Source organism: Diceros bicornis, chromosome 17, assembly GCF_020826845.1.
Source record: "Diceros bicornis minor isolate mBicDic1 chromosome 17, mDicBic1.mat.cur, whole genome shotgun sequence".
Taxonomy (NCBI): Eukaryota; Metazoa; Chordata; class Mammalia; order Perissodactyla; family Rhinocerotidae; genus Diceros; species Diceros bicornis.
Genome location: NC_080756.1, coordinates 53,176,264 through 53,464,621, shown reverse-complemented (window position 1 = coordinate 53,464,621; position 288,358 = coordinate 53,176,264). Strand labels below are relative to the sequence as shown.

General features: G+C 39.8%; 4 protein-coding genes and 1 pseudogene across 15 annotated transcripts; 3 read left to right on the top strand and 2 right to left on the bottom strand.

Annotated features, from left to right (window-relative positions):
• Window positions 1-26,738: 26,738 nt before the first annotated feature.
• On the bottom strand, window positions 26,739-36,177 carry AICDA (activation induced cytidine deaminase). The gene is made up of 5 exons (XM_058558869.1): window positions 36,126-36,177; window positions 30,988-31,135; window positions 28,511-28,781; window positions 28,107-28,222; window positions 26,739-27,686 (listed from the first exon to the last, which is right to left on the bottom strand). The coding sequence occupies exons 1-5, from the start codon at window positions 36,131-36,133 to the stop codon at window positions 27,633-27,635; spliced, it is 597 nt and encodes a 198-aa protein (XP_058414852.1). The 5' UTR covers window positions 36,134-36,177; the 3' UTR covers window positions 26,739-27,632.
• Window positions 36,178-47,146: 10,969 nt separating this feature from the next.
• Window positions 47,147-47,714, top strand: LOC131416380 (large ribosomal subunit protein eL18-like; annotated as a pseudogene).
• Window positions 47,715-52,472: 4,758 nt separating this feature from the next.
• On the bottom strand, window positions 52,473-63,235 carry MFAP5 (microfibril associated protein 5). Of its 4 annotated transcripts, XM_058558871.1 has the most exons (10): window positions 63,054-63,233; window positions 62,489-62,548; window positions 61,226-61,261; window positions 58,385-58,429; window positions 58,009-58,041; window positions 57,543-57,578; window positions 55,548-55,577; window positions 54,732-54,819; window positions 54,099-54,172; window positions 52,473-52,812 (listed from the first exon to the last, which is right to left on the bottom strand). In XM_058558871.1, the coding sequence occupies exons 2-10, from the start codon at window positions 62,544-62,546 to the stop codon at window positions 52,700-52,702; spliced, it is 513 nt and encodes a 170-aa protein (XP_058414854.1). In that variant the 5' UTR covers window positions 62,547-62,548; window positions 63,054-63,233; the 3' UTR covers window positions 52,473-52,699. The 4 variants fall into 4 exon arrangements, with proteins under 4 accessions (XP_058414854.1, XP_058414855.1, XP_058414856.1 ...); XM_058558872.1 differs by lacking the exon at window positions 55,548-55,577 and having other exon boundaries at window positions 63,054-63,235; XM_058558873.1 differs by lacking the exon at window positions 57,543-57,578.
• A 47,013-nt stretch (window positions 63,236-110,248) lies between these two features.
• RIMKLB (ribosomal modification protein rimK like family member B) lies at window positions 110,249-189,171 on the top strand. Of its 8 annotated transcripts, none has more exons than XR_009222593.1 (9): window positions 110,346-110,608; window positions 123,612-123,843; window positions 157,936-158,166; window positions 160,367-160,453; window positions 162,097-162,300; window positions 175,734-175,879; window positions 180,067-182,535; window positions 183,006-183,168; window positions 188,009-189,169. XR_009222593.1 is itself a non-coding variant. In XM_058558857.1 (6 exons), the coding sequence occupies exons 2-6, from the start codon at window positions 123,669-123,671 to the stop codon at window positions 176,195-176,197; spliced, it is 1,161 nt and encodes a 386-aa protein (XP_058414840.1). In that variant the 5' UTR covers window positions 110,249-110,313; window positions 123,612-123,668; the 3' UTR covers window positions 176,198-179,696. The 8 variants fall into 8 exon arrangements, 3 of the variants coding, with proteins under 3 accessions (XP_058414840.1, XP_058414837.1, XP_058414839.1); XR_009222594.1 differs by having other exon boundaries at window positions 180,067-180,277; window positions 182,474-183,168; window positions 188,009-189,006; XR_009222595.1 differs by having other exon boundaries at window positions 180,067-180,277; window positions 188,009-188,991.
• A 34,388-nt stretch (window positions 189,172-223,559) lies between these two features.
• A2ML1 (alpha-2-macroglobulin like 1) lies at window positions 223,560-272,713 on the top strand. Of its 2 annotated transcripts, none has more exons than XM_058558843.1 (36): window positions 223,560-223,655; window positions 224,132-224,315; window positions 224,695-224,857; window positions 225,425-225,477; window positions 229,709-229,729; window positions 230,536-230,695; window positions 231,192-231,276; window positions 232,282-232,408; window positions 232,855-232,969; window positions 233,304-233,413; window positions 234,443-234,610; window positions 235,890-236,117; window positions 238,231-238,291; window positions 238,533-238,678; window positions 239,159-239,308; window positions 239,733-239,927; window positions 241,666-241,759; window positions 242,166-242,283; window positions 242,894-243,122; window positions 243,312-243,438; window positions 244,873-244,994; window positions 245,583-245,634; window positions 245,962-246,045; window positions 247,770-247,946; window positions 248,109-248,190; window positions 248,545-248,701; window positions 250,874-250,948; window positions 251,128-251,290; window positions 252,988-253,202; window positions 264,219-264,434; window positions 264,606-264,733; window positions 264,872-264,962; window positions 265,306-265,374; window positions 271,194-271,296; window positions 271,733-271,774; window positions 272,285-272,713. In XM_058558843.1, the coding sequence occupies exons 1-35, from the start codon at window positions 223,591-223,593 to the stop codon at window positions 271,771-271,773; spliced, it is 4,374 nt and encodes a 1,457-aa protein (XP_058414826.1). In that variant the 5' UTR covers window positions 223,560-223,590; the 3' UTR covers window position 271,774; window positions 272,285-272,713. The 2 variants fall into 2 exon arrangements, with proteins under 2 accessions (XP_058414826.1, XP_058414825.1); XM_058558842.1 differs by having other exon boundaries at window positions 272,280-272,713.
• The last annotated feature ends 15,645 nt before the right edge of the window (window positions 272,714-288,358 follow it).

The window sequence follows — 288,358 nt, the reverse complement described above, 5'->3', positions numbered from 1 at the left end:
TTGGCAGGAGGACTCAGTTCCTTGCCATGTAGGCCTCTTCATAGGTTGCCTATGTGTCATCCTAATGTGGAAGCTAATTGCAGTACAGATATCAGATGTTTGCTTATATGTTCATGAAAACTAAAAGAATATACTCATGTTTTTCAAAAACAATGATACACAATATTGGTTTCTTGTGGGAAGGGCAACTGGGTGGCTAGAGAGAGTGCAGACTTAACACTGACTATTTTTTCTTGGTTTCTTTGAGCTTCCTCTTCTTCTGCTTGTCCCTTAAATGATGGTATTCTCTGGATTGTATCTGTGGGCTTTTTCTTAACTCATTATATATATTTTGACTATGAATTCTCATCTACATCTCTATATTTCACGACCATCTTTATGTTGACATCTCTAAATCTACGTCTTTAGTTAGGCCTCTCTCCTGAGACAATTATATCCAATTCCCTGCAAAACTTCTGCACTCATACAGGCACAAGCAACGCAAACTCAATTTCTAAAAAGTAAATATTCCTGATTCTGTAAAATAGCTCCACTATCTACTTGGTCAATCCAAACAAAAAACTGAGATGTCTAGAAATTTCTCTCTTCTCATGTTCTACCTTCCTTCCACTGTAGGACAATTAAGAGATGATAGCAGGCTAAGGTGGTAGATATGGAGAGAAATGGATGGAATCAAAAGTTATTAAGATGTAAATCTAAGGAGGGTGATGGGTTGAACATGCAGGTTGCAGGAGAAGGAGGTATCCAAGACAACTCTTATATTCTGCAATTAAAATATTAGTGCAATCACAGTGTTGTTCACTGACACAAGGCACATGGTGAATATAGGTGAATATTTATTTGATATTCTCATCAAATAAATATCAATATCAAAAAGTAATTTCTAAGCCTGCAATTGCTAAATTGCGTTCTATGGTGCCTAGACTCTCTTAAAGATTCATCCTGGGCATTAGTCTTTTTTTTTTTTTTTTTTTTGAGGAAGATTGGCCCTGAGCTAACATCTGTTGCCAATCTTCCTTTTTCTTTTTTTTCTCTCCGAAGACCCAGTACATAGTTATGTATCATAGTTGTAGAGTTGTAGCTCTTCTATGTGGGACTCTGCCTCAGCATGGCCTGAAGAACAGTGAGCAGGTCCATGCCCAGGATCCAATCCTGGAACCCTGGGCTGCTGAAGGAATGTGCGAACCCAACTGATACGCCACAAGGCCGGCCCCTGCGCATTAGTTTTTAAAACACACATTAAGAACCTTTCAGAGGAGGGCTGGCCCGGTGGCGCAAGCGGTTAAGTGTGCGTGCCCTGCTGCAGCGGCCCGGTGTTCGCTGGTTCAGATCCTGGGTGCGCACTGATGCCCTGCTTGTCCCAGTGTCGCCGGTTCAGATCCCGGGTGCTCACTGACGCCCTGCTTGTTGAGCCATACTGTGGCGGCGTCCCATATAAAGTAGAGGAAGATGGGCACGGATGTTAGGTCAGGGCCAGTCTTCCTCAGAAAAAAGAGGAGGATTGGCATCAGATGTTAGCTCAGGGCTGATCTTCCTCACAAAAAAAAAAAAAGTACTTTTCGGAGATTTTGTGTAGAATTTCTCAACTTCTTAAGAATTAAGGATACTTTAAAAATACACAGATATTAAAAAAGCAAAGAAATAGAGTTCCAAGAAATAGTTTGAGAAATGGAGAACATCTGTAAGAAAATTTAAAAACCTAGGAAGGAAACTCACTTCCTGCAGAAATTATGCAGAATTAAAATATTAACAAAAGCTGCAAATGTTTGACAGATGACAGGTATATTGTAGGTGCCAAAGTTCTGGAGTCAAATCCTGAACTTCAGCCTAAAGCAAACTTTCAAAAATCAGGCTAAGCTAGAGAAGGCTGAACTGGAAATCTTTACTCATTATCCATGTTTTATGAGAATCAGGAAATTAGCCAACCTTTTTATTTATTTATTTTTTTCCCCCAAAGCCCCAGTAGATAGTTGTATGTCATAGTTGCACAGCCTTCTAGTTGCTGTATGTGGGACACAGCCTCAGCATGGCCGGAGAAGCGGTGCGTCGGTGTGCGCCCGGGATCCAAACCCGGGCCACCAGCAGCAGAGCATGCACACTTAACCGCTAAGCCACGGGGCCGGCCCGCCAACCTTTTTAATGGCTAGCATAAACTTTGTTTCTTTAATAGACAACACTCTCATTCTATCATGCTCCCTCTAGTTATGACAGTTATCCATCTGTCATCAACTGGGCTAGGGAAACTTTGAGGCAATTCCAGCACCCAGAAAAGTAAAGTCCCACTGAACGAAATGGAATGCATAGCCACCTGAGATAAGGGGAAAACTGAGATTACAACTGTCCTACGGTAAAAGATACAATTTGTTACCCACCATGACAGTCAAAATCTTAACTCCATTCTTAAAATCTAACTCCAAAATGGTCTTACTTACCTCTTATAGTTTTTTCAGTATCTTGTAGATTTTCTGCTTTATTTTCTTTCATTGACTTTCATAGAATTTAGAACCAAAACATGTGATTTTTACAGAATGAATGTATATGCCTAGTGTCCAGCTCACTAGATGAAAAAAAGACTCACACCGATGCACATCATCTACATGAAATTTCAAACACAGGTTTAAAATAGAATCCTAAAAGCTTCCTGAGAGGAAAAAAAAGGTTACATACCAAAGATCAAAAGATCACTGTCAGACTTCTCAAGATCACCGTTGAAATATAGAAGACATGTGAGGGGCGGCTGGGTGGTGAAGCAGTTGGGTGCTCGCGCTCCACTTTGGCGGCCGGGGTTCACAGGTTCAGATCCTGGGCGTACACCAATGTGCCACTTGTTGGGCCATGCTGTGGCGGCATCCCATGTAAAGCAGAGGAAGATAGGCACAGATGTTGGCCCAGGGCTGGTCTTCCTCAGTAGGAAGAGGAAGATTGGCATTGGACGTTGGCTCAGGGCTAATCTTCCTCACGAAGGGGAAAAGAAAAAAGAGGAAAAAAAATTACATACACATAAAAAAAGAAGACATTTGACCCACGCCTTTAAAATTCTGAAGGTACAATGTTTCTCAGCTGACTTCTATACTCAGCCAAACTATCTAGTGTGAGTGGGGAAGAGACATCTTCAACATGCAAAATATCAAAATAAAAGTATCTCTCATGCTTTCTCTGGAAGCCACTGGAGGGTTTGCTACACTCAAATGAGGGACTAAACCAACAAAGGAGAAATGCTTGGAATTCAGGACACAAGTAATTCAACACAGAAGAGAAGAGGAGAGAAGAGAACCCCCAGGATGACAACAAATGGAGATCCCAGGATAATAGTAGACCCAGTAGGTAATTATCTAGTTCAGGGTGAGAAGGTAAAGAGAATCAGAAAGTATGCATCTAAGAAAAAAAGTAAACTTCGTTTCCTCACATCCTTACCACCATTGGATAGTGCAAAAACACACTCCTATGTGACTCTCTTTTACTCTCACACTGCTCTACCATGCTTCTTCACTTCAGACACCAGATGTGTGGATTTTCCACACATTAAGCAATTCTGCAATTCTCAGGGCACACTGACCAGGCATCTCACAAACATACCTCAATTCTGGCAGTATCTTTTGTCAGATTCCACAGGTTAAGGGCTGAGTCCCACAAGATTGCCCCCACTTCAGACGTCAATAGAAAGTCCAGGGGGATTTTGTCACCCAGAGAAGTCCCTAAAACATTTTCCACGTCTAATGCTTTGTTTTTAAGTTGTGCTTGTGTAAGTGAACATAAGTGAGGCGATCTTGGTACACTAAATGGCCCCAGCCCCTCCTCTGTGTGATTACTCGCTGCTCTGCGTGTACTCTAAAAAATTCACATGCTCTCCTGATTTATGGCCTCCACTTACATATGTACTCCCCGGTAGCTTGATAAATTAAAACTTTGTTCTATGAGTTTCTCTCCAGGAACAGGCTGACCACAGGTGGGAAACACACCTACAAGATATTCATCACAGCTGACAGAAGAATGGAACAATGTGGTGCCTGGAGGCCATCATGCCTGGAGACCAACATCCCTGGACCTCCTTCTTACTGCCCATTTTCCCCTATATAGCTACCTCAAGATTCTGTAATCTTTGAAGATGTTTTTTTTGAGACATTAGTCTACCATCTTTCCGGTTATGCCGGCTAATTGAATTAAAACTTCGTTTCTCTATCTCTAACTCGTTGTTAATTTGCTCTGATTGCAGTGAGCAGAGTAAGCCCATTGCTCAATTACACTTGCCTATAGGAACTAAGGCAGAACATTGCTAGGTGGCTAAACCACAGAACTCATCCAAACCAAAGATGTCCAAGATGACGATAAAGTGCCATGCACAAAGGGAAATGTGTGTAAAAGGTGACATGTGCAAAAGGTGCTGTGTGCAAGGGAAGATCTTCGCATGCCCCAAATGCCCCCACCCCGACTGATGACTTGGAGACCCCTCCCTCTTCATATCCCATAAGCACCCTGCTTACCTTCCCTTTGGGAGAAGGTGTTTTAGAGCATGAACTCTGCCTTCTCCATTCATTGATCAATGAATAAATGTTCTGCTCTGCTGTTTTGAACCTGGTCTCCTTCTACTGGCATGAGCAGCATTGGGCAAAAGGACCCACTTGGGGGTCACTGGTCCCACAGGGCTTGGTAACAGTTTGATTAATTTGCTAGAGCAGCTCACAGAATTCAGGAAACCAATTTACTTACTATCTTATCAGCTTATTAGAAGGGATATTAAAGGACACAGTTGAACAGCCAGTGTTGCAAACACAGGAGCTTCCTTCCTTGTGGAGTTTGGGGTGTGTTACCCTCCTAGGACATGGATGCGTTCTGGTTCGCCAACATGGAAGCTCTCCTAACTCCCTTTTTTTGAGTTTTTATGGAGGCTTCATTACATAGGCATGGTTGATTAAATCGTTGGCCAGTGGTGATGGAACTCAGTCTTCTCCAGCCCATCCCTACACAGGTCAGGGGGCTAGGACTGAAAGTTCCAACCTTCTAAATACGTTGAGTTCCATGGCAACCAGCCTTCATCTTTTTCTACTGACATTCCAAAAGTCACCTCATGAACATGACAAAGGCACCTTTATAGCTCTTTTCACTTAGGAAATTCCAAGGGTTTTAGAAGTTCTGTGCCAGGAACAGGGATGAAGATCCAATACATGTTTTTTAATCAAAGTCACAGTATCACAATGGGTATGATCAATTTCTTAAATCTTTGACAATCTGATGGATAAACAGTGGTACTTTATTTTAATTTCAAATTTTTTAATTTGTGGTATTCAGCATTTTGTGTGTGTGCTCATTGACTATTTACAGCTCTTCTGGGATTATTATTATATTATTATTATTATATAATAATAATATATTCTATTATTATTATTATTTTTTTAATTTTTATTTATTTATTTATTTTTCCCCCAAAGCCCCAGTAGATTCTAGTTGCTGTATGTGGGACGCGGCCTCAGCCTGGCTGGACAAGCGGTGTGTCGGTGCGTGCCCGGGATCCGAACCCGGGCCGCCAGCAGCGGAGCTCTCGCACTTAATCGCTAAGCCAGGGGGCCGGCTCGGAATTGTCTATTATTATCCTTTGTCCATTTTTCTATTGGTTTGTTATCTCTCCTCTACTAATTTGTAAGAAAGTTTTGTATGTTAGAGAAAATACCCATTTCTGTCATATGTATTTTCCCAGTCTCCTGACTTTATGATTTTTTTAAAGAGAAATTTAAATTTTTTTTTTTTTTTAAAGATTTTATTTATTTTTTCCCCCCAAAGCCCCAGTGGATAGTTGTATGTCGTAGCTGCACATCTTTCTAGTTGCTGTATGTGGGACTTGGCCTCAGGATGAACGGAGAAGTGGTGCCTCGATGCGCACCCGAGATCCGAACCCGGGCCACCAGCATCGCAGCGTGCGCACTTAACCACCAAGCCACAGGGCCGGCCCCAAAGCTTTTTTTTTTTTTTTTTTAATAATTTTATTTATTTATTTTTCCCCCAAAGCCCCAGTAGATAGTTGTATGTCATAGTTACACATCCTTCTAGTTGCTGTATGTGGGACGCAGCCTCAGCATGGCCGGAGAAGCAGTGCATCGGTGCGCACCTGGGATCTGAACCTGGGCCGGCAGCAGCGGAGCGCGCCCACTTAACCGCTAAGCCACAGGGCCGGCCCTCCTTTTTAAATTTTTAATGTAGTCTAATATATGATTTCTAGTTTCTGTATCAGTAATTCATATATTGGGATTTTGATATTGTGAATTATAACAAGAAATATATATTTGGTCTTCCTCCTTGTTTCTAGCACAGAGCTTCTAAAACACTTGGAACTTCCTAAGTGGTGAGAGAGATAAAGGTGTCTTTTGTTATGTTAATGAGGTAACTTTTGGAATGCTGCTAGGTTACCTAAGGAGAGGGGGGCTGGTTGCCAGGGAAACCAACCCTGTGATTGGAGGGTTGGAACTTTCATTCCCACCCCTCACCTCCAAGGAAGGGAGAGGGGCTGGAGGTCGAATTGACTGCCAATGGCCAATGATTTTTAATCCATCGTTCCTATGTAATGAAGCCTCCGTAAATGTCCAAAAGGGCAGGGTTCAGAGAGCTTCTGGGTTGGTGAACATGTGGAGATTTGGGGAGAGTGTTACCACACAAAATTGGGGCTCACTTGCCAGATGCACATAAATAAGCCCATTAATTACAGCATCAGCCTTTGGGAAAAGAGATCAGCTTTATTCTGCGAGATCAATCTGCAGGGAGAACAGGGGGCGTTTGCCCTCAGATCTGTTTCCCTGATTCAGGATTTGGCACAAAATTTAAGAGGTTAGATAGAACAGGCTGGCACGAGGAAACACTGGTGGGACAGGTTTTGATTGGTGGGCTACAGCATTTTTGGTAAGGTTTTAAACATTATGACAGGGTTCTAAATATTTATGATGGGGTTCTAAATATTTTTGATGAAGTAGGGAAGGAATTTGAACACTGGATCTCCCTGAATGAGGGACCCTCACTTCTGATAAGAGTCTGATTTTCAAGTTCCAGTTGTGTCCCAGTCCTTGGGTTCTGTGGGAAGGAGGATCTTTGGTTCCGAGGTTGTTTCAGGTCACGATTTCTTCGTTTGCACATGCCCTGGCTACATGACTTTGCAGATTTTCTGAAAGGCAATTCTTAATCACTCTTTGATAAGAGATGGGGTCAGTTGAACTGGTCCTGGAGGGCCTGTGGTTACAAGATCATCGCTCGGAGAGGTCATGGAAGCTCCTCGCCCTTTCCCCACACCTTGCCCTGTGCATGTCTTCCATCTGACTGTTCCTGAGCTATACCCTTTTATAGTAAACTGGCAACCTAGTAAGTAAAATGATTCTGAGTTCTATGAGCCACTCTAGCAAATTAATTGAACCCAAAGAGGGGGTCATGGGAACCTCTTATTTATAGCCAGTCGTCAGATGTATAGGTGACAATCCGGACTTGGAATTGGCATCCTAAGTTGGAGGGGGTCATTTGAACCTCTGGTTCATAGCTAGCCAGTCAGAAGCACAGGTAATAACCTGGGCTTGCAATTGGCGTGGGGGTGGGGGGTAGGTGGGAGACACGGACAACAACGACACAGGACACGATGAGTCAGGATGGGGCTGACAGGGGAAACCTCCTCCCCACAGTGGAATTGGGTCCAGAAACTAATTTAGGGACCCACAAAATGGAGGCTGGCTCACATCACAAAACAAGGCAAAACCTGTCAACCCACACATAGGGGAAATGTCTCACTGCCAAAGAACTTAACATACATCAGTCAAGATCCTTCCACAAAGCTTTAGCTCACCTTACCCTAGAAAACAGGACCTGCTAGCATTGTAAGGAAATCTTTGACCCAGCTAATCAGGCCATGTTTCCGAGTTGTGGCTTGTAACACTCTATAAAACTCGCTCTTGCCCAAACATCCCTTGGGAAAAGCCCCACTGATTGTGAGGCACTGTACTCCCTGATCCATGGATTGTTTTCCCTTGAATAAAGGGCATCAAACTTGTTACTAAATTGTTTTTTAGTCAAATTGTCATTTGACAATGCTTAGAAAGACTTTTCCCTCTACCAGAGTATAAATATATTCACTCATCTCCACCTCCTCACACCCCAGAGTGAGTTGACAAGAGGGGTTGAGTAGACTCATTGTGTTGTACAGTTATACAGGCCCATTTGGGATGGCGGTCATCAGTTTCTAGTCTTTAATCTGCACTATTGTGTGGCATTCTTTAGCTACACTGAGCTGCCGAGGTGCAGGCATGGAGAAGTCTGGATGGTTAGAGTTAGCCAGGTTGAGGGTTTTGGCAGATGAGAGCAATAAAAAGACTGAGGGGCGAAAAAGCTCCAGATGAGTCTAAGTCTCTGAGCTGGATAAGAAAGAAAATAAAGAAAGGAGAGGGCTGATGGGTTGGGAAAGCTTAGAAAGGTCAACGAACTGGAAATCTTGTACCATCATTAAATAGGTGTAGTGGGTGTATTTAAACAATCAAGCTTGAAGAATAGTGTTACAGTCAGAAACAGGATGGATTAGTTATTTTAAAAGCAAAGTAGCTATAATTGATAACATTGCCCAGGGAGCGACCAGGGAAGTCTGTGGCTGAGTTAGAGTAGAAAAGTAGGAAGGAGAAGGTCAATAACTAAGAGGTAAGCCCCATCATTGGTCTTCTTTCTCAGAATTTTCTTGGTGTTCTCACATGTTTCTTCTACTATATGAACTTTAGGATAATTTTGTTGAGTTCTTAAAGATCTATCAGAATTTTCAAAATGTCATTAATGAAACTCTAAGTGCCAGATAAAAAAGGTAACCCTCCCTCTACTCTCCAATTATGTGTTACTCTCCCTGTGTCCATTTCTCCCCAGCCAAGTTTCTGGAAATGATAGTGTAGACTCACTGCTCTATTTCCTTGTCTTCTGCTCCTCAACCCCTTTGGAAAAGCTTTGCTAAGGACGCTGAAGGACTCTCTTCAATCTCTGTCTTCCTTTACCTATTTGCAGTGTTCATGTGTTTGACCTGATTATTCTTTGACATCTATGACATATTGTCTCCTGGATCCCTTCTCAGTTTTCTTCTTAGGCTTTTTTTTACTCTGTCTACCCCTGAAATATCAGTATTTTACAAGATTATCACCTCTCAGTCATTCATTCACTCAATAGATTGACTAAACCAATCTGGGAATATAGCAATGAATAAAACAGACCCCATCTTTGCTTTCATGGTGCTCAAATACTAATTTTCTCAAACTGTATAAACACACTTCCCAAGAGATTTCATCCATTTCCATGGCTTCCACTACCACCTATAATCAGGAGTGATAGTCATAAAATATTAACAACTGATGTCATCTAAGTACTAATTAAATCAAAACAGGGCATCAACCAATCAGACAACCAGTCTGGCCACACTCTGTTGTACTGGCTGAAATTCAGCCCAACCAATAATATATAAATATTACATGGTAATATGATGTCTGGTAGTTAGAAGAACAGACTGGAATCTCCAGACTGCTCAAATTCTAGCTCTGTTACTTCCTGCTGTGTGACCTGGGACAAGTTCCTTCACCTGTCTGTGCTTCAGTTCCCTCCTGTATAAAATGGGGATAATAAAGTACCTATATCATAGGGCTGTTATGAGAATCAAATGAGATAATACATGTAAAGCATCTAGAACAGCTTGGAATATAATAAGCACTCAATAAATGAGATCTATTATTATTCATGATTCCAGAACTATGCCTCTAATCCTGACGTTTTTTCCCTGAACTCTAAAGTTATAGATTAAGTGGCTTTTCCTCCAAGGATACCAAGGGTGCTTGGGAAATCTACAAGGTTCAGAGTAATGAGTAGAGGTAGTCTTGTAAACAAATAGGGGCAATCATGTTTTATATGTACATGATTATACTAGTAGGTTGAATGGGGAGAAATAATAAAAATAGCAAAAATATATATGGTAATTACCACGTCCCCAGTACTGTGCTAAGCGGCTCATACATATGAACTCATCTGATCTTAACAAATGCCCCTCCCCACCCAGGAAGTACTATTATTATCTCCACTTTACAAATGAGAAAACTGAGGCACAGAAAGTTCAAATGATTTGACTAAAGTCATATAGCTACTAAGTTTTAAACCACTCTGCCTCCAGAGTTGACGCTCCCTGGCATGCCACGATACTGCCTCACTAAAGAGGAAGCAGTCATTTGTGACACAAGAGCATTTCTTACAACTTGCTTCACATACCATATCTATTTCCCTCCAGATTTTACAATTCAAAAACATCCCCTGGAGGAAACACCCTATGGCCCCTTGTCCTCCTAGTTACTATAACAACATGTCCTTCCATTATACTCGGAATCAGCACTCTAATGTGACTTGTTTTCTGATCTAATACTTTTAAACATCTGATCCTTCATCACGAAAGATATATTCTTCACTTTAAAGTATAAAAAGAGTTTTCTGAGACAGGGCAGTTTCTGTGTGCCTGGACAGCCCTGCTTCATTGCCTAATTCCTAAAGAAAAGACAAACACCATAGGAGCCAGAGACAAAGCTGGAGACAGAGAAACTGATAAACTCGAGTCATTTCCTGAATACCTACCTCCTTGTCCCAGGATTCAGAGCAAGTCAACACACAGATGTGTGCACCTGTGTACAGACCTGGATGATGAATTTTGACCTGCCCACAGAAAAGTACGTAATGTTTACACAATATGATAAGAAGGATACTATTCATGTTTCTAGTGTTAATGATAGTCACTTAGGTTCACTGAGACCCTATACTTGCTGAGCACTGGCATCCTCTGCAACTGGCCACACAGTGTTTCTCAAACTGAGGTTCTTTAATTATCAGAGATAAATGGCAACCTTTCAATAAGAATACCCTGGATCATCTAGAATAACTGTTTTATAACTGAGAATTGTCCATGTCAAGAGAAGACTGAATGAGAGCATCAGGCACTGTGCCAAAGAAAGAGTCACAGTAACTTGAAATTGAAATTAAAATTATGGGACAGCTGAGCTAGCCTGGAACACACAACGGAATTCCAAGCTCAAGTTTCCATTGCTATATAAGTTATTGCCATATCTATTTTGTAGTACATACTTATGAAAAATCTTCTCTTTCGCATTGTATGAACAAATGCGAAAACATTTCATTAGGAATAAATAGTCAATGAAAACGTTTTAGTCAGGAAAAAGAAGTGTGGGAGTTTTTACTCCAAGTGGATCATCACCACAGGTTCTTTCTAATTTCATCATTCTCTCATTGACTAATTTCATCTTTTTAAGACACAACTTCACCAATCTTTATGAAGGACTTCACAAACTTCCGTAGTTCACTGATTTCAATATACTTTATCCCTCTTAGTTTAATTTTGAATTCAGATCTCATCTATGACAAAGAGGACATGAGGCCCCTGTGGGATTTAAATTAGAAGGAAAAGGAAACCAAATTTCATGAGCCATGACAGTTTTAAAACCCTAGAGGCAGATTTTATTTGATTAACACTCAGTGGTGGTTATTTGTGCTGTGCAGATTTCATGGTCCAAAGATCAGAACAGCTTGTTGTGCGTCAAGCTAGCTAGCCTTCGTGCCCATCTTCCCGAGGGCGTGTGACTTCAGACGCATTCTGTCCTGTCCGGAGGTGGCCCTCACTACGGCTAACCCCTCCAGATCTTGGTAATCGCACCTTCCCCCAGCCTCTCGGCCAAGAGATGGGATAGCTCCTGAGCTGTTACTAGTCCCAGGACACTTCACTGTCTCTTTTTGGCTTCCTCAAACCCTATCCTCACCTTGTAAACAGTCAAAGTGTGCCATCTGCTCCTGTCACCATTCTGTTTTATGAAATCAATAGGAAATATATTCTTGCTTTTCCTAGATTTTGTAGGCATTGCCAATATTTAGTGATTGTCTTTTTTGGAGCAGCACACGGATGCGTGTATTAGTGAATTGTTATGGCTTACAGATCCTGGAATAAAGCAGACATCACCCCTCAACTTAGACACCCGTATGGTCTGGAACCTTGGGAGAACTCTTGTATACCCAACCATGGAGTGCAAGTACCCAGAACCTGTCTTTGGGTCACATGGCCACTGCATCAAGTATTAGAGATGGTCAAGGAGTCAGAGGAAGGCCAGTACTTCCCCTAGCATCTACTTTTTTTTTCATTTTTACTGGGGCTGGATGCTTGTTTGTGAGCTAGAAGATCCAGGGAGGGAGTATCTGAAGAGAGGGATTGTTGGAGATAAGAATCTAAAGGGTTTATTAATTCTATCACCTCAAGTAGCTTTAAAAAAAGGGAGGGCCGTCCCGGTGGCATAGTGGTTAAGTTTGTGCACTCCACTTCAGCCGCCTGGAGTGACCTACACACAGCTCATCAAGCCATGCTGCGGTGGTGTCCCACATACAAAATAGAGGAAGAAAGGGCCAGCCCCGTGGCTTAGCGGTTGGGTGCGTGCACTCTGCTACTGGCGACTCGGGTTCGGATCCTGGGCGCGCACCGATGCACTGCTTCTCTGGCCATGCTGAGGCCGCGTCCCACATGCAGCAACTGGAAGGATGTGCAACTATGACATACGACTATCTACTGGGGCTTTGGGGGAAAAAAATAGGGGAAGATTGGCACAGATGTTAGCTCAGGGCCAATCTTCTTCACTAAAAAAAAGAAAAAAAAACAAAAAAAGAAAAGGGACAGTATTTCAGTTTGGGCGGCAGGTAGGAGAGACACATCAAGAAGCACACCAGGGCCGGCCCCGTGGCTTAGCGGTTAAGTGCGTGCGCTCCGCTGCTGGCGGCCCGGGTTCGGATCCCGGGCGCGCACCGACGCACCGCTTCTCCGGCCATCCTGAGGCTGCGTCCCACATACAGCAACTAGAAGGATGTGCAGCTATGACATATAACTATCTACTGGGGCTTTGGGGGAAAAAAATAAATAAATAAAATTATTAAAAAAAAAAGAAGCAAACCAGTCAGTATGTCTAGCCTGGATTGTCTCTTGGTACTTGATGCTTTCACTTTATGCTACAACTTGTCAAGTGTCTTAGAAAAGCTGGAGGATGATCTACAGCTCTTCCTGGGCCTGTGATAGCACACAGTAGTATGAGCAAGTTGCTAGGATCAAGCCGTAGCTTCTGGAATGCAGTATACCCTTGGTAGAGGAGTGAATTATTCTATGGAATTTCTATGAAAGCAAGGTTGGCGTGCCAGTCAAATTCTCTGACAGATAAATGGCAGAAAGATTCTCCCAGGTTCTGACTGGTCATCAAGTAGAGAACTTGAACAGTGCTTTCTAGAATGATGCTATAAAATGAGAGCTATAGGAGAGATTATACAGCCAGGTAAGCAGTGGAGGTGAGATAATCTAGATTCTCAAAATTGTAAGGAAAATTACCATACATCTTCCTAAATCCCAAATCCCTGAATGTGAAAATGTTTGTACAATTTCCTAGCAGTATCCCAAATCGCATTTCCATGGAGAGTCACATGCTTCCTATGAATATCCTCATCCCACAGCACAATAAACTCTTCAATCTTCAATAAAGTTTTATGTCACTTCAAAACTTTTTTTTTCCACAAAGATACAGAAGTTACCCCCGTATGATGAATAAAGAACAATAAGGCCATGCCGAAATACAGATTCTAGGCTATCAGCTTCCTTTACACCAGCCTAAAAGTTCATGCACAAACAAAATTAAAAAGTATTGCATATCGTGGGCCGGCCCCGTGGCTTAGTGGTTAAGTGCACGCGCTCCGCTGCTGGTGGCCCGGGTTCGGATCCTGCACTGACGCACTGCTTCTCCAGCCATGCTGAGGCCGCGTCCCACATACAGCAACTAGAAGGATGTGCAACTATGACATACAACTATCTACTGGGGCTTTGGGGGAAAAATGAATAAATAAAATTATTAAAAAAAAAAGTATTGCATATTGTAAAAATTTAATCTTTTAAGTAAAGACTAAAACCATGTGGGGGTAAAAAAATTTTTTCTTCTTCCCTTCTAGTTTCTTTGGCTGGTCTAATAATTAAATTGGCATATGACAGATTAACAGGAAAAAAACAAATTTATTTTCTTTGTTTTGTTTTTGTTTTTGTTTTTTGTAAGGATGATCACCCATGAGCTAACATCCATGCCAATCCTCCTCCTTTTGCTGAGGAAGACCGGCCCTGAGCTAACATCCATTGCCAATCCCCCACCTTTTTTTCCCTTTTTCTCCCCAAGACCCCAGCAGATAGTTGTATGTCATAGTTGCACATCCTTCTAGTTGCTGTATGTGGGACGCCGCCTCAGCATGGCTGGACAAGCGGTGCGACTGTGCGCACCCAGAATCCGAACCCGGGCCGCCAGCAGCGGAGCGCGCCCACTCAACCACCAAGCCATGGGGCCGGCCCCAAAACAAATTTAATTTTGTACATATGGGAGCCTCATAAAAATATATGACTCAAAGAAATGACCAAAATAGGAAGCTTTTATACTTTTTAGACAAAGAAACAAGTGTGTGAAGAATTGACAAGACAAAGGGATTTGGGCTTTGGGTAGTAAATTGGTGAAGAAGTAACAAAGTTGGTTTACACAGCCTTCTCAGCACTAAATCCCTATCTCTGGTGATAAGGATGCCTTCTACCCTCCTAGAACCCAGGCCTTCTACTCTCTGAACCCGGGCCACCAGCAGCAGAGCGTACACACTTAACTGCTATGCCTAGGGCCGGCCCTATTATCTATCTTTGATAAAATGAGAGACACTGTCAGAGGTTTAAGAGAATACCCAATGCACTGTATGACCTGGGTGATAGGTGAAGGCACTCTTCACCAACTAGACGCACTCATAGCCTTTGGAAAGAGGCAGGTATAAGATAAAATCATAAGAGATGGATCAAGGAGATGGCTAGGGACTATTTTAAGACCTACAGGCTTGAGGTAGTCCTTCCTGGGGGGATGTTTTATACTCTTTTATGAGATGATCAGTAAATGCAGCCACAAGAGGAGACAGAGACTCAGGAAGTTATTATACTCACAAGTTCTAGAGACGGGAGGCACAGCACACCACACAGGGCCACATGGAAGGACACCAGAGTGGTCATAAGGCAAAAGACAGGTGGGTGCAGAAGATTTAGGCCAGAGCCTTTATTGGGATTTCCAGGGGGAAAGGCCACTCAGGGTAGGGTAAACTGTTTAGGATTGGCTAGTTTGAATAATTTCATTGGGCTCTAACCTATAGGGGTGGTCTCTAATTGGCTGGTACCTGGCCCTGGGATCATTAAGGAAGAGGAATATTGCCTCCTGGGGGTGTCTGGACCACATAGAGGAGCCGTGGCTCTGGAATGATTAGTTTGCATATCAAGGGTATGCTGAGGCCTTGCTATCTCTAAGAATTGGCTAGCCCCAGAAGGGTCAGCCTCTGTCCAGCCAGAAAGGTTTTTTAAGATGTCAAAACAGGGGCTGGCCCGGTGGTGAAAGCCGTTAAGTGCACACGTTCCACTCCGCACTGCCTGGGGTTCGCTGGTTCAGATCCTGAGCGTGCACTGACGCACCGCTTAGTAAGCCATGCTGTGGTGGCATCCCATATAAAGTGGAGGAAGATGGGCATGGATGTTAGCCCAGGGCCAGTCTTCCTCAGCAAAAGGAGGAGGATTGGCAGATGTTAGCTCAGGGCCAATCCTCCTCACACACACACACAAAATAATAAATATTGTTTAAAAAAAAAAAGATGTCAAAATATCATAAGATGGGGTCTGGCCTGGTAGCATAGTGGTTAAGTTCACGTGCTCTGCTTTGGTGGCCCAGGGTTCACAGGTTTGGATCCCGGGCACGGACCTACACACTGCTCATCAAGCCATGCTGTGGCAGCATCCCACATGCAAAATAGAGGAAGGTTGGCACAGACGTTAGCTCAGGGCCAATCTTCCTCACCAAAAAAAAAAAAATCATAATATACAAAAAAATTTTAAAAATATATACAATAAAGGGGATGCTACTACGTGTCAATTGCCTTTTTATGTGTTACATTAAATTCATATAAGAGTTGAGTTACAATTGGCTAATTGACATGTTATGTTCTGTTGACATTAATTAATCATTTATTTACTTTGATTTTGCAGGAATTTGGCAATGGTAACTTGGGTATTTTAGGGGTGTTTGTTTGCTTTTAGGTCTTAAAAAGTTTTTAGATCCTTGAAAAACTCATATGCCCGAGGGTAGCTCAGACTCCAGACCATTGCCTAGTCTGTCAAATTGCCTGATGCCACATTTTTCGGGAGTGATGGGTTGTGGCAAACCTCAACTTTCAATGAGTATCTTATGTGAAAATTGACATATGTGGAGCCATTTTGTTTTATTTTTATTTTATTTTTTGTGAGGAGGATTGACCCTGAGCTGACATCTGTTGCCAGTCTTCTTCTTTTTGCTTGAGGAAGATTGTCCCTGAGGTAACATCTGTGCCAATCTTCCTCTATTTTTTTTTTTCATATGTGGATGGTTTTTTTCATATGTGGATGGCACCACAGCCTGGCTTGATGAGCTGTGTGTGGGTCCACTCCCAGGATCTGAACCCGCAAACCCCAGGCCGCCGAAGTGGAGCGCGTGAACTTAGCCACTATGCCACCAGTCTGGCCCCTGTGGAGCCATTTTAAAATAGAGCTGGAGTAGCCATTCCAGAGGAACTGCCTTGCTCATCTTGTTCCAAACCTTTGCAAGGGGCAAAACTTTTCCACTGGGCCAAATCACAATTGTTTTACAAAGTATCGTTTGAGAAGTCAGCAGGAGAATGGACATCCTGATCACGATGACTGATGATTATGGACTCTATCTGAGGATAGAATCAGTAACCAGTCAGGGAGAGAGCCAAGAGTAATTTAGCCTGTCAGCACCAATGAACTCTCTTAAAAACATCTTGTCTCACCTTCCTCCTTTTTCCCATAAATACCCTGGACCCTGCTCCTATAATAGGGATACTATTTGAATTTCTACATAAATCTGTGCTCCCTGAATCGAAATTCTTTGATCCCAAATTAACGTTTTGCCTATCAAACTGATTTCCATTTTTGAAGGTTGACACTTATCACCTCTCCACTCAGTAAGACCAGATGAATTCTTCCTTGACTATGTCATCCCCTGACCTTCTCTCATATCAGGCATCAACTGATCTGATCCACCCAGAACAGATAAAGCTGCCCTGCCCTCCATGGAACTAGCAGATATTTACTATTTGTGGTCTCCTGGGCAAGAGAAATTATGGCCTGGTTGCAAGCAATCTCAGTAGAATCAATGATTTGTTGATGAGCTTGACCTGTAGCCCAGTTTTTTTTTTGTGAGGAAGATCAGCCCTGAGCTAACATCCATGCTAATCCTCCTCTTTTTGCTGAGGAAGACCGGCTTTGAGCTAACATCTATTGCCAATCCTCCTCCTTTTTCTCCCCAAAGCCCCAGTAGATAGCTGTATGTCATAGTTACACATCCTTCTAGTTGCTGTATCTGGGACCGGCCTCAGCATGGCCGGAGAAGCGGTGCGTCGATGCTCGCCCGGGATCCAAACCCGGGCCGCCAGTAGCGGAGCTCCCGCACTTAACCGCTAAGCCACGGGGCCGGCCCTGTAGCCCAGTTTAAGATGTTCTGATGTTCAATCAATCAATCAGAACAACATACGTATGAAGTGCCTATTATGTTTCAGATAATCTGAAAGACAATAATAGACAAAACAAAGCAGTACAAATCCTATAATTTTCTCCCATACACAGTCAAACTTCATGAAAGAAGAATTTCTGCTTGTTGCTGTTACCAGATACACACCCAGGTCCTTTACCCGCCAGACAAGAGGAACCAAACAAAACTAGAACACCAGGCTTATGGCAAGGAAAGAGTTTTTATTTCGGGTGACGTCAGCCGGGAGACGAGAGCTCTCAAATTTGTCCCGTCTCCCCGAACCATGGGAGGCAAGGGGTTTTAAAGGTTGCGAGGGGGAGCATGTGCTGGGGTTTTAGGTAAGGGAGGTGGGGCATGTGGACATGCTAGCTGGCACCTTCCCACCAGCCTGCATTTGACCTTGCAGACTGAATTTCTTTCCCTGGACTGTCTGGACTTTTCTGGGAAAGTTTTCATCTTTAGCCTGCGTTTGGCCTTGTGAGGCTGAATCTTGATGTCTGGACCTTGACTTCCTGGGAAAGACAGCTCACACATATACTAAGAAGGGACAGACCTGGTTAATTTTAAACAACAGTTGATTATGCTGAATATGCACAGCTGCAGTTAGCAAAGCTTATCTCAAAGTTTTTGCTCTCTTCTTCTAGCCCAGGGAAGATTTTATAACCTCTTCTTGCTGGGTTTCATTGCTATCGATCCTCAATTCTTTACTGCCCATTCATTCTTCAACGCAATGCATTCACCATTCCACAGAAGCCCTTATCACTTACCTCATTGTTAAATCCAGGCAGTACTTACTATCTTATCTCCCTCTGACCACTCCCTCTTTCTGAAAACTCCCAACTTCTTTGTCTCCATTTATGCCACTCCCTTGGTTTCCCTTGTTTCTCTGGATGTCTCTTCTGAGACTCATTGTAGATTCTTCTCCCCCTTCCTGTACATTCCATGCCTATGCTCCACAGCTCTCCATCATTCTCATTCTATACACTTTCCCTCTTGGGTATCTCATATACATGCATGGATTCATTTAATAAAATATAAGGCTGATGAGTATCAAATCTATTTTTTCCAACCCAGACCTCTATATACAACCATTTACCTGCTTTAACATGTCCCAACATAAACTCATTGTCTTTATCATCCTATTCCTTTTTTCACTCTATTTTCTCTCTTGGTGATGGGATCACCATCAAGTCATTCTTCAAAGTGGAAACCTAGGAGTTATCCTACCACCTTTTCCACAACTAATTAGCCAAAGGTACATGCTACTCCCTAGTGTTCACTAGTCCTTCCCTTCTCCATGACTCCAGTCCCGCCTTAAAGCCTTCATTCCTTTTATCCTTTCACATCCTAACTGCGATACTATTTTAAGAAATCTTCCAGTCTCTGGTTGATCCTCTCTAATTCATCCTCCAGCTGCTGCCAGAATGTTTCTAAATGGCAAATTGGATCAAGTTATTCCCCCTTTAAAAACAAATCCTTTCAGAGGCTGGCCCCGCAGCGTAGCCGTAGCGGTTAAGTGCGCTCGATCCGCTGCTGGCGGCCCGGGTTCGGATCCCGGGCACGGATCCAGGGCTCGAACAGATACACTGCTTGTCAGGCCATGCTGTGACGGTGTCCCAAATAAAGTGGAGGAAGATGGGCACGGATGTTAGCTCAGGGCCGGTCTTCCTCAGCAAAAAGAGGAGGATTGGCATGGATGTTAGCTCAGGGTGGATCTTCCTCACACACACACACAAAAAATCCTTTCAGATATTCTCCATAGCCTTCAGTTTAAAAATTAAACTCTTCAACTTCCTACAGGGGTTTTTGTGATCAGGCCCTTGCTGATGGAGATCAGTTTTGTCTCCCACGCCCTTCTCCTCCCCCCACAGTTAGTTACACCTCCGTAAATCTTCTGTCCTACTTTATCCTCTCCATCTACAAACATGCTGTTCCCTCTGCCAAGCGCATCCTTACCACTTTTCACTACTAACTTCTTTTAATTTAAGCAACAGAGCTGGGAGGAGGCAGAGGGGCGGGGAGGGAGCTTCTGGAATGCTAGTAATGTTCTAGTTCTTGATCTTTGTGTTTGTCATACATTTATGAAAATTCTCAAACTGTCACTTATGATTCATACACTTTTCTCTATGTACATTATACTTTAATTAAGAAATTATTTAAAACTTAAAAAAAATTAAGCTCATAGGTATCCTGCTCTGGGAAGCCTTCTTTGAACCTTCAGGCTCATTAAAATGACCTCCTCCATGCACATGTCTGTGTATTTGTGTCAAATTGTGTGTAATTGTGGATTGTTAGTCTCTGACTCCTCTAGGAGCTTTTTAAGGAAAAATGCTGTTTCTCATTGACTTTGTGGCACCGGCACCTACTATAGTGTTTGACAAAACAGTAGATGCTCAAAAGATATGTGATAGAGAAACAAATAACTCCTCTCCCTCTGCTTGAGGGGAAGATGGCCAGCAAGGCCAGTCACAGTCACCAGAAAATGGAATTCGATTCCACAGAGTTTTGACGTGGGGTTCTATTCCTACCAAAATCAACAACTTTTATCAGAAACTGAAGGGCTGAGCTAAGCCTGAGTAGAGGAGAACCAAGAAGCAAATTTCAGGAATAGACATATATATATATATTTTTTAAAGATTTATTTCTCCCCCCCCCCAAAGCCCCAGTAGATAGTTGTATGTCATAGCTGCACATCCTTCTAGTTGCTGTATGTGGGACACGGCCTCAGCATGGCCGGAGAAGCGGTGTGTCTGTGCGCGCCCAGGATCCCAACCCGGGCCGCCAGTAGCAGAGAGCACGCACTTAACCGCTAAGCCACGGGGCCGGCCCCAGGAATAGACATATAGATTCAAAGCCTAGAACCACTAAGACTGGAATTGAGGTAGTTAATTCAATGAGGCTAGAGTTTAGAGCACAGACAGGACAGAGATAAGCCAAAGGGGTCCTGGGTGATGGTGAGAAGCGCAAGCTGGTGTTTGGGCTTTGAGTTTCGAGTTTAAGTGCTGTGAGGTACATGTGTGGGTCACACTGGTTTATGGGACCAGGGATAGGAGATGCAGCCAGCTAGACAAGGGACTGAGTGAGACCAGGGGCTCAGATGCAGTATATTCCTCTCAAACACAACTATCATCAAGGAGCAAAGCTCTAGTCAGTGGAGAAACCAGCGATTTGCTTTTAATTCACTCTCTTTGCAACCTTCATTATCTAGTCATCCACCTATTCAAATTAAGCCTCTACATACTGTTTCATGCCTCTCATTCCTAATTCCCACTTGTACTACCTAAGTAGTAACACATTTTGAATATCCCATGTTAGTTGGGGCACTTAAATTGTCCCTTTTTGAGAAATTTGACAAAATTTGCGAATTAGCCATAAGGGTTAAGCATAAAAAATAGAGAAGATAGAGGCATCCATGATGGGTTGTATGCAAGTTAAGGTATTATGGAGCAGAAACTTTGAGTAAGTAGAGGGAGTCAGACAATAAGGGAGGTGAACTCTTAGGGAGAAAAGGAGATGCTAAGAGGCAGAGGCCACGTGGTCCCTGAAAAAGACACAGGAAAAAGTAGCCAGTCACTAGAACTATCTGTTTTGGACACTTTTCCAGTTAATGTCTACATGTGGCTAATAAAATAAATCCCCTTTTTATGAGTAAATTGAGTTGGTTTCTGTTACCTGCAACTAAATGAGCTACACTAAGATAAATACAGAATTCTGAGTCACAGGGACCTAAGTTTATTTTATTTTTTTTTCTGGGGAAGATCGGACCTGAGCTAACATCTGCCAATCCTCCTCTTTTTGCTGAGGAAGACTGGCCCTGGGCTAACATCCATGCCCATCTTCCTCCACTTTATATGGGACGCTGCCACAGCATGGCTTGCCAAGCGGTACAGCGGTGCGCACCCGGAATCCGAACCAGCGAACCCTGGGCCCCAGAAGTGAAGCACGTGCACTTAACCGCTTTTGCCTCCGGGCCGGCCCCAGGGACCTAAGTTTAAATCCACCCTGGCGAGGCTAACCTTGGGGTTATACTGTAACGATTGGGTGAGGAAAAGTAAGTAAAGCAACCAGCACCACGACAAGCCTACAGTCTGGCTAAAAAATGCTAACTCTCTGTAATATATGTTTTATATGTGAACTTGGCTAGGCCCCAGTTATTCAACCAAACACCAATCTAGGTGTTTCAAGATATTATGTAGATATGTCTAAAGTCCATAATCAGTTGACTATAACTACCTTAGATAATCTGGGTGGGCCTGATTCAATTAGTTTAAAGGATTTAGGAACAGAACTGAGGCTTCCACAGAGACATTTCAGCTAAGGACTGAAGCATCAGCTCTTGCTCTGTAGTTCCAGCCTGCCCTTCCCGACAGCCTGCACTATAGATTTCAGACTTGCTTCACTACAATCATGTAAGCCAATTCCTTAATCTATTTGTCTTACTGGTTCTTTCTCTAGTTGAACCCTGACTGATCGACTCTTTTTCCTGCAGATTGCCTAACCCTCAAAAAGTGTTTTATAAATCATTGGCAGAAGGAGAAAAGTTTTTAGAGACTTAAAAAAAGAACCATGACATCCCCTCTGCTAGATTTATTTTACTGGAATTTTCTCAACTCTTTAAAGTGGTGAAATATTCTATACGTTAGTAAGTAAACAGTAGAGAACATAAAAGAATGAATTCCTATTGCTTAGACTTAAATTTATAGGTAATGAAGAAAATCAAACCATTTCTATTAATACCTTTGGTTTTAGTTCAGGATATAGTATGTAAATGTAATTTAAAGAGTCTGACACATTAGATCTTGGCATTTGAAGCTGAAAAGTTTAAGAGAATTTGATTAAACCTGTAATCAGTATTGAGATGTTTGGAATATTTTTAAAATTTTATTTTGCCATTTTATAGGTTTAATTTGTTAGATTTGCTTGCAAATCTACCCTGTCAAGCTTTTAAGATGATTAAAAAACAGCTATATTAATGTACATACAATAACTGAAAATGTTAAAAGTAGTGTAATCAAATTTGTGAATAGGACACTTTTTAAAAGTTTAATCTCTATTTTCAGTTGCTCTAATATTAAAGAACAAGGGAAAGCAGTTGCTCTTACTTAATACAAAATTAGATTTGTAAATCGTATAACATTTTCAAAGTTTGAAATAAAGACTTAAAAATTAGGTACTGAAATCTATATCTTTAATAAATTAAACATTTATTTAAATTCTAAAATACCTTAAATAAAACTTTCGGTGCTATTTAGGGGATGAAAAGTCCCTCAACTCCCATTTAAAAACTTATATAATATTTTTTTTCCATGTTCATGGATTGTCTTTCCCGCTGGAATGTAAGCTTCTTGAACACAGGGACTTGTGGTGTTTTGTTTTTTTTTTTTAATATCTGTTATGTTGGTCACAATGCTATGCACCTAGCAGTTGACCAGTAAATATTAGGGAGAATGAGTGATAATTAACAGATTCAGCCTTTATTTCTCACGAAATTTTCCTAAAAACAACCATCATCACCACCACTGCACACTAAGTCTCAGAAAAATGTAATAAGAATTAGTGAACACTGAAACTATTGCAGTAGACTAAGCAAGAGATGTTGATAGCTCCAACTAAGGTGTGTCAATGGCCTCCAGCCAAAGACCACGAAGAACATTCCTGTAGTTGAACAAGTTGGATTTGTACTTTGCAGTGAGGGAGAACCCACATCTTGGGGAACCGTGAGCCATGAAGTGTCTCGGAGACACTTCATGGCTCTAAATTCAATTACAGAATTTAAGCTTTGGTTTGGTGATTTTGGGAGAGGTGTCTAAGTAAATGGAGATTTGCTTTAGATTGGATATTGTGAGGGAGTGGCGTCAATTCCGTGATTGGATATGTCAGTAAATCTTTAGGGAGAGCTGACTAGAACAAAGATGAAGCTGTAAGTGATAAGAAAGTAGAGTCATTCCTTTTAGCCAAGAGCCGGGGTGTTTGGTATTTTGTGGGTGGCTCAGACAAATTATGAAGTGGCTTTGCTTTCTCTCATTTTATCATGGTCTCAGAGTAATCTTGTCTGAGGTTGGTGTTCAATGCGATTGTTTATGTCCAGCAGGAAAGTAATATGGCCTGGTTGAGTGGCAGGCCAGTCTTCTACTATCAAGGGCTGTTTTTTTCCCTTGTTTTCTTTCTCAGATGCTGATAGAGGAGACAGAGAAAAGTAAATAAATTCAAGAGATATTTAGCATACAAAGTCTACAGGACTCGATATGCGGGCAGAGGGTAATGTCAGGGGTGAGTTCTAGGTTTCTGCCTTGTAAACAGAGAGGATGGCAATTCTATTCACTAAAACAGTACCAGCTTTGTGTTATCTTCCAATTTAATACCAAAAATATATGAAAAGTTAACATTATCATACACATTTTACAGACAGGAAATTAAGGCTTTACAAGAGGTTAAACACCTTGCCACTGTTGCGTGGAATCAGAACTCAGATTCAGGTTTGCCTGACTCCAAAGACCTACTGACTTTTTAAAAAATTGCAAGGAAATTCACATAACATAAAATTCACATTTATGTGAATTTTAACTATTTTGAGTACACACTCCATTGGTTTTTAGTACATTCACAATGTTTTGCAACTAATACCACTATCGAATTCCAGACCATTTTCATCACCCCAAAAAGAAACCCCATACCCGTTAAGTAGTGACTTTCCATTTCCTTCTTCCTCCAGTCCCTGGTAACCACTAATCTTTCTGTCTCTCTATATTTACCTATTTTAAGCATATCATATAAACAGAATCATATGACATGTGGTGATTTGTGTCTGCCTTCTTTCACTCAGCATAATGTTTTCAAGGTTCATCTATGAGGCAGCATGTGTCAGTACTTCATTCCTTTTTATGAATGAATGAAATACTGTTGCCTGGATATATCAAGTTTGTTCATCCATTTGTCAGTTGATGTACATTTGAGTGTTTCCACTTTTGGGCTATTATGAATAATGCTGCTGTGAACATTCACGTTTAAGTTTCTGTTTGAACATGTTTTTAATTCTATTGGATATATACTTAGGAGTGGAATTACGAGGTCATACAATAATTCTATACTTAACTTTTGAGGACCCACCAAACTGTTTTTATAGCTGCTGCACAATTTTACATTTCCACCAGCCAATATACGAGGGTTCCAATTTCTCCACATCCTCACCAACAATTGTTACTGTTTTTTGTTGTCATTGTTGTTTATAGCAATCCTAGTAAGTATGAGTGGTATCTCATTGTGGTTTTGATTTGCATTTCCCTAACGACTAAAGATGTTGAGCATCTTTTCATATGCTTATTAGCCATCTGTAAATCTTCCTTGCAGAAATGTCTATTTGAGTCGTTAGGTCATTTTTAATTTCGATTATTATTATTATTATTTTTTGTGAGGAAGATCAGCCCTGAGCTAACATCCATGCCAATCCTCCTCTTTTTGCTGAGGAAGACTGGCCCTGGGCTAACATCCGTGCCCATCTTCCTCCACTTTATGTGGGAGGCCGCCTCAGCATGGCCTGACAAGCGGTGCGTCGGTTTGGCCCGGGATCCGAACCCAGGCCGCCAGCAGCGGAGCGCACACACTTAACCACTACGCCAAGGGGCCGGCCCACGATTATTTTTTGTTATGAGTTGTAAGAGTTCTTTATATATTCTAGATCATAGATTCTTATTAGATATTTTATTTGTAAATATTTTCTCCCATTCTGTGAGCTGTCTTTTCACTTTCTTACTACTGTCCTTTGATGCAGAAAAGTTTTTAATTTTGAGGAAGTTCAATTTTTCTTTTTGTTGTTGTTGCTGCTTGCGCTTTTGGTTTCATATTTAAGAGACTGTTGTCGTATCCAAGGTCATGAAGACTTCCACCTATGTTTCCTCCTACGGCTTTCATAGTTTTAGTTCTTACATTCAGGTATTTGATAAAGTTTGTTAATTTTTGTTAATGATATGTGGCAGAGGTCCGAATTCATTCTTTTGCATATGGATATCCAGTTGTCCCAGTACCATTTGTTGAAAAGACTGTTCTTTCTCCCACTGAATGGACCTGGTGCCCTTGTCAGAAATCAGTTGAACAAACATGTATGGGCTGATTTCTGGACTCTCAAGTCTATTCCATCATACTGACTTTTTAATTTAACTTTTTATAAATCACTTTTGGAATTATTTTATGTGGGACTTTATCTCCAAAACTTTCAAAATTATTTACCATTTATTCAGTTGATTGAAATGAGCCAGAATCAAATTTGCGGTAGGAAAAATTTACTAAAAATTAAGAGAATAGTTTCATAGCAAGATTATTACAATGTTAGCCTATGTTACAATTATATAGTTTCCTATTAGAATCATTTCTAAAGGCATAACTTTATGAGACATCAGGAATCCCCTTCAATATATCAGAAAAGGAAATTATGATAAAAATATTAGACGTTATATAGCATAATATAAAATATGAATGAATACATGATGTAGGATTTTCAATACTTAACTCTCACAAACTATGTACCATAAGAGTAACAATTATGCATTCAACTTTTCCTGTGGATTGTTTACCTGCATTGCAAGGGTTGCTGGGTAATAACTGCACAGTGATATGGTTATTCTGAATATTTTTCCCACAGTCAAGGATGATTGTTAGGGACAAATAGGCGCTCTCTGCCATGCTTGCTCCCTACATTTTGCTGGATAAAATACTATTTCCTTGCAATGCTCTGTCATTCCTTCCCTCCCAAATATTATTTTCTTTTGTCACATTCTCTTAGATAGTGAACATTTCTTTGAGAGAAGCAACACATACATACAAAAAATAGAAGACCTTTACCTGGCTGGCATTGCTAAGGTTAAAAGACCCATTGGAAAGAATAGATTTTTCTCTTCTCAACATTCAAGCAACTCCCTTCCAAGCGCTCACCAATTATATGTGAAATTTGTGGTTGTGGTTTCTAAATGATGGACTTCTCTAAAAAGGTCTGTGTTTCCAAATTTGTTACTTGAGGCATCAACTCACTTTTAGAGCGTCTTCTTCACAGTCCTTGTACTCATTTTAAGATCCTTTATTATAAAATAGCCTGAAGGTCACCACGGGTATTCTATACCAAGAAAAAATCCTCTCATGTACAAACATAAAAACACGCCTCAGACGATTACAACATACAGCACATGCTTGGATATTAATGCTTTAAGGAGAGGGTTTGGGGTTACAATCACCAGATTCTTTCATTAGGAGGTTCTACAGATTGTAAATGAATCCCAAAGGAAAAGAGTAGAAAAATCTATCACCAATACCATTGAAAACTCAAAATAAATCAAATAATAAAAGATACTGATTATAAAAACACTTGATTCTGAGAGCCAGCCTTGACGGCCTAGTGGTTAAAGTTTGGCGTTCACCACTTGGGCGGACCGGGTTCAGCTCCAGGTCAACCACACCACCCATCTGTCAGTAGCCATGCTGTGGAGGCTGCTCACATAGAAGAACTAGAATGACTTACAACTAGGATATACAACCGTGCACCAGGGCTTTGGGGAGGAAAAAAAAAAAAACAGGAAGATTGGCAACAGATGTTAGCCCAGGATGACTATTTCCCTGCAAAAAAAAAAAAAAAGAAAAAGAAAAAGAAAAGAAAAACACTTGATCCTTTCACCATGCTTTTAAGGATTTACCTTCCCCTTCTCCCTGCCTAAAAGTCATAGAACATCTGACACTTTAGGGGCTCCCAGGCCCCGCAGTTCTGTCGTTTCACAGTAGGGGGCGTTGTTGCATTAAAAATTGCACCAGTTGCAGCATCACCCTGTGGGCCTGTGTCCTTCCCTATTTTCAAGATGTATATATATATATTTAAAGCCATATATACGAATATTTTTTCTCTAAACTCTAAGAAAGTGAGAGTTGAAGAAAAACAGCATTCTTGAAGGGTTGTTCTTTTACCCACTATCTTCAGAGATATTTCATCGTATGTGACATTCTTGGAGGTTGGTATCAAAGTCCCAAAGTACGAAAGGCATCTCGTAAGTCATCAACCTCATATAGGGGCTGTAGAGAAAGACAGAAATAAACAGAGTGGATGACTTGGTAACATTTTGGAAAAAAGTAAGTTGGGAGGGAGGGGGAAGAGGAAATAGAAAAGGAAAAGAAGGGATTCTACCAGGAAGGAAACACAATCCTGGGAAGAGTCTAACAGAAAGAAGACAAGCGACTGAAAGAGAGGGGAAGGGAAAGGAATCTTAGCAGAGGGCCCTGAATTGTGAAACAACAGAGGAGCAAACTCAATTGTGGGAGAAACAACAAAAAAGACAAAGAAAACAACATTTTCATCAGAGGAAAAATAAGGAGAGAGTGACAAAGACACACACACACATATGAAAATGTAAGAAATATAAGAAAAGAATATAAGTAACTCCAAGAAAAGATGACTTTGGAGAGAGAGAGAATGGGAAGCAAAGAAGCCCTTACCAAAAGGATGCGTCGAAGTTGTCTGGATAGACGAACCGAATTTTCATGCAGCCCCTCCCAAGCTTTGAAAGTTCTTTCTCGATTTTCCACAAAAGTATTCCAGCAATAAAAATAATCTTTAAAAAAGCAGAGGGGAGGGGTAAAAGATAGCTCAGATCCCAAATCAAGAGGAAAGAAAGAAATCCCTAGCCTCTTTAAAATTCTCATTTCCCCCAAAGCCTTGCGTCCTAGCTATTAATTCTTTTCCTCCAATTCTAGTTGATAATTTTCGGCTCCAAAGCTGAACTAGACCCCACGTACAATTCTACCCCCTGAATTTCCTCCCTGACTCTGCTCAATCTGAATTGCAGTCCCAATTGCGAGCTGCTGCTCTGAGCCTGCGCAGAAAAAGGTTCCCTGCGCACCTTTGAAGGTCATGATGGCGATTTGGACCCCAGCGCGGTGCAACCGCCGCAGCCCCTCGGGCTCAGCCTTGCGGTCCTCGCAGAAGTAGAGGCGCGCGGTGAAGATCCTCAGACTGAGGTTGGGGTACCCTCTCAGAAAGTCGGCCACGTGGCGGGCACAGTCGTAGCAGGGGCTCCAAGAGGTGAACCAGGTGACGCGGTAGCACCGGCCAGGGTCCAGGTCCCAGTCGGAGATGTAGCGGAGGAAGAGCAACTCCACGTGGCACCCCGACTGCGGAGAGAGCAGAGCACTCAGCTGCCGTTGACTGACCTTTATTGCGGTGCTGGTAGCTGTACAGTCATTAACTCATCTCCCTCCCACAGTCATCTTTTGTGGAGCGTCTGCAGTTTTGTCATGTTTCAGAAAGGGTACGCAACTGCCCGAAAGAGCACAGTAGTAACTGGTGAGCCAAAACCCTTTGCGCCCTTGGCCTCTCCGGGTGGAGAAAGGCTATGGATTTTCTGTGGAATGGGGAGGATGAAATGAGTTGAGTTTGGATGAAGAAGCATCACAGTATCTCAGCAGAGATTTGATTTGTGTTTGTGAAGTTACTTCTTGCACCTTTGAGTTGAAGTAAAATGGCTTGGAAGTGTCTGTTGATGTAACATTGTGGAAATACACTGGACCACTAGGTGGAGGTAGGAAAATTTATGGTTGGGAGGACTGGGATATGGTGAGACTGACAGGTGGGTGTTGTAGGAGAGGTAATAGGCGCTGGTATGGGCTAAGAGCCATTAAATAATGTGTCTGCTCACTGTATGATCCCTGTGATTGTAATAATAACCACAATACTGAGATATAACAAGTCCTCTTAGCATTCCAGAAAAGTCATTAGTCCCAGAATGTGAGGACCTAGCTTCCATTTCCTGGCATCACCACTCCTGTGACTGAGCCAAGTTACCCAACTCTTGGATCTTCTAATTCCTCATCAGTAAAATGGGCTGGTGTTGTGAGGGTTAAATGAGAGGGAAGTAAAGGGTTGGTAACAGCAAAGCTTTCTATAGTTAGAATGTGTCATATCACCAAATAGGAAAGAGACTAGTGTGTAAAACAATTGCAGTGAGATAATTTGCACAATACAAATGGAGGCAAAGAAAATTGAATAGTAAAATAAGCACTAAACAATGAGCTAGGCGATGTCATTCCACCCATGGATTCTTCCCTGGGCTTCCAAGGCCAGATCTCACTGCATGTTAAGCGAGAGGAAATATTCATTGGCAGAAGCTTATGTAAACCCATCTGGATTTTGGTGAAGTCGTCTCTTAGAAATGTAATTCTCTAATCTTCTAGATACTAAGAGATTGAGTTCATTAATCAACCATTTGAGGCTTCCCTGAGTTTTCTGGGGCTCACCATGCTGAATGTATTCACTGGCCTATGATCTATGTGAGCAGGAGGGAATAGAAATCACTTGGAAAACAGAATTGAGTCATTATTAATTTCCCTAAATTTTTCTTCCTTAATTTTCAAAAATTAGAAAGACAGTTTGTTTTTTGCATTTAAAATTTAGCTTGAATGAGCTGATAGTATTCCTCCAAATCAAAAGGCTCTTACCTTTGATTTCTTTGTTAATCTCAAAGGCAATTCGGATGCTGGGGAAAGGGGAGGAAAGTTCGGGGGCAGTTATTATTGGCTTTGAAGCAAGGTGTGGCATTAATGGCCCCAGCGTGATTGGGGAGGACATTTTTTTTTTAAGCCAATTTTATTTTATTTTATTTATAAAATTTAAAATTTTATTTATTTATTTATTTTTTCCCCCAAAACCCCAGTAGATAGTTGTATGTCATAGCTGCACATCCTTCTAGTTGCTGTATGTGGGACACGGCCTCAGCATGGCCGGAGAAGCGGTGTGTTGGTGCACGCCTGGGATCCGAACCCCGGGCTGCAAGCAGCAGAGCGCACGCACTTAACCGCTAAGCCACGGGGCCGGCCCTATTTTATTTTATTTTATTTTTTTTTGTGAGGAAGATCAGCCCTGAGCTAACATCCGTGCTAATCCTCCTCTTTTTGCTGAGGGAGACCGGCTCTGAGCTAACATCTGTTGCCGATCCTCCTCCTTTTTTTTTTTCCCCAAAGCCCCGGTAGATAGTTGTATGTCATAGCTGCACATCCTTCTAGTTGCTGTATGTGGGACGCGGCCTCAGCGTGGCTGGAGAAGCGGTGCGTCTGTGCGTGCGGGATCCGAATCCGGGCCACCAGTAGCGGAGCGCGTGCACTTAACCGCTAAGCCACAGGGCCGGCCCTGGGGAGGACATTAAATGACATCCTTTGGGGCATTTCTATTATGGTTGCATGGACACGTAAAAAAGAAAAAAAGATCTGAGGAATCTAGTGGAGACAAATGTGAAACAGGTTGAAAGGGGTACCATCAGCAGGTGGCTCAAAAAGTGCCCACAGTTTAGCTTTTAACTGCCTGGGAAGCAAATGTCATTGATACCTTGTTCCGAAGGTGACCGAAGTCCAATGAAAAGGAGGTGGCACTGTCTCGCCGCTTCACTACATAGCACAAGTAGGTCTCGTGGCGACCCTTCGCCCAGCGGACGTTTTTGAAATGGTAAAGAAACTTCCTCTGCTTCATCAGGAGGCTGTGGATGAGAGGAGGGAGAAAAAAGCAGAACAGCTCATTCTCCGGTCACTCCTGGCTTTCCTCCAGCTTTTTAAAAAAAAATCTATAATTATTTGGGCCAAACCCAAGGAGATGCTCTTGCTGCCTTTGCTGGATGCCTGAGACCTACTGAGATTGAAATCCATTATAAATCCCTTTTCATGCTTCTATTTTTTTGTGTGTGTGTGAGGAAGCTCAGCCCTGAGCTAACATCCATGCCAATCCTCTTCTTTTTTTGCTGAGGAAGACTGGCCCTGGGCTAACATCCGAGGCCATCTTCCTCCACTTTATATGGGACACCGCCACAGCATGGCTTGACAAGCGGTGCCTCAGTGCACGCCCGCGATCTGAACCCGGGCCCCCAGCCCCGGAGCGTGCGCACTTAACCGCTGCGCCACAGGGCTGGCCCCCGTGCTTCTATTTAAGACGAATTGAGAGAAAGCAGGAACCCCAAAGCCATTCCGGCTCACAGGACAGTCTCCTTCCACGGCTGTCTTCTCCATGCTGGTAACTTGGAATTACAAACTTGTTCCTCAATCCCATAATTGTATTTTCAGGTTTCCCCTCCAATTTCCACCTAAATGTCCAATGCGTACATCAAACTCAACATGGTCAGAACAGTATTCCTAATCCGTGCTCTGTCCTGACCGTCCTGCCTCTCCCCCTGACTTTTCCATCTCAGGTAACCAGGCTAAGAGCTTGAGATCATCTTTGATTCCTCTTGTTCTTCGTTCCTTGTATTTAATTAATGATCTAAATTTATTGATTTAAACCTCCAAATATTTCTTGAATTTGAACCTGCTCTATTCCCGCTGGTCTCTCTGCCTTCAGTCTCTCCAAAATAACATCCTCCATGTGGTACCAGAGTGTGACCCATGTGTGACCCATGTCATTTCCTTGCTGAGAAACCCCTGACGAGCCTCTTCTGCCCGTAGGATGAACTTAAACTCTTTAATGTGGTATTTAGCCCAGTTTTTCCATTTGGACCTCAATCTACATTTCTAGCCTTATTTCCTACTACATTTTCCCTTCTTTCCCACCACTTTAGGCCCCCTCTGCAGCAGACACCCCCCACCTCCACTCCTTTCCTTCCGCTCTTTCTTTCCAGCGCCTTGCTCATGCACGTTGTCTCTCTGGATGCTTCCCTACCTTTTTCCACTGGGCAAAACCTAGACATCCTTCAAAGTCTAACACAGTTTCAACTCTTCCAGTAACCTTTCTCACCACCATTATCCCCAAATTTTTAGGCAAAAATCAAGTAATCACAGCAACAAAACCCCTCCTGTAGTTTCCCGTCGTTCTCTAGCTTCTCCCTATCAAAGCTCTGGTCCTTTGTTACCAACTGTTTGCTGCTGACGTCTGTCTCCCCAACCAGACTTTCTGTGTTTTGAGGTGGAAAGTGTCACTTTATGAGTAATGGTTTTGTTTTCAAATTATAAGAGCAATACTCGACTGTTGTCTACTTAAATACTACAAAAAAGTAGAAAGTTAGAATATCAGTCAGTGTCTAATGGCAATTAGACCTAGTGTCTAATGACAATTTCTGTTAAAATTCTTCTGTTTTCCCTTCCAGTCTTTTTATAGGCATATATGTACATGGTTTTGATTATACTGATTTCATATGTAATTTTGTATTCTGCTGCTTTTTTTAACTCGGCAATATGATCTAAATATTACCCTATGCTGTTCACACGCGGGGACTGGTGGCTCCTCCTCTTCGCACAGTGTCTTCCACATCAGAAGCGCTAAATTGAATTGAATTTGTGGAAATACTCTCTGCTAACCCAAGTTTCTTTGCAGTTGTGAACATCACACAAGCTATGCGGTGTGGTTGATACCAAAGCACTAATAGTTCTGTCCCTAGTCTTTTCCAAAATTGTATTTATCCATTTGTGGAGATGCTGCTGCCACCTAATGGCATTGCGCAGAAGTGCAAAGAATTTGTAAAAGTAAAGACCTCATCAAGGATTTGAATACGGTTTGCTGGCAAGAGAATTGAAACTTTTTTCATTTTGTTTTTTTCTTTACATTGAGGTATAATTTACATACTTCACCCATTTAAAATGTACAATTCTGTGAACACTGGCAGATGTAAACACCCAATGCAATCAGGATACAGAACATTGCCAGGGCACCCCTCCCCCCAAATTTCCTCATCCGCCTTTTCAGTCAATTCATCCTCTCCCCCCAGGCAACCACGAATCTACTTTCTGTAACTATGTTATTATTCACTCTCTAGAATTTCATATGAATCATACATTATCTCTTCTTTTGTGTCTGACTCTTTCACTTAGCATAATAACTTTGAAATTCATGCATGGTGTTGCATGTATCAGTAGCTCGTCCCTCTTTACTGCAAAGCAATATTCCATTGCAAGGGTATAGCACATTTCATTTATTCATTCACCTATTGGTGGACATACGGGTTGTTTTCACTTTGGGGCTACTGTGAATAAAACTTCTACGGACATTGGTGCACCAGACTTTGTGTGGACATATGTTGAGAACTGACATTTTAGCAATGCCATGCATGTGATAGACCCTGAATTTAAAAGTTAAGTAGCCAAATGTCAACCTTAGAAAGTAGATCAGCAAGCACAGGAGCCTTTCACAGCTGTCTCATTTTAAACGTTTCCCCTCGCACACATGCAGCTTCTTGGAATACACTTTAAATTCGGAGGCAGAGGACTAGATTTATCACCACTATGCACATACGTTTATCAAGCAATGTAAAATGATTTATTCATAGTATTTTAGAATTAAAAGTGCACATTTGGCAGGAATCTGAAATGGATGCTAGCCAAGATCTAATAATAATTGGCTTTATTTTATTTTATTTTTTATTTATTTTTTTGTGAGGAAGATCAGCCCTGAGCTAACATCCGTGCTAATCCTCCTCTTTTTGCTGAGGAAGACCGGCTCTGAGCTAACATCTATTGCCAATCCTCTTCCTTTTTTTTTTACCCCAAAGCCCCAGTAGATAGTTGTATGTCATAGTTGCACATCCTTCTAGTTGCTGTATGTGGGACGTGGCCTCAGCATGGCCGGAGAAGTGGTGCGTAGGTGTGCGCCTGGATCCCAACCCGGGCCGCCAGCAGCGGAGCGCGTGCACTTAACCGCTAAGCCACCGGGCCGGCCCCAATTGGCTTTATTTTAAAATGATAATAATTTACTATGTAATCACCATAGCACCACCGCCGTTACTATTACTATTGTTAAATAATTAGCATATAATAATCCTTAGCACATATAAATTGAATACAAGTGCTTAATAAATACTGAAGAGAAAGAAAAACAAATTTTTTTCTCCTTGAGTCACAGTGAGTTTTAAACAGCTTAAGCATCGTCTCTTTACATTTAACCTACCCTCCTGGGCTATATGGATAAGAAAGATGGGGGAACTGTATCAGGCACTGCAGGCTGTGTGGCGAGAACCTGTTACCAAAGAAAAAGTTCTGGGAGAATAGAGAAGGAAGTGACATAGGTAAAGGGATTCAGACGGACTTTACCTCCTCCTCCACATGAAAATTCAGTAGTCCTTTCCTGTCTCTGTCAGAAGTCACCATAGTGAAGCGAATTGCATGATTGTGACCTGCTAATTAACTTTCTTGGTCCATCACTTCCCTTCAGCTGTAGCTAAGACCCTGTTCCAAGTACCTGTTCTTCTCTTGGTTTCTCTTCTGGGTACAAAGGACTTTGCGGAGGCAGTTTTTCAGGCCTGCAGGTTGACAGCTGCTCTGGACAGCTGTGCTCTCTGAGGCAGAACACTACTGCATCCCCAGCAATGCAAACCAGAGACCAATGGGTTAAAAATATCGTGACGAAGTCCTCTCCTGCCATGGGCCATCACAAATGCGCTCTGCAGATATTATTTTCCTTAATGATAATTATCTATTTCCTTTTTTATCCTATTGAATTTCATCTTTTCTCCTGTTTTGCCTTTCTCTGAATTTCAACTACTGATTTTGTCATTGCTTTGCATTTCATTATATACAAATATCTCCACTGGACCCTTTACCTCTGACTTATACCTTGGATGAGTCTTCAAAATCTCATTGTAAACTGAGCAGACATTTGACATTTTTGCCCTCAAGAAAATTTTCTGAAGAACACTTAATCTACTATTAGAAATCTTAACTCTATAGTGTAAATTCTTTGCAATAGAGTTAAACTGAGATATAGTATATGGATTAGGTGTGATTCTCACACATTTGTATAATCATAAAAGTAGGAATAGAATAAGTTCTGTGATAATAACTTCTTTGTAAAAAAACTGCATGTGAAGACATTGTGAAAATCTTACAGAATACACATTTAAAAAGTAAGTTAAGCCATGTCTGAAGAAATTGAAAGACTAAGTAAATAGTAAGAATGCCATTAACTGCCTGACAATTGGGCCTATAACATTAAATAACTTGCTTGACTGAATTTTTCTCCTTATAATAGACACAATCATAGTGACTTTCAAGCAATTAATTTTCAATATTGGCATTAAAAAAATAATTTCCTTACTATGTAACTAAATTATTCAGTACAGTCTCCCTAGGAAAGTTTATGTTCAAGTGCTTTTGTAGTTGAATATTTACAAAATTATTATTGCAATTACCACTACTGTTTTTAGTATAGTATAGTATTGCTATTGCCTTTTCATGATTTGAGTCTCTAAACATTTGCTGTGTAATATTATTACCATGAACTAGTTCTAACTGCAGTACAATCTCAGAACAAGTCAATACATGGGTGCATAAAAGATCTTTTGAAAATGGAAAAGAGAGAGACAGAAAGAATTAGGTGGAGAGCATGTAAGATCTGAACAGATGAGACAGATCCAGAAAAATAAATGTGCATATTGAGCAAGCAGGTCTTGTGAGTCAGATAGTGACAGGAGAGAAAGGGACAGTTACCAAGCTCATTACTCAGATTTGCTCTGGGAGAAGCCAGTGCAACCAGCCGTGAGGAAACTGCTTTACCTGTCCATGGTGGATTCCAGAGTGTCTTTCTTGCTCCCTGAAAGTCTTAGGCCAAGGAAAGGTTGCCTCAGCACTGCTGCTTCACTGACTGTCTGACAGTGCACTCGCCCCTACATTCAAATCTGAGCTCCTCCCCCAACAGCATCACCACCACCAGGTACCCCAACAGCCTTCCTCCTGTTGGGCCCAGTGAAGATGGGCGGGGCTGTCAAAGGCAGAGTAAGATGGTTGAGGGCCACTCTGCTTAATGTATAGGTGCCTTTAGGGCTGCTTCTCTAAAACTCCAGCCCATGCTCCACAGGTAACAAAGGTCAGGAGTCAGTGGCAGTAGACACTTTGTAATCATGGTAACAAATAATATCTTTAATTTTAAATTTTAAAAGCATAATAATGCTAATAGTAATAGTTATGTAAATAGCATCTTGTGTTCTGTGAGCTGAAAGCATCTATTCCCTCGTTTAATTACACGATATCTCTGAATCTCAACAGAGACGCGCACTAACAGCTTCTGCTTTGTGGCTGAGCAAGTAAACTCAGTCAGTTATGTGGGACTTAGAACATAGAAATTTTCCCTCTCAAACCACTGATTTTTTTTCTTTCTTTCTGATGCATTACAAGAATTGCTAGAAGACCAGATGATTAGAACAAAGAGCAATCTTTGCATAAGCCGTCTTTTCCACAAAAGCCATATATTAATTTGAAGTCAGAAGCAGCAGCATCCCAAACAATAAAAAAAAGTTTATTTCATTAGACAGAATCAGCATCTAAATGACTGCATTGAACTGGAAAACAGCTTGAGTTTTTCAAATAAGAGGCTTTAAGTTCCTGCCCTCATATAACTTGGTCTATTCAAGATTTTGCTTCTCTCTCCTATCTCAGTCCATATGCAATCTGTTTATTCATTCAATAGAAACTTAATACCTACTACATAATAGAAACTGTGCCAGGGGATGGGGGTACAATGGTGAGCAAAGTTGCTAGGGTCCCTGCTCTCTTCCTGCCTTAAGGCTTTAAAGACCATCTATACATTGATGATTCCCAAATCTATAGTTCTAGCTTGGACCTCTTCCTTGAACTCAAGGCAAGTGTGTCCACCTTCTGCCGCCTCATCTCCATTTGGATATTTAAGAAAAATTTTTTTGTGAGGAAGAGTGGCCCTGGGCTAATATCCATGCCCATCTTCCTCTACTTTATATGGGATGCCTGCCACAGCATGGCTTGATAAGTGGTGCATTGGTCTGCGCCCGGGATCAGAACCCACAGACCCTGGGCTGCGGAAGCAGAGCATGCAGACTTAACTGCTACGCCACTGGGCTGGCCCTTCCATTTGGATGTTTGATGGGCATCTCAAACATGCCTAAAACTGAGCACCCAACACATAACCTGCTCCTCTTGCCATCTTCCCTATCTCAATGGCAATGTCATTCTTCCCATTGCTCAAGCCAATCTGGCAGTCTTCTTTGATTACTCTTTTCCTTTTAAATTCCATGCCCGGGGCTGGCCCGGCGACGTGTCAACTAAGTTCTCACGCTCTGCTTCAGCACCCCAGGGTTTGCACTTTCTGATCCCGGGTGTGGGCCTACATACCGCTTGGGAAGCCATGCTGTAGCAGTGTCCCATATAAAGTAGAGGAAGATGGGCACGGAAGTTAGCCCAGAGCCAATCTTTCTTTTTTTTTTTTAATAATTTTATTTATTTATTTATTTTTTCCCCCAAAGCCCCAGTAGATAGTTGTATGTCATAGTTGCACTTCCTTCTAGTTGCTGTATGTGGGACGCAGCCTCAGCATGGCCGGAGAAGTGGTGCATCGGGTCACGTCCGGGATCCGAACCCGGGCCGCCAGCAGCGGAGCGCGCACACTTAACTGCTAAGCCACGGGGCCGGCCCCTAGAGCCAATCTTTCTGAGCAAAAAGAGGTGGATTAGCATTGGATGTTAGCTCAGGGCTAATCTTCCTCAATAAATAAATAAATCCATTAGCAAATCCTGTTAACTCTACTTACAGAATAAATCCAGAAACTGACCACTTCACCACCTCCAGGTCCAAGGAACTTGCATTATTGTGTTTAGCCTCCCAACTGGTCTTCCTCCTTCCATCTTTCTTCAGTGACAGTCTGTTCTCCGCAAAGCAATCAGAGTAATTCTTTCACAAGATTTTAGATCATGTCACTCCTCTGTCAAAACTCTCCATGGCTCCTGGTTCTCTCAGTAATAGCCAGCATCCTTACAATGCCTCACAAGACCCTCTGTCACCTGCCCCTGTCTTCCTCTGATCTCATCACCTTCCACTCTCTCCCTTGTTCGTACACAGAACACACTCCAGCCTCTGCCTTTGCACTGGCTCTTCCTTCTGCCTAGAATGCTCTTTCCCTGTATGTCATTATGGCTTGATCCCTTATTTTATGTCTTTACCCAAATACTCACTTGCACTTGAGCCTTTTCCTAGTCACTATATCTAAAATTTCAACTATATCTCACAATCTTGACATTTCCTCCCCGTAATTTTTTTTTTTTTTGTGAGGAAGATCAGCCCTGAGCTAACATCCATGCTAATCCTCTTCTTTTTGTTGAGGAAGACCGTCTCTGAGCTAACATCTATTGCCAATCCGCCTCCTTTTTTTTTTCCCCAAAGCCCCAGTAGATAGTTGTATGTCATAGTTGCACATCCTTCTAGTTGTTGTATGTGGGATGCGGCCTCAGCATGGCCGGAGAAGCAGTGCGTCGGTGCGCGCCCAGGATCCCAACCTGGGCTGCCAGCAGCGGAGCACGTGCACTTAACCGCTAAGCCGCGGGGCCGGCCCTCCTCCCCCTAATTTGTATTTCTCTTTAGCACTTGCCACTTAAAATACAGTTTATTATCTATGTTCCTCACTGAATCTTAGGTCTATCGGAGGAGGGATTTTTGTCTGTTTATTTTCTTTTCCCACGTTGATACCCGTGGTACCCAGAAAAATACTGGCATATAGTAGACACAGAATGAATGTTGAAAGAATGAATCAATAAGGATCTCATGGGGGGCCAGCCTGATGGCGTAGCAGTTAAGTTCGCGTGTTCTGCTTTGGCGGCCCAGGGTTCCCCAGTTCGGATCCTGGCCACGGACCTACTCGCCGCTCATCAAGCCATGCTGAGGCGGTGTCCCATATAGAAGAGCTACAACTCTACAACTGTGACACACAACTATGTACTGGGGCTTTGGGGAGAAAAAAGAAAAGAAGAGGAAGATTGGCAACAGATGTTAGTGCAGGGCCAAACTTCCTCAAAAAAAAAAAAAAAGGAATCTCATAGAACTTACATTTAGGTGAGAAAGACACATTAATCAAGTAACTGAACATGTAAATATATAATTACAAATGTGATGAAAGAAAAGTACACATCACATAATGAGAGCCTGACTGGCCTAGGGATCAGTGAAAGGACTCTTGGTTGGCAGATGGTAATGGACAACCTCCTAGGTCCCTTCTCAGTCTCAGATTCTTTGATGATTGGGTCACAAAAGAAAGGGAATGTTTGCTGCTTCCTCTTAGCATTCCATGCCCTGACCCAGAAACTTTCTAATCATACCCTCTGTTACACCATAGAAGTTTAGACTTCCCTATTCACCCTACCCCTCCTCTCCTCACCCCATCTATCCCAGGACATTAAGGGGGAATTTCTGAAGTGGGTTAATTCAAATAAAAGCTAATAGTTTTGAGTGGTTATTATGGTTAGGCATTGTGCTAAGCACTTTAAATACAGAGTAAGCATATTTAGGGAAGCTGGTGGTGAGGACAAAGTCCCTTGCATGTTCCTGAGTTGTGCTTATGGTCACTGATTCAATGAATTGCAAATTATTCTTTGCTCCATTGTGGTTACCCAGACAAGGATGATATGATGTTAGTTCATTTTCAAGGACTCGCTAGGAGGGAGTGGTTTTAATGTGGGGCAAGCCTCACTTCCCTTTGCAATGCTATCTCTCAGTTTTCTCCAGTACAACCACACCAAATTGTAAAGGTACAGCAGATTTTACTGAATTGTTGGAGAAACCAAAGGGAACAATACATTTGAGAGAAGTCATATAAATTAATAGATTAATTACGGCTTTTTTATGGTTTAAGAGAAAATTTCCAAAGAATTACACTCTTCGCAGGGGCCCTGCTCATGACCACACCCCATCCCCAGCCTTGCTCCCATCCTTGAGTCCACTCCTCTCTGTCATAAAGCCTCTTTTTCTAACTTCTATAGGGAAACTACCTTGTGTTCTCATGGGTTATTCTTTTTTCTTTTTGTGAGAAAGATCAGCCCTGAGCTAACATCCATGCCAATCCTCCTCTTTTTGCTGAGGAAGACTGGCCCTGGGCTAACATCCATGCCTATCTTCCTCCACTTTATGTGGGATGCCGCCACAGCATGGTCTGACAAGCGGTGCGTAAGTGCACGCCTGGGATCAGAACCCGGGCTGCCAGTAGTGGAGCGCACACACTTAACTGCTGTGCCACAGGGCCAGCCCCTCATGGGTTATTCTCACACAAGGATCCATGCTTCTTCTCTAGATATTCATTTTTCCAAGACTTAATTATTATTTCTGAAAAATTTCCTCAAGGCACCAGAAAGACAGTAGATGGTAGTCACATTTGGCACTCTAAATTCCATGGAACAGATCGGTGGGGGAAGCAGGGAGGAGACTCCAAATTCCTCTGCAGAGGCCACGGTGGGGTATGAGCATGGAAAATCTGATCCCTTTAAGTTGTCTCCTCAGATGTGAGTTGGATCTTTACCATATCTTCATCCAGTTGTCCAGAGAATAACACACACACACGCACACACACACACACACACATATCCTTCCAAAGAATAAATATTAATTCTTAGAGATGGTATCATCACTAAATCCAAAAAATAGAAGAGAAAACATCTTCCAACTGCCCCAGTGAGAGGCGCCCTCACTGATATTGCATTTTGCACTTCACATGATGATGCAAAGCTGTATTAGTTCCTTTTGAATATTCTCTCTTCTCAAATTATGCCCCTTTGTTCTGGCTAGAAATAAGAAAACTGACCCATTTGTTGATCCAAAAAAGCTTCTTTTTTGTTTGGTTTTGGTTCAGTTCATTTTTGTTTCTTATGATTCTAACCATTTTTAAGTGTACAATTCAGTGGCTTTAATTACATTCACGATGTCGTGCAACTATCACCACCATCTGTTTCTAAAACCTTTCATCACCCCCCAAAAAACTCCATGACCATTTCCCCATTATCCTCTCCTACCCTCATCTAAAAAGTCAAAGGCATTATGACATGGAAGATTTCATTGATTTTTATTCTCCCGTGTTTGTAGAGTAAGCCCACATCTGGCAGGCCCACAAGTGTGGTTGCTAATATAGCATCATGTAAATGTTAAAGATAAAACTAAATTCCAGGGAAATTTCAGCCTAACAGGAGTGGTTTGGGATTATACCCTCAGATGCTCAGCATTTCTTATTTTACTCTTCTTTATAGAACAGTTTAACGAGAAAAAAAATTGAGAAACAATGATTCTATAATTCTCTATAGAAGACATGAATCCTCGCTAACGCATCCCAAACAGTGGTCTCCTACTCTCTATAATCCCATAACAGGGCATGCGTCACTCATGTGGTGACATGAGTTCAGAGGAAGAAGAGAATCACCACAGAGGGAAGTCATCTAAAGCTTCATGACAGACATGGTGCGTGACTGAGACCTTAATGAATGGATAAAATTAATAAATAAAGAGAATAAAGCAGAGAACTCCTGGAGGATAGCCTTTGAAGACAGAAAGACTTGGACCCTAGATCTGGCCCTTTTACTTATGAAATGCATAACATTGGGAAAGAATTCTTTCCTCACAAAATCATTCCAAGAATCTACTCAGCTACTGTGCGTACATGTGAAAACATGGTACCTGGAATATGTGGAATATGCTTGATAAAATCCCTCATTCTCTCTCCGGGTGACAGAGACAACATGAGCAAAGGCAGGACTGTGGGGATGTGCTTCATATGTTTAAGCAACGAGTAGCTTAGTGTGGCTTGAGTGATGGCTCATAACAAAACAACGATGACAGATAAAATTGAGATGTTATCCATATTTCATATAAGCTTCTTAAGGAAAAATTTCTAACAAGATTGAGAGTTAAATAACTTTCATAATGGCTGTAAAAAAGTTATTAAAGAGTCATGATTTGTCCAGCATAAGAAATAACTTTATTTTTCAGGAAGCTATATTCATTTCCTGTTCACCTTTCTTCTTTTAAAGGAAGGAAAAGTACGTCTCTTCATTACAATAGCATTTTTCATTCCTGGAGATTTGGAGTTAGATTAAAAAAACAACTTAATTTTTCAGCTATTTTTAAAAGTTATTTTCCTTACTAACTGCCCTCTCCCCTCACCAACTTCTCTTGAAAAACCACAGGACACCCTGGTTAGTTTATTTTTAACCAAAACAATATGACTTGGAAATTGTGCCTCTGGTGGCTAAGTCTTGGACACCTGGACTTCACCACGGTTGCTCTTCATCATGAGAAGCACTAGGTGAGGTTTCATTATGGCCAGTATGTGAGGCCAAAAGGCCCCCTGGGAATTCTCCAGGGTATACATTCCTGTGTCTGCGAGCCAAGATGCTCAGGCATGGACTCCCCAGGCCCCTATTTTTGGAGACCAGGTAGATTGTTCAATATGATACTTTGTTGTTTTTGAAAGAGCCCAAAAAGGGGTCTGTGTGGGTGAAAGTGTGGCTTTTGGAGTGCTTCAACTTCTGCATTTCCCAATTTTTGTTTTTCTCAGTTTACTGCCAGCCATATTACTGAATTTCTCTGGGGTATATAGAAGCTGAGGGACAAACCTTTAAACATATACAGGAATTACTCATTCGGCCTCTGCTGTGCAGCTGCCCAGGACTTATTCAGGGTGAGAGAGCAAATAAACAAGTATTCATCAAAAGTCTAAGGCTGGGCAAAGGGCTAAAGAAAAAGAGTTATTTTTGATGAGAAAATTAAAGAAGCTTCATTGATCATGCATATACAAGAAATAGATATGGGAGTGGAAAAAGTTTGGTTTTGTAATCAATCACATAAAGACTTGAATTCTATCTCCACCATTTTCTAGCAAAATGTCTTTGAGTGTATTGCCTAATGCTATATATTCCATTTTCTCCATGTTTAAAATGTGAACAAATAATAGTAATAATAGCTAATTTTCATTGTGCACTTACTTTATGCCAGGTTCTGTGCTAAGCATGTTGCGTATATTATCTCATTTAAGTCCAAGAGGTAGGGACTATTATCTTCATTTTCAGACATGAACATTGAGGCTTAGAGAATTAGAGCAACTATCATGCAAGATTGTTAAAAATAATGTAAAAAAGTGACTCAGCATGTTGCCTAGTGTGTGGGAGATATTCTATAACGAACAACTGTTTTTATAAAATTATCTTACAGTAGTTGATATATTTAGAAGACCAGACATTTCAAAAATATAAATTGTGAGCATCAACAAGTTATCTGTTCCCATGCTTCAAAGTTTTCTGATTAGTAATAAAATGGGAGTGAGCAGTTTTGAGGTTCTTACACTATATTTCTGTCTAAATAGTCCCTAACAATCATTAGAATCAGATCACCCTCTGCTCTAGGAAGTCCTGGCACCATATTGGCAAATTCTTCCTCCTTGGTTCTCTTTTTATTTAGGGTCTGTGTTGACCCTTGCCTTTCTTCTACAATAATCATTCCATCACAACTAGTTAAATCACAACCCCTGGTTTTTTTTTTTTTTTTGAGGAAGATCAGCCCTGAGCTAACATTCACGCTAATCCTCCTCTTTTTGCTGAGGAAGACTGGCTCTGAGCTAACATCTATTGCCAATCCTCCTTTTTTTTTTTTTTCCCCCCAAAGTCCCAGTAGATAGTTGTATGTCATAGTTGCACATCCTTCTATTTGCTGTATGTGGGACGTGGCCTCAGCATGGCCGGAGAAGCGGTGCATCGGTGCACGCCTGGGAACCCGGGCCGCCAGTAGCGGAGTGCACCCACTTAACCGATAAGCCACAGGGCCGGCCTGACAACCCCTCTTGATTTAATTAAATTCAGTGTCCTTGATGAGATTTGAGAGACAACTACTTGGTATCAGCAGCTCCAAATTCCTTTTTTGGGTTTTTTTTTTGAGGAAGATTGGCCCTGAGCTAACATCTATTGCCAATCTTCCTCTTTTTTCCTTTTTTCCCCCCAAAACCCCAGTAGATAGTTGTATTTCATAGTTGTACATCCTTGCTCTCTGTGGGACGCTGCCTCAGCATGGCTTGATGAGCAGCGCGTAGGTCTGAGCCCAGGCTCCCAACAGGCGAACCTCAGGCCACCAAAGAGGAGCGCGCAAACTTAACCACTGTGCCACTGGGCAGGCCCCTCCAAATTCTTTAGTACACACCTAAGCCTGGTTTCCTCCTTCCCCATGACACCCACATCTTTCTCCCTCCTCCCACCCATCCCCACATTGGCTAAATGTACCAACAAGGATTTCCTTGTTACTAGAGGAGGACAGGAAGAGTCAACTACCTCAGCACAATTAGAAAAAAACGCCACTAACACATTCAGTACACTCAGCCACTTTCGGTTAATTTATTCAACATGGCCCTGCCTCCCACACATCCTGGTTACTTTAGACTTCGTCCACAGGTTCTTTAAAGGAGGTATGAAAAAGAAAAAGTAAGGGGGCCGGCCCCATGGCATAGTGGTTAAGTGTGCATGCTCCGCTGCTGGCGGCCCGGGTTCAGATCCCGGGCACGCACTGAGGCGCTGCTTGTCAGGCCATGCTGTGGCGGCATCCCATATAAAGTGGAGGAAGATAGGCACAGATGTTAGCCCAGGGCCAGTCTTCCTCAGCAAAAAGAGGAGGACTGGCATAGATGTTAGCTCAGGGCTGATCTTCCTCACAAAAAAAAAAAAGAAAAAAGTAAGATCAAAGTTCTATTGAGACAATTATCCTGGATATGCTCTGTAATTAGTAATTTATGCCCCATACAGATAATCTTAGAAATCCTGGTTATGGCAGACACCAAAGTCCACATAGTATATGATTCCATTTATACAAAATATCCAGAATAGGTACATCCAGAAAGGCATAAAGTGGTTTGGTGGTTGCTCAGGGGCTGAGGGGAATAGAGAGTGACTGCTTAATGGATATGAGGTTTTCTTTTGGAGTGACAACAAAGTTTTGTTTTTTTGCTGAGGAAGATTAGCCCTGAGCTAACATCTGTGCCAGTCTTCCTCTATTTTGTATGTGGGTTGCTGCTACAGCATGGCTGATGAGCAGTGTAGGTCCACACCCAGGATCTGAACCCACGAACCTGGGACGCCAAAACAGAGCATGCGGAACTTAACCACTATGCCTTGGGCTGTCCCATAACAAAGTTTTGGAAGTAGATTGAGGTGATATTGGTGATAGTTGTACAACAATGAATGTTCTTTTTTTTTTTTTTGTGAGGAAGATCAGCCCTGAGCTAACATCTGTGCTAATCCTCTGCTTTTTGCTGAGGAAGACCAGCTCTGAGCTAACATCTATTGCCAATCCTCCTCCTATTTTTACCCCAAAGCCCCAGTAGATAGTTGTATGTCATAGTTGCACATCCTTCTAGTTGCTGTATGTGGGACGCGGCCTCAGCATGGCCAGAGAAGAGGTGAGTCAGTGTGCGCCCAGGATCCGAACCCGGCCGCCAGTAGTGGAGCGTGAGCGCTAACCGCTAAGCCACGGGACCAGCCCAACAATGAATGTTCTAATGTCACTGAATTGTATGTGAATTTAACCTCAATTTAAAAAAAAATGCTGATTAATTCAGAGACTTCAAGGGACTGAACAGTCAGGAAAAGGTTGAGAGTGATGACTGGGGTATTCTCTCTTAGATATTAGTATGTACAAGCAGAGGAGAAAGTCCATAAGTAAGGGAAACAAGGGTAATGTGAGCCCTGGGACAGAGGAGAGGGAAGAATAGACATGAAAATGGGAGGAAAGAACCAGACATAAATGGGAAATTCACTTGACCTAAACTTAGGGAGCAGGTGCTTACGGGGAACTGAAGGCTATGGGCAGGGCTGTACAAAATTAAGGGCCACTATGTCCTGAACAGGAGGAAACACAATAAATTTGTGGTATAAATTAAAGTATTACTTTATCTTCAATCAAAAAACAAAACCTGAGGAAAAAGCAAGAAAATATATGCCATTGTAGAAGGCAAAAGGTGTTATTCAAAACAGAAAGAAATAAGCTGAGTGATAAGTGACTCTAATCTCATTGAAGGAAGAGACTGTGTCTTACTCAACTTTGAGTTCCCAGCACTGTGCAAGTCACAGATATTCAAAAGTTGTTGGGGCCAGCCTGTGGTGCAGTGGTTAAGTTTTCATGTTCCGCTTCGGCAGCCTGGGGTTCACCAGTTCGGATCCTGGGCACGGACCTACTCACCGCTCATTAAGCCATGCTGAGGCAGCGTCCCAGATAGAAGAGCTACAACTCTACAACTATGATACACAACTAGGTACCAGGGCTTTGGGAAGGAAAAAAAAAAAAAAGAGGAAATGGGCAACAGATGTTAGCTCATGGCCAATTTTCCTCAAAAAAAAAAAAGTTAAATATAAAAAGAAAAAAAAGACATGTAATTTTTTTCCTTTAAGTACACTATATTTTTTATTCCAGTTTTTCTAAAGTCTAGATTCCCTTACAAACCTTCTTTGGCAAATAAGTAGGCTACTTTTGATTTCTATACACCTTGTAATTGAATGAACATTAGCATAAGTTGTAGAACTCCCGAGTTCAGGCATGGTTCTTTTTTTTTTAGGCATGATTCTGCCATGCTAAACTTGATGAAGTTAGCCAGATCTCTTCACTTCTCTAAACCTGCTCCTTGTCTGAAAAATAGGAACCATAATCCCTCTGCTGCCCCCTTACAAAGTCGCTTCTCAAGTGAAATACGTTTGTAAAAAAACCACCTAGTAAGCAAACTTACAAAGTAAATTTAGTCCAGTCCTGGCCCAGCAGGGGACGCCATCATGGGAGTCGGCATCTGCCACAACAAAGATGGAAAGGTTCAAGCCCGGCCCAAGGATCCCAAGAGCCGGCACACCTACCAAAGGCTATTGGTCGAGCTGTACAAGTTTCTGGCCAGACTCACCAACTCCACCTTCCACCAAGTTGTGCTGAAGAGGTGTTAATTAGTCGCGCCAACCCATCGCTTCTGTCTGTCTCCTGGACGATCTGGAAGACGGAGCTTCCTGGCGGAGAAGACCAAACAACTGTGGTTGTAGGGGCTATAATGGGTGATGTGCATCCTTGAGGTGCCCAAACAAAGTGAGCGTGCTTCGGGTGAGCAGCTGCACCCGGAGCCGCATCCTCAAGGCTGGAGGCGAGAGCCTTACCTTAGACCAGCTTGCCCTGGACTGCCCCCAGAGCTGTGGCACCACCCTCCTCTCCGGTTCTCGGGAGGGCTGAGAGGTGTACAGGCATTTGGGCAAGGCCCTGGGAGCACTGCACAGCCACGCCAAACCCTCCATGCGCTCCAGGGGCTGCAAGTTCGAGTGCGCTGGAGGCCGACGGGCCAGCCATGGCTACAAAAATTAACCCAGATCCTGCCCTGTTATTAAAAAGATTTTTGGGCTGGCCCTGTGGCGTAGCGGTTATGAGCGTGCGCTCCGCTGCTGGCGGCCTGGGTTCGGATCCCAGGTGGCGCTGATGCACTGCTTGTCAGGCCATGCTGTGGCAGCATCCCACGTAAAGTGGAGGAAGATGGGCACAGATATTAGCACAGAGCCAGTCTTCTTCAGCAAAAAGAGGAGGATTGGCATGGATGTTAGCTCAGGATGGATCTTCCTTACCAAAAAAAAAAAAAAAAGATTTTTGTATCCTGGAAAAAAGTTAAATTAACATTAGAAACCTTAAACTGTAGAGACACTAGTATTGGTGGCATTCTAGACCCTTAGCAGACTTGCACACCTCACTACTCGCTGGCTAACCAGCAAGGGTCATCTCTTTGTGTTGACAAGGGAAAGAACAGACGAGTCAATCTACTCAAGAACAGTTAACCAATCAACTTAAATAGAAAAAAAGTGCTATAGCTTTATTAAATATATAATAGTCTTACAGGTGCTAAACTTTTTGAATACATGATCTTGTTAATTCTCAGAACTACTTGAAAGGCAGATGTATTGCCATCAATTTACTTTCTTCAGTTGAGAAGTTATTCGCTTAGGCTCACACAACTAGTGAGAGCTACATCAGGACTGGCCCTGAAACAAATACTAATTCTTTTATATTAAAATGAACAGGATGGTATAAATGTACCTTTTATTATACCTAGAACCATAAATTTAGTAATGTACTCCATAAAGCTACACAGTACAGGTGTGTGGCTAGGTAAACACACAGAAGAAAGGAAAAAGGAGAGGACAGGAAAACACCAGAGAGAGAAAAGAACTGCAGGACCCTTGGGTTAGGAAAAAAACTAGAACCTTACTGAAAGTGATTGGACAAATTGAAAAAAAAATAATAAAAACCACTATCAGCTATTTAAAAAAAATTGAGGGTTTGAGGTGAAGTGAAGCTCAATTTGTCAACAGGAAGCGATGGGCTCTGCACCTCTATTTATATAAACAACATTTGCTTTTTCCATCTTTGGTTCTGCCCAGAAGTAGTCGTCTGACTGCTGCTTTTGCCTCTGCTTGACTGGTTTTTAGAAAAAAAAAGTGTGGCCACCTGTTCCTCCCTCCACCACAGAGGAACTCAACAAGTCACTTTCTCTGTTTGGTTAGTGAAAACGCTAAAAGACACAACAATTTCAATTTTTATTGGAGTGTTGTATTTTTAACCAAATCTTTGCCTCGCTGAGTGGACAAACCTATAAGGATGGTCCCGCCTCCCCTCCACTGTGCTCCTGATGCCCCACCATTCCACACTGTAAGTTTCGAGGTCTCTCAGCTCCTCTTAACCACACTTCCCGAATTCCCTTCTCCCGTACGGATCTCTCTATTCCCACCTTCTAGCCTCCTGGTTCCCCCGCCCTCATGTCAACCTGTTGTTACTCTCCCATCTCCGTGTGCCCCTTGTCTGGTGCTCTTCTCTCTTTTCTGTTTCTTCTCAGATTTATTCCTTCGCTGTACTACAGTTACTTCAGTACAGAAGGAAGGGGCACCTTAGAGGTTGCAAGTTGCTTGCACCGTCTGACCAGGTGTAAAGTATTTGGTTAAACATCCAACTTTTGCCACAAGCACCCTGAAGCGCAGGAGGGAGGAGCTTGTGGCTAGCAACATATATTGCTTGATGTCATCAAAGGTAAGGCCCAGAAGTGGGTAGACCAGCTGGCTTTTGCACCTTCTGCCTGTGAGTCAAAAGAATACTTAGAGAAAGTGTGTGTGGAACTATATTTAGAGAGCAGAGTGCACACTTGAATTTCCAGAACTTGTTCATTCAAGGAGAAAGGAGAATTTTCTTCAATCATGAGCATGAAATATGGAAAAAGTTAGGCTCAGGGCAGGATCAACTCAATTTTGGAAGAGAAAATAAGAGTAAACCGAATGGGTAAGCAAATGAGGCTGCTCTCTCTTCAAGGTAGCAGGAAGGCATTTGATCTCAAAAATTGCCAAATGATACTTTCACCAAATCCTTTAATTGCAACATTAAAGATGCATTGTTTGGGGGGCCGGCCCAGTGGCGTAGCGGTTAAGTTTGTGCACTCCATTTTGCTTGCCCGGGGTTCGCAAGTTTGGATCCCGGGCACCGACCTATGCACCGCTTGTCAAGCCATGCTGTAGTGGCGTCCCATATAAAATAGAAGAAGATGGTCACAGATGTTAGCCCAGGGCCAGTCTTCCTCAGCAAAAAGAGGAGGATGGACATTGGATGTTAGCTCAGGGCTAATCTTCTTCACATACACACACAATAATAATAATAATAATAATAATAATAATAATAATAAAGATCCACTGTTTTGGCTCACATAATTCTTTTTCATCAAAATATATGTTCCTTGCTTAAGAAGGTTGTCATTTGTGTTCACCAGGAAAAGAATGATATTAACACCTTGGGGTAAAATACCTAAAGGGTAAACGGTTTTTAAATCCTTTCATGGGAGGAACAAGGAAAGAAAACTAGAACATCAGGGACCTGCAATGGGGCAAGGGTAAAAAACAACCAAAAGGCCGTGAATGGAATTCTGCCAATGGGGAAGAGAGTGCAAAGGGAAAGAACTGGGACCAAAATAACCTCCTGAATCTTTGACCTGGGACCCTTCTTAGGGGAAGGTTGTGGGGGAAAATAAGACTTTCTGAGGATAAGGAAAGAAAGGATGCAAGGAAAGGAAGTTAGAAATGTTGGTTTACCTATCAAGAAGAGTAGAAAAGGTAGAGAACATAAGAACGATGAGAAATGGCAAAACAGGAATTTGATCACGCAAAAGAACAGTGAGAGTAAAGCATGAAACCTTACCTATTGAGACTGTTGGGCCTGAAGAGGGCAGAAAAGGAAAGGAATTTTCTGGCAAACCAAGGAGGGGCCACATCTGGAGGAGAGTAAATAGATTTGGAATGTTGGAGAACCAATGGTAAAGTTGTGGAGTAAAGAATGATACAACAGAGACTAGTGGAATAGAGGAATTTGAGCAATGTTGGTACTCGGTTTTCAAAGTGGGATAAAAGCGTAAATTCAGGTCTTCTTTCTAAATATAGAAGAGAAAAAGAAATAACCAGACCAAGGAACACTCTTTTCTGAGAAGGACACCGGAAAAAAAAATTTATTTTAAAATGTTTAATTTGCGACATTCACAATATTGGGATTTGAGGTGCTTTCTGGTGGGAATGCCACCTCTCGTTCAATATGCAGTAGGAGGGTCAAGTTCATGAAGAGATTCTTAAATGATTCTTGGAAACTCTGCCAATGAGATCCCTTTACAGTGGCTACAATATCCACTTACTATGTCTTTCTATGTACAAGTACATTTACTTCTAGAGACTGTGGAGCAGAGATGACATGCTTGGGGTTTTTTCTAGCATTGCTCTTTATTCAGTTGTGCAAATCCCATTAAACTAAATTGCTTCTTAACAGCAAGGTCCTGATCCTCATTTAGGTAGTTTTCGCAGCAGTATGAGAGGACTCCAACCCCTACTGAGTGGAATTCTATCATACGTAACTTGTTGTCTCCAAGTCCCCTGGTTCCTTCTTGAATTTCAATGGCTTTTTAGAAAGTTACTGAGTTATTCAGATGAAAGGGCCCATAGTATACAACTTGTCACTTATAATGGGATTTTGTTCTATTACATTGTGGACTGCTGTCCTAGTATAGGATATGTCCCACCTTATAAAGCAGACATGGTTGTTGTGAATTAGACTAATCTAGGTTTCAAGAAACAAGAATAATGCATTTAAATATCAAGAATCATAGAATTAAAAGAAACCTTAGAACTAACAGAAATTTAACCTTCTCATGTTCAAGATGGGGAAATTAAACCAGGGCCTACTGAGGGAACAGGACTTATCTGAGGTTACCTGGTTACTACTAGAGCCGGATAACAATGCGGTTTGTCTGAATATTGTGTTTCTTTTACTTTTTCCTATAAACCATTGGGTAAACTTTATGCCTGCCTATTGAAGTTCAGGTCTGAATGCCCTTAGGCCCCAAATTAGGCTATTCTAGAATCCATTTGCACAATAATCTCCAGACATTTTGGTAAGTGGTGACGATGAAAGAAGTAGCAACAACTCAAGGAAACTCAGACCAATGATACCATTTCACATTAAGTTGTCTAATTAATGTGTGGGGGTGGGCTAACCCCAATACTACCATCAGTGAGTAAGTAAATGAGACGCTTTCCAGCCCCACCTGCCAACTGGACAACTGCATGAAAAACAATACGGGATCACCAGTCCAAGTTCTATACCTAGTGTACTCCTCTCTAGCCTCAGCCTCTGAGCTTAGCAGAAAACATTTTGGGTATTTATGTATTGCTGGTAGGATTGTATAATTCTTGGCTCTGGAGAATTTCCTAGGACTACAGAAATTACCGTGATCCTTCTCATAAGGAGGAACTGCCAGGCAAATGTTAGGACAATCCAGCAAAATAGATAAAATAAGAGTAAAGAGGATCAAGTAGATAAATGGGGAGTTAATCAAGGAAACTCTTGAAAAGAGAATAAACGAAGTTCTATGACTAGTGAAAATAGACAATGATAGCTTCTTCCACCCTAAGATCTATCTCAGACAGATTCAATAGTAAATATTATTAACCTAAAGTTTATGTTCCCTTGAAATTGCATGTAGAATGTTTGTATATGAGTCACATGGTCATCATTTATCTACCATGTCTATGATATTGGGAAGCAGCAAAACCATGCAATAATATAGACTTTGTATTTTATGTACTGAAAAATGACATAAATGTTAATTAGTCTGGGTGAAAAATCAGAGAGTAGGGGCAAAAGCTAGACACTGCCAAGCGATTGGTTTAAGATATACTAATGTCTATGGGTTAGCTGACAATGGATGGACAAGGAGTTCCCTCTTCTTAGAGCATTCCCTTCCTCCCATCCACACATTCTTCTTTCCTCTTCCTTGGTGATCACAGACCGCTAGGTCTCTGCAAATTCACATTTTCACAGGGAGGAAGTCGGAAGTAGTTGGAGCGACGGAGTCGCCTTGGGGGTAGACCAGCCATTTGACGGCAAAGTTCATCTAGAAGAGAAGCAGAGCATGACGGGATGAGAAGGCAGGGAGATAACAAGGGCTCATGTTTTAAGAGAAAGAGAAGACTGCAGTGTGGGGTCGTGAAAAGGTTGGAGAGAAATAGATCTGGGTTATAACCCCAGCTCTGCCGCTTACTGATTATTTGCTACTTGGTAGAAAGTTTCTTAACTTTTCTGAACCTCGCTATCCATTTCTGTAAAATAAGCATTAAAATGCTTGCCTCAACAGTGTAGTTGAGAGTATTGAAAGGAAATAATGTATGCAAAGTATCTAGCACAAGTGGTCAGTAAATTTTAGTTTCCTTTATATACCTAGCACCCAATTCTTCTAATCATGGATTTATTAAATAGCAAAAAAATGAGGTCCAATCACTCAATATATATTTAAGTGTTTACTATGTGCAAAAAGCTAACTTTAGTAACTCCCCTGAGACACTTGAAAGTGCCTAGAGTCCCAAATACTCATCCTCAATCTCTAGGTGCTTCCCTTGCAGGTGGCTTGCACAGAGCCGATGGGGGCAAGCAGCAAGTTTCCTTCTGCGAAGTTCACTACAGGTCTTACTCAGGAACTCAGCTCGAGGCGGGCTGCTGAGTCAGAAGTGGCTGTGTCTGTGGTGCCTTTACCAACCACAGCCATCGTTTGGGGCTGGCCATGGGGAAGGTGAGAAGTATCTTTGTTCCCACTATGCATGGCCTATAACCACACGCTTTGGATGCTTTTAATTGTTTTTAAAGACTTTCTACCTTCCTCTACTTCTGAAATTTCACAATAAGTAATGTAAGTGGTTCCTGGAATTGGTGGACTGTTTATAATGTGACCAGTTTCTAAACGTCCAGTCTATTTTTTATTTATAGGCCCTATCCAAACATGAGTGTCTCCAAATTAGTGGGGTTTTTTTTTTTCTTTTTAGAGTTATGAACATGGCTGCAGACTAGTAGAGTCTATGGTTTGTAATGGCTGACTTGGCCTTTTCATCTAGAACCCCATGAAAGAACTTCAAATCAGCCAGAGCTTCAGAAATAGAGGTTGGGGGTTACAGTCTAGTTGGAAGGATATCTAGGGGTACTTTTCTTAGGGTTATGTTTATATATTTAGCATACTTCTTTACTTAGATTGTTTATTTGGGGTAGCTTGGCGGACCAGGGCCTGATGCAAGTTAAAGGGATGGTCTAAAGCCCTCCTCCAAAGCCGGACCTTTGATCCACGACCTTCGTGTCCCTATTTACCTCTCCCCTAACTGTCTCTCTCCACTACAAACCCAGACAGCATCTTACCTTTCATAACTTCATGTTCTTTACAGACAAGACGGGAGCAGATCTCATTGTTGATGATGTACATCCGTCGTAAACTGCCATGGTCCCAGTGTTGTGGTTAAGGACGGAGACAGAAAAAAACATTGAGAGGGAGGACAAGCCTAGGCCTCTATGATGTGTCTTCAACACCTATATTCCCCACTCTTCCCTAAAAAAGTTCTCCCCTTTTTTTCCCTCCAGAGGAATGTAGGTTATGGAATGGTCTTAATTACTCTTCATAACGACTGTTTGCACACTCCACCTACAGTTAAGCTTAATACTCCTTCCCATTATTTTCTACCTTCAGAGTTGAATCTCTTGCTTCAGCTTTTTTCTATGAGGTAATAAATTCAAGGTACCAATGTTTCCCTCATGACTTTCCTTTTTCCAGCCATCTTATTCATTTGCCTTCTTGGGTCTAGGTCTAGGTCAGTTCTCCATAAACCTCAGTCCCGACTCTAGGTTCTAGCTGACACCTTCAGGAATAGCTTAGGAGGGTTATGTTAAAAACTTCTGCCCCAAGAAAGACTGAAATTTCATAGTGGCTGCTCATTAGTTACTGACACAAAAACACTACCATGGAAGATGCTCTCTGGGTATTCTGGGATTCCTTACCTAGTAAAACATAACTGATGAACGCATTGCTTGACTGGCCGATGCACAGAGTAGAGTCTTGTGCAAGCAAATTTCTCATCCCGGCACTCTGAAGAAGCCCCCAAATAGGGAAAGGCATAACAATAGGAGAGGCACAAACAAAAGATTAAAGGGCTGGAGGAGGAGGGATAAGAGCGGGAAAAAAATACAAAGTAGTCTCTACAGAGGATCATAGTAAGTTGGGGCATGTCCTTCATGCTCACCAAAGCAGAGCAGTAAGAAATTGGCTAAAATGAAATTAAGGTGTTTCCCTACCTGGAAACAGGAGAGCATTAAATAATCTCTGAGGGCTCTTCTAGGAAAAAGTCCTTCTAGGGTTCTCTAGGTGGCAATATGAAATACCAAATTGAAATCCTGATATTCCCATTCTGAAGAATGAGAATTCTTAGATGGGCCACTACTTCTCTGTTCCAGAAGTTTTCTGCACATCAGAATTATCGCTACATTAGAGAAAGCAATTTTAGCCATGACATCTATAGCAATAGTGAGTCCTTGCAGTCACTTCCCAACCCACTAACCACCAAATAAAGTCCAAAGGTAGTTAGGGAGAGGACTGTTTCAGGACCATGCGATAGAGGTCCCATCTTTTCCCCATGACTTTTAGGACAGGAGCTCATTAAAAAAAAGGAGGTGGGGATAAGGGTACTAAAAATATTCTTTGAGGAAGAATTGGAAGTAAACTAGAAGATATACCAAGTACCCTCCAGAGAACAAGGAGGTAGGAATCCTTAGGGAGAAGAAAAGCTTAAGAAAAAGACATGCAAAAGACAATCACACCTGTGGTGGCATTTTTATCCTTGGGCGAGGCTGGAAGGCAGAAATTTTATTCAGTTATTACTAGTTCTAGAAGTCGTTACCTCTGTAACTCACATTGCCTCACTTGAGACTCACGTGGGACACCCATAAATAGGAAACAAATGAGTTAATAACTCTTTTAGCAACTTCTAAAAGAAAACCGATAATGGGCTGTTTTGATCCACAAAATTGAAGAGATTTGGAAGTTTGGATGGGAAATCTGATTTTGCCTTTCTCCTTTCTCTCCTAGAGAGTCGAGAAATTCATTGTATTTTGAGTATCTTTATGTTGTTGACAAGAAGCAAATTTAGCAGGGATACAAGGCAAAGAGCCATATGCCCAGAAGAACTTCATCCTAGAGCTAAGGAGAGAAAAGATTATTATCCTGTAGAAGCTCTTCCTCATTAAAGAAACCTTTTCCCCTATAAATTAGATACATCATCATGGTTCTTTGATAAAAATTTTTGAGTAAAGAATAATGAGGGTCATAGCCATAGCCAAACCTAACCTAGGAGCAAGTTAAATACGGCCTAGTTTGTAGCATGGAGAACAGGTCAAGGAGTAAGATGAGTCTTGAGGGAATAGTCTAACCATGGGACTTATCTGTAAAGATGTCATTGGAAGAGTTGCTAGTAGGATACTATAGGAAGTATGCTAGGTGATTACGTCTATTCTAGGGTTTCAATTGCAGGTTTACATGCTGAGAATTCTCAAACTTATACTTCTATCCCAGATCTCTCTTCTAAGCTCCAGACCTATAAATCCAACTGCCATTTTATGGAAGAGTTCCTGGATTTTTCAAAGATCCCTCAAATCCAAACTGACTTAATTATCTTTCCCTTCACGATTTCAAGTTGTTCTTCAGTGAATGGTACCACCATCCACCCAATAGCCACCATCTACCTAATACAAAACTGGACATCATCTCAATAGTCCCCTCTCCCTTACAGCTCACATTTAATTTTCACTACCTCTACCTTAGTTCAGGCTACCATCTTTTATTGAGACTATTGCAACAGCACCCTGGCTGGTTTTCCAATTCACAAATCTGATTAGAACCCTTCTTTGCATAAACCACTCTCTGATTGGTTTTCATTTCCATTCTAATCTTTTGTCCATTTTGTCTTCTTTCCCTAAAAGCTCTTCCCCCTTCTATTCACTTGATTCACTTCTACTTGTCTTTCAAGAAGCAACTTAGCCAATGTGCCCTCCAGAAAAGCCTTTCCTAACTCCCAACACTGAATAGAGGCAAGGACTCTTTTTGAGTCTTCCATAGCTTCTTTTGCTTATCCTGATTATAGCATTTTGTGAAACTGAATAAAGTTATTTGTTCATTTGTCTATCTTGTCTGTTAGACAAAAGATACCTAGTAGAAGAAAATCAGCTTTGTTCACCTTTATATCTCTGGCATCTAGTAGCAGGTTTTCAGTAACTATTTGTTAAAAATAATCTAGTTTCGATCTCCTTTTCTCACGTCCCACCACTTGTTCCTTGTAGTTTTTGCCCTAATCAATTAAAAAACTCAGTTTCCCCAATGTGTCAAGCTCTACTTTGCTTTTGCATCTTTACACATGCTGTTCCTTCTGACTGGAATGCCCATCCCTACTTGACTGCCTGGCTTACTCCAGTTCTTCCTTCAAGATTCAGTTTAACCATTGCTTCTTCTAGAAAGCTTCCCTTTATCTTTCCCAACATTTATTTGTTTATATATTTGTCTTGCCATTACCTGTCCAGTCTTGGAAACTTTGAGGGAAAGAGCGCATCTTGGTATTTTATATATCAACACCTAGCACAGTTCCTGTTTGTTAAGGCATCAAAAATGTCATTAATTTAAATTGAACTGTTGGAAGAACGTGCTACATAAACTGTAGTCCTGTCTATTTAGGATCCTTCAGCAGCTGTACTGCCTTCCATAATGGGCTCTGCGGAAAGCCCAGAACGGCCCTGGTGGCCCTGGGATCCCACATCTGAACTCACCCAGGTCATCTGTGGAAGGCTCGATATCAGCCAGAACTGAAAAGGCACAAAACAGCAGGTGTGAGGAGGGCTTTGAATCGGTAAGGGGGAAGGCAGAGTAGAAAAGGGGGAGTGGAGATATCAGGGCAAGGTCAAGACTATGGCTGGGTGTATCGTGTCTAAGAGGACAGAGTAACTGAAGTAATGGTGAATATTTTTTGAGTATTTGGCCTATTGACATTGTACTAATTTCTGAAATCCTTCATTATCCACGCCTTATTTTAGCTGTTAATCCACTTTGTTTCCTCTCTTTAGAGGAGTAGGAGACTTCTCTTTGCTTTCATCCCACTGTCACTGAGCAACACACCTACAATACCTAAATCCTTTTCCGAGAGATAAAATATATGCTTAATTCAAGAGCTGGAATAAATATTGTGAATATTAACAAGAATTATTGCCATTTTTAAAGAACTGTAGTAAAACCTACCTGTTTCATCTGTAGAGGGATCGTTCACCAGATCTGCAAAGATAGCAACGCAGAGAATGAAAAATGCAGGTAGGAAAAGTAGCCAAGAAAAGCAGGATAAAGGGATGATGATCTAAAAGGAGGCAAGAAAGATTGAAGTGTAAGGATGTGGACTCAGGCAAATATAAGGGACCATCTCAGAAGGAAATGGAAGAGAGAAAGAGATTGGGCACATTCATAGCATCAGAGGCATCTAAGATAGACAACAGGGCTCTGAATGAGCTCAGAGCCTCCAACAACCTCTTTCCAAGTCTTCATTCTTCTTTGTACAGACATCATCCTCAATCCATCTATCACCAATATGAAAGCAAAGAAATAAACAAAAAGCGTAGCTTACTAGGATCTTCTGTGAATGTTTCTGGAGTTGCTTGAGTCACATTGTCTGAATAAAAAAATCAGAGAATGTTTTCTGAGCATTCTGTCCCCCTCCTGCCCTTGCACTCCCAGTCATTGAAATTGACTAGCACAGCGGCCAACGCATAGTAAGCGTCCCACAATTGTTTTTCTTTGTTTGCTTCTCAACCAAAGTCCTTTCCCCTGTAACCCAAACAAACGTCACACTTTCCTACTTCCATGAATATACCCACACAGTCCTAGCCTAGAATATCCTTTTTCCTTTGTCCGCCTTATCTACAGGAATCAATGAACTGCATGCCCATCAGATAATCTTCCACAGGCATCCTCTTTCTCAATTAGACTTTGATAAGCATTGGACTGCAGGAATAACATATTATTTTATTCTCCTAGCAGATAATAATACATATAGCTAATTTGGGTTTGCTCTGTGCCAGGCACTGCTTACATCTCTATTTTTACAGATGATAAAACTGAGCACCAGGAGAATAAATAATTTACCCAAAGTCATACAGCTTGTTAATAATTACAGTGGATTGATGACTTCTTTGCAATACTTATTTAAAATGAAATTTTCTACGCCAAAGACATTGTGGTTTTTATATTTATAATTTTGATATAATTGGATATGTTTGCTGATATGCTTATATACAATAATTTTCACAAAAGGTGGTGTTGATAGGTTTCTGATGCTCAGGGAGAAGTGAGGTGAAGAAAGGGGAGAGGAAATGCCGATGTTAGTAGAGAATGCCTTACATTGGAAAGAAAAGGCAGGTGGAGAAGAAATAAAAATCGCCAAGGTTTGAAGGTAGAATCTATTAAAATAAACTAAGAAAACTGAATTTGAAACTATAAATAATATCACCTCCTAAAACAAATTGTCTTGACTTTAAAAAGCAAAATAAGAAAGCAGTGTTAACATCTATATATTTAGCCAATATCCCATCTATAATTATCCTTCATTGTAGATGGCTGATAGTCATAATCCATTTTGCCCACTAGGGGTCAGCAAATTCACATAATTTGCTTTGACTTTTTTTTTTGAAAACTTCAAGGTCTAAACGGCAGATTTAAATCTGGTGAGAATAGCATTTTTACAAAGCCTGTCAGTTATTGATCATTGCAGTAGAGGCAAAACACGAATAAAACATTCTGAACGAATTGTCCCTGCTTACTGCTTACTTTATCCTTTTAAAAAAAATTTCAGATAGCAAGTCGTCAGATCTGACAAAAGAGGCTTTTGATCTTGCACACTCAATATAAGCTTTCTTCTTCCAGAACAAATTTTGATAAAAGCAATCCAAGTCTGTTTCAATTCCATAGGATATTTGAAAAACCACTGACACGATTCATTCCAGAGCCTGGAAGAGGGGGGTGGAGCCTCCCCAGGGTGTAGCCCCGGCCTGCCCTGTTTCCCTTCCTCCAGCTGCGTCCAGTCCAGCCAGGCAGAGAAACAGAAGTGAAGCAGTGGGAGAGCAAGAGGGTCAAGTGTATCCTAGCTGTCTCCGCAGGTTTCATGGCAGAGTACTGCTTTTCTGCATATGCCTCAGTTTACCCACTACCCACCTTTCCCATGAGCTACCACTGTATAAGTGCTTATCTGGGATTCATGAATATTCTCTGAAAAGGAATCTTAAGGAGATCTTTTTATCATATCTTATAATATTTCTGCTAGAAAAGCATCATAAAGTCATAAAACAGGACTGGACCTTAACCAGCCCAGAGAAATGAATTTGGAATTTTGCTTTTGCTAGTGCTGAATCTGAAACAGGTTCAGAAACTTAGAGATTCAGATCTCTTTACCCACAACAGAGAAAAAAAACTTTTGTTTCTATATTTTTATCTTCTGTATCAGGACACACAGCAGGAAATTATATTGTGCCCCAGTGTGCACATATAAACTAAAACAAGTTTAATAAGATAATACTTTACTCTTGCAAGGTACTCTGTTTTTATTTTAGTCTGTCCTAATTCATTAAAAAATACCAGTTGTGACCCGCCAATTTGATTTTATGACCCATTAATGGGTTACCTACTGCCGTGCTCTCAAGGGTCGGGAAAAAGCAAGAGATAAATTATAATTATGTTAATTATAAAAAAAAAAATAGGGCTGGCCCCGTGGCTTAGCGGTTAAGTGCGCGCTCCGCTGCTGGTGGCCCAGGTTTGGATCCCGGGCGCGCACCGGCGCACCGCTTCTCCGGCCATGCTGAGGCCGTGTCCCACGTACAGCAACTGGAAGGATGTGCAGCTATGACATACAGCTATCTACTCGGGCTTTGGGGGAAAAAAAAATAAATAAAATTATTAAAAAAAATTATAATTATGTTGACTGTCTGGAGGCGGAGTGGAGATGTTGATCAGAGTTTCCTTCATCAGGCTGAAGGAAGTGGTCTTTGGAAGCCAAAACTGTTGGGTTCTGTCCAGTTGTGCCACAATTTCGCTGTGGTACTGAGATAACTTCTCATCTTGTCTTTGCATTTTAGTTTCTCCACTGTTACATGGATAGGAAACATGTATTCTATCTTTCTGTTAGGGTTAGTGGGCGTATTCTGAGTGAGATAAGAGATGTACCATGAAGAGTGAAAACAAGAAGTGGGCATAGAGGAGGTCTTGGGAAAGACATTTCAGTAGGAAAAAAAAAAAAAAAGACAAGAAGGTTCTATGAATGGGATAACAGGATTGTGGAAACTGATGAATTCAATCCTATTTCCCACACCTTGGCAGTGTATCTCTCTGTTGTGTTACAGATTCTTTAAGTCTCACCATTCAGCTACGTTATGCTAATAAGAAACCCAACAGAGCCCAGATCCAAGGGTTCACTTACCTCCTTGTTGACCATTGACCCCTAGCGGTGTCCAGTCTGTACCAAAAGAAGGAGAAAAGAATGTGAGTGACTCCAGCTCTATACCCCAGAAAGCTTTTATGAGATGAACCAGAAAATGATGGGAAAATGGTTGTACTTTATCTTTCTGAGCTTTATTTCTCTATTGCTCAAAATAAAATTACTCAGACTGTTAGTGCTACACACAAACGTGGAAACACTCAAGAAAGACAACAAGTCTTGGGAACAAAGCCTTGCTCTGCTGCGCCCTGACTCAGGATGACCTTCGTCCTCATTCCCAGAAGGGGTGGGGTCCTGTCGCACAGAGAGGGCCAGCACCTTTCTAATGTGTTCTGTCCTTCTGTCTCATAAGCTACGCTATTGAACAAGGAAAAAAATATTTTTTCACAGTCTGTATCTGGCAGAATGAGAAAAAAATAGAGCAAGATTTCTTTGAAGTCCAAGGTTCTCTTTCATTGGGGTGGCCAATCTTCTAGCTAGATTCTGTGAAATCTGTGCAGATCATTTTTCTTGCATGTATAGATATGGTATGTATTTTTTGTGTGCATGTGAATATACTTATGTGTACGCTGGTGCTGGTGTTTGTTAGGTGTTAGTGTATGTACTCCCACTGTCTTCCTTCAGGATTTAATTTTTTAAAAAATTTATTTTCTTCCCCCAAAGCCCCAGTAGATAGTTGTATGTCATAGCTGCACATCCTTCCAGTCGCCATACGTGGGATGCGGCCTCAGCATGGCTGGAGAAGTGGTGCGTCGGTGTGCGCCCAGGATCCGAACCCGGGCCGCCAGCAGCGGAGCACGCGCACCCAACCGCTAAGCCACGGGGCCAGCCCCCTTCAGGATTTAAATTTGGTCCAGTTTCTTATTAGGTGGTCTCTGTTTGTGTATGCATTTGCATATCAGCTTCTTTTTCCTTTGGTATTTGTTTACTTGTATATCTATGTCTGTGACCCTCTTTTGGTTAATATGCACTTGTGTCTCTTCGGTTAGCCTTAGTTTCGTAACTCTCAGGATACCTTTTCCCAAGTCTGAGGGCATCTCTATCCACTTCCCTGCCCTTTCTTCTTTGACACAAAATTTGTTCTTTTCTTCCCTTTGTTAGCAATTCTAGAACTCAATAGCAAGCATCTCTCCTCCCATTCCCCTGAGCCTCCTTCCATCCCACCCTCTAACACACACCTCCACACACATGTACAGCTGAGGAGCTGACATTTTAGGGAGAAAAGAATAAAAGGTAGGGACTCACCAAAGGGGATGATGAGTGCAGTGAGAAACAGCAGCACCGTGGGTCCCGAGAGCAGCATATCTAACAGGGGTGGTGGGTAGAGGAAAGATTGTAATGCTCAGGGGCACATCAGCATTTCCGTTCCAGGCAAGGATGTCTGGAGGCCCTGTCTCTTTGTCTTCCCAGGAGCTTTCCTGGTCCCCCAAACCCTTTCTGTCTTTTCTTATCTTTTACCCAACGTTTATTTCTCCTTAAAATTCTATTCTTTGATCACCTACCATCATTCTCACTCTCATTACTCTTTTCTACCAAGTCAGAGGAATTTTTATATTCTAAATGGTCCAACTTTGCCCCTGCCCTTGGGCCTCTTTCATCCCTAGTATCTAATCTTCCTTTTTGATATCTGTCTGCTTATCTTGGTGTCTCCCCTCATTTGAATTCCATAGATAATTGGGATGTCTGCTCAATTCTAAGTTCAGTGACATTCCCCATTGCCTCCCTCCAGCCCTTTGATACACACACACACACACACACACACACACACTCCCTCTGCCTATTTAGGGTTTTGTATAATCAAATAACTCACTGTCTCTGGTCCTCTGCTCTTTCCACCGAGTCCTTTGGCTGCTGAATGTGTCTCTCTCCTTCTCACGCTGTTCCTACTTTGGCTGAAGAATAAGATGAACAGGGCCACTCCCTGGGAAGGACTTCAAATTTGGCCTACTCTGAAACAATGAGACGAGGGAAAGCGAAGGAGAGAGAGAGAGAGAAAGCCAGGCTAGAGGAGTACAATGAGGCTGGAACGAGAAGGGGATGGGAATTTGCAGTCACTCACACCCTCATTCCTAAGATTATGACCACATTGGTGAGAGATGCTGCTGCTCCCTAAACGAGCTGGCCCAAGCTCATATGTGCCTTTCTTCTATGAGCCTAGTTTTCCTCTCATGGTCTGGCCCCAGCTCCCTTTTTCCTTGGGTTCCTTCTTACTTAAATAGCCCCCTCTCACCTTGGAGTGTTTACTGCACATCACCAGAACCTGTTTCTATCTCTCTGGCTATCATCCATGTTTGAATCATTCCTCCATCCTCCTTTCTCACTTTCATTCTTTTAAATGTTCGTCTCTTCAACACCAACAAACTCCTTTGTATCCCCGTATTTCTCTTTTTTCTTTGCCTCTTTCTTGACCCACATATTCAGACTCTTGTTTTTTTCCCCTGGGAATCCTATTTATTCCCCAATCCAAGCAAACACAGACACTACATGAATTTCATCCAAGAGAAGGGCTGTCTGTCTTAGGGTTAGGAAAGGTTGAGAAATACAGAACCCTCCAAATTTGTTTTGAAATATGGAGGAGCTCTGTGAAAGGAGATGCCAGACTTATTCCGTCTCTTGGCTTTGTTTAAGCTTATGCTAAGAATCTTGATTTCTAGAATCTTAAGGACAAAATGCCATCAGAAGCCCAAAGGAAATTGGGAGCCAAGGTCATTCTGCTTGCCTTATTTGCCATCGGTACTTTTCCTCAGATCATGTAATATGTAGATAACTTTCTCTGATCCAGGAGTTTTAACGCCTTTGTATTTGCTCTTATTCTTAGAGACACTAGTGGTTGGACCATTAAAACATCTCCATTTTGGAGGGACTAGACTTGAATTATAGAAACTCACATTTGATGACTGGTTGACCTTATGTGCACTAGAAGTGTGTGAGTTTCAAGTTATCTGTTAGCACCTTTAGTCAACATTGTGGGTCTCCTTGATGAGCTAGATTAGAGAAGAGTAGGTAGACGGAGGGAGCAGCTCGTATTACTAGAGTACAGACTAGAAGAAATAAAAGGAGAAGGAAGAGAAGGAAAAGAAGGAAGGAAGGAAGGAAGCTAGCTGTCTAGTTGGAAGGGAGAGCTATAGACATGGTCAGAAACAAGCAAATAGCACCTCTAGTTCCTCCGAGGAAACTATACGTGTTCCATCTCCGAGACACATGGATTCTGGTCAGTTCTCAGAAGAAATCTGAGTCCAAACCCAGCTCTTCTGATCTCCCTGGCCCAGAACTTGATCTTCTCCCTCTGCTCCATAGTGAGAGTGCAGAGGCTGGAAAACAGATGTGACTCTAGTCTGGGGAGAGTCAGGGAAAGAAAAGGCAGGGAGGTGGGGGTGGGGAAAGAAACAAAGAAGCAGATGCAAAGCAGAAGTAAGGCAGGACATATAATAGAGAGCCTAGAGCAACAATCATGTTTTCCATGAAGCTCAGACCCATGGAGAAACTGAACTCAGGCCAATCATTTGGCAGGGAGAGCAATGACCTCAGTGTGCTGGCCTAGCTGGAGACTATAGGAAAGTCTCCCCAGGCAGTAGGAGGGGGCGCTCTCCTGGGGTCATAGGAGGGAGTCTGAAGTTAGAGCAGTGAAAACAGGAACAGAATGTTCAGAGCAAAGCAGAGGGGGAAGACAGGCAGGGAGCAGCAGCTTAGAGGGAAAGGAGAGGGAGCAAGGCAGAAATTGGCAGAGGAGCAGAAAGCCCTATCTGTTCTTCTTGGGCTTAATAGACGTTCAAGAAGGCAGTTTGTTTCATATTAGTCTGGTTACTGTTTTTCTTCATGGCAGCTATGGTGGCCCCTTTCTTCTGGCACAGTTCCCCATTTGCCTTCAGAGCCTAGGCCTGCATCCCAGGTTTGGAGAACCTCAGATTTCCTTTTCTCAAGGTGATGGGGCGAGCCTCTGTTCGATTACACTGTCAGTTTATCATTGAATTACATCACGTCAGAATCAGCACCATTAGTCAAAAATGAGCAACTGCCATCCAGAGCCGTTAGGCTGTAATTTTTTGCGGTTCTCCCTGACGCTGGGGAAGTTCTCCCTGGGCAGCAGCCCATACTCCCGTCTGACACAGGGTGCATCTCCTGTGGGTGGAGAACACATTCTCCAGCAGCAGGCAAGTCCTCCATGGAACTGACTTGCAGATGCAGAAGGCAAGCTAATGTTTGAGCTACCTAGGAAAATTTTAGTTTTCAGAAAAGGTCTCCAATCAATGGAAGATAAGTAAAGTACAAAGAAAGAGAAAGGAGGCAGAGATGCAAGACAGCACGCTGGCTGTATTCATCTGTTTATTGGCCTGTAAAGAATACACCCATTAGCTGAAGGCCTCTGGGCAAATGTACAGAAACGTTATTACTACAGTCCCATCCAACGAAATTAAATCCAGGGCCTAAACACAAAAAAAATTCCCATAAAAGGAAAAAAAGGAAAGAAGGAGGGTTGTATGAGGTGGGGAGGGGGAGGAGGGGGAAAGAGCAGTGTGTGTAGAGGAATGAGGCAATAAAGTAGTGACAGCCAAACTTAAAAGATGGCCTCAGTGGAGGACTTAGGAGCCAGCAGACATATGTCCTCAGAAAACTCTCCGCTTCTTAGTAACCCATGCCTGCTCTAATACACTGTTCTTCATGGCTCTGTGCATTGCACTTTCCGTTCTTTCCTTTTTGAAATATCCTTTTCCCAACTCCAGTAAATAAATGCTTATACATCCATCAAAATCCAGCTTAGATGCTTTCTCTTCCCAGAAACCTTTCCTGGTCCTCTCTGCTTCTGAAGAGTTAACCACTCCCTCTCCTGAGTCATTTCTTTGTTTATTTTTATAATTCTGTCATCAACTATATCATATTCTTTCTTTTACATATCTGTCTTCCCAACTAGACTGAATGTTCCTTGATCGCAAAGGCTAAGTCTCACTCATCTCTGGCTGACATAATGATTAGCACATAACAACTCAAAATTTGGTCATTTGAATTGAGTTTAGATGACGACTTGAAATGGTAACTTTCTATTTCGAGATAGCAACATTCAAAAAATTGAGTCAAATGCAAAGAAATAGAGGATAAAGTTCCAGAGAAGAAAGTACTTTGAGAGAATATAAGGAGCCCAATGTATTGCAGTGACACGAGGGGAAGAGAGTGAAAGGTAATAGGCGGAGGGATTAGGCAACAGTTATTCCAGAAACAAAGGAATTTTGGCACAAAGGCTATAAAATCAGTTCATGTAAAACATGTGTAACATATCTTATGCCAATTAGTGCTTCTGCCGCATTATTTTGCTTTCTATAAATTTTCTGATGGCACTGGTGGTCTTGCAGTGTTACACCCATACTGTCTTGACCATGTAAATGTAAAATGATGTAAAATGCTTGATCCAGGTTCAAGATTCTGTTAAGGTTCCTGAAAGACAACCCACAACAAAAGATTTTAAGTAACTGATAAAACTGGCTATAGACAAACAAAATAGGATAAATACTAGAAATTCATTAATGTGCGGGAAATCTCCATCTTCTCATTCGACCCATCAGCAAACAAACAAAAACAGAGAAAGCCTGAAATTTGCAAATATGGAAAAAACCCAGGGAAGTTCAATGTACATAACTATTAACAAATAGTAATAGCTAATATGATGATTAAATTCAGTACATTTATATGGTTAATATATATGTATATTTTTATAGATTATATGTGCTAAGCAGCCTGCAAGATGGCGCCAAAGATCCCCACCTCCTATTCTTTACCCCCTCATGTAATCCTCCCCGCTTGAGTGTGGGCTGGATTTAGGGACCACTAGCAAATAGAATATAGCAGTGGTGATGTGGTATAGCTTCCCAGATCAGAGGAAGACTCTGGTCTCCTTCCTTCCTTCCTAAGGAGACTCTGGTTTCTAGCTTGGTGCTCCCTCTTGATTTCGTGCTTGCTCGTTTGCTCTGAACACAGCCAGCTGCCATGCTGTGAGCATCCTCTATAGAGATGCTCATGTGGCAAGAACGAATGTCACTGGCCAATAGCCAGCAATCTAAGACCTGCCAAAAGCCATGTGAATAAACTTGGAAGTGGATCTTCTCTGCAGCCCCAGCCAACACCTTGCCTCTAGCCTTGTGAGATAACTCTGAGCCAGAGGTACGAAGTTAAGCTGTGCTTGGATTCCTAAACCACAGAAACTTTGGGAAAATAAATTTATGTTATTTTAAGCTACTAAATAGAAAACTAGCATGTCCATACACACTTATTTTATCTATTATATAAATGTAATAACATTTATACAGTTATAACTATATATTATATAATAATGTGTAATAAAATTGATACAGTTATATTAATATGAAATACTATAAATTAGATTTTCTTATATGTTAGACATTAATATACACTAGTTAGTAATAATAGTTAATGTTTATGGATCATTTACCATATGCTAGGCACTGTGCTAAAAAATAAGTATGATTATGCTTCTTTAGAAATTTGTAGATTCGTAGGAAAGCAAAGACAAAAAGGAGAGAGATGAAAAGAAAGAGATAAAGGAGAAGAGACAGAAGAGAAGGGAGGGACATGGACAGTAAGAAGGAAAAAAAAAGGGCCGGCCCCGTGGCTTAGCGGTTAAGTGTGCGCTCCGCTACTGGCGGCCCAGGTGCGGATCCCGGGCGCGCACCGACGCACCGCTTCTCCAGCCATGCTGAGGCCGCGTCCCACATACAGCAACTAGAAGGATGTGCAGCTATGACATACAACTATCTACTGGGGCTTTGGGGAAAAAATAAATAAATAAATAAAATTATTAAGAAGGAAAATAAAGGAGAGAGAAACACAGAGAGAAGATGGGAGAAGGAGACAACTCATGTGGAAACCACAGAATTATCCTTTAATATTCACTATGAATCAAACCTTTATACAATTTAGTACCACAACTTACTTGAAATGTAGAAAATCTGATAAGGGACCATAGAAAAGAATTAAACAATTAGAAAATCTAGTTTGCAAGAAAAAAAACTAAAGGAATTTAAGTTATTTGGCCTGGAGAAGTAACCTGAAGGAAGAATTTAATAATTTTTAAATATATACTATTTTGAAGTTTTTGGTAAGTTTATATTTACCACTTTCACAAAAATTAGGACAGAATAAAAATTAATTTATTTTAGAATTTAGTTTAAATTCTGTCTTGGAGTGACTTCCTGAATAAATGACGGTGAATAGTTAAAATTCATTTATTTATTCAACAAACATGGAGAACTTTCTATACTGCAGCCATTCTATTATAGGCCATTGGAATATAGCAGGAAAAAACCCAGACATTTTGCCTTTATATTGCTTACATTTTCTAAAGAAAGCTATGGAAATTCTTTCCTTGGAGATAGACTTCTCTCTAGTGACTTTGCATTGATATATTTCTAGAAAGAGAATGATGGACTTGATGACCAGTCAAGGTTAGAACTGAATCTCATCATAGGGAAATTGGAATTTGTTGTTCAGTGGTTGCATTTTCTGGTATAAGAGTGAAGGAGGCTTATTAGAGATGAGAATGCTGATGGGCAGAAGTATAGTGCTTCTCTTTCAAACGCTGTTTACAGATTGGTTATCATGAACCTTTGATATCTTTCTACTTGAAGATGCTTCTCTCCAATTCTCTTAGTGGTGTTGTTTAAAAAACCTTACCAAAACTTAGTGATTTAAAAGAACAACAATTTATTATTCTCCATGATTTTGTATGTTGATCAGGCAATAATTTTTTATATAATTTTTTATATAATTTTTAATAATTCTGCTTTACATGGTGTTGGCCAAAAGATTCAAATAGCTTCTCACTCAAAATGCCAGTTGGTGCTAGCTGCCAGCGGGAATCTGATGGGGCTGCTGGCAAAAGTTTTCTTCCATGTAGTATCTACCTCTGACTCACTTGGGCAGAGGGAGCATGCCAAGAAGCAAAGGCAGAAGCTGCATATCTCTTAAGGCTCAGCCTCAAAAGTTACCCAGCATCACTCCCACCACGTTCTATTGGTCAAAATAAGTCTACAGGGTCAGTTCCAATTTAAGGGAAGGGGAAATAGACTCCGCCTCTTGATGGGAGGAGTGGCAAAAAATGTGTAGGCATCTTTAATCTACCACAGTGCCTCTGAAGTTCAACTGAATCTTTTCAACAGACTAGATAAGTGCTCAACAAGGAACATTTGTATTTTGCATTTCCGTGAAACCTAATTCACATCTCTTCACAATTCTAAGGAAAGGCATAGTAACTCTCTGGTTTAAAACCCCTAAAGACTCCTCATTATCCTTATGATACTGTTGGAACTTCTTAGTATGGCATGCGTAGCTATTTATAGTATTTTTATCTCTCATCAGCATGCTCCAACCCACCACCCTAATACATTTGCACTTTGCCTTCCAGCCATACTGAATTACTTGTAGTTGTGCAAAAGCTCCAAACTGTCTCTTGCTTCTAAAGCATTGTACACGCTACCTTCTATTTGCAATACCTCCACCATAAACCTTACCTTCCCACAATCCTTATGTACGGCAGGCTAATTTCTACTCATCCTTTATAACTTAGCTTGGGTAATATCTCCTTTGGATTGTTTTCCAGAGTGTCTCCACTACACTGAGTGGCTCATTGCCGACAGACGCTTTGTTCACTGATGTATGCCCAAAACCGAGCACAGGGACTCGCACAATCTGCATCGTCAAGACGCGCTGAATGTGGAGGAGAGAGGCTGTAGTTCCCATAACCGGACACAAGAGGGCAACAAATAACTTCTAGACCAGTTTTGCAGTCTCGTTGCTTTGTCCTACATCCCATTTACTATTCCGCCTGACTGTTGATGTAGTTTATGTAGCGCGACTCTGGAGCAATGCCTGACAGGATGGAAGATCCTAATGACCGAAAACTGTGCCTCATTTGTATTCTGGTTGCATTCTCAATGCCAGGCACTTCACTAAGTACTGGTAATTAAAAAAGATGAGTCAGACACAGTTCCTACATTCAAGGAATCAAGAATTTAGTGGGAAAGAGAAGTGACTCTGAACTTTTAAAAATTGCCCCAACATGTGAGGAAATAAGTGATTTAACTCATTTTCATCAGTAGCAATGGCTGCTTAAGATAGTGGAAAGGTTAGCTTTTTGGGGGGCAAGTAAGATAGAAACTTAGAGTCATCTAGATGGCTGACTTGTTTGAAAAGCACGATCACCAACTCAGCTAATTCTACCCCCAAGTAATTCTAGGATGGCTGGAGAAGCATGCCCCATCTTAAGCCCATCACCTTTTATTTTTCTGTTTTAAATAGACTTTATTTTTTAAAGCAGTTTTGGGTTCACAGCAAAATTGAGTGGAAAGTACAGAGAATTCCTATATAACCCCTGCCCCATACACCCACATTCTTCCCCGCTATCAACATCCTGTACCAGAGCGGTACCTTTGTTATAACTGATGAGCCTGCATTGACACAGCATTATTACCCAAAGCCCAGAGTTTACATTAGGGTTCACTCTTGCTGTGGTACATTCTACGGGTTTTGACAAATGTATCACATGTATCTACCATTATAGTATTATACGGAATAGTTTCACTGCCCTAAAAACACTCTGTGCTCTGACTATTCATCACTCCCTCTCCTCTAAGCCCTGACAACTGACCTTTTTACTGTCTCATAGCTTTGTCTTTTTCCAGAATATCCGTGGTTGGAATCATACAGTATATGGTACAGTATTATCATGCAGTGTGTAGACTTTTCAGATTGGCTTCTTTCACTTGGTATATGCGTTTAAGATTCTTCCATGCCTTTTCATGGCTTGATAGCTCATTTCTTTCTAGTGCTAAACAATATTCCATTGTCTGGATGTAAAACAGTTTTATTATCTATTCCCCTACTGGAGGACATCTTGGTTGTATGGGGGATCAGAATTTGCCAACCCAAAATGTGTCTCTTGGCTTGAATATTTTTAAGAACAAAGGACTCAGAGAGAACCTTTGACCTTCCCCCTAACTACCTAAAAGAATTTAAGATAGAGGGCCTGTCCTAGGAAGGAGCTACCACCCTAGATAAACTAGGTGTGGTAGTCAGGGTGGAACCTAGCAAGGCCTATTTAATCAAAGTTCTCCCCATGTCCCATTGTCTCTGCAAGGCGTGGCAAACATTTGTTTACCAAACATTTGCTTTTCCATCTCCAGGTGAATTGCCTTCCTTCCCTTTGAAGTCCCAAACCACTACTCCCAACATCCTCCTTTGTGTTTAACTGAAGATGGTGTTTAAGGTGGTGGCTTCAGCCGTTTTGGCAAGTTACTCAGTTTTCCTGGGTTTCTTCCCTGTATACATGTTATTAAATTTGTTTGATTTTTCTCCTGTTACCCTGTCTCATGTCAATTTAATTCTTAGACCAACTAGAAGAGCCTAGAGTGTAAAGGAATAGTTCTTCCTCCCCTACACTTGCTTCCACATTTGGGCAATTATGAATAAAGCTGCTCTAAGCATCTGTGTGTAGGTTTTTGTGTGACCATAAGTTTTCAATTCCTTTGTGTAAGTACTAAGGAACACAATTGCTGGACCATATAGTAAGAGTATTTTTAATTTTATAAGAAACCACCAAACTGTCTTCCAAAGTGGCTGTACCATTTTGCATTCCCACCAGCAATGAATGAGAATTCCTGATGCTCCACATCCTCACTGTTGTTTCATGTTATCATTGTTCTGGATTTTAGCCATTCTAAAAACAGTGATATCTCATTGTTTTAAATTCATGTTTCTCTAATGACGTGAAGCATGGCATTTTTTCATTTGCTTGTCTGGTATATTATATCTTCATTGGTGAGGTATACATTCAGATCTTTTGCCCATTTTTAAATCAGGTTGTTCATTTTCTTAATGTTGAGTTTTAAGTGTTGTTTTTATATTTTGGATAAAAGTCCCTTATCAGATATGTCTTTTGCAAATATGTCTTTTGCAAATATTTTCTCCCAGTCTGTGGCTTTTTTTCTCATTCTCTTGACATTCTCATTGTTGTGTTTTGTTTTTTTTTATGAGGAAGATTAGCCCTGAGCTAACATCCAATGCCAGTCCTCCTCTTTCTTTTGCTGAGAAAGATTGGGCCAGGGCTAGAATCCATGCCCATCTTCCTCTACTTTACATGGGACGCTGCCACAGCATGGCTTGAGAAGCAGTGCCTCAGTGCACGCCCAGGATCTGAACCTGTGAACCCCGGGCCGCCGAAGCAGAGTGTGCACACTGCGTGCACTTAACCGCTATGCCACTGAGCCAGCCCAGTCATCGTCTTTTGCTAAGCAGAAGTTTGGAACTTTAATGAAGTTCAGCTTATTAATTATTTCTTTCATGGATCATGACTTTGGTGTATCTAAAAAGGCCATTGCCATAGCCAAGGTCATCTATGTTATCTTCCAGGAGTTTTGTAGTTTTTCTTTTTACGTTTAGGTCTATGATACATTTTGAGTTAATTTTTGAGAAAGGTGTAAAGTCTGTGTCTAGATTTATTTTTTGGCATGTGGCTGCCCCGTTGTTCCAGTGCCATTTGTTGAAAAGACTGTTTTTCTCCGTTGTACTGCCTTTGCTCCTTTGTCAAAGATCAGCTGACTGTATTTATGTGGGTCTATTTCTGGGCTCTCTATTCTGTTCCTTTGATCTATCTGTCTATTCTTTTGCCAATACCACACTGTCTTGATTACTGTAGCTTTATAGTATGTCTTGAAGTCAAGTAGTGTCTGTCCTCCAACTTGGTTCTTCTTTCCTTTTGTGTTGACTCTTCTGGATCTTCTTTCTGCCTCTCCATATAAACTTTAAAACTGGTTTGTTGATATCCACAAAATAACTTGCTGGGATTTTGATTGGGATTGCACCGAATCTATAGATCAAATTGGGAAGAACTAACTTCTTGTCAATATTGAGTCTTACTATCTATAAAGATGAAGTATCTTTCCATTTATTTAGATTTTCTTTGATTTCTTTTCTCAGAGTTTTGTAATTTTCCTCATATAGATAATAGCACATATTTTCTTAGATTTATACATAAATATTTCATTTTGTTGTGTGCTGTGACGTAATAAGTAATATATAGTGGATCTTTGCCCCCTCTCCCCATTTCCTGGTGCACAGCTCCTAAAACCCTTGGAATCTCAGAAGTAAGGTGTCTTTTTCTATGCTAATGAGATGACTAGTGGTTAGGGGCCCCAGGATAGCCTCAGGATGGATGCTGGTTGCCAGGGAGAACCAACCATGTGATTAGAGGGCTGGAACTTTCAGCCCTATCTTCATCTCCAGGAGAGCGATAATTGCTAATGGACAATGATGTAATAAAACATCCCCATGTAATAAAGCCTTCATAAAAAACTGAAGCCTTCATAAACAACTAACTGAAGGGAATCAGAGAGCTTCTAGGTTGGTGAACACATCCAAGTGCTGAAAGAGTGGTGCACCCAAAGATAGCATGGAAGCTCTGCGCAATCCTCCCCCATACCTTGCCCTATGCATCTCTTCCGTTTGGCTGTTCCTGAGTTGTAGCCTTTATAATAAATGGGCAATAATAGGTAAAGCACTTTCCTTTTTTCTGTGAGCCATTCTAGCAAATTATTGAATTCGAGGAGGGGGTTGTGAGAGCCCCTGATATAGCCAGTGGGTCAAAAGTACAGTAGGCAGGACTTATAATTGGCATCTGAAGTGGGAGCAGTCTTGTGGGACTTAACCCTTAGCTTGTGGGATCTGACACTTAACTCCAGGTAGATAATGTCAGATTTGAATTGAATTATAGGACACCTAGCTGGTGTTTGAGAATTGGTCAATGTGGGAAAAAATCCACATTTTTGGTGTCAGAGGTATTGTGAGCAGAGAGGAAATGGAAGTTTTTCCTTTCAGGAGCTAATATAAATGGTATTGCGTTTTCAATTTCAAATCCCAGCTGTTCATTGCTGGTATATAGGAAAGTTGTTGAATTTTGTATGATAACTTTTTATTCTACAACCTTGCTCTAATCCTTTATTAGTTCCAGGAGGTTTTTTGTGTATATGGCAAATCTTTCAGATTTCTACATAGATGATCAGGTCATCTGCAAACAAAGACAGTTTTATTTCTTCTAGTTAAATTGTGTACCTTGTATTTCATTTTCTTTTCTTATTGCATTAGCTAGACTTCTAGCATTATGTTGAAAAGTGATAGTGAGATGGGATCTCCTTGCTTTCTTCATGATCACAGTGGCAAAGCTTCTAGGATCTCACTTTAGTATGATGTTAGTGTTTTGTGCCAGTCTCAGACTATCAATAACCAGTGTTGTGGTTGGACTGGCCCTTACAGTTCTTATTATGATTGCAAGATGCCCTTCAGTAATAACCACCAGGAAACTTTGAAAAAATAAACATTTATTACTTACAGGACCTGGAAATTACACAGCACACCTGGGACCACACAGCGAGGTTGTGGGTAGAGAGAGAAAGCAAGTGCGTGAGCCTGGCATTCTTCTTGAATTGGTGTAGAGGATGGGGGCCTAGGGGTTTCTTGGGCTCACTCTTTATTGGTAGATTTAAAACATAAAAGCAGGAATTTAAAGCACAGGAACAGAAAAAAACTGAGTAGCCCAAATGGTCAATTGTTGAAATCAACCAAGATCTCTAAAACAAAGGAGCCACAGTGGAGGGGAAGATGGTCCGCTGGCAGTGTGTTTATTTGCGATAGCCCTCTTTGAAGTGGATACCTCTTTGAAATGGATGCCTCGGCAATCAAAACTTAGTCAGGCACTTGCATTACAAAAAAGAGAAAACCCAACTGTCAGGGTTTACACTACAATCCACCCCGTGATGCTGAGGCATCAGAGTCAACGGTGAGAACACTAACTGCCTGGGTAGTTGATATGCTAAAAGTCAGGGGTATTGGACATTGTAATCCAGAAAGCACACATATAAATGGGATAGCAAATCCTACGATAATTATACAGACAATAGTCTGAAATCTGGTCCATAGCCATTGTCCCAAACTTAAAAGGATCCCACACTGCAACTAAGTCAGTGATCTTGGGGGCCCTAGGAATCTGTTCAAAGATTTGGGTAATGTGAAATATTTTAATCTTGAGTCATCTGGTGTAAATAGGTTTGAACCTGTCCTGAGTTTTTAGATCACTCCATATCTTATCACACCAGTCTCTTAGTCCTGAGAATAGGTCAGTTCAATGAAAGATTTTGTCTCATTTCAGGAGGTGGTGATGTAGGGTGGCTCCCGAAGTTAAGCCTATGGTGCAAACAATCAGGTTTAATTTTTTTTTTAAACAATTTATTCTATTTATTTATTTTTTTCCCCCAAAGCCCCAGTAGATAGTTGTATGTCATAGTTGCACATCCTTCCATTTGCTGTATGTGGGACTCGGCCTCAGCATGGCCGGAGAAGTGGTGCATCAGTGCACGCCCGGGGTCCAAACCCTGGCCGCCAGCAGTGGAGCGTGCGCACATAACCGCTAAGCCACGGGGCCGGCCCAATCAGGTTTAACTTAATAAGAGGCATTTCTATGGAAACAAAAGGAAAACCATGCTTAAAGATTGGAGCAGACTACAATCCCCATTTCTGGGTCCTGAAGGCAGCCAGTCAAGAAGCTGTCTAGACATCCGGCTCAAAGCATTTTTAGATGGCATGAGGGCAGACAGTGGCAATCTGATAGATTTTCCTGGATTGCAGTTTGAATGTCTCTGGTGAGCTTTCTGAGTGGTCCATACAGCCACAAGCATGAAGGTTGTCCATATATTTGCTGTTATGGTGATTTCTCTGAAGCTTGAATTAGGTCGTGCCACCTTAGCTTGCAGGGCTTTGGGAAAAGGGAAGTTTTAGTTCTCAATAATTCCAAGTCATAAGGGTGGGAGAAAAATTGGAAACTTAACTTTAGAGAGTTGTGGCCAGATATTAGAGGAAACAAAAAAGAATTTAGCATCCAATCAAAATTACAAGTAAATAACGAAATCTCAAGGAAGTTTACGGGACTAGAATCTGATATCCACAAGAGTATTATTGTTTCTCTTAAACATAACTTTTCTCTCTATAACCACCCCCACTTCTACTCAAGATAATTAGAGTAAAAGTAATTTGTTTGTAAAATAAGTCTAATTTTAATAAACTTTTCTTCATTATTTACATAAGTACAGCACGAATGGTGATTGATCACATAAGCTTTTTAAAATCTGCTTTGCTGGAACTTTTCATAAAGAATTTTCAAACTGAGCTTTTAAATGCCTCTCAAGGCCAGGAAACCAAGCCATGGACTTGTATCAGATTCCCCTGCAATATCTATAGATTTGGGTGAATTTCTCTTCTTGAGGTCTCAAAAATTTCCTGAAATTCTTGCACTTGCCAGGAAATGAACTTTCTTACTCATCTGTTAAAGCTGCCAGGAACCCTGTAAGCAAGGTACCAACCTGTTTTTCCAAAGGGCTTTATTGGCTCCATAAATTCAATCACATTTTCTTAAAGCTGTGTGGTCATATCTGAGGCTATGTGTGTCTCTCTGAAATATGACATTCCAGTCAAATCCCTGGCAGTATAACCAATGTTTCCAATTGTGTCTTATAACAAGGACAACAAATTCTTATTGAACTTATGTAAATAACTATATTGCCATGAAAATAAGAATATTCACTCACTAAGAGTTTCCAAATTCTGGAGGGATCAGGTAGGGAGAAAAAGATAAATGTTTCATCTTTGTTTACCAGTGTATATTTTACCAAATTGTTGATAGCTTAAGAGAAAAGAGAAAGTTTTCCTTAAATCTGAAAAATCAAAACATTAAAAATGTCAACCATGTTTTAAATAAAAAAGTTATAAATAAATTATAATCATCCTTATCAGTTCATTCAGTCCTAAGTAATTACATCTTGAGTGTGATCTTTAGCAGTTTTATGAAGCCATCAGTTTCTTCATTAGAGTTCTGTAAATTCATACCCAGCTCAGTGGTATTATCTAAAAGTTATCAGAAACATATACTTGCCAAAAAGCCCTTTCTATGAATCTTCTTGAAGATGAAGCATTTTTGCAAAAGTATTAGAATAAAATGTCTATAAATGACAAAAGGCTCAAGATGGCATGGTTAAAGATCTGATTAAAATTCGTTATAATGCAACTGACAAAATATTGGTTATTTCTGTGACATACAACATTTTCAGATAATAACCAGAATTATGACTCTTAACATTTTACCTGGACATATCAGAATTTCTTAAAATTTCATACAATTTCTAGAATTTTTATACTAATAACATATATGCATACAAGGATATCCATAAATAAGGTTTAGCATCACTAATTTGACAATGATTCTCATGTAATTTAACATATCAAATAGACTAATTATTTTAATATCTCCCTTTTATAAGAAGAGAGAGCAAATTTGAGAAGTCCCAGGGACCCCCTGGAAATTCTCAAATTTACTTTCTGGTCAAAAAAACCCACTTTGTTTAGCATATGATCTTGGGGTAGTTTGCCAAAAATATCAAAAGTGAGAGTGACGGCAGCATCATGGCAGAGTGAGCTGTTCACTTAGTCTCTCTCCCCTAAGATACAACTAAATGGACATTCATTAACCAACAGAGGATACCCACACAGCACAATAGGACATCTGAGAGATCCGCACAGCCATACGTCTGAAGGTGGAGGTACTGTATTCCTGGGAAAAAGTGGAAGGAGGTAAGCGGATCTCCTCCCCCATCCCCACTGGCAGCAATCTAGGTCATGGGTTCTCATGCAGTGGCTGGTGCATGACTCTAAGAGGTGGCAGGGGAACAGGCAGGCCTCTGTGTGAACACTTTTGCTTTCAGAGCTGCATCCCAGCCCGTAGGAATACTCCACACCGAGGTGGGTCAGACACCACATGGGACCCCCCACCGATCCCAGGAGCCCATGCAGGCCACCGTGAGTGCAGAGCAGGCTTGCATGTGCACCAGCTTGCCCAGTCAGCCAGGGCAGCAGATCTGCACCAGAGTTCCTGTGCCTGCATGTGTGACCCACCAGGCAGTGGTGGACAGTGGGCAGATGCAGATGAGCCCTATTGTCACAACTTCCAGCAGATGCAGCAGGTTCAGAAAACACAGCTCCTGCCCCCCCAAGTGGTGGCAGGTGGAATCTGCAACCAGATACTACAACTGTGCACCAGCAAAGGTCCACTTCTTCAAACACCATGATGAAATACATCAACACTCAAGATCAGAAGGAAAATGACAAGTACCCAGAAACCAATCCTGAAGTCACAGAAATTTACAATCTAAATGACAGAGAGTTCAAAATAGTTGTCATAAAGAGACTCAATGAGTTACAAGAAAACTCAGAAAGACAGTTCAATGAACTCAGGAATAAAATTAATGAGCAAAAGGAATTCTTCACCGAAGAGATTGAAACTCTGAAACAAAACCAAACAGAAATGCTGGATATGAAGAAAACAATGAGTGAAATAAAAAGCAATCTAGAAACCTTAAAAAACAAAGCTGACATTATGGAGGACAGAATTAGTAATTTAGAGGACAGAAATATAGAAATGCTTCAGGTGGAGGAGAAGAGAGAACTAAGACTAAAAAAAAAATGAAGACATTATCCAAGAAATATCCAACTCAATTAGGAAATGCAACATAAGGATTATAGATATTCCAGAGGGAAAAGGGAGGGAGAAAGGAGCACAGAGCTTGTTCAAAGAAATAATAGCTGAGAACTTCCCAAACCTGGGGGAAGAAACTGGAATTACAAGTAAATGAAGCTAATAGAGCTCCTAATTACATCAATGTAAAAAGACCTTCTCCAAGACATATATTAGTAAAACTAGCAAAAGTCAATGACAAAGAAAAAATATTAAGGGCAGCAAGGCAGAAGAGAATAATCTACAAAGGCACCCCTATCACACTTTCAGTGGACTTCTCAGCAGAACCTTTATATGCTAGGAGAGAGTGGAATGATATATTCAAAATACTGAAAGACAAAAATTTTCAGCCAAGAATACTCTATCCAGCGAACTATCCTTCAGATACCATGGAGAAATATAAACTTTCTCAGATAAGAGCTGAGAGAGTTCATTGCCACAACACATCCCATATAAGAAATGATCAAGATGGGCCCTCATACCTGAAACAAAAAGGAAAAGGTTTACAACGCCTTGAGCAAGGAGATAAATAGACAAAATCAGAAAACTGCAGCTCTCTATCAGAACAGGTTAGCAAACACTTAATTATAACATTAAAGATAAAGGGAAATAACTATAAACACTTTATTTTAATCACAAACTTGCAATGCAAAATGGAATAATTTATGACAACAATAACTTAGATGGGGAAGAGAAAGGGATAGAAACTGCTTAGGCCAATGGAGATAAGAGGCTATCAGAATATGGGCTATCTCATCTATGAGATCTTTTATACAAACCTCATGGTAAACACTAAATAAAAAATCAGAACAGAGACACAAATGATAATTAAAGAGAAAACCGAGAAAACCATCACAGAAAATCACCAAACTGAAATGACAGTCAGAATTACAAGGGAAATATAGAACAACCAAAAAACAGAGATAAAATGGCAGTATTAAGCTCTCATATATCAATAATCACTATAAATGTAAATGGATTGAATTCTCCAGTCAAAAGACACAGAGTGGCTAGATGGATTAAAAAACAAGACCCAACAATATGCTGCCTCCAGGAAACACATCTCAGCTCTAAAGACAAACACAAGCTCAGAGTGAAGGGATGCAAGGCAATACTCCAAGCAAACAGCAAGCAAAAGAAAGCAAGTGTTGCCATACTTAGACAAAGCAGACTTCAAGATAAAAAAAGGCAATGAGAGACAAAGAGGGGCAGTATATAATGATAAAAGGGACATTCCACCAAGAGGATATGATGTTTTTGAATATAGATGCACTTAACGAACGCAGGAGCACCAAAGTACGTAAAGCAACTATTAACAGACGTAAAGAGAGAAAGTAACAGCAACACAATAATAGTTGGGGACGTCAACACCCCACTTACATCAATGGATAGATCATCCAGACAGAAAGTCAACAAGGAAACAGTGGCCTTAAATGAAATAATAGACCAGATGGACTTAATAGATTTATATATAGAACATTCTATCCAAAACAGCAGAATATACATTCTTCTCAAGTGCACATGGAACATTCTCAAAGATAGACCATATGTTGGGAAACAAGGCAAGTCTCAATAAATTTAAGAAGATTGAAATCGTATCAAGCATCTTTTCTGACCACAATGCTATGAAACTAGAAATTGACTACAAGAAAAAAGCTGGGAAAGTCATACATATGTGGAGATTAAACAATATGCTACCTAGCAACCATTGGATCAGTGAAGAAATCAATGGAGAAATCAAAAAACGTCTAGAGACAAGTGAAAATGAAAATGAAAATACATCATACCAACTCTTATGGGATGTAGCAAAGGCAGTTCTAAGAGGGAAAATCATAGCGATACAGGCCCACCACAACAAACAAGAAAAATCTCAAATGAGTAGTCTTTAAACCACACCTAACAGAACTAGAAAAACAAGAAAAAACAAAGCCCAAAGTCAGTACAAGGAGGGAAATAATAAAAATTAGAGCAGAAAGAAATGAAATAGAGACCAAAAAATGGTAGAAAGGATCAATGAAACAAAGAGCTGGTTATTTGAGAAGATAAACAAAATTGACAAACCTTTAGCCAGACTCACCAAGAAAAAAGAGAGAAGGCTCAAATAAATAAAACTAGAAGTGAAAGAGGAGAAATTACAATGCATACCACAGAAATACAAAGGATTACAAGAGATCACTATGAAAAACTACATGCCAGCAAATTGGGTAACCTAGAAGAAATGGATAAATTCTTAGGCTCATACAACCTCCCAAAACTGAATCAAGAAGAAATAGAGAATCTAGATAGACCAATCGCAAGTAAAGAGATTGAAACAGTTATCAAAAACTTCCCCCAAAACAAAAGTCCAGGATGAGATGGCTTCTCTGGAGAATTCTACCAAACGTTCAAAGAAGATTTAATTCCTATCCTTCTCAAACCATTCCAAAAAATTGAAGAAGACAGAATGGTTCCTAACTCATTCTATGAGGCCAACATTGCTCTGACCCCAAAACCAGACAAGGACAACACAAAGGGGAGAATTATAGGCCAATATCATGATGAAAATAGATGCAAATATCCTCAACAAAATATTGGCAAACCAATTACAGTAATACATCAAAAAGATCATATACCATGATCAAGTGGGATTTATACCAGGGACACAGGGATGGTCCAACATCTGCAAATCAATCAATGTGATACACCACATTAACAAAATGAGGAATAAAAACCACATGATCATCTCAATAGATGCAGAGAAAGCATTTGACAAGATCCAACATTCATTTATGATAAAAATTCTCAAAAAAATGAGTATAGAAGGAAAGTACCTCAACATAATAAAGGCCATATATGACAAACCCAGAGCTACCATCATACTTAGTCGGGAAACACTGAAAGCCATCCCTCTGAGAACAAGAACAAGACAAGGATGTCTTCTGTCACCACTCTTATTCAACATAGTACTGGAGGTTTGGCCAGAGCAATTAGTCAACAAAAAGAAACAAGAGGTATCCAAACAAAAAGCAAGAAGTGAAACTCTCCCTGTTTGCAGATGATATGATTCTATATACAGAAAACCCTAAAGAACCCATCAGAAAACTATTAGAATAATCAACAAAGTTGCAGGGTACAAAATCAACTTACAAAAATCAGTCACATTTCTATAGTCTAATAACGAACTAGCAGAGAACTCAAGAATACAATCCCGTTTATGATTGCAACGAAAAGAATAAAATATCTAGGAATAAATTTAACCAAGGAGGTGAAAGACCTATACACTGAAAATTATAACACATTATTGAAAGAAATCAAAGATGACATAAAGAAATGGAAAGATATTCCATACACAGGGATTGGAAGAATAAACATAGTGAAAATGTCCATACTACCTAAAGCAATCTACAGATTCAATGCAAACCCAATCAGAATCCCAATGATATTCTTTACAGAAATAGAACAAAGAATCCTAAAATGTATGTAGAACAACAAAAGACCTTGAATAGCTAAAGCAATCCTGAGAAAAAACAACAAAGCGGGAGGCATCACAATCCCTGACTTCCAAATATGCTACAAAGCTATAGTAATCAAAACAGCATGGCATTAGCACAAAAACAGACACACAAGCAATGGAGCAGAATTGAAAGCCCAGAAATAAAACCACACATCTACGGACAGCTAATCTTCAACAAACGATCCAAGAACATACAATGGAGAAAGGAAAGTCTCTTCAGCACCATTTATGGTGCTGGAAAAACTGGACAGCCACCTGCAAAAGAATCAAAGTAGACCATTATCTTACACCATACACAAAAATTAACTCAAAATGGATTAAAGACTTGAATGTAAGACCTGAAAGCATAAAAATTCCTAGAAGAAAATATAGGCAGTACACTATTTGACTTTGGTCTTAGCAGCCTCTTTTCAAATACCATGTCTACTCAGACATGGGAAACAAAAGGAAAAATAAACAAATGGGACTACATCAGACTAAAGAGCTTCTGCAATGCAAAGGAAACCAGGATTAAAATGAAAAGACAAACCACCAACTGGGAAAAAATATTTGCAAATCATATATCTGACAAAGGGTTAGTCTCCAAAATATATAAAGAACTCATACAACTCAACAACAAAAAAAACAAACAACTCTATCAAAAAATGGGCAGAGGATATGAACAGACATTTTTCCAAGGAAGATATACCAATGGCCAACAGGCTAATGAAAAGATGCTCACCATCACTAATTATTACGGAAATGCAAATCAAAACTACAATGAGATATCACCTTTACACCTGTCAGCACGGCTATAATTACCACAACAAAAAATAACAAATGTTGGAGAAGATGTAGAGGAAGGGCATCCTCATACACTGCTGGTGGGAATGCAAACTGGTGCAGCCACTATGGAGATTTCCCAAAAAATTAAAAATAGAAATACCATATGATCCAGCTGTCCCACTCTTGGGTATTTATCCAAAGAACTTGAAATCAACAATTTAAAGAGACTTATGCACCTCTATGTTCATTGCAGAATTATTCACAATAGCCAAGACGTGGAAGCAACCCAAGTGCCCATTGACTGATGACTGGATAAAGAAGATGTGATATATATATATATACAATGGAATACTACTCAGCCATAAAAAAAGACAAAATCGTCCCATTTGCAACAATGTGGATGGATTATGCTAAGTGAAATAAGCCAGACAGAGAAAGACAAACACAGCATGATTTCACTCATATGTGGAAGATAAACAAACACGTGGACAAAGAGAACAGATTAGTGGTTACCAGACGGGAAGAGGATTAGGGAGGAGGCAAAAGGGGTAAAGGGGCACATAGATATGGCGATGGTTAAAAATTAGACTATTGCTGGTGAGCATAATGCAGTCTATACAGAAGCTGATAAATAATAATGTACGCTTGAAATTTCACAGTGTTATAAACCATTATGATCTCAATAAAATAAATAAAAATATATATATATCAAAAGGTTTTAAAACACTTGGGCAAACAGGATCATACGTCACTGTGAAACAATGCTTAGTTATTCGTTTAACCAAAGTGACAATAGAGGATGTTAAAGGCAAACACGAAAAGTTAAACAGTTGAAAAAAACAAACTGTAGCTCTCTTAATAAAGAGGCTTCAGCTTTTTGAACATAGGAAATTATTTTGACGAAACATAGAATCCCTGTTTTCTAGGCAGATTGCTCTAAGAAAAAACTTTTTACAATCTCTTATCAAGAGCAGACCTACAGTCCAGGAAAACCTCATCCTCCAAACAGAGAGAGAAAACCAAATTCCACTCCTGCATCAGTTCGCTGCGATATTACAATTCATTTATTCAATTAAACTCATTCTAATTTCAGCCAGTATTGACCATGCACAAAACCCCTCTGCAAAGATTTCTGCTTTATATGCCTTCTATAACTTTCTTTTTACATTCAGATTTTGTTCCATGCCTTTCCTCCTTCCCAGCCTCTGGGACAAAAATTACTTTCTTTCCGCTTCCCAAAGAATGTGTCTTCATTTCTCATACCTATCTTTACCGAAAACATACATTTTACTTTCCTTGTATACAAAGATGTTTTCCTTCTTAATTTTAGTAGTTTTAATCACATATGTTAATTAGAATTCTTAACCCTTAGAAACCTTAATTTTTGGTGAAATCTAAGAAGTAGGCAACTATGAACTGTCTTTTACATTAGCATTCTGTGGATTGGCATACTTAGAAATAATTTCTAGAAACGTGCTTTCTCATAGAAAATTTCTCAGCATGGCACAAAATATGTTTATTAATAGACCCAAATATTTTTAACTTCTCTGTAAAAGGAAGAAAAAAGTAGATGAACCTATGTTCAGTAGCCATTATATTTTATTTGGAAATGATCTAGATATTCAATGAATTTCCATCATTTAATTTAACTTGGCAAAACTCTAAAGTTTCAAGTTACCAAAAAGATTTTGGAAGCTATTTTTAAGTATATATACCACAACACATAATTATTGCAAAAAAGTTCACCTAAAAACCTTTTTGTTATTTATATCTATTGAATTCATTTGTTCTTACCATACTTAGATTACTCATGAAAATTTTATGAGACATTAAAGCAGATAGCCATCACATTAAGTGATTTTTATTTTTTATGTTGACAAATTTTGCAACAGAGATGACATGAACTTATTTGACTTTTAGTAAACCTAAGTAGAATAAAAGTATTATACAAAATGTTGATAACTCTAAAGCCATGTCTGTATTAATTAAACCAAGAAACTCAAACTAGCTTTAATACCTAATATTTCCCCAGATAACATGAACCTGAAATTCTTTTGGGTTGGTTTCCATTATATTTCTGAGAACTTTTAGAAATGTTTATAAGCATTTGTTTGTTTTTAAGCCAATTAATAGTGTTCCTTACAAATAACTTTTGGCAATACCATTTGGAGGTAAAAAAAAAAAATCACACACCTATAACATCCATATAGACATCCATGAACATACAGACACAGACAGAGAGCCTATAGCTTCTATTAAATTTTTGCTATGAATCAGGTACAATACAAAACTTACTAGTTTGTAAAAGAACAGTTGTGTCCAAATTTTGTTTTGGCAGGTGGGAAAAGCCAAGTTCACCTATTAAAGCTTTCTACTAATATTTGTGGAAAGGACATTTAAGATTTTTTTTTTATTTGCCCAATTTCCTAATATTTCCCCCCACCTCTTTTTTTTTTCTTTAGTCTTAGGCAGAGTTTTAATTACCTCCTAGGGTGTTTACATTTCAAAGACGTGGTAAGATTTACATCTTCAAGGGACAGAGAAAGAAAATATAAGTTTTCTCCTAGGAGTTTTAGTGCCTTTTGAATGGTTTTGGTAGTCCTAATAAAATGTAGTAGTGCCACACTATAATTAGGGGGAGCGCCCTGTAAAGAATAATTCTCCAGATTCAGGGTCAAATAGGGCCTTTTCAGGGTTGGAAATGAAGAGGGGGTCACTTGGGTCACTAAGGTCACAGAAATGATACATCTATTGGATCATGCTCATTTTGCAAAACAGGAGATAGTCTTCATCTTAATGTTTTCCATTCACTATGAACCTTAGTAGTGATCACTGTGATGGAAGGATGGGCACAGCATCAAGCAATAAATATCTGAGTGAGATGAGGGAGGGCCCTGATATGGATGTTGGTGGCCCTAGAGGCCTTTACCTTCCCATTTCCCTCTTTCTCCTCACTAGAGGCTTTGATAATCCTGTCAGCTTTTCCTTTGGTGGCAGGGACACCTCCTGAGGTGTGTTCTTTAGTTTTGTTCGTTTCAGGGGAAAGCTGAGGGGACTTACGATCTGTGGTATCTTAGAGGCAATAAGCATATAGCCTAGATGGATCTTTAAGAAACTTACAGAATTTAGGGTCTTTAGAGATACCAGCCAGTTGACCCATTTTGACGGTTGTGAATAATAACTCAGAGCACATTCCAAACAAACAAAAAACCTAATTAGTTCCTCACTCTCCTTCTTGCTGCTTAAAATCTTTAAGAAACATTTGAATTTCAATTAAGGTACAGTTTATGATCTTAGTTTTTATTTCTTGATTTTCTCCTGTTACCTTAATCTTGTATGTTGTTACTGGAAAATTTTGGATGATGTCACTGTGAGTCCTCTTCGTAGGTGGCCATTTTCCTTTCCAGGGTGTCCCAAGAGACCTCTCTGGGATTGGGGTTTGCTTACACTAGCGTATTATGCACAGGGTCTTTGGGAAAAGCCCCTAGGTGTCTGGGACACAATACCAGAGTCTTGACACATTGGTCATGCCATGGCACTGAGTAATGCCCAGGAAGCTTCCATGTGGTTTTGCATTTATCAAGGAGCTGGTGCCCCTCCGCAAAGTTCTTAGGAGGTGCTGGCACCAGATGTTCAGGACACTTATATTTTTTGCATTAACTTTTTGGCAACATCAGACCAGAGATTGGACCCATGATATCCTATCAAGTCAGCGGACAAAGAGTGACAGTAGTGAGTAAAGTTGTGATACAGGGACTGTTAGGCCTCTGTTGTATTTTCCTTCTGGGAGTGCCATTGGTTTCCAGTTGCAAGGCTATTTCACTCTAGTAGGTTAGGACACCTAGTCTGGGCACAACCCACCCACTCAGTGGTCACAGGCAGAGGTTACCCATCCTCACCTACGGGAATCTTTTCTTCTTGCCTTTAGCCCAGAGCCTCTTCTTGGGCAGTGACAATAGCCTTGTGATCCAATCCACCCTCCTTAGCTCTCCTTGGTTTTGAGGCATGGAGGACTCCTTACACAAATTAATAGTCAATTAAGGCCTTTATAATTAGTGGTCTAATTGTCTTGTTAGACCAGATGGCCTTGATCACGCTGCTGTGTTGGATTATTATAGCAGCCAGGACATTTTGGTTTGGATACTACAGGGAACACACAACAGAGGCAATATGTAAAAGCACATAGCAGTGACAGATCACCAGCAAGCAGTGCTCCTTTCCCAGAGGGTGTTACCCACCTGAGTTAAGAGGTTAGGAAGCAAGTTGCAGCTGGAGGGCCTTTCTCTTGGTTAACTGCAAAGGCAATCATGCAGTCCTGCCAGCTACACCAATTGTTTTATGCCAGCCTCTGCCTACCTAGCAATAATCAATGTTGTGATTGGAGCAGTTCTTACAGTTCTTATTATTACTGCAAGATGCCCTTCAGCAATAACCATCTGGGAACTTTGAAAAAATAAAGATTTATTCCTTACAAGACCTGGATATTACACAGCACACCTGGGACCACACAGCAAGGTCGCAGATAGAAAGAGAGAATGCATGGGCCTAGGGTTCTGCTTTTATTGGTGGTGAGGGTGGAGGCTTAGGGGTTTCATGAGGTCACTCTTTACTGGTGAATTTAAAACATAAGAATGGGGATTTTTTAAATTTTTATTTATTTTTTTCCCCCAAAGCCCCAGTAGATGGTTATACGTCACAGCTGCACATCCTTCTAGTTGCTGTATGTGGGACGCGGCCTCAGCATGGCTGGAGAAGCAGTGCGTCGGTACCCGCCTGGGATCCAAACCAGGGCTGCCAGCAGCAGAGCACACACACTTAACCGCTAAGCCATGGGGCCAGCCCTCTTCCCAAGCTTTAAATTCCCATTCTTGGGCTGCCCCCCGTGGCTTAGCGGTTAAGTGCGCATGCTCTGCTGCTGACGGCCCTGGTTCGGATCCCAGGCGGGCACGGACGCACCGCTTCTCCGGCCATGCTGAGGCCGCGTCCCACATACAGCAACTAGAAGGATGTGCAGCTGTGACGTATAACCATCTACTGGGGCTTTGGGGGAAAACAATAAAAAAATAAAGCATGGGAAGAGAAAAAAATAATTAGCCCAAATTGTCAGTTGTTGAAATCAACCAAGATATCTAAAACAAGAGGTGGGGGGCGGCCTGGCTCTTTATGTACTCATGCGGCTGGCAATGCCCTCTTTGAAGTGGATGTCTCTTTGAAACTGATGCCTCAGCAATCAAAACTTAAGTTGGGCACTTGCATTACAAAAAAGAGAAAACTCAACTATCAGGGCTTACATTACAGTTAGCTGTAGGTTATTTGCAGCTGTTCTTTATAAGGATGAGGAAGTTCCCCTCTATTCCTAGTTTGCTGAGAGTTTTTATCATGAATCAGTGTTGGATTTTTGTCAAATGCTTTTTCTGCATCTATTGGTGTAATCATATGTGATTTTTTTTCTTTAAACTGTTGATGAAATGGATTACATTAACTAATTTTTTGAATTTTGAACCAGCCTTGCATTACTTGGGTTAAATCCCACTTGGACGTGGGATGTAATTATTTTTATATATTGTTGGATTTGATTTGTTAATACTTTGAGGATTTTAGCATATATGTTCATAGAAATAATTGGTCTGTAATTTTATTTTTTTGTAATATCTTTGTCTGATGTGAGGGTAATACTGGCCCCAAAGAATGAGTTAGGAAGCATTTCTTCTGCTTCTATCTTCTGAAAGAGCTTGTAGAGAATTGGTACAGTTTCTCCTTAAATGTTTGGTAGAATTCACCAATGAACCCATCTGAGCCTGGCACCTGCTGTTTTGAAAGATTATTAATTATTTATTCAATTTCTTTAATAGACATAGGCCTATTCAGATTGTCGTCTTCTTCTTGTGTGAGTTTTGACAGATTATGAGTTTCAAAGAATTGGTCCATTTCATCTAAATTATCAAATTTGTGGGTATACAGTTGTTCATAGTATTGCTTTATCCTTTTAATTTCCATGGGATCTGTAGTGATGTCCTCTCTTTTGTTTCTGATATTGGTAATTTCTGTCATATCTTTTTTCTTAGTTAGCTTGGCCAGAGGCTTATCAATCTTATTGATCTTTTCAAAGAACTGGATTTTGGTTTCAGTGATTTTTTTCTATTGATTTCCTGCTTTCAATTTCATTGATTTCTGCTCTAATTCTTATTATTTCTTTTCTTCTACTTACTTTGGATTTATTTATTTATTTTTTGTTTATTGTGAGGAAGATCAGCCCTGAGCTAACATCCATGCCAATCCTCCTCTTTTTGCTGAGGAAGACCGGCCCTGGGCTAACATCTGTGCCCATCTTCCTCCACCTTACATGGGACGCCGCCACAGCAGACTTGATAAGCAGTGTATTGATGCGCGCCCAGAATCCGAACCCCGGCCGCCTGCAGCAGAGCACGTGCACTTAACCGCTATGCCATGGGGCCAGCCCTACTTACTTTGGATTTTATTTGCACTCTTTTTTCTAGTTTCCTATGGTGGTAGCTTAGATTATTGAGTTTAGATGATTCTTTCCTAATATATGCTTTCAGTGCTACAAATTTCCCCCTAAGTACTTTTTCACTGCTTCCCACAAATTTTGATAAGTTGTATTTTCGTTTTTATTTCCCATTGATTTTAAAAAGTTAATGCTATTTAGTGTGACATACACATATAGATGTATATAAAAATGTAGTGTTCAACATGTTAAAAGATAAATTGAGGCATACTAAAAATTCTAGGAGTTTATTTGGGCAAAAATCTGTTTGAATTTGGTGGTGCCAAACTGGAAGTGGTTAGGAGTGCTCCACCAACAGGATCTTAGCGAAAAACTTTTATAGAGAAAAAAAGGAAGCAAAGCAAGGGTGTTATTGATTGGCTACAGCTTAAAGCCTATTTGGCTGTTTGTGATTGGTTATCCTTAGGTTTCAATTTTGTAACTTTGAGGCATCTACAGGCTGAGATTTTGGTTTGCTTATGTAGGCCGCCGTGGCATTAGAGACACCTCAGTCTAATGGCCTCCTTGCCTAATTAGTTTACTTGAGACATTGACCAAAGTTTTGGTATTAGTGCCACTCTCAGTTACTATCAGAGTTGAGTTGCTCTCACCTCAATGGGAAACTTGTAAGTTATGATGTCACGTTCATAGAATTGTTTTTGCTGTTCTTGTTTCTGTTTCTCCAAGTGCAGTGAGACCATCTGATGTACTGCTGATGGCTACAAACATGTATTTAAGACCTTTGAGAGAACATAGCACACCAGGAAGACTATAATGATGGCTATTAGGAGGATAAAACCAAGAGTGAAGTATATTCCTTAGCCAGGGCCCCCTATGAACCAAACCAGTTGTTATCAAAGAAATAAAGAAATGATACCCTAAGACAGGGTATCAGCCTGTCTTAGCCAAGTGGCTTGTTTCTTGTATTTCTTGTATTTGCTATAATACTAGCAGTGTTGATCCAGGTACAATAGGAGGTATTTTGCTATAACATAAATTCCTCTTTGTTCAGCCAATAAGTAATTTAAAGCAATTCCATTATCTAAAACCACCCTAGCAAGAAAGTCTAGGGGCTTTTGTTATGCAGACGTGGCCTTATTGGTAGATTCTGGGATAGTTGCCAGCGTTAAGGAGCATTGTCCAGGCTGGCCCCATGGCTTGGCGGTTGAGTGCGTGTGCTCTGCTGCTGGCAGCCTGGGTTCGGATCCCGGGTGCGCACTGACGCACCACTTCTCTGGCCATGCTGAGGCCGCGTCCCACATACAGCAACTAGAAGGATGTGCAGCTATGACATATAGCTATCTAGTGGGGCTTTGGGGGAAAAATAAATAAATAAAATTATTAAAAAAAAAAAAAGGGGCATTGTCTTCCTGTGCAGTAACAGAGAGAAAAAGCAAGTAGTGGAAAGGAAAAAGGAATCAAGGTTTTATATTAGAGATGAAGATCTTGATCTGTGATCTTGGGAGAGCTGTCCACCTCAAGATGCCATCTGCTTCTGGGGAGGAACCTCCATAGTCAATTTTAATTTTAGATTTCCAGCTGGTGTGCAGTTCCAAGAGTCTGGAGGAGCCCTTTTTATTGAGAGATGTGGACCCAAGGTTGAAGTCTCTGAAGTTTGGCTGCTATCTGGGTAGTGAGGAGGATCTGGTATGGTTTCTTCCAAGGAAGTTTAAGGGCAGTCTTGGTTCTTAGTGATTCCAAATCAGAAGGGTGGGAAAAATTGGAAACATTAGTTTGGAGCATCTTAGTCAGATATTTGATGAAACTAGAAAAATTCAGGATCCAGTCCAGTTTATAGCTATATAACAAAACCTCAAAGAAAATGAACAGAACTAGAATCTGATATCCACAGGTTGTATTACAGTTTTCTACTGAATTATAAATTTTTTTCTTTCCCTATAATCCTCCATTTCTATCAAAGATAATCTCAGTAAGACTAATTTGTTTACAAAATAAGTGTAGTCTCATTAAACTTGGCCTGATTATTAACATAAGTGCAGCAAGAACAGTAATTGACCATATAGGCTCTTTTTAAATCTGCCTTGCTGGAACTTTTCATAAGGAACTTAGATTGGACTTTTAAAAGCCTCTTCAGGTTAAAAAGCCAAGTCAAGAACTTTCCATCAGACTTTTCTGGGAATACCTATAGATAGAGTTGAGTTAATTCCTCTCTTCTTGAGGTGCCCAAGATATCCTGAGGTTCCTGGACCTGCCAGGAAGTGACCTTCTTTACTCACTTTGTAAGGCTGCCAAGAATCCTCTAAGCAGGATAGCAGGCTAGTTTTTTAAAGGGGCTTTATTGGCTCTATAAAGTCAACATTAGTTGCTTAAAACTGTCTGGTCATGTTTGATTTTTTTCCTTTCTTCTCCTCTAGGTTCTTTGGCTGCTCTAATAATTAAATTGATACAAGACACATTAACAGGAGAAAAACAAACAAGTTTAATGACACATATACCTCCTGTATACATGGGAGAGGCCCAGGAAAACTGAATAACTCTCCAAAATGGCTGAAGCCATCAGCTTAAATACTATCTTCAGTTAAAGACAAAAGAAGATACTGGGGTGGAGAGTCAGTTATGGGAGGTTCGGGGAAAGCACGGTAAACAGGGATAAGGCTGCTACGCAGATTTAAGTCATTGCCTTCTGCATTGATAAGAGTTTCTAGAGATCGAGTCATTCTCATCTTCCTGGCACAGGGAGGGAGACACCCTCACAAATGGAGATTTTTCCCTTAGAAATGTAAATGTCTCTAAAGGGTAACTTCTACTCCATTTTCAGAGCTTTTCCTGTGTCTGCAGTTTCTTTCTTTTTTGTTAATTAATTAATTTATTTTATTGAGGTCATATTGGTTTATAACATTATATACATTTCCGATAGTGCTGTTTCTTAAGGATAATCAGCATAAAATAATCCTTACGCCAAAGAGACATATTTTGGAGTGGCAAATTCTGCTCCTCTACAAAGCACTTTTTGCAAAAGCACCAGAGTAAAACAAAAACTGTCTGTAAATGACAAAAAGACTTTAAAAAAAGAGCCATGGTTAAAGATCTGATGAGAGCTCATTTTGATAAGGAAATGTAGTTATTTCTGTGGCATATAACAATTAAAGATAATAATTGGACAAGAGTATTGAAAAATTTCTATGAATTTCAAACAATTTCTAGAATACCTATGTTAGTAATGTATACCCATACACATATACCTAAGAAGGTTTATCATCATTTATGTGACAATGCTTCCCACATAATTTAACAGACCAAATAAATCTAATTAGTTTTACATCTCTCTTTACAAAGTGAGAGACAATCCTTTGAGATTTTTTCAGGGGCCCTGTAAGATATCTCAAAGTTATTTTGAGGGCAGAAAGACTCCATTTAGAATTTGATTTTGGATATTTAAACTTCAAAATGTTCAAATAGGGCTGGCCTGGTGGTGCAGCGGTTAAGTGCGCACACTCTGCTTCGGTGGCCCAGGGTTTGCAGGTTTGGATCCCAGGCGCGCACCGATGCACCACTTGTCAAGCTATTCTGTGGCAGTGTCCCATATAAGGTGGAGGAAGATGGGCACAGATGTTAGCACAGGACAATTATTCCTTGGTGAAAAGAGGAAGATTGCCGTTGGATGTTAGCTCAGGGCTGATCTTCCTCACCAAAAAAAAAAGGTTATATTTAACTAAATAGGATCACAGATTATCATGAAATAATACTTAATTTAACTAAAGTGACAATAGATGGTCTTTAAAGAAAAGTTAGCTCTTCTAATATTGAGAAGACTCAGTTCTCCTAAGTAATTAAAGTCTTGATAACGACAACTTTAGGCACAGAAAGTTATTTTGATAAGATACAAAATCCTTGCTTTCTAGTCAAATTACTTAAAATGCAAAGAAAAACTTTGCACAATCTCTTATCATGAGCAGATCAACAGTCTAAGAAAAGTTTGTCCTTTTAACAGAGAGAAAATCAAGTTCTAATTTTGCACCAGTGTACTTTTGATATTATGAATTATTCTTTAAAAATTTAAATAAATTCATTCCAATCTTAGCCAGCTTGATGGCACATAAAATTCCTTTCCCCAGATTCCTTTTCCACAAACTATCTACAACTTTTTAAATATTCATTCAGATTTTGTCCTATATTTTTTCTATTTCTCATTCTGGAACAACCAGTCATTCAACTTTAGGACAAAATTGCTCTTATTCCCCTGTTGCAAGTAACCAATAACCATTCTATACATAAGAGAAATAAGGTGAGTTTTACTTGAACCAGATTGAGGATTATAACCTGGGAAGGCCTTAGAAAATGTTCCAGAAAAGTATAGCTTTCAGTACAGTCTTATGTCTTTTTAGAACAAAGAGCTTATATTAAACACATCCGGATATATTTAAGTTTCAAAGAGGTGTTCAGTTGCAAATTAGCAGGTCAACATGACCCTGGTGTGGGGGAAGGGGCTAATACTGGCATTACCAATAGGGCATAGGAGGGGAAGTATGTATTCTTATCTTATGAGAGTGCATTCTTTAGTTTAATGGTTAAAGCAGATGTACGATGTATGTTCGATAGGCTATAAGTCAGGCCTCTTTAGTTCAAGCCGAATCAGTTTGAACCTGAATAGTTACTCCATATACGTCAATATGTGAAAATCTCTTTACATCCCTAACAAAAACATGTCCTTCATAATTTTCCTTATCCAAAAAAAAAACCACATTTTACTTTCCTCATCTACTTTTCATACACAGTTGTTCTCTTTTGGCCTTAATATTTCTAGTAGTTTTAGTTACATATATTGATTACAATTCTTTTTTTTTTTTTAAAGATTTTATTTATTTATTTCCCCCCAAAGCCCCAGTAGATTGCTGTATGCCATAGCTGCACATCCTTCCAGTTGCTGCATGTGGGATGTGGCCTCAGCATGTCCAGAGAAGCGGTGCGTTGGTGTGTGCCCGGGATCCGAATCTGGGCCGCCAACAGCCGAGTGCGCACACTTAACCACTAAGCCACAGGGCCAGACCCTGATTACAATTCTTAACCCTTAGAAAGTTTAATTTCGGCGCCGGCCCCGTGGCGTAGTGGTTAAGTGTGTGTGCTCTGCTGCTGGTAGCCCGGGTTCGGATCCCAGGCTCACACTGATGCACCTCTTGTCAGGCCATGCTGTGGCGGTGTCCCATATAAAGTGGAGGAAGATGGGCTTGGATGTTAGCCTAGGACCAGTCTTCCTCAGCAAAAGAAAAAAAAGAGGAGGATTGGCATGGATGTTAGCTCAGGGCTGATCTTCCTCACAAAAAAAAAAAGAAAACTTTAATTTCTAGTGAAAGCTAGGAAATGAGCAATTGTGGGCTGTCTGTTATACTAGCATTCTGTAGATTGGCAAGTTCATGAATACACCTCATACTTTCTATATATATATTTTTCCACATGGTAAATTTTTAAATGTGGCACAAGACATGTTTTCTGATAGACCCAAATATCTTTAGTTTCTTTGTAATAAGAAGTCAAAAGTAGATAAGCTTGTGTTCAGCAATTAATGTTTCAGTATTTTATCTTATTTGAAATAACCCAGATAGTCAATGAATATCCATCAGTTAACTTTGCATAATTTTAAGGTTTCAAGTTCCAAAAAGATTTTGGAAATTCTTTTTAAGTAGACATACCATAAAACAATTATTGTTGAAAAGTTCATTTATAAACTTATCCTATTTACATCTCTTACCTGTTCTTAACAATTGTGTTTAGTTTATTCATAAGCATTTCAAGAACCATTAAACAGCTAACCATCATCTTATATTATTTTTCTTATTGACAAATTTTATAAAAGATAACATGAATTTATGACTAGTATACCCAGACAGAATAAAAGTTGTATTTAATGCTGATAATCATGAAGACATGCCTCTTTTAACTAAACCAACAAATCTAAACCAGCTTTTTTTTTTTTTTGTGGGGAAGATCAGCCCTGAGCTAACATCCACGCCAATCCTCCTCTTTTTGCTGAGGAAGACCAGCCCTGAGCTAACATCTATTGCCAATCCTCCTCCTTTTTTTCCCTTTTTCTCCCCAAAGCCCCAGTAGATAGTTGTATGTCATAGTTGCACATCCTTCTAGTTGTTGTATGTGGGACGCCGCTTCAGCATGGCTGGACAAGCAGTGCGTTGGTGTGCGCCAGTGATCCGAACCCGGGCTGCCAGTAGCGGAGTATGCACACTCAACCACTAAGCCACGGTGCCAACCCCTAAACCAGCTTTTATTTACCAAAGATTATGCAAGATCATGTGAACTTGAAAAACATTTGGATAAGTTTCTATATTTTTTAGAGTATACTTAATTTATGTAAGTGCTTATTTTCCTTTAAGCCAATTAAATAGAGTTCTTTGAAAATTGATTTTGGCAATACCATCCAGAGGTAGGAAAAACCACCCATCTATGACTATGTAAACAGACATACGTAAATATACAGATAGATCCAAACAGAGATCTTATAATTTTCATTTAAAAATTTTAGCTATGAGATAGGTATGATAATGCAAAATTCATCAGTTTATAAAAGAACAGTTGGATCCAAATTGTGTTTCTGGCAGATGGAATAAATTAAGGTTACCTGCTCAGATGGCTTAAGTTTTTACTATATGTGTGGAAAAGACTTTTAAGATTTTTTATTTTTCATTTGTCTAATTTCTAAATAGCTTTTTTTCCTTCTGATAAGAATTACCTGCCTGAAGTTTGCATTTCAAAGAAATGACTCTAGGTTCCTAGAGAAGCCCAGGTAGAATATTTATTTACATCTTAAAGGCACACAGAAAGGATGTAAGTGTCTCCAAGAAGAGCTTTCCTAAATCCAGATCTTTTACAATATCTTTAAGCCTTTTGAGATGAATAATGAAGTTTTGGGGTTGGTAAAAAGAATAGGTGGGATTTGAATTTCTTCTAAAGCCACATTTTGGTTATTGTAAAGACTAGATTAATAACGTAAGTACAGTCATGCATTGCTTAATGATGGGGATACATTCTGAGAAATGTGTCATTAGGTGGTTTCATCATTGTGTAAACATCATCGAGTGTATTTACACAAACCTAGATGGTATAGCCTACTACACACCTAGGCTATACAATACTAATCTTATAGGACCACCATAATATACACGGTCTTTCACTGACTGAAACGTTGTTATGTGGTGCATGACCATACAGTTGTTTTTAATTCCTCAAAGAATTGGGTTACAATCTGAATAATATAAAAAGGCTCACCCACCCATTCAACTACATTAATTTGCTTCTTTATATCAGGGAGCTTTCCAACTAAGATGGAAATCAAGATTCCTATGTTCTAGATTTAGAACTGTGTGACTGGAATGTTTTCATAAATGCTTCCACAATGGCTTCAGAATGGTTTTCTTTCCTTCCGGGTACATAGTTTCATTATAGCTTAAGGGAGAAGGCCTAAAAAAATGTTCTATCAGGCCTTGAATATCAGTTTCCAGTTTGGCTAACTTCTGACCAAAGAGCTACTTAAAAATAATCCTTTCAGGGCCTGGCCCGGTGGTGCAAGTGGTTAAATGCGTGCGCTCCACTGCAGCGGCCTGGGGTTTGCCGGTTCGGATCCTGGGTGCACACTGACGCACTGCTTGGCAAGCCATGCTGTGGCGGCATCCCATATAAAGTGGAGGAAGATGGGCACAGATGTTAGCCCAGGGCCAGTCTTCCTCAGCAAAAAGAAGAGAAGGATTGGCAGATGTTAACACAGGGCTGATCTCCTCACAAAAAAAAAAAAAAAATCTTTCAAATATCTTGTCAGGTTTCAGCTGGGACAAATGGTAAATATTTCTGTCCATATTAAACAACCCCATGGACTCAAGAAGTGTTCCAAAGAGGGTGCAAAGGGTACCACCCTTCCAAGATCCAGAGCTATTCCAAAAGATAGATAAAAGAAACAAAGATCTGGACAGGTCCCCTGAGAGCTGGCAACAGGACTGTAGGGTCATGTCCTCAGTCAGGCCCTAGCCAAAAATGGAGTGCAATTCACTTTTCTGTCCAGCCATATCTAGCCACAAATGGGATACAATCCATATTTCTGTCTGGCCATATTTTTGGGGCTCCCAACCTGATGGTTGAGCTGCCTGTATACACAAGAACCAACAACCTGCATGCCCCAAGCAGTCAGAAAGCCAACTCAAGTTCTCAGGATACAAAATGAGGCAAACGAGAAGGCAATAGCTGTCCCTGGGAGAGAAAGCATGGATAACCAATGTGTACCCCAAAACCAAAATCACAAGAGTCTGAATTTGGAAAGGAAGGGACAGTGTGAAATTTACCTTCCTCTCTCAAGCAGGCACTACAGATAGAGATCTGGGAGAGCTGACTTTGGTAAGAATTCTTACCTTTGCCAGCTTTTATCAGTTTTCTCAGGATCTCATCTGCAGGCTCTGGAGAGAGTGGGGTGTACCAGTGGGTCTCATTCTGGTTGCTGGAAACCAAAGAGGAGGAAAAATAATTTTCCCTCTACTCTTTATAGTGACTGCTTGGCTGAGACCCATTTTTCTCTAGGGCAGTTCAAAAATGGATCTAGGTTAAAGTTCCTCACTGTGGCCACTGTAATTCAAGATTATCTTTGGTAAGGTTAACCTTGTTCAGCCTTAAAACAAAATTTTATTCACCTGAGGCCTCACACTGGACCCAGTCCAATTTAAGTCATACCTAGGTTGACCCCGAACCTAGTCTGGTTTCTAAGTTGGACCCAATCCAACTCTGGCTGGTTTCCAGTCTACTTTGGTCTACTTTGGTTCCCTCTTCTGACATCAGAACCGTTAAAAGATAAACTGAGGCATATTAAAAATTTTAAAAGTTTATTTGAACAAAAATTGATTCTAATTTGGCAGTGCCAAACTGGAAGTGGTTAGGAGTTCTCCACCCACAGGAGCTTGGGGAGAGGTTTTACAGAGAAAAGGCAAAAGCAAGGAAATTATTAATTGGCTATAGCTTAAAAGCCTAGTTGGCTGTTTGTGTGAGTTGTCCTTAGGTTTTAGTTTTGGAACCTTGAGACATTTACAGGCTTAGATTTTGGTTTGCTTGCATAGGCCACCATGACATTAGAGCCACATCAGTCTAATGGCTCCCTTGTTTAATTAATTTAACAAATTTTATACAGATTTGGGGAGGGCTCCATGGAAGAATAGTGGGGAAATCGGTGGTTATCAAACTTTAGTGCATCAAAATCATCCAATGTACATCAAAATGAAGATTTTTTTTTTTTTTTTTGTGAGGAAGACCAGCTCTGAGCTAACATCTGATGCCAATCCTCCTCTTTTTTTGCTGAGGAAGACTGGCCCTGGGCTAACATTCTTGCCCATCTTCCTCTGCTTTATATGGGACGCCGCCACAGCATGGCTTAACAAGCGGTGCCTCAGTGAGAGCCCGGGATCCGAACTGGCGAACCCCGGGGCCGCCGCAGTGGAGCGCGTGCACTTAATTGCTTGCTCCACCAGGCGGGCCCAAAATGAAGATTTTTGAGCTCCTTATTTGGCAATTTCAATTTGGTATGTTTGTGGTGGGGGTGAGAATCTTCACTTTGCAAGCATCTCCAGGTGGTCTTACTAAATGCAGGCTTTCTTTATACCATATCTGTCAGAGTTGAGCATGTATCAGAATCCCCTGAGGATATAATTGCCGGGTAAAATACAGGATGGTCAAATAAATTTGAATTTCAGATAAACAACACATAAATTTTTAGTATATCTCAAATACTGCAATATTTGGGACAAATCATCTGTTGCTTTAACTGAAAGCCAAATGTACTTTTTCTCCAAGCATCGCTAACTGCTTTCAAATTAGTAGTTTAAATCTCCCTTGTGGCATATATTTGTGATGGTTGTCTGTTTTGTCTTTTTAGGAAATTTCAAAATATACAATCTCATCAGGAGATTATTCTCTTTATTATTGATTTTCCTCTTAACCTTCTCTAGGAATCTTCTGTCCTACTTCCAGGGTCACCTCAGTAACTTACTGGGTAACAAAAAGTTCAAGAAACTATCATAACTAATCTTTCATACTTTTATCTTATTTCTTTGTTACTCCATTTACTTTCATACCTCCTGTTCCATTTCCTCTCTCCTCCTCCTCTGCTCTCCCCTCTTTCCTTTTTAATCTATTTCTCTGCTTTTGTCCACGTTGTCTTCATTGCAATTTCTACCAGGGCTCTCTCTCTTCTCCTTCTTCCCTTTGTTTTCTTTTTTTCTTTTCTTTCTTTCTCTCTCTCCCCCACTCCCAACCCCCCCCCCCTTACGCTTTTGGGGGGATCAGAATTGGCCAGCCCAAAATGAATCTCTTTGTCTTGATTATTTCCTTTTTGGAGGAAGATTGTCCCTGAGCTAACATCTGTTGCCAATCTTCCTCCATTTTTCCTTTTTTCTCCCGAAAGCCCCAGCAGATAGTTGTATGTCATAGTTGTACATTCTTCTAGTTGCTCTATGTGGGGTGCTGCCTCAGCATGGCTTGATGGCCAGTGGGTAGGTCCATGCCCAGGATCTGAACTGGTGAACCCTGGGCCACTGAAGTGCAATGTGCAAACCTGATCCCTACACTACCAGGCTAGACCCTGTCTTGATTATTTTTAAGGACAAAAGACTGAAAGAAACTTTGACCTTCCCCCTAACGGACTAAAAGAATTTAAGATAGAAGGCCTGTCCCCAGGACAGGCCATCACCATAGATAATTCTGTGTATGATGGGCTGGGAGGCTCCTTGCTAAGCCCATTTTTATCAAAGTTCTGTCTCATTGTCTATAGATGGCCCAGCAGACACTTGTTTATTATCAAACGTTTGCTTTTCCTTCTCCATGTAAATTGCCTTCCTCCCCTTTGAAGTCCCAAAACGCTACCCGCAACATCTTCCTTTGTCTTTAGCTGAAGATGGTATTTAAGGTGATGGCTTCAGCCATTTTGGCAAGTTACTCGGTTTTCCTGGGTTTCTCCCATCTATACATGTTATTAAACTTTGTTTTATTTTCTCCTATTATTTTGTCTCTTGTCAATTTAATTCTTAGACCAGCCAAAAGGACCTAGAGGATAGAATAGTTCTTCCTCCCTTTCTCTTTCTTCCTTTCTTTCTCTCTTCCTCTCTTCCTTCCTTCCTTCCTCCTTCCTTCTTTCCTTCCTTCCTTCTTGTTTTCTTTCTTTTTTTTTCCTTTTTCTCTGCCTTCTCCACAAGCGTTCCAGGTCAAAATTAATATCTGAGGAAAGAAGTTAGGGCACTAGGGATTAACCTAAACTATTGTGTTCCAGAAGGAGATTCTGTTCTGACAATCCTTTTGCTAGAGCAAGTTCTCAGTCAGTGGAAAAGAAAGCCTCAAGAAACAATTGCTTTGCCTGAGGATCTGTTGGGAGGGTGATGGATGGCACTGCAGTTACAACTTGGAGAACTGCAGGAAAAGGAGGGGAGTCATTGCCAGGCAGTGTGAGGGGAGGAGGTGGCTGGGAGAGCCAGTCAGGAAGAGCTTATGAAAGGGGTGGAGAATGCACTGCTTGTGTATGCTGCCTGTAAGACCTTTCTGCAGATATTGTGTCTTTGTGAGCTGACTGCAAAGGCCATGGACACGCAGAATGTATGTGAATATATGTGTTGCTTATTTCAGATCATGGGTCTGTGAACTGCTGACTGCTAGAAACAGGAATGTATTGTTGAAAGGATTTTGCAGTCGGAGTGCTTGTTTGTGGTTGTGTGGTATGTGTGACTGACTTTTTGCCAAATGCACTGTTCTGATTCCAGCTCTGAAAGTTTAGTGGAAGTCTGGCTGACTAAGCCAGGTCATAACAAAGTCAGAAGGAAATGTGGAGGCACATGAGATGGAAATAAAGACAGAAGCTGTTCCAACAAGAGAAAAGAAAAAGGAGATTTGGAGAAAGGGGGAATGAGAAAACAGAACATAAACAATAGAAATTCCTTCCTTAGGAAAGGAAGACATTTGAGAAGAGGAGGGAAAGAAAAGCAGCATTCTTCCATATGTAGGCGTAGGAGAGGAAGAACTTTTCTTCTCCTCTAGGTTCTTCTGGCTGGTGTAAGAATAAAAATTGACATGAGACAGATTAATAAGAGAAAATCAAATATGATTTTGTACGTACGAGAACCCTACATACACGAGAGACTCAGAGACTCCACATACATGAGAGGTTCAGAGACAGAAAGGTAACGTGAGGTATTTTTGTCATCTTGAGCTAAGGAATGGGATAGGGGCCTGAGGCTTCAGAGGGGAGAAGGGTAATTAGTGGGATGATAAGAAGAGCAGATGTTCACTAACTAGGGGTTTGCCATGCCATACAGATAGGTCATAAAAAGTTATTTCTGGTAATAACTCTTATTACGGGCAAGGTGTCCAATTTAAATTCTTTAAGGGATAGGTAAAACTTTCTCTTGAGCTCGCAGGGTCTCGATTGCCTTTGGCTCAAAATATTTCACATGCCAAAGTGGCACATCCTAGGGAGGCCTGTTCTCAACCCCTTTCATAGACACCATATATCTCTAGTTCTTCTGGCACTTTGGTGAGATATTTCCTAGTATTTCCCCCTTTATTTCTTTCTAGACATGGTTTATCTTGACATATATATTATAGGTATATTTTGGTTACACCAGGGGATATTTAAAAACTTAGCAATTATCCAGAAAGGAGCACTAACCGTGTTTAGATGAGAAAAAGGAGGGTTTTTGTTGTTGTTAGACAGGAGAGCTATTGGACATAATGGAAAGATAGTCAGTTTTGATCAGAGATTAAATGAACAGGACTAGACAATTTTTTTTGGTAAGTAAAATAGTATGTGGGGCCGGCCTGGTGGCACAGCGGTTAAATGCGTGCTCTGCTGCGACAGCTCGAGTGTTAGCAGGTTCTGATCCCGGGCGCACACTGACGCACCACTTGTCAAGTCATGCTGTGGTGGTGTTCCATATAAAGTAGAGGAAGATGGGCACGGATGTTAGCCCAGGGCCAGTCTTCCTCAGCAAAAAGAGGAGGATTGGCAATAGATGTCAGCTCAGGGCTGATCTTCCTCACAAAATAAAATAAAATAAAATAATATGTGAATTGCACGACATATTTCAAAAGCAGGGATGTTGAAATACATTCTATCTCCACATTCCAAAGATGATTATTGTTATTATTACGATTGTTATCAACATTTAGCATGAACCACCTATACCTGGAATCAGAAATTTAACTTAGTCATGACAACTTCTTTTAGATCTACACAGATAACCACAGAGACAGCATAACTTTGACCTTGGGTGTGGGCTGGAGAGGGAAATCTTAGTTGGGATCATCCTAGTTTTGCTTTGTTGCCAAAACACTACATATTTTTGATGATTTCCTTTGCAACCATTATGATGTCTTTTCAGCTTTTGTTCACATCATTTTTTAAGCCTAAGTAATTGGAAATTATTATAGTAATATTTCCAATACTCCTTTTGCTCCATTCATTAATGTCTTTTGTTTCACTCAGCCGTCTTTTCCTCCTTTTCTTTCTACTATTTTTTGTCTGCCTCTCTCCTTTGTTATTTCTTCCTCTTCATCACGTTTCCCTGAATTTGATTAAAATTCTCTTTCACTTCTTTCCACACCACTCACTCCTTAATCAAAATTATTCTTTTTCAGGCTTGTCTTTCTCCTTATTCCTTTCTCTGGTGTCTTTGTCTCCAGCAGAGGGGGTCTGATGTTGATACAGAGGTAGGGAATGAGGCCTGGGAGAAAGCCTGCGGGGAGGGGGGGAGGAGGAAGTGGTGCTTCAGCTGTTTCTGCAATCAGCCTATAAAAGGCTGACAAGCCGCCTCTGTAAATTCTTCCTCTACTGCCCCCACAGTTCTCCCCCTCAAAGGGTCTTTCTAGGTCTCCACCTTAAATTCCACCTCCCTTACCCTGCACCTCATTTCTCGGGTGACTTCACTCTCTACCAGCTGTGACTGCCAGGGACACTGACCTACTTTTGCCCTCACTATTAAGCGCTAAACCCTGGTTTCTCTGCTAAACCCTGATTTTTCTCCTAAACCCTTTTTGCCCCACTTGTCAGTGGTCCCCTTTTTAAACCTCAAAACATTTCACAGTCTCCCACGAGATAGTAATTTTATTTTTAGTATCTGAAGTTTGAGAAAAAGCATAATGATAAAAAGCTTCTATGATTTTAGCAAATTCATTTATGACTTAAATGGATTTGTAGTTTAACCAAAATAGAATCTATATATTTGAAGAATATCACATGTATTAGTAATAATTTTTTGTTGTATCTTTATAGGTATGCTTGGTTAATGGACTCTTAGATATTTTGTGACAAATTCTAATAAATATGTGCCATAATTTTTCAAATGTTTGTCTATGGTATTGGAACCATAACCCAAAACAGCAGGTATTAACGTCTCAATAAAACTTTGCTTACTAAGAGTTGGGGGGAAACTGCAGACAAAATCGGTTTATAGTCTTGAAGGGATTATAAGAAGTGGCTAAAAGTATGCACTTTGCTGCTTGGATTCAAATCATGGTTTGCCACTTGTTAGCTGTGTGAGTTTGGACAAGTTACTCAGCTTCTCTGTGCCTCAGTATGCTCATTTGTAAAAAGATACTCAAAGCAGTAGTATTATTAGAAGGATTAAACTGTTTAATATATGTAAAAGCTCTGAGAACATTCCACGTTCTAGGACATGTAAGGTTTATTATGACACTGGGGACAGATATATAACTATATATGTTCCAAATATTTTTTTGGTATTTTCCTTATGCCTAAGTCTTTTCACCATTTATTTACTAAGCAAGCCAGTATTATAGGTCCTCTATCCTGGTCTAAGTTGTCTGCTCCAGTTGTCCAGAAAAGTTCTGGGAAACAAGCGAAAAAGGATGGGAACTTGTACATTGGAGATTTGCCTAATAATTCCATAGTGTCCCTCTCCAAAGATTTTCTCTTTCTTTCTTTTTTTTTTGTGAGGAGATCAGCCCTGTGCCAACGTCTGCCAATCCTCCTCTTTTTTTGCTGAGGAAGACTGGCCCTGGGCTAACATCTGTGCCCATCTTCCTCCACTTTATATGGGACGCCGCCACAGCATGGCTTGCCAAGCAGTGCGTCTGTGTGTGCCTGGGATCCGAACTGGCGAACCCCGGGCCGCCGGGCCGGCCCCAAGATTTTCTCTTTCATTGTTCTTTCTCTACTGTCTCCTCTGACTTTATAACATCCTCTTAGGGTGAAACTCAAATTGAAAGGCACTGAGAGAGAGAAGAAAAAGCAAGGAAAGTGTTAGTTTGAGGATTCAGGTGGAGTTGATGGAAGAAAGGTTAAATAGGAAAAGCAAGGAAGATAAAAAAAAAATCGAGCTCAATGACCACTGTGGGTTTGCAAACCAAGAGAGCAAAAATGATTTAAAAACAAAATGAAGAAATAGGGCAGATGAGAATTTGGACAGAATAAATATAAATTGCTCTGTTTCTTTGCACCGAGGATAACTACATGAACTTAGACTAATGAAGACTAGGGCTCCCTAGTCTAACTTTTTCAATGTGCAAAAGACAATAAAGTGGGCCAGGACAAATATGGTGGTGCCAGGTTATTAGGATGCTTCCAGAATTAATTCATTCATTAATTCAATCTGTAAATATCTGTTAATCATTCAGGGTGCTGCTGGTGACATAGATGTGTGACAGATCCACATGGCCTTGTGTGGTTTAAATATCATTTCTATGGCTGAAATGTCTACCAATTCAGTCATGTTTCCATGCACCAAGTGAGGGGCTCTTAGTTTCTTTTTTCCTTTATTACTTTGTGCTTACTCGATTCTTTAGAAGAGAACACACTGCCTTTCCACATTTACTTATTCCATTCTTTCTTTTTATATTCTTCCCAGATTGATATACTTTTAAGATACTCCAGTGGACAGGGAATCAGGAAACCAGGAAATTGCCACTAATGATTTCATCTCATTGCCTCAATTTTCTCTTCTGTCAGAGGGGACTAACAATATCTGCTCCACCTTACAAAGCTGCTTGAAGCTAAAACGAGTTTATAAATGTTGAGTGCTATAATTAAAGAGCATTTTACAAATGGTTATTTCAGTCTCTTTAAGACATGATTCTCGAACTTTGATGTGTCTAAGAACCACTTGGTATGCTTATTAAAAGTGCAGACTTATGGCTGATTCCATAAGCTTTGAGTTTGGCTCAAAAAGTGAGAAACACAGGCTGATTCAGAAGGTGAGAGGTGAGGGCCAAGGAATTTGCATTTTAAACAAGCATCCCAGGTTATTCCTATGTAGTAGAGAAAAAGACATACTACTAACAACAAGATACAATTAAAGAAGGAGGGGGAAACCCTACATCACTCCTTTTTCTAAGTCTTTTTTTCCTTTTACACCCTTTCCTTCTCTGATTCAGCCAATGTATGGTCTTTCCTCCTTTTTCCCCACCCCAGCCTCCTTTGTGACTGGCATTGGAATTTTCTTAGCATAGTTAGAGAGACGCTCAGTTTAATGTGCAGAAATGGAGTGGAGGAAAGGGAGGAGGGACGTGGGTGGAGAAAGGCTAGATCAGTGTTTAGCTATTCTGTGAAGACTGTTGTCGTTGGGCTGGTTCTAGCCAGCTGGGTCAGGGAGAGGAAGCAGCAGGGAGAGCTAGATCTACTGCAGCTGCCGCTACTGTTCCTGATTTGCTAGTGTAGGTTCTAATATAAGACATTCACTACCTTTCCTCCAGCCGCATGAATTTTACAGTTATCATGTTACATACTCCATAAAGGACAGTATTTTAGATACTGATAACAATCCTGGATTCATTTCTGTTTACAATTCTCCTCTTTACTACTTTGAGGCCTTTAGTTTTGATCATATCCCAGCTTGTTTCCTTGTCTTTACACCCAGGAGGAAAAGATTTGCACTAGGTGGTGTCAGTGGGGTGGTAGTTAAAGATTTTTGCTTGACATGCAATCGAGAAACAATTTCTTATTATTTCTCCATGGGTTACTTATGCTTTTCTGGCTGATGTGGATATACACCAATGCACACAAGTAGAATTAGAGACAGGGGGTTGGTTGGACCTGGGCAACTTTGTTAGGAGAGATTTTGTTTTCATCAAACCCTCACTTTTATGTGCCTTCCTCCTCGTATCTTCTTATTGTCTATGAAGAACTTTTAGGGTTTTTTTTTTTTTTTTGTAAGGAAGATCAGCCCTGAGCTAACATCCATGCCAATCCTCCTCTTTTTGCTGAGGAAGACTGGCTCTGAGCTAACATCTATTGCCATTCCTCCTCCTTTTTTTCTCCCCAAAGCCCCAGTAGATAGTTGTATGTCATAGTTGCACATCCTTCTAGTTGCTGTATGTGGGACGCCGCCTCAGCATGGCCAGAGAAGCAGTGCGTCAGTGCGCACCCGGGATCCGAACCCAGGCCGCCAGTAGTGGATCGTGCACGCTTAACCGCTAAGCCACAGGGCCGGCCCCTAAGAAGCATTTTTAAAAAATGCTTCTTTCTTCAAATCTAGCTATCATATTCTAATCAGCTAATCTGATTAATTTAAATGTTTAGATAACATGCACATTTCAACACAGTCATATATAGTTAATTCTAACCTCCATCTTGTCTAAACCTGGGTCTTTAGCTTGGCTGCACATTAGAATTCCCTCGAGAGCTTTAAAAAATATTGGTGTCCAGCCCAATCTCAGATGTTCTGGTTTAATCAATTTTTAAAAGCCATTCATTGATTCAAATGTGTCTAGGAATAAGAGCAAAAATCTGGAAGTGTTTTGGTGTAGGCAAATGATGCACTTCAGTTTTGTCACCAAGATATTATTCATCTCAAGGTTGGTCTCAAACTCATAGGGACATGCAGTGAATATGTATAACTATTTGTACTATTACACAGGTATCTAAACATTATATAGCTTCTCTCTGATATTTGACTATTTTGGTACCAATTAGTCTTGTATAATAATAGCTAATATTTATTGAGCACTTACTATGTAGTGCATTATATTTGAATTACCTCATTAATCTTTATAATTTAGTGAAATAGCTAATCTTCATTTTGCTGATGAGAAAACTGAGGCTTATAGAAGTTAAGCACAATTCCATGCCACTAGTAAATAAAGCTGGGATTTCAAATCAGGTTTATCCGACTCCAAAGGTGCTAGGTTATTTACAATATGTCTTCTCAAGGGATTCAGTTGACCCCAGGACCCCCCGAAGAATATTAATTTGTTAAAAATGTGTGGTGCATGATTAAACCAAGACAAGCTACTTATAATACTTTGAGCATACATTGCTACCCAAAGGAGATGTGAGTCCATACCTGTCTAAACATATTAACCCTGAAAGCACAAAGATTATGATTGAATCAAAGAAATGGAGTCTTTCTGGACCTTGCCTTCCCATTATGCTCCGTCATTACTTCATACAAAAATATGAAGTATGAATTTGATCATTACTCATGTAAATATTATCTAGCATAACGGCAATCTGTTTAAGCCTTATCATTGACTTTGTTTTTAAAAATACAGTTCTGGGTTTTTGCTTTTGTTTTTTTCTGACTACCTTTAGTGAAAAGCAATGTTGTATACATTAGGAATTTCTTAGGAGGTGTCTGGCACATAGTGACAGTACATTGAATGATAGATAGCATTTTTTTTGAAGGCAGGTGGCCAGCGAGTTAATAGTCTAATACTCCTTTTCCACAGTTTCACCAATACACCTGTTTTTGCTGGGCAGTGCATGGTTACCATGAATTGGGTTCCTTAACAGTGGGATTTAAGGATAGGCTAGGTATTATTGATCCTCTGCTGGGCCGGCTCATGCAACCTTTTCCCTGTGTCAATTTTCCTGTGTATCTTTTTGCCAGATTCTCATAGGGTTATTATTTCTGTGATCAAGCTTCTCTTGATCACAAAATGCTTGTCTTCTTTGTCTTTAGTTTGAAAATACTTTATGTTCGAGAAGGCTGAATATCAGAGAAGTAAATAGTAACATTTTAATTCTGTAGACTTTTCCCCTTTCTTCTAAAGGTAGTAGATCATATAGCACATTTGTTCCTCTAAATGTGTCCTTTGTGAAAACAGTTCACTGTCCTAGGTTACTCTCAGTGACATAACATATAAGAGCAGCAGTAAACACTTATAATAGCACCTGCTTTGTGCCAGGCATTAAGTATTATATACGTACTTGTTAACTCATTTACTCCATATAACAATTCAATGACATAGGTAACTGTTTTTATAAAATATTTTTATAGTTAACTTTTATAGTTGAGTAGATTAGGTACAGAGAAGTTATGTCAGAAGATTATATAGGTAAGTGGAATTAGAAATCCGAGCCAGTCCAGAAGTTATCATCCTAGGTTATGCTACGTCTCTTAAAGGACTCTCAGCATCCTGAGGGAAATCAGCAAAAAGAATAAGCCCAAAAATTTGGGAGAGGAGTGCTGGAAAGAATTTGTTGGTTGAGGTGACTGAGAAGCGGACGTGATCTTCAAGAAGGCAAACTGGTCGGACATTATTGTATCTCACATCTGGGATCTCTGGCGGTAATAAATCACTAAGGGTATCTGAAAATGAATCTTTCTTGTAAAGTAGGACAGTCATCTGTTGCCTTTGGTTTCACGATCTAGAAAAATTTGTTAACGTAGTAGTAATGAACAAAAATATGAATTGAATTGAATGAATTGAACATATTCATATTTTTAGCCTCCTTTGGACTATAACTTTATTTTTATATAGAGTTTTGGAATTTACAAAATGCTCTTAAATATCTTATTTCATTCTCAGAACAACCTTGGAATATACTCTTATCTTTCCATAACAAAGGCTTGGAGTAAGTCAAGTAACTAATTTGCTCAAAGTTTACAACGGTTCCTAAGTGGCAGAGCTGGCTGTACCCTACTACCCTGCCTATATCTTTAAACCTGCTCAAAGCCCGGAGAATTTATGATGTAGTTTAAAAATTTGCCTCACAATATGCAGAGGCATTGTCTTCACTCCGTACACACGGATAAGGACCTTAAAGATATTAGTGATCTTTGTTCCCAAATCTTGGCATCCCAGCGGGGAGAGACCGCGGCTAGAGAGGACTTTAGGCGGTGGCCGTCAGGCTGCGCGGGAGGTGGGCTGGCGTGGGTGGGAGGCGCAGAGGCGTGGACACGCAGACAGGACACTTTGCTCGGGAGGCCTGGTGGGCTCGCGTCAGGGTTCAGAGTGTGGATCAATGGGGCCCGACGAGGGAATGCGAGGGCGGGGAGGGTGCACAACGGAAGGGATCAAGCTCGCGGTTTCGAGTTGGGAACAATCCCAACCCCCCCGACCCGTTTCCCTTTCTCGGGGAGGACGGTTTGGGGGCGGGTGGGGAAGGCGCGTCCTCGAAGCGATCTCGCGCTCCCATTTCCCTCCCAGCGCGCGCGTTCCATCGCCCCCCCACAACCCGAGAGGCCCGCGATGGCTGCGAGGGAGGACGGAGAGGCTGGGGGGCGGGTCCCGACGCAGGTGTCAGATCCACTCGGCCGGGTCCGGCTGGCTGGCGCAGCCCCTCGCTCCGCCCGCCGCCGGCCACCGCCCCCCGTCCGCCGCGCTGCCGCGCCTGGGGGGCGGGGCCGGGCGCGCGGGCCTCTGCACGCGGCGCCTCGGTCTGGCGGAGCGCGGGGCTGCCTCCGCCGGCGTCGCGCGCGCTGTGTGTGAGCGGGGCCGCGCGCGCGCCCACGACAGGCGAGCGAGGGGTGAGGGCGCGAGCAGCGGCCGGGTGTGAGTGCGTGTGGGTGGGTGTGTGTGGGAGTGGGGGTGAGGGAGAGCCAGCCCGACCGCGAGGCTGTGAGAAGGCGGGCGAGTGTGCGCCGGCGCCCGGCCTGGCTGCGGGAGCCGCGGGGGCGGAGGAGAAAGGAGGCGGCTCCCGGCATCCCGACCCCTCCCCCCTCTCCGTCTCGGACTTCCAGCCCGCCCGGCAGCCCGCGCTGCCCTCGGAGGCCCCAGCCCGGCTCCGCTGGCCGGGAGCGAGGGAGGAGCCGCCAGAGCCAGGTGAGCGGTGCGGCCGCTCACCCCGCGGGTGGGGGGCGTGAGGCGGAGGTGCGCCCGCCCCTCGCCCCTCGCCCCTCGCCCCTCTCCCCGCATGGGCGATTTGGGCCGAATGGACTCGGGGACGAGCGGGGATTCGGCCCGGGGAGGGAACCGGGCTCACGAAGGCCGGTGGTCGCTTCCGAGCCGGAGGCGGTGGGAAGCGAGGCCGAACCTGGGCTTGTGGCGTGTGTTGGGAGGGGTCGGTATGCCGGGCGCGTGTGACTGGAGAACTGTGTCGGAGGGGCCGCGGCCGCGGGCGTGGGGAAGCGCGGCTCCCTGCTGCCGAGGGGGTGTGGTAACCCTGGGAACGCTGGCCGGAGGCGAACGTGCGTCGTGCTGACCTGTCCTCGGGCGCGCGGTGATCGCTCCTGCTCGTGCCTCCATCAGACAAACGCCTGTGGTGTGACGAGGCGGAGGATGTGGTGTTCGTCCTGCAGTTATTGTTTTTACTTCCATGTTTTCCTCCTTACGTGTAAATTTTAGAGAGTGACCGTCATTCCTTTTTCCTTTGACAGCCCTCTGAATAAGAATGAGGTCAGAAAATAATTGCCTGTCTTTGATTTTTTTTTAAAGCATTTGACCAACATGCAAATCTTACCCGCCCCCCCCGTCTTGAAAAAACCCAAAATAGTTAGGGGATAATAACTTCAGATTTACCTCAATAATTTATCCTTGTCTGTGATAGCTGATCTGTAATCCCATTATTTTATCCCATTTGTGTTGATTAGTACAGATGGGGCGTTGATGCTATTCTGTGAGTGGGCTTATTATGCTAACCGTGTTGAATGTAACTTCAATGTAGATTCCTTCACCGTGCTGCTATTTTCTCGTTAATGACATAAATTGTTCCCCCATCTTTGTGGACTTGGGTCCGATTCTTAACATGTATGGAGAGTCTATGGGTAGCCTAATATGGAAGATTTTTGTTTTTTGTGGACTTAGTATGTTTATAATATTTGTGGACATTGTTAATTATTGACTGTAACCATTAAAATTTAAATGTTACTTAAATCTCATTTTATTTCTTTTACAACATTGGGTAGTTTATAGGTCATTTTTTCTGCCTTTTAAACGATTTCTTAAAAACAGTTCACTGTCAAGATACTTTAAGATATTCATTTGAAATAAAAGTCTCTGCAATTCCATTCATGGAGATTCAACATTTTCTAACTTTTAGAATGAAAACCTCTATTTTTAAAAATTAACAGTCATAGTTAAATTGTTTTTCTAATGGTTATGGTGTGTTATTTGGTTAGTGCGTCAAAAAGGAGGAGGCCTATTTGGTTTTGAGGTAACCTTGTGTTTATTCCTTTCTGACTTGGTTAGTGCTGTTAATTTCCTTCTTGCATGTCATAGATTTAGTTGTTAGTTTGGCAACATGGCTGTTGATGTTTTTATCTTTCTCTGTCTCCCTTTTCTCCTCTCTTGTCTTCTCTTACCCACCCCCGCCTCCACCCCACCAGGTGCTGGATTCCGCTTGCCAGGGAGGGGGCAGTCTGTGATTCTGAGAAAAGAGAGCTGAGAAGGGGAACAGCAAGTTCAGTCACATAAAATCCTCCACTCAGTTAACAGCCACTTTTCTCTTCCTGCTTTACCCTGCAGGGGGTAAGGAGCTGTATATCTAACCTTTAGACTTTTGGCTTCCAGCTAACATTCCTCTTATCTTAGTTTCTGGTGGATAGTTTTTGAAAAATTTTCTCCTGTTTCCTTCGAGTCCCTATTGACTATAATTTAGCTATTGAATATAATAGCATCTGGGGGTGGAGGGAGGAGTGGCTACAAGAAATTATCCCTTTTTTTTTCCTTTCTCATTTAGTCCCCTTTTCCTCTCCAGAAGGAAATTACCAGCAACACCTTATAAATTCTCTACCCCTTCTCATCCATCTTGTGAAGAAACACACTAAAGTGAATATTATTTTTTTCTCTGACCAATGAACACCACTCAAACTTGAGGCATTAGTTTGGGGCACAGGATGAAACATATCTTTAAAAATATCTCCCAATTCTTCCTTTCCCCAATTTGTATCCACCTGGGATTTGCTACTGGGGTAAGTCACGAGACTGGTTTCTCAAAACTTCTCCCCTCCTGTGAGCTGAAAGACTGAACACTGAACACTGGAAGGGTTCGGGGAAGGGGACAGCACAGTGAGTAGTTCCACACGTTGAGAAGTAGCTTTTATCATCTTCTTTTGGGGAGCAGGCGTAGAGACCTAAACTGAGTGAAAATGGGTGGAGGAAGAACTTGTGTACCCACGAACAACATGTGAAGAGTGAGAGATAACCAAACATAAAGTAAGGAGGGTGAGTTTTATTGTATATTGCTTGCTGACAGCTGTTTTAGGGGGTACTTCAGTGATGTGGATTTGTAGAGAGATTTTATCGCAGATTAGTTTACGAAGAGTAGTCTCTGCAAGTGGGATTGTCATAAACGATATAAGAAAAGAACCTTTAGGGGCCGGCCCGGTGGCGCAAGCGGTTAAGTGCGCGTGCTCCGCTGCAGCAGCCCGGGGTTCGCCGGTTCGGATCCCGGGCGCGCACTGATGCACCACTTGTCAGGCCATGCTGTGGTGGCCTCTCATATAAAGTGGAGGAAGATGGGCACAGATGTTAGCCCAGGGCCAGACTTCCTCAGCAAAAAAGAGGAGGATTGGCAGGTGTTAGCTCAGGGCCGATCTTCCTCACAAAAAAAAAAAAGAAAAGAACCTTTAGAAGTTGTAATAGTTATGTTTTAAAATCTGAGAGTAGATTGTGATAGGAACAGTGAAAAAAGTATTTAAATGTTAGCTGTACTGGCATGTACAGTTGTTTCAAGAGAGGTTGAATAGGAGAGATTAGGTACAGATGTTGGGGAAATTGTCTTTCATTACTTGGGAATTTTCCTGCTTGTCATATTAAGGGTTGTTAAGAAATAATGTAGTACCTCCAAAAATATCTGTATGTAATGTATTTTAGATTCATGTGCCATATATATCTGTGTAGATGTTAGGTTTGCAGAAAAGGACTTTCTTACTTCATAGTAGCTAATGCCATGGTGTTATTGTCAATGTTTTCTTTTCCAGTGTTTTTTCCTTTCAAAATTGGCTTGGAGGACAAAAGCCACAGAGCTAGCCAGCTCTACTCCGTTAGAGCCTGGTCTGCATGGAACCCATCTGCTTATATCTCTTTTTCCTCTTCTTAGTGAAATTGTTTTTTCTCCCCTAGCTTTAATTGTTAACAAAGCTAATTATTTCATGATCAGTTGTATGATGATGATGGAAAGTAGCATTAGGCTTGAGTTTTTGGTCTTTTATGACAAACTGAAAAAATAAATTATGAATTTTTGACAGCTACATTTAGATCTTATGGGGTATACATTTGCCTGGTGTTTAATATTGAAAATAGCAATGGTTTTTTGATACTCTCTTATGACTCAATATAGCAAACTCCTTTAAAATAACTCCTAACCCTTAACTTTTGTCTGTCATATTTGAAGTTCAATATTGCCCACTGGGGATAACAGCAGAGAATAAAACAAGGATTCTGTCTTCATGGAGTTTACAGTCTGACTAATTTCGTTGATCCCTGTACTTTTCATGTGTCAGTCATTTCTCCCAGCAATGTCTGGAAGAGTCTACTAGATTCTATAAAATGTGTATTAATTTGTGTGAACATTGATAATGGCTAATTAGTTTTTACTACCTTTCTTTCAAAAGTGGCAACACATCACCAAGTTGTGACTAAAAAAATAACCTACCCTTCACTTAAATGTTTTTACTCTCTTCATCTTTTTACATTCCATTTCTTTTCTTTCTCTCTTTTTTTTTTTTTTACCCCTTCTGCTAACTAGCTCTTGGCTTTATGTTCTTAGAAATATATAGAAATAAGGTCTCCAAAATAGAACATGGATTTTCTATATAAAATTAGACCAGTTCTGTCTTATTGCTCTGCTGTCCCATATTTGGCAGCATTTCAGACTTTGATACTTTATCAGAAAACTACATCTTGAAGATTCATGCAGTTTGCCCAAATAGCAGCCTTGGAGCGTTCTTCCCTGATGCTTTGGGGGTCTCAGTTATTAGCTTATTCCTTTGACATGATTTAGTTAGCCATATTTATAAAGCCTTCAGCTTGATTACGTTAATAGCTTCCCAGCTCGTTTTTCAACGTAATGTCCAGAAAGAAAATTTGGAAGAAAGGCCCAACATTTAATATGTTAAATATGATGAACTTTGAGCTAGACTGTGCATTGCATCTCAGGAACATTTTTCGAAATTTGTGCCATGTTCCAGAGATACTTTGATGGAACATTCCTCTATTAAGTGAAATCATTAGCAATTTTATTTGGATCCCAAAGAATACCTTTTTTTTTTTAAGTTTAATAGGTTTTATATACCACAGATGATTTTGGGAATCTTAGTGACCAAGCTATAGGTAATTTAAGTAGAGTTAACATAGTTTTCTGACCTTTTAGTTGGAAATGTATAAAAATTTGCATATTATGGGCCGGCCCCGTGGCTTAGAGGTTAAGTGCTCGCGCTCCGCTGCTGGCGGCCCGGGTTCGGATCCTGGGCACGCACCGACACACCACTTCTCCAGCCATGCTGAGGCCGCGTCCCACATACAGTAACTAGAAGGATGTGCAGCTGTGACATACAACTATCTACTGGGGCTTTGGGGGGAAAATAAATAAATAAATAAAATTATAAAAAAAAACATTTGCATGTTAATTTGCTCATGACATTTTTTTTCCTTTTCCAATTTTCTTTTTAGTGTGGTAAAATACACATAACATAAAATTTACCATCTTAACCGTTTTTGAGTACACAGGTTAGTGGTATTAAGTGCATTCATATTGTGCAATCATCACCATATCCATCTGTAGAACTCTTTGTTGATTTGCAAAACTGAAACGCTATACCCATAAAACAATAACTCTCCGTTCTCCTAACCCCCAGCCCCTTGCAACCACCATTCTACTTTCTGTCTCTATGAATTTGACTATTTTAGATACCAGAGCATAATATCCTCAAGGTTCATCCATGTTGTAGCATGTCTCAGAATTTCATTCCTTTTTAAGGCAATGTATGTACCTACTACATTTTGCTTATTTATTCATCTGTTGATGGACAGTTGGCTTGCTTCCAACTTTTAGCTGTTGTGAATAATACTACTATGAACACATGTGTACGGAATCTCTTTGAGACTCTGCTTTCAGTTCTTTTGGGTATATACCTAAAAGTGGAATTGCTGCATCATATGGTAATTCTCTTTTTAATTTTTTGAGGAACCACCATACTGTTTTCCATAGCAGCTGCACCATTTTGCGTTCCCACTGACAGTTTGCAAGGCTTCCAGTTTTTCCACATCCTCCCCAGTACTTGTTACTTTCTATTTTCTTGGTAGTAGCCATCCTAATGTGTGTAAGGTGGTTTTGATTTGCATTTTCCTAATGATTAGTGATGTTGAGCATTTTTTCTTACTCGTGACATTTTGACGGCAGATGGTTTTTAACTCTTTGTGGACTAGGACTGTGTCTATTTTGTTTACCATGGTAAACCTAGAGTGCGTAGTCTTTAACCTAGAGTGCGTAGTAGGCACACAGATGTTAATTGAATGTATTAAGTAATTGAATGTTTAGTTTTGTGTAGTAGTTCTCTTAGATTCTCAGTTTATCTGAGGTTATGACTAGTTTTTGACTTTGAAAGTTTGCTTTTTTGGGAGAAAGGATATAGAAGTACTTCTCCAGAGATGTGAAAATAAATGTAAAAGTAAAATGATCAAATGTAAAACGATGATCTTATTAGTGTAAAAAGTAAGTCCCACTTATAAACAGTACCACTCCTTGCTGACATAACGCCAACCTTGATGTCAAGGAAATAATTTCCTATAACTTTTGAGTAAAGTAAGAAAGAGTATACTTGTTAAGGTAAGGTTCAGTGGCTTATAATAACAAATCCCTAAATATCATTGACATAAGCAAGATAGAAGATTCTTTCTCATGCAGAAGTAGTAGTTGGCAGTCCAAGGCCATGGCCCTCACAATTGTCAGAGATTCAAGTTCTTCTAACACGTAGCTGTGCTTTTCTTAGAGTTGACTCCTGTCCTCATATGGTTGTTAGAGCTGTAGCCATAACATCCACATTCTAGATAGCAGGATAGAGGAAGGGCCAAGGAAGAGTATGCCTCTTAATTATGCTTCCTGAAAGTTGCAGTGCAGTACTTTCACTCAGCTCTCGTTGGCAAAATTTAGTTATATGACCACATCTAGTTGCAAGACAACCTAGGGAACAGTCTTTTAGTTACATGGCATTGTGCTCAGCTAAATATCAGTTATCTTACTACTAAGGAGTAAGGAGAAAATGGATATTGGGAGGCCAGTGGAAATCTCTGCCATAGGGTGTGTGGAATTTGAAGTCATTCTGGACTCTACCAATTTCTTTTTGTGTGAATTTAGAACAAGGTAACCTACCTCTCTGCTAGAACAGCTTCACCTGCCAAATGAAGACAGTAATGCAGAAGGGATGGTTGTGAGGATTAAATGAGAAGATAAACTGCCTAACACTCTATTTGGTACATAAAATTACTCAAAATGTGAATTATTTTCTTTGTCCAAATTCCCTTCAGTGTCTTTGGGTTTAGTGGAAACGAATACAAACAAATCAGAAAACCTGAATCCTCGTCTTGGCTCTACCATTGCGATATCTTGGGCAGGCCATTTCTGTAAAGTGGGATAATAAATGTCTGTGTTCCTTATAAAATTACATGCAGATTAAATGAGAAAATATATGTGGAAAGTGTTTTGTGAACTGTCAATGGAGAATGTTTTTAACCTCACTTGCATGTATGTTTTGCCTTTGTCCTGCGTGTGTTTCTTTGTATGAAGAAGGGGAATTTATAGGCACTTGTCTGCACGTTCTCCAAAGTGTTGCCTTTCCTTACCATCATTGCTTTTTCTTTTTCATTGCTTTCTTTTCTGTGTAAACACTCATGTTTTACTCTTGTTTTTCTTCAGTCTTTTTGATAAAGGGACCATATTGAGTTTAGATAGAAAAATGGTTATCCTCTCATTTTTCACCTCTAATCATTGTATATAGCTTTTTTTTTTTAAAGGCTATGGTAGGTGAAAGAGCTATAAGAAGGAGACAGTTTGAGTGAATGTGTCTTGTAAATTAGATGTTTTCTCTGTTTTTGAGGCATACTCTTTTGAGTATAAGGACGGGACTTATGGGGACTGTTATACATTTCTTTTATGTCACTGCTGAAGTCTGTTGATTAATATCTAGCCCCCTTCTACTTTCACAGCATTTTGGTCTACCTTCAAGTTAATGTGGTAAAGAAAATGGCATTTTTGTACAGTGATATTACTCTTATTCTTTTTTTTTTTTTAAGGGAGGAAGACTAGCCCTGAGCTAACGTCTGCTGCCAATCCTCCTCTTTTTGCTGAGGAAGATTGGCCCTGGGCTAACATCCATGCCCATCTTCCTCCACTTTATCTGTGGGACGCCTGCCACAGCATGGCTTGATAAGTGGTGCTTAGGTCCGCGCCTGGGATCCGAACCTGTGAACCCCGGGCCGCTGAAGCGGAGCACGAAAACTTAACCACTACACCACTGGGCTGGCACCCAGTGTTATTATTTTAAGTGGCATCTTAGCTAAAGGATGAGATTGTATAGGAACTACCCAAGTTTCAAAGGGACATTCTTTTGTGATCATTTATTGATGAACATTGTTAGTGGGTAATGAGGTAACTGGACTAACACTATTATTTGATTGTTTCTGAGACTCTTCTGAGATTTTCATCTTATTCATTTATTTTCTTCACCTTTAATAAAAGCTACAAAGAAATCATTCCCTTTCTGCCACACAGGGTGGTTTTCCCTTTCTCCCATCCTTCCTCTAACACTTATTCCTATTCTTTCTCATTTCTAACAGTACTTCAGATCCATCTCTCATAGAGACTTTGGATGGAGTAAAGGAAGGGAAAGAGGGTAAAATTTCATGTATATCCCAAATTGTGTTTTGTTTTGTCTTGGTCTTTTGGGGGACAGGTTTGAAAAGAATTGGAGGCATTAGGACTCATTGAGAGAAAAAGCCTTGGTAAACAGATTCTTGGTTAAAACCTGAAGCACCATCACCATCAAGTTGACATTAAAAGGTACAATTTTATGATTAAGTCAGTTAATAGGCACATAGTGTGATTTGGAGGGAGACTGTTGGGACTTAGAATCAGAAAATTTCTTGAAATCTAGGCTATGCTCTTTATTATTGTTTAGTAAAAAAAATTTTTTTTAGATAAGTCTCTTAACTTCAGTTTTTTAATCTGTATAACGGTTACTGTAATACCTGAGGTTTAAGTGAAATAACAGGGGGCCAACCCTGTGGCACAGTGGTTAAGTGCTCACGCTCTGCTGCTGGCTGCCTGGGTTTGGATCCCGGGCACACACCGAGGCACCGCTTGTCAGGCCACGCTGTGGCGGCGTCCCATATAAAGCAGAGGAAGATAGGCACAGATGTTAGCCCAGAGCCAATCTTTCTGAGCAAAAAGAGGAGGATTGGCATGGATGTTAGCTCAGGGCTGATCTTCCTCACACGCACACACACAAAAAAAGAAAATGAAATAACAAATATACAAGTACTCAGTAAATTAGCCCAGTGTTCATACTTTGATAAGGCATGTAATCATTTAACATCTTCAAACATCATGTTTCTATTATGGCATATAATAACTTAGAAATGCCAGGTTCTGAGGATAGATGAGAAGATGTAACTCCTGTGTACAATAAGATTAAAATTAAATTTTTGTGGGGAAATAGGCCCATGAACTTTTTCAAGCTTGAGTAATAAAGATAAAGGGGAAAAAAATGTTCACAGTCCCCAAAAATGTTTCAGGATTCTAGTTTGAGAAAAACTGACTTAAACTAGGCTTATTCTTTGAACATACCTTTCAGTTATGATTTATCCCTGTAAAAAAGAAGTTGTTTTTATGATGAATAGAATCTTTTAAAATGTGATCATCTACATGAAAACATGAACGTAAGAATTCATCTTACAGGGCCAGCCCCGTGGCTTAGCGATGAAGTGCGCGCCCTCCGCTGCTGGCGGCCTGGGTTCGGATCCCGGGCGCGCACCGACGCACCGCTTCTCCGGCCATGCTGAGGCCGCGTCCCACATACAGCAACTAGAAGGATGTGCAGCTATGACATACAACTATCTACTGGGGCTTTGGGGGAAAAAATAAATAAATAAATAAAATTAAAGAAATAGAAGATGGGAATTAGTCGATCTGAGTTTACATTCTGAGAGGACAAATACACTCTTATGTATGTGTGGGCATTTGCAAATGCTGTATTTATCTTATATTGTTGAAGAATAAACTCTTTTCTTAGACATATCTTATTAGGTAACCAAACCTACTCCTTTAAATGTTAGCAGGAAGAAAGGAACTATTTTATTTTACAGGGGATTGTTTTCTGTCTTTTAAAATAGTGAATATAATTTGAAGTTTTTTTTAAGACTCAGGACTATCATTTTATTCCTGTATTTTCGGGTTCCTGGACTGTGTAGATTTGCTGTTATGCTTTTGGCTTCTTATCAGCTTTTTTGCTTTTTCTTTTTCCTTGTTGTTAATGGATGGGAAAATAGAAAAGTCGATGTTTTAAAATAATAGGGGAAGAGGCAGCCATCGGAGGAGGCGCTGGCCCGCTGGTCTCTGCTGTCCCACAGGAATGTGCTGGTAGCGTTCCAGGCCAGGAGCACCATGGGGGTGTGATTGGGATGGAGGGGAGAGGCGGGGGGTGGGGCGGGTGCGTGGAGCCTGTGCCTTTCCGGTAGGAGAGTCTTCACTGGCCTTTTTCCTGGGTATTGGTTTAGATGTGAACCCCAGTGGAGCAGCTTGAAAAAGGCAAGCAGGTACCACAGCAGCAGCCCTGGGCCCTAAGGATAGCCAGCCACTCGTCGTCTTGTGGAAACAGGAGTGGACTACTGGGTGGAGAGGTTGTGCCCTTTCATTCCCTGGCAATAAACTGGTCTCTGGAGAACACTGTAAAATTATAGTGGATAAAAAATCTGGGCGGGTGTCACTTGAAGATACCAGTACCAGTGGAACAGTAATTAACAAGCTGAAGGTTGTTAGGAAGCAGACTTGCCATTTACAAAATGGGGATATCATCTATTTGGTATGTAGGAAGAATGACTTGGAACATCATTTCTTTGTTAGAATCCCTTTGTTAGGATCAGGGGCCGACCCCATGGCTTAGCAGTTAAGTGCGCGTGCCCCGCTGCTGGTGGCCCGGGTTCGGATCTGGGCGCGCACCGACGCACCGCTTGTCTGGCTGTGCCGAGGCGGTGTCCCACGTACAGCAACTAGAAGGATGTGCAACTGTGACATACAACTATCTACTGGGGCTTTGGGGAGAAAAAGGAAAAAAAAATGGAGGAGGATTGGCATGGATGTTAGCTCAGGGCTGATCTTCCTCACAAAAAAAAAAGAATCCCAGGATCAAGAGGATTTGGGGCCAATTAAAAATGAAATGAAAGGAGATGGGGAGCCTAATCTGAACCTGCAGTTGTTGGTTGCATACAAGTGTAGAAACACCCACACTTTACTTGAGAATATCAGAGATGCTGCCGTGAAGCCAGACAAGATGGAGATGCTCATGTGCATCATCTGTCAGGAGTTGCTGCACAACTGTGAGATTGCAGCCCTGGAGTGTTTTTATTGTCTGGTTATAGAATCACTGAAAACACCATGTTCTGTTAATTGGATGGCCTGGGCATTTTCTGAGAGCTGACATATCAGTATCGGCAGAACATTCTTGCTTCCCATTTGCCAGTAGCTGTAACGTCCTATCCTGATTTCTGTTGGGGCCACACTGCTGTACTCATGCAATGCAATTTCATGCAATAAAATTCAATAATATTCGTGAACAGATGATGTTCAAGAACTAAGTGTCAGGGGAAGCACCGAGACGGCTTTGGAGTGTTGGAGGTCAATGACAGAGTTTAAAAAACTACCCAACACAAACATTTTAAGGGCATTTTTATAGTTCTCTTCTCAGGGGAAAGATCTCTACATTATTTAGTCTGGCGTCACTTTTCTTTTGTGGAGCTTTTCCTTCTGAGTGAGATCCTTCCCAGTGTCCTAGAAGGCCCTGTAAGGCCACATCCCATCTTCCTAGTGTGTAAGTTGTTATTACCATATCTAGCCTAGGGCTTGAGTGAGTGTGTTCTCGACCACTGCTGTGGAACAAGGGCACGGGGGGCCAGGAGGCTCTGGGCGTCATCCCCCTTTGCTGGGTGCTTGGGTCTCAGCGTGATGCATTACCACAGCTGAGATTTCCTCCCTCCTTTGCTTTTCCACTGCTACAAGCCCCTCTTGTGATTATCTCCCATGTTATTTTATTCCTTCTCTGCTTTCCAGTGACTGATGCATTTGAGGCTGTGGGTTGTGGGGCAGGCAGGTGAGTGTGACAGGCACAGCAAGCTAAGGTTCAGGTCTGTGAGTGTGTGTGTATGTATGCGTGTATGTGTGTGGTGGTGCCTCTGTCCCACAATGTTCTGGTCTTGCTGTGTACTCTGTGGAGTAGGCCCTCTGGCTAAGATCCTGGAGAGCGCATGAAGGGTGCGCGAGGGACCAGTTCCAGCTGTGTGATGCTGGAAGCCATCCATCTATATGGCCATTGCTTCCTCTAGTTCTTGCCCTTGTCCTTTCCTTCTGTGTTAGATTTGCCATGTCATCTGCAGTAATACTAGAAATTTTATTTTTGTAAAGAAAAAAGTTTTGTTTATCTTTTGTTGAAATTGCCTGTTACATTTGTTAGTAAAACTTGTAACTTTTTGCTTCTTAGGAAAACGATTTTCAGCTATTATTTGTAATACAGACTCTTGAGAAACAGTGCTCTATTTGTGGAGGAAAGTCCTTTTTTGTATTCTAGTAAACAAGCTGTGTTTGTTTAAAAAAATTCTATTTAAAGAAAGAACAAAAACACTGAGTAAGAGCATGCTGTCCTCTGAAATAAACAGATTTTAGTGAATGGACTTCAGCATTTATTTTGGTTATTTAAAGTTTTTTCCCACATTCTCAAATTATTTATTTTGATTAAAGTTGCTTTGTAAATGGCTTCAGTGTTCATGCTCATCTAGTAGTATAGGTGCTACTGTCTCATTTTTTTACATACTTATAAATATGTTTATAATATACCTACATATAGCAAAACAAGGGAAGAAAATTGAATAAAAAACTAGTTACAGGGGCCGGCCCAGTGTAGTGGTTAAGTTCTCCTGCTCCGCTTCGGCGTCCTGGGGTTCACAGGTTCGGATCCCAGGCGCGGACCTACGCGCCGCTCATCAAGCCATGGTGTGGCAGGCATCTGACATATAGAATAGAGGAAGGTGGGCACAGATTTTAGCTCAGGGCCAATCTTCCTCAGCAAAAAGAGGAGGATTGGCCGTGGTTGTTAGCTCAGGGCTGATGTTGCTCACAAAAAAAAGCAAAACAAAAAAAAAACACAAACTAGCTACAGATACATGAATATGCATAATTGGAGTTTGTAGTGATGGGAGAGATGGGGTTATATTATTGATGGTTGCAGTCTCGTTTATTTCATTTCAAGAAGGGAGTTGCATTTTGAGGGAGGGATAAATCAGTCAAAAGGAGATGATCAGGTTAAAGTATCTTCCTAGACAATATATAGTATAGTGAATGGCTTTGGAACTTTCTGCTGAGTGACCTGCTGTAATTATAAAATTGCAGTGCTAGCTTCCCCAGCAGAAAACGGACAAATCTTATTTCAGGGGAGGTTTTCAGTTTCCGTATTTCTCATGGTATTAAAATTTTTAATTTGAATGAAAAGGAAAAAGTCATATTACTCTATGTTTTTTCCTGTTTGTATAGTTAGTATATAATCATAGCATTTATTTATGTGAAAGTCAGAAATTAAGTAGATTTGTTGATTTACCTTGTATGTACATATTTTTTTCCATCTAGAAAGAGTTTACATTCAGGAGGAAATAATCCAGGAAAAGGAAGAACAAGCAGATCAAGATGTGTAGCTCTGTGGCTGCCAAGTTGTGGTTTTTGACAGATCGTCGAATCAGGGAAGACTATCCCCAAAAAGAAATCTTACGAGCATTAAAGGCCAAATGTTGTGAGGAGGAACTGGACTTTAGGGCTGTGGTTATGGATGAGGTGGTGCTGACAATCGAACAAGGAAACCTGGGTAAGTCTGTACTAAGTAATTTTTGAATTTTTACTTAGAATTTGGTGAATCTGCATATTTTAGGAATAATTAGGACAAAAGAATCATTAATAATCTTATCATTACTAAGTATCATCTAATCTTAAAATCTAGTATATTTTAGGGAAGAAATGGGAATACCTATTTATTAAACCCCTTATTGTATTATTTAGGAAATAGTTGGAGGGAAATTAAAGATAACCTGCTAGTTTTCTTCCATTATTACTATCTTCTGGTTTTAAAATACCTTGTTTATAAGGTGTTTGTAAGGGAGTCTCTACCCCATGGGGGTCCTTTTAGTTAATGAATCAAAATCTGTGTGTGATTCTTACTTCTTTTTTGTTTATAAAATACTTTATATGTATGGTATAAAATACTTATATAGTTTTTTTGTGGATAAAAGTATCCTAATGATTTGACTCAAGTGATTATTTCTAATATTTCATATTTGTTTTAGTATTACAAGATATCTTGGAAATGATATAGAAATTCTTTAGGGCTGACTTTCAGGAATCTTTATGTGTTTGCTTTGGAAAGTTATGACTTGTTACAGCTAAATTGGTCATTTCTCTTAGGGAGCATTATATGGTGGCATATAAGTGGCATTTGTGATTAACTTTCAGAAAACACTTCATAGTTGAGTGATAGTATTGGATAAGGTTATAAGACAAACATTTAAATACATTCTTGATTACTTACTGTCTTTGTGACTGGAATCATAATGAAACCATGTTTTAATTTCCTCATCAATAAAATGGAGAGAGATGGTTATTGTGAGAATTAATAATATGCAAAGTTGGACCAGCCCTGTGGTCTAGTGGTTAAGTTTGGCACGCTCCACTTCAGCAACCCAGGTTCGGTTCCCAGGCGTGGACCTACACTACTCATTGACAGCTGTTCTGTGGCAGTGACCTGTGTACAAAATAGAGGAAGATTGGCACAGAGGTTAGCTCAGGGCATATCTTCCTCAGCAAATTAAAAAAAATAATAATAATATGCAAAGTACAAATCTGCTATTGTAGGGTAATTTCATTCATAGGCTAGTTAATAGATCCAGAATCTTGCCTGATTAATAAATATGATACCATAGATTTAAGTAAGTAGAATCTCTTAGCAAACAGTCACTGTTCTCTGCCCTCTTAACATTTATTTCATTCTCAGTACTTTTCAGCAGTTGTTGCTTTAGAAATAACTGCTCTGGGCTGGCCCCGTGGCTTAGCGGTTAAGTGCACGTGCTCCGCTGCTGGCGGCCCGGGTTCGGATCCCGGGTGTGTACTGATGCACCGCTTCTCCGGCCATGCTGAGGCCGCGTCCCACATAACAGCAACTAGAAGGATGTGCAGCTATGACATACAGCTATCTACTGGGGCTTTGGGGGAAATAAATAAATAAATAAATAAATAAAAATTATAAAAAAAAAAAATAACTGCTCTAGAAGTGTTTCTGAGTTGTTTCACTTGAGTGAATAAGTAGTTACTACCTTTATAAGAAAGATGGGCACTATTTTATTTTCAGTCCAGTTCTGTTTTTTGAATATATATGCCTCAGTCTAACACTTAGTTATTCAGATTCAGAAGATTTGAGATAGAACCTATTTCATCTTTTCATTAAATATTATTTGAGCACTTACTGTATGCTAGCTTTTTTGGTATGGTATGCCAAGTTAGACATAGTCCCTACAATCTAAAGAATAAGATTAACATGAATCAAATGATCACACAAATAAATGTCAAATTATTGTAGCTTTGGTAAGTTGTGAATGAAACGAGTATCACTTTGCACCCTCCTATACCTATGACAGATGCTCCTGATCAAATCATGGTAAATCTTTTCTCTAAAATCTAGTATTGAGGCTGGCCCCGTGGCCTCGTGGTTAAGTTCAATGTGCTCCGCTTCAGCAGCCCAGGTTCGGTTCCCAGGCATGAACCTACACCAGTTGTCGGTGGCGATGCTATGGTGGCCACCCACATACAAAGTAGAGGACGATTGGCACTGATGTGAGCTCAGGGCGAATCTTCTTCAGCAAAAAAAATAAAGTAAAATCCAGTATCTGTTACGTGCTTTTATAGCTTACAACTTTTTCAACGTAAGTGCATGTACAGCTGTTGTTGAAATTGGAGTCAGAAACTCAGATGCTTTATTGTGTTAGGAGCCAAGCCCTTGAAGTCTGCATGAGAAGAAACATAAAGACCAACGTAGCACATTAGCTCACGAAACACCACTTACACAGGTTTCTGGTGTACAGTTCTATGTTTTAAAGGTTGGAATACTGAAGGCTGCATTTCCGAGAGTTCTCTGCAGCCAGAGAGTTTCTTATGTGACCTAGCTTCTGCCAAATAGATACATTACTGTAAGATTTGGGAAGTAGAAATGAGAATTATTTATTTATTTTTTTTTGTAGAGGCAGATCAGCCCTGAGCTAACATCCATGCTAATCCTCCTCTTTTTTTTCCTTTTTTTTTTGCTGAGGAAGACCGCCTCTGAGCTAACATCTATTGCCAATCCTCCTCCTTTTTTCCCTTTTTTCTACCCAAAGCCCCAGTAGATAGTTGTATGTCATAGTTGCACATCCTTCTAGTTGCTGTATGTGGGATGCGGCCTCAGCATGGCCGGAGAAGTGGTGCGTCGGTGCTCGCCCAGGATCCAAACCTGGGCTGCCAGTAGCGGAGCATGCACACTTAACCGCTAAGCCACTGCGCTGGCCCGAGAATCTCTATTTTTAAAAAGCTTCATAGGTTGAAAAAGATCTAGGGTTGAAAACCATAGCTCTTGATTTTTTTCTCATTTGCCTACTGGACATTTTGACTTTTTTCTCAACTGTCATTTCCATGCCAGTCTGTCAAAATTGAACTCACTTTTTCCTTCTAACACTATCTTCTTTTTTTTTTGGTGAGGAAGATCAGCTCTGAGCTAACATCCATGCTGCTCCTCCTCTTTTTGCTGAGGAAGACTGGCCCTGAGCTAACATCCGTGCCCATCTTCCTCTACTTTATATGGGATGCTGCCACAGCATGGCCTGACAAGTGGTGCATCGGTGCACGCCCGGGATCCGAACTCAGGCCACCAGCAGCGGAGCCTGCGCGCTTAACCGCTGTGCCAACAGGGCAGACCCCTAAAACTATCTTCTTATCTCAGCTTTTCTGTCTCTGTTTCTAACACCACTTTTCATCCTTTGACTTGGTGTTACCTTTGACAGATCTTTTATCTTTTTTTTTTTTTTTGTGGGAAAGATCAGCCCTGAGCTAACATCCATGCTAATCCTCCTCTTTTTGCTGAGGAAGACCGGCTCTAAGCTAACATCTATTGCCAATCGTCCTCCGTTTTTTGGTTCCCCAAAGCCCCAGTAGATAGTCGTATGTCATAGTTGCACATCCTTCTAGTTGCTGTATGTGGGATGCGGCCTCAGCATGGCTGGAGAAGCGGTGCGTTGGTGCGCGCCGGGGATCCGAACCCGGGCCGCCAGTAGTGGAGCGTGCGCACTTAACTGCTAAGCCACTGGGCTGGCCCCTCTTTTATCTTTAAGAGCCATTTCTGCCACAAAATTTTGTTGCTTTTTCCTTCTAAGCCACAACTGTTCTATCTTCTGCTTCTCGCTGTCCTGGGTCAGGCTATCATGGCCTCAAATTTTAATGACTGTGACATCCCTGTAGCTCTCTTTTTCACGGCAGTCGTTTCTCTCTAGTCCTTTCTCATTCATTAAACACCACTCTTATTATCTTTTTTTTTTAAAGATTTTATTTATTTATTCCCCCCCCCAAAGCCCCAGCAGATTGTTGTGTGTCATAGCTGCACATCCTTCTGGTTGATGCATGTGGGACCCGGCCTCAGCATGGCCGGAGAAGCGGTGCATCGGTGCGCGCCTGGGATCCGAACCCGGGCCTCCAGCAGCGGAGCGCGCACACTTAACCGCTAAGCCACGGGGCCGGCCCCTTTCTCTTATTATCTTAACATCTCTCTGAAAACCTTCAGAAACTCTGTTTCCCTGTAGCTCTGTTTCCCTTTTCCCTGTAGAAAATTAATTCTAATTTTCTTTTTTTTAAGACTTTTCATTGGTGCACTTTCTGCATCTCCAGGAATTTCTAGGCTTTTTTTATTGGTGACATTTTGCATTATTTAAATCTTATACCATCTTATAGGGAAGGTGGTATTATCATTTTACAGATGAGGAAACAGCCTCTTTTGCAGAATTAGGTAGAGAAATTTGAACAAAATCCCTTAAAACGATTGTTGGCTCTCCTTGCTACAAGTGCTGTTGCTTCTTGATAAGATAGACCATTTGTCCACACTTGTCTTTCATTAGTCCTTATTCTTTGCCATGGATCAGTGTGTTCATTATGGAAGCTCAATGTCGCTTAAGCTCATATATTTCACTCTGTCTGAATTTCTTCCCTGGTCTTATCACGTCTTTTTACCTGACTACTTTCTTCTGAAGTTTTAAAGCACTTAATGCCTGTGCAACATAGCTAATACTTAATTACATAGTCACTTTTTTTTCTCCAACAGATTTATTTTCATTTTTCTTTTCAATTTCTCACTTCCAGAGAGTGTATTATATTCCATGTTGTGTCCATGATATGGGGCACATAAATACTTGTGATCCTATTCACACATTAGTTTAGTAAATACATGTTGAATGTCCATTGTTTACATCATAAAAATGTTACCCATATCAATAACAAGGAGATACCACTTCACACTCAGTAGGATGGCTGTAATCAAAATGACAGCAAACATGTATTGGCATGATATAGAGAAATTGGAGCTCTCCTACATTGCTAAGGGGAGTGTAAAATGGTGCAGTCCCTTTGGAAAACAGTTTGGCAGTTCCTCTAAAGGTTAAACATTGAGTTACCATGGGATCCATCCCAGTCATATATATATACCCAAGAGGAATGGTGACATATATTTGGAAGCATTTAAGATGAATTGGTGTTAATTCTTCTTTAAATGTTTGGTAGAATTCACCAGTGAAAACATCTGGTCCTGGGGTTTTCTTGGGAGGTTTTGGATTACTGATTCAATCTTCTTACTAGTCATAGGTCTGTTCAAATTTTTTATTTCTTTGAGATTTAGTCTTACTAGGTTGTTTGTTTTTAGGAATTTTATTCATTTGTTTAGGTTCTCCAATTTGTTGGAGTATAATTGTTCATAGTAGTCTCTTGTAATCCTTTTTTTTCCCTGTGGTGTCAGTTGTAACGTCTTTCATTTCTGATTTTTGTTATTTGAGGCTTCTTTGTTTTTTTCTTAGTCTAGCTAAAGGTTTGTCAATTTGTTGATCTTTTCAAAAATCTGACTTTTAGTTTTGTTGATTTTTTTTTTCTTTCTGTGGTTTTTCTCTTTCCTGTTCGTGTTATTTGTGTTCTAATTTTTATTATTTCTCTCCTTCTGCTAACTTGGGGTTTAGTTTGTTCTTCTTTTTCTTGTTCCCTGTCGTGTAAAGTTAGGTTGTTGATTGCACTGTTTCTTCTTTTTTAATATACATATTTACAGCTATACACTCCCCTCTTAACATTGCTTTCACTGCATCCGTAAGTTTTGGTATGTTGTGTTTTTGTTTTTGTCTGAAGATATTTTCTAATTTCTCTTGTGACTTCTTTTGTCTCATTTGTTGTTTGAGTGTGTTATTCAATTTCCGTATTTTTTTGAATTTTCCATTTTTTTTTTTGTTATTGATTTCTGGTTTCATTTCATTGAAACTAGAAAAGATACTTGGTATGATATCCATATTCTTAAATTTGTTAAGATTTGTTTTGTAGCCTGACATGTGATCTATCCTGAGGACAATTCCATTTGTGCTTGAAGAATGTGGATTGTGCTATTGTTAGGTGGAGTGTTTTATATATGTCTTTTAGGTCCAGTTGGTCTATAGTGTAGTTCAATTATTTTGTTTCCTTATTGATTTTCTGTTTGCTCCATTCATTGTTGAAAGTAGGGTATTGAAATCTCTCTTGGGGCCGGCCCGGTGGCGCAAGCGGTTAAGTGCACATGCTCCTCTGCGGCAGCCCGGTGTTTGCGAGTTTGAATCCCAGGCGCGTACCAACGCGTCGCTTGGCAAGCCGTGTGGCTACGTCACATATAAAGTGGAGGAAGATGGGCACGGATGTTAGCCCAGGGCCAGTCTTCCTCAGCAAAAAAAAAGAGGAGGATTGGCAGATGTTAGCACAGGGCTGATCTTCCTTACAACAAAAAAAAAAGAAATCTCCTCTTATTGTGTTAGTATCTGTTTCTCCCTTCAGTCACTGTTTGCTTCATATATTTAGGTGCTCTGTTAGGCATCTATATATTTATAATTGTTAAAGCTTCCTGGTGAATTGACCGTTTCATCATTATAGTGATGATTATCTCTTGTGATACTTTTTGTCTTAAAGCCTCTTTTGTCTCATAATGTGGCCATCTCTGCTCTCTTTTGGTAACCATTTGCAAGGAGTATTTTTTTCCAGTCTTTCCCTTTCAGCCTTTGTGTGTCCTTACATCTAGAGTCTCTTGTTTACAACATATAGTTGGGTCTTGTTTTTCTTTTCATTCTGTCCCTCTATATCTTTTGATTGGGGGAATTTAGTCCATTTACATTTAATGTAATTACGGATGGAGCAAGATTTAGTGTTTCCATTTTGTTAATTGTTTTCTGTGTGTCTTGTACGTATTTTGTCCCTCTTTTCCTCTCTTGCTGCCTTTTGCTTTTTGTTGATCTGTTATAGTGACATGCTTCAATTCCTTTCTCGTTTACTTTTATGTATTGTCTTATAGGATTATGTATCTTCTATAGGTATTTTCTTTGTTTTTACTGTGGGGATTACATAATACATATTATAGTTTTAATAATCTATTTTAGGTGATAAATTCATTTACATCCGAACTCTGCTCCTTTACATCCCCCCCACTTTATATTACTGATTTCACAAATTACATCTTATACTTTATATCCTTTAACATAGTTTTATAGGTATAATTATTTTTTATGCTTTTAACTTTTAAATGCTATACCACAAATAACACTGAGTTATACACTACCATTAGAATATTCCAGAATTCTGTATATATCTATATATTTACCTTTACCCAAGAGCTTTATATTTTTGTATGCTTTTGTGTTGCCTTCTAGCATTCTTTCGTTTCAACTTTAGCATTTCTTGTAGGGCCACTATTGTAATGAACTCCCTCAGCTTTTCTTTAGCTGGGAAAAATCTTTATTTCTCCTTCATTTTTGAAGGACAGTTTTGCTGGATGTGTTGTTCTTGATTGGCAGTTTTTTTCTTTCAGCACTTTGAATATATCATCTCACTCTCTTCTGGCCTGTATGGTTTCTGCTGAGAAATCCTTTGATAATCATATGGGAGTTCTCTTGTTTATGATACGTCACTTTTCTCTTGCAGATTTCTAGATTTTGTTTTTGTCTTTGGCTTTTGACTTTTGAGTTTGACTATAATGTGTCTTGGCATGGGTCTCTTGGGGTTCATCCTACTTGGAATCTTTTGAGCTTTTTACGTTTGGATGTCCATTTCTTTTCTCAGATTTGGAATGTTTTCTGCCATTATTTATTAAATAAGCTCTCTGCCTCTTTCTCTCTCTCTTCTTCTGAGACTTCTGTAGTGCCTATATTGGTGTGCTTGATGGTATCCCACATGTGCCTCAGGCTTTCTTCCCTTTTTCTCCTTTTTTTTTTTTTTTTTTAACTCTTCTAACTAAATCATTTCAAATGATGTGTTTTTGAGTTGGCTGATTCTTTCTTCTGCTTCAGCAGTTCTGCTGGTGAACCACTGTGATACATTTTCAGTTTGGTTCTTCTGTTCTTTAGCTCCAAAATGTCTTTGATTTTTTTTTTTTTTAATAGTTTCTCTCTCTCTGTTGATATTCTCATTTTTTTCATCAGTTGTTTTCCTGATTTGGTTTAGTTGTTTATCTGTGTTCTCTTGTAGCTCATTGAGCTTCTTTAACACAGTTATTTTGAATTCATTGTGAGATAATTCATAAGTCTTTTTTTCTTTAGGATCATTGCTGGAGATTTATTTTGGCCCTTTGACTGGACCATGTTGCCATGTTTCTCTCTATGCCTTGTTATTTTTTGCTGGTATTTGGGCATTTGAAAAAGCAACCAACCCTCTCAATCTTTATGGACTGGCTTTCTACGGAAGACCTTCACCTATCAGCCCAGTTAGAGATTCTGGGAGCCTCCTAAATCTTATCTAGGTATGTGTCTTCTGTGGGCTTGTGTGTGTAATTTCCCAATTAGAGAGGCTGGCTAGTTTCTTTTTCAAGAGTTTGTAATATCTTTTCCCTTCTGTTGTCTGCCTGTGGTACTGCAGGTTCTCTGGTTCTGCAACAAACCATTCATCTTTTCTTTGTTCTTACTGACCCCCAGGCATCCAGAGAATGCTAGATTACCATCTGCAGTTTTCTGTCAGACAAGATGGAAAGCACTCCCTTGGGCAGCCCTCCAAAAATCTGGAAAGTTGGACATGCATTTACTCTTTTTCTCTCCTGAGGTAGAAGCCTCAAGTATGGTAATTTCTCCCTATCATGCTGAGCTGTGCTGGCTTGTGGGAAGAGATATTGTGATTAAAATGCAGAAGGCTTCTCTTACCTGTTTCATCGTGCCTGTTTTTGTCTTTGCACTTGCCTGAGGTGCTGCAACTTGTTGACCATTTCTTTCCTCAACTTTGGATTTCTAATAAAGGCTTTTTAGACTGCGTCTAAATTGGTGTCCCTGTGGGGGAACAAGGTCTGGGGCTTCCTATTCTGCCATCTTGCTAATGTCACTGTCCTTTTCGTCTTTTATGACCTTGAGACTTGAAGCATACTGGCCACTTTTGTGGAATATCCCATATTTTGCATGTTCCTTATGATTAGATTGAGGTTATGTATTTTTTGCAGGGGCCAGTAAACTGGCCCCTAGGCCCAATCAGGCCTGCCACCTGTTTTTATAAAGTTATACTAGAACATAGCCATGCCCTTGGTAGTCGTGTTGTCTGTGGTTGCTTTTGTGCTACAACAACAGTGTCGAGTAATCGTAACTGAGACTGTATACCTATTTGACCATATATGTGATGATTTATTTCTGGGCTCTGTATTCTGTTTCATTGTTCTATATGTCTGTCTTTATGGCGCTACCACACTGTTTTGATTACTGTAGCTTTGTAGTAAGTTTTGAAATCAGAGAGAGTGAGTCCTCCAGTTTTGTTCTTCTGTTTCAAGATTATTTTGGCTATTCAGGGTCCCTTGAGATTCCATGTGAATTTTGGGATGGGCTTTTCTATTTCTGCAAAAAACATCATTGGGATTTTGATAGGAATTACATTGAATTTGTAGATCACTTTGGGTAGTATTGACATTTTAATAATATCAAGTCTTGCAGTCCATGAACATGAGATGTGTTTCCATTTGTTTATTGTTTCTTTAATTTCTTTCAGCAACGTTTTGTAGTTTTCATTGTACAAGTCTTTCACCTCTTTGGCTAAGTTAATTCCTAAGTATTTTATTCTTTTTGATGCTATTGTAAATGGAATTGTTTTTGTAATTTCATTTTCAGTTTTTTCATTGTTTGTAGCACAATAGAAATGCAATTGATTTTTGTGTGTTGACTTTGTTATCCGCTGCTTTGCTGAATTTATTTATTTATTCTAAAAGTTTTTTTGTGGCATCTTTAGGGTTTTCTCCATACAAGATCACATTATCTGCAAACAAAGATATTTTTACTTCTTTGTTTCTAATTTAGGTGCCTTTTATTTCTTTTTCTTGTTTAATTGCTCTTGCTAGAACATCCAGTACTATGTTAAATAGAAGTGGTGATAGTGGGCATCCTTGCTTGTTCCTGGTCTAGAGAAAAAGCTTTCAGTCTTTTACCACTGAGTATGATGTTTACTGTGGAATTTTCATATATGGCTTTTATTATGTGGAGGTAGTTTTCTTCTTTTCCTATTTCATTGAGAGTTTTTATTTGAAAGAGTGTTGAATTTGTCAAATGCTTTTTCTGCATCATTTGAGATGATCGTGTGTTTTTTTTTTTCCTTCATTCTGTTGATGTGTGGTGTATTACATTTATTGTTTTTTTTTTTTTTTTTGTGAGGAAGATCAGCCCTGAGCTAACATCCATGCTAATCCTCCTCTTTTTGCTGAGGAAGACCGGCTCTGAGCTAACATCTATTGCCAATCCTCCTCCTTTTTGTCCCCCCAAAGCCCCAGTAGATAGTTGTATGTCATAGTTGCACATCTTGCTAGTTGCTGTATGTGGGACGCGGCCTCAGCATGGCTGGAGAAGCGGTGCGTCGGTGTGCACCTGGGATCCGAACCCGGGCCGCCAGTAGCGGAGCGCGTGCACTTAACCGCTAAGCCATGGGGCTGGCCCCTGATTGATTTTTATATGTCGAACTATCCTTGCATTCCAGGAATAAACCTCGCTTGGTCATGGTGTATAATCCTTTTAATATGCTGCTGAATTCCATCTGCTAGTATTTTGTTGAGGATTTTTGCATCAGTGTTCATAAGGGATATTGATGTGCAGTTTTCTTGTAGTGTCTTTGTCTAGTTGTGGTATAAGGGTTTTGCTGGCCTCATAGAATGAGTTAGGAAGTGTTCCCTCCTCTTCAATTTTTTGGAAAAGTTGGAGAAAGATTGGTATTAAGTTTTTTAAAATGTTTGATAGAATTCACCAGTGAAGCCATCAGGTTCAGGACTTTTCTTTGTTGGGAGATTTTTGTTTACTCATTCGGTCTCCTTACTAGTTATCAGTCTATTCAGATTTTCTGTTTCTTCATGATTTAGTCTTGGTAGGTTTTTTGTTTCTAGGAATTTGACCATTTCATCTGTATTATTCATTGCTTTTTTTTTTTTAATTTTATTTATTTATTTTTCCCCCAAAGCCCCGTAGATAGTTGTATGTCATAGCTGCACATCCTTCTAGTTGCTGTATGTGGGATGCGGCCTCAGCATGGCCAAAGAAGCAGTGCGTTGGTGCGCGCCCGGGATCCGAACCCGGGCTGCCAGCAGCAGAGCGCGTGCACTTAACCGCTAAGCCACGGGGCCGGCCCCATATTCATTGCTTTTTGGCGTTCAGTTGTTCATAGTACTTTTTTATAATTATTTTCGTAGAATCGGTAGTAATGTTGCCACTTTCATTTCTTTCTTTTTTTTTTTTTTTTGGTGAGGAAGATCAGCCCTGAGCTAACATCCATGCCAATCCTCTTCTTTTTGCTGAGGAAGACCAACTCTGAGCTAACATCTATTGCCAGTCTTCCTCCTTTTTTTCCCCAAGGCCCCAGTAGATAGTTGCATGTCATAGTTGCACATCCTTCTAGTTGCTGTATGTGGGACGCGGCCTCAGCATGGCTGGAGAAGCGGTGCGTCGGTGCACCCCGGGTATCCAAACCCGGGCCGCCAACAGCAGAGCGCGCACACTTAACCACTAAGCCACGGGGCTGGCCCCTTTCATTTCTGATTTTAATAAGTTGTCTTCCCTCTTTTTTTCTTAGTCTATCTAGCTAGAGCTCTGTCAATTATATTGATCTTTGTGTGGAACCAACTTTTGGTTTCATTGATTTTTCTCCTGTTTTTCTGTTGTTTCATTTGCCTCTAGTCTAATGTTTATTATTCCTTCCTTTTGCTAACTTTGGGTTTAGTTTGTTCTTTTTCTAGTTCATTAAATTGCAAAGTTATGATTGTTGATGTGTGATCTGTTTTTTTTTTTTAAATATAAGCATTTATAGCTATAAATTTTTTCCTTAGCGTTGCTTTTCCTGTGTCACTTAACGTTTTGGTATGTTGTGTTTTCATTTTCATTTGTCTCTAAAAGCGTAGCTTAATTTCCACAGTTATGTGGATTTTTCAGTTTTACTTGTGTTATTGATTTCTAACTTCATCCCATTTTGGTCAGAGAAGGTACTTCTTATGATATTTATCATTTTAAGTCTTTTTAAACTTAATTTGTGTCCTAGCATTTGCTCTATCTTCGAAAATGTCTCCTTTGCACTTGAGAAGAATGTATGTGCTATTGTTGGGTAGAGTGTTCTGTAAATGTCTGTTAGATCTAGTTGGTTTAAGTTCTCTATTTCCTTACTTGTCTTCTTTCTGGTTGTTCTATCCATTATTGAGAGTGGGGTTTTGAAGTCTGTAGCTATTATCGTAGAGCTGTCTATTACTCCTTTCAGTTCTGTCAGTTTTTGCTTCATGTATTTTGATGGTTGTTATGTGTGTAAAAGTTTATAATTCTTATCTCTTCTTGCTGTATTGAACATTTTATTAATATATAATGTCCTTTTTCTCTTCTAAAATTTTTTTGATTTAAAGTCTTTTTTGTCTGATATTAGTACATTCACCCCTGGTCTCTTTTAGTTACTGTTTGCATGGAATATCTTTTTCCATCCTTTCACTTTCAACCTGTTTGTGTCTTTGGATCTCAGGTGAGTTTCTTGTTGATAGCATACATTGTGGTCATGTGTTTTTGTCCATTCTGCCAATCTCTGTCTTGTAATTGGAGAGTTTAATCCATTTACATTTAAAGCAATCACTGATAAGGAGTGATTTACTTCTGTCATTGTGCTATTTGTTTTCCACATTTTGCATAGCTTTTTTTGTCCCTCATTTCCTGTTTTAGTGTCTTTTGTGTTTAGTTGATTTTTTTGTAGTAAAATGTTTGAATTCCTTTTTTATTTCCTTTTGTGTATATTCCATAGCTATTTTCCTTGTGTTTACCATGGGGATTAAATTTAACATCCTAATGTTACAATACTGTATTTGAATTTATATTAGCCCAACTTCCATAACATACAAAAACTCTGCTCCTTTACAGCTCAGACTCCACCCTCCTTATTTTTGCTGATGTCACAAAATTACATCTTTATACATTTTGTGCCCCAAAACATAAACTAATAATCCTTTTAAATGCTTTAGTCTCCTAAGTTATGTAGAAAACAAGACTTGGAGTTACCAACCAACGTTACAGTAGTATTAGCTTTTACACTAATGATTACTTATTTTTTCCTTAATTGTATTACTCTATAAAATCATGTAGAAAACAAAAAGTACAGTTACAAACTATTGTTACAATAATACTGGCTCTTCTAATTGCCCATGTATATACCTTTATTGAGATCTTTATATCTCCATACAGCTTCGAGTTACTATCTAGTGTCCTTTCATTTCACCTTGCAGGACTTCTTTGAACATTTCTTGCAGGGTAGGTCTAGTGGTCAGACTCCCTCAGCTTTCGTTTTTCTGGGAATGTCTTAATTTCTCTCTCATGTTTAAAGGACAGTTTTACTGAATGTAGGATTCTTGGTTGAGAGTTTTTTTTCTTTTAGCACTTTGACTATATTGGCCCTCTGTCTTTTGGCCTCCAATGTTTCTGATGAGAAATCTGCTGATAATAAATTTATTGAGAATCCCTAGTATGTGATGATTTGCTTCTCTCTTGCTGATTTCAAGATTCTCTCCTTGTCTTGGGTTTTGAAAGTTTGATTATAGTGTGTCTCAGCATGGTTCTGTTTGAGTTCATCTTACCTGGAGATGTTGGGTGTCTTGGATGTTTGTATTCATGTAGGTTGTTAAATTTGGGAAGTTTTCAACCATTATTTCAGTATATTCTCTATGACCCTTCCTCTCTCTTCCTCTCTCTCCCCCTCCCTCCCTCTCTCTTTCTCTCTCATCCTTCTGGGACTCCCACAGTCCGTATGTCTCTTCAGGTTCACTGATTCTTTCTTCTGCTTGCTCATACCTGCCTTCGAATCTCTCTAGTGAATTTTTCATTTCTGTTATTGTACTTTTCAGTTCCAGAATTACTTCTTGGTTTCTTTTTATGTTTTCTGTCTATTGATATTTCCATTTTGTTCACACATTGTTTTTTTGACTTCCTCCACATCTTCCTTTAGTTCTCTGAGCATCTTTAAGCCACTTGTTTTAACATCTTTTGTCTAATGTCTCTGCCATCAGGTCTTTTTGGGGAACAGTTTCTGTTGATTTATTTTACTCATTTGAATGGGTTATTTGTATACTTTGTGAGTTTTCGTTGAATATTGAACATTTGAATCTAGTAATGTGATAACTCTGGAAATCAGATTCTCCCTCTTTCCCAGGGTTTGCTGTTTTTTTGTTTACTGTTTTTGTTTTTTTGATTGTTGTAGGCTGTTTCTGTGCCAAGGATTAGCCTACGCTGTAAACTTACTGTCTTCTCAGGTCTTTTCTGAACCTTTCCCTAGGCATGTACAGTTACTTTCTAATTTTTCCATATATGCAGTTTTTTAATGTCTGGCTCCTGAAAGGGGACAAAGGACAAAAGAGAGAGAAAGGGGCAGAGAGGATATTTGAAGGAAAAAATAAATCCCTTGGAGGTCACTTCAGCCAGAAGGGGAGGGGCTTGTAACAGTCGGGGAGGTGTAACAACAATGGCTGCTGACCTCTTTGTCTGCACCTCTGTGATCAGAAGCTGCAACTAGCCATCAGAGCAGAGATGCCTAAAATTTGGAGAACAGGGTCTTTTCAGCCCGCCCTGGCTCCTGCAGGGTATTTCAGTTGCTCCAGCTGCTCCAGGAACAGGTCCACAGTATGGCTGAGGGGTTGGAGATGGGTAGCTGCCACTGTGTTAAGAGCTGAAATTGACCAGAATTAATACATTTTACCCTCTTAGTCTTTTCCTGGAAGTTGCAGTCCTTCAGCAGACTCCAGAGTTCCTTAAAATAGTTATATCTGACAAGATTCTGCCAGTACAATTGTTATGTAGTTGGGGAGACATTCCTGGTGCTCTGTACTTTGCCATCTTCTCAGAATCCCCTCTATACTCATTTGTGATTGGGGTGTCTGTCTTTTTCTTTTTGTTTTGTATCATATTCTGGGAGCAGATCTCTTATTGTGTACATGTATCGTGAATATCTTCTCTCACTCTGTGGCTTGCCTTTTTCACCATGTTAATGGAATCTTTTGGTGAGTGGAAGTTTCTAATTTTAATTAGGTACAGTTTATATTTTTTATTTTTGGGTTAGTGCTTTTTGTATCCTAGTTAAGAAATATTTGTGTTCCCAAGAGTCCTTTTGAGATACATACTGAAATATCTACTTGATAAAGTATAACATTGCTAAGTGAAATTATTAAATTGGGGAAAAGGGCATGTAGTATGGTACCGTTTTCTAAGGGGAAGGTGATATGTGAATATACCTTCTGCTTGTTTAAAAAGTAGGTAATGGAAGGGTAAACTATAATTTTTCAAATATGGTTACCTTAAGGGAAAAGAAGAGAAAAGATTGAAGAGGACAGGGATGAGCTGGACTTCTGACTATACATTGTTTTGTAGACTCAAAATAATCTATGGTTGGGGAAAATAGGGGTATAGAAGAAAACAAGGTTGGTCATGTATTGATAATTGTTGAAAGTGGGTGATGGTACGTTGGATTATAATATTCTCACCACTTTTCTGTTTAGAAGTTTCCTTAATAAAAAATTTAAAATAAATGGAAAGTTTGAACGGATGAAAATGTGTTATTCCCAGTCTCATTTCCTGATTTAAAGTAAAGATTTCTCTTTTACTCTAGTAAATTCACCTGAAAATATACATTGCCTTGAAAAGCTCATGAAAGGTCATGAGAAAAGGCAAACATTACATTTGATTTAAAATAGGCTTGTCTAATTGTTTAGGTTCTCTATGCATGTATGATACATGTTTATGTAATTTGCATTTTGCATAAAACGGAAATTATATATCATGTATGCATTAGTCTTTTAAAGGGACCCTGTGACTTTACACTTTACCCATGAAGGCCTTTGTTGTCTAATTGACTTCTTTAAGGAGAGACGACAATAAATCAGATTTATATTCTCCAAAACTCATGTTATACCTGACACAATTTGTAATCTTCATTTCACCTGTTATTTTTATGTTTCTGCAAAGCTATTGAGTTTGGAAATTAGACTCTATTTTTTTCTTCTTTTTAAAAATGGTTTTGTAAACTACTTTGGGAATTTGGTAAATTTCCTAATTTTGATAATTGCACTGCCGTTATGTAAGAGAATGTCCTCGTTCTTGGGAAAACGGGGGGGGGGGGCGGGCGGGGAGAAAAAGAATGCTGATGATGCTGGTAGAACAAAATGTAGAATTGGTAAATTTGGGTAAAGGCTATGTGGGAGTTCCTTGTTCTGTTCTATTCTTGCAAATTTCCAGTAAGTTTGAAGTTATATCAAAATAAAAAGTGACAAAAAAATAATAAAAATGGTTTTGTAAGAAGAAACAAATTTGTTTTTACATATACTGTGTTATTTTGGTATTTTGGTTTTACTTTCTAGTAGATTTACAAATTACCTGCTTTTAGTATAGGTGTTTACTTCATTGCTTTCCCCCCTAATTTTATGAAGTTGATTCAGTTATTTAAAGAAGATTATTGTTATTGAGAGCTCAGCTGGTCCTAATTCTGGCTATTTGGCGCTTCTTTTCCGTTGTTGCATTAGTAGATAAAGCTACCTCCAGATAACGGTTATTTCATATAATTAGAACATTTTAATGTCTTCTGGATGTTTTTCTTAAATATTCTCCTGAAAGTTTCCTTTTAGTTAATCGTACAGGGAAAAGAGGGAACAGTTTGAGAGCACCTATTATATACAAAGCATAGTGCTAGGCACACATATCTTTTTAAAAATACTAATAGCTTTATATTTTTCTTGATCATACAAATGATACAAACAGTACCAAAATATAAAGAGTAAAGCAGATATCACCTGAAATTTTACCATCCATAGATTGATCACTGCTAAACACACACACACAAATGGATTTGTGACATATATGCTGTTCTTTAAATTTTTTTCACTTGTCAGTGAGTGTCATCTGTGTGCCCAGATACTAGGCACTGGGGATGTAGAGTTTAGCAAAATAGACGTAGTCCAACTGGTTCATGTCCCACTTTAAGGTAGGTGGGAGACATGAACGTTACACAAAAGTCAAAGAAATAGTTACACACTAAGAGTTATAAAAGTACAGTGTGATATGGGAGAGTACACCAATAGAATCTGGTTTAGATTAGGAGGTCAGAGAAGACCTTTTTAAGGAAGTGACACTAAAACCTGGAGGATGAGTAGGTAGTATCCATTGAGTGCGAGGAGGAGTATATGTATCGCCCTTAGGTAAGGATTCCTCTGCCATAAATTCCTAGAAGTGGAATCACTGTTCATTACCAAACTGTCCTCCTGCAAGATTGTACTAATGTGCCCTTTTCCAATATCCTCTCCAATGTGATTGTTTTCGTTTTGATTTTAATGTTAGTTAGACAAGGAATGGCCCAGATTGAGTCGCTTTCTGCTTCATCTTTTGGGAACTTGGACTGGACATGGGATTTACAGTTGGGTATTTCCTTAAGTCAGAAAATAAGTTTTTGAGTATTTGTGGAAAAAACCTTTAGTTTCTTTAATCACCAGGAAGAAATATCTTTTCTTTTATGAACTCAGGCCTTTTTTTTGCCTTCTCCTATTATCGAAGTAGGGAGCTTAGATTATATTTAGTCTGCATGCTAAATCAGTCTGCATTTTTGTTATTAATTCTTCAGTGAGATATTTGAATGAAATTTTATCTTCTCTGCCAGCACCGAGTGACTATACCTGTCTTATCAGGGTGATTGCCTTCCCTTTCCAAAGTTGTTCAGGAAAGGGAAGGAGTTGGATTAGTTGTACCTCTGATGCTTGAAACTCTTTCTAATTTAGGGATCAAATTGCTCTTGGAAATGGCTGTAGTTTTATATGTGATGTTGGGTATTGTAAATTAGCAAAATAGACATAGTCCAGCTGGTTCATGTCTGTATGAACATAGCTGTATGAATAAAAGTTAGTATGATAAATTACAGACAACTGAAGTGAGGTAAATTAGGAAATGTGATACTCTTGCAAATAAATAAGCAGATCCTTATATAAAGTCACCAAAACTATCCCACCAAATGTTATTAAATTGTGAGGACTAAATATAATGCAGGTAAAGTTGCTAGTTCAATTCTTGGCCTGTGGTGCGTTCCACTTGTTTTCTTGGCCTGCAGTATCTTACCCCTCACCCCTCAGCTCCCATTTTGTTTTGTTGTGTTTTGTTTTATGTTTTACTAACAGCACATGGATTTCTTTTTGAGAAATTCCCTCTTCTGTATTGTGTAGTCTTGGTAGGGCTGTTAGGCACAGTACCCTGCCCATTTAAAGTCAAGCTAGGCCATAGGTTGGAAGTCTGTTTTTATGTCTCTCTTCCCTTTTAGTTTGAGCAGTTTGACTCAAGGATAGAAGGAGAAAGTTTGGAATTTAATCATTTTGTATTTCACCTTGATGAGACTCTAGGTTGTTTCTTCGTTCCTAGGGTCCCAGAATTGCCTTGGTCTTTTTTCTGAGCCTGGTTTTCTCAGCATTCTTTTTAGTTCTGTGCACAATCCTATGTCCATCCATTAATTTTCTTTTCCTCTTCAAGTTAAGTAGAGATATTTTAGTTACTTACAAATCAAATAACCTTAGCCAATACAGAAATTAATTCCAGAGGGCAGATTGCAGACAGTAGACCTTCAGAGAATTGGTTACTTGACATAGATAGGGCAGAAATCAATTAGGACTATCTTTCTTATTACAGAATGGGAATCTAATAACCCATGGTACATAGTGGTGAAACTGGTAATTAAGTAATTACCTTTATTCACTTGGAACTGTGGTCTTGTTGAGGATAAAGCTCGGGGGAATCTGGTAGGTGTTGCCACAGAAAACTTTTTTTTTTTGATGAGGAAGACTGGCCCTGAGCTAACATCTGTTACCAATCTTTCTCTTTTTGCGAAGGAAGATTAGCCCTGAGCTAACATCTGTGTCCATCTTCCTCTATTTTGTACATGGGATGCCGCTGCAGCATGGCTTGGTGAGCGATGCGTAGGTCTGTGCCCGGGATACGAACCTGTGAACCCCGGGCTGCCAAAGCAGAGTACGTGAACTTAACCACTATGCCACCGGATCAGCCCCAGAAAACTTTTTTTAAAGAGTATGAGAACTTTGGAAGTAGGAGACTAAAATGTCATTTGAAGGCATTGGGAAACTTAAAGGAATGAATGAGGAACTTAAAACTCTAAATTCTTTCTTCAAGGCAAATAATGGAATTTAGGGGCTTTCCAGTATTTGGACCTATAGGTCTAACCTAACCAATTAGAGTATATTCCTGCTGAAAAGAGTCTTCCAGCTATCATGCTGTTTAGGAAATTAGCACAGGTAGGGATTTGGAGATAATTTGTGTGACATAATGAAAAGAACTTGAGCTTTAGAACTAGTTAGATCTAGTTGTCCTGGCTGATCTAGTTACTAAACTAAACCATTTGCAGTTGGTCGGACTGGTTGTCTTGTTTCACTGTGTTTTTATTAGTGCAGTTGAGTGGATTCCGACTCCTAGCAACCCTGTGTACAGCAGAGCAGAACCCCTTGTTTCATTTATTTACTGCTATGTGAAATCTGTTGGTAAATTCTTCTTCTGACAAGTAGGAATGAAAATTAAAAGGCCTACTTTATAATGTGCTCAGGATTACTTGAGATGTGTATAAAATGCTATGGTATGTTATCTGACACAGTGAATATTCAGTAAATGATACTGTTATTAATTGATGATAGAAAAACATGATAACTCTTCTGTTTATCCATAGTACTTTTGACAGTTATGAAATTGGATGATTTCATTTTCTAAGCTATTTTCTGAGAGACACCTGATGACAAGTCGCCAAAGAACTTCAAGAGTAGTCAGTGTAGCTGCTAAGTGAGCTAGGAAGAGAATGATAATCTGTCTCTGGTTTTAGAATGTGAGTTAAAAAATTATATTTCTTTTCAAACACTTATATAGCAGTTTTCAAAGCTTTTTACAAATATTAACTCATTTAAACCTGGTAATAATCCTTTGAGGTTGGTACTGTTATTGTCTCTATTTTACAAATGAGAAAATGGTATCCTAGATTGGTTAAATGGCTTGCTCAAGATCATAAGCTATTGAGTGGTGGAGCCAAGATTTAGAATAAGGGAGTTGGTCTTCAGAGCTTGGAATATATTCATATTTCTTCCCTTGTCCAGCATGCATGGTGGTATACTATAAATACTCTTCTTTTTTTTTTTTTTTTAAAGATTTTATTTATTTATTTTTTCCCCCCAAAGCCCCAGTAGATAGTTGTATGTCATAGCTGCACATCCTTCTAGTTGCTGTATGTGGGACTCGGCCTCAGGATGGACGGAGAAGTGGTGCCTCGGTGCGCGCCCGGGATCCGAACCCGGGCCACCAGCATCGGAGCGCGTGCACTTAACCACCAAGCCATGGGGCCGGCCCTATAAATACTCTTCTATCTCTTGCTATTTTATCCACCAGATTCTCCAGGATATCTTATGCAGATAATCATATCTGCAAATGATGGCAGTTTTCTAGTTTCTATGTCTTCTATGTCTTATTTTATTGGATTAAGTGGGACCTCCACTATAATCTTAAAAAAAATGATGATATGAGCACACTTGTCTTATGCCTGATCTTAAAGAGAGTGCTGTGATTTTGTTTCAATAAATAAACCTGATGTTTACTGTAGATTTTTTTGACAAATAACCCTTCACCAGGTTAAGGAAATTTCCCTTTTCTTCCTAGTGACCATAAGAGGGGTTTCTTTTTAAACCACATACTCATCAGCACTTGTTAATGGTCACTTTGTTTTTAGCTATTCTAGTGGGTATGATATGGTATCTAATTGTGGTTTTATTCTTATATCACAGCTCACTAATGAAGCTGAGTATCTTTTCATATATTTGTTTGGGTATCCTTACTTGTAAAGCACCTGTTCAGGTCTGTTGTCCATTTTGCTATTGGATTGTCTGAATATTTTACTTTTGTAAATCCATTTGCAGCTTGGCTTTTAACTTGATAAATAGAAGAATTTACTTTTAATTTAATCTAACTTGTCTTATTATTGTGGTTGATTCTTTTTGTGCCCTGTTAAAAAAGTCTTTCCCTACTTTGTGGTCATGAAGATACTCCCTTATGTTAACTTTTCAAGAATTTATTGTTTTGTCATTCACATGTAGATTTATAATCCACCTGGAAGTGATTTGTGTGTATACTGATAGGTAATAGTAAAGTTTCATTTTCTTTCCATTTGAATGTTTGGTTGTCCCAGCACCTTTTACTGAGGAGACTAACCTTTCCCCACTGCTCTCTAGTGTTACGTTTGTAATAAATTATCTGTACGTAGATGGATTTTTTCTCTTCCTTTGTTCTAATTGTGGTTCTTTTCATCATTACCACACTGACTTAATTACTGTAATTTTTTTCTCTCCAGTAGAGCATGTGTTCTCCTTCAAGAATGTCTAACTATTCATGTTCTTTTTACATTTATACATAAATTTTAGAATCAGCTAAAGTCAAGTCAAATCAGTCAAATTCCACAAAAATACCGCTTAGAATTTTGATTAGAATTGTATTGAATTTATAGATCAATTTCAGAAGAAATGACACATCTGTACTATTGGACCTTCCAAATATGTGAACATTCGTGCATGCACTCCCTCCTCTCTGTCTCTCTCTCGTTGTCTTTAATATCTCTAATAGGGTTTTGTAATTTTATCCCCAGAGGTCTTGCACATCTTTCATTAGATGTATCTTATTCCTATGAATTTTATGTTTTTACTATTACAAGTGATACAATTGAAGTATTTTAATTTCTCACTCGTTGCTGGTTGAGTTTTACATATTGACAGTCAAATAGCTCACTTCACTAATTTATGATCGGCCGGCCCTGTGGCTTAGCGGTTAAGTGCGTGTGCTCCGCTACCGCCGGCCCGGGTTCGGATTCCGGGTGCGCACGAATGCACCGCTTTTCCGGCCATGCTGGGGCCGTGTCCCACATACAGCAACTAGAAGGATGTGCGACTATGACATACAACTAACTACTGGGGCTTTGGGGAAAAAAAGGAGGAGGATTGGCAGTAGATGTTGGCTCAGAGCCGGTCTTCCTCAGCAAAAAGAGGAGGATTAGCATGGATGTTAGCTCAGGGCTGATCTTCCTCACACACACAAAAATAATAATAATAATTTATGATAGACTCTTTTGGATTGCATACTTTCGAAACTGTATTATCTGCAAGTAGTAACAGTTTTCTATTTCCTTTCCAATCCTTATGTCTCACTTCCTTTTCTTGACTAACTGCACAGGATAGGACCTCCAGGACAATGTTGGATGAAATAGGTATAGTGGACATCCTAGTCTTATTCCTGACCTCAAAGGAAAGCTTTCAGTGTTAAACCATTAAGCATGATCTTGGCCGTAGAGTTTTTAAGATACTCTTTATCAGATGAAGGAAATTTCACTCCAAGTAGGCTAAAGATGTTTTTTAATCCTGAATGCCTGTTGGAATTTGTCAAACAGTGTTTATACATCTGTTGAATGATCATATTTCTTTTTACTGTATTACAGATTACCTGATTGGTTTTTACAAGTTAAACCAACTTAAAATTTTTGGAATAAACCCAACTTGCTTATGATTATTATTATTGTTATATTGCTGGGTTTAATTTGTTAATGTTTTGTTGAAGATTTTTGCATTTATGTTCATAAATGAGATTGGCTTGTAACTTTCCTTTCTTGAAATATCATTGTTAATTTCTGCTAAGTTATGTTGGCCTCATGAAACAGGCTGAGGAGTGGAATGGTGGTGGTTGTTTTCCTCTGCTTTCTAGAAGAATTGTGTTACATTGGCTTTGTTTCTTCCTTAAATGAATGATGGAACTTGCTTTTGAAAGCTATTTGTGCCTAGAGTTTTCTTTGTGGAAAGATTTTAATTAATTTCAGATATATTATTGTTCATAACATCCTTCCATTATCTTTTTAATGTCCGCAGGATATATAGTGATGCTCCCTTTTCATTCTTGACTTTATTTGTGCCTTCTTTGTTTTTCTAGATACTCTCACCAGAGATTTAACAAATTTGTTAGTTTTCTAGGGAGTAACTTTTAGCTTGGCTGGTCTTTTCTATTGATGTTTGCTTTTTATTTAATTTCTGCTCTTTTAAATTTTCTTCTGCTTACTTTGGCTTTTTAGATATTAATATGATTTGATTTACCTTTGGTGTTTTGAATTACTTTTGGTGTTTTGAGTTTGAGTTGGCTTCTTTTTCTGCAGCCCTTATAGAGACAATCTTAAATTGTTGAAGGCAGGATATCTTCAGACTCAGACCTGGGTTTAAAGCCCTGACCTGCTTCTTAAAAACTGTGAGACAAGTTCAAATTTCAATAAATAATAATTGAGCGTCTACTGTGTGCCAGATAGTGCTGGGGGGATGTAGCTGTGAACAAGATAGTCAGGTTCCTACTCTCCTGGAACTTACTTTCTAGTTACTCTAGCTAGAGTAACTAGAAAGGGATTGTTAGATACAAAAGGGGATGATAGATGATGATGATGATGATGAAGAGTTATATTAAGTGCTTATTATGTTCCAGGCACTTCTTCACTAATGTTAACCAAATTAATCCTCACCACAACTGTATAAAGGAACTACTCCTATTCCCATTTTCAGATGAGGAATCCGAGGCACAGAGAGGTTAGGTAACTTGCCTGAGGTTACGTGGGGGATAAGTGGCAGAACTAGGATATGAATCAGATGTGGAGTCATGTTACATGCCAGAGAGGATCTTGCAAGAGATCTGCTCACTTTCTGTTTTTGCCTTTGCTATCCCCTCATCATTATCCCTTGTTATTTGGAGTCTAAATAAAATATTTGAGAGAAAAACCTTAATCTTGTACTTGATGATTTCTCTGGAGCATTCAATATTCAAAGAGTTTGATATAGTCCCCCCCACTTTGTTATTCATTGTTCTACTGCTTTTTATTTCTATTTATTTAAAATTATATAAATGTATTTATATTTATTTATATATTTTTATTTGTATTTATTTTTACTTCTAGCTGTATTCAGAAAGTTCTAGGCAATATGTAGTTGTGTTAGCTGTTCTTGATTGCCAAAAGTTGGGTAGAACAGATTGATATAAATATTTGTCTTTAACCTGGAGCCACTGTTAAAAAGACGTTTACCCTTTTTCAGAGTGGACAGAGGGGTTTGACATTTAAAAGAAGCTTTGCCTACATTACAAGGATGCTTTGCTTCTCTCTCTCCTCTTCTGCAGTAGTCTGTTGCTGGAAGGATGCAGTAAATTTTTATGGCTAGCTTCATTAACAGTGACTTAAATTATACATTTCCCCACTTATCATCTTTGTAGCTTTTCCTTACTATTTCAGTAATGATTGCTATTTTATGGGGGAGGAAAATGTAATAATTAGGTTGGTTATAGTATTTCAGCTTTTAATTTCCAAATCATATTAGGATAATAGGAAAAAAAAATTTCCATGCTAACAAAATAGAAGTTTATCTTATGGCTTCTAATACTGAGTCCTTATCCATCAAATATTAAATAAACCAGATAAGTTTGTTTGGGGGTTGAGGACAAAAGGGGATAAAGAAACAAATTCTGGGCCGGCCCCGTGGCTTAGCGGTTAAGTGCGTGTGCTCCGATGCTGGCGGCCTGGGTTCGGATCCCGGGCTCGCACCGACGCACCGCTTCTCCGGCCATGCTGAGGCCACGTCCCACATACAGCAACTAGAAGGATGTGCAACTATGACATACAACTATCTACTGGGGCTTTGGGGGAAAAATTAAAAAAAAAAAAAAAGAAACAAATTCTTTAAGTTGTATTGCTAGTAACAGTTACCACACGTGCCATCAACCTTCCCCACCCCAGGATTGTAAACTGAGAATAATTGATAGCCGCTAACAATTATTAAGCACTTACTATGTACCAGTGATTTATTAAGTCCTTTACGTGCATTCTGCCCCTGACCGCCACCCGCCCCCACCACCTCAAAACCTCTCAAATGGGGCTACAACTTTATCCCAAGGCTCAGAGTATCTTAAAGTAGGTGCTCAGCAAATGTTTTTGAATGAATAAAAGAATGAATGGATAAATGGATGAGTCCCTTGAGGGTATTTTGTCTTTTTATTATCAATTTCATGAAGTAGTTCTTCTGAGCCTTTTTTTGTTTGTTTACTATCTATAGAAAAGGGAAAGAATGTATTCACACAAGCAGAACTTGAATGTCAGCATTTATAAAATTTAAGGAGATGAGCTGAATTATTTTAGCTAGTGGCATCACATTTTTCTACATTTGATATGTCTTACCTTCTTTTGCCAAATTTTGGGATAGAGTTGGTTCTCTTGACCGCAGATTCTGTATTTTTTAAAGGTATTTACAAAAGAAGCTAGCCAGTCATTACCTTCAATAAAAGATGCTTTTAAAATGGACAGCCATAATCCGATTGCTTGTTTGCTTGCTTTCTATTTTCCTCTTCTCTTTCTCCTTTCTTTTCTCTCTCTCTCTTTTAAAATTCTTAATCAATTTATTTAAACTGAAAAAAAAAAAAACCAGGTCCCCGTTCTCTCTCTCTCTTTTTTCAAACACCTGACTGTCAGCTGCAGTGTGGCAGTGCTCAGTGATAATGAGGTACACTGTGACAGTACTCTTCCGTTTTTTTCTCTCTGTACCACTCATGAGGTATCTGGGAAAGGAATTTTATTGCTTCTTCATCATTCTCAAAAGACCATAACTTTGAAGAAAAAAATTATGTCTCTAACTGGGATTAATGGCTAAATAAGACTTGGAAACAAATTGGAGGGGGAAAAGGATTGCTGAGGATGTTAAATAGGGATGTTTTGATAGGAAACACAAAATATATCTTGTTAGCAAGCAGCCAAGCAGCTAGGAAAGGTGTATATATTCTTATAAGAATCAATTCTTCTTCTTATTTTTTTCGGTGAGGAAGATTGGCCCTGAGTGAACATCCATTGCCCATCTTCCTTTATTTTGTATATGGGATGTTGCCACAGCATGGCTTGATGAGCGGTGCGTAGTTCTGTGCCCCGGGATCCAAACCTGGGAACTACAGGGCGCCGAAGTGGAGTGAAAGAACTTAACCACAACGCCACAAGGCCAGCCCCCTATTATACTTATTTTTGATGTTTGGTAATTAGTAGCTGTATGAGTTCTTACCCAGCCTTAATAAAGATTTTTTGGTGTTATGTATAACTCTTGAGAATTATCTGACGGTGAGTTCCCATTACCAACTATCCTATTCTCTTCAAAATTTAGGTAATTACCTTTCTACCTTCGTTTTTGATTAGTGTGAAACTTGGTGGGAGAGACAAACCAGTGATTCAAAAAATAGTTTGAGGACATTTCTGATGTGTTAGATATATATGAAGACAGGTTTGCATTTATGGTAGGCATCTGTGTGACCTAAGCCCTCGTGGTGAAATCTTTTATTAGTTAGTGTCCTAGAATAGATTAATTAGAAAATAGATTTATAATGACTTGAGTATCTTAAATGTTCAGAATTATCTGGTCTTTTTTGGTGATATGACTCTTGAGATTTTACATGTGAGAAATACTACTTTTTGGTGGTGAATTCAATAGGTGTGTCAGTTAAGTAATGGATCAGTTTGCTGGACTATTGACCTAAACAACTAAATTTTGTTGTGTGAATTTACCTGCGAGTAGGGAGTTAAGAAATTGTGACTCTCTTATACTGCCTCCTTGCTTTTTCTAGTTGAAACTCACCCTGAGAAAGAACATGTTAGATTTCTGGTTCTAGATGTGGTTCTGATTACCTTTAGCAAGTTATTTTAGCTTTTAGTTAGGCTTCCCTCCTCCCTCCTTCCAAGATGTACTACTTCCAAGCAGTAATAATACTTGAAACATAAATGACAAGGGAAATGGGGCATTGGTGGCATAGTAAATAGGCTTTTGGTGTTGGTGAAAGAAAAGATGAGAAACCATTTAAAAAAAAAAAAGAGCTGAGCGACAAAACCTAGAGATTTTGAAATAGGAATAACCAGCATCAGTTTTCATTAGAGAATACTCAAGAATTTGATATGATATCTTGGTCCGTCCACTCCCCTCCTCCACCATGCTTTTTTATTAAAAATTTTAAATGAAAAGAAAGGTTGAAAGAATTACGAACAGCTATATTCTTGCTACCTAGATTGGGTGTTCATTAGTAACCTTTTGTCATAATTCTTTTATATCTCTTTCTCCTAGTATGTATAAATATTATATATATTACACACAACATTTTGAGGGCGCTATTAACCTTTCAAAAAAAGTAGCTCTCTTCACGTCACCCCTAGATACTTCAATATCTGTAGCCAAAAAATAAGGACATTGTCCCATACAAGACAGTACCATTAGCACATCTAAGAAAATGAATAACTTTTTAATATTATCTAATATGTACTCTGGAATCTGATTTTCACAAGTGATTCCAAAATATCTTTTTTCAGTTATTCTTTTCAGATTGGGCTCTATAAGGTTTGTATTTGGACGTAATGTCTATTTAGTCTTTTTTAACTCTAGAACAATCTTCCCATCTTTATTTCTTCAGTAACATCAACTTTTTGAAGTGATCAAAACAATTATCTTTAATGTCTCACATTCTGGATTTGTCTGATAGTTTCCTTGTGATGTCTGCCTCCTGAAGCTTCCTATGAATTGGCATGATTAGAATGAGGTTACGCATTTTGTGCAAAACATTATTTCCTAGGTGATGGTAGATACTTCACAGTGCAGTCAACTGGGAGGCACAAAGTGACAGTCTGTGCCACTATCAGTGATGCTAAGTTTGATCACTGGGTAAGGTAGTGTCTACAGGGTCTATCTATTACAAAAATCTATTTTTATCTTTGTCTTAGCAAATCTGTGATATTTTGGCAGTATATAAATATTCCATCAACCTTTCCTTAATGCTTTTAGCATCTGTGGTGATCCTTGCCTGATTCACTTATTTCATTGGGATTTATAAAATGGTGATTTTTCTAATTTTGTTATTTCTTCTATGTTAATTGGCATTCTTCTCCAAAGGAGAGCATTTCCTACTGCTGATAAACTGTAGTTCCTCCGGAAATGGCAGGATAAATGTCATTTTTCCTCTAATTTTTCCTCCCAGTTTTTAGAATAGGGATTTTGTAATAGTCCCTCCAGTGATAGCAAATAAGGCTTTTTTACCTTTCTCCATAATCATTATGGATGCATGAACTTTTTTTCATTCACTGTGATATCAGTTAATTATTATTATTATTTTTTTTGTGAGGAAGATCAGCCCTGAGCTAACATCCATGCCAGTCCTCCCCTTTTTACTGAGGAAGACTGGCCCTGAGCTAACATTCATGCTGATCTTCCTCCACTTTATGTGGGACACTGCCACAGCATGGCCTGACAAGCAGTGTGTCAGTGCACGCCCGGGATCCAAACCCGGGCCTCCATTAGCGGAGCTCACACCCTTAACCTCTAAGCCACGGGGCTGGCCCCATCAGTTAATTATTCTTTTTGATGGTCAAATCATCTGAAATTTGGCTAATGGCAGCCCCTCCAGACTGTCTCCTGTGTTCTAGTAACATATCTCCCTTAGTCTTTGAGTGCTTTCTTGATTTTTGGCACAGAGATTGTGTGGGTTTTTAATTGTATATAAACAGCACCTTCAGTTGAAATTTTCAGTTAAAATTCTATAAAGTTTAAAAAGATTTGAGATGTCCTGAAAAATCCTCTAGAAAACTAGAGGATAGAAGAAAAATAAATGCCAGTCAGCAAGGAATCTATCAGTTGTCTGTTTTTTGTTTCCTGAGGACAGAACCACTAGTACTTGTTCTTAACAGTACAGCCAACCTCTCAAAAGCCAAACTTTCAAAAAGCACAGGTTAGAATAGGCTACATGAGAAATTCTCCACTTAAATTACTGGAAGGAGGTTGTTAATATCCCAAAGGTATCTTTCAACTTGGAGAATAATCAGCCCTTAGCACCTTCTCACTCTACCTTGACAACAGCAGCAGCCTTTTTTTTTTTTTTAAAGATTTTATTTATTTATTTTTTCCCCCCCAAAGCCCCAGTAGATAGTTTTTTATGTCATAGCTGCACATCTTTCTAGTTGCTGTATGTGGGACGCGGCCTCAGCATGGCTGGAGAAGCGGTGCACGCCCGGGGTCCGAACCCGGGCCGCTAGCATCGGAGGGCGCGCACTTAACCGCTAAGCCACAGGGCCGGCCCAGCAGCAGCCTTTTAATACATAATACATTTTTTATCCTAAAAATGTAGGAACAAAAATTGTTGTCCCATCCCGTTGCTATTCTAAAGTTAACTCATCATTGGCTGTTAATTTGTTTGATCATACACTTAATCCAAAAGTTATATCCAAAATATTCATATAGTCATGTGCTGCATAACAATATTTCGGTCAACAACTGACCACATATGCAACAGTGGTCCCATAAGATTAGTACCATATAGCCTAGGCTATACCGTCTAGGTTTGTGTAAGTACACTCTATGATGTTCACACAATGACAAAATTGCCTAATGATGCATTTCTCAGAATGTATCCCTGTTGTTAAGCGGTGCATGACTGTATTGAAATCTTCATCCCAGCCCAAGAGATCAGTAGCACGTAAAGCAGAGTCATAAGAGATGTCACCTTGCCTTTTTTGGCTCACATTCATTTGTACCTCCCCTTCTTTCCAGCCTTGGATCACCTTCTGCTTGCCTAGAGTAACAGAGTGTTTGTTTCTGTTATGGGAGGCATTGAATTTCTTTCCATCCTAAGTAATACCCATATAGTGTACTATGGAGATCTGACTGAGCTTTGGGTAAAGTACTCCCATACGCCCAATTTCCAGTGGCAGCAGATAGCTGGTTCCTGCTAGTGGTATGGACTGAGAGTGGAACAGTTCCATTGCTTTCTTTATCCCATTTCTTAAAAGGAGCAAAAGCTGTCTCCAGTTTAGGGAAATGAGAACATAATGTAATAATGGTTTAATTTTTCTCTTGACAATTGATAGTATCTCTTTTCCTGATCACTCAAGCTTTTCTTAAATCTCTTCTTGTTACCTCTGTTTCATTTAATGAATTTGATCTTATTTCCTGATAATATTGACTTTTCTTTTTTTTTCCCATAATACTGCTGAAAACTAGATTTTCCTAGTTTCTTGACTGATTTCTTCCTCAGGTTTTTGCATCCTTTTGTCTGTTGAGATCCATCAAATTTTTTTTCTTTCATTTTTTCAGCCTGTATATCCCTGTTTCCTTGGCTATTACATCTTGAGCTGATTCAAATACATACATACAACCAATATGAATTATGTATACATATATGTATAGTTCCAATCCATACTTCAGCTATTACAGAATAGTTCTAGTTTGATGTCCTTATTGTTATCACCAGAGTCTGTCTGTCTTTTTTTTTTATGAGGAGATCAGCCTTGTGCTAACATCTGCCAATCCTCCTTTTTTTTTTTTTTTTTTTTTTTGCTGAGGAAGACTGGCCCTGGGCTAACATCCGTGCCCATCTTCCTCCACTTTATATGGGATGCCGCCACAGCATGGCTTGCCAAGCAGTGTGTGGGTGCACGCCTGGGATCCGAACCGCGAACCCTGGGCCGCCACAGCAGAGCGTGCGCACTTAACCGCTTGTGCCACCAGGCTGGCCCCGGAGTCTTTCTTTCTAGATCCAAATTCAGCATCTTCTGCCCTAAACTGGCTTACCTTTTCAACTTTCCCATTCTCCATATCCTGGTCTCAAAACTTTTAACCCCCAGGGCCAGCCCCGTGCCTTAGCGGTTAAGTGCGCGCGCTCCGCTGCTGGCGGCCCGGTGCGGATCCCGCGCCCGCACCGACGCATGGCTTCTCCGGCCATGCTGAGGCCGCGTCCCACATACAGGAACTAGAAGGATGTGCAGCTATGATGTACAACTATCTACTGGGGGTTTGGGGGGAAAAAAAAACAAACAAAAAACTTTTAAACCCCAATCTGGTCACTAGGTTTTTTCCGATTTAGAAGAAAATGCTCTTGACATTTGCCTGTTGAGGTAAGTCACTAAAGCCTTTGAAATGAGAAAGTACAGAATTGCAGAAATCTGCTGCTGATGATCTCAAGATGCTTGTAGCAGCACAGTGAATGATTGTAAGGAGAATGCCTGAAGCCGCTGGCAGAACCTCACGTCTGCTGATGACCACATACCTACCTGTAGCTATCCCTGGAGAATAATGACTTATACTTCTCTTTTACCTTTAAAATTCTGTGTAATTGTCTCTCATTGGATTCTCAAAATGGAATCTTGGCTGGCAAGGGAGTGTGGGAAATGCTTCTAGCCCCTGCCTTATAGGGAGGGATTAAAAGATGGGGATGGTATGAAATTTCAATAGACAGTATCTAGCACACATGTTCAGTTCCCGTAATCATAACAAATATAAACTTTTTAGCTCAGAATATGTGGATCTTGGGCCGGCCCTGTGGCTTAGTGGTTAAGTGCGCGCGCTCTGCTGCTGGCGGCCCAGGTGCGGATCCCGGGCACACACCGATGCACCGCTTCTCCGGCCATACTGAGGCCGTGTCCCACATGCAGCAGCTGGAAGGATGTGCAGCTATGACATACAACTATCTACTGGGGCTTTGGGGGAAAAAATAAATAAATTAAATTAAAAAAAAAAAATGTGGATCTAGCAATTCCACTTCTGAGAGTTTACCTAAAGGAAATGAAATCACTATCTCAAAGATATATCTGCACCCCCATGTTCATTGCAGTATTATTTACAATAGCTAACACGTGGAAATAACCTAAGTGACCATCAGCAGATGAATGGATAAAGAAAATGTGGTATTTATACACAGTGGAATATTATTCAGCCATAAAAAAGCCATTTGTGACATGGATGGACCTTTAGGGCATTATACTAAGTGAAATAAGTCAGACAAAGACAAATACTGTATGATCTCACTTATATGTGGAACCCCTCAAAAAAAAATCAAACTCATAGATACAGAAAACAGTCTGGTAGTTGCCAGAGGGTGGGAGGTATAGGGTGAGGGAAATGAGGAGATGTTGGTCAAAAGGTACAAACTTCCATGTACAAGATAAATAAGTTCCGGGGATGTAATATACAGCATGGTGACTATAGTTAACAATACTGTATTGTATACTTGAAAGTTGCTAAGAGATTAAATCTTAAAAGTTCTCATCACAAGAAAAAAAATTTGTAATTTTGTGAGATGATGAATGTTAACTAAACTTATTGTGATAATCATTTCACAATATATACATATATCAAATCATTATGTTGTACACCTAAAACAAATACAATGTTATATGTCAGTCATATCTCAATAAAAATTTGTGGCTTTGCATATTTGACACCGTAACTGACCAACCTTATCTTTTACGTTACATCAATACAAACTGCAGTTGAGGCACACGTTGTTCATGTTGCTCTTTTCCCCTGTGTCTCTGCTGCTCCCTTGCATTTGAAGCGTCCTCTTTCTTTTCTTTAAACACACACAGGCCTCAAGGCTTACACCTTAATTCGGCTATTACCTCTGCCTTACTGATCTCTCCTGTATCAGAACTCTGCCATGTGTAAAAGCTAATCTCATAAAAATTAATACATAGAATGTCTGTCTCTCCTGCTAGAATGAAAGCTTGAGAGCAAGGACCTTATCTGCCTTATTTAGCAATCTGTTTCCAACTGCTAGAAAAGAGTCCGAGACATAGTGATTGCTTAATATTTATCAAATGAGTGAATGTCCATGAGTGAAGGATTGATCATATGGTATATCTATAAAATATAGTTCCATTCAGCCCACTAAAAAAGAAAGAAATAAAGCTATATATGCCCTGACATAGACAGATGTCTCTGGTATAATTTTAAGTGATGAGAGAAAGTGACATAATATGAATATAAAATATCTCATTTTTCTTTTTTTTTTTAAAGATTTTATTTATTTATTTTTTCCCCCCAAAGCCCCAGTAGATAGTTGTATGTCATAGCTGCACATCCTTCCAGTTGCTGCATGTGGGATGTGGCCCCAGCATGGCCGGAGAAGCGGTGCGCACCTGGGATCCGAACCCGGGCCGCCAGCAGCGGAGCACACGCACTTAACCGCCAAGCCACGGGGCCAGCCCAAAAAAATATCTCATTTTTCTAAAAATTATCTACATATTTTTCTATACTTAGATAACAATGGGGAAAATATATACTATTTACACAAAGTACCTGTGGTGTTGTATGGGAGATGAATATGTTATATATATTTGTATTTGACTATTTTAAACAAATGTGTATATACTATTTTTTTAATGAAAATAAGTTTTAAGGAGTAACTCATAAATACCTTGTTCCTTTATTATTTGGGACCTCTTGAAATAGAGTAGTATGTGATAAAATTTAAGAAACTTTTCTTTTTCTTTTTTTTATTTATTTATTTTTTTGTGAGGAAGGTTAGCCCTGAACTGACATCCGTTGCCAATCGTCCTCTTTTTGCTGAGGAAGATTGGCCGTGGGCTAACATCCCTGCCCATCTTCCTCTACTTTATGTGGGATACCACCACAGCATGACTTGACAAGTGGTGTGTTGTTCCGCGCCCGGGATTGGAACCTGCAAACCCCAGGCCGCCAAAGCGGAGCGCATGAACTCAACCACTGCGCCACTGGGCCAGCCCAAGAAACTTCTCTTTTTAAATTTTTCTATTCTCATTATAAAAGCATATATTCTCCCTTAAAAGGAAAATATAAAGAAGATAGAGAATTGCATGGAGCAAAATGTTCAAGTTCCCCATTCTACCTTTCTCTTCCTTCCTTGTCACCCACTCACACTCAGAGAAAGCCACTTTCATCTTTTATCCTTTCATGCATTTTCTATGCATATGTAAAGACAAATAAAACTTATTCTCAGATTTGCATCTTTTTTTTTTTAACTTTATGTATCTGGATGTTTTTTCCATCTCTAATCATAGAGATTTATGACATTCTAATAATGGCTATGTAGTATTTCATTGTATTGACATATATCATAATTTATTTAACCAGTGCAGAAATTTTTCTGCTAAATTTTCTTTCTTCTTACAAAGGGATATAATTTAAGGAGGAATGTCTGTCCTAATGAAATGTTAACAAAATAGTACATTTGGTTTTGTGACCCAAGCTTTGGTATATTTCTGTTCCTCTATTTTATTGTTTATTCCCTTTTAATGGATTTGGCTTCATTCCTGTATATTTCAGGTCTACGGATCAATGGAGAACTAATTACTGCCTACCCCCAGGTGGTGGTAGTGAGAGTACCAACTCCTTGGGTGCAGAGTGATAGTGACATCACTGTTTTGCGCCATCTAGAGAAGATGGGGTGCCGGTTGATGAACCGACCTCAAGCCATCCTGAACTGCGTTAATAAGTTCTGGACGTTTCAAGAGTTGGCTGGCCATGGTGTTCCTCTGCCAGATACTTTCTCTTATGGTGAGTTCACTAAAAAGAATTTATAACTTAAGTTTTAGAACAATGATAGTTTTTAGAGATGTACTAAATTATTAGTTATGTGATAAAAGGAAATTTGTGAACATGAAAGAACTTCTTATAGAAGTGACTTTAATTTAATTTAATTTTTTTTGAGGAAGATTGACCCTGCACTAATGTCTGTTGCCAATCTTCCTCTTTTTCTTTTTTTTCTTCCTCCCCAAAGCCCCTAGTACACTTGTGTATCGTAGTTGTAGAGTTGTAGCTCTTCTGTGTGGGACGCCGCCTCACCATGGCTTGATGAGCACTGAGTAGGTCTGCGCCTGGGATCTGAACCTGTAAACCCTGGACCACTGAAGTGGAATGTGCAACTTAACCGCTACGCCACCGGGCCAGCCCCGAGTGACTTTTAATTTCAGTAAACTGGACGGGAGAATTATGAATCATGTCTTAAGATTTAGTTCCATGCTATGGGTAGAATGGACTTAGCACACTTTTCCTGTAAAGGACCAAATAGTAAATATTCTGGGCTTTCCAGGCCATTAGTTCTCTCTTTTGACCCTCAGTAATGCTGTTATGGTGTGAAAGCTGTTATAGACAATGCTTAAACAAATGAGCGTGGCTGTGTTCCAGTAAAACTTGATTACAGAAAAAGGCAGTGGGCCAAATCTGCCTCACAGGCCTTAGTTTGCCAACCTCTGAGGTAAAAGATAATGGAATTTGATGACATCTCTGTTTTATTTCTGATTACCTTCATTACCATTTTCATGATAATTTTTCATAAATATCTTCTTATTCATTTAAGAAAATGACACTCTACTTAGGTATGCCTTAAACCAGTGCTTCTAAAACTATCTATGGTAAAGGATCATTTTTTTTTTTAAAGACCAATGTGCTATAAATCAATGCTCTTTCATAAAGTATAGTAAAAATATCACAGGAATGTCAGATTGCTATAAAACCTTCTGGTGCTTACTCTTTGTATTTATCTGATCGCATATCAAAGCAAAGAAGTCACAGTCACAGGACCACATTTTGAGTAGCACTGCTATGAGCAATATTATGTTAATAAATTTCCTGCCTTTCTAGTAGTTCTAGTTTAGAAAAGATCAGACTTAGTAGAAAAGATCAAACTGTACTAAATCAGTACAGTTTATCATAAAGATATTTCTCCAAATGTACAGTAGAATGCTTGGAAAGTTAATGAGGCTTTAAAAAGAAATCTCTGCCCTCTTATTTTTAATATGTTAAAGAAGGGAACTCCCCTCTGTATTGCATGTGTATATACAATTGTTGTTTTTAGCAACTACATAGAAGATACTATATGAATAGTTTGAGAATTCTGTCTTCCTGATGCTTTTGGGATATTGTAACTTATATCATGGGTCTACAATTCTGATTTTAAGAGAATGGAAAGGAGAAAAGAGTTAACTAAATTACAAATATTACCTGTGCTCTAATGTTGAAGGTTTAAAATTTGAGGACTGAATCATCTTAATTTCTCTAAGCTACAAATTTATGATATTGCAGTTTTATGAACTTTTCCTGGTTTAATTTTACTATATCATCATGCTGATTTTTTACACCTACAGTCTGTTTTTGCTCTAATCTTGCTACTGTATCATTTGTTCCTGGGCAATAAAAACAGTCAGAAGCAAGACTTAACCCATGGGTACCGAGTGACTCAGTGTAGACAAAGAACTCTTATTATAATGGAGATAAGAAAATTTGTGTGTTTGGTGAGAGAGTGTGTGTGCCTGCAGCATCTTTTCAACTTTGGATGAGTCTTCTCAGCTGACTCGTAGTTCTGTTTCTTAATCCAAATGGGAGTTGAATATACTAAAGTAGATCTTGGGGCTTCTATTATTTGTGTGGTGGAGGAATAAGGGATAAAAATATGAAAAATTGTATGGAATTAGGAAACTTTGTTTTAGCTGACAGATATTTAATTTCTTTAAGTTGGATATTAGAATATTTATAGGTTAAGATAGCTTTCACTCATTTTAAAGGTGTGGTTGTCTTAAACTGACATTTAACTGTACTTTCAACTTTTTGTTTATTTCTTTCTCCAAGGAAAACAAAATTTAGCCATCAGGTTCTTACCTTCTGCCTCCCTTGTGTTGCTGACTTTAGTGTAGATAAAATTTATCGCAAAACACCTCTGTTGCTTTTTTTCTTAAATTTCTTTTTTTGCTCAAACCAGGTGGTCATGAAAATTTTGCTAAAATGATTGATGAAGCAGAAGTATTGGAGTTCCCAATGGTAGTGAAGAATACACGGGGTCATAGAGGTGTGTATGAGTTGTTGCTGTGGCACATATTTTGAAATTACTCTTGACTTAATAAGGGTGATTATACAAAATAGATTTTTTTCTTAATCAGATCAAAGCAACTATTATTTTCTTTGTATTTTCTCATGTTTGTTGACTAGACAGTAGTCTTGTCAATTGAAACTCATAGTGTTTGAAGCAGGGCTTCTCAAGAATAATTAGAGCGAAATTGTTAGGTGCGTGATACCTCAAACAAGAAGGCTACTGTGAGTTGTTCAGTTTGGCTAGAAGTTATTTCTGTTCCTTTAGTGGTGATCCCAGAGATTTTAAGATGAACGCTTAATTTAGACTGAGTCTCAAGTTAATATCTTTATCTTCCTCGCCAACAATGCAAGGACCTTAGATAACTAACCCCAGTCATCCCCCTGCCACTTTATGTACTTTGAAGACTTAAATTATAAGGCAAAACTATAAAGCTTTAGAAGACAGTTTATAAAAATATCTTAATGACTTCAGATTAAGGGTGGATTTCTTTCTTTTTTTTTTTTTTTGTGAGGAAGATCAGCCCTGAGCTAACATCTGTGCTAATCCTCCTCTTTTTGCTGAGGAAGACCGGCTTTGAGCTAACATCTATTGCCAATCCTCCTCCTTCTTTTTCCCCAAAGCCCCAATAGATAGTTGTATGTCATAGTTGCACATCCTTCTAGTTGCTGTATGTGGGACGCGGCCTCAGCATGGCCGGAGAAGCGGTGTGTAGGTGCGCGCCCGGGATCCGAACTGGGCCGCCAGTAGCGGAGCGCCCACACTTAACTGCTAAACCACGGGGCCAGTCAAGGGTGGATTTCTTAAGGGATGAAATCATTCATAAATCCAAGTACTTCACAAGGTTTAGTACCTTGACAGCGATAGCTGGGTCAGGGTTCACCTGGAACTGTTGACTACACTGTTTATTTTTGGCTTCTCCAGTAAGACAACCAAGAAGTCTCAAGGTTCCTACAGTGAAGGCTCCAGTGAACAAAGAAGCCGTGTGACCTTTTATGACCTACGCTCAGAAGTCATGGAGAATTGCTTCTGCTGAATTCTGTTGGTTGAAGCAATTACAAGCCCTCCTAGATTCAAATGAATGGGGCATAGATTCCCCCTCCTCTTGATGGGAAGAAAGTAAATGGATTTATAACCATGTTGTAAAAACAGCCACTTGTGTTGGCACAAAAATTGATAGAGCAATAGAACAGACTAGGGAATTCAGAAATAAAACTAGGTCTATAGTAACATATGCTATTTTACCATATACAAATATAGTATATTGCTGTAGAAGGCATGTTTTAACTCAGAGGGAAATGTTTTGCTAATAGGTGAGGCTGGCATTAGCTAACCTGGAGGAATACAAATCTTAGACCCATTCCTCACAACATTTACTGAAAGAAATTCTAGATTACTTTTGTAAGCGTTTGGGGATTGAGGAAGTGGTAGAAGGAGATTATTAACTTTGTCTTTATATACACTTTTGTATTGTCTCACTAATTACCATCACTGTATTACTTTGGCTAAAAATTAATTGGTTCTGAAAGAGCATATTGGGACACAAGAAGATGCAGGTAATAGATATCAATCACCCACAGTTTGATGTCTTACATATATTTTTTATTCTTTTTCAATCACAGGCAAAGCTGTTTTCTTGGCTCGAGATAAGCACCATTTGGCTGATCTAAGCCATCTTATTCGCCATGAAGCTCCATACCTGTTCCAGAAGTATATTAAAGAGTCTCATGGACGGGATGTACGTGTCATTGTCGTGGGAGGCCGTGTAGTTGGCACCATGTTACGTTGTTCAACAGACGGGAGGATGCAAAGCAACTGCTCCCTAGGTAAAAACAATGCAGGTGTCTTTCTAATGTGTAAAGTAATACTATTATAGCTTTTCCAGTGAGTATTTGCATATAACTATAGTTCTTTTTACTTAATAAGTTGAAAAACACTTTTTCATGTTACATGTTATCTTTCACATGAAAAAATGATTAATAGACTTACCATAAATATAATAAATATACCTTTGAGTTGTTTTTCTAGTAATGGAATTGGATTTCTCTGATTCGTAAATTTGCTTTAACTCAGGCTCAATTTGTAACCCAATTCACAGAAGTATGAAATGTCTGTCCAGAGTTCAAGATTCCCTCTTCGGTGATGTACTTATTTTGTGATAATTGGAGTTCATTTAAGCTGTGTCCTAACCTATTTTACCCATTGGTCAAAACAACGTTGCTGATTTTGATTTACTTAAACGTGTATTTTCTGAGATCTCATTGTTGAAATGCCTCAGAGCTTAGTCTGGGTTTTTTCTTCTTCTCTGTTTTTTTCAAATTGCTCAGTAATCTTTTCTAGCTCATGGCTTTAAATACCATCTATATGTTATTATTTTCCAATTTATATCTCCAATTTGGGTTTTCTCCCTGAGCTCCAGGCACAAATAAATAACTGCCTGCTCAATATCTCTATGTAGATGTCTAATAGACGTTTTAATCTTCACATGTCCAAAACTGAACTCCAGATCTAACTCCCCCTCCCAGTGTGTTCCACCCACGGTTTTCTCCTTATCATTTAATGCAACTCTTATCTTTCCAGTTTAGATCACAGTCCTCAGTGTCATCCTTGATCCTTCTCTAGTCTTACACCCCATTTCCAAACTGTGAGGAACTCCTTGAAATCTCTACTGTCAATGTATCCAAATATGACCATTTCTCATCATGTCCACTACTAATACCATCTTCTCTTATTTAGATTACTTGTAGTCACCCCTAATTGGTCATCTTGCTTCCATCCTTACCCTCCTTCAGTCTGTTCCTAACACAGCGGCATATGATAGATCCTTTTAAAATACAGGTCATATCAAGTCGGGCTTTGTTCAGAATCCTCCAGTGGCTCCCCATTTCATTCAGAGTACAGTAGTCTATAGTAGTCTTGCAGGAGTCTAACAGGCCCTACATGATTTGACCCCTAGTCACCTCTCTGAGATCTACAACCACATGCATGAATCTCAGAAACATAATGTTGAGAAAAAATTAAAGTCACAGAAGAGAATATATGTAGTGTGATTTTATTTGTATAAAACTTAAATATATGCAAAACTAAACAACACTTTGCTGGGAATATAAACGTATGTAGTCAAACAACTATAAAGAAAAGAAAAAGCAATGTATTAGTAAGTGTGAAATTCAGTATAGTGGCGTGTTTCTGAGAACATGGGATAGAGTAGGAGTGCACGGGGTTGAAAGATATTAGTGATACAAAGCCCAGTTTCTACTCTTGAAAAATGACTTGTGTCTCCTTGAATTAGTTCTTCATGTCCCATTTTCCATTTTCCATCATATCACATCATGCTTAATAGCTGCTAACAGCTGGATGGCATCTTTTCATTTCTGGGACATCTTTACTTTCTTACCTTACTACTGTGAGATTTAATTAACAGTTACTTTTTATACTTTATGCAAAAGGAAATTTTTAAAAAGTTAGTTTTATATTAAGAAGTGATACTTTTTTTTGTTGATTTTGAGATAACTGAGGCTTACAAAAAAGTATTAAGAATAGTATAAAGGATTCCTTTGCACTCGCTGATCATTTCTCCCTCTCCTCCCCACGTTCTGAACTTGATGTTTATCTTTCCTGTAAGTACCTTCAGTACTTCTGTCTTCCTAAAAAAGATATTATTTTGTGTTTTATAAAACTTTATATAAATGGTTTGTAACTATATATACTCACTTTTCTTCCCACTTAGCATCATTTGTGAGAATCATCCATGTCAACATTGTAGCAGTAGTTCGTTAATTTTTGCTGCTGTATGATTTTACTTGTTGACTGTTTCCGGTTTGGGGCTTTTACAAACACTGTTGCTATGAACATTTTTTTGTATCCTTAGATACATGCCCAAGAGTGTTTCTAGGTTAGCCCATTTGCCCAGAAGTGGGCTTTCTGTATCATAGTGAATTATATAACTTCAGCTTTCCTAGATATTGCCAAATGATTCTGATTTCTCCTCATTAAAATACTGTTTCTTCTAGTGCCACCTTCTTGTCAACTTGTGATATTGATAGATTTTAAACATTTTGACAGACTGGTGGAAATTATATCATGTTGTTTTTTTAATTTGCACCTCTGACCTTTAGTACTATTCAGGTATGTTCATCTATGAATTTCCTGTTCAGGTCTTTTGCCTCCATTTTTATTGGGTTTTTTCTTTCCTTTTTTATACTGCCTTGTAAGAGTCCTTCATGTAATCTGATTTCAAATCCTTCATGACTTACATGAATTGTAAATACAAGATTTTCATCCCAGTCTGATGTCTCTTCTCTTTTAAAAGTTACATATTTTGTTGGACAGAAATTTTTCATTTGAATATCAGGTATATTCATCCTTTATCGTTTTATTTTCATGCTAATTCCATTTTTACTTCAAGAAACAAGTGAGATAATATGTACAGAGAGTTGCTTTGTAAACTGCACTTACAATTTGCAAATATAAATGGCTAAAATTATATGAGCTATTGATTTTCTTCTTTTCGTTTCACAAATATGTATATTTTTTATTTTATTGAGGTCATCATTGTTTATAACATTGTGAAATTTCAGGTGTACATTATTATTTATCTGTTCTGTGTAGACTGCATCGTACTCACCAATAGTCTAATTTTTATCTGTCACCATATATATATGCCCCTTTACCCCTTTTGCCTACCCCCAATCCTTTTCCCGTCTGGTAACCAATAATCTGTTCTCTTTGTCCATGTGTTTGTTTATTTTCCACATATGAGTGAAATCATGCCGTATTTGTCTTTCTCTGTCTGGCTTACTTCGCTTAACATCAAACCCTCAAGGTTCATCCATGTTGTTGCAAATGGGATGATTTTGTCTTTTTTTTATGACTCAGTAGTATTCCATTGTATATATATACCACATCTTTATCCAGTCATCAGTCAATGGGCACTTGGGTTGCTTCCATGTCTTGACTATTGTGAATAATGCTGCAATGAATATAGGGGTGCATAAGTCTCTGAATTGTTGATTTCAAGTTCTTTGGATAAATACCCAGGAGTGGGATATCTAGATCTTAACGATATTTCTGTTTTTAATTTTTTGAGAAATCTCCATACTGTTTTCCATAGTGGCTGCACCAGTTTGCATTCCCACTAGCAGTGTATGAGGGTGCTCTTTTCTCCACATCTTCTCCAACATTTGTTATTTTTTGTCTTGGTAATTATAGCCGTGCTGACAGGTGTAAGGTGATATTTCATTGTAGTTTTGATTTGCATTTCCCTAACAGTTAGTGATGTTGAACATCTTTTTGTGTGCTGGTTGGCCACCTGTATGTCTTCTTTGGGAAAATGTTTGTTCATATCCTCTGCCCATGTTTTCATTGGCTTGGTTTTTGTTGTTGTTGAGTTGTGTAAGTTCTTTATATATTTTGGAGATTAACCTCTTGTGGGATATACGATTTGCAAATATTTTCTCCCAGTTGGTGAGTTGTCTTTTCTTTTTGTTCATGGTGTCCTTTGCCTTGCAGAAACTCTTTAGTCTGATGTAGTCCCATTTGTTTATTTTTTCTTTTGTTTCCCATGCTTGAGTAGACATGGTATTCAAAAAGATGCTGCTAAGACTGATGTCAAAGGGTGTACTGTCTATGTTTTCTTCTAGGCGTTTTATGGCTTCAGGTCTTATCTTCAAGTCTTTAATCCATTTTGAGTTAATTTCTGTGTATGGTGTTAAGATAATGGTCTACTTACATTCTTTTGCATGTGGACATCTCTGCTTTATTTATTTTTATTTATTTTTATTTTTTTGTGAGGAAGATCAGCCCTGAGCTAACATCCATGCCAATCCTCCTGTTTTTTGCTGAGGAAGACTGGCCCTGAGCTAACATCTGTGCTCATCTTCCTCCGTTTTATGTGGGACGCTGCCACAGCATGGCCTGACAAGCAGTGCACTGGTGCGTGCCCGGGATCCGAACCCGGCCGCTAGCAGCGGAGCGCATACACTTAACCACTACGCCACGGGGCCGGCCCCTCTGCTTTATTTATTTATTTATTTTTTTGTGTTCTAATAAGAACTTTTTTTTTTTATTTTATTTTTATTTTATTTTATTTTTTTTTTATTGATGTTTTAATGGTTTCTAACATTGTGAAATTTTGGGTTGTACATCTTTGTTTGTCCATCACCCCATATATGACTCCCTTCACCCCTTGTGCCCACCCCCCACCCCCACTGCCCGGGTAACCACAGTCCAGTTTTCTCTGTCCATGTGTTGGTTTATATTCCACATATGAGTGAGATCATACAGTGTTTGTCTTTCTCTTTCTGGCTTATTTCACTTAACATAATACGCTCCAGGCCCATCCATGTTGTTGCAAATGGGACGATTTTGTCTTTTTTTATGGCTGAGTAGTATTCCATTGTATATATATACCACATTTTCTTGATCCAATCGTCAGTCGAGGGACACTTAGGTTGCTTCCACTTCTTGGCTATGGTGAATAATGCTGCAATGAACATAGGGGTGCATAAGCCTCTTTGGATTGTTGATTTCAGGTGCGTTGGATAGATTCCCAGTAGTGGGATGGCTGGATCATAGGGCATCTCTATTTTTAATTCTTTGAGGAATCTCCATACCGTTTTCCGTAGAGGCTGCACCAGTTTGCATTCCCTCCAGCTGTGTATGAGGGTTCCTGTTTCTCCACATCCTCTCCAACATTTGTTGTTTTTTGTCTTGGTGATTATAGCCATTCTAACGGGCGTGAGGTGGTATCTTAGTGTTGTTTTGATTTGCATTTCCCTGATGATTAGTGATGTTGAGCATCTTTTCATGTGCCTATTGGCCATCTGTATATCTTCCTTGGAGAAGTGTCTGTTCATTTCCTCTGCCCATTTTTTGATCGGGTTGTTTGTTTTTTTGTTGTTCAATTGTGTGAGTTCTTTATATATTATGGAGATCAACCCCTTGTCAGATGTATGTTTTGCAAATATTCTCTCCCAGCTGGTTGGTTGTCTGTTCATCTTGATTCTGGTTTCATTTGTCTTATAAAAGCTCTTTAATCTGATAAAGTCCCACTTGTTTATTTTTTCTTTAGTTTCCCTAGTCTGGGTAGGCATGTCATCCGAAAAGATTCCTTTAAAACCAATGTCAAATAGTGTGTTGCCAATATTTTCTTCTATGAGTTTTATAGTTTCAGGTCTCACCTTCAGGTCTTTGATCCATTTTGAGTTAATTTTTGTGAATGGCGATAACACATGGTCCACTTTCATTCTTTTGCATGTGGCTGTCCAGTTTTCCCAACACCATTTATTGAAGAGACTTTCCTTTCTCCATTGCATGTTCTTAGCACCTTTGTCGAAAATTAGCTGTCCATATATGTGTGGTTTTATTTCTGGGCTTTCAATTCTGTTCCATTGATCTGTGTGTCTGTTTTTGTACCAGTACCATGCTGTTTTGATTACTATTGCTTTGTAGTATGTTTTGAAGTCAGGAATTGTGATGCCTCCTGCTTTGTTCTTTTTCTTTAGGATTTCTTTAGCTATTCGGGGTCTTTTGTTGCCCCATATAAATTTTAGTATTCTTTTTTCTATTTCTGTGAAGAATGTCATTGGGATTCTGATTGGGATTGCATTGAATCTGTAGATTGCTTTAGGTAATATAGACATTTTAACTATGTTTATTCTTCCAATCCACGTGCATGGGATATCTTTCCATTTCTTTATGTCATCGTGGATTTCCCTCAATAATGTCTTGTAGTTCTCATTGTATAGGTCCTTCACCTCCTTGGTAAGATTTATTCCTAGGTATTTTATTCTTTTTGATGCAATTGTAAATGGTATTATCTTTTTGAGCTCTCTTTCTGTTAGTTCATTATTAGCATATAGAAATGCAACTGATTTTTGTAGATTGATTTTGTACCCTGCAACTTTGCTGTAGTTGTTGATTGTTTCTAACAGTTTTCCAACAGATTCTTTAGGGTTTTCTATATATACAATCATGTCATCTGCAAATAGTGAGAGTTTCACTTCTTCGTTACCTATTTGGATTCCTTTTATTCCTTTTTCTTGCCTAATTGCTCTGGCCAAAACCTCCAGTACTATGTTGAACAGGAGTGGTGAGAGTGGGCAGCCCTGCCTCGTTCCTGTTCTCAGAGGAATGGCTTTCAGTCTTTCCCCGTTGAGTATGATGTTAGCTGTGGGTTTGTCATATATGGCCTTTATTATGTTGAGGTACTTTCCTTCTATTCCCATTTTATTGAGAGTTTTTATCATAAATGGGTGTTGTATCTTGTCAAATGCCTTCTCTGCGTCTATTGAGATGATCATGTGGTTTTTATTCTTTGTTTTGTTGATGTGATGTATCACGTTGATTGATTTGCGGATGTTGAACCATCCCTGCGTCTCTGGTATAAATCCCACTTGATCATGGTGTATGATCTTTTTAATATATTGTTGTATTCGGTTTGCCAATATTTTGTTGAGGATTTTTGCATCAATGTTCATCAGCGATATTGGCGTGTAATTTTCTTTCTTTGTATTGTCTTTGTCTGGTTTTGGTATCAGGGTGATGTTGGCCTCATAGAATGATTCAGGAAGTGTTCCATCTTCCTCTATTTTTTGGAATAGTTTGAGGAGGATGGGTATTAAATCTTCTTTGAATGTTTGGTAAAATTCACTGGAGAAGCCATCTGGTCCTGGACTTTTATTTTTTGGGAGGTTTTTGATTACTGTTTCAATCTCTTTACTTGTTATTGGTCTATTCAGATTCTCCATTTCTTCTTGGTTCAATTTTGGGAGGTTGTATAAGTCTAAGAATTTATCCATTTCTTCTAGATTGTCCAATTTGTTGGCATATAATTTCTCATAGTATTCTCTTATAATCCTCTGTATTTCCATGGTATCCGTTGTAATTTCTCCTCTTTCATTTCTAATTTTATTTACTTGAGCCTTTTCTCTTTTTTTCTTAGTAAGCCTGGCTAAGGGTTTGTCTATTTTGTTTATCTTCTCGAAGAACCAACTCTTTGTTTCATTAATCCTTTCTACTGTTTTTTTGGTCTCAATATCATTTATTTCTGCTCTGATTTTTGTTATTTCTCTCCTTCTGCTGGCTTTGGGCTTTGTTTGTTCTTCTTTTTCTAGTTCTGTTAGGTGTAATTTAAGGTTGCCTATTAGGGCTTTTTCTTGTTTGTTAAGGTGGGCTTGTATCGCTATGAGTTTCCCTCTCAGGACCGCTTTTGCTGCGTCCCATATGGTTTGATATGGCATGTTATCATTTTCGTTTGTTTCCAGATAGTTTTTGATTTCTCCTTTAATTTCATCAATGATCCATTGGTTGTTCAGTAGCATGTTGTTTAATCTCCACATTTTTGTCACTTTTCCAGTTTTTTTTTTCCTGGTTCTGCTTTATTTTTTATTGAAGAAATTCTTCACCCCATGTTCATATTCTGTTCTTGTATATAGTCTTCTTAAAATTTTGAAGTTTTGCTTATCATGTTTACCCAAAATTGATTTTGTTGTTCAGTGTGAGGTAGGGTCCCGTTTTCTTTTTTCCAAATGAATAATGAGTTGTCCCAGCACTATTTATTGAATAGTCTGTTTATTACTGATTTGTAATGCCATCTTTTTTATGTATTGAATTTCCACATATGCATTGGTCTGTTTCAGGGCCCTCTGGTCTGTTGTACTGTTCTTTTCGTATGTGAATATCAATCGTACAGGCATTATACCTAGATGTCTCTGGCCTTATACCTAGATGTCTGATAGAGCAAGAGCCTCTCTACCTTGTTCTTCAAAATTGAATGCCCTCATTACTCTATCCCCAGAGAGGCCTTTTTCAATAATGAATATTCTTCCATATTCAGTATTAACAGTAATAACAGCTAACATCTCTTTAGGCTGGTACTATACTAAGTGCTTTATGACTATTAATTTCTTTAATCCTCAGAGCAATTCTGCAGGTATTGTTAGTATTTCCATTTTACAGACAGGGAAGACCCAGAGCAGCTAAGTGACTTGCTCAAGGTAACAGATCTAATAAATGCTATAGCTAGGATGCAGATATACTGTTTGGCTCTGAGTTGTCCTCTTAACCACTTTATTTTACTACCTCTTGAATACCTTGGCTTCAAAATTGGAAAGATTACATGGAAGCTATGCAGACATCATCTAGATTTTCAAATAAATGTTATAAATTTAACCATCTTTTTTAACTGTTAAGCTCTATGCCTCTCATACTCTTCTTACTACTTATTAACAATAATATGATCTCAGTTATATGAAATTTCATACACACCACACACATCTGATGGATATTCATCTAAATGTTAGATAACTGTGGTTGTCCCTGGAAATCAACTTTCAAGCTATTTTTGCAAAGACTGGTTTTTCTATAATGAATGTTTTTGGTTGACCTTAAAACGTTGTAAATCATTTTATACATACAAATAATTTTATAATGTTATTTAAATATGATCCTTTCATACTTTGCACCCCTTTTTTCCTAACCCTTCCACTCTCCTTTCATGTACCATATACGTCTATCCCTTTATTGATTTGCAATGTATTTTCAGTTTTTTGCTACTGTGAGCAGTATTACTATAAATACATATCCTTGTGAATATGCTTTTACATACTGGTGCTTTTGTCTTGCTGAGTCTCAAGGTTGGTATTGCTGGATCAAAATATATGTATTTTAAATTTTTCTAGATTTGGCTAGATTGCTTTCCCAAAGGCTATAACTCTGCACTTCAACTTGCAACATATTAAAATACCCTTTTTTCCTCCCTCCTCACAAGCATGGTTATTTTTTTTATATGTAGTTGTTGCTAATCAAATGGGAGTTAAATGATACCTTACTGTTATTTTATTTTTTATTTATTTATTTTTTGGGTGAGGAAGATTAGCCCTGAGCTAACATCTGTTGCCAGTCCTCCTCTTTTTGCTGAAGAAGATTGGCACTAGGCTCACATCCATGCCCATCTTCTTCTACTTTTTATGTGGGACACCTGCCACAGCATGGCTTGATAAGCAGTGCATAGCAGTGCCCGGGATCCAAACCTGCGAACCCCGGGCCACCGAAGCAAGTGTGCGAACTTAACCACTACCCCACTGGGCCAGCCCCCATCACTGTTATTTTAATTTGTATTTCCCTAACTATTAATGGTGAGAGTATCTTTTCATAGCTTATTGGTCACTTATCTTTATTTTTATATGAATTACTTTTCATTATATTTGCCCACTTTTCAGTTGGGTAGTTTGTGATTTTTGTTAGCATTTCTGACCAATAACCACTAAATGCCAGTTAGAGCCCTCCCCCTCCAATCTCCATTAAACATTCAAAAATGCCACCTTAAAATTTCCAAATTCTCCTCAGTTGAGAACCACTGTTTTAGAATCTCTGGTACAATGTTAAGTAATAATGATCTTAAATATCTCTGTCTAGTTTCTGATTTTCATTGAAATAGATTTAATATTTTGTTATTTAGGATGTTTATGTAGCTTCATTCTACTAGAGTTTTTAGTAGGAATGATTGTCAAATTTTATCCAGTGCCTTTTTGGCATCCTTCTGTTGATAAGATCATTTGTGTGTTTTTCACCTTTAATTTCTTGATGTGTAATGGATTATGTTGATAAATTTTAGATTTAAAAAACATTTTTTTGAGCTACCGCTGAATAGAATAAACCTCCTTTGAATTGGTAATAGCATATTGTTCTTTTGAAAATTTGAATTCAGTTGTTTATTTAGAATATGGACGTCTATTTTCATAAGTAAGATTGGCCCATACTGTTATTGTTTACACTTCTTGATAACGTTTGATGTTAAGGTTACACTGGCTTTATTCAGTGTATTGAGGAATTTGCAGTCTTTTCCTAGGGCGTTCTGTAGATAAAGTGACATTGGAATAAAAGACATTGGATAGCTAAATAAAACTCAGCTCTGAACCCATCTGGTCCTGGTTCTTTTTGTAGTAGTAGCTCTTTTATCACTATTCCAATCTCTTCTGCAATAATTGGCCTAAGTTTGCTTCTTCTTGAGTCAGTGTTGGTAATTTATCATTTGCTTAGAAATCATCCATTTGTTTAGGTTTCAGATTTTTTTTGCCAGTTTCATGAGATAATTGCTTATGTTTCTTTTAATCTTTCCTTTGTCTGCGATTCTGTCTTTTTTTTTTTTTTTTAAGATTTTATTTATTTATTTATTTATTTATTTTCCCCCCAAAGCCCCGGTAGATAGTTGTATGTCATAGCTGCACATCCTTCTAGTTGCTGTATGTGGGACGCGGCCTCAGCATGGCCGGAGAAGCGGTGCGTCGGTGCGCGCCCGGGATCCGAACCTGGGCCGCCAGCAGCGGAGCGCGCACACTTAACCGCCAAGCCACAGGGCCGGCCCAACGCGATTCTGTCTTTGATGTCATGCTTAATCTTGTCAAAGTAGCATTTGATTTTTTTGTCCTTTCTATTTTTTCTGTTCTATTTGTTCTACTTTTTGTCTTTATTAAATCTCTCTTAGTTTCTTTCTCAGTACTAAATTTCTTCTTTCTGATTTCAAAACGAAGTTTTTGGTATGAAGCGGTTTTTCTCTTTCAGATGGTTCTCATTTTCTTTTAATTCAAGGAATCAATTGTGCAGTTTGTAGTAGTTAATATTCTTTTGGTTAGTTAAATTATTAATTTCTAATTTCTAATTTTTTTGGGTTATTGTCAGAGAATGTGGCCTGTAAAAGTATTAAAATTTGTTAAAGTTTTCTTTGTGGCCAAAAACATGATTGTTTATTGTTAATGTTTGATAAAGGGAAAAATGCATATACGGTATATATGCTCTAGTCAAGAGATATAAGGCTAAGAAGTGAAGTTTGTTTTGCCTTTGTCACTTATCTCTTTGCCCACTCGCTTTAGTTTTCAAAATTTCTTTTTCATTTTGTTTAAAGTATGTTTATTATAAGCAGCATATAGTTAAGTTTTGTTTTTCATTCCAATCTGACAAGTTTCTGTCTTTTTAATGGGAACTTTTCAGTTTGTTTTTAGTGTAATTGTTAATGCCCTTCATTTTATTTCTCCAATCTTATTTTGTGTTTATTATTTAAATTGTTCTTTCCTGTTTTTTCTTTTCTAAGTTTTGCTGATTTATAAGGTACCATTAATTCCATTTCCACCTGTGTTCCCAAACTCAGTTAATCTGGAGGCTCAGCCATGGTTTTGCATTCTATTAGTGGTTACCTTCTCTTTCCCTACACTTATAATCAGACACATATTTTCTACTTTTATTTGAGAAGATAACAATTTTCCCTGATGCTCTTTCTTTCTTACGCCCCTCTGCCCTCATAATAATATGAAGTCTTTGGAATACCTTCACTTTTCCTCTGTCATCGCTTGATCCCTCTCTCCTCCAATGAGAAGATTAGAACAGTTTTACTTTCCTTTCTACTCCTCTCTCTTGACTCATTCATTCATTGAACAAATATTTTTGAGTACCTCTTAAGTGTCAAGTACTGTTATAGCAGTATTTTGTATATAGCAGTGAACAAAACAGACAAAAATCCCTGCTTTCGTGGGCTTTTACATTCCAGTGTTTTGCTGAAATCATTTAATGATTTTAGTCCAAGTCTATATTAGAATTCCTCTTACTGTATGCCTCTTCTGTTTCAAGAATTCTTATATAGTACTTACATCATCCATTTCCAGGCAGTCTTTATCTATTTGGAGTTAATTATACCTATATTGCAAGAATCATTACTCACCACTGTTAACTCCCCACCTTCATCTTCCTGTATCTTTTTTGTTGTTGTTGTTGAGGAAGATTGGCCCTGAGGTAACATCTGTTATAAGTTACATCATTGCAATTGAATGTCCGTATCTACTCAGATTATTTTGGGAGGGGGGTAATTTGTTCTTTCTAAGTTTTTTTTCTTTTTTTTGTAGAGCTCAAAAATTTTATCAGAACATTTTTAGAAATGTATCTTTTCTCATTCAGTCCAATCAGCAGGCTCAGTTTTTCTACAGTTCCAGGAAAATTTCTTCCTTTATTGCTTCTCCTCCATCCTTTTCTCTCCTGGAAAAGTTTTTCTATGATTCAGTTCTCCAAATTTCTCATCTTTCTTTTGTGACTTCACCTCAATTTTTTTCTATAAGCTTTGAAATATTTCTTACATTTGATTTTCCAAGTTATAAGTTAACTCCCAAAGGTGACTGTACTCTCCTTCAGTTCCTCTGCTAAAGTTTTTAGTTGGGTAATCATGTTTTTGTTTTAGGTTTGGAAAGTCTTTTTGTGCTGAACTTGAATCTCCTTAAAATGATCTTATTTCTGTCATTCAAGTTGTAGATAGCTTATTAAGTTTGTTGTTGTTGTCACATCAGGGCTCTGCTTTGGTTATTTGGAGCATTCAGATGGCCTCAGTCCTACAGATGCCAAGCAGTGGAGACGTTTAATTAGTTGGCTAGTGTGCCAGTCACCTGCTGAGGTGCTTCAAAGAAGCCTTCCTGTTTCCTGGACAACCCTACTCTTCCAGCCTCAGTGGTAGGGAGGACTCAGCTCACCTGTGCAGTTACTTTTTGGCCTCTTTGGGGTCAGAGACATCAAGCATACTCACCTAATGCTGATGTCAGCTTTTCTCCTGTGGATACACAGAGCTCTTTGAGCCAAGCTCTTCTCAAAATTCTGTGCTTGCTAGTGCTTATCTCAGAGGTTCCTGAGCAGGTCTCTAAATGAGAAAATCTAGTTCTAATTCCTTTGTCTCAGATACCAGCAAAATCCAAGACTCAACCTACAGTCAACCAGCTACCTTAAGCCCCACAATCCTTTTGGCTTAGGAATGGTAGATAGTTTGGAATGGTACTGTAGAGGAAGAGAGCCACGTTCAGGTCACCATGTTCTCAGATTCCATCCTGTTCTCTATCCCTATTATGCATCTCTATTGTTTTTACAAGTCAAAAACTGAATACTTTTGTCATATACAAAATAAAGGGGTTTAATTGTGTTTATGCAAAAGTCTCTTCTACTTGGTTAATATTATTGCAAGTATGATTGGCTTCAGTGAAAGTTTAATGTCTTCAGAAAAAATAGTGTATTGAAAAAGTACTAAGTCATCAATTCTTTGAGAGACTGGGTTAAAAAGAGATTCTCTAATGAAGGAAACTTAGACTTCAAAGTCCCAATTTTACACCAGAATTACACCTTTGTTTTCACTGCTGATTGAGAAGAAAGAGTTAGCCTCAGAGGCCAGCTTTAGTTTTATTTGAAAAACCTGTAATTTTGGTAAATTTTTATTTTGTTTCTCTTTTGCCAGGTGGCGTGGGGATGATGTGCTCATTGAGTGAACAGGGGAAGCAGCTAGCTATCCAGGTGTCTAATATCCTGGGGATGGATGTGTGTGGCATTGACCTGTTGATGAAAGATGACGGCTCCTTCTGTGTCTGCGAGGCCAATGCAAATGTAGGTTTCATCGCCTTTGATAAGGCTTGTAATCTAGATGTAGCTGGTATCATAGCGGACTATGCCGCCTCCCTTCTGCCCTCTGGCCGGCTCACCCGGCGTATGTCCCTGCTCTCCGTGGTGTCCACAGCCAGTGAGACTAGTGAGCCGGAGCTGGGTCCCCCAGCCAGCGCTGCTGTCGACAACATGAGCGCAAGTTCCAGCTCTGTCGACAGCGACCCTGAAAGCACGGAGCGAGAGCTGCTCACCAAGCTCCCAGGGGGCCTGTTCAACATGAACCAGCTGCTAGCCAATGAAATCAAACTCCTGGTGGAGTGACTCCACCAGTAAATAATTAACCAACAAAACCCTTGTAAAACTTTCTTTTTCTTCTTTCTTTTTTTCTTTTTTTTTTTTTAAACCAACTTGCAATGCTGTTCATGGAAGATGCTCAGGAAGATGAGAAAATTGAGTAGGATTAGTTAGGAGAGAAGAAGAGGGAGATAGCCTAGACCTCTGCTATTAAGATATTACTTTCATTTACAAATCCTATAGATAAAGAGACAGAAGAGGTGAGATACAGAAACTTGTCAGGCTCTTGTAGTTACCCTTTTAAATTACTCAAAAATGTATATGCTCTCAGGCCATGAAGAACATACAAGATTTTTTTCATGGTCTCTTTTGTTTTTGTACAGTTGGTATAAATTTCAGAGTAGCGTAACTTCACATTGTGTTGCAAAGATTTGTAATGGGTGAGGGAAACATCTACCTAAAGTACATCAATTTTTTAATACAAATCTGAAAATCCTACCTTTACCATATTGGCTAGCAGCTTTATGTTCATAGTTTATGAAATCTTGAGGGATTTATTTGTTTTTTCCCTTAATTTGGGTGGGAGGGATACATGAATATGACTCAATAAAGCTTTTTAATGACAAAATTGGCATGTTTGCATGATAAGGGAAATGAACAGTATTGCAATGTCTGGTATACAAAATAACATTTATTCCAATGTAGATAAAATTACACTAGTTTAAAATATGTGCATTGACTTGTATTTGTTAGTGTTTTAGTCTTTTTTGAAAGATATATGCTCTGTTAATGTTGCATTTTTTTTTAATACATGCTAGTCTAACATTCCCTGATCTATGCCTGCATCTTTAACAATGGCCAAAGTGAAGAAAATGCTACCTTTTTTGTTAACAAGACGCTGACTTGAAACATGTGCATTTAAAGCCTTTTTTTTTTTTCCTTTTTTCTTTTGGTGGTTGGGCATTTAAAGAATAAGGACAAGGACAAATATTTTGGGGGGGTCGAATCAAGGGCCTATAAGTTCTCAAGTATAAAGCTGAAGTGATTTCTAATACCAGTGTTATATATTTGCATTTTTCACATTTTAGGAGAGAGTATAAGTGTGTGTGTGTGCACGCATGCATGTGTCTGTGTTTTGCTTTTTGTTTTCACCAACCAATCAAAAAGGATAGATTCTAGACAATGGAGCATGATGGGAAACACAGCTTTTTAATTTAAAAAACAAATGAGTTGCTTTCATAACTAAACTTCACTGAGGTAGAGGTACTCACCTAAAGACGTAAGGAGAATAGATGCTCCTTATGCCTTTTTGTTTATCTGTATGTTGTTTGATTTTTTTTCTTTGGTTCTAGACTGTTCAGTGTATAATTTATTCAAGGCTACATGCTTTTCTTCAATGCTTCTGGCTGTGCATTTTCTCCTATTACACAGGTTTTGGGGTGGGGTGGACTGAATGTTTTTGTTTGGGGACTTATTTAGCAGTATCGAGTCTCTTATAGCCCTACTCTGAAGCCTTCAATACTCTCCACTCTTCATATTCCTTTACTTTCTGAATTTATGAAAGCCCCGAAACTGCATATAATAGGAGCCTTTAAAACATGGGTAAAACTATCCCAATGATGGGTTTGGAAGGTGTGTTAAGGAATGGAGATGCTCCAGAACTCAACGTAATTTTTTTAAACAGCAAGTTCCATCTCCCTACAACCCTCCGAAGCTTTTACCCGAGTTCTTTCTTGCCTCTCCAGTGCTTTTTTTTCCTTCAGATGGACCTTAAACATAATTTCTTGGACACTACTAGAGAGACTTCGAGGCAATAATAAAAGATCAGTATTAACCAGCTCTAACAGAGGTTTGATCATGCTTACTTGTACAGCTTTTCCCCCATTTTAAAAAGGAATGTAATAAAATTTGTTTTTTCCATAGAATTAAATAATATTAAAATTGGAAGGTTGATTGTTGGCAAATAGAATAGTACCTCTAACTGTGCAGTGTCTCATTTCACCTCAGAAAAAGATACATAAGAGGAGTTTCTAATTTATTTTAGGATATTCTAATCTCATCTAAAAGAATGTGACTTGCACAGGGTTATTGTGGGGCTTACATACATATATAAGTACCTCTGACTTATTAACAGAAAGAAATACTTGGTACTTCTTTCACTAAATGACCATACTTTGGAGGATGCATACCATTTGGGATAGAGAAATAAATGAAGGAGAAAGAACTGCTTAATTAAATCATCATTCATATGTTTGTGTAGAGACCATCTGGTTGCCACATAAATTATGATACATACACTTTGAATAGTTACATATCACATGTACATAGATTAATGAATTTTAAAACACAAAACACCCTCTCTGATGAAAAACTCAAGGTTTGTGTTGGGTGGGATAAAGCACCAAGAAAAATGTAGGTAGCCTTTAAAAACATTTTACCAAATTAACCAACTGTATCATAAAAAAATCTGAGATTATTTCACCTTTAGTTTTATTTACTATTTATCCATCTTTTGTGCATTCACACTATATTAAAACATAGCTTTGTCAAGTTATTTCTGGATCCTACACTCACATGTTAGAATGAAAAGGGCAGGAATGGTCATGTTAGACTTTAAAAACATGAATATCTACTTGACTTCCCTCAAATATTAAGGTAAAGAATATGAACAAATCATTCCGGAAGAACCCGAATAAAACAGCCTAGATATTTAAGTGAAAGTTAAATATATATTCATATTGTTTAATAACTTTTGTATAATCTTTATTGCTATTATGAGAGGTAAAAATGTATTTATCAAATGTGTATAATCATTATCTTGCCAAAATCTGAATTATTGTAAAATTATTGTGTATTGTTAAAATTGTAATTCTGAATTGTATTTTGAAAGTAATTCTTTCTGATATTGCTTTTATGTCACCATGTTGAAAACTGGACTATACACACACAAACACACATAAATATGAACTATTTTATTTAAAGTTTTTAATAGTTTTTTTCTTTTTTGATGCCTAAAATTGATTGGTCATTTCTGCTGGCTTTTATTCCACTGAACTTTGAAATCTTTCTGTATATGCTACCAATAAGAAAATACCCTGGAACATTAGAAAATCCATCAAGAGACTTGCTTTCCTCAAGCACTTGATCAGACTTTTGAGAAGGTATCGAAGGCATTGAAAGAAGTAATTGACTTTCAAAATCATCTCTTCTTTTTCTCAAGAAGAAAACGATGGAAAAATAAATTCTCTTCGTTCAGTGAATCCCCAGCTTGGGGTCTGGGGAGCTTAGACGTTGTGAAATCAAATCTGTGTTACAATTTCTTCTGGCTCACTCTTTTTGAGAAGGTTTATGGGCTATATGGCTGGTGAGACACGATCCCCTCCTAAGAAAATGTAGGTGCTCAGACAGGTAACCTCTGCTGCTACTGTTTTTATTTGTTTGTTTGTTTGTTTAATTTGATTTAAAATTAGTTTTTGTTATACTAGGATATTTTAAAATGTAATATATTTCAGGATTTATAACCAGGTTCACTGCTTTCTTTCTTTTTTTTCTTAAACAAAACAAAACAAAGTTTCATTTAAGATACATTTAGGCGCCTTTGAAGCTTGGATTTTGGAATGTTTCAGTAGTGGACAGAAATCTGCTGTTGGAATCGTCTAGTCTTCCAGGTTTAATTTGAAATGTTTTTAGTTTTGTTTTGGATTTTTGTGTGATATTTTATTTCCTTTATACCAATGTCTTTTGCCATGCTGTTTTGGGGTGGCTGCCTAACTCTAGTGAAAATTCTTTCTATATTAACGCAAGTTTGGTATTTTAAATTCCTTAATGTTTTGCAGTTTTAAAATTGTTTTTAAAGAAATATTCTAACTGCTTGCACTGTTACTGTTCTTTACCAGCCTTTTCAGGAGCCAAAAAAACAAAAACAAACAAACAAAAAAATACCCAGAGAAAAAACTTTCCTTCTCCCCCTTCCTGATGATGAGTGAGAAGTATTGAGAACTTTCGGGGTCAGTGCCCTTCTAAACTCCCCTTCCCCCATAATGCAGCTGTATAATGAATGGTAAATGCAGCGGTTTGGATTCAGGCACAGCCCCAGCCTGCTTGCAGGTAATTTGACTCTTCCTCTTTTCTTTCCATCCCAAGGTTAACTTTACTTTCTTTTTTTAAAATTTCCTTTCTTTATGTACTTTAAAGGCAACCATGAGTTTGTAATAACTCTCATTTTAAACAGTAATGCATAAATATATGTAGCAAATAATTTGATTAAAGAAGTTTTGGGGGTAAAGTTCTTATTGATTGGGATGAACACAGGACTTTCTTTGGGGATTTGCTTTAGCCATTTAGATGACTCCATTCCTTGCATATATGTCTATAATTAAGTATTCAGAGTGTGACTTTTTTGGCTTTGTTTTTGTTTTGGGTTTGTTTGTTTCTTCCATTGTGCTACTCTGGCTTAAGCTTTTTCAGGGGTTGGTGTTCCGAATACACAGTGAGCTCACAGTATAAAGACATCAATTAGGAGTTGACAGGTATGGAAAACTAGAGTTTTGAAAAGGTAAAATTAGGTTCTAGGTTATATATATGGTAAAAACTCACCATAACATTCACTTGACCTTAGTGCTTCTCTTTCTGTGACATCATTATGGAAGTGAAAGGGAATGGTGAGACAAAGATAATAGAAAGCATTTGTTATTTTAAGAGCAGCGTGATTTCAGAACTAATCATTTTAGCATTTCTGAGACACTAGTTCTAACAGAGATGAGCAGTTTGAGATTGTCATAAAATAATGGTTTAAACATTCAAAAATTACCGGTTTGAACAGGTTGGAGGACATCTCTGAAGCACAAGATCATTAAGGAGATGAACTAAGGCCATAAAACAAAGTTAGTGGCAGAAAAAGGAATATTATGTCTATTTTAATTGCCTTCCTTTTAGTTAATATACTATCTCCTCCTCTGTCTACACCAATCCACCTAGCCTTTCCTCCTTTTTCCTATCCTTCCTCAAGTTTTAGCTCTAATATGCGTTATCATTTTGAGAGATGATGTTCTTTCTAATAGGTAGAAGTGTAGTGACAGTAACCAGGACCTTTTGAAGATATACTTCTGTATAATTTTATCCTGTGGCTTTGGATGTCCTATCCAAAGAGGCTATAATCCAATAAATCACTAGTTAGTGAATAGGAAATCCTGGCTTGTAATGCTGTTTCTATAGCTGAATGCATAAAATAAATCATTAACCTGTTTTGTGCTTCAGTACACTCATAAGATAGGAACAGTCACTCCCCTAAGCATCTTAAGACAAAAATATTTATCTGTTGAACTGAAGTTTACTAACAAAGGAACCCCAATGCATTCCTTCAGGAGTTTATGATGTCTACTAAAAAAGGCTTGTGCAGGAGAACCTTGTTCTCTTGCTGCTTAGATTGGCCAGCATTAGGATATATGGACTGTGCGATTTCATGGGATGTGGAGAATTTAGCAGTCTCCATTCTACTGCCCCCATGAGGATCACTGACTTGTTAAGAATGATCTTGCTTTCAGATTTCACCATATTCACTTATTAGATGGGCCTTATATAGCATATATACCTGGCTGCTATTGTGGGGTTGGGGAACATGAGGGGTGGGGTGAATTGTTGTTGTTTTAGGTTTCAGTCAGACAGACATCCCTGTGCCCCAGTTCCCAGAAGCACAGCAGGCCTCTAGGAGCATCCGTGGGAACGGCGCAGTCCTGACATCACCAACTCTTCTGCTCAGGCTCATCCCATATACAGAGGTCAAAGGGTGGGGTTTGAGATCGGGGGAAGGAATGAGAAAGTAGAAACAATGTCACTGCATTGCCACTGTTGACTAGCCTTTGGTGCTTATGTCAGTGTTTGTTTTGTTTTTTAAGTTGGCAAAACTGTACATATTTTTATTTGGGGGTCAAGATATTGGGATGGTGGAACAAAAACAAGCCATTACTATTATTACTAGTTCATTATTGGATACTGTTCTTTAGTAGCTAATACAGGATAAATTTGAAACCCAATGACAAGGAGAATGGGAATAGAAATGAGTCTTAGGATTTTGACAAGCAGAAAACATTTATGTGGTATTAATTTCCAGTTCTATAACTGCTATTACATTTGTCACTCTCTCTCCCTTTTTCGCCCTAATTCTTCCATGTATGTATACAGTTTGAGGAAATGTGCATTTGTGGTCAGTCCTTTTAAAAGGACTTAATAAACTTACTACTCTTTTGCAAAAAATATGCCTAGTGCTTATATGGGCATACAAATGCTACCCTGTTTTAAATGTAGGTGGCGTATGTGTTCAGAGCCATTGGGCAATAAGCAGTCCAGAGCATTGAAAACTCAAGCAGGTAAAGCACCTGGCACCCTTAGTTTCTAGAGTTACTTTTAAAAACCTCCTTTATGGCTGCATCCTCCACAATTCTTTTGGTAGTCTCTGAACTTAAAATTTGCAGGAGTTGCAGACTACCTAGTTGAAATTTTAAATTACGCATTTATCCATAAGATTGTAGGGATAGATGAAGAAGGAAAGTGTAACAGAAAAGAAATGGCTCCTTGAGATGGCAACTGCTGAGTGTCTAAATCTTTCCACTTTTTTTTAAATTTTTTTTTATTTTCTCAGCTTAGCATGAACGTTGATCATACATTGTTTGATTTTCTGTGATTGGGGTTTTTATTGTTTTGACTTTTGGTGGGGAGGTCTTGGGGAAACAATAAGGAAGTTCGTGCGCAGGTGAAAATATGAAATGTTAAACGAGAATTTTTCTGTTTAATCTGGTGTAATAAGCAAGAACTTTTTCTATATACCCTTCTGCTGCAGCAGAGAAATAAACTGGTAGGTGGCAGCAGAAGAAGGAGTTCTTCAGATTGATGGCTACTGAAAAATCTGCATAGGCGAAGAGATAGAGCATAGCATACCAAGTGAAGCAAAGGGGGCAAAAAATGGAAACAGGACTAAGATTTCTGGATTTTGACTCTAAATGGTAAGTTATTTTCAACTAAGAATATGTTTTCAATCTGATACCAGTATTATAGCAAGTAACTGTAGTGTGTAATCATAAATGCCTGTAGGTTCTTGCCTTAGGATGAATTTGTCCTAACTAGGGTACTATCATTCTTTACTTTGAAAAAAAATTAGCAATATGCAAAATTAGGGATTTCTCCCCAGTATATTGATCAGTGTGAACCTTTTTTTCAGCTTTATTGAAGTATAATTGACAAAATTATAAGATATTTAAAATGTACAATATGATGATTTGATACACATATACATTGTGAAAGGATTCTCCCCATCGACTTACTAACACACCCAATATGTGAACCTTAATGATGGCAAAAATTATACCATCTCGTAGTAAATCTGAATTTTTAAAAATCTGCAAGATAAATGAAATGTGCGTTGTTAACCATTTTGTAGGAATAAAAGTCTGTCCCCTTTTTAGTGGGAGTACTGGGAAGATAACAAAAGTAGGTAATTTGAAAAAATCATGGAGTAAAAATGATCTTTTCTTCAATCGGCTCTTTTCTATCCTGTCCCATTTCCTTGTCGCTGTGTCTGCTCATCACTTCCACTCTCTGTTCACCTTTCCCTCTTGCTTGTTTGTCTCTGCTCTTTGACTCTTCTTTCTTTGGTTGTGCTTCTGCCTCCCTGTCTTTGTATCTGTCTCACCTCAGTCTCTTATACTTCTCTCTCTCATTCATTCTCTCTGAATTTTACTTTTCCAAGGTTGCCATTTCTCGTCTCTGCCTGCCTGTTTTTCTTTGTGTGTGGGTGCGTCTCCTCTTTTCATTTGCATTCTTTGTGTCTGTATCTGCTGGGGTAAACAGCTTTATTTCCTTTGCATCAACAACTGCCTTCAGGCACGTGGGTCAGAGTACCAATGTTGTGATTCTCTACTTTTTAGAAGTTGGTGAGGCTGAATAGAAGAAATCAAATGATATTTTGAAGTCCCTGGAATTAAGGAATGTAAATTTCAACTCCTAAATTTATAATAAAATACAGACCTGTTTACTCACTCAACCACTTGTTTATTTTAACTATAGTATCTTTTTTTTTTTTTTGAGGAAGATCAGCCCTGAGCTAACATCCATGCTAATCCTCCTCTTTTTGCTGAGGAAGACCGGATCTAAGCTAACATCTATTGCCAATCCTCCTCCCTGTTTTTTTTCCCCCAAAGCCCCGGTAGATAGTTGTATGTCGTAGTTGCACATCCTTCTAGTTGCTGTATGTGGGACGCGGCCTCAGCACGGCCGGAGAAGCGGTGCGTCAGTGTGCACCCGGGATCCGAACCCCGGCCGCCAGTAGCGGAGCAGGCGCACTTAACTGCTAAGCCACGGGGCTGGCCCCTAACTATAGTATCTTTATTGTCATGGCAGCCAAGCTGTTTAAGATCCCTTAGACAGAAAGAAAAGACATACGGTTCTTAATCTTATCTAGACTTTTAACTTCAAATTAACTGATTTTTAAAGTTTCTTATGAAATCAGAAAATGAGCAAAGTAGTATTTTATAGACATTTACTAGAGAAAATCAATTTTTTGAAATTGAGATATAATTGACATATGACATTATACTGGTTTCAGGTGTACAACATAACAATTTGATATTTGTATACATTGTGAAATGATCACCACCAGTAAGTCTGGTTAACATCTGATCTACTGTCTTAGCAACTTTCAAATATGCAATACAGTATTATTAACTATAGTCACCATGCTATACATTCTACCTCCATGACTTATTGATTTTATAACTGGAGAGAAAATTAATTTTTAGTCTTTCAGTTAAAAGTAGCTGATCTAGGGGCTGGCCCCGTGGCTTAGCGGTTAAGTGCACGCGCACCGAGGCACCTCTTCTCCGGCCGTGCTGAGGCCGCGTCCCACTTACAGCAACTAGAAGGATGTGCAACTATGACATACAACTATCTACCGGGGCTTTGGGGGAAAAAAAGGAGGAGGATTGGCAATAGATGTTAGCTCAGAGCCGGTCTTCCTCAGCAAAAAGAGGAGGATTAGCACGGATGTTACCTCAGGGCTGATCTGCCTCACAAAAAAAAAAAATGATCTGATCTGATCTAAATCTTTTTTCTAAGATACATATGTGAACATTTTAGAAATATTTTTGTTAGCTTTCTTAAAGTAGCACACAAATAATTGTTTTCAGGTTTTGTAAATGGTAAAAACAGGATATCCAGAGGAGAAATTATTATTTAAAGAAAAGGAGTCCTGACTCATTCTATTTATATCTGCAGTAACAGATTGAGCTACCAGCCTGCAAAGGCCTGCTATAGAAATTTAGAATTTTAAGCTGGAAAGCTTAGAGGTTATATACTATAACTTTGAATTTGCTGGTTGGGAAACTAAAGTTCAGAAAAGATGATAACTTGGCCAAGATTACAGAGGCAAGACTAGGACCCGGGTCTCCTAACTGCCAGTACAGTGCTCTTTGCATTATATACCATGCATCCTTCAAATTCTGTAGTCACTGGACGAGTGAAGTGTTCTGCAGTGAGAGCTGTGTGTCAAAGAGTTTTCACTTTTGTGCTTGTGGTTATTTACTACAGGGTGGGGAGTCGAGTCAGAGAAAGGGTATTAAGACAAGCTGTGGGTGGCCATTTTAGATAGTTTGTGTGGAGAATTAATGAGTACATCGGGGTTTACAGGGTTTGGTAATGAAAAGGTTTCCCCTGTTAAGGCAAAATGCAAAGAAGCCTTCAGGTTCGTAGCGATTTCTGCTCAAGGGAGAAGAGGAATGGGTTCCTTAGATCTAGTATACGATTCCTCTACCTCTCCTCTTGCTTCCTTCTGTTCCTATTCTAGAAAATGAATCAATCCACAACAAGCATAAAACTTTATATTGTTCTTAAATTCCTTTTTTTCTTGCAGATTTTTAGGCTAGCGGTGGGGGAAGTGGATAGTTAAATGGGACGATTGTATATACTTGGATAATAGGATCAATAGTAACGTGAAACTAGAATAACTATCATTGTCTAAATATATGGTGAATTTTGTTTCTTTTTTCTAAAACCATGTAAAAAGAAGTCATCTTATACTAAAAAATGTTTATCCTAATGCTGAATAACATTTTGTATATTAGTATGGAGCATAATAATACACAGCCGCAGTTAATATAGTTAGAATTTCTAAATTTTTTAAAAGTTTTGTCTTAATCACAAATGTTGGTTAGTATATAGAGATGTCAGTGCTTTAGAACTAAAAGACGACGACTAACTTGAGTCTTAGTCTGAACCAAAATTTATTGCTCATTGTATGTGTAATTTATTGAAAATGTAGCCTAGAGCAATAGAGTAAGAGCGTTTAAGTTTAATTTTGGGGCTGGCCCCGTGGCTTAGCGGTTAAGTGCACGCGCTCCGCTGCTGGTGGCCCGGGTTCGGAACCCTGGGCGCTCACCGACGCACCGCTTCTCTGGCCATGCTGAGGGCGCGTCCCACATGCAGCAACTAGAAGGATGTGCATCTATGACACACAACTATCTACTGGGGCACAACTATCTACTGGGGCTTTGGGGGAAAAAAAATAAATAAACAAAATTATTAAAAAAAAAGTTTAATTTTGTTCAGGCATTTTGGTACAATAATTTTACGTTTTATTTTGTGTGATGTTGTATAAGAAGTGTTTTTGCCTTGATTTTTTCCTCTTGGTACAGTTTTTCTGACTAAAATAAAACACAATTGTCTATATTATAGGATTGTTAAGTAGTATTTCTGACCTTTATATATAATTGTATTTTTTTGTGTGTGTGTGTGAGTAAGACTAGCCCTGAGCTGACATCCGATGCCAGTCCTCCTTTTTTTGCTGAGGAAGATTGGCCCTGGGCTAACATCCACGCCCATATTCCTCTGCTTTATATGGGACACCGCCACAGCATGGCTTGACAAGCGGTGCGTCGGTGTGTGCCTGGGATCCAAACCCGTGAACCCCTGGCCACCGAAGCAGAGTGTGCGCACTTAACCGCTGCGCCACCAGGCCAGCCCCTCCTGTATTTTTTAATTAATATGAAGTTCAGTGTCTAAAATTGGGTTGATTTTTGTAAAATATAAATTATCTCTATAGTACAGTTTAAATTAATCACTAGGAAAATATGCTCACTTGGATGTGTAACTGAAATAAGTCACAAACGTCAGGGATAAAGAAAAAAGTGTTGGGCTGGCCCCGTGGCTTGGCGGTTAAGTGCGCGCGCTCTGCTGCTGGCGGCCCGGGTTCGGATCCCGGGCGCTCACTGACGCACCGCTTCTCCGGCCATGCTGAGGCCGCGTCCCACATACAGCAGCTAGAAGAATGTGCAGCTATGACATACAACTACCTACTGGGGCTTTGGGGGGAAAATAAATAAATAAATCTTTAAAAAAAAAAAAAAGTGTTGACTTTTGTGCTGGCAACACCTTGATGCAGTAGACAATATGATGGATTTATAAATTGAACTGTTGATTCTTCATTCAGTAGAAAGAACAAATCCCAGGGAGTTAGAAGGAAGTTTCTCCTGAAGAAGGGTCAAGCATTTGGGAAATAAGGTTGTGTCTATAAACCAGTCATAGGTTTAAGCTTTTAATTTTTCATGATAACATTAAATGTCTTCAAAGTCAGAATGAGAGTATACCTTAATACACCTTTTTCAGCTGAGATTACCCAGATAAAGTGTGGTAATTACAGAAAAACTGGTTGTGATATTTTTGGTAATCTAGATAATTTGTAATATTTTATTGTCACATTAGTTAATTTTCTATCTTCTTTTGTTTTCTCATCCTAATTATAAACACTGTTTATATCTGTGATTTAAGTGTGCTGTATGTGTTTTTCCCCTGCAGGTTCTTTTGAAGTAACCAGTGATCCTTTTTGCTTATTACCTCACTCACAGACTGGATGAAGATAGATTTGATGGCATGTTTTTCCAAATGGAGGATAGAAATACACAGAACAAGGAAGCAGTAGCTGTGACCTGTTTGAGTCAATGTGTTTTTTAAAATAAAAACACAAGAATTGGAAATGAGATAGCGTGGAGTGTGATTTGTTCTCTTGGCAGCTATTTCTACCCACTCCCTCATCTATGCATTCATTTCAATCCATATATCTAGACTTGAAGTCTAGCTCCACGTGTGTCATTCTCTTTATTCTTTTCTTTTTGCAAGACGAAACTCCTTTGGTTCTTGACAGACTGATGGCTCCATAATATATTCTAAAATGAATATTCCTTTTGGCACATATACAGGCACTAAAATATGTATTACATGGATTTTCCCCTGCGCCTTTCATCATGCTTTATCTGTCCATGCTAAATAATTGTTGCTGTTTTTGTTTTATCTCTGAAGAAATGCAGCCTTTTTTCTGTTTCACTCTGACAAGGCTCTGGCACACGCTCGTCACAGCATCGCTCGCTGCATTTTAATGTTCTTGTGGCTAGAGACCATGTCTGATCTTGTATATTTGAACTGCAGGGGTTCTGATATATATATATGTGTGTATATAGAGGCAGCCTTAGTACTTTTGACCAAAAATGGACTTCGTAGTCAGATATTAATACAAATTCTAATTCTATTACTTACTGGTTACATGGCCTTTGGACAAGTCAGCCTCTTCAAGCCATAGGGGAGTATTTGTAAAAAAACGGGAGTAATTGTACCTATGTTACTAGGTTAATGTGTGAGGATTAGCTATGGTATAATGCATGTATGTGCTTAGCACATAGTTGAGTATTGAATAAACAGAAACTATGTTTTAATTCTGTACGTTTTGGCTATTGATATCTTATGCAAGAGCTACTGAATCTTTTCACCTCAGAATTGGAGTCTATAAGGTTTTCTTTCTTGATTTCCTTTCACTTTTCCTATTTAAGCTCCTTTCACAAGATCTTATGGTTGGAATAGTATGTGTTTTGGCATTTCTCCTAATCTAGATTGATTTTTCCTTATCTCCACACTCCATTGGCTAACTGAGCTATTCTGTATAAGAAAAAAACCTTTTATCTCATTTTTTCTCTGTGCTTTTTTCCTTGTCATCTCATAACGAAAATATTTTTTCTTGTTCCTAAACCAGGAGAATTAAACAAGTAAGGAATACCAGGAGAATTAAACAAGTAAGGAATATGCATACTATGTACTATAAGGAATAATTTAGGATATTATGGTTTGTTTTCCCAAAAATAATTTGAGGTGACTTAACAGAGATGTATTAAAACAAATGGAGAAGATCGGGATGAAGCCAAAATAGAGGGGAAAAAAAAGTGAAACAAGGGTTAAAATCATGCAAATGCATACTATCAGGTCCTGTACATTTGCTTAAAGGTGGAACTAAATTGGCAAAGAGTGGAATAAGATCATTAGAAGATTTCTGCTTAAGATAGAAGCACATTGCACAGGAAAAGCAATATCTCCCAATCCTGAGATATCCCACAATGCAGATCAATATCATGACGCTAAAATACAGTCCAATAAAGGCAGTCCAGTAAGAAGTCCTCTTGATGGTCTGAGCTGATCCAATGATAAAAATTTAAAATTTTCTCAAAGTATCGTAGAACCACCTATATCATAATCACTTGGATTGTTTGTTTAGAATATAGATTCTAGGGCCCTAGACCTGAATTTTTGGGTTCCCAGAAATATGCATTTTGACAAACTCCTCAAGTGACTTATTCATACTAATGTTTGAGAACCACTACCCTAAATCTTGTCAGCACTGGTGCCTTTAAGAAATACTGCTCTGGGGGCCCGCTCCGTGGCTTAGCGGTTAGGTGTGCGCGCTCCGCTGCTGGCGGCCCGGGTTCGCATCCCAGGCACGCCCTGACGCACTGTTTCTCCAGCCATGCTGAGGCCACGTCCCACATACAGCAACTAGAAGGATGTGCAGCTATGACATACAACTATCTCCTGGGGCTTTGGGGGAAAAAAAAGGAGGAGGATTGGCAATAGATGTTAGCTCAGAGCCGGTCTTCCTCAGCAAAAAGAGGAGGATTAGCATGGATGTTAGCTCAGGGCTGATCTCCCTCACACACACAAAAAAACAAATACTGCTCTGGAACTTGGCAAACTTACTCTGTGAAAGGACAAATAGTAAATATTTTAGGCTTTGCCATCTACATGTGGTCCCTATTGCTTTTTTTAATGTATCTTTTAAATAACCCTTTAAAAACATGAAAACCGTTTTTAGTTCGTAAGTTGTACAGAGCAGGCTGACTGCCACTTTAGAGGAGTGGGTGGATTGAATGTACCTTAGGCAATGATCCGTGAATTATTCTTCTCTAAATTGAAGCTTTGTTAACAGTAGAGTTTGAGGATATTTGCTGTGGTAGGAAAACGGATGTATTGAAATTCTATGACCAACTGAAGGCTGGTTGTATCAGGTTTTCTTTTTTTCTTGGCTTTATTGAGATATAATTGATATACAAGATTATATTTAATGATTTGATATATGTACATATTGTGAAATTATTATCACAATAAGTTTAGTTAACATCTATAACGGTTACAAATTTTTTTCTTGTGATGAGAACTTTTAAGATCTACTCTCTCAGCAACTTTCACGTATACAATACAGTATTGTTAACTGTAGTCACCATGGTGTACATTATATCCCCAGAACTTATTCATCTTGTAACTGGAGGTTTGTATCTTTTGACCACCTTCACCCAGTTCCCCCCTGCCCCCAACTCCCTGCCTCTGGCAACCCCACCAATCTGTTGTCTGTGAGATTTTTCTTTTTTTTAGGTTCCACATATAGTGAGATCATGCCGTATTTGTCTTTCTGTGTCTGACTTATTTCACTTAGCATAATGCCCTTGAGGTCCATCCATGTTGTCACAAATGGCAAGATTTCCTTTTTTGTGGCTGAATAATATTCCATTGTATGTATATACCACATTTTCTTTATCCATTCATCTGTCAATAGACACTTAGATTGTTTCCATATCTTGGCTATTGTGAATATGGTGGATATTGTGCTGCAGTGAAACATGGGGGTGCAGATATCTCTTTGAGATAGTGGTTTTGTTTCTTTTAGATATATACTCAGAAGTGGGATAGCTGGATCATATGGTAGTTCTATTTTTAATTTCTTGAGGGACCTCCATACTGTTTTCCATAGTGGCTGCACTAATTTACATCCCCACCAGTGGTGCACAAGGTTTCCTTTTTCTTCACATCCTCACCAGCATTTATCTCTTATCTTTTTGATAACAGCAGTTTTAACAGGTGTGAGGTGATATTTCATTGTGATTTTCATTTGCATTTCCCTGATGATTAGTGATGTTGTGTACCTTTTTATGTACCGGTTGGCCACTTGTATGTCTTCTTTGGAAAAATGACTTCAGTACTTCTGTTTATTTTTTAATCGAATTGGTTGTTTTTTTGCTGTTGCGTTGGGTGTGTTCTTTATGTATTTTCAGTATTAACCTCTTGTCAGATATGGGATTTGCAAATATTTTCTACCATTCTGTAGGTTGCCTTTTTATTTTGTTGATGGTCTCCTTTGCTGTGCAGAAACTTTTTAGTTTGATGTAGTCCAACTTGTTTATTTTTGTTTTTGTTGTCATCGTTTTTGCTGTCATATCCCCAAAACATTACTAAGACCAGTGTCAAGGAGCTTACCCCCTGTATTTTCCTCTTGGAGTTTTATGGTTTCAACTCTTATATTCAACTCTAATCCATTTTGAATTGATTTTTGTGTATGGTTTAAGGTAGGGGTTCAGTTTCATTCTTTTGCATGTGGCAGTCCTGTTTTCCCAACACCATTTATTGAAGAGACTGTCCTTTTCCCAATGTATATTCTTGGCTCCTTCTTTGTAAATTAATTGCCTATATATGTGTGGGTTTATTTCTAGGCTCTCTCTTCTGTTCCATTTGATTTATGTGTCTGTTTTTATGCCAATACCATACTGTTTTGACTACTATAGCCTTGTAATATAGTTTGAAATCAGGAAGTGTGATGCCCCCAGCTTTGTTCTTCACATCAGGTTTCCTTGAAGAATTCTGAGTGGCACATCTCTAGGGGAACCACATTCCATCCCTTATACTGCACAGATCCTCTTCACATACGTTTGGGGAGCAGTTCCTCCACAGTTCCATGAGCCTCTGACATAAATGCTACGTTGCATCTTTCCCTCCCAGTGACACCTGCAGTACTGTAAGATCTGCCAGATTATGTGGCCCAAGTTGCAGGGTTATTTGCATTGCAGCCTGAATCTTCTACAGAGCCTTTCTTGCTCTAGGCCCTACTCAAACCAAGTAGCCTTTCATATCATATGGGCTGGAATAGTGTTTCTAGATGGAATCTAGAATCTAGAGAGATCCACCAAGTATTGTGCTTGCTTCCTTGTATCAGGTGAAGCAAATGTAGTAAGCTGTCTTGTACTTTGAGGGGATATTCCAGTATGCCCCTCACCATTGGTCTTCTAAAAAACTTTATAGGAGTGACAGATCCCCAAATCTTTGTAGAGTTTATCTACTACCCTCTGGAACACATATCTCAGCAAGGCCTCCAGTGTGCTAAACTACCTTTTGCTTATTTTGTCCAATCAGCGTGATGTCATTGATGTAATGCATTTATGTAATGTTCTGTGGAATGTTCAGAGTGTCTATAATTTAGATTATATCATCAAAGGTGCGAGGGTTAACATATCCCTGGAGCAAAACTAAATGAATATTTTCCATTCGCTTTGGATGCAAACTATTTTTGGTCCTCTTTCCTGATCAAGATAGAAAAACAAAATGCGTTTACCAAATCAGTTGGTGTATATTATGTACCTGAGACCTACCCCTGCTTTGTGCAGTCATTGGCTAGGAGTAAACCAGGAAGAGAGTGGCCTTGGTGTGAATACTGAGCCGGATCCAAAAGAGTGGCAGCTGGATGCTGGCCAGCCAGCTACATTTTTCACAGCGCGTTTTAGGAGAGGTCTGATTGAGAAACCTCTATGGCTGCCACATTGCTCATGGTAAACAAGTAGTTCTTAAGAAGAGAATAAACTGGAAAGTCAAATCCACCGACACTCCTCCCCCTCCTCTTCACCTTACTCTCTGGGGGGGGGGGGGATCACTGTTAACATTTTTTTGCATATCCTTCCAGAATTTCTAAATTCATTTATAAGCATGTCTTTTTTTCTTAACCCAGTGGGATCATGATATAAACAGTGTTCCATAACTTCACAATGTGTCTTGACTATCTGGCCTTACCAGTAAGTGTACTGCTGCCTCAGTCTTTTAAACAGCTACATAAAATTCTATTATTTGCTTCTGTCATAATTTATTTCCTTAGCTTAGTTACATGAAATATCCCAGTATTCTTACAATAAATTTCCCCTCTTTGTTTAAATTTGTTTCTAACATGCAACCAAAGAATTTTAATATCAGAAAAGAGACTGAGAACAAGAAAAGAAACTTGATTTGACAATTTTCTTAGAATAACCAATTGAAAACTATTTGAACACAAATTGAGCATTGCTAGAGGTAACCCTTTGGGGGAAAAGTCTGTATACTGATGGTAAAAAACTACTTGGAAAACTATGGAGAAGCTTTCCATGGTTATTTCCAAAGTGAATCCCAAAATTTGGTCATGTGATTAATGATCAAAGGATGAGGAAAAAAGGACATGAGTTGATAAAAAATAAAAATAATGGCTTGCTTCCACAAACCAGGAGATGTCTTGGACTGACCTGAGTGGCATTAGGTCTAATGGAGGATAGCTGGACCATAATAGGGATGTGGTAGGGTTAAAGAATTGCAAAGTTTAATTAACATCTAGGGACTATAAAGTGCCAACAAGAATAGTAAAGTCATTTGTACCAGTTCAATAAAATCAATTGAGTATTTAAACACACCTTCAGGGAATATGTTCAAAATCCATATTTGGCATAATTAGGGTATGGGATTATAATGAAAGCGGAAAGAAAAGAAAGGCTACCAACCTATTCAATATTTCCAAAACAATTTTTATAGTCTTTAATTTCACTTCAGTATATACTCCACTCCATCTCTAAATCTACAGGAAAATCCACTTGCGTGAAAACACATGCCAATGTTAACCAGCCAGAAACATTAAATATATATTTGCTGGCACAGGTAATCATTTTATAAATTCAGTTTGTGTGTAAGCAGATGAATTAGCATAATTCTAGTCATCTTGATGTGAGGCTTCTCTGTGCCAAAGAGTCTGAAGCATTATATACTGGGCCTGGTCTGGTTTGAACAGACGTGACTTGATAACATAAACACATTATCCCCAGAGCAGATCTATACAGATTTCCCAGTTCAGGGAGTTTGCAGTGAAATCAACTAATAAGTGAGACCAATCAAATCTGTTACTTGCCCAATAGTCTCTAATAACCCTAGCCTAATCGTTTGACAAATATCGTCATGTATCGTGAGCAGAGTCAAGTTAGAACTGAGTCTAAATTTCAGCGTTAACACATACTGGTTCTGCGATTGTGGGCAAGTTAACCTCTCTATGCACCAATTTTTTTTATCTGCAAAAGATGATGAGTTTTTCTTTCATTTAAGAGTAATCCTAGTAGCATTTGGACCATAATTGATACTAAAGAAATGCTCTAGAATTTCTCTCTCCCCTTTGCACCGAAGGATCATAAAAGAACTGTAAGTGATAATCTCTGTCTTTCACTAGCCTATAATTCTGCGGAGATAAGGAAGAAAAATACTTGTGAACAATTAAATCGGCATACTGTCAAAGGCAAAAAGGCAACCCACAGAATGGGAGAAGATATTTGCAAATCACATATCTGATAAGGGATTAATATCCAGAATATATAGCAAACTCTTAAAACTTAACAACACAGAAAGAACTCTATTCAAAAATGCGCAAAGGACTTGAATAGACATTTCTCCAAAGAAGATCTACAAATGGCCATTAAGCACATAGAAAGATGCTCAACAGCACTAATCACTAGGGAAGAGCCAATTGAAACTGCAATGAGATATCACCTCACACCCCTTAGGATGGCTAATAACAAGTGTTGGCAAGATAGCCCGGATACACATAAAATTAGTTTCCCATAAGAATACAAGAGTGGGGCCAATTGTCTTCCCTAAAAAGATGTAGAAGAGATAATGAATGGAATGGAGATGATTAGGGAATATTAGTATAGAAACAATATTATCTAGTTTTACTTGAGACAAATAATATTTAAAAGATTAAGACATAGATTTAGAGGGCCGGCCCCATGGCTTAGCGGTTAAGTGCGCGCGCTCTGCTGCTGGCTGCCCGGGTTCAGATCTTGGGCGCGCACCGGCGCACCGCCTCTCCGCCGTGCTGAGGCCGCGTCCCACATACAGCAACTAGAAGGATGTGCAGCTGTGACATACAACTATCTACTGGGGCTTTGGGGGGGGGGGAAAAGACCTAGATTTAGAGAAATTAAGTGACCTTCCAATGGTCACATAGTAGCAAAGCCAAAATAAAAATAAACTAGGCTTTTGTTAACTCTTAGTCACTGCTCTCAGAGCGGGGATTTCAAGTGTTTTGGTCTGTTTTATGATGATCTGGTAAAGGGAAATCAATTGGAATAGCTCTGGATACTCAGGAAGTAAGACTGAAATATCTCACATTACTTATTATAGTAGGCAGAATTCTGAAACAGCCCAAAGATTCCCACCCCTGATGTACAGGCCCTGTATAGTTGCCTGTCCTTGAATGGGACCTTATCCGATGCAATGATATTCCCAGGATTAGGTTATGTTATATGACAAAGGTAAAGGGATTTTGCAGTTGTAATTAAGGTCTTTAATCAATTTAAATTAATCTAAAGGAGATTATCCTTGGTGAGCCCTACCTAATCAGGTGAGCCGGTTAAAAGAAGATCTAGAGGACACAGAGACAGGAGAAATCAGATTTGAAGCAGCAGAGACCCTCCCGTTGGCTTTGAAGGAACAAACTGCCATATGGAGAGGAGAGGGCCATATGGCAAGGAACAGTAAGTGACCTCTGAGAGTTGAAGCCCTCAGTCCTAACAATCACAAGGAACTGAATTCTATCAACAACTAGTGAACTTGGAAGAGGAACCTGAGCCTCAGATGAGATTGCAGCCTGGTGAGACCCCAGGCAGACCTGTGCCCAGACTCCCAAACCGTGAAAACCATGAGATAATTAATGTGTGGTGTTTCAAACCACTAAACTGGTAGTTTGTTATACAGCAATAGAAACCTAATACAAGTATCTTTATAGTAAAAATATTTATATAAAGTAAATATATTATTAAATATATTATTTTTATTATTATTAAATATATCTATATAAATATTTATATGTTGTACTTATTTTTATATTTACACATATTGTATTTTATATTTTTATATAAATAATAATATATATAAGTATATTTTATACTATAAAAATATTTATAGTATATAGACTCTGGCAGAATTGTGCTGCCTTGTCTGATGGTGGGAGATCATGTACTGGACGTAGCTTATAGGTTCACAGGCAGAGGGGTTTAGTGTAATGAATGACTTAGGGCACTAGCATTGTCTAATGGAAAGAGCACTGGATTGAGAGACAGGAAATATTATTCTGTGCTGGCTCAGCTGCTAACTAATTGAGTAACCCTAGTAAATCACTTAATTTGCGGAGACTTTAGTTCCCTCATCTGGAAAAGGAAAGAATTAGACTGGTTAATTCTGATGTCCCTTCTATATTAAATGTGTCAGTTATAGGTAGGATGTAGTTAAACCTGGAAGGGAAGATAAATTTCCCAAAGTGGTGACATCTAAATATTCAGGAACTAAAATGTATTGTGTGCTCACAGCTAGAGACCAGGTCAGAAAAGAGAAACAGCAGAGACAAATTTATGAGAAAGATGAGGGCTGAGGAGAGGGAGGGGGAATGAGAGAACCTAAAGGAGCAAAGTCTGAAAATCAAGGAAGAAGAGTTTCTAAACGCAGCTGGATGTGAATTGTGAGAAATTGAACTCGCTAATTTATGGCCAAAGGATCACAGGCAATAAATATCCTGTACCTTTTATAATTCTCTGGCCTAAATGAGAACACCAAGATAACTACTACCCTGAGGGCAAGAACATATTGTAGAGCTTCTGTGAGTACTACATGCTGCTCTATCTTCTGCAGACAGAGACCTCAGCCCGCAAATAGTCGCCAGGTTCAAAATGAGGTGGCCTGATGCATAGAACTCCACCCACTGTCAAGGCCAGGAGAATTGGTATTGGCAGCTGTCACAGAGTAAGAGGATGGAGGAACTGCCAGGTAGTCTTTCTAGTAAGACGTATATTTGAAAGAAAGATGAGATCTGACATTATGAAAGAAGATTGAGTCACGGATATGTTTTTCTACTTAATGACAGCTGTAAACCTTTTGTATTTCAAAGATGGATCACAATATGTGGTTGAATGTACACACAAAGATTTAAAAGGCCTCTGGGATTCATTTGTGCTTTCTCCTGCTTTTACTTGTACTGTATAACTAATCTCTTTAGTATATTGAAGGAAGAAGTTTCTTTTTAATTCACCAGTTGTATAGGTAGGTAGACAAATACTTTTAGAAAAAATTGCGTTTTTTTTTTTTAATTTAAGAATGATGGTGGGCCGGCCCCGTGGCTTAGCGGTTAAGTGCAAGCGCTCTGCTACTGGCGGCCCGGGTTTGGATCCCGGGCGTGCACCGACGCACCGCTTCTCCGGCCATGCTGAAGCAGTGTCCCACATACAGCAACTAGAAGGATGTACAGCTATGACGTACAACTATCTACTGGGGCTTTGGGGGAAAAAAAAAATGGAGGAGGATTGGCAATAGATGTTAGCTCAGAGAAAAGAATGATGGTATTGAAACAGTTCTGGAGATGGTTGGTGGTGAGGGATGCACAACAATGTGAATGTACTTAATGCCACTGAATTGTACACTTAAAAATGGTTAAAAGGGTAAATTTTATGTATATTTTACTCTACGTTTTTAAAATTAAAGAAGAGTTTGCATAACAGTTCTGCTATTAGTTTATAAGGTGTCCGTTTCACCACATCTTCATCAGCATTAAAAATCTTGATAAACTGATTTTAAAAAAAAGATTGGTGTCATATAGCAAGTCTTCAATGAATTCTAGTAGGAATGATGTTTTCCAAGTACACATCCAAACTCCTCTTGAAGTTCTGGTACTAGACATTGTCGCCCTTTGAAATCATGTTTTTGAAGCATTTCAGGCTGAGCTTAATATCAGGTCCTGCTTCCCACAATTTGAGTCACCTTATCCTCATCTCAGCCTAAACTCTAGGTTAAATTCTGGTCTTTGGTAAAACACATTAAATATCTTTTGTCCAACAATAACACTTGGCATCAAATGACCTTCGTTACTGCCAAAACTCTGATATACTTCATTTTTGGTAACTGGATTTTTGTTTTGTCTCCTGTGGCTGAGTGACTGTTTTTGAAACCTTCCTAATATCCTAAATGCTCTATGATTGGGCTCAGACTTTCATTCAATAAATATTTAAAGGGTCTACTATGTGCCACACACTATTTTAGGTGCTTGGATTAAATCAGTGAAAAAAAAAATCCTTGACATAATTTACTTTATAGTACAGTAGGGGAAACAGTAAATAATAATTTATTAAGCTGGAAGTGTGCCTGGAATGTTTGAGGAACAACAATGAGGCCAGTATGGATAGAGCAGAGAGATCAGTAGTAAAACAGAGGTAATGAAGGGCCAGATGAAACAGGGCCTTAAGATAACCGTAGAGACAATGTTTTATTTTTGAGAGAAAGTGAGAGGAATTAGACGGTTTTGAGCAGAGAAGTAATATGATCTACCTTACATTTTAAAAGGATCATTTAAGCTACATTGCTGATAATAGACTCTGGACAGTCACAGGTAGAAAAAGGGAGGCTACTGCAATAATACTGGCAAGAAGGTTTCTGCTTCTGGCCAAGGTGGAGTAACAGAGACTGAATTTACCCTGCCATCTGAAACAACTGAAAAACAGCACATAAAACAATGTTTTTCAAATATTGGACATGAGTTAGCACATGGTAATTATCCCTTAGAGATAGAAAACAACTAAGTTGATCCTGTGATTGCCCCAGTTTACTACCTGGAGAATTTCCAGGTCACAGTGCAGGGGAAGGCAATCTAACAGGAGCCTAATGGTCTTACTGAGTTGAAGAAATGGATTGAGAGTTAGAGGGCCAGCACAGCTGAATTCTCAGAGCAGAGAGCCAGGGAGGAAAGAGCTGCACAGAGAGAGAATACAGAGATCTGCCGAGGGTCTCCCTGAGTTTTTGGATGAGTACCGATCAGCACAAGCACGTCAAGAAACTAGCCAAGGGCAAAGCAAGAACCACCTGAAATTATTGGAAGCAATCCCTGGAGCTCACAAAAGGACCAGAATAGTTTGTATTCCCACCAGCCAGAGTGGAAAAACCAAGTGCATCATGGGACAGAAAGTAGAGAACTCAGAAGGGTGTTGCCTCAGGAGTGGAAAAAAAATTGCCCTAGACTAATGGCTGCTCCGTCACACCTAACAAAGCTTAAAAGCAAGCCTCGATCACAGTTAGGGCAAACAATACATTAACCAAAAAGCTGAAAAGGGAAAAGCTAAAGAATGAGGTGACCACAGGGGCTTTGAAAGCTCCAATATATTCCTGGGACATAGGAGGCCATGTGCATGAGTAGGGCTGTGCACATGCTCACGAATGACCTGAGAGGGCCCTCAACTCTCACCTCTGACTGACCTTGAGACTCTACACTAGCAGGAAGTGAAGGCTAAGATAAAGTTGTAAACTGCCTGGCTAAATGTCAAAGATGTGCCCCAACATGCACACAAAACGCTTCAGTAAAGACAGAGGTTTATTGGTTTCATGCATTGAGGGAAATCTCCTTCCATTTATTAGCTAACCATGAAGCTAAGTGAGTAGGGATTTCAGTGGCTGCACACAAAAAAGAAAATAGACTTTACAGAATCAGTTCAGAAGAGTCACTGAACAAACAACAACCATATCTAGCAGCAACAACCACAAACCCTCGCAACGGGAGAGAATCTGATTTCCAGAGTTGCTATGTTATATTATTTGAAATTTCTAGTTTCCAAAAAAAAAGTTAGGACACATGCAAAGAAACAAGAAAGTATGGCCAATACCTAGGGTGAGAAAAGCATTCAATGGAAACTGAACCTGAGGAAGAGGTACAAAGACTTTAAACAGCCATTTAAAGTATGTTCAAGGAACTAAGAGAAAACTATGTCTAAATTTGAGAACAGTGTCTCACCAAATAGAGAATATCACTAAGGAGGTAAAAATTATTAAAGGATCCAAGTCAAAATTCTGGAGTTGAAAAATATAATATCTGAAATGAAACAAGCACTAAATGACCTAGTAGGAATAAGAATCAGCAAACTTGAAGATAGTTCAATTGAGATTATGCAGCATAAATGTGGGAGGGAGTGGAACTATATAAGAGCAAAATTTGTAAACTACTGAAATTAAATTTCTACAAATATAAGTTAGATTGCTATCAATTAAGGTGTTAGTGATAATCCACAGAGCAACCACTCAGAAAATAATTTAAAGAAACAACAAGGAAATTAAAATGATACACTAGAAATATCTATTTACCAGAAAAGAATGCAATAATGGAGGAATTGAGGAACAAAAAGACATATAGCAAACAACTGGCAAAATAGCAGACACAAATCCTACCTTATTCTTTATTACATTAAATGTAAGTAAATTCAATTCCCAAAAGGCAGAGCTTGGCATATGGATATATAAAAGAAAAAACATAATCCAATGATATGTTGTCATTTTAGATTCAAAGATGCAAGTAGTTTCTAAGTCAAAGGATGGAGAAAGACATGCTATGAAACAGTAACCAAAAGACAGCTAGAGTACATATACTGATATCAGACAATATAGACTTTAAGACAAAAAAGTTATTACTAGAGACAAAAAAAGAACATAATGAAAAAAGGTCAATCTATCAAGAAGAAATAAAAATTATAAACATATATGCACTAATAACAGAGACTCAAAAAACATGAAGCAAAAAATGGACAAAACTGAAGGGAGAAATAGACAATTCAACAATAATAGCTGTAGAATTTAATATCTCACATTCAGTAATGGATAGAACAACTAGGCAGAAGATCAACAAGGTAATAGAAGACTTGACCAACACTGTAAACCAACTACACCTAACAGACATCTATGGAATACTTCAATAGCCAACAACAGCAAAATATATATTCTTCTCTAGGGCATACAAAACATTTTCCAGGATAGAACATGTGGTAGGCCATAAAAGCAACCTCAATAAATTTAAAAAGATTTATATCATATAATTTATATTCTCTAACCAAAAAGAAAAATTAGAAACCAATACCAGAAAGAAACTAGGGAAATTCACAGCTATGTGGAAATTAAACAACATACTCTTAAGTAACCAGTGAGTCAAAGAAATTACAAGGAAATTGGAAAATAATTTGAGATGAATGAAAATGAAGACACAATATACCAAAACTTATGGGATGCAATGAAAGCAATGGTCAGAGGAAAATTTGTACTGTAAACACCTACATTAAAAAAGAAGAAAGAACACAAATCAATAAGCTAAACTTCCATCTTAAGAACTAAAGAGAGAAGAGCAAACTAAACCCAAAGCAAGCAGACAGAAGGAAATAATATAAATATTAGAGGGGAAATTAGTCAAATAGAGATTAGAAAAACAGTTGAGAATATCAATAAAACCATAGCTGGTTCTTTAAAACGATCAACAAAATTGACAGACCATTAGCTAGGCTGACCACGAGAAAAAAGAGAGAAGACTCAAATTGCTAAAATCAGGAATTAAATAGGGGACATTACTATTGACTTTACAGAGATTTAAAAAGATTATAAGGGAATACTATGAAAAATTGTATGTCAACAAATTAGGTAACCTAGAAGAACTAGACAGATTCCTAGAAAGACACAAACTACCAAAACTGACTCAATATAATAGAGAAAATCTGAATAGACAAAAAGCAAACACATTGAGTTAGTAATCAAAAAATTTCTCACAAAGAGAAGCCCAGCCCAAGTGGCTTCACTGATGAGTCCTATCAAATGTTTAAAGAAGAATTAACACCAATTCTTCATAAACTGTTCCAAAAAACAGAAGAGTAGGGAACCCTGCTCAGCTTAGCCTGTGAGGCCAGTATTACCCTGATACCAAAACCTGACAAAGACATCACAAAAAAACTAAAGGCCAATATCCCTAATGAATATAGGTGCAAAAATCTTCAATAAATACTAGCAAACTGAATGCAGCATTATATAAGAAAGATTATCACCAAAACAAAAAACAACAAATGTTGGAGAGGTTGTGGAGAAATGGTAACCCTCATTCACTGCTGGTGGGAATGCAAACTGGTGCAGCCCCTATGGAAAACAGTATGGAGATTCCTCAAAAAATTAAAAGTAGAAATACCTTATGATCCAGCTATCCCACTACTGAGTATCTATCCAAAGAACCTGAAATCAACAATCCAAAGAGACTTATGCACCCCCATGTTCATTGCAGCATTATTTACTATAGCTAAGAAGAGGAAACAACCCAAATGTCCCTTGACTGATGATTGGATAAAGAAGATGTGGTATTTATATACAATGGAATAGTTCTCAGCCATAAAAAAGGAAAAATCATCCCATTTGCAACAACATGGATGGACCTGGAGGGTATTATGTTAAGCAAAATAAGCCCGAGAGAGACAAACACTGCATGATTATACTCATAAGTGGAAGATTAACACATAGACAGAGAGAACCTGTTTGGTGGTTACCAGGAGCAAGGGGGTTGGAGGGTGGGCACAAGGGGTGAAGGGATACATGTATATGGTGACCGACAAACAATAATATACAACAAAACTTTCACAATGTTCTAAACTGTTATGACTTCAAAAAAAAAAAAAGATTATATACCATGAGCAAGTGAGATTTATCTCAGGAATGCAAAGTTGGTTTACCATCCAGGAATTAATTAATGTAGTATAGCATATCAATAAAATAAAGGACAAAACCACATGAATATCTCAATAGGCTCATAACAATCATTTGACAAAATCCAACACCCTTTCATGATAAAACACTTGATAAATTAGGAATAGAAGGAAACTTTGACTGGATAAAGGACATCTAGCAAGTCTGGTTCAACATTCGAAAATTAATATAATCCATCACATCAACAAGTTAAAGACAAAAATAATGTGATGATATTAATAGATGCAGAAAAAGCATTTGACAAAATCCAACACCCATTCTTGATTAAAACGAAACAAGGCAAAACAAACAAACAAGCAAATCCCTCAACAAACTAGGAATCGAGGAGAACTTCCTCAACCTGACAAAGAACATCTACCAAACACCCTAAAGCTAACTTTATATTTAACAGTGAGAAACTATATGCTTTCCTCCCAAGACCAGGAACAGGACAAGGATGTTCCCTCTCACCTTGCGTGTAACAATAGTTTATTTCTTTTGATTGCTAAGTAGGACTTCATGTATACTGTCAAGTATTCCTGCTGCTTCTATTTCCTGGAAAAGTTTATGTAGAATTGCTACTATTTCTTCCCTAAATATTTGTAGAATTCACCAGGGAATCCATGTAAGCCTGGAGTTTTCTTCGTGACTTCTTTTGAAATCAAACTTTAAATTTGTTTTCTTTAATGTATATAGGAATAGTTATCTATTTCTTCTTGAGAGATCTTTGTAGTTTGTATCTTTCAAAAAATTTCTCCATTTAGCTAAGTTAAATTTGTTTGTCATAAAGTTGTTTATAATATTTCCTTATTATCCTTTCAATGTCATTAGGATGTTCTTAGTATTTTGTACTTGCCTCATTAGTTAACTTGGCCCAATCTCAAAGCTCCCCCACTGTCAGGGAAGCAAGCACACTTAACCAAAATGTATACCTAGAATGTTTTCTCTGAAGACATTTAAAAATTCTTAGTTACCCCGTCAACCACTTTTTAGGAGAGTGGGCGCATTTGAATGACTAGCATTGGAGGTATAAGGAGATGTGGGAGATGTATTAAAAGGTTAAATTAGGGGCCAGCCCGGTGGCATAGCAGTTAAGTTCACGTGCTCTGCTTCAGCGGCCTGGGGTTTGCAGGTTCAGATCCCAGGTGACCAACGCACTGCTTGTCAAGCCATGCTGTGATGGTGTCCCATATAAAGTAGAGGAAGATGGGCACAAATGTTAGCCCAGGGCCAATATTCCTCAGCAAAAAGAGGAGGATTGGCATCAGATGTTAGCTCAGGGCTAATTTTCTTTAAAAAAAAAAAAAGGTTAAATTAAATCAGTACAATGGAAAGAATCTGAATAAATCACTTAGGTCATCCTCCTGCCATTAGTTAAGTTCATGTTGGACAACCTTGGCAAATGACACTCTAGCTTAATTTACTAAAAGCCTGTTGCGCAAAGATTCCATCACTTACCTATTGCATCCCAGCCCAAAGATAATAATCTGAGAGAAGTTTCCTAACGTCTGTGCCCATGCGACTGCCCATTTCTGCTCACGCCTTTTAAAATATTTGTTTTGTCCTATTCTAATGCCTCTGTTCCCTCGAATGGGTCCCTTGTACTCTGACTCCACCTTCTGGATTTAGCCTGAAATAACAGTGGATTTCACCATCAGTTGACTTCCTTTTACTTCTGGGAATATGAATTTGTTATTGATGGAGACAGTCATTTCCTTTAGGGACTTGGTGACATTCCTTGGATTTTAAACATGATCTAATCTTACCCTTTCAAATTTCTACCAAATCTGTCCAAAGATCCTAACAAAGATAGACAGAATAGCAAGGTGCTTTTAGAGGGATGCTCTTATAATTTTTATAGAATCCTATGTTGCCTACTTACTAGAGAAGTTTCTAAAGATAAGTCCCTACTGCTAACTTTTCAGTTATTAGAGAAATAGAATAAGTTCGAGATAAGTTCCATGCAAATGTCTAATTGATATATGACAATAGGTCAATGCTAAATTTTAACTAGGTTTTTTTCTTAGCGGTTGCTCTGGGGATTACTATTAACATCATTATACCACTGTGGTTTGGATTAATACCAATTTAATTTCAACAGTATGTGAAACTTTGCTCCTATGTAGCTCTGTCCCCCGACCGTGCTATTAATGTTAAAACTTACATCTTTATACATGTGTGCCCAATGACTTAGATTTATAATTATTGCATTATGTGGTTGTCTTTAAATCAGATAGGAGAAAAGACGTTACAAAGAGTACATTTATACTCTATTTTATGTTTATCTATGTAGTTACCTTTACTAGTGCTCTATTTATTCATGAGAATTTGAGTTATTGTCTAGAGTCCTTTGATTTCAGCCTGAAGGACTCTCTGTAGTATTTCTTGTAAGGCATGTCTGCTACCAATGAAATCTCCCAGTTTTTGTTTATCTGGGAATGTCTTAATTTCTCCATTTTGGAAGGATATTTTTGTTGGTTATAGAATTCTTGGATGACAGTTTTTTGTCTTTCAGCACTTTAAATACATCATCCCTCTGCCTTTTGATCTCCACGGTTTCTGATAAGAAATCTGGTGTTTATCTTGAGAATCCCTTGTTCGTGATGAGTTGTTCTCTCTTGCTGCTTTCAAGATTCTCTCTTTGTCTTTTGAAAGTTCGATTATAATGTGTCTAGGTGTGGATCTCTTTGATTTTATTCAACTTGGAGTTCTTTGAGCTTCTTGGGTGTGTAGACTAATGTTTTTCACCAAATTTGGGGAGGTTTTGGCCATTATTTCTTCAAATATTTTTTCTGCCCCCTTCTCTCCTCTCCTTTTGGAACTCCCAGTAGGAGTATGTGGGTATGCTTGATGATTTCTCACAGGTCTCTGAGGCTCTGTTCATTTGTCTTCATTCTTTTTTCTTTCTGTTCCTCAGATTGGATTATCTCAATTGACCTATCATTAAGTTCACTGATTCTTTTTACTGCTTGCTAAAACTTGCTGTTGAGTCTCCCTGGTGAATTTTTCATTTCAGTTATTTTACTTTTCAACTCCAGAATTTCTGTTTCAGTTCTTTTTAAATTTTCTATCTCTTTATTGATTTTCTCTGTTTGTTGAAACATCATTCTCATACTTGGTTTACTTCTTTAGAAACAGTTTCCTTTAGCTCCTTGAGCATATTTAAAATACTGATTTAAAGTCTTTGTCTAGTAAGTACAACATCTGGGCTTCTTCAGGGACCATTTCTATTGCTTTTTTTTTTCCTGTGCAAGGGTCATACTTTCTCCTTTCTCATAATTTTTGTTGAAAACAGAACATCTCAAATAATACAATGTGACATCTCTGGAAATCAGATTCTCCTGCCTTCCCAGAGTTTATCTCTGTTGCTGCTTTTAATGGGTGTCATTTGTTTGTTCAGTGACTTTTGAACTAATTCCATAGAATTTTTCAGTGTTAGAGTTTTTCAATGTCCTTATGGATATTGCATTCCTCAGCTTTTCCTTTTAAGCTTTTTGGTTAGTCTACTGTTTGTGCCATCATCTGAGGCAGCTGTGATATTAAAACGTTCAACAAAAGCTCCCCCCACTGCCACCTCCACCCCCACCCCAACGTGTTGAGCACTGGGCAAGTTTGTGTGAGGTTGAGTAAAGAAAAACCTTTCAAGATCTTTCAGAGAACCACTAACAGACAGGTCAAATAACATTTCATTGGGAACGAGATCCCTTCTTCTCCTCCCAGTATTAGGAATGTAGGCTGTTATTTTTCAAGGCTTTCATGGAACTGGGGAGTGGGGGATGGGACTAAGGTGAATTAAAATGTCACAAAGCTCACTGATCTTACCAGGATTCAGCTGTGTTTCTTGACTAAATGTTCCCTGGATTGCTGCAAGTCCTTGGTTTTTTCCAGAGTTCTAAAGCTGATTCTGACCTTTTTTGCTGCTTTTATAGAGGGACAAACTTTTGGAGATCCTTACTGCATGGTTTTTGCTGAAATCATCCTAATTAAGCTTTTTTTTGCTCTCTTTTTTTCATTCATTCATTCATTCATATTTATCAAATGTCTATCACAGTCAGACACTGTTCTAAGTGGGCTGAGGATACAGCATGTTCTTCCGTGGGGCTCACATGTTATATAATGACAGTAATAAAATACTGGTTGGTGGTATTTAATTTTATCGAGATGTCTTGCTGTGAAGAATTTATGTCCTACTTGTTCTCTTAAGCAGTCAACAAGAATGTACTGAATGCTTACTATGTGCCCTGCTTGCTCAGTTTCTAGGAAACATTTTGCTCCTCTCTCCCATCAATCCCTTATAGTCTTCTTTTCCGAGAAAGTTTATACTTCACAGGGGCACTTCTATCTGTCCATTACCTCTCCCTCTCCTCCCCCCCAAAACAATACCATCAAATTCAGAAAGGATGATTTAATAAGGATAAGCCAGTGCCTTACAGAGGAAATAATATGGTTAGGAGGAAGGTCTTCTCTTTCAAAAAGGAAGACTTTTTTTTTTTAATTTGAAAGGATTTAAAGTTAAAAAGTAAGGAGGATAAAAGCATAATGAAAACCTGGATGAGACATTCCCCGGAACTCCTCAGTTACTGTACTCCATTAAATTTTTCCTTACAACTCTAACCCAGCCCACAGATCTGTCTGTTTGTCATCAGCAGCATGCTTTAGGTACTAAAGCATATGCTATTCAGTGGCATTTCTTTAGTATTTTTCTTGTTTGTTATTGGACTTTTCATATGTGAATATCTTATGTTATGAAATATTTCCCTTGAAGTCCAAGAAACAGTCTTAAAATATATTTCTTATTGTGTCTAACATGCTGAAGGTGATATATATATATATATATATATATATATACACACACACACACATCTCTCTCTCTCTCTCTCTCTGTATATATATATATACAGAGAGAGAGAGAGAGATTGATTGATAGTTGGTTCACATGATTGTGGAGGCTGGCAAGTCCAAAATCTGTAGGGTAGACTAGGCCGACTGGACCCTATCTCCAAATAGAGTCACATCCTGAGGTACTGGGGGTTAGGACTTCAACATGCAAATTTTGAGGAGACACAACTCATTTCATAACAGTGATCAATAAGTATTTGTTGAAAAAAAGTCCTTCTCCCTTAGTAATCTGAGCATGTGATCTCTGTTTTTCCTTTGCCTCTTTTAATATGAACTTTCGGTTTCCTTTCATTTCTTACTTTAGGAAACTAAATGTTGGTTCAGGTACTGTTGCGCTTGGGTGGGGCTGGGTGGCAACATCCTTTGCCCTGATGCATTCATATTTGAACTTTGAAACATTGCCTACTTCACTTGCATGGATTTGAAAAAGAAAGAGCGAAGCCTATAATTAATAGAGAAGGGTGGAGACACAGAGGCAAGCAAGGAGTGGCCCTCACTCCAGGTGGTTTTTCCCTTCCTTTTCCCCTGTATTATGACTTGATTGGATTAGCCCTGCTCTCCAGAGGCAGAGCCTTGGATCAGCAGTCCTGCAGTGGGACAAAGACAGGCCCCTCTCTTCTGGCCTCCTCTGGAGTGAGGAGAGCAGAAGCCTTGCTTAGGTTACTCTCCCCTAGGGGATAGTACCAAGGGATATCCTAGGAGATCACCAAGTAAAGTGAGTTAGTGGCTTTTTGGATAGCAAAGTATTCAAAGAAAATTTTAGCAGATGAAAGACTGAAGACTGTAAGTGAAAAAGTGGGAATAATCTGGAAATGAGAAAATAACATCCTTGAGCAGAATGGTGTGAGGCAAAATATAAAATATATAGAAAAGGGTCAGGAAATCTAGGATAATATAAAGAAAGAAGAATTCCAAACTCACCAAAATAAAATTTTTTCCTGAGCTGTACCACTAAGTTTTTGGTGAGGATGAATTGGAAATTTATGAGTACCTTTGAATAACAATTATATACATGAAGTTATGCCTAAGATAATATGTAACATAAGATAATAAATTATTAGGATAAGATAATATATAATTAATACAATTCTTACTCCAGAAATACTTGTATTGTTTACGATAAAGGTCCATATGCAATTGCAATAAGATTAGTTATCACACCCTCACCTCACATAGTTATCTTTTTTTTTTGGTGAGGGGTGAAAACATTTAAGATTTACTGTCTTAGCAAATTTCAAGTATACATTACAGTATTGTTAACTACAGTCAACATGCGGTACATTAGATTCCCCAGAACTTATTCATCTTATAACTGAGAACTTGTACTCTTTAATCAACATCTCTCCATTTCCTCCACTCCCCAGCCCCCGGCAACCACCATTCTAGTCTCTGAGTTTGAGTTTCTTAGATTCCACGTAAGTTAGATCATACAGTATTTGTCCTTCTCTGTCTGACTCGTTTGTTTCACTTAGCACAATGCCCTCAAGTTTCATCTATGATGTTGCAAATGGCAGGATTTCCTTCTTTTTTTACGGCTGAACAGTACTGCATTGTATATATACCACATTTTCTTTATCTGTTCATCCATCGAGAGACACTTAGGTTGTTTCCATGCCTTGGCTATTGTGAATAATGCTGCAATGCACATAGCAGTGCAGTTGTCTCTTCAAGATAGTGATTTCATTTCCTTTGAATATATACCCAGAAGTGAAATTGCTGGATCATATAGTAGTTCTATTTTTAATTTTTTTTGTGTGTGTGAGGAAGACCAGCCCTGAACTAACATCCCTTGCCAATCTTCCTATGTTTTGCTGGAGAAGTTTAGCCCTGAGCTAACATCTGTGTCCATCTTCCTCTATTTTGTATATGGGACGCTGCCACAGCATGGCTTGATGAATGGCATGTAGGTCCATGCCTGGGATCTGAACCTGCAAACCCTGGGCCGCTGAAGCAGAGCATGTGAACTTAACCACTATGCCACCGGGCTGGCCCCTATTTTTAAATTTTTGAAGGACCTCCATACTGTTTTCCATAGTGGCTGTACCAATTTAAATCCCCACCAATAGTGCAAAAGGGTTTCCTTTTCTCCACGTCCTCACCAACAATTGTTATTTCTTGTCTTTTTCACAATAGCCATCTAACAGATGTGAGGTGATATCTCATTGTGGTTTTGATTTGCATTTCCCTGATGATTAGTGACTTTGAGCACCTTTTCGTGTACCTGTTGGCCATTTATATGTCTTCTTTGGAAAAATGTCTATTCAGTTCCTCTGCCCATTTTTTAATCAGATTATTTATTTTTTTGCTATTGAGTTGTATAAGTTCCTTATATGTTTTGAATGTTAACTCCTCATCAGATCAATGGTTTGCAAATATTTTCTCCCATTCCATAGGTTTTCTTTTTATTTTGTTGATTATTTCTTTTGCTGTGCAGAAACTTTTGAGTTTGATGTACTTGTTTATTTTTGCTTTTGTTGCTTGTGCTTTGGGTGTCATATCCATAAAATCACTGCCAAGATGAATGTCAAGGAGATTTTTCCCTATGTTTTCTTCTAGGAATTTTATGGTTTCAGGTCTTACATTCAAGTCTTTAATATATTTTGAGGTAGTTTTTGTGAGCAGTGTAAGTTGGGGTCTAATTTCAATCTTTGGCATGTGGATATCTAGTTTTTCCAACACCACTTAAAAAGACTGTCTTTTCCCCAGTGAGTATTCTTGGCTCCCTTGTCAAATATTAGTTGATCATATAGTCATAGATTTATTTCTGGGCTCTCAATTCTGTTCTGTTGTTCTTTGTGTCTGTTTTTATGTCAGTACCATACAGTTTTTTTTTGTGTGTGTGTGTGTGAGGAAGATCAGCCCTGAGCTAACATCCGATGACAATCCTCCTCCTTTTTGCTGAGAAAGACTGGCCCTGGGCTAACATCCGTGCCCATCTTTCTCTGCTTTATATGGGACGCCACCATAGCATGGCTTGACAAGTGGTGTATCGGTGCTTGCCTGGGATCCGAACCCGCGAACCCCTGGTCGCCAAAGCAGAGTGCGTGCACTTAACCACTGAGCCACCAGGCTGGCCCTGTACAGTTTTTTTTTGTGTGAGAAAGATCAGCCCTGAGCTAACAGCCATGCCAATCCTCCTCATTTTGCTGAGGAAGACTGGCCCTGGGCTAACATCCGTGCCTATCTTCCTCCACTTTATATGGGATGCCGCCACAGCATGGCCTGACAAGCGGTGCATCGGTGTGCGCCCAGGATCCAAACCAGGGCCACCAGCAGCGGAGCGCGCGCACTTAACCGCTACACCACGGGGCCGGCTCCCCCATACAGTTTTGATTACTATAGCTTTGTAATATACTTTGAAATCAGGAAATGCGATACCTTCAACTTTGTTCTTCTTTCTGAAGATTGGTTTGGCTATTTGGGGTCTTTTGTGATTCCATATGAATTTTAAGATTTTTTTTTTTCTATTTCTGTGAAAAACGCCATTGGATTTTTAATAGGAATTTCATTGAATCTGTAGATCACTTTGGATAGTATGGGCATTTTGACAATATTACATCTTTTGATACACGAACATTTGATATCTTTACATTTATTGGTGTCTTCTTCAATTTCTTTCATTAATGTCTTATAGTTTTCAGTGTACAGATCTTTCACCTCCTTAGTTATATTTATTCCTAAGTATTTTACTGTTTTTGATGATATTGTAAATGAGACGGTTTCTTTATTTCTTTTTCAGATAGTTCATTGTTTGAAGTTTCTAAAAGGCAAGATAACCCCATCAGCAGTTAAAAGCTACCTAACACCCACCCTTCATGGACACCTCAGGGAGGGGTAGATAGAAAAGGGAAAGATTGGTATAGATAGAACCATGTATTTAAAGACAAGTAGTTATTAATAATAGAAAATGGAATATAGTTCAGGGTATCTCACAATTCTGGGTTTAATGTTTCTCTAAATTGGTATTCATTTTCATATAAACTTTCTGTAGACTATGAATGTATTTGTAATAAAATCGATTATTTACTTAAGAATTTATTTGATATAGACTAAAATCTAGATTGGATGTGCTGGATTTCCCTGTGTGAATATCAATCAGAGCCTCCTGAGGCAACCACAAAGTGTTCTATTAGTAAGAAAGGGTTCTGGTATGTGCATGTATGTGTGTGCCTGTTGTGTGTCTGTCCTGGGAATGAGGGAAACACGGAGGGATTATTTTAAACTGTAGAAATGAGTTCCCTAGGACATTCCTAACAAGGCTCTGAAGAAATACTTATGGAAAATTCAGTCATGATCTCACCAGTAGTCCCCAGCATTGATTGACTGAAAGCCTCTTAGGTGCCAGAGACTATGTTAAGTATGGGAGATACAATAATTAGCAAAACAGAGTCCTTGCCCTTACAGCTTATATAGTCTGACTGTGTACACTGGAGAGGTTTCCAAATGAATGTAGATGTGAATCTTATACTCTGGGCCTTCAAATGCTAAGTAACTACTCCAGGATATAGATTAAATTTGACATTTACTGTTTTCCTTATGCATCGCTGCTTATATGGATATATTTTAAAGAATTATAGACAATAAAACAGAGGCAGGCCCTCATATTTTCTGAACAACTCTCCTTCCCCATCAAGGGAGAGTTCATCTGGATTCTTTCCACAGAGAGCTTATTAATGTTGGCATCCTGTTTCTTCTACCCAGAAAGGTTACTATTTTCATTTTACTCCAGGTAGCATAGTACCAGACTAGAATTGCTGATGATAAGCCCAGAGAAGTCCTGGGAGAAAGAGACTCCAAGAGGAAGAGGATGAAGAGAGAAAGGAAGAAGTTTCGCGGCCTCTTTCTATTGGACATATGCCGGAAAATGCAGGAGAGAGGTTGACATTCTGCACCTTTATTATCAGAACTTTGCTCTAAACTCCTGGAAGCCTTTCTCACTAACTCCTCTTGGATCTAGCAGCAGTTCTCAAAGTGTGGTCCCTGGAACAGCAGCATCAGCACCACTTGAGAACTTGTTCAAAATACAAATTCTCAGGCCCCACCACAGACCAATGAATCAGAAACCCTGGGACTGGGGCCCAGCAAAATGTGTTTTGACAAGCATTTTATTATGTCTCCCTCATTAATAAATCAATTGAGACAAAAGGTGGGTTCTTCTCCCCGTAGTATGTGAAGTTAACTATAGGAAAGAATAATTTATGAATGATGCCACTAATCATAAAATCATAGCAAACAAGAGCCCCAAACATTGAAGGAAAGAAGGGAAGGAACACTGAAAGGGTTTGGGAGAGAAGGAGCAGAGGAAATTAATTTAGAGGTAATGAAGAGACGAAAGGGATGTGGAATACTCTTTACCCTTTGCTCCTCGTTTATGCATTCGTACTGAGCACCAAGGCTAGGGGAAGATTTGATTCTCACTCTAAAGAGTTTCACAGTATGGGTGAGGAAAAGAGACATATAAGTAAAGAGTGACAAGACAAGATGGCTAGTGCTGTTGTCAAGTTCACTAGCAACTGAAGTTTCGGGGCACAGAAGAAAGAAGAATTAGTTCTCTCTGCAGCAGTGAAGAACATGAGGTGGGTTAGAAATGCCTTCCTGGAGGTGTTAGCTGAATCTGGAACGACAATGAGAAATTCTCCAGATAGAGAAGGAGAAAAGGCAATCCAGGCAAAGGTGATGGTGTGGACAACAGCACATGTGTGACAAAGCTGTCTTTCAAGTTTTTTCCTATCTGCTTTGCTGTCTCTGGGCCTTCTGCTGATCATGTGGAACCCTCAGTGCACCCAAAGAGAAGTAAACATCTATCCACAAACCTTTTTAATGATAGTTGCCAATTCTTTTAGTTTAAGAGATACTAGAACTAATTTACTTTGTCCTATTTTTCCCAACCTCCAGATCTTTCTTTATTATTAATTATTATTATTTTAATTTTTAATTGTGGTAAGAAGTACATAATACAAAATTTACCCTCTTCATTTTAAGTGTACAGTTCAGTAGTGTTAACCATATTCACATTATTGTGTAACAAGTCCACAAATCTTGCCTTATTTTACCCTTCAAAATGCTGATTCCTTGAAAGTTGCTAACCCTGAGAAAGGCTGCTCCATCATAATCTTTAATAATATTAAAGCAAAATTTACAGGAAGCTTACTACGTGTCAGGCACTTTCCATGCATCAAGTCGTTCGATTCTTACACAACTATGTGAAATATGCGCCATTATTGCTCTCGTTTTGTACATGAGGAAACCAAAGAGAGGTTAATAACTTGTCATGGGTCACACAGCTAATGAATGGCATCCTCTGTACAGATTCTTTGCACAGTTATCTTTCTTCTGCAAGATTTATGTCTTCTGGTTGCCAGGGCAGTAAATAGCTGTTTTAAATCTCTCTTAGCAGTCAAGTTAACTTCTTAGGAATCCAAGCTAAATACATTTAATGTAAATAAACACTGCTCTCCAGCTTAGGCATTACCATTTTTTCATTGCATGGCAAATTACTGGATGCACAGGTAGCCCCCATAGCTGGAACCATACTTGTATCCATTCTCGTTTCTCTCTTAGATCCACGGAATTGGAAAATGTTCAATAGGATCTCAAAGTTAAGAAACCTTCTATACTAGAATCAAAGGACCAGGGTAAAAGAAGATTCACGGCTGGAGAGAATAAAGGTGTCTTTACTGGGATTTTAGAAAAGCTGAGAGAAGTAGACATGTGTAGTGGTAGCCCCTGAACAGGTTACAAAGGGAAGAAGAGGAGAAAAATTTAGAATAAAAAAATTCAAAATAGGAGAGAAGGAAAAGGTGCCAAAGGAGTTATGCTAAGCAGGTTCTACAATGTTTCTTTCTTCATTTATCATTCGCTTTATCTTGACATGTAAAAAATGCCTCACCCCTATTATACTCAGAATGAACTATTTTTTGCTTTAGGTGGTCATTTATCTTTTAGAGTGATTAAAAATTGATTTGGGGGTTGGCATAGTGGTTAAGTTTGCATGCTCCGCTTTGGCGGCCCAGGGTTAGTGGGTTTGGATCCCGGGTGTGGACCTACACACTGCTAATCAAGCCATGCTGTGGGGGCATCCCATCTACAAAGTAGAGGAAAATTGGCACAGATGTTAGCTCAGGGTCAATCTTCCTCACACACACACAAAAATTGAATTAAGAGTCTCTTATATTTATTTTTTTGATACCATTTCCAGAGATATTCATTTATTTGTGCAGTTTCTATATGGTATCCTATTCCAGGAGTCAGCAAACTTTTTCTGTAAATGATCAGATAGTAAATAATGTAGGCTTTACATGCCATATGGTCTTTTCTAATCTCTCAAATCTTCCATGGTAGCACAAAAGCAGCCATAGACGATATGTAAACAAATGAGTGTTACTGTGTTCCAACAAAACTTTATTTACAAAACCTGTGGCAGGCTGCATTTGACCTGCATACCATAGTTTGTCTTATATCTTCTACCTTAAAAACTCCGTTTAATATTGCATGTAGCATGGATCTGCTGGCAATAAATTCTCTCAGCTTTTGTTTGTCTGAAAAAGTCTTTTCTCCTTCAATATTGAAAGATATTTTTGATGGGTACAGAATGCTGGACTTCCTTTTTTTTTTTCTTTCAGTCTTTTAAAGACATCAATCTATTGTCTTCTGGCTAACACTGTTTCTTGTGAGAAGTTTGCTATAATTCTTATCTTTGTTCTTCTATATGTAATGTGTCTTTTTTCTCTGGTCACCTTCAAGACTTCCTATTTATGATTTTCAGCAGTTTGAATATGATGTGATTAAGTGTGTTTTATTTTGGTGTTTATCCTTCTTGGAATTCTCTATGATTTTTGAATCTGTTGTTTGATGTCTTTCATTATTTTTGGAAAATTCTCATCTGTTATCTCTTCAAACATTTCTTCTGCTTGTTCTTTCTCTCTTCTCCTTCCAGAATTCCAATATCATTTACGTTTGATATCCTCCTGCAGCTGTTGGATACTCTGTTTGATTTTTTTTTTAATCTTTTTTCTCTTTGTTTTTCAGTTTCGTTAATTTCTATTGACCTATCTTCAAGGTGGATACTGGTTGCTTATTTTGTCAGCTGTGTCAAGTTTACTAGTGAGCCTGTAGAAGGAGCTGCTCATCTCTGATACCATATTTGTTATTTTCAGCATTTTTATTTGACTTTATTGCTTTCATCTTCTGAAATTCTCCATCTATCCATGGATGTAGTCCACCTTTTTCGTTAGATCCTTTAACATATTACTTTCAACCATTTTAAAGTCCCTCTTTGATAGTTCTGACATCTAGATTACCTCTCAATCTGGTTCTGTCCATTGCTTTGTATCTTGACAGAGGGTTGTCTTCTTCTTCTTTCTTTTTTTCTGTCTTTTTCTCTTCCTCTTCCTCCTCCCCCCAACCTCTGGTAAGCCATATAAATTTTGACTGAATGTCAGATATCATGTGTGGAACAGGAAAAATTTAGGTAAATAGTATTTGTGCCTGGAAATGGACATACGTCTTCTCAGGCAGTTTAGCATGGTGGATGGAGTCAATCTAGTTAAAAAGTGAGCTGGATTTAGGTTTTGCTATTGCTAAGATTACTTTCAGTGCACCATAGGCTTAAAATTCCTCTTATGATGCCCTATGCTTAGAGTGGGATCTGAAATACTGGAGGGTTTTTTCTTTCTTTTCTTTTTTTTTTTTTTTGTGAGGAAGATCAGCCCTGAGCTAACATCCATGCTAATCCTCCTCTTTTTGCTGAGGAAGACCGGCTCTGTGCTAACATCTATTGCCAATCCTCCTCCTTTTTTCCCCCAAAGCCCCAGTAGATAGTTGTATGTCATAGTTGCACATCCTTCTAGTTGCCGTATGTGGGACGTGGCCTCAGCATGGCTGGAGGAGTGGTGCGTTGGTGCGTGCCTGGGATCCGAACCCGGGCTGCCAGTAGCTGAGTGTGCGCACTTAACTGCTAAGCCACGGGGCCGGCCTTGGAGGTTTTTTTCAATGTTTGTTCTCCACACTCAGCTCTCAACCTTCCCTACATACATTTTGTAGGCACCACAGAGGTAGTCTTTCTCCATGTTCTTGCTTCTCTGCCCATGGCAGACTGCTGCTACTAGTTACTCGATATCTGCTAGGGTGGTGGTGATGGGGCAGAGTGGTTCTCTGTTATCCTCTTCATCTTCAGTCTTAGGTAGGTTTTATACACCGGGGCATTGGAGAATGAGATTTTCTCAGGATTCCTGCCTCTCTTCCCTGCCAAACTCTGCTTTGTGTCTGCTTTGTATCTTGTGTGGGAAAGATTTTCCTGCCCCTCCTGCAGTTTTATGAGACCTCTAAAAGTATTGTTATAGAATTCTGGACTGACAACTGTTCCTTTCCCTCTGCCAGGGGTAGGGTTGTTTCCCTCTGTCCTTCCGCCCGGCAACAATGGGTCTTTACCTGCGCAACAATGAGGGCAAGAGTACTTGCTGCTCCTCCCCAGAGGATTAGCCTTTTGAGGGAAGAGTATGGGCAGCTGGGGCGTCTCCTGCAGTGATAGATAATACTGTCCTCTGTGCCTATATTACAAAGGGAAGCTTTTTTCAGTCTCTCACCCTCTCCCAGTCTTTCTTGCAAGCACCTGGTAAAGGTCACGGGAAGGAGCCTGTGAGTAAGTACAAGCTCCACTTGCTTCTGTGGCACACAGAGATTCTTTGTAGTTACTCTGACCCACACTAGGCCTTTAGCAATTCATTAAAATTTTAGCTGTGTTCTTCTTACTTGCTTCTATGATGGTCTGAATACTTCCCATGCTCTGGCACAGATGAGACAGTCCATACATCCAGTGTCTGCTCTGGAGGAACCATGCCTCCTTGGATTTCAGGCTACATAGTTGACCTGCAACCTCAGCTCAGCTCTTAGATTCAACTTTTTGGTTCAAGAAAAGTGATGATTTTGCAGTTTGTCTGGCTTTTTCTCATTGTCAGGGAGAGAGCAATGCCTTCCAGTTTTTAACATCCTAAGTAAAAGTGGAACTTCCTATGTATTGTTTCGTATCATATTCCCTCCCTCTCCCATTCAATTTCCCTTGTCATAAAAACATTATTTATTTATTTATTGTTATTGAAGTAACGTTGGTTTATAACATTACATACATTTCACATGTACATCATTATATTTTGACTTCTGTATAGACTATATTGTGTTCACCACCAAAAGTCTAGTTGCCATCTGTCACCGTACAAATGCACTGTTTTACCTCTTTTGCCCTCCTCCCACCTCCCTTCCCCTCTGGTAACCACCAATCTATGCTCTGTATCTATGTGTTTGTTTGTTTGTTTATCTTTCACATATGAGTGAAATCATATGGTATTTGTCTGTCTCTGACTTATTTCACTCAGCATAATACAATCAAGGTCCATCCATGTTGTTGCAAATGGCAAAATTTTATCATTTTTTTTTTTTTGTGAGGAAGATCAGCCCTGAGCTAACAGCCATGCTAATCCTCCTTTTTGCTGAGGAAGACCAGCTCTGAGCCAACATCCATTGCCAATCCTCCTCCTTCCCCCCCCCCAAAGCCCCAGTAGATAGCCGCACATCATAGTTGCACATCCTTCCAGTTGCTGTATGTGGGACATGGCCTCAGCATGGCCAGAGAAGCGGTGCGTCGGTGCATGCCCGGGATCCGAACCTGGGCCACCAGTAGCGGAGTGCGCGCACTTAACTCCTAAGCCACGGGGACGGCCCAAAATTTTATCATTTTTTATGGCTGAGTAGTATTCCGTTGTATATATATACCACGTGTTCTTTATCCATTCTTTGGTTGATGGGCACTTAAGTTGTTTCCAAGTCTTAGCTATTGTAAATAATGTTACAATGAACACAGAGGTACATATACCTTTGAATTACTGTTTTCATATTCTTTGGATAAATACCCAGAAGGAGAATAGCTGGATCATATGGTATTTCTAGTTTTAATTTTTTGAGGAATCTCCATATTGTTTTCCATGGTGGCTGCACCAGTTTCTATTCCCACCAGCAGTGTATGAGGGTTCCTGAAAACATAATTTTTAATGGTTGCTTGGTATCGCTTTATATGAACATGGCAATTTATTCAACCAGACTCATATTATTGAGCATTGTAATAGATTTAATGTTTTATTTTCCCAGCATCTTTACCCCAACCTGTTTCCTATAGTAGTGGACTCCTTCTTTTAGAGAACTTCCCCTCCCCAGTTCCGTGTGGCTCTATGGGGTTGCCAATGACAATATCTTATCACCCTGGCCTCTGGGTGGTAAGAATGACCCAGGTCCTGCCTATCATAGTATCCTGGCTACAATGATTGATTCATAGGTAAGCATGTGAGAGAAGGAGGAACAAAATACTTCTTCAGAAATTTCTGTAACATAGATGAAAAATTTTGTTTACTGGTGTCATAGAGCTGGAAGAATATGGAGTGAGGACTCACAGCTGCCATCTTCCCCAGTACTTGAAAGAAATCTTGTGTGTAGAAGGAGACAAGCAAATAAGACTGAAAGGTTGGGAAGAATGAGAGGTGGCTACATCGAGTCTCTAATTCCAGGTCATAAAGTCTTCAGAGTTTCTCTGGTTCCTTCAGTTCTTTCTTCATGTCTGATCCACCCCAGTTACCTCTCTTTTTTGTTTAAGTTGGTTTGATTTGGGGTGGTCATTGGTCCAGAAATTGTCCTATCTAATTTATAGAGTCATGCATTGCTTAATGACGGGGATATGTTCTGAGAAATGCATCGTTAGGTGGTTTTGTCATTGTGTGAACATCATAGAGTGTACTTGCACAAACCTAGATGGTATAGCCTACTACACGACTAGGCTACATGGTATAGCCTGTTGATCCTAGGCTACAAACCTGTACAGCATGTTCCTGTACTGAATACTGTAGGCAATTATAACACAATGGTAAGTATTGTGTCCCTAAACATAGAAAAGGTACAATAAAAATGTGATATAAAATAAAAAATGTTACACCTATATAGGGCACGTACCATGAGTGGAGCTTGCAGGACTGGAAATTGCTCTGGATGAGTCAGTGAGTGAGTGGTGAATGAACGAGAAGGCCTAGGAAATTACTGTACACTACTGCAGACTTTATAAGCACTGAATACTTAGGGTATACTAAATTTATAAAAAATATTTTTCTTCAGTAATAAATTAAGTTAGCTTATTGTAACTTTTTACTTTACAAACTTTTTAATTTTTTAAAACTTTTAAACTCTTGTAATAACACTTAGCTTAAAATACAAACACATTGTGCAACTGCACAAAAATATTCTCTTTATGTCCTTATTTCATAAGATTTTTCCTATTTTTAATTTTTTTTTTTACTTTATAAACTTTTTTCTTAAAAACTAAGACACAAACACACACATCAGCCTAGGCCTACACAGGATCAGGATCATCAATATCACTGTCTTCCACCTCCACATGTTGTCCCACTGGAAGATCTTCAGGGGCAATAACATGCACGAAGCTGTCATCTCCTATGATAACAATGCCTTCTCCTGGAACACCTCCTGAAGGACCTGCCTGAGGCTCTTCTTGAGGAGGTGTCACTCTTTTCAGAAATATGTCCATGGTGGTTTGCTTGGTTTGTTTCTTTTTTTTTCATCATAGTTTTGCTTGTAAGCAGATAATATACCATGAACATTCCTCTCTAGTAATGAAAACCTTTTGGTGTTGGGATCCATGTTTTCAAACTTTTTAAGGAGCTTCTTGAGGTCTGCAAAAGCTTCTGCTAAACCCCTCACTGTGAATTTTCTTTTTCTTCTCCTGCAGTTTTTTTCTCTTGTGTCTTCTTCAGCTATGCATTCCTGTTCCAGCTCCAACTGGAACAACTCCTCATCAGTTAATTCTTCAGGAGCCAGCCTCTGGAAGGTCCTCAATATCATCCTCACCCACATCCAGGTTAAAATTATTTTTGCCATCTCAACCACAGCCTTCTTGATTTTTATAACCTCCTCAGCCTTGACAAATCCTTTGAAGTCATGGATGAACCTCTTGAGTGTCTTATTCCAGATGCCATTCATACACTCCTTGGTGACATCACCCGAAGCCCAAGCAAGGTTCTTGATGCAGTCATAAATGTTGTAATCCTTCCAGAATTGCATCAGTGTCTTCCTCAGTTGCAGCAAGTGTGGGCAAATGTCTTCCTCAGGCAGTAGGTCTTAAAAGCTGGTATAAGTTTTTGATCCATTGTTTGGATCAAAGAGGTGGTGTTTGGAGGGAGAAATACCACTTTGATATTGGGTTGAATATCACCAATAAAAGGAGAATGTCCAGGAGCATTATCAACAATAAGCAAAATCTTGAAATGTGTGTTATTCTCCAAGCAGTACTTCCCCATTTCCCTGGCATAGTGATTCAGGAGGGCATCTTGGAAGAGGAGCTGGGTCATCCATGACTTCTTATTGCTCCTGCAGTACACTGGCAGTGTGTGCTTATTGATATGTTTGAAGGCCCTGGGGTTCTCACTGTGCCAGATTACAAACGGTTTCAATTTGTAGCCTGCAACATTGCCCCTAAGCAAGACTGTTATCCTGTCCTTAAAAGCCTTGAAACCTGGCATTGTCTTGGCCTCCTTATGGATGAAAGTCCTTTCAGGCATCCATTTCCAGAACAGGGAATTCAATATTCATCCATATTGAATATTTCCTCTGGCAAGTACTTTTCCTCCACAATCAGCTTATCTAGACTTTCCAAAAATTTTTCAGCTGCCTTCATATCAGCACTTGCAGACTCACCACTCACTTTCACGTTATGTAATGAATAACAAATTTTGAATCGTTTAAACCACCCAGAGCTAGCAGTAAATTTAACATTGTAGTCAGATCCAGCCCTTTCTTTCAACATCACAAACTTTTTGCTTTGGCCATGATCGTCATGGTGCTGACAGGCATACGCTTCTGTGTCTGATCTTCATTGGAGGCCATTAGAAGTTTCTCCATGTCTAACACAGGCCCTTCTCAAATTTTTGTTAGTCTCTGCCTTCAATGAAGCAGATCCTTTAATAGCTTCTGTCACTTGTTCTTCAAGATCATAGCTATGGTGGAATAGGATATGCCTGACTGGCGACCAATAACCATCACTAATTTTCCACCTTCATAATCCTTAATGATTTTTAATTTTGTTTCCAGGTCAATCACTTGACATGGCCTCTTACTGGCGACATTAGCAGTGGATTTTGTATGCTTTGGGGCCATGATAAATAAAACAACACAAGATTAAATCAAGCACAAGAGAAAATGATGCAATCAAGAGACATAGTAAACACGAGATGTATGAGGCTGCTGCCGGCATTACACAGCATACTGTTTTACAGTAAACATTTTTTAATGATTAGAAAGAGTACACTCTAAAATGATGATAAAAAATATAGGAAATACTTGGCCCTGAAAACCCTGTGAATAGCAGTGGAGCATTGTTTGATATAGTGCTGGAAGAAGAGAGGACGGTGCACAAAGACCAGGTAGGGTTCTGTTCTGCTGTACACAGGGTCACTAGAAGTCGGAATCAACTCCACGGCACTAACAACAAATAGTAAATATATAAGCCAGTAACATATTTATTATTATTGTAAGTATTATCTACTGTACATAATTGTATGTGCTACACTTGTATATGACTGGCAGTGCAGTAGGTTTGTTTACACCAGCTTTGCTACAAAGATGTAAGTAATGCATCATTCTACAATGTTATGACGGCTACAACGTCCCAAGGCAATAGGAATTTTTCAGCTCCATTATAATCTAATGGGACCACTGTAGTGTATGTGTTCTGTGGTTGACAAAAACATTGTTATGTGGCACATGACTGTATTTTAGGCGGCTTTCAAGTCTTGCCATTATAAAGAATGCTGTGAAGAAACTCAATGTAGACACATGTTTTGCATACTTGCATGCTCTTTTTCCATTAAGATACATTTCCCAAGTAAGAGTTGCTGAGTCAAAGAATATGCAAATCTGAAAGGCTTTTGATGTGTATTGTGAAATTGCCCTCAGAAAGGCTGTCTAATTATATTTTCTCTAGGAGTGTATATATCCTTATTTCCATACAGTCACAACAATACCGAGTGGTATTAATTTTTTAAAATTCCCAGTTAGATGGAAGTATACTGCTTTTCTATTGATACTGCTTCCATACCTGTATCCCCAAATATGTGTTAATAAAATAATAAAATGAGAGGGGAAAAAAAAGACTAAATGGGAATGGGAATTTGGAATGAATTCAGAACAAAAGGGAGGAGTCCAAAACCTGTCCTGAGAGCTTTACCACTGAGAATACTCAGCCCTGGTTTTTCTCCTCAAACGGGTATTATGGACTGGCTGAGCAAGTATGAATGTTTTTGGGGAAAAGTAAATTTGAGGAAGTGAAGAGAAGCCCTACCCCGGTCTACCACATTAGCCTGAGGCCCCAAAAGGTGATTGGTTGGAGCGTCAGCCATGGCTCCACACCCTCCCTGGGGAGGCGGTTGATATATATGCTACAGGAGGAGAGCAGACCTCTAGTTCCTGTTCCTGAGGAGTCTGTCCCACCCACAGAGATGTGGGCTCAACTCCTTCTAGGAATATTGGCCCTATCGCCAGCCATTGCAGAAAAACTCCTCCCGTAAGTGCTGGGTTTCAGATTTGATTTAGGGCAGACAGCTTCTGTGTCTATCTTTCTCAAGCAGATATATGGATGAGAGAAGATAATCTTCGATTTCTTTTAATTTCCTTCCCATCTTTTCCCTTCTTTGGTTCCATTTCTCCTTTACCCAGAGAGAAAAGCTGAGGCACCAAGAGGAAGCTTTTTAAAAAGATAATATTAAAATGTAGTAGATTCCTTGTGCCCTGTTCTCTGTAACGGAACTAATTTCCTCCTTGGTACCCCAGGCACACGTTCTCAATGATGGCCTCCTCATGGTGGGAAGTTTAAGGCTGTGCACTGAGTAATTTGTTACTGTCTGCTTCTACCTTATAGAAAATAAGGTTCATACAGGCAGGGGTTTGGTCTGTTTAATTCACTGGTATATGCTGAGTGCTTAATTTTTCATTTAGTGGATGAATCATTACTGCCCTGAAATCCTTTTTCTTCCTTAATAGAAACTACCTGGTGACATTACCTGCCATGCTTAACTTTCCCTCTACTCAGAAGGTTTGTTTGGATCTGAGCCCTGGGTACTATAACGTAAAATTCACTATTACTCTGGAGACCAAGGACAGGACCCAGAAGCTGCTAGAACACTCTGGATTGAAGAAGAGGCACTTACATTGCATGTCCTTTTTGGTAAGCACAGACTTCACACTGACTCATCCCTAACTTTCCTGTTCTCCTCCCTAGGCACTCACCATAATCCAACTTTAAGTATGATTTCTGCTGTCTTCCTTTGCCACAGCCTTTAAACCTATCTCCCCTAAACTTAACATCAGTTCCTGACCATAACTCACCCACAATTTCCTTGCCCTTGGATTTCTTCTTTTAGTTCCTGACCTTCACTTCTTATGCTCTTGTTTCTGTTCTTCCTGGCAACTTGTTTTATGGCTCTACTCGGCCACCCCTGTCTAACTCAGTTCATTCCTTTCACTCTCCCACTCTGGGGTTGAGACCAGTTGATTCTGTTCCCCCAGTCTCCTACTCCTCCCCAGAGCTCCCCTCTCTTGGCCAGGTACCCCCTCCTGCTGGTGGCACAGAAGAAGTAGCCACAATCCGGGTGTCGGGAACTGGAAAAAACATCAGGTTTGAGGAGAAGAAAAAAGTTCTAATTCAGAGGCAGTGGAATGGCATTTTTATACAAACTGACAAACCTATCTACAACCCAGGGCAGCGAGGTAAGAGGCACACACACGGGATTAGACAAAAGACTAGGGAAACAGCCACACACATTCATAAAAGGGGCTTTGTGGTTTGGTGGTGGGCCTACGGAACCAAGAGGGCAGAAGAGAGGATGGTCTGGAGGGATGAAGTGTTATGGCTGTTGAATACATGCTGTGTTACACAAGCAAAAGAAGAGTGGGTGGAGTTGCTACTGTGTGTGCGTATGTAAAACAAAAGCACAAATTTCTCCTGGAATGGAATTTGGCAAGTGTAATTGGATTAGTGGGTCTGACAGCAAGCTGCTTGTATGAATAAGAAAGCATCAAGGGAATTTGGCTCCAGCTCCTGCATTTGTATTTGTTCCTTCTCCCTTAGAGGCGCATTCCATTCTGAGGTTTCAAAGTCAGGAACCGTGAAGAGAAACTGTTTTGGGGGTTTCTGTCTCTTTCAGACTAGGTTTTTTTTTTTAAAAAAGTAAAACCTGATGGGCTTTTGCTGACTCAGAAGTATGTGTAGGTGGAAGAAAGGAAAATTCTGAGAGGGGGAAATCCTCTTGGCTAACGATGCTTGTTCCCTTCTAGTGCATTTCCGCATTGTCACCCTGAACAGCAACTTTATTCCAGTGAATGACAAGGTGAGAATGTGGCTGGGAGGAGGGAAAGGGAAAGGAGCAGGGCCCACAGAGAGAGAATGGGGGAAAGAGAAAAGATTCTTCCCAAGGGTGTGATGAGGTGAGGCCCTCTGGGGTGCAGAATGCGGGTGGGACTTGAAGTACTAGCCTCATGATGTACACGTCTGAATCCTCTTAGCCCCTGTCTGCCTGAAAACAAGCAGAGGTGTCTAGTTCTCAGCTTTGATAGCTCCACGTCAATGAAGTTAACATTCCTGAGAGATGGTTACATTCCCTGTCATTTTAAAAAAGTTTTTGCAAACTTCAAGATTTTCCCTCCAGGAATGACAAGTGGCTTTGCAGTTCAAACATTAAGAAATAATTCAGGAGAATATTTAACAAAAGGAAGAATATCCACCCCCACCGTCTGTTTTTTTACCACGAGGCAAGGCAATTTATAAAATAGACAATTCTCTAAGGCAACATTTAAAAATACTTGCCAAAGGTAAAATATGTGGTAACATCTGGCGAATCCTTAAATTCTCCTTGAACAGCTCAATGCCTAGAATTATAAGACTTATAAAAGGTTTGATCTCGATTTAGGCTTGCATACTTCTGAAATACTTACCTCTCAGACACCCTTGCTGCCTTCTTTCTCCTTCAGTCACAGCCCACGTATTCAAGTGAAAGTTTTAAAGATAATCATAGGAAAAGCATTATTTTAATTTCCATCCCCATGTTCTCAGAGATTCTGTTTCCTTTCCCCATGTACAGAGAAGCTATGAGCTGATTATTGATCGGTAGCCTCCTCCACCACTACAGGCATACCTCGTGTTAATTGCACTTCGCTTTATTGTGCCGAGCAGATATTGAATTTTTTTACAAAACCCTCCACCAGCAAAAAGATTACCACTCACTGAAGGCTCAGATGATGGTTAGCATTTTTTAGCAATAAAGTATTTTTTAGCAATAAAGTATTTTTTAATTAAGGTATGTACATTTTTTTACAGACATAATGCTATCGCACACTTAGACTACAGTACAGTGCAAACATAACTTTTATATGCACTGGGAAACCAAAAAATGTATGCAACTTGCTTTGTTGCAATATTCACTTTATTGTAGTGGTCTGGAAGCAAACTCACAGTATCTCTGATGTAGGCCTGTACTTTGTTTCCCAATGTAGAATTCTTTTTAGTTTCTCCTTCCTATCACCTGTATCTTTATTAGTTTAGTAGTTTGAGTACTTATTTCTTAACAGACTGTTGATTCCACAGCTGAAAAAAAGGAAATGCCGGGGTGAAAGTGAGGCCACAGCCAGTTACGAGTTGTCTTAGACGCCACTGCCCCTTAGAGGTTGATCTCATTAACTACCCCTGTTAGGTTATCTTGCCTCTGCTCAAATTATGCCGGATTACTGCGAGGTGCTCCATAGCTATGCTCTACCTTGGTTGTAAAATTACTCCTTCCTCCCCACTCCCTTTCTCTAGCTAGCTCCTCCCTCTAAGTGCCAATTTCAAACACTGAAAATTTGAAATGCTGAATTTGAAACTCCAACTTGAAACACTAAATTAACAAAAGGAATTTTACCAAGAACCTGAGGGAAAAACCTTATGAGTTTACAGAACACAATATTTTATCCTCAAGCAAGTAAAGTATACTTGAGACTAAGTGAACCTGTCTAGTTTTGTTGCTACACCAATTTATTCAGAAACCTCGCAGCTTCGGGTTGGAGATGCTGTCTTCCTAGTAGAACACCTGTTTCCTTCCAGAGCCTGTTTCTGGCTCCCTGGTGTCCTCCCTGATTCTTGACTCCCTGTGTGAGAAAAGTACTTTGTTTTCTTTCTTTTTCTTTTATTTTTATTTTTATTTATTTTTTCCCCCAAAGCCTCAGTAGATAGTTGTATGTCATAGCTACACATCCTTCTAGTTGCTGTACGTGGGACGCTGCCTCAGCATGACCGGAGAAGCGGTGCAACGGTGCGCGCCCCGGTCGGAACCCCAGGCCGCCAGTAGCGGAGCGTGAGCACTTAACTGCTAAGCCACGGGCCGGCCCCAGTACTTTGTTTTCTGAGGAAGTATTCTTTCTCTGGAATTTATAGCAATCCATAGTAATCCCAGCGATACTTGCCTTCTTATTGTCTAGATAGCCCCAGGTTTATGGAAGTTCTATTTTGCCTTGATCCTTCTCTCTCATTGTTTGGCTTTTCTGAAGAACTGCCGTTATCCTTGATCTCAAGGCTGATATTTGTATTTAGTGACGCTCTGCTTCTTCACTGGTTGGCATCACACGGTACTTGGCTCAAGAATCAAAGGCGAGCACCATCTTGATTTCATTCTCTCTCCCTGCCTAGTGAGACCCAAACTTTTACCCTCTCTGAGACCCCGTGTCTAAAATTCCAGCATTCAATTTCATTTAGTTGCAAGTCCTTTTAAGAGTATGAAATTCTAATTGGAACACCCTGAATCCAATAAAAGTACTGTCTCTAATCAAGTTTTTAATTATATTCACATCTAGACATTCAATTATCTACTTCCTTGGCCATGATTTTGTAAAATTCTAACTATTACAGTTTAAAAAAATCAAAACATCTCGGACAAACAGAAACAACATAGTAAAAAGATAATTCTCTCATAGAAAGATTGTCTTGGGCAGTCATTTTGTTTTCAACTTTTTATTATTAGAATTTTCAAACATAACACCAAGATGCAACATTTGTTTCATTTTGCTGTATTCCTTTTAATCTATAATTTTTTTTCTGAATCATTTAAAAGTAAGTTGCAGACATCATAATATGTTACTCCTAAATACTTTAGCATGCATCTTCTAAAAATAGTATCTTAATCATATCATTATCACACCTAAGAAAATTACCAATAATTATTTAATATCATTTAATACCCTTTTTTCCAAATGACTTGGACGGGTTTTTTTAACACTAGGATCCAATCAAATTCATGCATTGCATTTGATTGTTATATACTTTAAAATTTTCTTAATCTAAAATAATCCCCCTTATTTTTTCATTATATTGACTTTTATTTTTTGAGAGAGAGAAAGATCAGGCTAGATGACTTATAGAGTGTCCCTCATTCTGGAATATGACATTGACTTTTGAGAAAGCCTGGCTGTCTTTTAGAATAGTGGACATCTTTTATTTGTCTGTTATTTCCCTATTGTGTTGTCTAACTTGTTCCCCTATCTTCTGGAATTAAGTTTGAGGTCTTAATTAGATTTAAGCTAAACATTTTTGGCAAAAAAATTATTAAATAATGCTGTGAACCTCAAATGTATCTCTTCTGGAGGCGCGTAATGTTATGTTGCCCATTATTAGTAATGATGAATTTGCTTACTTGGTTAAGGAGGTGACAGCCTAATTTCTCCAGTGTAGAAGTATATCTTTTTTCCTTTGAAATTAACAAATAACTTTGGGGTGACGCTTTGACACCTAGGACAATGACCTGTTTCCTCCAACTTAATGGTTTTAGCATCCATTTTCTTGAGGAAACTATACATGATCCTTTGATAGAAGTCTTTTATTGATTTTATTTTATTTTTTTGTGAGGAAGATCTGCCCTGAGCTAACATCTGCCAATCCTCCTCTTTTTTTGCTGAGGAAGACTGGGACCTGGGCTAACATCCACGCCCATCTTCCTCCACTTTATATGGGACACTGCCACAGCATGGCTCAACAAGCAGTGCGTCGGTGAGTGCCCGGGGTTCCGAACCAGCGAACCCCAGGCCGTTGCAGCGGAGTGCATGCACTTAACTGCTTGCGCCACCGGGCCGGCCCTGATAGAAGTCTTTTAAACAAACTTTTTGTTAGACATTGTTTTGCAATGTTTCAAAGTAAGGTTGCTGTCCAGTGGCATTCAGATAGCAGGAGAGAAGGAGATAGTTGGCTCCCAAGAAGAAATTTAAACACTGCAGAGGTTTAAATACTCCAGATGCTGACACTTTCTTTTAGGGCACATTGTGGAGGAGCTCAGAGTACTGTGGGAGGCTGAAGGGACTGAGGCTCCATTTCTTCAAATTTTTTGGAGACTGATAATTCCTTTGAGGAAATCTCTTCTCTCCCTTCCCCCAGCCAGCAAGCTTCTGTCCCATTGTTACTCTTATCAGGGCACATAAGAGCCCTTTAGAAAGGAAGGAGTGGGCAACAGAGAAAGAGAGTTCTTGATGAACTTGGTTTCAGCAAGCCTATACTCGTTGCTTATTCTGCTGTAACCCACGTTATCTGGTTTTCCTTTTCAGTACTCCGTGGTGGAACTGCAGGTAAGCAGAAGTTTCTTTTTCTTTTCTGTCAGTTGTGGAGAAGGAGGAATGAGAGTTCAGTGCTAAACCCTGATGCCAGAAGCAATTCCAAGATCTTGGCCCAGAGCCCGAGACTCTGCCCCAACACTGAGTACCCACAATTCCACCTGAACCTCTGCCCAACAACCTCTCAGTCCCCAACCTCTGTAGATGAGGACACCAACCTCTGCTGCGGCTAACTCTCCCACTCTGATTCCTGTAGCTTCTCTGTGCCATGCCAGCTCAACTAGGCTTGGTTCTGGACCCCTCTTAGTCTTCGGTAGCGGCTGTTCTTACTCAGTAGAAAACACTCAACAGCTGAATATGATATGACTACCTGTGAGAAGTCTTAAGAAGGAAAGGGACTAGAAGGACAAATTCCCCACAGCGTCCCCTACATTTTTCTGTTAAATTACCTATCTTTCAAGCATCTTACAATTAATCCCCTCAGCATTGTCCCTTAATAGGGACCAAGAATAGAGTAAACACTCCTAGTTAAAGACATCCTAAAGCCCACTTTCTGAAACTGGTGATAATACCTTCAAGGACTCAGTCTGATCATTTGAATCCACAAGAACTCTTTTCTTTCCAAATGGGGGCTGGACCTCTAGGAACATTTATCTCATTCAGTAATGAAAAAATTATAAACAACACAGGGAGCTGTTCTGCCTGGACACAGGCTATGGTGGGTCATGAACAATGGGTGGGATTCTTTACCTGCTTTTTGCAGTGCAGAGTGAGAATCAAACAGGTAGGCACATCATGAGGTTTCTTTTTAATGGACACAGGATCCAAATAGCAACAGGATTGCACAGTGGCTGGAAGTGGTGCCCGAGCAAGGCATTGTAGACCTATCCTTCCAACTGGCACCAGAGGCAACGCGGGGCACCTATACAGTGGCAGTGGCTGAGGGCAAGACCTTTGGCACCTTCAGTGTGGAAGAATATGGTAGGTGGGAGAATTAGCCTGTCAAAATGTTAGAGATAATCTTATCTCAAAATCAGCAAAGATAAAGTAAAATATACTATGGGGAGGGATTGTTTATTCATTTTGAGTCAGTGGTAAACCAGGTAATAACTTTAGGAGTTTTATCTTAACAATGCCCCCTTAATTTAATTAATTTGATTATCACTTTTCTTTCTTTCTTTCTTTCTTTTTTTTTTTTTGGTGAGGAAGATTGGCCCTAAGCTAACATCTGTTGCCAATCTTCCTCCATTTTGTATATGGGTTGCCACCACAGTATGGCTTGACGAGTGGTGTGTAGGTCCACACCTGGGATCCAAACCTGTGAACCCTGGGCCGCCAAAGCAGAGCGCGTGAACTTAACCACTATGCCACTGGTCTGGCCGCATGATTATCACTGTTTTTATATCCGTCTGTTCACAATCTATGTGGTCAAGTCCTTTTCCTATTCCTTTTCCATTTCTCTTTCCACTCTCTCCAGTGCTGCCGAAGTTTAAGTTGGAGGTGGTGGAACCCAAGCAGTTGTCAACGGTGGATAAATCTTTCTTAGTAAAAATATGTTGTAGGTGAGAATAAAGCTCTGGATTTGGTGGTGATTAAAACTATATTGAGAGATGTGATGAAGGAGTGTTATGGGGAGAGGGATTATGGATGCAGTGGTTAAAACTTGGGATATTTTATGTACTCCAGTCATGATTTCTCCAAGAACACATTTTCTTTCTTTTTTTTTTTTTGTGAGGAAGATCAGCTCTGAGTTCACATCCATGCCAATCCTCCTCTTTTTGCTGAGGAAGACTGGCCCTGGGCGAACATCTGGGCCCGTCTTCCTCCACTTTATATGGGACGCCGCCACAGCATGGCTTGACAAGCGGTGTGTGGGTGTGCGCCCGGGATCGCAACCTGGGTCTCCAGCAGCAGAGCACCTGCAGTTAACCGCTATACCACGGGGCCAGCTATGCCACGGGGCCGGCCCCCAAGAACACATTTTCTTTTTATTATTATTATTATTATTATGATTTTCTTTTTCCCTTTTTCTCCCCAAAGCCCCAGTAGATAGTTGTATGTCACAGTTGCACATCCTTCTAGTTGCTGTATGTGGGATGCCCCGTCAGCATGGCCGGAGAAGCGGTGCCTCGGTGCGCACCTGGGATCCGAACCCGGGCCTCCAGTAGCAGAGCGCGTGCACTTAACCGCTAAGCCATGGGGCTGGCCCCAAGAACACATTTTCTAATTGTGTTTCTGCTCTTACTTTCCACTGCTCACTCAGTTGGCATTATTGATTTAGTGTCTACTTTGTGCAGAATTCAATATTGAATCCCATGGAGAAAATAGGAGTAAGAAAAAAGAAAGACACTGTTTCTGTCCTTTGGATGGTACTTATTGTGTACTGGCAATACTCTAGGGCTTTGAGTAAAGTAGGGAAGTGAATAAGAGCTGGAGAAGGGTCGGATTGCCAGAGTACTTTCAGAGGCTGAAGTATGGGAAAGAAGGAAAAGGAGTGTTTTGGGGGAGAAGGGTTGGATCTCAAGTGAAATTTCCCAACTCTGACCCCTCACGCCTTTCTGCGTTAGGTACACCTATGGAAAGCCCATGCTAGGGGCAGTGCAGGTATCAGTGTGTCAAAAGGCACATACTTACTGGTTTCGAGAGGAAGAAGGGGAACATCTATCTGACAGATGCAGGAACCTCTCTGGACAGGTGAGTAAATGGGATGTAGAAAAGGAACTCGATTCACATTTCCTAAAGAGTAAGTAAGCACTAATATAGAAAAGTGGTAAAAAGCCCAAAGTAGAAAGCATTTCACTTGATTATTACCCCAGTTCCAAAGAACAAAGCAGTCTTCTTTATCCTAAACAGATAACATCTTTTAGACTCTGCCGTGGAATCAAGAAATTAAACTAATCCCTTGGGAGATACAATTTTCCTATTCTACAGTTGATTCTTTTCTCCTCATATTTTGGAGCTTCAGAATTGTTTCCTGATTGTATATGTGTGAACGTATACTCCATGTTTTAGGAGAGGTTTTCTATCTTAAAGATGGAGAATTAAAGTATGGAGATAAGAAATTATTTCCTTCTACTGTACACTGTGAAACGGAAGTTGAGATTGTTATTCATCCTCTCTCTCTCTGATTGCCTCACTAGACTGACAAAGCGGGATGCTTCTCAGCTTCTGTGGACATGTCCATCTTCAACCTCACTAGTTATAGATACAGCCACAGCATCAATATTGTGGCTACTGTGGTGGAGGAAGGGACAGGTAAGTGGGATACTCCTTGGTTCACTAAGAAAAGAGAAAGAAAAAGGGCTGTCCTAGGGACAGACCTACTCAGAGGATTCAAGACCTACCCACATTAGTGTTTGGGCACTAGTGTTCCTGGTTCACCGTCAAAGGGAAATGCCAGATTCCAATCTGCCATGCACTACCTATTTCCCCAAAAGTTTGGGGAAGCAGAGTTGGTTTGGATCTTTGGCCACAAATATATCCAGCTTCATACTTCCAGTGGCTCCATCCTTTCAGGGAATTTTATGTTAAACACGAAGATGAGGATGTCAGGTATTTAGATCATCATACATCTGTTTTCCCTCTGCAGGAGTGGAGGCCAATACCACTCAGGAGATCTACATTTCTTCACAAATGGGATCAATGACCTTTGAAGACACCAGTGATTTTTATTACCCCAATTTCCCCTTCAGTGGGAAGGTATGTTGAAACTTGTTTCTTCACAGACAGAAATGCTTAACCATCCACTGTCACCTCCTTCCTGTAGACATATAATAATAGGTAACTTAGCATTGTTCTAAGTACTTTACATGTATTCACTTATTTAATTTTTACAACAATCCTATGAGACTATTATTGGCCCCATTTTACAGATGAGACTGAGGCACATAGAGGTGAAGTGACTTTCCCAAGTTTGTACAGCTAGTAAGTGGTAACTCAGGTAGCCTGCATCCCAAGTACTCTTAACTCCTTACGCTGTGCTGCCCTTAATCTCACATGAGATGTGCCTTGAATATTAATGTGACTTCAGTGCCCTTCCTAATGCCAGGGGCTCATAGTCTAATGTTCCAATCTTGGAATTTTATAACTGCAAGGTATCTGGAGAAATCATCTAGTCTGGGCTCCTGCATCTAGGCAAGGTTAATGTCAGACTTTCCTGGACAGAAAGCCATTTGCAGCTCCTTAAGCATTTTCTTTAGAGATTTTAAAATGTCCTTTGTTGTTGTCTTCTTTCTGATGTCTAACAATCTACCTCGCTCTCCAGCTTATCTTCTTTTACTTCCCAAACAACCAGTCAATGCAATAATGTTGTACATATTTAGATCCATTTATTTCTTAGTCATCTTTTCTCTAGACCAAGAGTAGATCCAGATTTTCTTAGAGCATAAGGATTATATGCTCTTTATATATGTAATTTGGGAGTGGAAGGGGACTCTCTTTAAGAAAACAAAAGCAAAATAATGTCCAGAGCCTCAGAAGCGGCCTGTGCAAATGAAGGCCCTAAGGCTTCATTAGCTTTGTGGCAAATCTGCTTCTGCTCCAGGCTAAGCTACTTCTGTTTGTTTCTCAGTTCCTCTTAGATCCTAGTTTCCAGCCACCGAGTCCCATTTACCTTTTTCTGAGCTCTTTCCTGAAGTGTGCTCTTAGAGTTTCTATCACCTCACTTTACCTCATACTCAAATCTACTCCAAACCTAATTCTAATGTCCTAATGACCTTCACCCCTCAGATAAGAGTCAGGGGTCATGATGGCTCCCTTCTCAAGAATTATTCAGTGTTTCTGGTGATTCATGGCATTAATGGAACAGTCAACCAGACCCTAATTACCGACAGTGATGGCCTCGCTCCCTTCAAGCTGGATACCGTCAACTGGAATGGGACAGACATTTCTCTGGAGGTAAGCAGTGGAGAGGACGAGCTTTCCAGCAAGGAAGTCTTCCCTGAAGGAAAACTTCAAAATTTTTCTATTTCTCGCCCCGACCCCTTTGAAATTCCTTCTCCCTCACTCACCACTCCTGCTCTCCAGTTGATAAAAACTTTTTCTTGGATCCTGTTCATTTTTAATATCAATCAAATAAATGACTCTTCGAATCAAAATTGCTATTTCTACTAATTCATCTTATAACTTATCCCCATCTCTATCTGATCCTATATTGGAAATCAGAGTAGGGAGGAAAAAATGGTTCAGAGTTGTCTTCTTTCTCCTATTTCCCTTTCCTTTCCACCCATTACTCATAAAAATGGCAAAGAAGTGAACTTTAGATTTTAGATAACTTGTAAGGAGGGCTTGTATTGGTTATGAACTACCACACGATGCTGCTTAACAAACAACTATAAAACTTCAATATTATACAACAGGAAGCATTTATTGCCTGTGCATCTGGGGTGGTCAGGGGGGCAGCTCTGCTGGTCTTGGTGGAGCTCCTTATATGTTTGCAGACCAGCTGGCTGTAGGCTGGTGCTCCCTGTCACTCATGCTCCAGCAAGCTGGCCCAGGTATATTCCCATGGCAGTGAGCAGATGCAACAGCAAAAGTGCGTAGGCTTTTCCAAGCCTCTACTTATCTCCCATATGCTAACATCCCATTCCCAACAGCAAGTCACGTGGTGGGCCCACAGTTAGACTAAAAGGGCACTGTAAGATTACCTGCTAAAGGATGTTGATGCAGGGAAGGATGAAGAATTGGAGCCATTAATGCAACCATTTCAGCTATACTCCTTAAGAAAACACATACTATTTGCATTGTGGCTAATTTAACTATTTCTTTACTCTAGGCATCACTCAATCACTCAGAAATAATCATTTTCAATCTTATTATCCTCTATACCTAGTTTTCTTGTCTCTGAGATATACTTTTTAATTTCTATATAATCTTAGTTATGCTTTTCTATCCCCTAGGTGTCAGTCTGTGAAGATATATCATCCTCAATTTTCCATCACTTAACAACTATAATTCAGCCGTTATTTCACTCCTACATGTACCAAAATGCTGCTGCATATAACCACTATTAATGGATTCCTTAAACATCCTTGGCTGGACCTCTAGTGATATATCCACATGCCATTCTTAGGCAGTGAAGATGTGAGACAGATCTAAGTGAAAATCATAACAAGTACATGGGGTTAATATGGGTGGGGGACATGATAAAAGGACTTTTTTTCTCTCTTTTTCTCAGGGCAGGTTCCAAATGGAATCTTTGGAATATAATCCAGGACGGGTGCATCATTACTACCACAATGCCTACCTTCACGTGCAACCCTTCTACAACACAACTCTCAGCTTCCTTGGCATCCGTCGGCTAAGTGGCATCTTGGAATGTGGCCAGCCCCAGGAAGTGCTGGTGGATTATTACATTGATCCAGCTGATGCGAACCCTGACCAGGAAATCACCTTCTCCTACTATGTGAGACTGGGAATTGAGGATTGGTGAAAGTGTGTCAGGAAGGAAAGGGAATGAGGAGAGTGAACCAGAGAGGGTGGATAGACTGTCTAGACAGAGATATAATACAAGCCACATAGGTAATATCAAAATTTCTAGAAGCCACATTAAAAAAATTAAAAGAAAAGCTGAAACTAATTTTTAAAAATATATTTTATTTAACCTAATATATCCAACATGATCATTTCAACATGAAATCAATATAAAAATTAATAAAATAGATATTTTACATTCTTTGTTTTAGCTGAGGTTCAACTCTTTGAAACTTAAAGTATGTATTTTATTTTAAAGGAGTTTGGGCCGGCCAGTGGCACAAGCAGTTAAGTGCGCGCACTCTGCTTCCGTGGCCCGGGGTTCGCAGGGTCTGATCCCAGGCGCGCACCGACGCACCGCTTGTCAGGCCATGCTGTGGCAGTGTCCCATATAAAGTGGAGGAAGATGGGCACGGATGTTAGCTCAGGGCCAATCTTCCTCAACAACAACAACAACAAAAAGGAGGCTTGGCATCAGATGTTAGCTCAGGGCTGATCTTCCTCACAAAAAAATAAATAAATAAAGGAGTGTGGCTCAGCCAGTTTTGAGGGCTCAGTAGCCGCATGTGGTCAGTGGCTACTATATTGTACAGTGTGGGTATAAAAGACAGGGGCAAATGAAGAATAAAGAGATTGTAAGAAGGAGCCCAGGGAAACTGTGTGAGGAAACAAAAGGAATTAACCAAAAAATGTTGCTGGCCAGGGCTGAAAGGGAGCTGAGTGGGTGAATGGGAGGGAAGGTGTGGAGGTGATGGACCTCAGAATAAATTTCATTCTGTGTTTCATTGGTCAATATTTTTAATAGATGATTTAGAGTTAAAATTAACATTGCTAGCAGCCTTGTTGGGGAAATAAAATCACAATTTGTAGCCTGAAGGAAATGTATAGGGATAAGCAGCTTTACTGGCCACCTTGGTGATAGTGAAGAATTAGACTCATGTAAACCTCAGGTTGATTGGTCCGGAGTCTCTTTATTCCCTTTATCATCCTCTCAAAGTTTCTGAGAGTCTTTCTCTCCCCTGAACCATTCCAGCATCTTCTATCATTCCAGTGTCTTTATCAAGCTAAAACAGTCATCCTGATACAACAGAATAAGGTAGGTAGGTGGAAAATAGTAAGTCAGAGTGATAATGCATGGGCCGGCCCGCGGCTTAGCGTTAAGTGCGTGCGCTCCACTACTGGCGGCCCGGGTTCGGATCCTGGGCACGCACCGACGCACTGCTTCTCCGGACATGCTGAGGCGGCGTCCCACATACAGCAACTAGAAGGATGTGCAGCTGTGACATACAACTATCTACTGGGGCTTGGGGGGATAAATAAATAAATAAATATAAAAAAATAAGAGTGATAATGCAGGCACTGTCTTCAGGACAGAAGTGTGGGGAGGCCTAGGAGAAAACTGGAGTTGGGCTAATCCATGTGGAAGGGCCGAGTGTCAGATGGTGGTCTGAGAAACCGACCGTAGAGCCCTTGATTGGAGTATGAGATGACAGCCTGCTTAGAAACAATTTCAATGAATTTGGTTTCAAGTGAGAGTGAACAGGAAGGGAGAGTTATAAAAGGAGATTGTTTCTCCAGAGAGTCAAATATTGGAAGGACTCAAGGCAGTTTAAGGTACACTCATTTTCATTACATTTCAAATTAAGTGATAACAAAAAAAGGTTGTGAGGATGGATTTTAGGCGACTTTATGTTACAAGGATTATAAGAGAATAAAACCTGGACATATTCAAGAAACAGTGGACAGCTATCTAATGTGAAGAATAGTTTCTATTCTGACTCGCCTCGAGGCAATGATAACCTTTATCTCCTCCCATTCACGCCTGTGGTTCTCAGGCAGACCTCCCACTGGAGGAAGAGTCATCAGGACTGTTGGCAGTGTCCGACATTTGACAAGTAAAAGATGCTCCATGAAGTATTGACCCAGGCTCTGGAACTGTGAAAGGAGACTCTCCTTATGGAGAGATGCAGGGATGCCCCAGAAGCAGAGTCAAGGCTAAACTCACGTATCTTCTGTGCTGTTCATGATTTTTTTCTCTTCTTTAGTTAACAGGGAAAGGAAGTTTGGAGATGGAGGGCCAGAAACACTTGAACTCTAAGAAAAAAGGTAAGTGGTCATGATTCTCTTGGAAGAGACAAGGATATTTTAAACTTCTGGGAAAACAGTTCTCATAAGTAGAAACAATAAGAACAGAACACTAACAATAGCCATAGACGAATAGAAAAATGAGAAGTGACTTGCACACGAGGCCTGCACCTGGCCCAGTGAGAAGTGCAATCATGTGGTTGGACGTCATTGGTAGGTGACTGTGCACTCTCACCCCTGTATATTCCCTCTTCTCTTGCAGGGCTGAAAGGCTCCTTCTCTCTTTCACTGACCTTCAATTCCAGACTAGCTCCTGATCCTTCCCTGGTGATCTATGCCATTTTTCCCAGTGGAGGTGTTATAGCTGACAAAATTCAGTTCTCAGTAGAGCTGTGCTTCGACAATCAGGTAAAACGGCAACTGAGGAGGGTGAAGAAGAGATCTGGGCATAGAGGGAGATCTTGTGTATGCTGGGGTTGGAGATAAGGCAGGGGCAGGGAAATAAGAAGATAATATTGAAGTTGGATGTTGTATTGTGTTTATATCTTTAGTATGTTTTGTTGAAATTTATCTCCTGCTTCTTTTTAAAAAGTCATGCTGGGAAATCACATATATAGCTATTCCAAATATAGCTATTCCATATGTTTTCTTTCTACTTTTTGTCTTTTAAACTTTCTACAACCTTCTACTGTGCTGCTCACTTTTTCTAACTCTATCATAAGACACTGTTCTGAAGGGCTAGACTTTACAAAGGAAGATCAGTACAAAAGTGAAGGAGTGGGCTGGTTACCATGGTTGGGACATATTGGCTGATGATCCAAATTACATTTTTTTTCTCCTCCTCTCCAGGCTGACTTGGTATTCAAGTGGTACTTTTCCCTTCCCCAGGTTTCCCTTGGCTTCTCACCTTCCCAGCAGCTTCCAGGAGCAGATGTGGAGCTACAGCTTCAGGCAGCTCCTCGGTCCCTGTGTGCAGTCCGGGCCGTAGACGAGAGTGTCCTACTACTCAGACCAGAGAAAGAGCTGAGCAACAGCTCTGTGAGTAGTCTGCTAATGGGGTAGGAAGAAGGAGCTGACAAAGACAACTGACTGCTTTAGAATAAGAAATGGATTTCAGGGAATGGGAAAGTCTTAAGGAAATAGTGCACCACCATAAGGTGGTAGAAAAGCTGGTGTGGAAATGAAGGTAGAAATGATGGTATGAGAAAGGCATGGTTAATATGGACATAGAGATAAGGAAAGAAGAGGAAAGAGGAGATGAGGATGATAGATTATGAAAAAGAGTGAGATAAAGGTTAAAAATTTAAAAGTAAGGAAAGGGTTATGATGGACTAGGAAGAATTCTGGAGTAACGAAAAGAAATAATGGGGGAGTAGTGAATTGTGGCACCAGAATCTGAGAGAAGTTTCTCAACTGATTTCGCTGTATCAATAGCTTATTTCCTTTTCCTCTCTTGTCTCAGGTCTATGGGATATTCCCATTTTGGCACGGTTACTACCCTCATCAGGTGGCTGAATATGATGAGTGTCCAGTGTCTGGCCCGTGGGACCTCCCTCAGCCCCTCGTTGGCCCGATGCCTGTGGGGCGTTGGAGCGAGCGTTCCATTATCTGGAGGCCTTGGTTCACTGGAGGCATGGACCTTTTCAGGGTTTTCCAGGTAGATGTTCTTATTCATTTTGTTCTTATAGAAACAATGGTGGTGGGAGGGGGGAAAGAATAGTCCATATCTAAAAAGCAGAGAGACTCATGTGGACACTGACAGCGATAAAATCTTAAAAGAAACTCCTGATATGTAAGGTAGTCTCTCTTAGTCCTTTTGCTTGAAGAAGTTGCCCAGTTGCATTGGAAGAGAATCACCGTGAGAGGATGTACACTTAGTCCTCCTGGATCTGTGGTCCCCAACATTGATTTCCATGGGATCAGTCAAGAAGGGAAAAGAAAAGGTAGACCAGAGGTCTCTTGTCGTTATTATTAAAAATAATTCACCTATTTTATGTGGAAAAGTTTGGGATGCTGTGGCCCAAGTCTGACCAGGAGGTCTCTGAGGTCAGGAACCATGTCTTGTTCACCTTTGTATTCTCTCTAATGCCTCGTCCTTCACAATGCACAGTGTATTTTTGTTGAATTGACTGAGCTGATATGGTCCCTATCCTCAGAAAGTTCAGGGTCTAACTCAAATAATAAGAACACAGTGACTAATATTTAGAAGAAGCATTAAACATGTTTGACAATAAAATAAGTGGAATACCATTCAACCATAAAAAAGAATGAAATCTTGTCATTCTCAACATCATGGATGAGCCTTCAGGGCATTATGCTAAGTGAAATAAGTGAGATGGAGAAAGACAAATACCATATGATCTCACTTACATGTGGAATCTTTTTTTTTTTTTGTGAGGAAGATTGGCCCTGAGCTAACATCTGCCAATCCTCCTCTTTTTTGCTGAGGAAGACTGGCCCTGGGCTAACATCTATGCCCATCTTCCTCCACTTTATATGGGACGCTGCCACAGCATGGCCTGACAAGCGGTGCGTCGGGGCGCACCAGGGATCTGAACCGACGAACCCCGGGCCATTGCAGCGGAGCATGCGCACTTAACTGCCTGCGCCACCAGGCCGGCCTCTATATGTGGAATCTTAAAAAAAAAAAAAAAACAAGCTCGTAGATACAGAGAACAGATTGGTGGTTGCCAGAGGCAGGAGGTGGGAGGTGGGTGAAATGGGTGAAGGTGGTCAAAAGGTACAAACTTCCAGGTATAAAATAAATAAGTCCTGGGGATGTGATGTACAGTGTAGTGCCTACAGTTAATAGTACTGTATTGCATATTTGAAAGTTGCTAAGAGAATAGATCTTAAAAGTCCTCATCACAAGAAAGAAATTTTTTTTTTTTGTGAGGAAGATCAGCCCTGTGCTAACATCTGCCAATCTTCCTCTTTTTTTGCTGAGGAAGACTGACCCTGGGCTAACATCCGTGCCCATCTTCCTCCACTTTATATGAGATGCCGCCACAGTATGGCTTGCCAAGTAGTGCATCAGTGTGCGCCCGGGATCCAAACCAACGAACTCTGGGCCGCCGCAGCGCGTGCACTTAACCGCTTGCGCCACCCAGCCAGCCCTGGGTAACTGGGGTTTTTTTTTGTAACTATGTATGATGTTGGATGTTAACTAGACTTATTGTAGTGATCATACAATGAAATAAGTTTAATTGAAAGCCTTTCACACTAGCAGGAACAAAAGTGAACCAATCTTGGTGGCTGAATATTAGGCACCGGTCTCACGATTAATAGGAAAAGAATGTTTTGGTTCAACTCTTTGAGGGTAGAATTCCTAGGCAATAGCCCTTGCAGTAAAGGGACTTAACACTCCGTTCTCTGGTCTCTTTGGTGCCTGTCAGGATATGGGCCTGAAAATACTGTCCAATGCCAAAATCAAGAAGCCAGTAGATTGCAGATACACGTCTCCAGGATATAGCACTGTAGCGGGAGGAGGTAAGCTACCTCTGTGGCTTGTGAATTCACTGAGATGTTTAGAATCATGGAACTCCGAAGGCTCCCTCTTTGCCTCCCGTTCTTGCATTGAGCCTCTAGCCTTGGAATAATAATGAGTTGTGGGTCATAGATGCAGGCCATTTCCCAAGGATCTCTCCCTCTCTCTGGGCAGGGCTTTTGAAGCCTGAAGTCCTTATCTATTCCTTCCCTGGCCAAACCTCCTTGTCTGTCAATTCCTCCTGAGGGCCTTACGACTAGTCACTTCCTCACGCGTCCTTCCTCCTTGTCTCCAACTGGGTGTTCTCTGCTTTCCTCTGAATTTCTTGCTGATAGTCCCTCTGCCTCAATTTATTTCACAACAGAAGTCTTCTGTTTTCCAAAATTCCCTTATTCTTGGTCTCTTTAGGAAGGGATCATATTCGTCCAATGGCCTTTGAGTCATCCTCTTCATCACTTCCGTCAGAGGATTCTCAGGTCCGCCAGTACTTCCCGGAGACTTGGCTCTGGGATCTGTTTCCTATTGGGTAAGTGATGCCTCAAAGGTACTGCAAGATTATACAATGTGGAGTCAGCAGAGAACTCAGAGTCAGATAATTTCTAATGAATTTAAGTCTCAAGCCAAGAAAGTTTAGTGGGCATATGGAAACTTGTTTCTTTCCCTGAATTCTTAAACAATCATGTACAATCACTCAAAACAAATTCACACATCTTCACATTTACACAGTGCAGACAGTGCATTCTGACTTCAGGTCCACACAAACTTAAAGTCACATATTGATATTAGTTTAGTTCTTGCCCACTGCTTACCTGCTCACTTTGACAAGCCATGAGAACACATATCCTCACCGATTCAGAGGGCATTGGTTTCTCTTTCAGATATGTTTGCACACAGGTGCCCACTCACACATATTCCCACCTCCATACTCAGGCATCCCCCTTCTCCCATATTTGTATATCCTCATTCACTTGAAGATTCACACTCTGAGATTCGCATGTTCCTCCAGTTCAGTTGCCTCTGCTTTTCCCCCCACGCAGAACAAAATAACTCAGTTCTGTAGATGAATTTGTAGCTTAATTCCCAAATGCTCTCCTTCTCCTGCTGTCTGCCTCACCTGGGTTCTTGTGTTCTCACAGTAACTCAGGGAAGGAGGCTGTCCATGTCACGGTTCCTGATACCATCACTGAGTGGAAAGCCATGACTTTTTGCACCTCCCAGTCCAGCGGCTTTGGTCTTTCACCCACTGTTGGACTGACTGCTTTCAAGCCATTCTTTGTTGATCTGACTCTCCCTTATTCAGTAGTTCGTGGAGAATCCTTTCGTCTTACTGCCACCATCTTCAATTATCTAAAGAATTGCATCAGGGTAAGAGCTGGGGATACAGGAAGCAGGTGTCAGCCCTGGAACCACACCCCGTCCATAAGTTTGTCCCTAAAATGGAAGCATACTAGTTTTCCTGGGGAAAGGAAAGGGGGATCTACCTCCAAATTTTCCTAAGCCTTTGTGTGCTATCTCCTTTACTCACACCCTTTATCTTTTAAACATCCTCTTCAGGTTCAGACTCACCTGGCTAAATCAGATGAGTACCGGGTAGAATCATGGACAGATTCTCAGGCCTCCAGCTGTCTCTGTGCTGATGAAGCAAAAACTTATCACTGGAATATCACAGCTATCAAATTGGGTAAGAGCAGGAAGTGGTAGATGGGCAAGGAAAGCACAGAGAAAAAACTCAGTGACTGAAAACTCTACCCTTTCCTCTACTGCATTTGCTTTGTTTCTTCTTTCTTCTTCTTCTTTTTTTTTTGTGAGAAAGATTAGCCCTGAGCTAACATCTGTTGTCAATCTTTCTCTTTTTGCCGAGGAAGATTGGCCCTGGGCTAACATCCATGCCCATCTTCCTCTACTTTATATGGCACACCGCCACAGCATTACTTGATAAGTGGTGCGTCGGTCTGCACCCGGGATCCGAACCTGCGAAATCCAGCCCACTGAAGTGGAGCGTGCGCACTTAACCGCTACGCCACCAGGCCGGCCCCTTCTTTCCTCTTCTTTTTATTTGCCTCTATTTTCCCCCCTCCTAAGTCTATGTTATAAATAAATAAGCAAATACTCTGATAGATGACCAAAAAATTATCCAAACTGGACGATTTTGAGCTTCAAAGGGGGAGCTTTTTATATTTCTGCCAGGCCAAGGGATATATGGTCATGTTACTAATCCAGCGCTTACTATGGGCCAGGCACTATCTAACTGCTCTACGTGTATTAACTCATTTAATCATCACAATAACTCTATGAGATGTTGTTTGCTCTTGGATTAAATCCTTGCAACTCAAAGTACGGTCTTCGGATATATTAGTTATCTACTGCTGCCTAATAAATTACTCTAAAACTTAGCAGCTTAAAAGAACTATCATTTATTATGACACAGTTTCTGTGGGTCAGTAATCTAGGTGCAGCTTAGCTGGGTGTCTCTGGCTCAAGGTCTCTCAAGTTTCAGTCAAGCTTCAGCCAGGGCTGTGTTCTCATCTGGAGACTTGACTAGGAGAGGATCCACTTCTAAGCTCCTTCCAAAGCCTCTGTTCCTCACAGGGTGTTAGACTGAGGCTGCAGTTCTTGGCCTCAGCTGTTGGCTATGGCCTCTTTCCACTGGGCTGCCTCATGACATGACAGCTGGCTTCCTCCAGAGTAAGGGGTTCAAGAGAAAGAGTGCACCCGAGACAGAGGTTGCAGCCTTTTTTATAACCTAATTTCAGAAATGACATCTCATTACTTCTGCCCTGTCCTCTTCCTTAGAAGCGAGTCACTAAATCCAGCCCCCACTCAATGAGAGGGGATTACACAACAGTATAAATATCAGGATGCAGAGATCACTGGGGGCCCTTAGAGGCTGCCTGCCACACTGGACCAGCATCATTGACATCACCTGGAAGTTTGTTAGAACAGTGAACTATAGGCCCCACCCCAGGTCTGCTGAATCAGAGTTTGTAGTGGAACAAGATCTGCAGGTGATTTGTATGCCATTAAGTTTAAGAAGCACTGGTCTGGATGGAAAGAGACCTCATTGGTACCTCTGGCAATAGGCCTAATGCCTTCCTTTCTTCTTCTTTCTTCTCAGGTCATGTAAACTTTACTATTAGCACTAAGATTCTGGACAGCAGTGAACTCTGTGGGGGCCAGAAGGGGTTTGTTCCAGAAAAGGGCCGGAGCGACACACTCATCAAACCAGTTCTGGTCAAGGTGAGTTTTGTGCAGGCCTAGCTTCAGAGGCAGAGAAAGCAACCAACCCAGAGATGTTTAGTGTGTGTCTAACCATACCAGTGAGTCTCTCATAGCAGTCTTACTCCAACTTTAATCAGGTTTCTCACCTTTCTCGTTCCCTGGCCCCTTTCTGCCCTTGACTATTTGCTTAACCCATACTGATGGTTATGGTTATGTGAAAGTGCCTAATACAGTGCCTGGTACTTTGTAGATACTCAATGAATGTTAGTTTCTTTTATTACAATCCCTGACGTCACCATTAGCTGCTTTTTTATCCCATCATGAACCCCATTGTCAATCCTGCATCTTTGAAGTTTCCTAAACTTGTCCTTAGCTCTAGACCTTGCCCAGAAAGAATTTTGCTGAAACGCCCATCCCTGGATTGAAATGGAGTCCTCTTGAGCTTCAAAGAGAAGCTCTGTTCTCTCCAGCTCTGAGAGAAACACTGGGGGCACAGGGAGGGCCTCTTCTCCCCATCTCCCTCCCTCTTCCTATTTCTTCGGTGCCACCTGCCCTGACATTCTCATCTTCATTGTTTTCACCCATCCATGTCTCTCTTCATGTCAGCCTGAAGGAGTCCTTGTGGAGAAGACACACAGCTCATTGCTGTGCCCAAAAGGTGGGTGAATACAGAGAGGGGTTGGTAGTGAGGATTCCCTTAGGTAACAGGAAGCATATACAGGACAAGAAGGGATAGGAGAGTCTAGGGGTGCCATCCCTAATGGGGCCAATTAGCTGGGAGAGAGGATGTAAAAGAGAAAATGTACAACAATTATGGCTCTCTTTGAAATTTATTTTCAGCAAAGATCTCTATGAATAGGTTAAAGAAAATCTGCCTCCATCCCACAAAAAGCACTGGGTACAGAAAACCCTGGATCATGGAAAGTTTTTCTATGGTTTGGGCTTGAGAACTCCACTATTTTCACCTTTTCTCTGCCTCTCACAGGAAAAGTGGCCTCAGAATCCATCACCCTGGAGCTCCCTGTGGATGTTGTTCCTGATTCATCCAAGGCTTATGTTACTATTCTGGGTAAGCAGCTGGAGATTCTTGGCTCAAAAAGGAAAACTGGGGGCCGGTCCCATGGTGTAGCGGTTAAGTGCGTGCGCTCCGCCGCTGGCGGCCCAGGTTCGGATCCCGGGCGCGCACCAATGCACTGCTTGTCAGGCCATGCTGTGGCGGCATCCCATATAAAGTAGAGGAAGATGGGCACGGATGTTAGCCCAGGGCCAGTCTTCCTTAGCAAAAAAAGAGGAGGATTGGCATGGAGGTTAGCTCAGGGCTGATCTTCCTCACCAAAAAAAAAAAAAAAAAAAAGGAAAGAAAAAAACAAAAAAAGGAAAACTGGGGTGGGAGGCTGTCAAGGTGTGGAGTGGGGTGGGGCATGTGGACCTATCTGAAGGAAGGTGAGGTAGATTAGAAGTGATGAAGGATCAAGAGCTTGTTTTATATAGTGGGAAAATACAGCCTGTAGGTGACAGTACAGATGGGATTGGACAGACTATGCTCAAGTTAAAAACAGAAAGGAGTCTGGGCAGGAGGAAGGTAAAGGTCATTGAAGCTTGATATGTATTTAGGTTTAGGTGGTCTAAAAGCTGGGTGGAGGGGAGACAAAATGTTTGCAGCAACCATTTAAAAAATGAGGAATTTATCTATTTGAGTATAGTTTGGGGAAGATTCAACAGTATAGACATGGGCAGGATACTTCACTCCTTTGGGCAAGGAGGGAATGAGTAGAAAAGGGTGAGTTTGAAAAGCATATCAAACTGGGTTAGGATCCCAGTTCTGCCATCTAGGAGCCATGTGACCTTGAATAAGTTAGTGAACAGTTCTGCGCCTTCTTTTTCCTCCTGTAAGACAGTGATAATAGCCTATCTCTCAGAATTGGTGTAAAGATTAAATATAATATAAAGTTCCCAGCACAATATCTGGCATATAGTAAGAGCCCTATAAGTGTTAGATTCTTTCTTCAGTCTTACGCCCTACCAAGATCCCTCCCAGGTTAAAATTTCTTTGTTTTGACTGTATTTGATTCATATCTCTAGTATAGTACTCCTCTTATTGTATCATAGCTCACCATCCGTGTCTATCTTCCACACTGCATTGTGAGCTCCTTGAGGACAAGGGCCATGTCTTTTTCATGTCTGTTCCTAGTACAGTTCCTGCAACGTAGTTGACATTCAGTGCATATTTATACATTTGAATTGAACTCCATGACTAAAATGCAGATGTTCATGAGTCACTTATGTCAGGCTGACTGGCTTATGAAGTATATGGAGGGGTCAGTAGATATAACTTGGAAACGGGCATCAGGATTGTGTGTGTTTGAGGCGCCTTGGTGATTTGGAGGGTGATGTATTTTCATGCAGTGGAGGAACTTAGAGATTGAGTTTAAGCATCGTAGGTTTTCTTATATCACTCATCAGCTCCAGTGACATGTCTTCTTAAAGTCCTGAACTCCCTTAGGTGGCATATGTACTTTGCTGTGTACTCCAGCACCTGTACCTACCCAATATTATAGGACTACATTTTAATTGTTTATAATGAATTATAATTGTAATGTATTGTAACTGTTTGCCCCTCTGACTATGAGTTCTTTGAGGTAGAGACTGTGTTTGACTTGCTGTTGTCTCCTAGGCCACAAAGTAGGTAGTCACTAAGTTATAGCTAATACATGTTTGTTAAATGAATGATAATAACTCTTAAGGGATCCTTCTTCTACTATCACCTTTTTTCTCTCTCCTTTTGGATCCCAGGAGACATCATGGGCACAGCCCTGCAGAACCTAGACAATTTGGTGCAGATGCCAAGTGGCTGTGGGGAGCAGAACATGGTCTTGTTTGCTCCCATCATCTATGTCTTGCAGTACCTGGAGAAGTCAGGGCTGCTGACTGAGGAAATCAGGTCTCGGGCAGTGGGTTTCCTGCAGATAGGTGAGTTGGTTCTATCTTTCTTCTTAAACACCTTCTCTAGGGCCTATGATAGGTTAATAAGATACAGGGACATTCCCCCCTAAAGTGTCCCGCATCCTTGAAAGCCATGCGAGTGTATTTTGAAGTTGTCACTGTGATCTAAAACCACATCTGGCTTCCCAGGGTACCAGAAGGAGCTAATGTACAAACACAGCAATGGCTCATACAGTGCCTTTGGAGAGACGGATGGAAATGGAAACACATGGTAATATTGCCCAAATCCCAAAGAGTTCTGTACTCCAGAGCACAATTCTGAACCCTATGGAATTATTCCTCTACCTATCCCCTTAACCCCATTCCTTCTTGCACTCTATCCTCTTTAATACTGTTTATTTGAGCCTCATGTACGGTCAAGCCCCTCACCCTTCTCCCTAACCTTGTGCCTCCCCAGTTCTTGTCCCCATTAATGCCTATTAATACCTCCCTTCTCCAGGCCTCATATGGCATTATATTTCCTCAACTCCCCTTCTGGAACCACACACCAGAATAAGCTATAGAACTAGTGCACCCTCACCTGGAAATCCCCCTTCATGCCACATTTCCCTCTTTACCCATATAGGCTGACAGCCTTTGTCACCAAATGCTTTGGCCAAGCTCGGGAATTCATCTTCATTGATGACAAGAACATCCAAGATGCGCTCAAGTGGATGGCGGGAAACCAGCTCCCCAGTGGCTGCTATGCCAACGTGGGAAGGCTCCTTCACACAGCTATGAAGGTGCGGATCTGCCCAGGGGCCTGCAGCCCACCACTGCGTCTGGGAGGAATTTGTTCCTCTGACTGAGCAGAATCAAAAGAGCAGTGGCCTGGGAGTTGGTATTATTCAGGTCTCAGCCCTGGCTCTGGGTGACCTTGGTCGATATGCTTTCCTGGCCTGAGCTTCGGCTTCCATGTCTGTTAAATGAGAATATGTACTAGAACATGGTTCTCAAAGTGTGGTCCCCAGATCAGCAGCATCACCGTCTCCTGAAGTGATGGTGAAATGCAAATTCCAGCCCCCACCCAGATCTTCTCTGAGAAACTCTGGGGGTGTGGGTCAGCAATTTACATTTTAACAAGCCCTGTGGGTGATTCTAGTACTTGCTAAAGTTAGAGAACAACTGGACTAGAAGATCTCTGAGCCTTTTATATCTCTCTAAATCTGAAGCAAAGCTCTTTGCTCTGGTGGGGACTAATAGGCCGCCCAGTCTCTTTTGCAAGGGATCTACTCTCTGCCAGGCACTTTGTTTATTTGATATTATTTAGTGTTTACAGCAAATCAATGACCAAGGTACTGGTATACCATTATTAATGCTATTTTACAGATGAAGAAACTAAGGTGCAGAGATTAAGTAAATTACCCAAGGTGAGTGCTAGTGAGTGGTAGGGCTGTAATTTGAATCACAGTGGTTGGACTCCAGAGGCACTGCTCTCGCCCGTTCACTGCGTGACCTGAACCCCCCAAACAGAGGTGAGATGTTGATGCTGCAGGATAACTGGTTCAGTTCAGAACACACTCAGTGAAAGAAAGATTCATGACAACTTTCCTAGGGAAATCGTTTACATTGCTAGTCCAGGGCCTGAATTAAAAATCTCGAGCATTGAAAAGACAACCTCTGTATAAGATTCATTCGTATTCCTTATGCAGAATCTTGGCAGCGCCCCCAAGTCTTTCTCTTCTCCTTTCACTGTGTGAAATATACCTAGGAGTAGTACAAGCCGGGACTTGACTAGAACAAGATCCCAGAGGTTTTTCCTCCTCCTTTCTTACCAGAGCCAGCCAGTCTATTAAGAAACCCCTCACTTATGTAGTCAAGCTTAGTGGTTTGGCTTAGGAGCTCCAGAGTAAAACTCCCTGGGTTCGCATCCCAGTCCTGCTGCTTATTAGCTGTGTAATTTTGAACAAACTATTTAACCTTTTAAAGTGTTTGTTCTTGGGCCGGCCCCGTGGCTTAGCGGTTAAGTGTGCGCATTCCACTGCTGGCGGCCCGGGTTTGGATCCCAGATGCGCACCGACACACCGCTTCTCCGGCCATGCTGAGGCTGCGTCCCACATACAGCAACTAGAAGGATGTGCAGCTATGACATACAACTATCTACTGGGGCTTTGGGGGAAAAATAAATAAAAAAAAAATTAAAAAAAAATAAAGTGTTTGTTCTCTTACCTATAGAATGGGGGTAATAGTTTATTTATTTATTTTTTTAAATTAATTAATTTATTTTTTCCCCCAAAGCCCCAGTTGATAGTTGTATGTCATAGCTGCACATCCTTCCAGTTGCTGTATGTGGGACACGGCCTTAGCATGGCCAGACAAGTGGTGCGTCGGTGCGCACCCGGGATCCAAACCCCGGGCCACCAGCAGCGGAGTGCACGCACTTAACCACTAAGCCATGGGGCCAGCCCTAGGGTAATAGTTTAGATTTAAAACTTGCTAATATCTTTCCATGAAATGCGTTAAACAGTGAAGGTGTCATCTAATCTCGCCTGGAGAAGAGGCTGGGCTTTGTGCTACTTTAGGGGACATCCATTTGAGGAGGCTCAGATTTAGTAAGAATATGAGAATAAGAGATTCTTTCCTCATTCCCCACTCCCTTTTTTTTTTTTTTTTTTTTAACCTTTCACTCTTCCTAACCCCTTCTCTTGGGTTTCCTAAATACCCACTCAGAGCTGAAGACCTCATGTTACCTCTTGCAGGCTACTGTTTAAGGCTGTGCAGTTATTGAAGTCCAGCCAGGTCTCCCCTTATTGTGTGTCCAGGAGGCTTGGGGCTGCAGACAGCCTGTGGAAAGGAGCACTTTTTCTTTTTTTAATAATTCATCCATGCAGATGGGACAGTTTTTTGCAATTTGCACACAATTCTTGCATGTGCTGGTGGCTGCCCTGACTTACTGTCTCCGTGCTTCCTTCTAGGGCGGTGTTGATGATGAGACCTCCTTGACTGCATACATCATAGCTGCATTGCTGGAAATGGGAAAGACCACAGATGTGAGTTTCTCTAGCTCCTCCTCTTTATACTCTTCTTATCATGCCTATTTCTAGAAAAATTCACCTAATTTTGTCTTTATTCAGGCTTTTAAACTCAAAGAGGGTATGATGATTTTCTTATTACTTCCCATTTTACCAGGAATGCCTTATAAATTCTGTTCTTCATCTTTACGTTTTAGGACCCAATGGTGAGTCAGGGTCTGCAGTGTCTCAAGAATTCAGTTTCCTCCACTACCAACCTCTACACACAGGCCCTACTAGCTTACACTTTCTCTCTGGCTGGGGAAATGGAGATCAGAAACATTCTTCTTGAAAAGTTAGATCACCAGGCTATTATCTCAGGTATGTTGGCCATGTTAGGAGTTTTTTGAAATTGAAATATGCTGTAAGTTATCTGTAATTTTCCCTCGTCTCCATAGTCCCACATATATTCAGTTCTAGGATTCATTTTTTTTTTTTTTTTTGTGAGGAAGATCAGCCCTGAGCTAACATCCATGCCAATCCACCTCTTTTTTTCGCTAAGGAAGACTGGCCCTGGGCTAACATCCATGCCCATCCTCCTCCACTGTATATGGGACGCCGCCACAGCATGGCTTGCCAAGCGGTGCATTGGTCTGCGCCCGGGGTCTGAACCCAGGCCGCCAGCAGCAGAGCGCGCGCACTTAACCGCTACGCCACCGGGCCGGCACCTCTAGGATTCATTTTAATAAAAGTTGTGGGGCCGGCCCGGTGGCGCAAGCGGTTAAGTGCGCGTGCTCTGCTGCGGCGGCCGGGGTCGCCAGTTCAGATCCCGGGCGTGCACAGGCGCACCGCTTGGCAAGCCATGCTGTGGTGGCGTCCCATATAAAGTGGAGAAAGATGGGCATGGATGTTAGCCCACGGCCGGTCTTCCTCAGCAAAAAGAGGAGGATTAGCAGATGTTAGCTCAGGGCTGATCTTCCCCACAAAAAAAAAAAGTTGTGAAGTCATAAAATCATTGTTGAGAGTTTTATAGGAAAGCCCATGTAAGTCCTCAAAGGCATTGTTATACTTTTAACATGAAGAGAAAATAGATGATAGAAACTAGTCAGAAACCTTATTGACATAGTGGAATCACCCTTTTGCAGGTACTTAACAATTCTTTGGTGTAAGATCACTGAGATTGTTGGGATAAGACTTAAACTTAGAGATTTCTCAAGGTCCTTTTAAGACTTTGAATGCATTGAGAATAATATTTGATGTTCCAACAGATATTGTAAATAAAATATTAATGCATTTTATTTATCTAGCTGTGTATTTAAAATTATACTTCCAGGCAGAAATTTAATCTCTGCTTTCATTTATACGAATGTCCTTGCTGAATTGTCCTCTCATGTGGGCTCTGGGTAGTTTTTGGCCTGTGTATAAGCAACTCTAATCATGGAATGGGTTATTTATTTGTTATCTCTAAACATGTATTTAATTAGACTTCTAGCTTCTACTCTTTTCATTTCCATTTGTTCTTCTTTATCTTCAAGTTATCTGTCATCTTGGCTGTCTTAGAGTTTTGATTTGGTCTCATATTCTATTTGCTCACCCTCATTAGCATTTCTTCTATGGTTTCTTACAGTTCTTTTGTGTGTTCTGACATTTTAATTCTTTGTAAAATGTTAAACCTTTGATTAAGTAAAATAAATGCTGAAAACTAATAAAATTCTATAAGCCCAAAAAATGTCCCCAAACACATATGATTCTTATAAGAAGTTTCTCTTACCTATCACCATTAGCATTAGCGTTTATAAATTAACAAGGGTGGTTGTCATATAATTGCTGAAGGCATTTATTGATGCCCCCAGCTTTACCTTGGGGAATTATGTGTGGTTGTGTACACACACGCACGCACACATCCCTGCATATACATTATGGCCAGTAAATTAGAAGATTCTGAGAAATATGTTTTTCTAACTCACGATTAGTTTTCGGTTGGTGCTTTCTGCTCTTTAAGATGCAGCATCTACAAAGTGAATATGGGAAAGTCATTTCCTTCCAAGACCTTCCGAATTGTGCCTCTTTCTTCATAGGAGAGTCCATTCACTGGAGCCAGAAACCTACTCCATCATCGAATGCCAGCCCTTGGTCTGCGCCTCAGGCATTGGATGTGGAACTTACGGCGTATGCATTGTTGGCCTGGCTTAGCAAGTCCAGCCTAACTCAAAAGGAGATTGCCAAGGCCACTGGCATAGTGGCTTGGTTGACCAAGCAACGCAATGCATATGGGGGCTTCTCTTCCACTCAGGTAAATAGCCTGCTCTCTTACTGCCACTTATTGGGTAGGATTAGATCCTGTGTAGAGATAGAGGGAAAACCTTGCCCTCTAGGTTCAGGAACTTACAATTCCATATATATATAGAAAAAGTATGTGAAAAATATATAGAAGGACTCATAAAATTGGGTCATATGAGCACATAAATAGTACTATATGCATGTAATGTTCTTTCTTTATAGAGTATGAAACATCATGAGATCCATGTTTTATATGTAAAGAAGATATATATAGTTATGGCTAAATTTATACGTTAACAAATTAGAAAGCCAATTTGGGATCTGTAAGCATAAAAGCAAGATTTTATGGCATATCTCCTTCTATTGTTGCAGGTATTGGAAAGCTAGTAAGGTATAGTTTTTACTCTAAAAAAGTTTACAATCTTGAAGGAAAGCTAGGAAAAATTCTAAATATTACAAAGTAGGATCTTATTATATAACATAAGAAAGATACAAAAGGTACAAAATGTTAAATTTCAGAAGGGAGAGAGAGCTTGTCATGAGCTTAAGGGATAAGAAAAGTCTTCACAGGGGAATGGCATTTGAGGTAGATCTAAAAGAATACGTAAAATTTTGGTAGGCAGCTATTAAAAGGAAGGGGAAATGGTGTGAGTAGAGACACCCATTTGCAAAAGTATAGAATGGCTTTTGGGAAAACTGGTATAGTTAAAGCATAATGAGACTTGAGTTGGAAAGGTAGGTTCATATTATGAAGGGCCTTGCATATCAGACTCAAGTTTTTGACTAATTCTGAGGAGCTATTAATTTTTTTTAACTTTGTTTCAGAAAGCTTAATCTGTCATGTGGTGTATGGGGTGATTCAGAGGAGGGAGACACTGGATTTGAAGAGATCAGACTATTTCATTTGTCTGGGTTAGGAGTAATGAGAAATTGAATTAGTGGGGTGGCAGGAGGGAAATAAAGGGGTAGAATTGTATGATAAATTCAAATAATATCATAAAAATTATCCTAGATGATCACAAAGAGAGGAGTCATTAATTAATTTGTTCTGCAAATACTATTAAATACCTACCATGTCCAAGTCACTGAGGATACAGAAGTAAACAAACATATTTCTTGTCCTCATAGAGATTATATTCTGACTTGTTGAAATTAGGGTCAGTTTCACTGGGGATGTAACACATAAATTAGACCTGGAAGAGTGAACAGATTTTTTGTTGTTATATACAAATATATATCTCAACTGAGTGGTTGATTCAAAATAGTTAAGTGGATCCAACCTGAGCTTTTCCATAGCTGGTCAACGTAAATAATCAATGCCATCTACCTAATAGTCCTTCCGTGAAAATTAGTTATGATCTTAGTGGTGATAATATGGTGAAATGACCTTACGGTCATATCCCTCTACATAAGAGTAAAGTAGACAATAGTAATTTTTTTTTCTTTTTTTTTTTTCTCTTTTTATTGTGAAATTTTTGTTGTACATTATTGTTTATCAGTCACCATGTAAGTGTATCCCTCCACCCCTTGTGCCCACCCCCCAACCCCCTAGCCCCTGGTAACCACCAAACAGTTCTATCTGTCCGTGTGTTGGTTTATCTTCCACATATGAGTGAAATCATGTACTGTTTCTGGCTTATTTCACTTAACATAATACCCTCCAGGTCCATCCATGTTGTTGCAAATGGGACGATTTTGTCTTTTTTTTTATGGCTGAGTAGTATTCCATGGTATATATATACCACACCTTCTTTATCCAATCAGTCAAGGGACACTTGGGTTGCTTCCATGTCTTGGCTATAGTGAATAATGCTGTGATGAACATAGGGGTGCATAAGCCTCTTTGGATTGTGGATTTCAGGTTCATTGGGTAGATACCCAGTAGTGGGATAGCTGGATCATAAGGTATTTCTATTTTTAATTTTTTGAGAAATCTCCACACTGTTTTCCATAGAGGCTGTACCAGTTTGCATTCCCACCAGCAGTGGATTAGGGTTCCCATTTCTCCACAGCCTCTCCAGCATTTGTTGGTTTTTGTCTTGGTGATTATAGCCATTCTAATGGGTGTAAGATGATATCTTAGTGTGGTTTTGATTTGCATTTCCCTGATGATTAGTGATGTTGAGCATCTTTTCATGTGCCTATTGGCCATCTGTATATCTTCTTTGGAGAAATGTCTGTTCATTGCCTCTGCCCATTTTTTGACTGGGTTGTTTGTTTTTTTGTTATTCAGTTCTGTGAGTTCTTTATATATTATGGAGGTTAATCCCTTGTCAGATATATGGTTTGCAAATATTTTTTCCCAGCTGGTGGGTTCCCTATTCATTTTGATCCTGGTTTCACTTGCCTTATAGAAGCTCTTTAATCTGATGAAGTCCCATTTGTTTATTTTTTCTTTTGTTTCCCTTGTCTGAGTAGACATGGAATTCAAAAAGATCCCTTTATGGCTGATGACGTGTAGTGTACTACCTATATTTTCCTCCAGGAGTTTTATAGTTTCAGGTCTCACCTTCAGGTCTTTGATCCATTTTGAGTTAATTTTTGTGTATGGTGAAAGAAGATGGTCTACTTTCATTCTTTTGCAAGTGGCTGTCCAGTTTTCCCAGCACCATTTATTGAAGAGAATTTCCTTTCTCCACTGTATGTCCTTAGCTCCTTTGTCAAAGATTAGCTGCCCATAGATATGAGGTTTTATTTCTGGACTTTCAATTCTGTTCCATTGATCTGTGTGTCTGTTTTTGTACCAGTACCATGCTGTTTTACTTACTATCGCTTTGTAGTATGTTTTGAAGTCAGGGATTGTGATGCCTCCAGCCTTGTTCTTCTTTTTCAGGATTTCTTTAGCTATACAAGGTCTTTTGTTGCCCCATATGAATGCTAGTATTCTTTGTTCTATTTCTGTGACGAATGTCCTTAGGATTCTGATTGGGATTGCACTGAATCTGTAGATTGCTTTAGGTAGTATGGACATTTTATTTTATTTTATTTTATTTATTTATTTTTTTAAACTTTATTTTTCCCCCCAAATCCCCAGTAGATAGTTGCATGTCATAGCTGCACATCCTTCTAGTTGCTGCATGTGGGACTCGGCCTCAGCATGGCTGGAGAAGCGGTGTGTTGGTGCGCCCCCGGGATCTGAACCCAGGCCGCCAGCAGCCCAGCAGCGGAGCGCACGCACTTAACCACTAAGCCACGGGGCCGGCCCTGGACATTTTAACAATGTTTATTCTTCTAATCCAAGTGCATGGAATCTTTTTCCATTTCTTTATGTCATCATTGATTTCACTCAGTAATGTCTTAGAGTTTTCATTGTATAGATCTTTCACTTCCTTGGTTAAATTTACTCCTAGATATTTTATTCTTTTTCTTGCAATTGTAAATGGGATTGTCTTCTTGAGTTCTCTTTCTGTTAGTTTGTTGTTGGTGTATAGAAATGCAACTGATTTCTGTAAGTTGATTTTGTACCCTGCCATTTGGCTGTAGTTGTTGATTATTTCTAATAGTTTTCCAATGGATTATTTAGGATTTTCTATATATAAGATCATGTCATCTGCAAGCAGCGAGGGTTTCACTTATTCATTGCCTATTTGGATTCCTTTTTCTTGCCTAATTGCTCTGGCCAGAACCTCCAGTACTGTGTTGAATAAGAGTGGAGAGAGTGGGCATCCTTGTCTTGTCCCTGTTTTCAGATGGATGGCTTTTAGTTTTTCCCCATTGAGTATGATGTTGGCTGTGGGTTTGTCATATATGGCCTTTATTATGTTAAGGTACTTTCCTTCTATACCCATTTTGTTGAGAGTTTTTATCATAAATGGATGTTGGATCTTGTCAAAAGCCTTCTCTGCATCTATTGAGATGATCATATGGTTTTTATTCCTAGTTTTGTTAATGTGGTGTATCACATTGATTGATTTGCGGATGTTGAACCATCACTGCGTCCCTGGTATAAATCCCACTTGATCATGGTGTGTGATCTTTTTAATGTATTGCTGTATTCGGTTTGCCAATATTTTGTTGAGGATTTTTGCATCTATGTTCATCAGGAATATTGGTCTGTAGTTTTCCTTCTTAGTATTGTCTTTGCCTGGCTTTGGTATCGGTGATGTTGGCCTCATAAAACGTGTTGGGAAGTGGTCCATCTTCCTCTATTTTTTGGAATAGTTTGAGAAGGATAGGTATTAAGTCTTCTTGGAATGTTTGGTAAAATTCTCCAGAAAAGCCATCTGGTCCTGGACTTTTATTTTTTGGGAGGTTTTTGATTACTGTTTCAATCTCTTTACTTGTGATTCCTCTATTCATGTTCTCTATTTCTTCTTGATTCAGTTTTGGAGGTTGTATGAATCTAGGAATTTATCCATTTCTTCTAGATTGTCCAATTTGTTGGCATATAGTTTTTCATAGTATTCTCTTATAATCTTTTGTATTTTTGTGGTATCTATTGTAATTTCTCCTTTTTCATTTCTAATTTTATTTATTTGAGCCTTCTCTCTTTTTTTCTTGGTGAGTCTGGCTAAGGGTTTTTCAATTTTGTTTCTCTTCTCAAAGAACCAGCTCTTTGTTTCATTGATCCTTTCTACTGTTTTTTTAATTTCATTTTCATTTATTTCTGCTCTGATTTTTATTATTTCCCACCTTCTGCTGACTTTAGACTTTGTTTGTTCTTCTTTTTCTAATTCTGTTAGGTGTAATTTGAGGTTGCTTATTTGGGCTTTTTGTTGTTTGTTAAGGTGGGCCTGTATTGCTATGAGTTTCTCTCTCAGGACCACTTTTGCTGCAGCCCATATGAGTTGGTACGGTGTATTTTCATTTTCACTTGTCTCCAGATATGCTTTGATTTCTCCTTTAATTTCATCGATGATCCATTGGTTGTTTAGTAGCATGTTGTTGAGTCTCCACAGCTTTGTCACTTTCCTGGTTTTCTCCTTGTAGTTGATTTCTAACTTCATGGCATTATGGTCTGAAAAGATGCTTGTTATGATTTCAGTCTTCTTAAATTTATGTAAGCATGCCTTGTTTCCCAACATATGGTCTATTCTTGAGAATGTTCCATGCACGCTTGAGAAGTGTTTGGATGGAGTGCTCTGTATATGTCTATTAAGTCCATCTCATCTAGTTTTTTGTTTAGGTCCATTATTTCCTTATTTATTTTCTGTCTGGATGATCTGTCCATTGATGAGAGTGGGGTGTTAAGATCCTCTACTACTATTGTGGTGTTGTTAATATCTCCTTTTAGGTTTGTTAATAGTTGCTTTATGTACCTTGGTGCTCCTGTATTGGGTGCATATATATTTAAAAGTGATTTGTCTTCCTGATGGAGTGTCCCTTTTATCATTATATATTGCCCCTCTTTGTCTCTCATTACCTGTTTTATCTTGAAGTCAACTTTGTCTGATATAAGTATGGCAACACCTGCTTTCTTTGGTTTGCCATTAACTTGGAGTATTTTCTTCCATCCTTTCTCTCTGAGCCTGTGTTTGTCTTTAGAGCTGAGATGTGTTTCCTGGAGGCAGCATATTGTTGGGTCTTGTTTTTTAATCCATCCCACCAGTCTGTGTCTTTTGATTGGAGAGTTCAGTCCATTTACATTTAGGGTAATTATTGATATATGGGGGCTTGTTGTTGTTATTTTATCGCTCTTTTTATGGTTCTTTTGCATTTCATTTGTTTCTCGTCCGGTGTGTTTTGGACTACCAATTTAGTTTGGTAGTTCTGTATGGGGTTACTCTTAGTTTTCGCTCTCTTTATCATGTGTGATTCTGTTCTGATTATTTGGTTAGTGGTTACCATGAGGTTTGTGTAAAAAATCTCGTGGATGTGATAGTCCATTTGTTGATGGCCTCTTATTCCCTTAGACTAAGTCAATTTGATCCCTTTCCTCTTCCCCTTCTAAGTTATTGTTGTCACATCTTATTCCTTCTTGTGTTGTGAATTCGTGTTTAACATGATGAGGTTATGTTTATGCTTGGTGCTTATCTTCCCTTGATCTTTGGTTTTATATTTAAGTGTTTGCTAATCTATTTTGATAGAGGACTGCAATTTTGCTGGTTTTGTCGACCTATTTTCCTCCTAGTTCAAACCTTTGAATCCCATTTCCCATTTTTTCCTCAGGGGTGAGGGCCTTCTTGAGCACTTCTTGTAGTGGGCATCTTGTGGCAATGAACTCCCTTAGCTTTTGTTTATCTGGGATAGGTATTATTTCTCCATCATATCTGAAGGATATTTTTGCTGGATAGTGTATTCTTGGCTGAAAGTTTTTGTCCTTCAGAATTTTGAATATATTGTTCCACTCTCTCCTAGCCTGTAAAGTTTCTGTTGAGAAGTCGGCTGAGAGCCTGATAGGAAGTCCTTTGTATGTTATTTTATTTTGTCTAGTTGCCCTTAATATTTTTTCTTTGTCATTGACTTTTGTCAGCTTTACTACTATATGCCTTGGAGAGGGTCTTTTCCTGTTGATATATTTAGGAGATCTATTTATTTCATTCACTGGTATTTCCAGCTCCTTCTCCAGGTTTGGGAAGTTCTCAGATATTATATCTTTGAACAAGTTCTCTGCTCCTTTTTCCCTCTCTTCTCCCTCTAGAATACCTATAATCCTTATGTTGGATTTCCTAATTGAGTCGGATATTTCTTGGAGAGTTTCTTCATTTCTTTTTAATCTTAGTTCTCTTTCCTCCTCCATCTGGAGCATTTCTGCATTGCTGTCCTCAATATGCTAATTCTTTCCTCCATAAGCCTGATGCTTAAGGCTTCCAGATTTGTCTTTATCTCCCCTATTGTGTTTTTCATCTCTAAGATTTCTGATTGGTTTTTTTTTTACAGTTTCAATCTCTTTTGTGAAGAAACTCCTGATTTCATTGAATTGTCTATCTGTGTTTTCTTATATTTCATTAAGCTTTTTTACGATGGCTATTTTGAATTCTCTGTCATTAAGGTTATACATTTCTGTGCTTTCCAGGTTGACTTCTGGGTGCTTGTCATTTTCCTTTTGGTCTGGAGATTTAATATATTTTTGCATGGTGCCTGTCAGTGTTGGCTTGCTTTTCCTCATAGTGAAATATATGGTCGCAGTTTCCACTTGCTGCTGCTGGGTGGGGGTCAAGGGCTGTGTATTCTGGCCTGCCTCAATCCGCGAGCACTCTCGTCAGCCCCTGACTGATTTGAGTGGCTGAGTGGAGGCTGCTGGGAGAGAAGAGTGGGAATAGCTGGAGCTGGAGTGTGGGAACAACTGAGACTGCAGCACAGCTAGGCCAAAGCAGCTAGGGCTCGGGTGTTGGTGGGTTGAAGCAGCAGCAGCTGAAGTGCCACTGGGCCAAAGAAGCAGGGGCTGGAGTGCCACTGGGCAGAAGCTGCTGGAACTGGAGTGCACTGGGCTGAAGACAGTAGAGCTGGAGCACCGCTGGGCCAAAGAAGCTGCAAATGGAGTGTGCTGAGCCGAAGAAGGAGGAGCTGGAGTGTAGCTGGGCCAAAGAAGCTGGAACTGGAGTGCACTGAGCCGAGGAAGGAAGAGCTGGAGTGCTGCTGGGCCAAACAAGCTGGAACTGGAGTGCGCTGGGCCGAAGAAGGAGGAGCTGGAGTGCACTGGACCAAAGAAGGAGGAGCTGGGGCACCGCTGGGCCAAAGAAGCTGGAACTGGAGTGCGATGGGCCAAAGTTGCTGGTGCCAAGTCAGCTGGAGCCTGAGCACAGGCCAAGCCAAAGCCACTGGAGCCAGGGGTGGGGGGCAGTCAAGCTGAAGGAGGTGGGGGCGGGGCATGGTCCAGCCGAAGGAGCTGAGGCTGTGGCATGGGGACGCCAGGGAAGCTGGGGCCGTGACTTGGTCCAGCCAGTGCAGCTGGGGCTGTGGCATGGTGGGGCCTGAGCTTCTGCTGCCTCTGGTGCGGGGGCACAGGATCGCCTTGCTGCTGGTGGGGCCAAGGCACCTGGGGGCCGCTGCCTGTGGGGGTGGGGTGTGGTCACACTGCCCCTGCTGGTGGGGCCCGGGTGCCTCAGGGCTGCTGCCTCTGGGGACAGGGCTGAGCTGAAGTGCCACTGTGCTGAGGCGCCAGTCAGGTGGGCCGAGTCGGGGAGGGGTGCTTACTTTCGCCTCCCCTATCTCAGAGGTTTCTTGCCTCGCTGTCGCTCTCTGCTGTCCTGAGAGGCTAGCTTGTTGAAACTACCCTTGCAACAGTTCCGCTCCCTCTGCAGGGGTATCCCCTCTGGCTGTGAGGGGTCTTGGAGAGCGCCGGTTGTCATGCAGTGAGCCGCCCGTCCCCCTCCTCTGAGAGCCGCGTGGTCTCAGTCTCTGAGTCGCAGTCCTTGAGGAAGGAAAGGAGCTCCTCTTACCTCCTTCCACTTCCTCTGGGGATTCCAGCACCTCCATCCTCAGGTGTACGGCTGCCTGTGTGCCTCAGACGTCCCCTGTGTTGTGTGAATAGCTGTTGGAATATGAATGTCATTTTTGTTGTGTCTTAGAGGGGGAGAGTTCAATGGGGGAAGCTCACTCCGCCATGAGGCTGATGTCACTCTGACAATAATAATTTTTTTAATTGATGTCATAATAGTTTATAATATTGTGAGAGTCCAGTTGTACATTATTATTTGTCAGTCACCATATAAATGCACCCCTTCACCCCTTATGCCCACCCCCTATCTCCCTTCCCCCTGGTAACCACCAAACTGTGCTCTCTGTCCATGTGTTAGTTTATATTCCACATGTGAGAGAGGTCATACAGTGTTTGTCTTTCTCTGTCTGGCCTATTTCACTTAACATGATACCCTCCAGGTCCGTCCATGTTGTTGCAAATAGGATGATTTTTGTCTTTTTTAATGGCTGAATAGTATTCCATTGTGTATATATACCATATCTTCTTTATCTAATTGTCTGTTGATGGACGCTTGGGTTGCTTCCATGTCTTGGCTATAGTGAATAATGCTGCAATGAACATAGGAGTGCATAAGCCTCTTTGGATTGTTGATTTCAAGTTCTTTGGATAAGTACCCAGAAGCAGGATAGCTGGATCACAAGGTATTTCTATTTTTAATTTTTTGAGGTATCTCCATACTGTTTTCCATAGAGGCTGCACCAGTTTGCGTTCCCACTAGCAGTGAATAAGGGTTCCATTTTCTCCACATCCTCTCCAACATTTGTTATTTTTTGTCTTGGTGATTATAGCCATTCTCATGGGTGTAAGGTGATATCTTAGTGTAGTTTTGATTTGCATTTCCCTGATGATTAGTTATGTTGAACATCTTTTCATATGCTTAATGGCCATCTGTATATCTTCCTTGGAAAAATGTCTGTTCATACCCTCTGCCCATTTTTTGATTGGGTTATTTATTTTTTTGTTGTTCAGATGTGTGAGTTCTTTGTATATTATGGAGATTAACCCCTTGTTAGATATACGGTTTGCAAATATTTTCTCCCAGCTGCTGGGGGCAATAATAATTTTTAAAAAGTGTTGTGTCCACTTCCCTAGTGTAGCTCCTAATGCCAAGAGAGCCAAAAGCCAGTGCTGTTGATCATTGGCTTCAAAATCCTCCAATACAGGTGTGAGTCAATAATATATGAACAGATTTTAATAGATGGGGAGTGTCTGGTAAAGATGTTAAGAGCACTGAGCTTGAAGGGCCAGCCCCGTGGCTTAACGGTTAAGTGCGCGCGCTCCGCTGCTGGCGGCCCGGGTTCGGATCCCAGGTGCGTACCGACGCACCACTTCTCCTCCCATGGTGAGGCCACATCCCACATACAGCAACTAGAAGGTTGTGCAGCTGTGACATACAACTATCTACTGGGGCTTTGGGGGAAAAAAAAATAAATAAAATTATAAAAAAAAAAAAATGAGCACTGAGCTTGAATATGGTAATCACTTAAATGGAATTTTTAAAAATTATATGGTACTATGCTTCCTTATTTCAGAGAAATTCTTTTCCTAAAGTCAGGAAAGACTTCTTTCTACTTGTTGAGCCCTAAATAATTATAACTATAATTTTAGAAACAAGTGGATGAGATGTTTAGAACTCTCAGTGAGAGATGTATTTCAGAATTTTTTTCAATAAAATCCTTGGCTATTACAAGAAGTTCCATGTCAATCGCATTGGTTTTTCAGCTGATGATGAAGTCCTCTTCCTTGAATTGTTTCACACGTCCAAGCAATAAAGCCCTCCTTGACTCCAGTTCACAGAGGGTAGACAAAAAGTTGTTTGTAGATGGTTGAGCTGAACAGGTATGACTTGTTCACAGCTTCCCCAGGGTGGGTGACCTGTCTTCCTATTTTTATATGACAGTGTGATGTCTAAATATGGCTCCTCTTTTTCATTTGGGATGGGAAGAAGTGGAGTTCCTTTATTCTGTAATAGATATTTCACAAAGTGTCAAGCATGTAGAAATTCTCATAACACAGAGGGAGAGATGACAATTTTACTGAATGCCTTATTCTTTTTTTTCTTTCTCCTAGTCGTAATTTATATAAATAGTGTTTTCAAAAGGAAATGTTCAAACTACATGATGCCATGTTCTCTTAGTGACAGTTTATCTGTCTTATTCCAGATGAAGAAAAGATTGTTACATGGCATAATGGCTGAGAAGCCTTGGCCTGCAAGGAAGGATTTTCCAAGGATCTGCTGATACCCTCCCCAACTGTTCCATAGAAGATTATTAAACAGTTAACTTTGAAGAACATGCAATTTCTAGGGCTAACAAGTCACTGCTGTTTCCTCCCCAAATAAGGACACTGAAAAATTTGTACTAAACAGTTATCCACTTGCTTCTAACAACAGCCCCTTCTGAAGCTAGGTTTGGTTGCTGCATATGAATATATGAGATTAACCTAGTTGGATGTTTGATAATAACTTGATGGTGATTTTCTATACAGGCAAGATATTATGATTTTTGTGTCAGCCTCCCCAGCATTGGTGAATGTGGTTCTTAGATACTTAGAAGAGATATCATCCAAGATAGCAAACAATAACAAGATGTATAGGTTACAGGGTTGTTTGAGGTTAATTCCAACGGCTCACAAAATGGTAAGCATACACTTGATTGTTTTCCTCAGGATACTGTAGTCGCTCTCCAAGCTCTTGCCAAATATGCCAGTACTGTCTCTATATCATCTGGGAAAGTCAACCTGGCTGTAAAATCCACTGAGAATTTCCAGCGCACTTTCAACGTTCATGCTGCCAACCGGCTGGTATTACAGCAGGAGACTCTGCCCAATATCCCTGGAGTATACACATTGGAGGCCTCAGGCCAGGGCTGTGTCTACGTGCAGGTAAGCAGGGAGCCATGAGAACTAGTGTGCATTGGGAAGGAGGGTCTGAGGGCATCTTTGCCTCCGATAGAACCTTTTACCTATTATCTTATTTGTAAGGAAAGAGTTTGAACTGTACAATCTTTAAAGTTCTTCCCAACTCTGATTTGGTTATCTATTTACTCCTACTAGATGGTGCTGAGATACAATATTCTCCCTCCTAAAAATGTGGAGACCTTTAATCTTAGTGTGGAAATGGGAAAAGCTAGATGTGGGCAATCTACTTCACCGCGATCCTTGACTCTCACTATTCACACAAGGTGAGGAAAGCTGAGGTGGTGGTGGGGGCACCTGGATCATAGAAGCTAGGTCCGGGGTGTGTGTGTGTTTTGGGCATGCAGAGTGTGCTGAGAGGGAAAGTAATGGGCTCACACAGGTCTGCTTCTTTCTGCCTTCAGTTATGTGGGGAGTCGCAGCTCTTCCAATATGGCCATTGTGGAAGTGAAGATGCTTTCCGGGTTCAGTCCTATAGAGGGCACCAATCAGTTAGTAAGTGGCTTTTGTTTTCATCATTTAACTAGCTCCAAGGAGACCTAACATTATCATTAACAAGCTGGTGAAATGGGCATCATGGTATATATATATATATACATATATATATACTATATATATATGTATATGTATACACACACACACAACTGATTGTGTTATCTAAATGCACAAAGGCGCCTCAACTATATGAAATGGAACCTGTAATAATCTTGGTTCTCTTTTCTTAGCTTTTCCACAGTATATAGTGTTTCCTTGGTCATGACAGAGCTTTGGAAGATTACCGTAGGGGACAGGAAGGCTCTGGCTCTCAGTCTCCTTTTTCTTCCCCTTTCTTATTCAGATTCTCCAGCAACCCCTGGTGAAGAAGGTTGAATCTGGAACTGACACACTTAACATTTACTTGGAAGAGGTAGGTATTCAGGAACTGAACCACAGAGCTTGACTGCTTATGGATCTTTGCAGCTTCCCTTCTAATTGATATGTACTAGTGTCACAAATACAGGGACTAGGGACCTGAGAGAATGAGTCCACAACCACACAGTGACTTATGCCTCCGTGCTGGTACACCAAAAACCACCCTTGTGCACCTCCAGGACAGCACTGTCTAACAGATACAAAATGTGAGCCATCTATGTCACTTAAAATTTTCTAGTAGCCACATTTTAAAACGTAAACAGAAACAGATGAAATTAATTATTATTATTATTTTTTTTTTGGTGAGGAAGATTGGCCCTGAGCTAACATCTGATGCCAATTTGCCTGTTTTTGCTTGAGGAAGATTGTCACTGAGCTAACATCTGTGCCAATCTTTCTCTATTTTGTATGTGAGATGCTGCCACAGCAGGGCTTGATGAGCAGTGTGTAGGTCCGCGCCCGGGATCCAAACTTGCGAACTCTGGGCTGCTAAAGCAGAGCGCATGAACTTCACCACTATGCCACTGGGCCAGCCCCTGAAATTAATTTTAATAATATATCTTATTCAACCTTATGTACCCTAGATATTCTCATTTCACCATGTAATTAATATACAAAAGTGTTAATGAGATATCTACATTCATTTTTTTTTCTTACTACGTTTGAACTCTAGTGTGTATTTATTTTACGCTTACAGCACATAGCAATTCTGACTGGTCACATTTGAAGTGCTCAGTAGCCACATGCAACATGATTGCTCTAGAGTATAACATGGTGGTTAATAGCAGAGGCTTTGATGCCAACTGCCTGGGCTAAAATCCTGGTTCTGGCATCAGCTGCATAACTTTGGGTGAGCTGTCAAATGTCTGTTTCCTCAGCTGTAAAATGAGGGTGGGGACTGGTGAAAAGAGTCATCTATCTCACAGAGCTTTTGAAAGAATTAAATGATTTAAGACATGAAAATATTAGAACTCTCCCTGGCATTGAGTAAACCCTCCATAAACATTAGCTATGGCTATTATTTTAATTTAATATTAATATTAATTAGACTAATTGTATGTAACCTTTCATTTCAACAAAACAAGAAATTCTCAAGGACTAGTAATGTTCTACAAATTGTTACAATGCCTACTTCATCACATTCTATTCAACACAAGGAACAAAGGTAACCTTGTTATATAACTGACAGACAAGAGTGTCCCAAATTAAAATTTGCTGTTGTTAGTAACATCCATTTCCAGCCCCCTGCCCCACACTGACTCATTCGTCTAACTATGGTTTTCTTATCTTCAGGGAGCCAGGGGTTTGTTATTGTGAGTGAGCCCTGGATAGTTTCTTTTGAGACAACTCTTGTTAGTCTGTCAGCAACAACCCTCATGATGATGTATTTGTTTAAAATTTTTGCAAAGTTTGTGATGTTTTCATATGCACCTTCTTTGAGTATCACAAAGCAACCCTCCTTTTTTTTTCTTTCTGAGGGAGATTTTCCCTGAGCTAACATCTGTTGCCAATCTTCCTCTATTTTGTTTATTGGCCGCCACCACAGAATGGCTACCGACAAGTGGTGTAAGTCTGCGCCTGGGAACCGAACCCAGGCTGCCAAACTGGAGCACGCTGAACTTAACCATTTGGCCACAGGGGCAGGCCCAACGCTCCTTATATATTAGGAGTCTGAGGCCTGGAGTGATAGAGTAAGAAAGAATGGCTCATCCGAGTCAATGCTGTTTGTGAGTGGCCAAGTGGGGAGCAGAACTTCAGAAGTTTAGTTTCCACAACACCATTCCTGAGACTGGAACGACCTGCTCATCAGCGTATCCAGCTGGATTCATCAGTCAGCTTCTAACTTGACATATCAAGTCTAATGGTCTAAAATCCAATGTTCAGGGGCTGGCCCCATGGCTTAGTGGTTAAGCACGCATGCTCCACTACTGGCGGCCCAGGTTCGGATCCCGGGCGCACACCGATGCACCGCTTGTCCGGCCATGCTGAGGCCGAGTCCCACGTACAGTAACTAGAAGGATGTGCAACTATGACATACAACTATCTACTGGGGCTTTGGGGGGGAAATAAAAAGGAGGAGGATTGGCATGGATGTTAGCTCAGGGCTGATCTTCCTCACAAAAAAAATAAATAAATAAAATCCAATGTTCATAATTATATCTGTGATTATTTCCCCTTTCTGTGTATCTTCTCCCCTTTTCTCTTGATCAGTTTCACCAAAGAACAATCTTATTCACATTTAACAAAAATAGCTTTTGGTTTCATTCATCTTCTCTGCTGTTTTTTGTTATTTGTTTGGTTGATTTTGGTGCTCTATTTTATTAATTTCTTCCTTATCTTTATTATTTCTTTTCTTCTTCTTTACTTTGGACTGGAGGAAGGGGGAAAGAGATATTTTCTGTTACTCTTTTTCTGATTTCTTAACTTGAATCTGAATTTTGTTATTTTTAGTCTTTCTTATTTTCTAATGAATTTAAACTATAAATTTGCCTCTAAGTACATTCTATCTCTGTCTCACAATTTTTGACAAGAATTGTTTTCATTACCATTTAGTTCTATATCCTAATGATTTTAGAAATATGTGTTATTTTCAAAGCCATCTTTTTGTTATTAATTTCTAATTTTATTGCATTATAGTCTTTGTGACAGTGATACTCTGGAACATATTGTAGGTTTTTTTTGTTTTTATTTTTTATTTTTTTTGCTGAGGAAGATTTGCCCTGAATTAACCTCTGTGCCAATCTTCCTCTATTTTGTGTGTGGGTTGCCGCCACACACAGCACGGCCGCTGATGAGTAGTGTATGTCCACACCTGGGAACCAAACCCAGGCTGCTGAAGCGGGGGCATGCCAAACTTAACCACTAGGCCGTGGGGCCAGCTCCTTGAAATTTCTTTTGTGACCTAATACATGGTCTTTTTTTTTTTGGAAACGTTCAGTGTGTGCTCCAAAACAATGTCTATTTCTTTTCTCTTGGGTATAAATTTGATCTAGATCTAAAAGTCCAAGATCACTATTTCTATTGTTCATGTCTTTGATATCTCTGCTTATTTTTCTGCTTGCTCTAACAGTTTCTGAAAAGGATATGTTAAAATTTCTAATTACAATTGTTGATTTATCAATTTATCTATCCATTTCTGTCAGTTGTTTCTTAACATTTTGCAACCACATAATTGATTATATGTATTTTTATGAACATATCTTCTTATTCAATTTACCTTTCATTAGTATACACTGTCCTTTTTTTTTTTTTGTGAAGAAGATCAGCCCTGAGCTAACAGCCAATGCCAATCCTCCCCTTTTTTTCCTGAGGAAGATTGGCCCTGGGATAACATCCGTGCCCATCTTCCTCTACTTTATATGGGACACTGCTACAGCATGGCTTGACAAGCGGTGTGTCGGTGCACTCCGGGGATCGGAACCTGCGAACCCCCGGGCCACCGAAGCGCAGCGTGCACTCAACTGCTGCACCACCAGGCGGGCCCCTATGCTGTCCTTCTTTTACCCTTATTATACATGTGTGTATATATCTTAGATTCCTACAGACATACACAATTTTTTTGCCTTAGATTCCAAGGGTACAGATATTAAGACCTATCCCAGCTTGCTTTTGGTTTATATTAGTTATTTACCTTAAATCTTTATGGTAACTAAATGATAGACAAGAACAGTTGTTCTAAAAATATTTGGTTTCAGGAGCCCTTTATACTCTTAAATTACTGCGGACTCAAATTGCTTATGGTGATGTGGGTTACATCTATTGACATTAATCATATTAGAAACTAAAACTGAGAAAATCTTAAAGTATTTATTAATTCGTTTAAAATAACAATAATAGGGGCCAGCCCCGTGGTGTAGCAGTTAAGTGCGTACACTCCACTAACGGTAGCCCGGGTTCGGATCCTGGGTGCGCACCGACGCACCGCTTGTCTGGCCACGCTGTGGTGGCATCCCACGTATAGCAACTAGAAGGATGTGCAACTATGACATACAACTATCTACTGGGGTTTTGGGGAGAAAAAGGGGAACGAAAAGGAGGAGGATTGGCAATAGATGTTACCTCAGGGCCGGTCTTCCTCAGCAAAAAGAGGAGGATTAGCATGGATGTTAGCTCAGGGCTGATCTTCCTCACAAAATAAATAAATAAATAAAATAAAATAAAATAAAAATAATAAACTAACGACATTTTAATATAAATAACATTTTTATGAAAAATACCTGTATTTTCCAAAATTTAAAAAATGAGAATAGCAGATTGTTTTATATTTTTGCTTTACTATCTGACTTAGTTGAAGAGAGTAAAATTCTCTTATCTGCTTCTGCATTCAATCTGTTGCTGTACCACACATTGGGTAGCCCCTGTACACTTATAAGAGGATGAAAGTGAAAAAGGAAAATAATGGTTTAGTATTTTTTTTTGTGTGTGAGGAAGATCAGCCCTGAGCTAACATCCGATGCCAATCCTCCTCTTTTTTCTTTTGCTGAGGAAGACCGGCCCTGAGCTACTATCCGTGCCCATCTTCCTCTACTTTATATGGGATGCCACCACAGCATGGCCTGACAAGCAGCGCGTTGGTGCGCGCCCGGGATCCGAACCTGCGTGAACCCTGGGCCGCCGAAGCGGAGCGCGCGCACTTAACCACTGTGCCACTGGGCTGGCCCCAATATCTTAGTATTATTCCAAAAATAATTCTGATCTTACAGACCCCCCAGATACAGTCTTGGGGATTCCTGAGAGTTCCTGGACCACAGTTTGAGAAGCACTGTACCACAAGAACCTTGTAAATCTCTTCCAATTAGGTGTTTACAACTCCATATCTAAATTTATAACTTGAAACTTCTTTTCTTGTTATATTAGATTAATTTATGCAATTGTCTTAAATTCTCCACTCACTTATTCAATAAATATTTCTTGAGCAACCAATATATGCCAGACACTCTTCTAAGTGATGGAGATGTAGCAGTGAAAAACAATAGACATGATCCCTGCCTTCGTGGAATTGATATTTTACTGGAGAGACGAACAATATGCAAGTTTTTAAAAATTACGTATGTCAGGGCCAGCCTGGTAGTGCAGCGGTTGAGTTCATGTGCTCTGCTTGGGCGGCCAGGGTTGGCCAGTTCAGATCCTGGGCGTGGACCTGCTCACTGCTCATCAAGCCATGCTGAGGCAGGTCTCACATAGAAGAGCTCCAACTCCACAACTATGATGTGCAACTATGTACTGAGGCCTTGGGGAGAAAAAAAAAGAAAAAAAAGAGGAAGAATGGCAACAGATGTTAGCTCAGGGCCAATGTTCCTCAAAAAAAAATTACATGTATATGTGTACGCACACACATACATTACTGCTCAGTAGTAATAAATGCTCCACAGGATAAGGGAATAAAGAGTTATGGTAGGGTTAGCCCAGGATGTGACTATTTTAAAATAAGTTTGTCAGGAAAGTCCTCTCTAAGAGATGTAATCTGATCAGAGACCTATATGAAGAGAGAAGACCAATACGGAACATGGAGCTGTTGGAGTAAAATGGAAGTCTCTTTGGCCACGTTGATTAATTTAGTGGAGGAGCCATGGGTTAGAGTAGACCAAGAATGGAAGGAACTGTTTTACAGAAGGGCCAGGAAGCTGTAAGATCCTAAGAAGAAAGAGCCAGGAAGTCAGCAGGAGGCAATATTTTTAAGACTGGCATAGGGCAGAAGGGACAGGTAGAAGAGTTTCAGAAAATCTGTGTGAAGACAAGAGTCTTGACCTCCGTATTACATAGAATGTTATTTTCACTTTAGTTGTAATGTGATTTTGTCTATCTTCCCCACAGCTCAGTAAGAAGACTCAGACCTATACCTTCACCATCAGCCAAAGTGTATTGGTCACCAACCTGAAACCAGCAACCATCAAAGTCTATGACTACTACCTACCAGGTGAGGGCTGAGATTTACCTGCATCTCCCAACACATTTCTGCCTCATTCTTTATGATCTCTCTTAATTTTACAAATACGCCTTCCCAAGCCAAGGAGCACATAATTTTATTATCTAATCTAAAACATTTTAATTCAATTATATGCCATTTTAAAATGTCTTCTGCCCTAGAGATATATTTTATATGATCTGGTCCATAGACTAAAAGAACAATACGGACAATTGTTCTCTAAGAGCTAACTATTCTCAATATTTTTGATATGATTAATAATTTACCACAAGCAAATTAGTGCAAATATTAGTGATTGGAGCCTTCCTGTAATTCTGAATATGCTCATAACCTCTGGAAAGGGCTAAAGCAGTAGCTTTTATGAAATATTTTCTCTCTGAATGTATGAGGCCTGCAATGTGATAATATACGCCATTTCATTTTACAGATGAACAGGCAACAATTCAGTATTCTGATCCCTGTGAATGAGGTAAGCCCAGGGGAAGAAGGGTGGGCATTTGGGGTAGGGTGTAGTATTCAGAAGTTAAGAGGACCTCCTTCTGAGTTACTGTTATTGTCTTTTGGAAGCTTATTTTTGATAGAACATGGGCTTTCCTTTTTTGTCCTACACGCTTGAAGAAAGAGTAATAATCTCCATAGTTCACATCAGAAGAAGCTAGTAGTGGCATTTGTATGAGGGGTTTTGTGTGATTTTTAAAAACAATATTTTTCCTATCAGATTGAAAATTGATTAATTTTTCCTAATTATTTTTACATTGTTCATCTTTGTTATATAAAAATACTAAGACAGATTACCTGATTCTTCTCCCCTGAGATAACACTATTAATAATCTCATCATGCATTTGTGAGATTTTTTTCTTGATAGAGATATCAGGATACCTGACATCTCTTGTAGGAAAAAGCTCTTCTATAATTATGAAGACCTGAACATCATGATGTTTTCTTCTGTTTTTGTGTTTGTTTTTCTCCCCAGGATAGAAGTTGGAAAGAGACTAAATTAATCCTCTATGACATTACTGGACAGCATTCTTCTGCCTCTTAAAGCAGAACTCATTCAATTAAATAATTTTATTTCTTGAATTGACTAAAAAGTAGATGAAGATGAACATGCCTGAACCTCAGCTTCATAGCTTCGTAGATGCATCGGTGCCAGAATAAAGGGCTGGGGGAGATGGGGTAGGAATAATACCAAACGAGGAATTACATGAGAAGGACCCTCGGGGAGGATAGGAGGTGTAGCCATTCTGTTTAGCCGTTTAGGGGACTCTGCAGAGAGGAGATGGTGGTAGAGAGTGATCCAGGGAAGATAAGAATGTCTTCCTGGAGAGTAAATTTAACGGAAAATGTAAATTAGGGCTTTGGATATAGACTAAAAAAAATAAATTTTCTTTTCTTTGAAAAAATCTGTGCACTTGGCTCTGTGCATCTTGCTGTGGATGTCAAAGGTTCTGTTTAAAGATGATAATCATCCTTTAACAAAAACTCACAATTTGGCTTGTTCCTTAAACTTTTTGACCCAGACTTCTCAAAGAATCATGTTAAAATACAGGAAGGGATCAGAGAAGAGAATCCTAATTAACTGGATTGTGTGCAGCCAGCCCGTCACTGCAGGGCAAGCAGTGATTGATAACAAGAAGAGTGGCTGGCCAGGACACCCTCTCCACCTCTGCTTTTCTCCTGCATGATCTTCCCAGCCTTCTCCCACACAGGATACCTATCGTTGTGTAAGCTCTTCCTTGGAGCAATATTTTTGTTTTGGAAACAGAGGTTTGGAGGCAAAGGGATGGGGGGAAATATGAGTAATATTTAAACAGAGAAGATTCTCTAGGTAATTACACCCTAGGAAATTGCACTCTAGGTAATTACACCCTTTACCCTGAATGTCCACACTCAGATCTTGCTCCTTTAGATCATAAACTCTAACAGAAAGGATCAGGGGAAAGTAAGTCCATGACGTAGAGAGGGTTAAGAAATTTGGGAGAGAGATATATTTCCCTAAGCCCAGGGCCACACTTGGATAAACTATTCATCTCCTGTCTCCTCCACCCTAGACTCTGCCCTGGTCCTCCTAGGAGTTCCCAAAGTGAGAGAAGGTGGGGAACATACCCAGAGGAGGTCATCTCCAAGTCTGCCTTACCCTTCAGAATCAAGCGAAGAGGACAGGGAGAACTTTATAGAAAAGAGGGCAGTCATGAAAGCTCCTCCTCTCACTGAAAGCTCCACCTCTGCATCTTGGGTCCGGAGCTCCTACCAGAACTTTCCTTTTTTTTGCAATGGAAGGAAGTAGTGATCCTCAAGACTTAAGAAGTTATATCTGGGCAGAATACATTTTAAATGTTCACAAAAACTCTTTCTTCTCGTATCTCTTGGGTTTCAGAGAGGAGAAAAAGAATATTCTTATGACTTAAAAGATCAACGATACTGTATAGAAGGATGTTTATGAAAAAATTTACATTGTTCAACTTACTGAAATGTAAACCTTTGTGCATATTTGAGAAGCAAGGTGATTGTAAAGATTAAAGTGATGTTGGTATTGTAGTACTTATGGTAAATACTCAACACATACATTTGTTATATGTCAGGTACTTTACAGGGCTGGGAATGCAAAAATAAATAAAATGGGGTTTCTGTCCTTAAGGAGCTCACAGACTAGCGCAGAGAGAAAACAAACAAATTAACAGTTACAATATGGTGAGACAAAAAATGATAGAAGAAAGTACAAAAAGCTGTGGGGATACGTAGGAGAGGCGCCTTCCGGGACTGAGGTGTAGAGGGTGGTCAGGAAAAGCTTCTCCGGGTGATGCCTGGGCTGGGTGAGCAGCAACCGGAAAAGGAGAGAGGAAGCAGGTTTGGGCAAGGTGGGCCACATGGGAAAGGAAAGAGGTGGAAGAAAGCGTGGTATTTCGCCCAAGTAGTTCAGTGTACTCGTGGATAGCGTGTGTGCACGTGTGTGTGAGCGCGCGCGTGTGTGTCCTGGGGAAGTAGATGTTAGATCAAGAGTTGCTTCTCAGAAAGATCATTCTAGCAACAGAGTGAAGAATGGCGTAGAGAAGGGTGAAGCTGAAGTCCTCAAAACTATTTAGGAGATGGCTGCGCTAGTCCAGGCGAAAGCTGGTGCACCAGCAGTGGGGATGAAGGAGCGGGACATCTCTAAGAGTTACTCAGCTGCGGGGCCCACCCAGTGGTGTAGTGGTTAAGTTCTCGCTCTCCACTTAGGTGGCCTGGGGTTCGTGGGTTTGGATCCAGGGTGCAGATCTACCCACCGCTCATCAAGCCATGCTGTGGTGGCATCCTATATACAAAGTAGAGGGAGATGGGCACAGATGTTACTCAGGCACCATCGTCCTCACCAAAAAGAGGAAGGTTGGCAACGGATGTTAGCTCAGGGCTAATCTTCCTCACACACACACAAAAAGTTACTCAACTCAGGAGCTAGCATCAGGAAGACTTCATGATGTCAAAGACAAAATGCACCAGACGATTAAGGAAGTGGTTTTATTCAGGCTATTGCAATAGAGAACATGTTCATTAATGAGGAATGTCTCACAGAAAAAGAAGGGGACCTGAGGTTTTGTAGAGGTAGAAGAACAAGGGAGTCATGCGTGAATCCTATTGGAATCATGAGGAAGGGTGGAGATGGGTCTTTTCACGGAATATACGAGAGCACGTTAGCTATTTCTCTGGAACACAAAAGGTAGGCGGTGCTTGGAAAACAAAAGGATAGGAGAATTTCTTAACTGGCCCATTTTCCAGAAGCACAGGGCTCAGGTAAAGCTCACCACTGTCAATGACTAATTGGATGTAAGACAGGAGAGTCCAGGAGAAGTCTAGGAAAACTGCCAGAATTCTAGACTGTAGACTATGTAGGAGAGGAAAACTTTTCCTCTACCCTCTTACATTCAGTGGCAGGGGCCTGTGAATTAAACTGGCAAAAGATAGAGTAACAGAAGAAACTGTTTATTTCACATGCACATTGTCGCTTCACAGGAAAAAAGTGAAAACCCCAAGAATTGCTTAGGCACAGCATCTTATATTACCATTTTAACAAAGGGTGATAAATTGTGGAGAAGCGACAAAACAATGGAAAAGAGGTTTGGGCTTCTAGGGGTGGTAAATTGTGGGAATGTAAATATATGGGGGAAAGGAATAGAAGATAGAGGTTATTTTAGTAGTGTTTGTGCAGATACAAGTCAGTGCCAACTTCCCTCTCCTGTGATAAGGGTTGCTCTCCTCCTGGTATGGTAGACAGGAGAGGAGACACCTTCACAGGGGGAAATTTATGCCCTGCTTTCAGGCAGAAAGGGGAAGGGCAGAGAGTTCCTTCTGCGTCTGCCCCTGTAGCTCCATCTTTGGACTTCCAGCCTCACACTTACTTCTCCAGGAATCCCAAACTACATTTAGTTCCCAGTTTCTATTTTGCTCTCTGGTAATTTTGATATGTGCTTTTTATTATGCTGCTTGGAAAGCCTTTCCATCTCTCCTACCTGGAAGACTTCCACTAGTCCCGTCAGGTGTGGTCTTCACGATGTGTTTTCTATTCTAGTAAGTTCTTTCCCCAAGAACTCCTCTCTGTTCCTACAGCACTTTGTGCTTCCCAAGAGAACTTACAGCGTTCACATCTCCCCACCAGAATGTAAGATCCTTGAGTGTTTGTACCCCATAGTATACACATCTAATGCTTCCCTGTTATTCATTCTCTTCTTCCACACTAACAAAAGCACAATTTTATTTGGAGCAGCGATGTGCCAGACTAAAATACTCACCTTCTCAGAATCGTTAGCAGTTAGGGGTGACCGTGTGGCAGAATTATAGCCAACAAAAAGTAACTGGAAGTCTCTGGAAATAAATCACTTCTGAATAAAATGACAAAGCTTCACAAAAGGAAAGGTTTGTCCCTGCCATCTTCTTCCTGACTTGAACAAGGACAAGGTTCCCGGAGGAGGAGCAGCCATTTTGCAACCATGCGGATAAAAGCCCTAGACTGAAGGTGAGAAAGCAGAGAGAGAAAAGGATCTGGGGTGCTTGACGACATTGCTGATCCAGCCTGGACTGTGTGCTCTTGGACATTTTGGATAGACAATGAGAAAAATAAATGGTTTACTTTTAATTTTTTTAACTTTTTATTGAACTATAATAAACATACAGAAAGTACACATTTCATAAGTGTGTAGTTCAATGAATTTTCACCAGCTGAAAACATCCATGTAACTAGCATCTAGAACATTACCAGCATCCTTAAAGCCCACTCTCCAATTTTGGTCACCAATCTCCAAGAGTAGCCACAACACTGACTTCTAAGGCATAGATTATATTTACCTATTCTCTTTGCCTATAAAAACAAGAATATGTAAGAATATGGATGGTTGCTTCTGGCTTATTTTCCTCAACTGTATGTTTATGATATTCACTGATACTGTTGTGTGTAGTTATACATCCTTCATTCTCATTGCTACATTGCATTCCATTGCATGCATATACCTCAATTTATTTGTCCATTCTACAATTGCTGGGAAGTTGGGTAGTTTCAGATTTTTCTTGCTATGAATATTCTAACACATGTCTTTTTGTGAATATGTTGTACACATTTATATTGAGTGTATACCTAGGAGTACGTAGGGTCATAGGGTATACATATGTTCCACTTTAATAGATACTACAAAACCATTTTCCAACTTACATTCCCAATAGCAATGTATGAGAATTCCTGTTATTTCACATTTTTGCCAACACTTTAGTATCTCCTGACTTGTTTATTTTAGCCATTAGGTAGGTGTACACTGGTATTGCATTAGTTTTTAATTTGTATTTTAATAGTAACTAATAAAGCTGAGCATTTTTTTAAGTTGATTGGCCATGTGGATATCCTTTTTTTAAAAAAAAAACAGCTTTATTGGGCCGGCCCCATGGTGTAGCAGTTAAGTGCATGCACTCTGTTGCTGGTGGCTGGGTTCGGATCCTGGGCGCGCACCGATGCACCACTTGTCAGGCCATGCTGTGGCGGCGTCCCATATAAAGTGGAGGAAGATGGGCATAGATGTTAGCCCAGGGCCAGTCTTCCTCAGCAAAAAGAGGAGGATTGGCATGGATGTTAGCTCAGGGCTGATCTTCCTCACGTACACACACACACAAAACAGCTTTATTGAGATATAATTCACATACCATACAATTCACATCTTTAAAGTGTACAATTCAATGGTTGTTAGTACATTCACAGATACGTGCAACCATCACCACAGTCAATTTTTTTTTTGTGTGTGAGGAAGATCAGCCCTGAGCTAACATTCATGCTAATCCTCCTCTTTTTACTGAGGAAGACCAGCTCTGAGCTAACATCTATTGCCAATCCTCCTCCTTTTCTTTCCCCCAGAGCCCCAGTAGACAGTTGTATGTCATAGTTGCACATCCTTCTAGCTGCTGTATGTGGGACGCGGCCTCAGCATGGCCGGAGAAGCGGTGCGTCGGTGCGCGCCTGGGATCCGAACCCGGGCTGCCAGTAGCGGAGCGCGCGCACTTAATTGCTAAGCCACGGGACCAGCCCACCACAGTCCATTTTAGAACATTTGATCATCTCAAAAAGAAACCCCGTACCCTTTAGCTATCATCCTTTATTCCCCTCAACCCTTGTGCCCAGCCTTAAGCAACTACTAATCTACTTTCTATCTCCACAGATTTTCTTATTCTGAACTTGCGTGTGAATGTAATCACGTAATATGTAGACTTTTGTGACTGGCTTCTTTCATTTAGCATAATGTTTTCAAGGCTCATCCAAGTTGTGTCATCAGTACTTCATTCCTTTTTATGGCTGGATAATATGTTCATGGCCTGATAATATGGTAGGATATTACATATCTACTGTGTGGATATACCACATTTTGTTTATGCATTCATCTGTTGACGGATATTTAGGTCATTTCCACCTTTGTACTACGATGAATAATGCTGCTATAAACATTCATGTAGAAGTTTTTGAGTGGATATATGTTTTAATTTCTCTTGGGGATTCGTGTGTCTTTAGGAGTGGAATTGCTGGGTCATATGGTAACTCTATGTTTAATCATTTGAGGAATTGCTAGACTGTTGTCCAAAGTGACTATACCATTTTACATCCCCACCAGCGGTGTATGAGGGTTTTGACTTCTCCACATCCTCATTGGTACTTTCTGTTGTCTGAGTTTTTGATTCTAGCCATCCTAGCGGGTATGAAGTGATGTCTCATCATAGCTACATATCCTCTTTTATAAAGTGTTCAAGTCTTTTGTCTATTTTTCTATTGGGTTGTCTTTCTTTTGGAATTCTTTATATACTCTAAATAAGAGGCCTTTGTTAGATACACGTACTGCAAATTTTTTCTTTCAGTCTATGGGTTGCCTTCTTACTCTTTTAATAGTGTCTTCAGTGAACAAAAGTTCTTAATTTTAATACAGTTCAAGTGTGTGCTTTTTATGTTCTATTTAAGGAATCTTGGTATACTCCAGGATCAGGAAAGTGTTTTCCTTATGTTTTCACCTAAAAGCCTTTTTTGTTTTAACTTTCACATTTAGATATACAATCCCTTTGGAATTAATTTTTGCATGTCATGTGAAGTAGGGATCAAGATACATTGTTTTCCTCTGTGAATATCCAACTGACTTAGCACCATCTATTGAAAGACCGTCCTTTCCCTACTACATTGCAGTGTTTTGCTTTGATCATAAATAAGGTAGCCATACACGTGGCAGTTTATTTCTGGATTCTACAGTAGTCCCCCCTTATCTGTGGTTTTGCTTTCTGCGATTTCAGTTACCCATGGTCAACAGCAGTCTGAAAATATTAAATGGAAAGTTCCAGAAATAAACAATTCATAAGCTTTAAATTGCGCACCATTCTGAGTAGCATGATGAAATCTCATGCCGTCCCGCTCTGGCCTGCCCAGGACATGAATCATCCCTTTGTCCAGAGTACCCACGCTGTATACGCTACCTACTTGTTCGTCACTTAGTAGCCCTCTCGGTTATCAAATCAGCTGTTGTGGTATCGGTATCGCAGTGCTTGTGTTCAAGTAACCATTATTTTACTTAATAATGGCCCCAAGCGCAAGAGTAATGATGCTGGCAATTCAGTTTTGCCAAAGAGAAGCCACAAAAAGCTTCCTTTAAGTGAAAAGGTGAAAGTTCTCAACTTAATATGAAAAGAAAAAAAATCATTTGTTGAGGTTGCTAAGATCTATGGTAACTTTTGTTACAGTATTTTTTATAACTGTCTTATTTTATTATTAGTTATTGTTAATCTCTTACTGTGCCTAATTTATAAATTAAAATTTATCGTAGGTATGTACATACAGGAAAAAACATAGTATATATATGGTCGGTGCTATCTGTGGTTTCAGGTATCCACTGGGGGTGGACGCCTGTATTTCCTGTTGTATTTTGTTTCATTGTTTACTTTGCCTATCCTTGCAACAATACCACACACACACGCAAACTACGGTTTCATAATAGTTTTATATATTTATCATATATATGCTATCTGGTATTATAGTCCTCTAGGTTTGTGATTCTTCTTGAAGCTAGCCTTAGCTATTCCTGGTCTTTTGAACTTCATATGAATTTAAATCAGTTTGTTAATTTCTTCAAAAAACCTGGTGAGAATTTAGGAGGATTGCTTTGAAGCTATAGATTTGCAGATTACTGACATCTTTATGATAAAAATTCTTTCAATTTATGAATATACTCTCTCCTTCAATTTATTAAGGTCATCCTTAATTTCTCTCAGCAGTCTTTTGTAGTTTTCAGTGTAGTGGTATTGTGCATCTTATCCTAGATTTATTCCTAGATATTTTATTTTATTGATGTTATTGTAGTGTATTTAAATTTATTTTTCTGCTTGTTTTGTATGTGGACTCAAATTCATCAACCTTTCTAAATTCACTTATCGTCCTGATTTTTTCTTAGATTCTTTTAGATTATCTAGGTACACATATCTGTAATCCATGAATGATGACAGTGTAGTGGACTCCGGCACACCACTTACGTCTACTCCAGTGCAGGATAGAAGCACTTATTCCCCCAGTTGCTGGGAGTGTTAAGAGCTGACAGCTTACAGTTTTATCCTCTCTGGACTACTGTTCTCAGCTATTGTCCCGCACTTCCCAGGAACAGCCCATAATCAATAATTGACTGATCAGAGGGATAAAGACTGCCTTCTTACCTCAGTTCAGGGACACTCTGCAAGGCCACGTCAGCTCCAGGGATTTGTTGTGACTGAATTGCAGCTCAACTTCACCCCTCATCAACCACAAGTGTTGATCTTGAGAACATTACCTAATAAGTTTCCTGTGTGCAAATCTATACCTAAAAGTCTGCTTCCTGGAAAGCCTGCTCTGAAACACTGGTGTCAGAATTGGTCCAAGAAAACAGACTCTAAATTGCGCTTTTGGAGCTGAATCATCAACTGACCAGCTACTGAAGGGGACCCCATCACTGCGGGCACGTGGTGTATTGCTAGCCTCTGGCATTGTTAGCAGTGCAATTGTTGAAATTTTCAGCAGTATTGAACTGAAATGGCATACCTGTGGAAGAAAATGCAGGGGGCTAGGCATTGTATGAGGTGTTTGAGAAATACAGGGGAAAGGGTAATTCTAAGGACAATGGAATTGGACGGCTTTTGATGAGGAGCAGTAGATGCTTTGGAGAGAGATAATTACACGTTGAGGGTGATTAATAAGCAATTAAATGCTAAGTATGAAAGTCAGAGGGCCTCTTGGCAGGATATAAAAATTCTCGACTTCTGCAGCCAAAAGGCAGGAAAATCTGAAGACTAGGCTCAAGGCTTTGTCATAAGAGGAACAGCTCCAGAGAAGGTTGAATTCTCAGCCCTTGTAGATCTGCTGCTCCAAGGCCAAAGCTCTGTTTAGGAAAGACTGGGACCCCGAGACATTGGGATGGGAATGTCACAATTGATGCACTCAAAATTTTTTTATTTCTAGATTCCTCTGAATCCTCAGGGCCTGAAAAAGTGGCCCACTCCTCCCTGTTAAATGCTAGCATTTCTCCCTTGCTTAAAGATGAGGCAGAGGCTTCTACCTTGCAAGATAGCACATGGTGCCCCTAGAATACAAACCTCATTTCTCTCCTGCCCATTATACCAATAACTAGGATTAAGTTACATAACAATCTGACTAGTGAAGTGCTGGGCCTATTATGGGAAGAAAAGGACTATACGCAGAAGAAGCTGCGGATCTAGCCAACATAAGCCAGCAGGAGCCAGGAGAATGCGCATGAGATAAATGCTGAGGTGCTGAATCAAGGGATCTAGAACAAAGGTTGGATAAGGGAGAGTCTACCAATAAGGGAGCACTTTCCCAGGATACAGAATTTTATACCCAGGCAAGGATCCCAGGAGATGGTACAAAAGTGCTACCAGGATGGCTCTCAGGAAGCTTGAAGAAAGGGATACCGACACTAAGAGAAGTAGAAATGACAAACTGCCATGGTAGATAGTTGAAGGAGGGATCAAATGGCTCAGAAGTGGTCATGCCACAGTGTTCAATGGGAGGACCCAGGGGACATTTTCTGTATCAAAGCAGTAAGAATGCTTTGTTGAGTGAGGCACCAGGATCACCGAGAAGCTAAGTGGTGGCTGTATTCTGCAGGCATGGGTTGAGATAGGAGATGCTATTACAAAACTAGACCATCTGATAGCAATGAGAAAGATAGGTTCCCAAGATAACAGAAGCCAGGTGTCAGCACATCACCATCCAAAGCAAGGTGAGTATTCTTGTCATGAAGAATGGCAAGTCAGAGTGGAATTGAACGGGACTAACCCACAGAGAGCTATGGAGATGGTTAATAGACACAATATCCCCAGGGACATGGTAGATGTTGTGACAGTGTAAAACATGTCCAAAAATCCTTGAGCATGCCTTTCAAAAAGTGGTCCTTATACACCATGATCAAGTGGGATTTATACCAGGGACACAGGGATTGTTCAACATCCACAAATCAATCAATGTGATATACCACATTAACAAAATGAGGAATAAAAACCACATGATCATCTCAATAGATGCAGAGAAAGCATTTGACAAGATCTAACTTCCATATATGATAGTGTGGGGAAAGAGGGAGAATCCCCCTCTGCCCTTTCCCTTAAGGTTCTTATGGCTGGCCAAATAATTAACAAGACAGGTTAGCAAGAGAAAATAATACCAAGTTTAATAACATGTATACATGGGAGAAACCAGGGACACTGCGTTTCTCAACACAATAGCAGAAATTCTCGTCTTAAATACCACATTCAGCTAAAGACAAAGGAAGATGTTGGGGGTGGGGGGGTGTCGGTTATAGGAGATTACCACTAAGGCACCGTAAACAAGAGTAAGGTTATTATGCAGATTTAAGGCCTCACTTTCCACATTGATAAGTTTCTAGAAATGAGGTCATCCCCCCCTTCCCAATACAGAGAGGGAGATACATTTACAAATGGAGATTTGCCTTATAAACGTAAATGTTTGTCTGGCAACTCCTCGCAGGGCCATCCAGAGAATGTGGCCAGAGAGACAGAACTTCCGATAAGATGGGCTTGTTAGTGCCTTTCCTATTGTAACATCTATTTTACATTATATTGCAGCCATCAGATAGAAGATCTGTTCCAGGAAGGAGTTACTATGTCAAATTCTTCAGGCAGTTAGTGGGGGAGGTCAAATGTCCATCAGAGAAAACAATCAAGGTAAAGAGATATATTTCAGGGTGGCCAAATCTTGATCTCCCACAATAGAAACTCTCAACAAAATGGATATAGAAGGAAAGTACCTCAACATAATAAAGGCCATATATGACAAACCCACAGCCAACATCATACTTAATGGGGAAAAACTGAAAGCCATCCCTCTGAGAACAGGAAGAAGAGAAGGGTGCCCACTCTCACCACTCTTATTCAACATACTACTGGAGGTTTTGGCCAGAGCAATCAAGCAAGAAAAAGAAATAAAAGGAGTCAAAATAGGCAATGAAGAAGTGAAACTCTCAGCATTTGCAAACTTCATGATTTTATATATAGAAAACCCTAAAGAATCCATTGGAAAACTATTAGAAATAATCAACAACTACAGCAAAGTCGCAGGGTACAAAATCAACTTACAAAAATCAGTTGCATTTCTATACTCTAATAACAAACAGAAAGAGAACTCAAGAATACAATCCCATTTACAATTGCAACAAAAAGAATAAAATATCAGGGAATAAATTTAACCAAGGAGGTGAAAGACTTATACAATGAAAACTATAAGACATTATTGAAAGAAATCGATGACATAAAGAAATGGAAAGATATTCCATGCACATGGATTGGAAGAATAAACATAGTTAAAATGTCCATACTACCTAAAGCAATCTACAGATTTAATGCAATCCCAATCAGAATCCCAATGACATTCTTCACAGAAATAGAACAAAGAATCCTAACATTCATATGGGGCAACAAAAGAGCCCGAATAGCTAAGCAATCCTGAGAAAAAAGAACGAAGCTGGAGGCATCACAATCCCTGACTTCACAACATACTACAAAGCTATAGTAATCAAAACAGCATGGTACTAGTCCAAAAACAGACACGTAGATCGATGGAACAGAACTGAAAGCCCAGAAATAAAACCACACATCTACAGACAACTAATCTTTGACAAAGGAGCTAAGAACATACAATGGAGAAAGGAGAGTCTCTTCAACAAATGGTGCCAGGAAAACTGGACAGCCACATGCAAAAGAATGAAAGTAAATCATTATCTTTCACCATACACAAAATTAACTCAAAATGGATCAAAGACTTGAAGGTAAGACCTGAAACCATAAAACTCCTAGAAGAAAATATAGGCAGTACACTCTTTGACATCGGTCTTAGAAGGATCTTTTCGAATACCATGTCTGCTCAGACAAGGGAAACAAAAGAAAAAATAAACAAGTGGGACTTCATCAGACTAAAGAGCTTCTGGAAGGCAAATGAAACCAGGATCAAAATGAAAAGACAAACCACCAACTGGGAGAAAATATTTGCAAAGCATATATCCGACAAGGGGTTAATCTCCTTAATATATAAAGAACTCACACAACTGAACAACAAAAAAGCAAACAACCCATCAAAAAATAGGCAGAGGATATGAACAGACATTTTTCCAAAGAAGATATACAGATGGCCAAGAGGCACATGAAAATATGTTCAACATCACTAATCATCAGAGAAATGCAAATCAAAACTACATTAAGATATTACCTTACACCCATTAGAATGGCTATAATTACCAAGACAAAAAATACCAAATGTTGGAGAGGATGTGGAGAAAAGGGAACCCTCATTCACTGGTGGTGGGAATGCAAACTGGTGCAGCCTCTATGGAAAACAGCATGGAGATTCCACAAAAAATTAAAAATAGAAATACCATATGACCCAGCTATCCCACTACTGGGTATTTATCCAAAGAACTTGAAATCAACAATTCAAAGAGACTTATGCACCTCTATGTTCATTGCAGCGTTATTCACAATTGCCAAGAAGTGAAGCAACCCAAGTGCCCATTGACTGATGATTGGATAAAGAAGATGTGGTATATAAATACAATGGAATACTACTCAGCCATAAAAAAAGACAAAACCGTCCCATTTGCAACAACATGGATGGACCTGGAGAGTATGATGTTAAGCAAAATAAGCTAGACAGAGAAAGACAAACACCGTAGGATTTGACTCATAAGTGGAAGATAAACTAACAAATGGACAGAGAGAACAGTTTAGTGATTACCAGGGGGTGGGGGAGTGGGAGATAAGCACAAGGGGTGAAGGGGTGCATTTATATGGTGACTGACAAATACTAATGTACAACTGAAATTTCATAATGTTATAAACTATTATGACCTCAATTAAAAAAAAAAGTAGTCCTTAATTCCCTTCCTCTTGAATGTCAGCTGTGTTAGTGACTCACTTCTAACAAACAGAATAAGGCAGAAGTGATGGTGCATGACCTCTGAGATCAGGAAATAATAGACATTCTGGCTTCTTGCCATGTTGTTAGGACATTCAAACAGCCTTATGGAGAGGCCCCATAGTGAAAAACTGAGGCCTCCAGCCAACAGTCAGTAAGGAACTGAGTCTCTTGTCAACAGTCATGTGAATGAGCTTGAAACAGTATATTCCAACACCAGTCAAGCCTTCAGAGAACTGCCTCAGCCGACATCTTCATTGTAACCTCATGAGTGAGCTTGAGCTAGAATCACCAGCTGAACTGCTCCTGAACTCCTGATCCACAGAAACTTGTGAAACAATAAGTGTATATTGGTTTAGTCACTATGTTTCGGGGGCAATTTGTTATGCAGCAATAGATCATTAACACAAGGAGTCTTTTCCCAGTTCCCCTTCAAGATTAGATGTGCTATGTGTCCCTTAGAATGCTATTCTTATCTGTACCAGAGGGCCCATTACAGTGTGTTGTAAATGTCTCTGTACTTATCTGATCTGATCTTGTGGTAGTAGAATGGCCCCCAAAGGTGTTCATGCACTTTACCCTAGAACCTGTGAATATGATACCTTAGATGGCAAAACGGACTTAGCAGATATGATTAAGGTTACACACCTTAAAATAGGGAGATTATCCTGGATTACCTGGGTGATCTTGATCTAATCACATAAGCCCTCAAAAACAGAGAACTTTCCCCAGCTGGAGGCAGAAGTGACATAGCAGAAGATTAAATCAGAGATATTCCAAGTGTGAGCAGGACGTCACCAGCTGTTGCTGGCCTTGAAGATGCAGGCAGCAAAATGATAAGGAATGCAGGCAACCAGGAAACAGGAACCTCAACCTACAGCTGCAAGGCACTTAATTCTGCCAACAGCCTGAATGAGTTTGGAAGCAGACTGTCCTCCAGAGCCTCCGGAGAACCCAGGCTGGCTGATATCTTGATTTCAGTCTTGTGAGACCTGGACCAGTGGAACCAGCAGAGCCCAGCCCAGATTTCTGACCTACAGGACTAGGAGAAAATAAATGGATATTGTTTTAGGTTGCCATATTTGTGATAGTTTTTTACAGGAGCAACAGAAAACCAGTATGCATCCAGATTGTAAACACCTTGAAAACACAGAATGTGACTGGGTCATCATTTTATTCCCAGCACTTACCACATTGTCAGACCCAAAGTAGATGTTTTGTAAGTATTTGTTAAATCAACTCAACTGAGCTGATCAAGCTTGTCCAACAGTGGAGGTCACCCAACTTTCCTCCACTCCATTTTAAAATTTCATCTATTGCCGTCTTTTTCTCAAGACCCAACTCAGGTGCCACTTCCTCCAGGACATCCTTGATCTTCAATGCTGTAAGTATTCCCCTAGGCTTCTCAACTGCCTTAGCACTTCAACCACATCTTTTGCATTGCTCATGTCTCTTGTATTTTGTATTTTTCTTCATGATGCTTCCTACTAGACTATAAACCCTTGAGGGCAGGAATCCACGCCAGATTCATTCTTTTGTGTGTGTGTGTGAGGAAGATTGGCACTGAGCTTACATTTGTTGCCAATCTTCTTCTTTTTGTTTGAGGAAGATTGTTCCTGAGCTAACATCTGTACCAATCTTCCTCTATTTTGTATGTAGGACACCGCCACAGCATGGCTTGCTGAACAGTATGTAGGTTCGAGCCCAGGATCCAAACCCACAAACCTGGGCCACAGAAGCAGAGGTGAACTCAACGCGAACTCAACCACTACGCCACCGGGCCAGCTCCAGATTCATTCACGTTTGATCCTTCAGTGCCTAACAGGTCTCTACCCTATAGTATGTGCCTAATAATGTTTACCTAATGAATGAATCATATCACATATTAACCGAGGTCAAATATAAATGACTAGCATTGGGAAACTTTGTGTTTTTTACATGAAAGGTATCAAAATATATGTTCTACAGTAACACTCATATAAATAATAAGAAATGGCCATTAGACACCAACCTAATCTCTCTGGCCTTTATCCCCTTCTCTGTGCTTCCCTTTCACACTTAAATCTGAAGCAGTTATTTGAGGAGTCTGTTCAGATATTCCTGATTTAAGAAAGCTTTCCGATTATGGAGGAAGTGAATAGAAGAAAAAATAAGTTGAGGTGGGAGGGAAATGAGAAGATAAGGAAGGGAAATGAAGCCCCTGACACAAGGATCTATGGGACTACTCTAGAGTGTATTCAAGGAAGAGGTATGTGACTTAGAGTATAAGATCCTTAGGCAATACTGCGTAATAATCACAGATAAGAATAGCATCAGTCTATGCATGTAGCAGTACTGCCTTGTATAAGGAAACGGTGTTGTTCTTCTATCTTCACGTATTCTGCTACTTTGATACTTCTTGTCCTCTCTCAAGATTCCTGATGGAATAGTTGAGAAAGGGAAAGTAGTTGGGATAAAGGAAATATGAGGAAAAAAAGTACAAAAAAAAAAAGAGGGATAAAAAGTAGAAAGGATAAATAAGGTAACACGTAAAAGAGCTGAAAAAAGACATCATGGAGAAGAGAGTTTTCATCAAGGATGCTATCCTTCCTTCCGAACCCCAGACCCTTTCCTTGGTAATGTTGAAGGATTCCTAAATTTCGTGATTCTCCTTGATAATACTGAAGGACTCCTTCTCAATCCCACTGAAATGTCACTGTGTAAACCAACAATTTTCTAAGCTGATTCTCAAACTGAGTTTTGAGGCAGAAAATTCAAGATAATCATAAAAGGAATTTGGGTTTTGCCAGTAGTGTTAGGAAAAACTAACATGAATTTATATGCAAATTTATTTATCTATCTGTGTGTGTATTTATTCATGGGCAAGAACCTTGTCACATTTTGTGAATGGAAAAAAACAGTGCATTTCATTTTTCCCTTCCACAGACAGGTTAAAGCTGCAGTTAGAGAAAGAACTGTGATTCTGTTGTCCCTTTGAAATGGAGTTGATGACATTGAAATCATGAGATTCTCTCATCTCCTGAGATATAAATATGGCTTTGATACAGATATTTGCTAATTCGGAACTCTATGCTGCATTTTGATCTTAAGAATAGTCTCTGTGG

Excerpts from the sequence above, each read along its gene's own strand:
- MFAP5 (XM_058558871.1), bottom strand. The coding sequence starts at position 62,546 with ATGCTGCTCTCGGGACCCACGGTGCTGCTGTTTCTCACTGCACTCATC. Across the intron at positions 55,578-57,542 it reads GCCTTCCACAGATGACCTGG|CCTCGCCCAAGGATAAAAAT; the intron begins GTGAGTTCAGAT and ends TCTGCCTTCCAG. Across the intron at positions 54,820-55,547 it reads GGATAAAAATGCCACCACAG|AGTGCCGGGATGAGAAATTT; the intron begins GTGTGATTGTCT and ends GGGCTTCTTCAG.
- A2ML1 (XM_058558843.1), top strand. The coding sequence starts at position 223,591 with ATGTGGGCTCAACTCCTTCTAGGAATATTGGCCCTATCGCCAGCCATT. Across the intron at positions 236,118-238,230 it reads AAATCACCTTCTCCTACTAT|TTAACAGGGAAAGGAAGTTT; the intron begins GTGAGACTGGGA and ends TCTCTTCTTTAG. Across the intron at positions 245,635-245,961 it reads CTCATTGCTGTGCCCAAAAG|GAAAAGTGGCCTCAGAATCC; the intron begins GTGGGTGAATAC and ends TGCCTCTCACAG.
- AICDA (XM_058558869.1), bottom strand. Across the intron at positions 28,223-28,510 it reads CGCCATCATGACCTTCAAAG|ATTATTTTTATTGCTGGAAT; the intron begins GTGCGCAGGGAA and ends GCTTTTTTAAAG. Across the intron at positions 27,687-28,106 it reads AACTTCGACGCATCCTTTTG|CCCCTATATGAGGTTGATGA; the intron begins GTAAGGGCTTCT and ends CTTTCTCTACAG.
- RIMKLB (XM_058558857.1), top strand. The coding sequence starts at position 123,669 with ATGTGTAGCTCTGTGGCTGCCAAGTTGTGGTTTTTGACAGATCGTCGA. Across the intron at positions 158,167-160,366 it reads GCCAGATACTTTCTCTTATG|GTGGTCATGAAAATTTTGCT; the intron begins GTGAGTTCACTA and ends TGCTCAAACCAG. Across the intron at positions 160,454-162,096 it reads GAATACACGGGGTCATAGAG|GCAAAGCTGTTTTCTTGGCT; the intron begins GTGTGTATGAGT and ends TTTCAATCACAG.